At 44.0% G+C, this 278,349-nt stretch overlaps 21 protein-coding genes, 1 long non-coding RNA gene and 1 pseudogene across 40 annotated transcripts in view; 8 read left to right on the forward strand and 15 right to left on the reverse strand.

Annotated features, from left to right (window-relative positions):
* Positions 1-677: 677 nt before the first annotated feature.
* On the reverse strand, positions 678-4,870 carry LOC146555284 (uncharacterized). Of its 2 annotated transcripts, none has more exons than XM_085251385.1 (4): positions 4,734-4,870; positions 4,606-4,659; positions 2,316-2,429; positions 678-1,344 (listed from the first exon to the last, which is right to left on the reverse strand). In XM_085251385.1, exons 1-4 carry the CDS (start codon positions 4,868-4,870, stop codon positions 1,212-1,214), a joined length of 438 nt encoding a protein of 145 aa, XP_085107511.1. In that variant the 3' UTR covers positions 678-1,211. The 2 variants fall into 2 exon arrangements, with proteins under 2 accessions (XP_085107511.1, XP_085107512.1); XM_085251386.1 differs by having other exon boundaries at positions 2,316-2,426; positions 4,734-4,836.
* A 5,533-nt stretch (positions 4,871-10,403) lies between these two features.
* Positions 10,404-12,333, reverse strand: atp6v1f (ATPase H+ transporting V1 subunit F). The gene is made up of 2 exons (XM_085251391.1): positions 12,102-12,333; positions 10,404-10,817 (listed from the first exon to the last, which is right to left on the reverse strand). The coding sequence occupies exons 1-2, from the start codon at positions 12,257-12,259 to the stop codon at positions 10,616-10,618; spliced, it is 360 nt and encodes a 119-aa protein (XP_085107517.1). The 5' UTR covers positions 12,260-12,333; the 3' UTR covers positions 10,404-10,615.
* A 214-nt stretch (positions 12,334-12,547) lies between these two features.
* Positions 12,548-14,397, forward strand: lamtor4 (late endosomal/lysosomal adaptor, MAPK and MTOR activator 4). Its single transcript, XM_085251392.1, has 4 exons — positions 12,548-12,688; positions 13,382-13,465; positions 13,840-13,957; positions 14,214-14,397. Exons 1-4 carry the CDS (start codon positions 12,686-12,688, stop codon positions 14,309-14,311), a joined length of 303 nt encoding a protein of 100 aa, XP_085107518.1. The 5' UTR covers positions 12,548-12,685; the 3' UTR covers positions 14,312-14,397.
* A 2,780-nt stretch (positions 14,398-17,177) lies between these two features.
* On the reverse strand, positions 17,178-20,925 carry LOC146555287 (ADP-ribosylation factor 4). The gene is made up of 6 exons (XM_085251384.1): positions 20,699-20,925; positions 20,100-20,180; positions 19,338-19,447; positions 18,634-18,705; positions 18,417-18,542; positions 17,178-17,746 (listed from the first exon to the last, which is right to left on the reverse strand). The coding sequence occupies exons 1-6, from the start codon at positions 20,763-20,765 to the stop codon at positions 17,660-17,662; spliced, it is 543 nt and encodes a 180-aa protein (XP_085107510.1). The 5' UTR covers positions 20,766-20,925; the 3' UTR covers positions 17,178-17,659.
* A 745-nt stretch (positions 20,926-21,670) lies between these two features.
* Positions 21,671-24,859, forward strand: gcc1 (GRIP and coiled-coil domain containing 1). 2 transcript variants are annotated; one of them, XM_085251350.1, is made up of 4 exons: positions 21,671-21,859; positions 21,989-22,440; positions 22,564-23,217; positions 23,360-24,859. In XM_085251350.1, the coding sequence occupies exons 2-4, from the start codon at positions 22,075-22,077 to the stop codon at positions 24,617-24,619; spliced, it is 2,280 nt and encodes a 759-aa protein (XP_085107476.1). In that variant the 5' UTR covers positions 21,671-21,859; positions 21,989-22,074; the 3' UTR covers positions 24,620-24,859. The 2 variants fall into 2 exon arrangements, with proteins under 2 accessions (XP_085107476.1, XP_085107477.1); XM_085251351.1 differs by having other exon boundaries at positions 22,035-22,440.
* Positions 24,860-25,553: 694 nt separating this feature from the next.
* Positions 25,554-30,563, reverse strand: dennd6b (DENN/MADD domain containing 6B). 2 transcript variants are annotated; one of them, XM_085251365.1, is made up of 20 exons: positions 30,295-30,563; positions 29,454-29,492; positions 29,335-29,377; positions 29,142-29,251; positions 28,985-29,065; positions 28,795-28,900; positions 28,627-28,706; positions 28,487-28,549; positions 28,346-28,401; positions 28,135-28,257; positions 27,953-28,048; positions 27,718-27,812; positions 27,497-27,562; positions 27,360-27,424; positions 27,201-27,290; positions 27,042-27,095; positions 26,859-26,968; positions 26,677-26,779; positions 26,529-26,603; positions 25,554-25,997 (listed from the first exon to the last, which is right to left on the reverse strand). In XM_085251365.1, the coding sequence occupies exons 1-20, from the start codon at positions 30,445-30,447 to the stop codon at positions 25,866-25,868; spliced, it is 1,740 nt and encodes a 579-aa protein (XP_085107491.1). In that variant the 5' UTR covers positions 30,448-30,563; the 3' UTR covers positions 25,554-25,865. The 2 variants fall into 2 exon arrangements, with proteins under 2 accessions (XP_085107491.1, XP_085107492.1); XM_085251366.1 differs by having other exon boundaries at positions 29,993-30,437.
* A 159-nt stretch (positions 30,564-30,722) lies between these two features.
* On the forward strand, positions 30,723-37,247 carry lta4h (leukotriene A4 hydrolase). The gene is made up of 19 exons (XM_085251364.1): positions 30,723-30,968; positions 32,222-32,352; positions 32,430-32,550; positions 32,994-33,062; positions 33,216-33,320; positions 33,412-33,464; positions 33,547-33,619; positions 33,810-33,950; positions 34,044-34,067; positions 34,162-34,232; positions 34,848-34,959; positions 35,058-35,202; positions 35,280-35,383; positions 35,583-35,653; positions 35,733-35,787; positions 35,865-35,960; positions 36,026-36,108; positions 36,198-36,302; positions 36,905-37,247. The coding sequence occupies exons 1-19, from the start codon at positions 30,738-30,740 to the stop codon at positions 37,041-37,043; spliced, it is 1,929 nt and encodes a 642-aa protein (XP_085107490.1). The 5' UTR covers positions 30,723-30,737; the 3' UTR covers positions 37,044-37,247.
* Positions 37,248-38,907: 1,660 nt separating this feature from the next.
* On the reverse strand, positions 38,908-65,698 carry mical3b (microtubule associated monooxygenase, calponin and LIM domain containing 3b). 6 transcript variants are annotated; one of them, XM_085251338.1, is made up of 35 exons: positions 65,557-65,698; positions 62,825-63,167; positions 62,349-62,556; positions 62,156-62,272; positions 58,857-58,958; positions 58,257-58,412; positions 58,068-58,168; positions 56,908-57,165; positions 56,714-56,829; positions 56,507-56,633; positions 56,284-56,377; positions 55,671-55,818; positions 52,421-52,617; positions 52,234-52,334; positions 52,094-52,156; positions 51,377-51,547; positions 51,169-51,258; positions 50,646-50,756; positions 49,267-49,350; positions 48,779-48,941; positions 45,002-45,105; positions 44,308-44,374; positions 43,998-44,157; positions 43,312-43,469; positions 43,156-43,224; positions 42,121-42,696; positions 41,972-42,045; positions 41,757-41,831; positions 41,553-41,603; positions 41,225-41,470; positions 41,057-41,150; positions 40,905-40,955; positions 40,726-40,825; positions 40,582-40,655; positions 38,908-40,446 (listed from the first exon to the last, which is right to left on the reverse strand). In XM_085251338.1, exons 2-35 carry the CDS (start codon positions 63,086-63,088, stop codon positions 40,262-40,264), a joined length of 4,755 nt encoding a protein of 1,584 aa, XP_085107464.1. In that variant the 5' UTR covers positions 63,089-63,167; positions 65,557-65,698; the 3' UTR covers positions 38,908-40,261. The 6 variants fall into 6 exon arrangements, with proteins under 6 accessions (XP_085107464.1, XP_085107463.1, XP_085107467.1 ...); XM_085251337.1 differs by having other exon boundaries at positions 62,825-63,171; XM_085251341.1 differs by lacking the exon at positions 49,267-49,350 and having other exon boundaries at positions 62,825-63,171.
* A 6,709-nt stretch (positions 65,699-72,407) lies between these two features.
* LOC146555292 (uncharacterized) lies at positions 72,408-73,385 on the reverse strand. Its single transcript, XM_085251387.1, has 3 exons — positions 73,053-73,385; positions 72,849-72,966; positions 72,408-72,719 (listed from the first exon to the last, which is right to left on the reverse strand). The coding sequence occupies exons 1-3, from the start codon at positions 73,158-73,160 to the stop codon at positions 72,577-72,579; spliced, it is 369 nt and encodes a 122-aa protein (XP_085107513.1). The 5' UTR covers positions 73,161-73,385; the 3' UTR covers positions 72,408-72,576.
* Positions 73,386-78,930: 5,545 nt separating this feature from the next.
* Positions 78,931-86,744, reverse strand: svopl (SVOP-like). 3 transcript variants are annotated; one of them, XM_085251370.1, is made up of 16 exons: positions 86,618-86,744; positions 84,733-84,886; positions 84,072-84,160; positions 83,886-83,984; positions 83,523-83,594; positions 83,313-83,437; positions 83,146-83,209; positions 82,001-82,126; positions 81,416-81,544; positions 80,987-81,060; positions 80,282-80,478; positions 80,015-80,126; positions 79,824-79,905; positions 79,655-79,744; positions 79,463-79,576; positions 78,931-79,369 (listed from the first exon to the last, which is right to left on the reverse strand). In XM_085251370.1, exons 2-16 carry the CDS (start codon positions 84,839-84,841, stop codon positions 79,358-79,360), a joined length of 1,494 nt encoding a protein of 497 aa, XP_085107496.1. In that variant the 5' UTR covers positions 84,842-84,886; positions 86,618-86,744; the 3' UTR covers positions 78,931-79,357. The 3 variants fall into 3 exon arrangements, with proteins under 3 accessions (XP_085107496.1, XP_085107494.1, XP_085107495.1); XM_085251368.1 differs by having other exon boundaries at positions 84,072-84,163; XM_085251369.1 differs by having other exon boundaries at positions 84,072-84,163; positions 84,733-84,842; positions 86,618-86,743.
* Positions 86,745-87,834: 1,090 nt separating this feature from the next.
* Positions 87,835-107,906, reverse strand: LOC146555294 (UPF0606 protein KIAA1549). 5 transcript variants are annotated; one of them, XM_085251348.1, is made up of 21 exons: positions 107,583-107,906; positions 104,902-105,110; positions 100,813-102,096; positions 100,637-100,719; positions 99,577-99,876; positions 99,318-99,504; positions 99,169-99,228; positions 98,907-99,058; positions 98,632-98,809; positions 98,355-98,539; positions 97,997-98,202; positions 97,568-97,695; positions 97,432-97,446; positions 96,323-96,531; positions 96,001-96,236; positions 94,953-95,088; positions 94,494-94,679; positions 94,254-94,306; positions 94,045-94,172; positions 93,234-93,388; positions 87,835-93,147 (listed from the first exon to the last, which is right to left on the reverse strand). In XM_085251348.1, exons 2-21 carry the CDS (start codon positions 105,047-105,049, stop codon positions 92,923-92,925), a joined length of 4,254 nt encoding a protein of 1,417 aa, XP_085107474.1. In that variant the 5' UTR covers positions 105,050-105,110; positions 107,583-107,906; the 3' UTR covers positions 87,835-92,922. The 5 variants fall into 5 exon arrangements, with proteins under 5 accessions (XP_085107474.1, XP_085107472.1, XP_085107473.1 ...); XM_085251346.1 differs by having other exon boundaries at positions 94,395-94,679; XM_085251347.1 differs by having other exon boundaries at positions 94,917-95,088.
* A 921-nt stretch (positions 107,907-108,827) lies between these two features.
* Positions 108,828-125,018, reverse strand: parp12b (poly (ADP-ribose) polymerase family, member 12b). Of its 2 annotated transcripts, XM_085251374.1 has the most exons (10): positions 124,799-125,018; positions 122,421-122,541; positions 121,876-122,327; positions 113,114-113,249; positions 111,303-111,567; positions 110,787-110,858; positions 110,016-110,142; positions 109,773-109,941; positions 109,546-109,666; positions 108,828-109,223 (listed from the first exon to the last, which is right to left on the reverse strand). In XM_085251374.1, the coding sequence occupies exons 3-10, from the start codon at positions 122,208-122,210 to the stop codon at positions 109,108-109,110; spliced, it is 1,341 nt and encodes a 446-aa protein (XP_085107500.1). In that variant the 5' UTR covers positions 122,211-122,327; positions 122,421-122,541; positions 124,799-125,018; the 3' UTR covers positions 108,828-109,107. The 2 variants fall into 2 exon arrangements, with proteins under 2 accessions (XP_085107500.1, XP_085107501.1); XM_085251375.1 differs by lacking the exon at positions 122,421-122,541.
* On the forward strand, positions 124,805-132,149 carry ovch1 (ovochymase 1). The gene is made up of 13 exons (XM_085251367.1): positions 124,805-125,203; positions 125,424-125,519; positions 126,490-126,673; positions 128,224-128,299; positions 128,719-128,908; positions 128,990-129,129; positions 129,261-129,411; positions 129,488-129,529; positions 129,672-129,891; positions 129,999-130,156; positions 130,243-130,341; positions 130,483-130,616; positions 131,678-132,149. The coding sequence occupies exons 1-13, from the start codon at positions 125,164-125,166 to the stop codon at positions 131,837-131,839; spliced, it is 1,692 nt and encodes a 563-aa protein (XP_085107493.1). The 5' UTR covers positions 124,805-125,163; the 3' UTR covers positions 131,840-132,149.
* A 9,382-nt stretch (positions 132,150-141,531) lies between these two features.
* On the reverse strand, positions 141,532-176,902 carry stab2 (stabilin 2). 2 transcript variants are annotated; one of them, XM_085251335.1, is made up of 69 exons: positions 176,766-176,902; positions 175,330-175,454; positions 174,812-174,927; positions 172,949-173,034; positions 172,059-172,125; positions 171,880-171,975; positions 171,567-171,689; positions 171,219-171,415; positions 170,964-171,091; positions 170,721-170,854; positions 170,070-170,149; positions 169,714-169,863; positions 169,046-169,189; positions 168,874-168,936; positions 168,229-168,345; positions 168,097-168,150; positions 167,935-168,015; positions 167,171-167,323; positions 166,802-166,861; positions 166,604-166,705; positions 166,401-166,487; positions 166,097-166,208; positions 165,842-166,022; positions 165,645-165,738; positions 165,401-165,559; positions 164,414-164,509; positions 163,926-164,018; positions 163,804-163,851; positions 163,244-163,377; positions 163,043-163,145; positions 162,373-162,450; positions 162,186-162,275; positions 161,994-162,101; positions 161,577-161,708; positions 161,354-161,482; positions 161,176-161,238; positions 159,299-159,400; positions 159,031-159,226; positions 158,858-158,953; positions 158,678-158,735; positions 158,516-158,589; positions 158,278-158,403; positions 157,546-157,619; positions 157,387-157,458; positions 156,670-156,789; positions 156,559-156,603; positions 156,407-156,493; positions 156,142-156,282; positions 155,865-155,993; positions 155,424-155,495; positions 149,833-150,009; positions 149,530-149,619; positions 149,299-149,445; positions 148,807-148,866; positions 148,603-148,726; positions 146,035-146,184; positions 145,855-145,959; positions 145,574-145,681; positions 145,016-145,209; positions 144,775-144,916; positions 144,055-144,188; positions 143,799-143,964; positions 143,407-143,513; positions 143,213-143,332; positions 142,989-143,135; positions 142,551-142,661; positions 142,343-142,474; positions 142,086-142,196; positions 141,532-141,900 (listed from the first exon to the last, which is right to left on the reverse strand). In XM_085251335.1, exons 1-69 carry the CDS (start codon positions 176,853-176,855, stop codon positions 141,841-141,843), a joined length of 7,650 nt encoding a protein of 2,549 aa, XP_085107461.1. In that variant the 5' UTR covers positions 176,856-176,902; the 3' UTR covers positions 141,532-141,840. The 2 variants fall into 2 exon arrangements, with proteins under 2 accessions (XP_085107461.1, XP_085107462.1); XM_085251336.1 differs by lacking the exons at positions 168,097-168,150; positions 168,229-168,345.
* LOC146555298 (zinc finger BED domain-containing protein 4-like) lies at positions 147,053-147,921 on the forward strand (annotated as a pseudogene).
* A 1,891-nt stretch (positions 176,903-178,793) lies between the features above and the next one.
* wnt16 (wingless-type MMTV integration site family, member 16) lies at positions 178,794-185,718 on the reverse strand. The gene is made up of 4 exons (XM_085251381.1): positions 185,552-185,718; positions 184,643-184,869; positions 180,663-180,952; positions 178,794-180,584 (listed from the first exon to the last, which is right to left on the reverse strand). Exons 1-4 carry the CDS (start codon positions 185,641-185,643, stop codon positions 180,126-180,128), a joined length of 1,068 nt encoding a protein of 355 aa, XP_085107507.1. The 5' UTR covers positions 185,644-185,718; the 3' UTR covers positions 178,794-180,125.
* Positions 185,719-186,031: 313 nt separating this feature from the next.
* Positions 186,032-214,373, reverse strand: cped1 (cadherin-like and PC-esterase domain containing 1). The gene is made up of 21 exons (XM_085251349.1): positions 213,790-214,373; positions 210,783-210,957; positions 208,954-209,048; positions 208,792-208,876; positions 208,535-208,604; positions 208,318-208,465; positions 208,043-208,176; positions 207,650-207,722; positions 206,953-207,111; positions 206,468-206,572; positions 206,284-206,387; positions 206,149-206,201; positions 205,312-205,498; positions 204,573-204,741; positions 188,997-189,096; positions 188,753-188,889; positions 188,426-188,646; positions 188,236-188,337; positions 187,890-187,977; positions 187,669-187,815; positions 186,032-187,597 (listed from the first exon to the last, which is right to left on the reverse strand). The coding sequence occupies exons 1-21, from the start codon at positions 213,982-213,984 to the stop codon at positions 187,376-187,378; spliced, it is 2,769 nt and encodes a 922-aa protein (XP_085107475.1). The 5' UTR covers positions 213,985-214,373; the 3' UTR covers positions 186,032-187,375.
* Positions 214,374-219,128: 4,755 nt separating this feature from the next.
* Positions 219,129-225,691, reverse strand: ing3 (inhibitor of growth family, member 3). The gene is made up of 12 exons (XM_085251377.1): positions 225,534-225,691; positions 225,321-225,392; positions 223,266-223,366; positions 223,072-223,137; positions 222,313-222,409; positions 222,154-222,225; positions 221,352-221,468; positions 221,108-221,274; positions 220,382-220,575; positions 220,115-220,307; positions 219,980-220,018; positions 219,129-219,897 (listed from the first exon to the last, which is right to left on the reverse strand). The coding sequence occupies exons 1-12, from the start codon at positions 225,559-225,561 to the stop codon at positions 219,781-219,783; spliced, it is 1,263 nt and encodes a 420-aa protein (XP_085107503.1). The 5' UTR covers positions 225,562-225,691; the 3' UTR covers positions 219,129-219,780.
* A 1,024-nt stretch (positions 225,692-226,715) lies between these two features.
* On the forward strand, positions 226,716-233,738 carry tspan12 (tetraspanin 12). Of its 2 annotated transcripts, none has more exons than XM_085251382.1 (7): positions 226,716-227,276; positions 227,667-227,749; positions 227,955-228,090; positions 229,290-229,355; positions 231,985-232,092; positions 232,234-232,377; positions 232,490-233,738. In XM_085251382.1, exons 1-7 carry the CDS (start codon positions 227,127-227,129, stop codon positions 232,820-232,822), a joined length of 1,020 nt encoding a protein of 339 aa, XP_085107508.1. In that variant the 5' UTR covers positions 226,716-227,126; the 3' UTR covers positions 232,823-233,738. The 2 variants fall into 2 exon arrangements, with proteins under 2 accessions (XP_085107508.1, XP_085107509.1); XM_085251383.1 differs by having other exon boundaries at positions 226,720-227,241.
* A 12,808-nt stretch (positions 233,739-246,546) lies between these two features.
* On the reverse strand, positions 246,547-247,912 carry LOC146555303 (uncharacterized). The gene is made up of 2 exons (XR_014889148.1): positions 247,796-247,912; positions 246,547-247,709 (listed from the first exon to the last, which is right to left on the reverse strand). It is a non-coding gene; the product is annotated as an uncharacterized LOC146555303 (long non-coding RNA).
* gpr19 (G protein-coupled receptor 19) lies at positions 247,790-256,229 on the forward strand. The gene is made up of 2 exons (XM_085251376.1): positions 247,790-247,928; positions 253,981-256,229. The coding sequence occupies exon 2, from the start codon at positions 254,007-254,009 to the stop codon at positions 255,279-255,281; it is 1,275 nt and encodes a 424-aa protein (XP_085107502.1). The 5' UTR covers positions 247,790-247,928; positions 253,981-254,006; the 3' UTR covers positions 255,282-256,229.
* Positions 256,230-257,202: 973 nt separating this feature from the next.
* On the reverse strand, positions 257,203-261,782 carry crebl2 (cAMP responsive element binding protein-like 2). 2 transcript variants are annotated; one of them, XM_085251390.1, is made up of 4 exons: positions 261,570-261,782; positions 260,883-260,931; positions 258,781-258,975; positions 257,203-258,043 (listed from the first exon to the last, which is right to left on the reverse strand). In XM_085251390.1, exons 3-4 carry the CDS (start codon positions 258,973-258,975, stop codon positions 257,888-257,890), a joined length of 351 nt encoding a protein of 116 aa, XP_085107516.1. In that variant the 5' UTR covers positions 260,883-260,931; positions 261,570-261,782; the 3' UTR covers positions 257,203-257,887. The 2 variants fall into 2 exon arrangements, with proteins under 2 accessions (XP_085107516.1, XP_085107515.1); XM_085251389.1 differs by lacking the exon at positions 260,883-260,931 and having other exon boundaries at positions 261,570-261,780.
* A 16,199-nt stretch (positions 261,783-277,981) lies between these two features.
* The window catches only part of dusp16 (dual specificity phosphatase 16), a 6,857-nt gene continuing 6,489 nt past the window's right edge, over positions 277,982-278,349 (forward strand). The window contains exon 1 of the mRNA XM_085251792.1: positions 277,982-278,266. Within this exon, the coding sequence (XP_085107918.1) occupies positions 278,003-278,266 (264 nt within the window). The 5' untranslated portion in view covers positions 277,982-278,002. The remainder of the gene's footprint in view (positions 278,267-278,349) is intronic.

The raw sequence follows: 278,349 nt of genomic DNA on the forward strand, positions 1-278,349 counted from the left end.
TGGACTCTCACACTGATGTTTCTACTGTTCCTGTGCTGCCACCTCCAGGACAAACACGTTCTTACACCCAGAGGTGCCGCTATTGCTTAATTTTGAACCAGCTTTATTAACAAACCTCAGTCAAAACGGAAGAAACAAACCCTCTGATGAACTCCAGCAAGGAAACCGAAATAAAAAGAAAACATAATGAAATGTGAATAAATGAAATGAAAGATGTTCTTCTTTGTTTTTGTGCTTAGTCAACATAACACACACTCAGATATAACAGTCTGCACTTCAGACTGTATATCAAAGATGGTTAGTGTCTTGGAACCTGGACAGGAAGCTGAGATGTTCTTAGGGACACTCAGAGAAGTTTAACTGCCAGGATGAAAAATTCTTTTAAATCCCAAATTTGTGACAAGTCAGAAAACCTTAATGTGTTTTTATCATTGACCCGTGATACACGCAGCTTTTATATCACAGCCACGCATCACAGTGATTGTCCAGAAGGGCTTCAAGCTGCACTTTTAATAATCAATCATAGACTGTAAATAAAGATTGATGTAGGTAATATCCAGCACAGGCCAACTCCTATGCTATAGAAGTGTAGTTGACCTTTGACCTCTGACTTTTACCTGTAGTCAGTTTTGTACATGCAGGGAGAGTCAAACTTTATTTAATACTTTATTGGAAACAGATTTTCTTTACATGGACACATTTCAGACTGTCACATTTACAGGTAGGCATTTTGCACATGCTCAGTGTGACTCCGACCAGCTCCACAGAAACACCAACAAACTTTGTTAATTAATAGCTTTGTTTAATTTCTGTCTCTGATGTCAGAGACACAAACTGACACGTAAAAGGCGACAGGAAAACTTCAAGTGATCAGCGACAGGCCCCTTCAAAATAAAAGTATAAGATGTAAATACATACTGGGAGGAGCTGAAAGTCATCGAGTCTCTGTCAATCATGTGCTGGACCATGTGACCACAGTTGGACTCAAACAGGTGAGACTGAAGATGGTTCTCTTTGGTTTCCACCTGTGGTGGCGTGCAGCTCTGTCACTGGATGTTTGTTGGTAAGATGGATCTTGAGAATTGTAGTTAACTTCTTTGCATCCTCAGATGTGTGAAGGTTAGGTTTTCTTGTGTTTTTCTCTCAGACAGGTGAGTGTGAGGTGGAGCTGATGATGATGAAGATGATAAAGTAGTAACAGGTGCCTCCCTTCACTTTTTCCCAGGACCAAAGGGGTCTGCGGTGGCGTCGCCAGCCTTCTCCTCTCCACCCTGCAATCTGTCAACTAGGTTCGCTGTCCCACAGGTGGCCAGGACACACCCAGCACCTGTGGCCCCACGAATCCTAAGAAAGGCACAGGTAATTGATTAACTGATTGATTAATTATCTAGGAACACCTTTAATAATTATTGATACTTATTTAGACTCTTTCTTTTTGATTGATCTTTCTGAGTTGTACTTCAGTGACTTCTTCCAAATAATCAGCGTGTCTTTCAGATCCCACACTGCCTGTCTCTCTGTCTGTTTTTCTTTCTGTTTGTTTGCCTGTTTGTCTTTCCGTATGTTTGTTTATCTGTTCACCTGTCTGTCTTTTTCTTTTGTCTGTTTGGTTTTCTGTTTTAGTGTTTGGCTGTCTGTCTGTGTTTGCATTCTGTCCATCTGCCTGTCTTTCTGCTTGTCTGCTTGTTGCTCTGTCTGTTTTGTCATCTATTTTTTGTCTGTCTGCTTGGTAGCTTGTCTGTCTGTCTGCCTGTCTTCTGTTTGTCTATCTGTATGTTTGTTTATCTGTCTGCCTGCCTGTCTGTCTTTTTCTCTTGTCTGTTTTGTAATCTGCCTGCCTGCCTGTTTGTTTGTCTTTTTCAGTTGGCTGCTTAATTTTCTGTTTAGGTGTTTGGTTGTCTGTTTGTCTTCTTTTTGTCCATTTGTCTGTCTGTCTGTCTGTTTGTCTTTTGGTCTGTCAATGTGTCTGTTTGTTTGTTTGTTTTTCTGTTTGTCTGTCTGCCTCCCTGTTGTGACTTTGTGTCTGACTCTCAGGTAATTTTTGAAAACAAAAAACATCAGCAGGCTCTCTCCCTACTTCTGATGGTGTTTTCTCGGCCAATCAGACCATGTGGTGACAGATACATACACTGATTCTGGCTTCCTGAAACACAGACAGAGAGCACCTGTTCAGACCTGAGTGGGCTGCAGGTGAGTGAGTGTGTCAGAGTCTTACAGGTGATCCAGAGGAAGAATCAGTCTTGAATACAAGCAGAGGCCCTCTGAACTGGATTCACACCTAATACTTGATTTAGGTGCAACCTGAGGTTACTCACAAAAACGTGGGGGTGCTGTTCCCCATGGCATGCTCCGTGCTGTTCCCCATGTGGGTTCCCATGTTTTTTACTGTGTTGTTCCGCACAGCAATCTCAGTGAACCCCTCTGCACTGCTGTGAAAAATAAAACTTTAAACAATCTGATCCTCATTAAAGTTTTCACACAGAGTTGAAACAGCTTCACAGGTGTGACTTTTTTTTAGCCTCGAGTCTGAAACAGGAAATAGACTGGCTACATCAGGGGTGTCAAACTCAAATACACAGTGGGCCAAAATTCAAATCTGGAACAAAGTCGCGGGCTAACGTTAATATTTATTGAAAAAAAAATCTTCCTCCAGATATGAGAATGAATCTTTTCTTATGGACTCAAACAAGTTTTGCTGAAAAACTGAATATGGAACAAGCAAAGCTTAATACTAAACAATATATATATTAGCTGTTTAATACCAGTAGGCCAGCTCTAATAGTAATTTGGTATGGCTTCGCGGGCCAAATGTAATTAGGCTCCGGGCCAAATTTGGCCCGCGGGCCAGAGTTTGACACCTATGGGCTACATCATCTTCAACACAAATCCTCTCTTACTGAGGAGGTGATAAACAAGTGGATGTTCCACTGACCGCTCACAGCGATCATTGTAACACAATTAAATATAAGTAAACATTTAGAAACATCGTGTGACAACTCAGTCGTTCAACAGGACGTCCGCTTTATTCCCACTTAATTCCAGTGTATTTGTGGATTATTCTCTGAGACCCTTGATGCTCCGGTGCGAATTGATATTTTTATCACATGAACACTAATAACACACATAACACATGAAACTAATGACTAGTTAACATATTGATCATCACAAGTTTAAATGGTTACTCAGAAAGTAACTCAGTAGGTTCACTCAAACTATAGTTACTTTTCCCAAAAAGTTGATTCTGTTCATCTCAATGTATGTTCGTGTTGGTTCTCAGTCTTCCAGGTCATGGTAACCTAAGAAGCTTGGAAAGAAAAGAACTGGACTTCTTTAAGCTTCACCTCTCATCCGAAAAGCTTCTTCAGTTCTAAGACCAAATAGTGGAAAGTCCCAGGTATTTAAGCCCTGATAAAGACCCACACCTTTGTGATGAGGCAAGGTCTCAATATAATAGTAATAGTTGGTCAATGACCCTCTTAAGGGACAACCCCCGATGGAGCTTAAATACCTGGACTCACCACCATTTCGTGTTTCCAGGCTCCTTTCAGTGATTCATTGGGATGTAGTGTTTTCAGTGGAAGAAACATTTCGTCACTTAAAGTTTGGCTCTCATCATCCACTGGGTGTCATCAGGACACTACAACATAGAGCAAACACCATCCCACAGACACAGTGGCCAGCATCTAAAGAAAACTCCAGGCGATCCAGGAGAGAAGACGCAAAACTGCTGCCTAAGCAAAAACCCTAGTAATCTCTTTTGTGTCAGGAGTAGCGGAACAGCTGAGACACATTTTCTCCAACCACCATGTCTGTGTGGCTTTCAAACCCAAAACCCGCTGCGCAAAAAAATGGTTCCGCAAGGATCCGGTCCCCCAACACAAACAGTGTAACATAGTGTACACTCTTGAGTGCGCACAAGCCATTTACGTGAAAAGGGAAAGACCATCTCTGTATCGAGGAGGGGGCCTAAACGTACATCTTTCACAATCTTACAATGTTGTAATTGCAGCCATTCCCCACCTCTTTGTGAATGGCACTCATGGCCATTAACCAATAATCAAGAAACTGGCGTCACAGCTCATTGTTCGTCTGTGGTGCTGGTTTCAGTCATTAAGGCAAATGTACTGTTTATAAGGTTAGAAATCTGCAGTCAGCTGAGACTGAAAAGGACACTTGGGTGAGTGATGAAGTGTTTCTCCCACTAAAAAGGCTACGTCCAAATAAACAGAATCAACTTTTCCTTACTAGGATGATTGAGCATGCATCAAGACAGTTACTTTTGTATCTGTCAGAGTTTCACACCTGAAGATCAGTCAAAAAGATTTAATGAACTGATGATCAGTGAGCTGAATGATTGGAAATTATTAGTAAACATGTTGATTCATCATTGATCATTTAACAATCAATCAGCAGGTCGATTGGTACACATTTACTCCACCAAGTAATCTGATTTCTTTACAACAAACATGTGAAATGAGTAAAGAGAAGAAGAAGACTGGGAGTTTATCTGGATGTAGTTTAGCAAGATGACATGTTCATACCTGATGTTACTTCAAAGTTCTAACAAGCTGGTGCAGGAATACCCAGAGTTTCTGTCAGACTCACCTGGTGTTGTTGTGATCGGCCAGATGAGGATTTGACATGTTCACATTTTCACGTCTGTGGAAAGAACAGAAAACATCTCTGTAATCAGCACACACAAACAGGAAGTCCAGCTGACACCTGTACCTTACCTGAGACGTCCACATGGAGAAGGAAGAGGTGTCACCAAAACAAAGACCACCATCATCATTATCATCACCATCATCCTCTGGAGTGGAGCAGAGAGAGTCGTCATCCTCATCAGAGAGAGTGACATTGAAGGCATCATGCTGCCTTTTAAACCTGCTCTTTGTTTACACAGAAACATGTCAGTGTCGCCTGAAGGTCGGCTGAAGGCCAGCTGAAGGCCGACGGGAGTGATGAGTCGTTTCACTATTTACAGTGGGTTTTATCAGCAGCTCGACCTCGGCGCTGTTTGTTCTTCACGGGGAAGAGATCATTGGTTCACACGCAGTGATCTCACTGCGATGTCATCAGTTCTCAGTGTCTGTGGGAAACATCATTAAACATTTGAGTCACCTGCAGGTGCGAACTCAGGTGTTTTTATGTTAACCGCTAGCTTCCTGTGAAGTCACTGTGAGGTAAGAGATATTCCTGTGTGTGTGATAAGGCTCCGCCTCCTCACAAGTCACCTGCAGTAATTCCTGCTGTGAGAACAGGTTCATCAGCTATTTGATGAACACCTCTGTCCCACTAAGTCACATGCTGACTTCCTGTCATACTGTGCAAGTCAACCTGCTAAAATGTTTCAACTAGTAAAGGGTCTTAATGGATGCTCAGTCATCCTGGTAAGTAAATCCCAAAAGGTTTGTTCTGTTCATCTGAACGTTTTCAGTGGGAGAAACATTTCGTCACTCATCCAAGTGATTTCTTCAGTCTCAGCTGACTGCACGTTTCCCCAACATTATAAAAAGTACATTTGCACAATGACTGAAACCAGCCCACTGAAAGAACAATGGGCTGTGAGGCCAGTTTCTTGATCATCAATATGCAAATTGTCATGATCATTGATCAAAGACCACTGATCAATTGCAATGAGTACTATTCACAGAGAGTTGGGGAATGGCTGCAATCACAACATCATAAGATGGTGAAAGATGTACCCTTAGGCCCCCTCCTCGATTCAGAGATGGTCTTTCCCTTTTCATGTAAATGGCCTCCTTGACTCTCCAGTCAAACCAGCGTTCCTCCCTGTCCAGGATGTTACGTCCTCATCATTGAAAGAGTGTCCACTGGCCTGTAGGTGTAAAAAGACTGCGGAGTCTTGGCCTGACAAGTTAGCTCTTTTTTTTGTTGTTGTGCCATCCGCCTCACCAGAGGTTGTTTGGCTTCACCAATGAATAAATCATGGCAATCAAGCTGGCACTTAACAGCGTACACTATATTACTCTGTTTGTGTCGGGGGACCTGATCCTTGAGGTGGACCAATTTTTGGCGTATTGTGTTTTGGGGTTTAAAAGCCACAGAGCCTGAGGTAGTAAAGGGTTAAAATACTCCATGGCACACAGACCTCGCTGTGTTTGTGTTTCCTGTTTTATATTCAGATCACAGTGCTGAACTTTGGGAAAACATCTGCAAGGGAAGGTCATGTTCCAGCCCCCAAGGAGATGTTTGTTTGGTCACCCCGTCACCCTGTGACAGGAAGCAGTTTATGTCGAACGTGAGTGCAATGTTATCAATAAGTAAATGGACTGATGCTTATATAGTGCTTTTCTACTCTCCCAGAGTACTCAAAGCCCTCTATACAACATACCACATTCACCCAAGAACCTTTTTTTCTAAGCTTTTAGTGCTTCCTAGCTATCATACACTGATGGATGCATCAGAGAGCAGCTTGAGGTTAGTATCTTGCCCAAGGATACCTGGCATCCAGACTGGAGGAGCCAGGGATCGAACCACTAATCTTCCAATCAGTAGATGACCCAGTGTTGCCAACTCCTCAGTAAGGAAAATCGCTATTGGTTGTCCTAAAAGTCGCTAGAAGTCGCTAAATGACGTCATCGCCTAATTTGCAGAATTGGTCATGCTAATCTAATTGTAACCTATGTTGTTGGAGAGAGAAATAACATCGTGGAAGAGACAAAGTGAGTAAAAAACGTCCTAAATGCATTTAGAGTTTATTTAGAACTACAAATTAAATTTCTTTCTCAACAAGCAGTGGGTCCTGTAACGCAGTTAGTTCTTCTTTTACTCTTATGCTGTTTTGTGGATCACAAGGTTTAAAACTACTTATAAACACACACACAAAGTAACTCCACCAGAGCGCCTATTTCGGGTCACTTTTGCCGGTCCAAGCCCGGGTAAAGGAGCAGGGTTGGAATTGTGACATTAAAAAAAACAATAATTGCTAAAAGAAATTTAATTTGTAGTTCTAAATAAACTCTAAATGCATTTGGGACGTTTTTTACTCACTTTGTCTCTTCCACGATGTTATTTCTCTCTCCAACAACATAGGTTACAATTAGATTAGCATGACCAATTATGCAAATTAGGCGATGACGTCATTTAGCGACTTCTAGCGACTTTTAGGACAACCAATAGCGATTTTCCTTACTGAGGAGTTGGCAACACTGAGCAGACAGAGGAGAACTGAAGTTCGACCAGGTACCAAAGCAAATCATCCGTACTGTACAAATAATGTAAATATGATGGTGCATCACGAAAGATTGATGTCAAACTGATCACTTGACCCATATTAGTTACTTGCTCTTCGAGTGAATCAACAAATGGCGAAATGAAAAGCCGAACAACAACAATGCTGTTTCTTTAGAGAGTCTTAGCTTACGTGTGTGTTTATTTCATATTTTCAGTTGTTTCCCTCCACGGCTAAATAAATCGGTTTCAGTAATGCACTGATATACAAGAATGGACATAAGGGGCTTCTTTCAAAGAAAAAACTCTGGTGGTATTTTATATATTATGCTTTGTATGTTGTTCAGTATATTTCTATGCAAAACAAGAGGAATTTCAATACACAGCAGTATATTCACAGTTGAAACCAGATATTTACATACACTTTATGGAAAACACAAGAACATTTTTTTACTGTACAACATCAATTTAGAGTAAACTTGTTTTGGTTAAATAAATATTGAAATATATTTTGAATTAGTTAAATGTCAGAATAAAGAGAGAGAGATCTGTCTATTTATTATCACTTTCATCAAATTTAGGAGCACATGTACACTAAGTTTATTGTTAATTAATAAAAAAAACTCCAGAGGATTCCATTGTGAGCTGAAGAAGCTTCTGATAGGTTAGTAGAGTCCATGTGAGTAAATTGGTGGCACAGCTGTGGACGCATATAAGGCAAAACACAGAGCCTGTTTCTTTGACATGGGAAAATCAAGAGATATCAACCAAAACACCTGGAAAAGAATTGTGGAGCTCCATAAGTGTGGCTCAGTTTTGCATACAATTTGGTGCCATTTACAATTAAGAAATACAGATAGTTTCTCTCTTTACTCTTAAAGTTAACAAATGTGTTTTTTATATTTATCAATCTAAAAAATAAACATTTAGTCTGATTTGATGTTACAATTAAAAAAGTGTTTTTATCTGAAGAGTATGTAAATATGTGGTTTCAACTGTATATTTGATGATTGTCAGCACAAAGAGGGAGAGAGAGGAACAGAGAGGGAGAGAGAGGAGAATGGGGACAGAACAGAGATGAACAAGAGCAGGTGAGACACACATGTTAGTCAAATGGTTGTTTACCAAAAGTATCACCGTATCATAGGTACTCATGTATCTCGTACCTAGTGTTTCTTTTTAGGTTTGTTATTTTTCAAATTCTACATTTATTAAGTTATGCAGGCTTGTTTGCACAACAAGGCTAAATAATTATATAAACTTTTCTCAATCTAAATAGTGGACTTTGGTAGAATTACAAAATAAGTGTAGTGCAGGTCTATGATGATTTTTAGTGCTACTATAGTTCTGATTGTGGTTATGTCTTGGTTAAATCCCAAGTAGTCCTGATTTTGAACTGTCGTAGTCCTGTTTTAATTCTGGATCAGTTCTGGGTCTGGTTGAATTGGGGTTTAGTCCACGTGTCTTGATACAGCCCTGACCTTGTTCTGCCTTGCTGCTTAATTAAAAACCTAGCTTAAGGTGTCCTGCATATGTGATATATTTTTTTTTCCTATATGAAGTCATTCTTTTTTGAACAAAACTCAAAACAGAGCCTATTAATCTTTCAGTCATTTCTACCCCCCCAAAAAATAAATAAAAAAATCCCACATGCATACTACCCTTTTGGGCTAAGCCCCGGGTGTTTCAAATGCCTGGCTCCGCCTCTGCCCCATCCCATAAGCGTGCAGACTTTCAGGTTAATGTGGACTCGCTCTGAGGCTGACGATACAAAGACACTGAAGCACACGGAGAGTTCACAGACACGTGTGTGATCGATCAGCAGGACTTCAGGTTTATGATTTATTGATTGTTAAAGTCTGATGTGATGAACACAGAGCAGCTTCACTCTGATAAAAATATAGTTTTCAGGATTTTAGCTCTAGCGCATCAAAAGCAACAAAAACACAGTTTCAAAGTGATGACGATATCCCATTGTCCTTACCCTCACCTGTGGTCATTAGTTCTGGGGAGTAGCCAAAAGAATAAGGTTGCAGGTACAGGCAGCAGCAATGAGCTTCCTCTGAAGGGTGGCCGTGCTGTTCCTAGAGAAAGGGTGAGGATTTCAGTCATTTGAGAGGGGCTTAGAGTACTGCCGCTACTTCTCCACATTGAAAGGAGGTAGCTGAGGTCCTTCGATATCTGACCATGGCACCTCCTGCATTTGGATGAGGTCCCAAGGCAGACCCAGGACAGGCTGGAAAGTGTGTTAAATCTACTGAACAATACTTTTCACCTATTTTCATTTACAACATTTTTTTCTGACAGAAATGAGATAACTAAATAAAAAGTAATGCACAAGGACAAAAACTGTGACAAAATGTATCAACAATACGAGATCCAATCAGACGTTTTAGGTTGTTAAGAATCTCGCAACCAGTTTGGAAGTGATCCAGTCAGATGTAACTTCCTTGTACAGTAAGGTTAGATGAACACATCTGATCTGAAATGGTGCCGCTAGCTCGCCGTTTGTCATGAAAACACCTAGGAGGAACAGAAGAGCAGACATGGTGCTTTGTGAGAACTTATTGAATCAGCTCTGCTGTAACGTTGGGATATTTACTCAACTAGAGAAATTAAGATGAATAATCACAACTGGTTGGGAAATGCCTCACTTGCCTCCGGATTAGCTGGTGGAAGAGGTTGGCAGAAAATGAACTATCATAAACAGCATCAAACATCTGGCTTACTCACACCTGTCTGCTGATTAGCTCATTTCTCCTCCTCCATTGTGAGGCTCAGGTGGATAACAGGGAGCTTTATTATGAAAATCCCATCAAAGACTTCCTGTTAGCTTCATTAAGCTCAGACCAAGCAAACTTTATCCTCAAGTTCTTGAATGACCTCTGGCCTTTGTGTAAGTTATTTGGGAATTTCTCAGGTCGTGACCCCTGCTGCAGCTCACAGATGTTCTGAGTTGTGGGTTCATGGATCCTGGTGTTTAGGCCAGGGTGTCTTGAAAGTTACTGAAGGACCTCCACACAGACACCAGGAGGACAAAAATACACAGAATTCCGGATGGCGCTGTGAGGAGTTTGTCTGCTGCTGACTGACACTGCCCATTTCTGCTGGTGTTTAAACCTTAAAGCTCATCACACCTGAGGCTGGAAACAAGGAGTAGACGTGTGTGCATCCATCAAATTAAACAAAAAATAACTTTAAACAACAAGTTTATTTATTCATTTATTCGCACATCTGTTCACGTTTATAAGTTAACACATCTGGAACAAACACCTAGGAGGAGGGGCAGGTCACATGACTCAATCAGGTTTGGTCTAAAAACGATCACATGGGCATACATCCCTTCCTGGAAATAAAAGTAAACATCACAGCACAAACACATCAGGACAAATCTGTGAACCGCATCAGCGCAACTCGCTGTCTATCGGAAGTCTTCGGCAGAGAACATGCCCTTGGCACGGCGCAGGATGGAGTCCTTGGACGCATCGTACGGGTGCTCTTTGGACGGGATCTCCAGCACGGCCGGGATCGACTGCATGTGGGCATCAATGGCGTGCCGGATCATCTCAGCGATGAACTGATTTATCAGGATGATACCAATGTCGTTACGTGCCAGGAAGCTCCTGCAGAGGAGAAGAAAAAGAATAGCCCCGTCAGGCTGCCACGCCAAAGTCCAGTCACAATTTAACATCCTCAGAACCCGAGAAGAACCAGCGGAGGTGTAACAGGAAGTAAATGAAGGCGTGGTGTTTCTGAGAGTCTCGGAGGACTAACATTTCTCTCTGGTCTGTTTGTTACTGCTGAGCTTAACACAGGAAGTCAGACAATTCAAATTATTGTCAATTTAACATCATCCGTCTCTAACGGTGGGTTACAGAGGTTTAGATGTAAAGGATATTCGCAGATGAGCAGATGAGTTTGTAGAGAACACAGGAATTCCTAATCTGAAACATCTCTGTAAGAGCTGGTCTGTTTTAAGATATCAAAAACATTTCCAAACTCAACAGTGATCATTGAAATCAGCTGATTTTTGAATGGAGTCTGGTGTGTGTCACACAGCACATGAGGCCATCAAGGAAAATTTCAGGAATACAACCCCAAAGCACCAGACCAACTTCTCTGAAACTAACTGATAAATGCAAGTCAACAATTAAACAAAAGGAAAAAATGTGTGAAGCAATCATAAAAGATTATATATTATAAAATATCATAATTAATATAAAGTATTTAAATTTTTGCTGATATTAAATCCTTCATTGAAAATGCTGATTTCATACAGATTTAATAAAAAGCTCTGGTTCTTCAATAGAGTCCGGTGTGAGAGCTAACATGCTACATTTACAAAGATCGCGATTATTTATGTGCAGTTTTAATGAAGTCAGAAAGACTGAATAACTATTAAAATACAATGATTTCTGAAATCAGGTTCAGGAATCCACAGAAACAGACTGAAGTCTTTTCTAATTTTACGGCATTTAACAGGTTAAGTTCATTTCATGGAGATTAGCTGAGAGCTGGATTAATATATTGATCGGCTGATCAATCCATTACACTCTATCCGAGATCATCTAAGGGCTGAAAACTCAGGATGCTGGATGTAGTTACAGACTGGGCCCAAATACACCAGAATCCATTCTTATTTTCATCAAAAAAAAGCAGCCGGCCTCCTGTCCTACAACCAGTGTTTTTGAAGTCACCGAGGGGTTAATACGGTTCCAGGCTGGTGCCGTCCGAATTATAATAAAACCGATCTGACTTTTGACCCACGAGGACCACCGAGACCTTCGGTCAGGTGACACTGACAGAAACACGTGAAAGGAGCGTTAAATCGGCTGATTTTTTAACACATTTTTGTGTGTGTGTGTGTGTGTGTGTGTGTGTGTGTGTGTGTGTGGAGTCCATCTTACTTGAAAGTCTCCTCGATCTCGGTGATGCTTGTGTCCTTCTCCACCACCAGGAAGTTCGGTTTCCGGTTCTTGTTCAGTTCTCCGATCCCGCCGAGCAAGAAGCCCGTGCACGTGTCCTCGTCTCCGATCACGGCGATCAGTTTCCCGCGGCCGGCCATCACGGAGATGCAGGTGAGATTCCCGGAGAGAAACACTCAGCTTCACGGGACACGTCATGTGAGGGATCAGCTGACCTGCACTTCCGCTTCAATATGGCGCCCCCTATAGAAATTAAAAAAAATATGAACATCACTCGTTTATTTATGTGTTTTATTTTATTTTCATCTTTATCGGGCAACAATGAGGTCATATTTAGACAGCAACGTCCTCGACATTAATCCAAACATTCCTAAAATGTCACAAACGTTTATTCTTATTTATTTGATAATCGGGACAAGCACCGACCGTCAGTCCCGCACTGTGCGTGAGTGTCTGTGTCTGTCTCTTTTGTCCGACAGCACATGAAGGCCTCATCAGTCACGTGAGGCTCTGCGATAAAGACGGAAATGCGCAGCTGTGGGCTGTAGAAGCAGAAGAAGACGAACATGGTGAGTTTAAAGTTTTACTTTGATTCTCGTTTTGGGTTTTTTGTTTGTTTGTTTGTTTTTTAATTCAGCGTTCAGGGCCTCGGTGAGGCGTTCACGGATCTCGGACTGTCCGCTGTGTGCCGTTCACTAACGCTGTTAGCGTCCTCTTAGCCTCTCTATGAACAAGGAGGATAAACACGCGGAAATGCTTCCCTTCAAAAAATGAAAACCAGAGCGTTCCAAGGGTGAAGCTTGGAGCTCTCTTCAGAGTTATAATCACTGATAATCGGGCTCAATGCAAATACCTGCGGGACAGCAACAGCGCCCTCTGCAGGAAGGGAGTGGTACAAACAGAGAGGAGGGGGAGTGACGTTCGAAGCGGGTTTACCTGCGCCCTGGGGTCTCAACTGTGTTCCTGTGAAACGGGGAGTGTGTGTCATGTATGCAGGACGAATGTAACCATGGTAAACAAGAAACCATCTTTAAATGGGTAACCCCATTGGCACCTGAGGACCACAGGTCGTACCTGATGAAGATGCAGAATTATTACTGGACGAATGATCTAAGGCTGTTTAGTGAGTCTCTGAAGCTTCGACCTGAGGAAACGCACTTCTTGTTCTGCTGATCTTCGTTTATCAGTGAACCAATGAGTCATCAAACATCACTTCCTTTTAGCTTCATAATGTTATCCTGATGATGTCGTCATTCTTTCAGGCCACAGCGGCGCTCACTGCGGGTCTGGAGCGGATCCCGGACCAGCTTGGGTACCTGGTCATCAGTGAGGATGGTGTCCTGGCCGTGAGTCTCTCTGAGCTTTCAGATGTTCAGTTCACAAAGAACTTCTTTATGAGTGCAGTTTGGTCTTTATTTAACCACGCTCATTGTTAAATAAGGTGATTTCTGCAAGTAGTCTGGTGCTCAGGCTAGTTTGGTCACACAGAGACCAGACTCCATTTAGATTTAAGCTCATTTAACATTTCTACAGGTTAAACTGAATTCACATTTGATACTGCGAGCTGAACTCTGCTCTTTTCTCAGATTATTCTGGATTATTAAAGTGCTGTAAACAGGGGGAAATATGGATCCTCAGATTATTAAAATAGATTAAAGAGTTGAGTTAAGTCTATTGATCAGAAGAGGATCAAAGTGATTGATTATTGATTACTGATCAGTCTGCAGGCGAGCTGGAGAATGACGAGCACACAGCAGGTGTCATGATGCAGATGGTTCGAACAGCAAGTCGCTTCAGGTTATCAGGATCAGCTGATCCACCTTTCAAACGCATGTCAGGTATCACAAATACACCTGCACGGTCACTTTATCAGCTTCAGTAAAAACAAACATGACTCAGGTGTTTTGCTTTGTTTTTCTCAGAACTGTTAATGATGTCATCACTGTCACATGATTCAAACCTGGTGCATCATCATCAGCAACGTTTTCATGTATTTGATGAGCATGTTGTTCATGTTGCATGATGGGATACAAAGCTCAGGTGGAACCCTGTGACTTCAGATGGACTAACCTGTGTGTGTGTGTGTGTCTGCAGTGATCCTGGACGACTTTGTGTACACGGTGACGGTCTCTGGTCAGAAGGTCTTTGTGGTCAAACGTCAGCACAACCAGAAAGAGCCAATCAGTGTGTAGAAGCTCAGCTGGGTTACAGAGTTGCCATGACGATGATGTTTTTGATGTTTAAAGTTTGTGTGAAATAAAAGTTTTTGAACATGAAACTTTTGGTCTGATCGAGTGGAACTGTGAAGGTGGTAATGCTGAGCATCCTACCTGTAGGACCTGCTGTGAGCAGACCCTGAAAACATGGTTTAACCTTTGTGCCCACCAATTTTCCATCCTTTCGACACCTTCGTGTACAAAAATGTAGACACACAAAGTCTGCCATAAAGTCCTCATACAGTAACATTTTGTTCTGCTTTCTGGGAAACGTGGCCGAATGTTCTAATCGTGGTCGTTGGCCCGCTCCCTTGGTGGCTCAGTTTGGCTGGGTGTCGGGTGGTCCTGGGTGCCTGGGGCCATGCTCTCAACTCTTACCAGGGTGGTTGGCCTCTACTCTAGCAGGATCGACTGTCCACTGCCTCTGGTCCTCTGTGGCTGTCACCCCATGTGGGGCCTCCCTCCCTTCTGCTGGGATGGGTGTGCAGAAGTCACCGGGATGTGTGGTCTCAGGTCATTGGTACATTTGGGGGCTGCAGCTGGTGCGGTTGTCCTGGTTCCATCTGTCTGCCTCGGGGCATCGCTGCAGTTTCTCACCCTCATTATACATTTGTGACAAAGACACAGGCATTCTCACACTCATCTACTCGTATATACTCACTCATATATAATACCTGAAATAACACAAACACAAATGGATAAATAAAAAAAACATTCACATGAAGGAGGAGCCTATTAGATTCTATCGAGTTATTTTTGAAAAAGCAAAATGTGTTGGGCACCAGCGAGCCATCACATAATTCTGATTGCAAAAGCATGACATTCTTGCATTTTTGCCAGTTATGACATGAAGCCATGTGACCACCAGGGGGCCCCAAGAGTAATTTATATGGAAATCAACATCTGATTCATCGATGGAAACAGAACAGACAGGCTTTGTGTGTGATGGATGCATGTGTGGGTGAGGATGTGCAGGTCCTGCAGCATGTGACCTGGTGCCCTCTACAAATAGACGGGATCCACTTGCAGGTGGAAGAAGAGCTTCTTTTTAGACCTGTGCAGAACCAGTACACATCTCTCTTTCTGCTCAAGCTGATGGTAGCAGTGACAGCATCTGTGTTTTCTGTGAGGGCAGGAGCAGAGGTCTGTCACTCTGCCACCATTGCTCCAGGTCTTTCTCCTTCTCTCATTACTAATGAAAGGTTTCCTCAGCCAAGCTGCAAGCTTATTGGCTGTGAAAGCAATCAGGTGCATAAACATGCTAACAGGAGTTTTTGTTTGAATACAGTAAAAGCAGGAGGCCATATTTATCCTGAAGACCCTCTGCAAAGATACATCTCTACAAGACAGGGGTGGGCAACTCCAGGGCTTGAGGGCCGGTGTCCTGCAGGTTTTAGATGTGTCCTTGATCCAACACAGCTGATTCAAATGGCTAAATTACCTGCTCAACATGTCTTGAAGTTCTACAGAGGCTGGTAATGAAGTAATCATTTGATTCAGGTGTGTTGACCCAGGGTGATGTCTAAAACCTGCAGGACACCGGCCCTCGAGTCCTGGAGTTGCCCATCCCTGCTCCAAGATGACCTTTATTCACCCCCAAATTATTAGTGCATGTTTACAGATTTACACACACTCTCAGATACACGCACACACTACACAAAAAATACTAATGCAATCAAATTGATTTTGTTGCTGATCTTTAACACGTCCCATCCCCATACTATTTATCATATGGAAAATATTTAGTTTTGTGAGTTTTTTTCAAAAATATTCAGCTGTTTAAACTGGCATTTAAAGGGTTAAAGTCCTGAAAATAATTTAACATTTGATCATTTTGAAAAAGGCTTATGTTGATTTAGTGATTTATGAAAAAAAAAGCAGAAAAATTATTGCTGTATGAGGATTTTATGGCAGATTTTCTCCGTGTACATTTGGACACAAAGATGTCAAAAAGGTTTACAATGCATTAAAAGTATGGATGACATGTGAGAGTTAAAAATGCTTGATTATAAAAAAATTTGACCCAACATTTCCTGCAAAAGTTCATGCCACAAGCTATAACATAGACACATCGATTGGCAAATCAAAAAAAAAAAGTTGAAAAGAATGAAATGCACAAAGATGCCCAAGGAGGGCAGAAGGGTTAAACAAAACTTTTTGGACTTGACAGTAGAAGTCTGAGCTCCGCCTCCATTTTAATCCAGGTGCTCTTCAGACACCAAGACCAGGGGGGCATTCCAAAGGTTCCTCCTGTCTCCTATTCCTGACCCATTTTCCTTCACCTCACTGAGGTGATTAGGACAGCCTAACCTGTGAAGACCGCCTCACAGTCGACTCTACTTAATGACGTGATGCCGGATGTCCGATGGACTACAAAACACCTAGCTTACTTTGCTGTGTTCTGTTGTTTTATGGCGGTCACATAAATGACAACAGGCTGTGACAAACGTTCTTCATGAACGGTCAGATTGCCTCACGTCTCTAGCAGCACACTTAATGCTAAAGTGCTCACACTGGATTATTTTGGTTTGCAGGCCTGCGGTTCTCCTTCCTCTTGGTCTTTGAGCCGTCCCACTCGCAGCTGATTTTTGTTTTTTTTACTTAAGTGAAGCAGCTGCATCTTCATATTTAAATGATAAATAAATATAAACAGAACATCCCGGAGATACACAGTCTCAATCATTTTCCGCACTTAGTAAATCAGTCCAGTAGCCCATAAAGTTAAATCCAATATGTGATTGGTGGATCAAAGGTCAGCAAGAGATCTTCAGGCCTATGTAAACATCTCATCGGGCCGTTAACGCTGAATAAAGTTTCTCAAACAGAAAGCAGAACACACAGGTGAGAAGAAAAAAAACCTTTATTGCATCATGGTCTCAGTTTCTCCTTCACTTTGATAAGGAATGACGAGGCTGCCATACTTGGCTCTATGGAATGAGTCTTCACACGACCAGGTGACCATCACCTGTCATAATTCCCGCCCCCAATGCCCAGGTGACTGTCACTTGCCATAAGCCCCGCCCCTCCCCCTGTCACATGAATCTGAGTTAAAACATGCGGATTAAAAGAAAGAAGATCTAACAAACACCTGAAGAACAGAAGAAGAGGATGATGGGAAATCAAGGTGAGCTCAGAGTCCATGACATCACTTCCTCCTACAGACACACAGGTATAATTTAAAAAAAAAAAAAAAAAAAAAGAAGAAGAAGAAAAAAAAAAAAGAAACATGGAGCGATGACACGCTCCTCCTCCTCCTCTTCCTCATCTGTACACGGTGACATCAGCGGCTGAAATCAGTCTGCTTTCTACTTCCTGTCAGGTGGTCTAACGCTTCGACAGCTCATTGGACAGCCAGTCCAGTCCCTCGTACAGACCTGTGCCCTGCGTCGCACAGGTGGCCTGCACGTGCCACTGAAACACACACAGATCAGCATCGGTGAGCAGGCAGGTACAGGGAGCACACACAAGTGAGTTTACCTGTCTAAACAGATTTAGCTCCATGAGTTTGTGACAGTGACATCAAGACCCCTGAGTGGATTTTCTAACAACCAATTAGGATGCAACTGTAAAATTAAAACCCAAGGGTTCCGCCCACTGGCACTGACATCACAGATTACCAACAGAGGGAGATATTTTATTTCAAGCCAACATGAAAATACTCGCGATTACAAAGACATTATCAACACTTTACATGTACATCCATATCAGCCACCTAACTTAATCGATTCTGATGATTAATGGAATTATTTTTGCTCACTACCCACATGGCTTTAAATATATAATTTCCCCCTGCTGGTAGTGCAGATTACTGCAGCTTCAACATGAAGCTTTGTCGCGATATGGGGTTGGCTGATGTGCTCAGAGCGCTACCACTAGAACAATGCTGCGGGCTCATTTGAGGTCACCCCACTGTCTCCCGTTTTGTATACTGATTGACTGATTATTGATTTCACAATTACAGAACTGAGCAAGAAAAAAAGCTGAGAACTTAGATCGTCAGTCAATAAACCATGGAGGGAAACATGAGAAACAGAACTGAGTCTGTAGTACTGATCAGTGCGGGTGGGTTATTGATCCTTACGGTTCTGCTGCGCAGGCTGTGCAGACCCAGCTTATCGGTGAGCTCGCTGACACCCATGGCGTTCGGGAGATCCTGTTTGTTGGCGAACACTAGAAGTACCGCGTCCTTCAGCTCGTCCTCCTGGACCTGCACAGAGTCATGTGACATACAGTCAGTGGTTTCCATGACAATCATGAGTCTAATGATGCATAACTGTAAAGTGAACAAAGGGACTGACCATCTTAGAGAGCTCCTCCGCCGACTCGGCGACTCGCTCCCTGTCATTACTGTCCACCACGAAGATCAGACCCTGTGATCAATACATCAGTCATCGATACAATTAATACATCAATACAGTGACTAATGGATCCTGCCCAGTGAAAGTCTGTGCTGTGTTTGTCGTGCTGCAGAGTCAGGGATCTAAAATAAGCTCCTCAGGTGTTTCTGAGGGGGAACGCAGCCGTGTTAGGATAACCTGCGCAGGTCTCATGTTTGACTTTGTAGACTGTTCAATAACTCATTTCTTTTATTAACATGCATATACACATAAATGTCACTTCTATTCGTACACATGTTTGACATTCTTCAATGTATTTTATACTTTTAGATTTATTTGTATAGAATTATTTCAATGGACAGCAAATCCACTGCAACTTCATTCAAATATGCACTCACTGTTCTGATAAATTATGCTATTCTATTCTATGTGACTTACTGCTAAAGAATGTATGGATATAAAGATATGATGAGATAGAGGATATAAATGAGGATTTTACTATAGATGAATATCTCACAACAGATCAGATCAGTGAGGGGTCACAGAAGAAAACCTCTCATGTATGTCCACGTAAACATAACTGAAGCAGATCAACCTGAACGTCTCGTTCCTCAGAGAGAGAAAAGCCCCACACCTGCCTGCACCTGAGAGTTCCGCTTCTGTACCTGTGTGTTCTGGAAGTAGTGTCGCCACAGAGGTCTGATCTTGTCCTGACCGCCAACATCCCAAACTGTGAAGCAGATGTTCTTGTATTCGACTGTCTCCACGTTAAAGCCTGAACACACAACCACACACACACAGAGTTGTGAACAGGTGACTCTTTGTCAAATTATAAAGAAAAACTTTTAACGACCTTCAAACATTCCAAGTCACAGGAAATGGAATCACTGACAGGAAACTACACATCCCATCAGCCCGCTGAGAACCAACAGTAAATATCACAGTACAACAGTGACTGTAACAGTATATAATGTTAGAGTGAAGCAGTAGCACTGAAATACCTGCACAGAGGAGGTCTATAAAAGTTTGTTTCAGTTCTCCATGATTGTAGTTTTAATGGTTACATATCTACAGCTGTGTAAACGTTGGTGGTGTGTATAAGTTTAGTTTGTATTTACCTGCTTTAACCGTTTGTTTTCACCATCGTGTGTGTTTGTCTGCACTTTCATCATTTGTGTTTCTTGTTTTGGTACTTTATTTATTCAAACTAACAGGTGACTCTTATTCTAAAAGGTCACTTGACCTGTAGACGCAGACTTTTAATTTGAAATGAGAAGTTTAAAGGAAATTGTGCAAGTGCAAGCACACCTGGCGAATCCACACTGAAACCGATCAGATCTGATCAATATGTTTAAACCACCTGACTACACAGCCGGCTGATTATTGATCACATGACCTCATCTTGTCCCTGAGTCCTGATGACGTACCGATGGTGGGGATGGTGGTGACGATCTCTCCGAGCTTCAGTTTGTAGAGGATCGTAGTTTTTCCAGCAGCGTCCAAACCGACTGAAACACACATCAAAGATTAATCCCACATTAATTAAATGTTTCACAGTGGTTCAAGTTTAACCCGAGATTACTTAAACCTCATACAGTGAATAAAGACTAATCTGAGATTACTTAAACTTAGATCAGAGTCCAGCTGCTGGTTTAAAGCTCAGATCAAACCGGGTTTAATGTTTTTTATGGACTTAATAAAATGACACCGGTACAGTTTTAAGCTTAACCCCAGATTAAAACATTTTAACCCCAGTTTAACCCCCGTCTAGACCCCAATTTAACTAGGTTTAACGGACTGTTTTCAGCCTGCTTCCTTCCGTTAGCTCCGAGCTAACAGCCTCTTGCTTCTCCGAGCCGGACTTTTGCTTCTCCCTGCACGGGAAGATCGGGCCCGCGGTCCGCAGGACTCGGCGAGCGGGTTCCTGGTAAAAATGAGTCGGTGTGTGGTGCTGGTGAGCCCGCGGAGCCGCTTGCAGCCGCCCCGGAGCCCGGCCGGTTAGCTCGTTAGCCTAGCCCCCGCTTACCCATCAGGATCCTCATCTGTTTCTTCCCGAACAGTCTGGAGAACAGCGACGAGATTGTGAGGCCCATGGCTGCGGAGAGGAGGAGGTGGCAGGTCACACACTGACAGCGGGTAGAGCCGGAGATCCGGGAGCAGCAGCGGAATGGAGCCGAGAAGGCGCGGAGCAGAGCGAACTGAGGGCGCAGCTCCTCTCGGTGCCACGTCCAGGCCAACGCGGAACAAATGACGTCACTGCTGCGCTTAAAAAAAAAACTTTATTAACAGCATAGCAAACACCGCGGCGTTCACTGTTCGCTCAAACACCGTACATTCGAGCTCTGCGCATGAAGTGAAGTTCATGAGCTGCGAGGAACACTTTCGGCTCCGGGACAGCCATTTATATTAATACGTTTAATTTATATGTATATATGTCACTATGGTCACGTCATTATACAACAGAACATAACAAAGTGAAATACACACGTACTGATTGTGTGACAGTGCTAAAAACATATGTGTGTAGAATAATAAAGCGTTTTCTATTGAAGAACGGAGGAGCAGAATTTAATACACAGAATCATGAAAATATTTTCAATCAATGATCAACCAACAAAGTTAAAATTAAGTTCTAATAAGATTATTTTTAATCTATTATTTTGTTTTTTTGTTAATCATAGTTCAACAAATTTCCCACGTGTGGGACTAATAAAGGTTATCTTATCTTCTAAAATTTGTACAAAATAAGAAAAAAAATGTTTTCTCCCAATAAACAATCAATTCAAAATACTGTATTGCTTTCAGAAATGTTAAACATATTAATGGTAAATATATATATCTGCTTTATTGGTTGTGTTTGGCTGTTTATTTAATTTAAATCAGTGAGTTTTTAATTTAAATCAGCTAAAAAAAAAATAAAAATCATCCTATTTTGCATTTTCCTGACGTCCGTGAACAAAGTAGTAAACTCCCGCCTCCTCCGTCTCAGTCCCTTCCGGTTCGATCCAACATGGCGGCTGTTGACAGATGAAGCTTTGAGTCGGATTTTACTCATCGATTAGGTCGATTATTGACCAACTGTGACGGACCGGATCGAACCGGTTTGTCGGCGCAGTGTGAGGAGAGACGATCAAAGCGGCGGAAAAATCAATCAGAGGGAGAAACAAACACTGAGAAACAGAAAGAGGTGAGAAACTGTTTTCCTCCTCCTTCTTCTTTTGTGTTCCAGCACAAAGTTTCAGCTTCGCAGAAACCATCCATCGATAATTGATCGATGAGTGCTCTGAACAGCTGTTCTCCGTTTCCCCTCTAACAGGAAGTCAATGCTAAGGTTCTGTTCATGTTCTGGTGTCTGTGATCAGAGGCTCACCTGGACAGACCTGGTCAGACCTGGACGAGGTCATGGAGAAGTTCGGGATGAGCTTTGGTGGCGGTCCGAGCAGGAAGGAGCTGCTGGATACGGTGGAGTCCCAGAAGAAGCAGCTGATCCAGTACCAGACCCGCTTTAGGGATGTGGTCCGGGCCTACAAGAGCCTCCTGAAGGAGAAAGAGGCACTGGAGGCCAGCCTTAAGGTTCTAAGCGTGACCCAGGACCTGGACCTGACCCAGAAGGGTTCGACCATCGCAACACAGGAGCTTACCGAGGATGGCTGCTCGCTGCACAGCGAGGACAGCGTGGACACGGCGGCGTCTCTGGACATGGCCAGTGAGACTACGAGAGGCGACCAGAGCGAGGAGGACCAGGCAGAACTGGGAGGAAGGCTGGTGGTATGTTCCTTTGACAACTGAACTTAAATCACCAGAACACAGTTAGAACTTGATGACATCACCATCGCCATAACGCTCTGATGATGTCATGTCTTATTCTCTGACTCCATGTTTGTTCTGCAGGGATCTGAACCCGATGGCAGCTCTGAGAGTGGCAGCGTGGGGACAGAGCAGCAGCAGGCTACACCCCCTCCCAGCATGGAGGCAGACCGCAGAGTCGCCCAGTTGAAGAGCCAACTGAGCACGCTCACAAGCTCACTGGCCACGGTGACACAGGAGAAGTCGCGAATGGAAGCAAGCTTCCAGGCTGACAAGCGGCAGCTGAAACAGGAAGTTGAAGAGCTGCAGGAACATCTGGTCTCCGTGACAACACAGCACGAGGCGGAACTGCACAACCTGCAGCAGCAGCTTGCTGAAAGTCGCGCTCGCATCATTACGCAGCAGCACGAGCGCGAGCAGGAGCAGGGGGACCACGCTCAGCAGCTCCGCGAGCTACAGAGGCTCCTGCAGGCCGAGCGAGACCTCCGGCAGGATGCTGAGCTCCACCTCCAGGATGCCAGCACCGCCCTGCTTGTAACATCACAGGCCGTGGACCGGGGGACGGAGTCCGAGGCTCTCCTGCACCAAGTCAAGGAAGAGAGAGACGAGCTGAGGCGGAGGCTGCAGGCTGTCGAGGAGGAGCAACGAATACCCGACCCCAGAGTGGACGAGCTGCAGCAAGAATTGAACAAGCTGAAGAACCAGGTCCAGGAGCAGGTCCAGCTCGAGACCCGCAAGGTGAGCCCAGAACCAGGTCCAAACAAAGTCCCAATCAAACAGGTCCCAGTGAACCTGGTTTAACCACATTAAACAGTTTAAGCTCTAACAGACCATGTAAACTAGAACAGGAAGTGAGGTCATGTCTGTGTTCGTGTTGCAGGTGTGCGATGCAGAAGAGCGCGCTCGTGAGCGTGCTCAGTCGGCAGAGGCTCGGGTGGCGGTCCTGGAGCAGCGTGTATCGGAGCTGTCGGAGCTGCTGGGCTCGTGTGAGAAGGCGAGGCAGCGTGACCAGCAGGCAGCGCAGAGACTCCGCGATCGTGTGCTGCAGCTTGACACGGAGAACAAAACACTCGCCATCGCCGCCTCGAGCAGGGTGACCTCTGACCTCGGGCCAGACGAGCAACTGGATGTGGGGGCGCTGCGGGAGAAGCTGCAGAAGGTGAAGAAGTTGCTGCTCCTTGCGGCTCAGAGGAACCCCGACCAGAACATCCAGGACCTGGAGGTGGAGCCGGGTGCAGATGCGGCGGCGGCGGCTCTCGCCTATCAGCAGGAGCTGCGGCAGCTCAGGGATGAGTTTGAGCGCTACAAGGTGCGAGCGCAAGTGGTTCTGAAGAACAAGAACGCCAAAGATGGCTGCCAGGCACGGGAGCTGGAGGAAGTGCGCGACCAGCTTGCTGAGCTGCGTGAGAAGTACATAAACCTCCGCATGCAGAGTGACGAGGCCGAGGTCTGCCACCGCCAGCAGCTTGATGAGCGCCAGCAGCAGGCGGTGTCGCTGCAGCAGGCACACCGGCAGGAGGCGGAGCGTCTGGAGGCACTCCACCGTGATGAATTGTTGCAACTGGAGGCGGAGCTTCACAAGCAGCGTGAGCGCACTATGGCGTTGCTGGATGAGAAGGACCGCGAGCTGGAGAGGCTGCGGGCCGCTGCCGCCACACTCAGCTGGTCCAATCGTGCTCATAACACACCCGCTGACCCTAAAGAGAATGGCCCTGACACAGAGACCGACGCGATCAGCCAGGCACTGCGGCAGGCCACACCCAATGAGTCAACACTGCTGCTGTATGCTGAGCAGCTCGCACGTAAGGAGGTGGAGGTGGGTGCACTGCGGCGGCAGAAGAACCAGCTGGAGGAGGACACGCGCCAGCTGCAGGCACAACTCATTACAAACGCCGAGCGCCATGATGAGGAGGTGGCAGCCCTGCGGGACCGCCTCGAAAAACTGATCCGGGACCAAAGCCGCGAGGGCGCCAACATGGAGTACCTGAAGAACATTGTGTACCGGTTTCTGACGCTGCAGGACGCCAACGGGCGCCAGCAGACGCTCACTGCCATCCTCACCATCCTGCATTTCAGCCCACAGGAGAAGCAGGATGTCACGAGGCTGCAGGGCAGCACCTGGTGGGTGGGACGCAGGTAGAGCACCTGAGGAAGAAAACACTCACCTGCAGGAAGAACACCTGGACATCTGAGCCATTGAAGGCATGGCTTTGTGCTGCGCTTGAGGGCATTGTGTTTTTCATCTTCCTGGTGTTTCTCTGACGGTTTGCTGCTCTCTGAGCGTCTTGTGACTTCAAACACTACAAACACGTTAACATGTGACCTTCGCTGGTCAATCAGCTGATGTATATTTTTGATTCAGATTAAAATATTTTTCCTGCTTCAATCTGTGTCTGAGCGTCAGTGAAGTGCCTTGATGATGACACAACTCTAAATACGATTTGCCTGGTCCAGCCTCTTCAGGTGAGATCACCTGTCTACAGCTGCAGTTCCTGCTTTTACCAGCCTCTGATTGGCTCTGGTCTGAAAAGGTGAAGCTAAATTCACTTAACAGGTAGAGTGCAAACTGTACACGATGGAAAAAGTTGATTTGTGAGGAACAGTGAACACACCTATGTCAGATTACAGGTAAAGGTGTTTTTGAAGCCTGAAGCTTTGTTTTATTTCATGTTTCTGACAGACATACACACGTCACACTGATCAAATACTTCACCACTGAGCTTCTCTAACATCTGTCCACATCTACAAACACTGCCTTCAGGTGCACAGAACAAAGACAGAAATGTTCATAAATGTGTTTGCACTGATCTTCACTCAGACGTTCAGATGTGGAGCCTTAATTATTTTTATATAAAATAAATAAGGAAAGAGAAAGAATCAGGAGGTTTCCTTCTCGAGGTCTGAAACTGAAGCATTAAAGAGCAGCAGCATGAAGATCAAAGGCTTATGATGACGCCGTCAGACCACAAGAAGTTACATTTCACCATGACATGAGAGGAAACTTAAAGCCTTTCTGTTCAGTCTGAATCCTGGAGGACATTAAAATAAAACAAACATGAATAAAAGTCAGAGGACAGGAAGTGCTCAGACTTTAATTTCAAAATAAAGGTTTACAAACAAACAGAAAGTGGAGCTTCATTCTTAGTGTTACATTCCGTTTGTGGAGATGATAGAAAAATACGACTTCTGTGAAACACGAACAGCCTGATTCCACCGTCAGAGAAACCAAAACACCAGAGCAGCAGCTCGATGGAGACAGGTAATAAAGTTTAAATAAAATTTAAATATTCCAAAAACTGAAGATTTGAGCCGATGTTGGTTTTTCTGTGGAGTGTGAAGATGCTGATGAACACAAGCGTGCGTCCTGGCTGTGGGGTTAGCTGTCGTCACGGTGACGCGCCTGTGCCGAGCACAATCTGCAGGTCGGCAGGCAGCGAGCTGATGATGGAGGAGATGAAAGAGTCGAGTTTGTCCATCACACCGTCTCTGAGCTGCAGCTGCTGACGTCGAGCTTTAATCTGAAAAGCCACACACACTTCCTGTCCTCAAAAACTAGACTTTTGACATGAAACCAACAAAGAAGAAGCAAACGATCCTAGTTGCAGGCCACCACCTCACTTTGGATTAAACCCAGATAAGGATCCTGAATTATTATCATAGCTTCATTTTCATAACAAAGTTTCATCTCTAAGCTTTAAAACAAGAAACCAGAAAATATTTTTCCCCCAGTCTCCTCTGTGGCCCAGGGCAGCATCATCTCCATCACAAATATGATGGATTTTACCCCAAACATGAACTTTTATTACAGGCAGACGTCCCAGCGTTAGTGAACGCTTTAGCGTCCATGGTCAGTGAACGCATTGTCAAGTCCAGCTTCAAACTATCAAACCATCTCACTTTTGATTTAACTCTCAGGTAACTAAAATCTTTTTCACCTGCAGTTTTAAGTTTTACTTCTTCAAATTAATTTTTATCCTAAGCTTTTTATCTGTAACACAATTTTACATGACACTTTTTTCCTGTCTAACAAACTTCCTGTTGGAACTCACCAGCTTCTCTCTGAGCTTCAGAATCAGATCCACAACCTCCACCTCAGACTTGTCTTTGGTCCATCCCAGCAGGTCCTGCAGAGGACACACCTGGATTAGGGGCTGCACAGCTGGCTGATGGTCGAGCATTTTCGCTCAGATAACTTACCGCATCGCAGATGACCTCCAGGTGGAGACTCTCTAGCTTCTGTGTCATCTCTCGGTGGCGGTGACGGTACCAGCCGTCAAAGTTTGGAGACCTGAAGAACTTCCTGAGATGGAAACAGGAAGTAGAAACTTAAAGACAGGAAGACAGAAAACACCTGGATCACTCACACCCGTGAGGCTCACCTGTACAGTCCTATCCAATCACCTCTAAGCAGAGAGGTGAGCTGCGGGCCCGCATGGTCCAATGTGGACAGGAACTCGTCCTGACTGAAGGGGCGGATCTGAGGCGGAGTCTGAACGGAAACAGGAAATGTGTAACACAAGACAGCACTGTGACCTCATCACCACCACTCATTTCCTGTTTACCTTCCAGGGTGTAACGGATCTCTGCAGGGGCATCAGACTCGCCATGTAGCGTTCCTATTAGACAAAACACGCTGCTTACTGAGAACTGCTCTGTGATTGGACAAGTTATGCTTACATCATAAAGTACAGGCAATGCGAGCTGATTGCGCAACTACTTACCAGGGGGATAATGAAACTCTGCGTGAGCTCCAACAGGTGTCGCCTCAGGATGGCGCTCTGCACCTCCGACGGCCGCTTCCTTTGGATCCCCTGCAGGTAAACAGTCAGTCAGCGACACTCTGCATTACCTGTGTGTGCGGTGTGCTCAGGTGTGCTCACCTTCAGCAGCCTCTTGATCAGGATCTTGTCCTTGTGCAGAAACGTCTTGTAAGCCGTGTAGATTCCTGCCAAAACAAACCTTCAGCATGACAGACATCTACCTGAGCTCAGGTACAAACACGCCCCCACCGGCTTACCTGGTTTGGTGTCAAGCGTTTTCAGCTTAGAAAGTTTCTTCACCTTCACCTGCTTCGGTAAATCACCTGGAAGACATCAGAGACAGCACGCATACGTGATTAAAAAGGTCACAACAAGAACGGCGAAGACGATCTGAACAGCACACGCCTGACAGCCATGGCACTTCACAGAAACAGGAAGCTCACAGTGAACACGCAGGAAGAGGAGGAATACGGCGTACCTGCCATCTTGACCTCTCCCAGCCGGACGATGTGAGGCCAGCTCTGAAACGTCTTGATGAAGAACGGGTTGGTGACGCCCAGCACGACGCTTGGTCTGAACAAGAGAAGAAGAAACAGGTAATCACACGTGAGGCTGGAACATCTGTCGACCGCTTTCCTAAACTTAGGCTTTAAGTGTCCCAAGGGTGTGTTTACAGCACAGGTGTGTTCAGGCTCCAGGTGAGCATGACTCACGGCGCCTGCGTCCTGGTGGTGTACTCCCTGAACTCGCTGTCATGGATGGTGAAATAGGGTCGGAAGTCGCAGCAGAACTTCAGAGGGCTGATGGAGCTGTGGACACACATCGTTATCATGGTAACAACAGAAACACCATACTCTGATTGGATGCTGGGGGCTCGTTGTGACCCCTCAGTTACCTGATGAGAGCCAGGACTGTTTCCGAAGAAACGGTGGGAGATGGAGCCATAACGACAAGCGGCTCCCCGAGCAAGGTAAGTTCCCAGAGCATCTGCAGGTGGATTAGAATGGACTGGAAACACCTGAGCAGGACACAGGTGAGACTGAGATTAACCAATCAGAGAGCACACCTACACTTGAGAAACATAGAACACCTTAACGAGTACTGACTTAAACAGGTCCAGCTCGTGGATGGTGGGCAGGAGGGTCGGCACCGGCAGCAGGTTCTGAGCATGCATACAAAAAACTTTATTAACAACAACAACAACAAGAATAAACATTATTAACAAGATCAAAGCAACAAGACCTCACCTCTTTAGCCGTCTGTCGCACCGGACTTCCCCCAGGTTTGTCGAATTTAGAAGGAATCCTCACCTGAAACATGAGACACACAAACACCTGTAAACCACATCCCTTCTGTCACCTGTGAGCCAGGCCACTTCTCTCCTCACCTGTAAGATAACGCCCATTACGGGCAGGTTGAGGGTCTGCCCAGGTACAGGTGAAGGCCATTGGTCGATCTCGTTACAAACTACGGGGATGAGCAGAGGAAAAACACGTTAAGGGCCATTCTGAAACCTGATTGCCTCCCAGATATGATCCAAGCATGATGTGATTACCTGCTTCAAGGCAGGGCTCATGCTTCTCAAAGAACTCAGGTGCAATGGTCTGCATCAGCGAGTGGAACAGGTGAGTGTATGGCAACCTTGACACCAGCACCAGGGACTGAAACACAGAGTCAAATGACTATCACCATCATGACCACCTGTGAGCAGGTGAATACAGGTGAACACAGATGTGTTTGGTGACCTTCTGGAAGTAGCCCCTCTTCACAGAGGCGTCCTTCACTTGTCTGAAGTAGACGTAACCGAAGAAATGCGCCGTTTCTCTCTGACAGACAGAACAGAAATGTTACGCACCTGTGAGGCTGAAGCAATCAGCCATTTAGGAACCAGGTGAGTCTCACCTGCAGTGTGACGGGAGCGTCACGGTTGTAAAGGTCGTCTCTGAGCCTTGATGTTCGGCGACCGACAGACTGACGGAAGCGGAAGCTAAACTGAGTGTCCCCAAGGCACCCTGGGAAATAACAGACAGCCCACGTGACCTCTGACCTCCAACCTCTGACACCTGCAGTATTAATTAGCATTACCTCAGCTTACCTGAGTACGAGTCGGGGAAGGACAGGTAGCAGATACTGGTTTTCTGTCAACACGAAACAGAATCAGTGAAAGTGTAATCAACAACACTTACAGGTGATCAGGAAGCTGAAGATATTTACCTCTTTCTCTGTCAGCTTCACATCTTGAGGATAAACCAGCTGAAAGTAAACACAGGGGAAATATTTCAGAATCTGCAGAAAATTCTGACGTTTTTAAGTTTTTCCGATCTGAGATAGCAAGAGAGGATTAATTAAACTTGCATATCGCCCTTCGTTATCCACAATCTTCTGATAAGCAGTTGCACAAAAAGTATAGTCTATAATATTTGAAACACTTCAGGTAATCGATTGGTTCTATGATGAGCTCAAGAGCAGTCTGATATTGTTATTATTTGTATTATATTACAAAATCTATCAGAATAATAATGAGAAAACAATGCGTTTTTTAAAACACGGATTGGTGCTTCTAGGCCAACATAGCTGTCTTTAATCCACAGACACAACTCCTTGAGTCCCACCACCAAACCCAGAATCCTGCTGATTTTACTTCTGCTGCCTTCCACGGATCCTTAACTGTCTCCTCCATTCAGTGTCTCAGTCATTACCACCTGTCCTTTACAGAGTATTCACATTTTAACACAGCATTCATCTTTATTTACCTCCACCATAAACGGAGCAACACCAGGTACAGGCAGGACAAGGCGAACACCGAGCGGTCAGATTTTTACGCTGATTGAATGAAAGCTGCGAGACGAGAATGTTTTCAGCCTGGTGTTTACCTGTTCAGGTGCGTTTCTCCACAGGTCACATGTGAACAAAGAATTCGGGGGGTTTAAATGGAGTTTGGTACAGACAGAGGAGCGGCTGTTTTTCAACTGAAATTACTCATCAAACCTCCGATCATCAGTGATCATTCATCATATCGATCACTAGCTATGCTAGCGATGCCAGGCTAACGTACCTCAATTGCTTGTCCGAGCTCCAAGTCGAACGTAACGACGCACGCGCACTCCAACCAGGAGGAGAAGCGGGCCCACCGGCTGCGGCTTTCCGCGCGCCCCGCCTCCTCCTGCTCCTCGTGTCGGGGAGAACCGGGACCGTCAAATGGGTCCATCACGACCGGACCAAAACGGCAGCAGCTCTGCGCATCACCATCCGAGCCTCCATCACCATCAGCGGGCAGAAGCCGGAGAGAGCTCCCCCTGTTGGACAAGAGAGAATGAACCCACACACACCGCTGCTGGAGAAAATCAAAGGCTGCCGGCTTTTATTTATTTATTTTACTAGTTTCTACTGATTTTTACTGCCTGTTACCCCAACAAATACATCCACACAAGTTTGATCTCTTATTATGAACAAATCACTGCTTTCTGTAACTTATTACTTTTATTGTGAAAAGGCCGGATGCGTGCGCAGCGTGTTCCGGTAGATTACCGGCCGCGCTCAGCTCGGCTCTCCAGTCTCTCAGCTGTAACCGGACTGAACGTCATGTCTGACCCGTGCTCCTTTTCCTCGTTCACCAGGTGCGTCACCAAGCACCTGAACCTGCACCTGCACCTGGACTTCGACAGGCACGTAGTCAGAGGGAGGGTGGCGCTGACTGTGGAGGCGCTGGAGGACCGATTCTCTACGCTGGTAACGTCAACGGGACGCGGGGGGTTAGCCTCGATCTAACTGAACCTTTAGTGCTCACCAGAGTCCAACTAAAATCCGCTGGATTTAAGGGGAGTGCGTGCTTAGAGGCGAGCACGAAGAAGTAACGAGCCGGGTCACACTGACGGTTCCTCGGGTGTTCCTCTGTGATCCGGCACCGTGCAAGCGTTAAGGTGTGCCTGATGATTAACTTTAACCTCGGGGAGTACCGGTACCTTAATTCCAGCTGTTTTTAAATGGAGTCTGGTGTTAAGGCGTTTTTACAGACTTATAAAAACAGTTTGTCACTCAGCTTTAATAAACTAACCTTACTGTTTTAAAGTTTTAAAACGTGATTTCACAAACTGAAGCTTCACATATTTACGATCTTTAAAACTCTAACTGTGATATAAATCATTTTTACTTACATTTTTACTTAATTATTGATCTTTATTCACGTCGCATTTAAATTGTGACGCTGTGTGACATCCTCGAGCTTCGGGACTGATCGGGTTTAATAACTGCTTTATTAAAACAAACTCGTTAACTTTAACCTGTTGTTTTGGAAAAACTGTGACAGGTGAGTATCTTTCAGATAGAACAGGTGTGTCCAGGCTAAGTTCTTTAAATTCCACAGAAGCCTGCACCCCTACTGGAAACTGTGGTTCAGTTCACTGTCTGTGGTTATTCTTGCGCTTTGTTACTTCACCATCGACTCTCACCCGTGAGTGTCAGATTTCAAATTTTGAATCAGTTCTGTAAATATATTCAGAGCATAAAAACTTAAAATGGCTCTTTTCTGGATGGAGTTTGGCGTGACACCAGTCAGCTGAAGCCGTAGACTGAAGTTTAGTAAAACAGGTGTGCAGGAGAGCAGACTTTTCACTTATTTGTTTTTAACAGTTTTCATAGCTCAGGTTTGATTCTGCAGCTGCAAGACGGTCGCCTGTAGAAAGGTAAATGTAACATTAAGCCCCCAGTGGTTTTCTGTCTTTCTACCTCTGTAATCCCCTCCCTTTTGCACCCATCTTTGGGTGCATGGTTGCTTAAGAGGTTAACCCTCACCTGTCCATAAGGCAGACAGATAGACACACAAGTAAAATAAGTTTTTCTTTGAATGGACTCTGGTGTGACGTGGCTCAACTTTAAGACAGAGTGTGTAAGGTGACCTTTGTGCAGGTAGGACAGGTGAATATTTATCAGCAGGTTCAGGTGCTGACACAGCAGCTCGGTAACTGGGGTTTTCTGTACCACAGACTTTGGACAGCAGTGACCTGAGCGTGGTGTCGGTGACGGCCAATGGGCAGCCGGCACGCTTCAGCCTAGGGCCCAAACACAGCTTCAAGGGGACCCCATTGGAGATCACGCTGCCCTTTGACCTCTCCAGGTGACTCCGCCCTCCACTCTCTCTGTCCTTATGGCCTGTCTTTTCTAATTAAATTCTAACGTCTGCTGTCCAATCAGAGGGCAACATGTGATCGTGGAGGTGACCTATGAGACGTCTCCATCAGCAACAGCACTGCAGTGGCTCACGCCTGAGCAAACTGCCGGGAAAAAGCACCCCTACCTGTTCAGCCAGTGCCAGGTGAGCCATTTACCCTCACCTGAGCTATATCCAATATAAATGATTAAAATTTTCATGTTTAAATTTGAATTCAGAGAAATTCTAGATTTTTTTCTCTTTTGAAACCTTTTTTAAGTTATAAAAGGTTAAAATAAAAGTTTTAAACTGAAGTTTACGGTAAACATATTTTTGGTTGATTACACCTGAAACGCTGCATACGAAAACCTTCAACAGAAAGAAAAGTTTCACTTTTTGTGGTTTTTCTGTGAACTGTTGAAACTTTGTGAAACTGCAACCATTAACAAACTACTTCCCTGTTATTCTCGTTTTCTACCTTCTTCAAACTGATTTCACTGCTTTGTAAAGTTTAAAGCCTCAGTCTGCTGCAGAGCGTCCTCTGTACAGACCACCCCTGAACACAACATGCAGCTAATAGCCTTGGTGCCCTCTGTGCTGTCTTACAGGCTCATCACTGCAGGAGCATGATCCCCTGTCAGGACACCCCATCCATCAAGCACACCTACTATGCTCAGGTAAACAAACACCACTGACATATTATTGATTATTAAAATTATTAATAATTGTTAAAAAAAACACCTGAACAACATTCATAGCATCACCTCAGTGCCCAGAGCCTGATATTAGTCTCTCAGGTGTGTACTTGTGTGTGGGTACCTGTCCCTCAGGTGTCTGTCCCTAAGGACCTGGTGGCGGTGATGAGTGCAGTGAGAGATGGACAGGAAGTCGATCCTCAGGATAGTGGTCGGATCATCTACAGGTTCAGGCAGACGGTAGGGGGAGTCTCTTTCTTCTCTTCATCACCTGACATCATCATCACCAGGCCTCAGGCGTGACTGTCCTCTGTTTGACCTCTGATCTCAGGTGCCTATGCCTTCCTACCTGATAGCCATTGTGGCTGGAGCTCTGGAAAGCAGGTACAGATTGTCTTACCTCTTCTGATGTCACAGCATCAGCTTCAGCAGGTAAACTTAACTCTGTGCTCTGATTGGTTGGCAGGGAGATCGGGCCAAGGACCAGAGTCTGGTCGGAGAAAGAGTTTGTGGACAAAGCAGCGTTTGAGTTCTCCGAGGTGAGAACCACAGACACACTGAGGCCACGCAAACAATGGAAAGAAGACACAGAACATGAGAACATACAAACATGAAAATATGAGAACATGTAAAACATACAAACATGTACAACATGAGAACACAAAAAAATGTAGAACATGCAGGACATAGAGAAGCTGGAGTGATGTTCGGGTGTTCCTTGTCTTTCAGACCGAAGCCATGCTGAAGACAGCTGAGGAACTGGCTGGACCGTATGTTTGGGGTCAGTATGACGTCCTGGTTCTCCCTCCATCTTTCCCCTACGGCGGCATGGAGAACCCATGTCTGACCTTTGCCACGCCCACCTTGCTGGTACGTACAAACAGGGGGCCAATCAGGTTGTTCATGATGTGTCAGTGTCATGAGACTGTTAGTTCTGATCAGCTATTTCCTGTCTGTTTTCAGGCTGGAGACAAATCTCTGTCTGGTGTGAGTACAAGACTCTTCCCACCTCACCATGTGATCATGCATTATAATTAAATTACCTTCCATTCCTGTCTGTGACTGTGCATGTGTCCTACAGGTGATTGCCCACGAGATCTCTCACAGTTGGACTGGAAACCTGGTGACCAACAAGACCTGGGAGCATTTCTGGTAAACAAACAAACAGGTGGAGCTCAGCTCAAGGGTCTCAGGTGTTTGCAGAGACGTGTAGAGAACCCATGGACGCCTCAGAAGATAAAATCTTAAAACCAGTTTTGAGACATGCTCTAAGTCACAAAACCCGATGCAACAGAACAGGCCCACATTTGCTCAGGTGTCCAGGCACTGTGTAGGTTTTCAGAGTGAAGTCACAGCTTTGGGACAGACACTTTGTGGAACTTATGGGTTCTCTGAAATGGGATCAACTCATGGTGGGGTTGGTTTACCTGGAAAGATTCACTCTGAGGTTAGCTGAACGAAAATCATCCAGGGTTCGACTTCACAAAAGCAGAAATCATTAAGAAATACCAGCGTTTGAGGGTCAGGTGATGCAACGTATTGGCTGACCCGATAGCTCGCTGAGACCGTCCTTTTGAAAATCTTTGATTTACTTTGGTTTTCACAAGGAAAAATTCAGACAACTGTTACAGCTGATTGACACACAAAGTGGTGGGAAGTACTGTAAAGGATTACCTAGGCAACCAGACATTGCATTTTCCACTGTCGGCTCCAACAAGATGCTTATTATTACGTCATTATTTGACGTCAGCATGTTTGTACCTTCAGGCTGAACGAGGGTCACACGGTCTACCTGGAGAGGATGATCGGCAGGTGTTTGGAGAGCGAACAGTTCAGGCAGTTCAAAGCCATCGGAGGCTGGAAGGACCTGCAGGACTCGGTGAGAACTCAAACATTATACACCTTCACCTGTGTCACATCCACAGTCTGACATGAGGCACGTTTTCCTTCCACTCACCTGTGCTCATCATATCTCAGGTGAACACCTTTGGAGCCAACAACCCTCTGACCAACCTGGTGCCCAGCCTGCAGGACGTCAGTCCTGACGATGCCTTCTCCTCCGTGCCGTACGAGAAGGGCTTTGCTCTGCTGTATTACCTGGAGGAGCAGCTGGGAGGGCCAGGTAACACCTGCACACTCCTGCACACTCACCTCTTTCCTGTTCAGTTGCTGACACACCTGTTGATCTGTTTTGCTCAGAGGTGTTCATGGGCTTTGTGAAGTCGTACATCCAGCGGTTTGCCTACAGCAGCGTCACCACAGAGGAGTGGAAAAACTACCTGTTTGCCTACTTCAAGGACAAGGTGAGGAACAACTGGACAGTCAGGCAGAGTTACAGTGACTGGAGGGAAGGAACATCAGCTTGGCAGGTTTTGGTCAGAGGTCAGATTGTTACAAGAAAAGACAAATATTTACAGGGTGATCAGGCAGAAACTCCAGATGTGATAGATAGGTGGGTTCAAAGGTCAAGATGGAGCCTTGAGATGAGTTTTTGTGTCTCAGGTGGACATCCTGAACAAGGTGGACTGGAACGCCTGGATGTTCACACCTGGGATGCCTCCTGTTAAACCTCAGTAAGTACTCAGACTTCCATCTGGTCTCTGATTTCTAAAAACAATCTGATTCCTTTGTCCTGATTGGCTGTTGTTTCAGATACGATACCACGATGGCTGACGCCTGCAACGCTCTCAGTCAGAAGTGGCTCCAGGTGAGACCTGAATCTGGTGAGGACTCTTGAGTGATTTTATGTTCAGGCTCAAAGCTCCATCCTCTGTCCCCGTTCAGGCTAAAGACCAGGACCTGAACAGCTTCAAGCGGTCCGATGTGAAGACTCTGTCATCCCACCAGGTCATCGAGTTCCTGTCACTGCTACTGCAAGAGGTAACCACACTCCACATTAACTCCCTACAGTCCACTTCCGTTCACTCACCTGTTCCTTCCTTCAGGATCCGCTCCCTCTGACTCACGTGAAGAAGATGCAGGAGATTTACGATCTCAACGCCTATATGAATGCAGAGATCCGCTTCAGGTGAGTCTTTCAGCAGGTATAAATGGGACTTTCATTTTAAAACCTTCCCCTCCTTAAAGCCTCTTGGTGATTGGCTGTGCTCCCTCCAGGTGGCTGAGGCTGTGCGTCAGGTCCAGGTGGGAGGAAGCGGTTCCACTAGCGCTGAAGATGGCGACCGACCAGGGCAGGATGAAGTTTACACGACCACTCTTCAGGTCCTTACACTTCAACAGTAGTTTCACTAGAACAAAACTCCACATCACTGACCTTCATGTTTGTTTTTACCGTTTGTTCTATTGTTTCTTCTGTGTTTTTACTGTGCCTTTACCATTTTTACCCTTCCACTTTAAAGACTTATGAGGTATTATCGTCACCCTCCCGGGGACGTGGCATGAACACCTAAGTTTGTGAGTGTGATAACTCGAGAACAAGATGACATAAGAGTTTCAAATTGGTCCCATAGCTGTATCTACTAAAATTCTCAGACGAGATCAAGCTGACTGACCTTGGCCTTATTGCCAAGGTCAGAGGTCAAGTTTTCTAAAACTCTTGCAATGCAATAACTGAAGAAGGTTATCTAGGGTTTTCAAATTGGACCATAAGTTTCTACTAAAAATCTTGGATAAGTTTGAATCTGACTGACCTCAATCTCAAGGTCAGAGCAAGTTTTCTGAAAATCGTGTTAATCTGATAACTTGAGAACACGGTGATGTAGGGTTTTGAAATTGATACCCGAGGTGTGTCTGCTAGGAGGCAGCACTGATTCTCTTACTGTGTTTCTGCTGTTTTAATCATTGTGGCTGTGCTTCATCTTCAGGGAGGTGTTTAACTTTGAGAAGTTTCGTGATGAAGCTCTTCGAGTGTTTCTGGCTCATCGAGCGGGGATGCACCCGGTCACCTCCGGACTCGTCTCGAAGGACCTGAAGGTGGACGTCAGCAACGCCGCCAGTCAGTAACAGCAGAAACGAGTCCAGAACCAGTCAGAGACCAGTACCGATCAACTTCAGCGCCAAAGCAATATTATATCACAGCTGTTATTTCTTGGCTGGTTCTCTCTGATGAAAGTTTAATTGAATCCTCTTTTTCCTTTTTATTCCTTTCAAATATTTCGTCTTCAGCAGAAAAACAAGACGATTTTATAAAGAAATAAACTGAGTAAACTTTGGATTCTTGTTGTTCATTCAGATCTCAGCTGGGGTCACACAGGTCATGTGTGATCGTGTGCTGTTTGTAGTTTCAGTGTTTACATTTTCACTTTATTCTAATTGCACAAGTAGAAAATCGCTGGGGTTTTTATTATTTTAGGCATAAAAGGTATAGAAATGTCTGAAATACTTAAAGCAACACTTAAGACCTGCTTTTAAGCATTCATAGAGGATGATTTGTGTTTCACACTGAGCTTAGCATCCCTCACACTGATATGTGTCAGTAAGTATTCACACTGATGCAAAAAGAAGACCTGCAGTAACTGGCCAGAGAACATACAGGAACAAAGAGCTAACAAATCAGTCATCTGGAATTATACTTTTAAGGTCACCTAATCTGGTGATCAGTGTATCTCAATATCATGAAAAATTACCTCAAATATTTGAATTAAATCTCTAAAAGGAAGTGTGCTGTTTCTGACCACTCCAAGCGTCAGGACATAGCTTGTTAACTTATTTAAATGTTCATTCAGATCCAAAAAGTCTCTGTTTACTCTCCTCTACCTGACATCCAGACTCACTTTGAGTATAAAAGCCACCTGTTCTGAACTCACAGTGATGGAAACCTTAAGATAAAGGAAACATAACCATCACAGTGCTGTGCTGTCTTCACTGCTTCTAATTCTTTTGGCACTGAAAAGTAATTACCTTCAGATGACGACTTTGATGTTTGTAAAGCTGCAGTGTCAGACCCGAACATGAAGAAGGTTCACGTGTTGCGATAGAAATCTCAGAGCTTACCTAACACCACTGAACAGACAGTTTGAGGAAGAAAACAAAAGAATGACAACATTCAGAGGTCAGAGCCTGTAATTCACTTCCTCTTTCAGTTGGAGCATTAACAGGACAAACGTTTCACCATCATGTGTTGGGAAATGTGAAGCCACAGAAATAGTTACACAAGCATGCTCGAGAGGAGGAAGGAGAGCCGGGGCACCGCTGAGAGACAAAATATTTTAAATCTTCTAAACTGAAACCTCTGACATCAGACTGACATCTGCAGAAACAGGATGCTGTCAGAGGGTTTTCAGGCTGTTCAGAAGAATTAAACATCTGGTCTTCAGTTTCTGTTGGAAACACAGAAACTGCCAGACTGGAAGTTCAAACTACTGGAACATCTGGTGATCCAAACAGCTGTTTGTTACTAGAGTACAGGCTCAGATGCTCTACATGTACAGCTTTGAGCTTGAGATCTGTGGACTCATTTGTCGCTTTTAAAAAACAGCTAAAAACTCATCTTTTTAAACTTTCTTTTGGTAAATTTTTTGTTTTTATGTTTAAGCTTCTGTGAAGCACTTTGTGATTTTTATCTTGAAAGGTGCTATACAAATAAAATTTTACTTACTTACAAACTGAGGCCTGCTGGAGGACAACCAGCATCACCTGCAGGCCAGGTGATTTATTTTTTACTCTTCTGTGACTGAAGCTTCCAGATCTTTCTCTCACTGTGCATTGAATACAAAGCTGTAGAGGAGTCACAACTTATGTTCAACAATCAAATGTTATAAGGGAGGAATGGTTCATCGATCTTCTCAAAAAAGCTTAATGTGTTTGTATTTAATCATAATAATAAAATGTAATTTCTGAGCAGAAATGAGCAGAAAATGAGCCAGAATGTCAGAAATGAGAGGTTTATTTCACAGCACAGAGTTACAGTAATAACCATCATCGCCGCATGAACACATGTTATTGATCAGGTGGCAGGTAAGGCACACAGGTGATCTGATGGCACAATCAATAATCAATTAGATAAAAATGTCATTGAGGCTGGGTCACATGGTTCATCGGATGTTTTAAAACATTTTTTTTATTAAATATTAAAGTTTGTGAAATGCTCAAACATCTTTAGTGAGTCTTAGCTTATTTTAAGAGTTCCTAAACTTTATAAAAGAGTTTTAAAAACAGTGATATGAGACCAGAGGGTTCGGCCTCAAAGGATTTAAATACACTGTTTTAAATGTTTTAATATCAGGTTTAATATCTAAAATATTAGGAATGGGTCCAGTTCCTGTAGACAACCAGTTTCTAGTAGAATTAATTTGATTTATTAGTCTGCCTGCCTATTGAGCCCACTTTTGAGTTCTTGAACTCTTGCTGTCTAGTTTTTATATTTTACTCCTGACTGCTGGGGTGGAGCCTCCACAATTTTGTTGTGCATGTACAATGACAGTAAAGGGCTATGCTATTCTACTGTATTCAAACATTTGACACACAGCATGTAATTAATTAACTAGCATCTGAGACTGTAAACTCCTCAGGAAAGAGTTTACTGAGCTCAGATCAGAGGAGTTTACCCCTGTTGTCAGTAGAAAGAATGGAGTTTTAAGATAGCTCAGCACTGAGAGCTGAAGTCCACCTTTGTGTTCTCTCTCGAGGAGTTAGAGATATTTAAACTCTGCACCAGGACAAGCTGCACAAACACATCTTCATTTAGATTAGCTTACTTTTACTCCAGGTAGCAACAGTGGGTTATGGTAGCTGGTTAGCAGTAGCAGTAGCATGGTATTGGCTAGCAGCCATGTCAGTGTTCCATCACTATAGCTAATACAGGCTGTTAGCATTAGTACTAACTCCTGCAGTCAGAAAAGTGGAGGTTTTTTCCCATCTTCTCTGGCGTGAATGACATCATCACACCTGATTGGATGGTTCAGTTCAGACCATCCTGTATCTGTTTGGGTTCTGCTGGATTTAATCCATCAAGCTGCTCTGATGACTAACTTCTAAGGAAACATTAGAGGTCAGCTGATTTCAGACTAAGACATCCTGTTTCTGCTCGTGGGTAGTTTTTATGAATCAGTTTTAAAAAGTTAATAAATGTAATTGTTTCTCTCCACCTGGACTGTTTACCTGCACTAAACCAGACTCTCCTCAGGTCAACTCGACAGTTTGCAGTTTTAAACATATCATCCCTGCCTGCGTCCAGGTGGGTTTAAAGACCTCTGACAGGTGAGACAGAAAGTCTGACCGCCTCAGGTCCAGGTGAGTCCCAGTCCTCCGGACACCATCAGCTGCTCCAGGTCCCTGTCTTCCTGTCGCTCCTGCAGTCTCTGCTCCTCCAGCAGGGACACCAGAGAGTCTCTCTGCTCAACCACCTCCAGCATCTCCTCCAGGATCAGACGCTCCTCAGCCAGCTGCTCCTCGTCCTTCAGGTGGTCTGCATGCGCGTGGGAACACACACACACACACACACACACACACACACACACACACACACACACACACACGTGATCATCACACAGAAACACACAGGTGAGCAGGTGAGCTTGAGCTCTGATCTTGTCTGTGTTACCGTCCACAGCCATCCTCTCTCGGAGCTCCTGCTGCAGGCGACTCTGCCGGTCCTCCAGCTCCAGCTCTCGGGCGCTGAAACACAGCCAGAACCATCACACCCCAGGAATCTGCCCAGGTGAGAGGTCAAAGGTCACATACTCACAAGATCATGAGCTCAGCTTCATATCGGACCAGAGCGTTCTTCTGCTGGACCAGCTGGAACCACTGCTGCATCAGCGGCGGATTATCCAGTTTCCCGAGCCCTACACAGAAAACCGGGTTCAGCGCCGCATAATACCTGCTGTATATGTACTCCACAGGTAACCGGATATGTGAACTGACCTCCCAGGTGAAGCTCCATGTCTGCGCTTTGGCTGGATTCTCCCCAGTAATCTAACAGAAACACAAGCACAGGTGGATTAAAGTAGAAGCACACCTGAGTTCAGGTAGAACCAAGTAAGTTCAGGTATTCCTTTGGCCTGTATTTTCAGTACCTGCTTCTCCCCTCAGAGCTTTCTCCACCATCACTCCTCTCTCCTCCAGCTGCCTCTGTTTCTCTTCCACCTGCTGCAGCTGCCTCTGGATCATCTAAGACACAGAACGCATCATCAGGTAATCTCACCTGAACTCAGGTAACCTCAGCTGGACACAGGTAACCTCACCTGGGCCTTGTGGAGTCTTTTCAGTTCTTCCTGTTTGGCCTGTCTCCTTGCGGCTCTCTGAACCCGTCGCGTGATTCTGGTGTCCAGGTCATCGTCGTCATCCTCACGCTCCCTCTGGAACATGGTTTCCTTCACGCTCAAACTGGATGCCTCCTTCGGCTGGACCACGACCCCCACCACCTCCGTGGGGCAGGAAGACTGGCCGTCAGAGTCCTGTAGCGGGACTCTGTCTTTTAGGGGGCGTCTCTGAAACAGCAGTGCGTAAGCATCAGGACAGGAAGTGAAACTGCTGGACCACCACAACCCTCAGAGGATCAGGTGTGTGTACCTTGATGGCGTATGATCGTTTGAAAGCCAGAGCGTGAGGAACGTATGGCGGCTGATTGCAGGAAGAAGAAACACGGAGGACAGAAAACAGTCAAACTGATAGACGAGACGTGAATCTACGTCCATTTAAGTCTTGGGTAGTTTCAACAAGTCGGTATGTCGGTCGAGTTTAAAGTCAGTCTGGTCATTGTGTGTCAGGTGATACCTCCTGGTTCTTCTCCTCCTCCTCGATGGCAACCCTCTGAATTTCATTGGTCAGGTCAAGCAACTCCAAACGCAGCTGCAAAAGAAGACTTCAGGTGAGAGACCCAGTCTAGGTGTTAGTCTGACCCCTATCCTTATCCCTTAGTGAGTCTGGGTATGATTTAGGTCTCAGATTGGTTGGAATAATGCTGAACTCTGATTGGTCGGAGTGCTTACGTTGTTTTGGGGCTTCGGGGAACATCTCTGCAACACGGTGGATGAATCAAGATCTGACACCTCTGCTCTCACATCTGGACAAAGAAGGTACAGGTATTACATCATCACAGTGACATCACACTGACTAAAGGTGTTGTTATTATGGTCACCTGTGAATCTCTGACTGGCTGTTTTCTCCTTCGCCCTCTCTGCAGGTAAAGTCCCACCCCCCTTCTTCTTCTGCTCATTCTTGTTTCCAGAAAACACAGTCTTTAATAGATTTCTGGCTCCAACCCCTCCCAGCTCCATCTCCCCAGGGGGAGGAGCCTCTCTGAGCATCTTAAAGAGGAGAGCCCTGCCCCCAGGCTGCAGGGGGGGGAAGAGGAGTCTAGGGGGGAGGCTATGAGCTTCTCGCCGTCTCGTCGTCCTCCTCTTCCTCCTAAATGTCCCTGGGTCCTCCTCTGACCCCTCCCCTTTCTCTTGCAGGAGGAGGGGCCTATTTTGTGGCAGTTCAGGTGTGATGTTGTCAAATGAGCCCCGCCCACTGGCAGCAGGTGTCTCCATGACAATGGCAGGTTTGAGTGGCGCTCTGGCTCCATCCTCAATGTGAGGGGAGTCAGGTGTGGTGATGAAGGAGGCTGTGCTGGCGGTGGTGGCGACAGGGTGTGGAGTCACAGATGAGTTCATGGAAGAGGTGGAGTCAGGCTGAACAGGTGTGTCAGAGCTGTAAGGAGCAAGCTCCGCCTCTGAAGGGAGGAGATAGTGTATGAAATAATGTGTATATGCACTCTGTACACACACACACACACACACACACACACACACACACACACACACACACTTTACTATTAATGTTTATTGATGTGAATGAATGTGAGGCAGCGAGAGTAAAGATTAGAACGACGGCCTTTAGAAGCAGCAGCTGAGCTCACAACGAAAAGGAAGCTGACTTTGAACTTTGTGTCACACACTCATCAGGTCAGTGTTTGAGTTTTAATAACTTCCTGTCCCCGTCCTCTGATCCTCGCATGGAGCACTGCTGTCCTTTCATTCCATTTTTAATGAAATTAGAATTTAAATTTTGCTGTTGTTACACACACACACACACACGCACAGAGTTAAACATTCATGTTAAACACGGTGGTTATTCTAAAATCTGAGGTTTTATAAAAGGAGTTTGGTTAGCAGGTTCAGGTAGGTGCTACCTGTCTCCTCCTCTAACAGGAGCCATAAGCCCGAACGGCGCTCCATCTCCCAGGGGTCGTACTCCCCCTCTACCAGCAGGGGGAGACAGACAACAGCACATCTCAAACTCAAGACCCCTACTTCACACCCAAAAACTCACAAAGACTTTAACTCACCATCGCTGGACTCCATGCCACTGCCTTCCTCCTCCTCCTCCTCCTCCTCCTCCTGGACTTTCAGGTAAAGCTGCAGCGTTTCTCTCGATGAAGATCTCGTCTCGTCTGAGGTTACACAGCCTCCTCCCTCTGCCTCCTCCTCCATATCTGACTCTGAACTGAAAACAGGAAACATAAAACAGTTGGGATGGAGGACCAACACTGCCAACCAAACAAACTAAATTCACTTTAATTTGTTTGGTGAAGCACAGCCACAATGATTAAAAAAATTAGAGCCATAGCTAGATTGATTAAATATTTACAGATTAGACTAGAATTTTTTTTTAAAAAGGCAACATTTTAAATTCAAAAGTCAAAACAATTTAAAAAAAATCCTACAAACATTTAAAATTTTGTGGGGTCTAAATACACAAATATAACATAAATTTTTTAAAAACAACTTCCCTTTTATTGTAATCTTTATTTTGATGTAAACATTTAAGTTTCTTTATTAATTCGTACTTTTCACACCACAAAATATTTCATATTGAAGTTTTTACAGTAAAACATGTGCGACCTCCAGCTCTTTACATCCAAGACATGTTTACTGACCCCCGTATGGAGCGGTGATTCCCAGCATTCAGCAGAAAGGCTGAAGCATTATTAAAGCCAAGGCTGTTTTTTTTCTATTTCCTGAGGATACCGACCTTCTGGACCTGGACCCTGTCTGATTGTCGGTGCTCAGGTTGAATAGGTTCAGGACCTCCTCGGAAACCTCCTCCAGCTCCTCCTGTAGCTCCACCTCTGAGCACCGGTGCCAGATTTCCAGCTCGATCCTCTCCGGCGTCGCCGCCATTAGAGAAGCAGCTGCCAACACACCAACGCAGCCACACACACACACAGACACACACAGACACACAGACACACTAAAGCCCACATCGATTCCTGTTTAAGGAGCGCGCTCAGTGTGAACACGTATGGACACTGAAAGCACACACACAGGTGAAGCTAGCTCACCTGAGGATGGTCGGCGGCCTGCTGAGATCAGAGAGTCAGACAGAGATGGCGCCGAGCTCTGGGACCCCTTCAAAGACAAAGATATGCGTTTATTTATTAGTCCTGTAATTATTCCAACTCTAAAACTCAAAGTTTTCAGTAACTCTGATTCTAAATTAAATTTACAAAAATAGTTTTTTTCACATTCTTTTTCTAAAATGAGTTTAGCAGATGAACTTTATTAAATCATTATTAGAATCATTATCTTTATTTTTCAAAGGCGAAATATTTGCTATTTAGGATTTAAAGGTTGAAAAAAACTTATACAGGTGATTGAAGAAAGGTCTAGTTTTCCTTTTGTCATTATTTCTTCTGTTAATGTGTGTTTTTATTATTTTTGAACTGAACATTTCTGGCATGATCGATCTTCCGTACTGACTCGCTAAACAGTGATGATCCTGAACAGCTTACCTGCCGTGAACAGAAACACCTGAACTGATCGGTTCCACAGGCAGGTAGCTGCTCCTGTCAGAACTCCATTCAAGGTCCAGCCACACAACACCACCACCACCACCCTGACCTCCAACTAAAATTACCACCTAAAGAGCATCTGATGACCTGTTCTACCTTCCAGGGCTTGAACTAATAAATTGCCCACACCTGCAGGTCAGGTGCACACAGATAATATCACAATGAAAGTAAAAGTGGTTCTTACGATTGACGTTCGGTGTGACGTAGCTCTGTCAGATGGCGTCGGCCTCTTCCTCACGGCTTGAGCACTTAGGTGACATTCGGAGCGTTGCATGCAGTAAAACCTCCCTGAGACACAGAGGACGACAGACAGGATGTCAGGACAGGTGTGTGTCTCACACACACAGGTATCTCACACAGAGAGATGTGGAGCGTATCTTGCAGCCCTCGTCTCTGAAGGCTTCCCAAAATTTATGTTTTTATAGCAACCTTCACACCGACTCCCGCCTCGACTTCAAACTCATCGGTCATGTGATCACTGTGCTCTCATTGGCTGCTGAGCTGCAGAATTCAGCTGTCAGACCCACAATAGACATTTTGTGTGGTTAAAAATGTGGTGTGGAAATGTGTGGCGGCGAGGCTCGGGGCTCCGATCACATGACACCACCACCTGACAGTAATCAGAGTACTGCAGTGATGGGCAGAAAAATCAGAGCGAGTCTGCAGGGCAGGTTGTGTGTTGCTGGGGTCAAACATTTTCTCCCCACTCATGAATCGGCAGATCTGAGACTCAGACACTAATCAGATTGTTTTTGATACACGATTATGAGTCTGCTAACGAGTTACAGAAGTACGGAGGTGAGGGCGGACCTATGTCTCTGAAGGTTTCTGTTGCTTTTTCATTTATGAAATCTATCTTGCAAATAAAATGACTTCAAACTACAGGTGGCCTGATGCACAGCAGGGGGTCTGGGCTTCATCAGCTGTTCATTACCCGGTCCACTCAGACACTCAGGGGGTCCTTCTTCCACCCACAGCCACGGGAGAACCACCTGTTACCCTTCCGTACACGTTTATGGACCGAGTCTCAGGTGAGTCTGGGTCCAAGTAGGTAGTCCACATGAAAACACATTCAGACTGTGAGAGCCAGGGGCGGAGCGTGGGGGTGGCTTACTGGGCTTAAGCCCGGGTTGTTTTTTCAGAAGCCCGGGGTCTTTTGGAGGGTAATTTTTTCATAGTTAGATGCCTGGCTGACAACTGTATAAAACAAAAAGTACACACAATATTCGAAGCACATAGTGCACACTGTGGGAATTTACGACTGTGCGTGAATCCCCCCTGATATTGGTATGATCCGAGCTCAGGCACTAAGCAACTGAGCGAGGGGGCGAGGCAGCTGCTGCCTGTGAGTGCGCTGTTGGAGAAACGGAGCCAGCCATACTAAGGAGAGCTTAAGTTTGACCAGGTACCAAAGCAAATCATTCGTACCGTACAAATAATGTAAATATGACGGTGCATCACGAAAGATTGATATCAAACTGATCACTTGACCCATATTAGTTACTTGCTCTTCAAGTCAATCAACAAATGGCGAAATGAAAAGCCGAACAACAACAATGCTGTTTCTTTAGAGAGTCTTAGCTTACGTGTGTGTTTATTTCATATTTTCTGTTCTTACCCTCCCCGACTAAATCGGTTTCAGTTATGTACTGAAATATAAGAATGGACATTAGAGGGTTCTTTCAAAGAAAAAACTCGGGTAAATGTTATTTTATATATCATGCTTACTATGTTGTTCAGTATATTTCTATGCAAAACAAGAGGGATTTCAGTACACAGCAGGATATTCACATTTGTAACCAGATATTTACACTTTAGGGAGAAAACATAAAACATTTTTACTGTACAACATCAATTTAGAGTAAAGCTTTGTTTTAGATAAATATTGAAATATATTTTGAATTAGTTAAATGTCAGAATAAAGAGAGACAGAGCTGTCTATTTTTATCACTTTGATCAAATGTAGGAGCACATGTACACTAAGTTTGTTAATTAATAAAAAAAACTCCAGACGATTCCATTGTGAGCTGAAGAAGCTTCTGATAGGTTAGTAGAGTCCATGTGAGTAAACTGGTGGCACAGCTGTGGATGCATATAAGGCAAAACACAGAGCCTGTTTCTTTGACATGGGAAAATCAAGAGATATCAACCAAAACACCAGGAAGAGAACTGTGGAGCTCCATAAGTGTGGCTCAGTTTTGCATACAATTTGGTGCCATTTACAATTAAGAAATACAGATAGTTTCTCTCTTTACTCTTAAAGTTAACAAATATGTTTTTTTATATTTATCAATCTAAAAAATAAACATTTAGTCTGATTTGATGTTACAATTAAAAAAGTGTTTTTATCTGAAGAGTATGTAAATATGTGGTTTCAACTGTATATTTGATGATTGTCAGCACAAAGAGGGAGAGAGAGGAACAGAGAGGGAGAGAGAGGAGAATGGGGACAGAACAGAGATGAACAAGAGCAGGTGAGACACACATGTTAGTCAAATGGTTGTTTACCAAAAGTATCACCGTATCATAGGTCCTCATGTATCTCGTACCTAGTGTTTCTTTTTAGGTTTGTTATTTTTCAAATTTTACATTTATTAAGTTGTGCAGGCTTGTTTGCACAACAAAGCTAAATAATTATATAAACTTTTCTCAATCTAAATAGTTTACTTTGGTAGAATTAAAAAATAAGTGTAGTGCAGGTCTATGATGATTTTTAGTGCTACTATAGTTCTGATTCTGGTTCTGTCTTGGTTAAATCCCAAGTAGTCCTGATTTTGAACTGTTGTAGTCCTGTTTTAATTCTGGATCAGTTCTGGGTCTGGTTGAATTGGGGTTTAGTCCTCGTGTCTTGATACAGCCCTGACCTTGTTCTGCCTTGCTGCTTAATTAAAAAACTAGCTTAAGGTGTCCTGCATATGTGATATATATTTTTTTCCTATATGAAGTCATTCTTTTTTGAACAAAACTCAAAACAGAGCCTATTAATCTTTCAGTCATTTCTACCCCCCCCAAAAAAAAAAAAAAAAATCCCACATGCATACTACCCTCTTGGGCTAAGCCCCAGGTGTTTCAAATGTCTGGCTCCGCCTCTGGTGAGAGCAGAACTTGAGCTCATGGTACGGTTACAGATCTTCATCGGGAGGCCAGATCTGGCCCACAGGCCAATGTTTGAGTCTGCAGAGAACTGCTGACTGCTGAACAACGCAGCACTGTTCTCTGCATCAAGCTGCCCGTTTATAAGGCCGTTTCCATTTTTATCCCCAAAGATCCAAATATACCGCGGAGACTGACACAGGTTCCCCCCACACACATTAACGGTCTTCAAAAACAAACAAATTTATCTGCAAATGAGGCCGTTTTATCTTTTCTTCTCTGGTTTCTGATTGGATCTTTTTATTTGATGTCACACTGCTCCCTGTTTTTGTTGCTCATTGTCTAATGAAGCTACAGATTCGACTGTGAACTTTATTTATCTGTGTCCTGGACACAGAGAGGCTTTATCCTCCACTTAGTCATGAGTCTGATATCGTCTGATACCACGCCTCAGGAATGAGACCGATGAGTTCAGCTCTGTCACTCAGGTTTAATCTAACGTTCTGTCACTGCCACAACCCTGTTTGTGATGTCATCACCCTGACACCAGGGCCATCAATAGAAGTTTTTCAGTGTGTGGGTTGAGAAAGTCCATATCAACTCTGTCTCTTATGGTCTCATCTCAAAGTCAGACATCTGTTTTCTCTCCTGGAGGTCAGGGTCAAACTGGAGGTTTATTCTGAGGGTCAATGGCGATGATCTGCTCAGGGAGACTCTAAAAATGTGTTTCATGACTGTGAGGTCATTGTTTGTCCCCACAGAAGGAAAGTGAACACCTCTCTTTTTTCCTGCTGAACATGGAAACCTGTTAAAACCTAAACCCCAACAGCAGAGAAGGGTGGAGGAGGGGGGGTGTGAGTTTACTGACTGGTGTGCTGGTCATATGTGTACGAGGCCAGGCGGAGGGGACTGCTGCAGGAACCACACTGGAAGCAGCTGCGATGGAAGAACAAGCCCTCTGCACTGAGACGCTCCATCACATAAACCCTCTGCTTACAGAAGAAACAGACGTGACTGCAGCTGGCAGAGACCTGCGGGGACACACACAGCAACAGATGGAGGAAAGGTTAAAGGAAAGGAAGTGAAAGTGGAGGAAAGGAAACAAAGCTGGGATGGAAGGAAAGGTGACAGATTAAAAAGCTAAAAGAAAGGAGACATTAGGACATGAAGAATGAAAGAAATGAAGAAACCACAAGAAAAAAGAAACGAGGAAAAGAAGTCTCAGCAAACTGAATTCCATCATCAGTTGGGCAGAGTTATCAGCTGATTTATCACAACATCTTCTTCACTTCAGCTGATTGAAACAAAGTCAAAGAGCCGAAGGGAACAAGGCGCAGAATACTGAAGCAGTCTTACCCCACCACCGTCCTCCTGACTCTGCATACGACTGGTTATCTGCTCAGCCAGTGAGCTCACGCCACCCGTGTACATTTGAAGGCACTTTGATCAGACAGACAGACAGACAGACACAGACACATTACAGCCACAGACCATGGGCCTCATTTATGAACCATATCTTTTCATCTGCAGTTAACCTGTGCAGTGAGCTGAAAATGAACTCCATATATTCACTTTTAATATCCAGGAAAGACGGCGAGACCTGAACCCTGACATCATCTGCCTCAAAGGACATATGTTTGTACAGGATGATATTTAGCTCAAACTTGTAACATACACTTGGTAGCTGGTTCGGTTGTTTTGTTTTGCACTCAAGTGCAATTACTGTTTTCACACCTGCACAAACAAACCGTGCAGACAGGCTGAATAAACCAGAGGTTGATTTAAACTGACTAAACACTGCAGGTGTGAAAACAACCTTAGCTGACCATGACCCAAGGGTCAGGGTCGGGGTTAGGGTAAGGGAAGGAAATGTGAGGGTGAGACTGTTAAAGAAGGGAAGGAAGATGCTGGTGTGGAAGTAACTTCTGTTTCCAAAAGTTTGTTTTTTGATCCACACACCTGAGTGTGAAGAAACTAACACCAGTAGAGACCCCTTTAGATTTACACTATGCAGTTGTTATAAATGAGGCCCTTGATCCACCACTGAGAGTGATAGGATATCAAGTGCTTTTTACCAGCATCACGTTCAGCGTTATGGTGTTTAAGCAGGAATTTTCACATGTGACCTGATACCATCTCATCTGATTAGTTCTCCATGTCTCCAGGATTTATTTAGTGTCTTTGTGTTTGTACTCTTTGGAGTGAAATATTGGGGTTAGTTTTATATCAAAGCTGGCAGCAACATCTGAGGCATGACAGTAACTCCAGCTTCTTCACCCTGATCAGGGTTTATGGCCACAATACATCTGAGCTGTGGGACATCCTACCGTTCAGGACCAGGTGAATCTTCAAGGAGATCTAACTTGTTTTCAGCGATGGGGCAGCCAGAGGAGAGGAAAATAAACCCTGCTTGTGATGCTGGTTGAAAACACAGCGGCAGATGGAGGGAAAGTCCAGCCGCACAAAGTGCTCAGTCAGCAAACACATCAGAGCTGCAGGCTGATCTGAGAACAGCTCCTCTGCTCAATAGGAGCCATTCATGAGCCTCACTTTGTTATTGATCACATGAAGCAGGCGATCGGTACAGCCCTGCAGGACTCAACGATCCACTGAGGATGTTCAGGCTGACGAGCACGAGTGCAGCCGGGGGACATCGAGGCCCGAACAAACCAGAGCACTACGGGAGGAGGGGTATACGTTCAGCACACAAACACACCAAAACCCATCAGAGATACCTGTTCAGGTACTTGCTCAGGCACCTGTTCGTCCCCATCGAGAACTGCCTGAGCCTTGAGCTTCTGTTTGAATCGAAAACTCATCTGCTCCTGCTGAAGAGTTCGTTTTTTCTGGCAGAGACAGCAGACGTTATTCCATCTGCAGTCTGGACTCTGCAGAAACTGTGACGATGCAGGAGGCTAGAACCAAAACCTGAACCAATCGTTGATGTCTACCGCACACCATAGAGAAATCGTCTTTAAAGGGTCTCAATTCAAACCGAAAACTCAATTTGGTTCGTAGTTACATCGTAGTCCAGCACATGAATCCATGAGAAAGAAACTTCTCACAAACCAAACTAACATCTGTGTGATTCACATGAGGATCTCAGAAGTATCAACAAACAGCAAAAAGGGAAATTATCTATTTATTTTAACCATCCAGCCACCTGCATCTTCTTAAATGAGTCTTTAAAGTGAAAATGTAGTTTATCAGTACTCCAACATGTCTCATCTGTCTCTACTGGCTTCTACTGGTCTTTACCGGCCTCCATGATGACAAGTGAACTGGAGATGCAGTCGGCTGACTTTCTGCTGGTTGGGAGGCTGGAGGGAGGCTGGATAGCTCCCCCTGCTGGTTAACACAGGGTGTTTGCGTTTATAGAAACATTAATACTACACACATCATGTCCACAACCCCTATTTGACCATCAGAAATCAATATGATTGATCAGAAATCAGCACGCTCTCACTTGTCGACGGAAATCAGCAGCAGCAGAAGAAGATGTCCTGCAGGTAGATGAACTTTCATGCAGCTTTGCCTGTAGCTGATTGGCCATCAAACGAACTCTGGACCGACTGGCCCCACCCACAAACTCCTCCTCAAACGACTGGCTCTCAACATCACCATTCAGGTCACATGACTGCAAAACAAAATATCCATTAAAAAAAAATCAGGTCATAGTCATCAGAGGAAAGTCAGTTGCCAAACAGTAGTGAGTTTCCTGAGGTGGCTTCTCCCACAGACAGTGACATCAGCGGCTCCACCTTTGGCCCTGACACTGTGCTGGTGTCAGCTTTGTGGCATCCTCGCCGTCAGTGGTGTGGTGTGTAAATGAGCAAAGAGGCCGCATCCATCAGTCCAGACTGAAGAGAGAAAGAGTGGCCAGCTCAGGCCCTGGTGATGGAAGCTTCTCCACCTGAGTCACATGGCGTACAGAGACTGAAAAGGGTCATCAGAGTGAAAAAGAAGCTTTTGTCTTCAGTTGTGAGTCTTGATGAATTAAAGAAAAGTCTTCATCTGAACCCGACCCTGAACTACATAAGACGAAGAAAATGGCCGGACAGCCGGACTGCTCACCATCTCCAATCTGAATGTCTAACGCTCTCTGTCCTTCAATGTCTGGTTCTGGTTGAAGATCTGAATAATTTAACATGAGCTGAGTTTGAAGTGAAGTGTGGACACTGACCTCCTGCTGCTCTCGACTCCGCTGACTGGTCTTCCTCTTTTTACCCAATGCCCCCCCATGCTCCTGCAGATACCATAAATTATTACCATCTTTAATTTCACACAGATGACTGCAGGTATGAGGAGGTGGAACTACGCTACCTTTGGGTTTCTCTTCCTGGACAAACTGGTTCCCAGTCGGCTGAGGAGGGAGGCGGGAGCGATGAGAGCTGATCGCAGGTCAGTGATGTGCCTCAGGCAGCCTGAAACAAACATGTTGGATTACCACGTCTTTTTTATCAGCCCTTTTCCAGTAGAATGGCTGATCGGGAGCAGTTTGCAGCCTCACCCATAGGGGGCGGCGAGTCTTTGAGCAGTTGGTAAAACTGGCTCAGGTACATAACCATCGACAGAGAGTCCGGCTCTTCCACAGACGACATTTCCTCCACCGTCATCAATGGAGAAATCCCAAACTCTTGTTCAGCCACATCAAAGCCGAGTCGAGTGTTTTCTTCCACTGACGACTCGTCCAGAGAGTCAAAGTCTCTGAGGAGAGGCAGGAGTCAACTCAGACCTCAGAAGAAGCAAAACTCTCACCTTTAAAGGACCATTCCTCTCTAAACTCCATGAACAAATGTTTATGACCTTGCAGTTCTATCTTTTAAATTATTCATGTGTAAATGTGCATGAGTGAAGCACAGAAGGTTGATATACAGTGGGGCAAAAAAGTATTTAGTCAGCCACCGATTGTGCAAGTTCCCCCACCTAAAATGATGACAGAGGTCAGTAATTTGCACCAGAGGTACACTTCAACTGTGAGAGACAGAATGTGAAAGAAAAATCCATGAATCCACATGGTAGGATTTGTAAAGAATTTATTGGTAAATCAGGGTGGAAAATAAGTATTTGGTCAATAACAAAAATACAACTCAATACTTTGTAACATAACCTTTGTTGGCAATAACAGAGGTCAAACGTTTACTATAGGTCTTTACCAGGTTTGCACACACAGTAGCTGGTATTTTGGCCCATTCCTCCATGCAGATCTTCTCGAGAGCAGTGATGTTTTGGGGCTGTCGCCGAGCAACATGGACTTTCAACTCCCGCCACAGATTTTCTATGGGGTTGAGGTCTGGAGACTGGCTAGGCCACTCCAGGACTTTCAAATGCTTCTTACGGAGCCACTCCTTTGTTGCCCGGGCGGTGTGTTTTGGATCATTGTCATGTTGGAAGACCCAGCCTCGTTTCATCTTCAAAGTTCTCACTGATGGAAGGAGGTTTTGGCTCAAAATCTCACGATACATGGCCCCATTCATTCTGTCCTTAACACGGATCAGTCGTCCTGTCCCCTTGGCAGAAAAACAGCCCCATAGCATGATGTTTCCACCCCCATGCTTCACAGTAGGTATGGTGTTCTTGGGATGCAACTCAGTATTCTTCTTCCTCCAAACACGACGAGTTGAGTTTATACCAAAAAGTTCTACTTTGGTTTCATCTGACCACATGACATTCTCCCAATCCTCTGCTGTATCATCCATGTGCTCTCTGGCAAACTTCAGACGGGCCTGGACATGCACTGGCTTCAGCAGCGGAACACGTCTGGCACTGCGGGATTTGATTCCCTGCCGTTGTAGTGTGTTACTGATGGTGACCTTTGTTACTTTGGTCCCAGCTCTCTGCAGGTCATTCACCAGGTCCCCCCTTGTGGTTCTGGGATCTTTGCTCACCGTTCTCATGATCATTTTGACCCCACGGGATGAGATCTTGCGTGGAGCCCCAGATCGAGGGAGATTATCAGTGGTCTTGTATGTCTTCCATTTTCTGATGATTGCTCCCACAGTTGATTTTTTCACACCAAGCTGCTTGCCTATTGTAGATTCACTCTTCCCAGTCTGGTGCAGGTCTACAATACTTTTCCTGGTGTCCTTCGAAAGCTCTTTGGTCTTGGCCATGGCGGAGTTTGGAGTCTGACTGTTTGAGGCTGTGGACAGGTGTCTTTTATACAGATGATGAGTTCAAACAGGTGCCATTCATACAGGTAACGAGTGGGGGACAGAAAAGCTTCTTACAGAAGACGTTACAGGTCTGTGAGAGCCAGAGATTTTCCTTGTTTGAGGTGACCAAATACTTATTTTCCACCCTAATTTACGAATAAATTCTTTACAAATCCTACCATGTGGATTCATGGATTTTTCTTTCACATTCTGTCTCTCACAGTTGAAGTGTACCTCTGGTGCAAATTACTGACCTCTGTCATAATTTTAAGTGGGGGAAGTTGCACAATCGGTGGCTGACTAAATACTTTTTTGCCCCACTGTAGTAAACTTTCTGTTATTTAGAAGTTGTTGACTTTTGCACCATATTCTTTCACTGCTCTTGAAGCTTGTTTTATTGATGATGAAGTTTTCTCACATAATGACACAGGAAGTTGTTTCTGACAGGACATGAATCTCTTTGTTCAGTCCGACAGGATGTCTCACAACACAGTTTGTCCCTCTGGATTCTGAGTACCGTATTTTTCGGACTATAAGGTGCACTGGATTATAAGGCGCATTATGCGGAAAAAAAAAGTCAGATAAGTCCAATTTTGATTCATTAATGTTGAATTCTCTCACAGCTGCTCTATTCCCGTGTCGTTGCAGTATATTAATGACTAACCTCGTATTGTGGATGGATTATCTCAGTTGTTCTCCTGACTGAAATTTGGTCCGTTTACAGCATCCTGCCATGCGATTGCATTTGTCCCTAACCATCGGGAACCCTCACGTTAACTTTTATTGAGTGGAAAAAAGTTAGCGTTCTTCCTCCAGCTTCACTGTGTTTATGTTATGTTAACATAGCTGTGTCGCTAGCGATCACGTAACACGTCATTATATACCAGCTAGTCCAACTTCAGTAACCCTACAAACGTCACTGCTGTGTAGTTTTCTGTCTTCATTTATGTTGGAAGTGGTAGCAGAGCTGTACCTTTTATTTTTTTCAGAAATCTCTCAGTCAGAACATGCTATATCATGTTTAGGTGGAAACTATCGAGCTAACTTCCTGTTAACTTCTAACTCTGTTAAATTTAATAAATTCTGTCTTCATGGATGCCTGGATGTTAAACTTAATTGTTACACCTGGTAAAGCAGCAATGCTGATCATTTTATTAAAGATGAAAGAATTTAGACAGTTTTTAACTCTCAGTGACGCCACAGTGTTCGTTTGACTTTGGGACCTGAAGAAGACGGAGTTTTGGACCCAGATTACTACGTGAGGCTCCTTACTACGGTAGCCCTAATGCCCCGGTGCGGCTTTGTAGCTTACCAAAGTGGTACTAAAACATTTTTTGACAAATTTTTGAGCGCCATGTACCACATATAATCGGTTCGAGGTTAGTAAGCACAACCAGAATTCATACATAAGGCACACCGGATTGTAAGGCGCACTGTTGATTTTTGTGAAAATTAAAGGATTTTAAGTGCGCCTTATAGTGCGGAAAATACGGTAGGTCTGAGTGAACTTTTCAAAAGTCATGTGACTAAAAGTCATGTGACTAAAAACCCAAACACAGAGTGATGGAAACTGTCCTCAGAGCAGTTTTAACTAAAAGTAATTACATCAGATCAGATCGGTATCGGTGGATAAGAGCACACAGGGCGAGGCCACTCCTCCAGGAAGTAGTCAGGTCAGTAACATTAACGCCATGGTAACCACAAGTCTGTTCCTGACACCAAGTCAGCAGCTGATTGGATCGAGAGAAGGATTCTGTGAGAAGAGACAGAAAGAGAGAGGGGACCAGTCAAATGAAATCCTCAGAGCATTTTTAAACAGGAAGTTGAATATCCTTCCTCAGCTGCTGCTCTTCAGCTGAAGGCTTAGGCTTTCCAAGGAGAATTGTCAGATCTTCTATTTGTCAGATCTGTTCCTGAAAATGATGTAATGAAGTTCATCAAGGCTTTTATACACACACATAAAAGTTTTTATATATTATATAAAAATTTAATATATATATATATATATATATATATATATATATATATATATATATATATATATATATATATATATATATATAAATTTTTTTTTAGAAGCTGAGAATCATGCACAGTGTTGGGACAGAGAGGCATCAGGTCAGACTGTGAACTAAAAAACTTCACTCTAACATTCATCAATCGCACTGTAGTTAAAAAAACAAAACAAAAAAACATCTTCAGAGTAAAGTTATCCCACCCTGTCTGAGGTATCTGGGGGAGGGGAGCCGGATGATATCACTGCAGTCTGTGGTTAGCCCCACCTCTTCTCCTGTGTCAACCAGGTGCCTCACCTGAAGACAAAAAAAATATCCCTTCATGCAGGAGCAGCTCTTACTTGTTTATTGATTCAGCTTTAAATTCTTCAGTCCAACCAAACATCATCAACAGAGACAAAAAAGCCCTTCCCTCTCTGTGTTTACCTGGGCAGGTGTGATGGTCAAAAGGCTGGTGTTCATGTATCTTGTTGTTGGATCTACAGAGAACAGAGTGATGTTCTTTTGCATGTTCTCTGGAGTCGTCTGAGGGAGGAGACGGTACAAACTCTCTCTGTAGGAAAGACACACAAACAGACATAATGTGGCCAGGTGTGAGAGAACAGCATCCTGTGTGTCCAGGTGTGTCTTCACCTCTCAGCCAGGACATCCAGTGGAGCTGCGCCCTGAGCCCAACTTCGTATCATCCAAGCCGAATCCAGAGCTGCCAGAAACCCTCGAGCGACTCCCGTCCCCATCGGCCAGAAGGGCTGCAAAAAGACAGGAAGACTCTGTAATTAATCAAGGTATCTCACTTCCAGCAGCCTGTTTACCTCCACCGGTCTCACCTCCAATAGGCTGTCTCCAACCAGTGTGACCAGCAGCTGGTGTCCGTGGCGTTGGCGAACCATAGCAGCGTTCTCTGATGCATACATGCAGGTGAAGTCGAACATGGCAACATCAGGCTGACCATAGTGATTCATGGCAAAGTCCAGAGTTGGCAGCTGGTGATTGGTGGAGAAGTCTGCAGCCTCACGGGCATATGCCTGCAATGCATTCTGGTCAACGTTCCCTCGAGAGAGGAGCAGCTCTGTGTCTGCAAAATCCTAAAGAAAAACAACAAAGGCATCTACTATTAATTCAGGCTTATGTGAGTTTGTTTGAGGAGTGTGACTTCACGCAGAATTACTCCACAACTGCCAGCCACCTCAATGTGGTGGAAAGGTTTGTATGTTCCCAGTGACCCTGAGAGCTATGAATACCTTGCCCTGAAATAAAAAACCAAAGCCCCCTTGATAGGTTTGTAGCTTGAACCCATCCGCTGGAACGTTGAAGACAATATAATTACACTGCAAAGCAAGACACGAGTAGGCAAGGTTCTTCATATTTCTCGTGCACGGGAGAGAACCGGACAGGCGCCGTTCCTTCGCTTGACCCCAGTTCAGGGTAACTATCTTCAGAACTCTCTGGAAGGCTTCCAGACGTACCTGGTAAACCCAAACAGGTGGTGAAGGTGAATTGGAAATCCCATGTAAATGAGGGTTTTCACTCTCACCTCCAGGAGAATTTGTCATGTATCCTTGGATAAGGAGGGGGCAGTGAGCCATGTTCAAAAACCTTGCAGATGTGAACAGATGTGGGCCACAGCCATTCTTTCTAGTTGACCTCTGGGTCTGCTGAAAAGCAGATAGGTGCCAGGAAGCTAGAAAGAGCTGTGGTTTTGACAGTCAAAATCAAAACAGTGTGGAAGGAGTTTAGAGAGGCCACGGAGAAGGACTACTGACAAGAGTAAAGAAAGTCTGAAGACTCAGAAGAAGCATTTTCATTGGAGAGGCTACTGGGGTGGTTAAGAAGCTCCCAGAGAGCAAGATGCAAGTTTTGGATGAGATTCACCTCGAAATGCTAAAATTATTCAACAGCAATGGCGTGGGTTCATTACTCAGCTCATGGACGGAGGGATGGATAGAGAATGACTCAAGGTGTGTGTGTGTGTGTGTGTGTGTGTTACCTGCAGAATTACTCCTTTTTCCAATAGACTCTGTTTCTTTGCCGTCATCACAAAATAGTGTGTGTCGTCTTTGTAGTACACAATATTCTCCAAGTTAATCCCTAAAACAGGCAGACACAGGTGAACATCACACACACCTAGAGTCTCTGAATGCAGACTCCAGGTGTGTGTCAACTTTTAGGAACAAACCAGTTTCCTGCCGTAGTTCCTGGAAAAACCTTTGGTTAAAGATGAATGCCACACCGCTGATCTCCTCCACTTTGGCCTCAGCTGTGGTGTTTCTGTTCTTGAAGTTTGCTGTGATGGCGATGGCAAGCTTCCCCCTGAACTCTTTACGCCTGAAACCTGTTCACACACACGGATATAGGACAACATGGTCAGGTACACAGTGTCCACATTTTAGAAAAGGGGTGTCGAACAGCACATAGTCCAGAGAAGTGTCATACCAGTCTGAAATGTTATAATGATGCTGTTTCTATATAGCAGTCAGGGTTCAGATTTACAGGTGGATTAACCTCCATCAGACTGTGAGAAAAAGGCTTACACTGCAGTACTGATTCAAAAGTAGGTTACAACTTTCAGATGGACTGGAAGACACAAAAACCCTTAGAAGAACTGAAGTTGTTGTACCTGATGATTTTGATGTGCCTGACAGTGTTGTTGTACCTGACTATGTTGATGTACCTGATGATCTTGTTGTACTTGCCTATGATGCCCGATGATGTTGATTTACCTGATGATGCTGATGTACATGACTACTTTTTTTTATACCTGTTAGTGTTATTGTACCTGGCAGCGTGTTCCTGCGTCCATCTGCTCCGATTATTACATCAAACTCCAGCTGACTCACAGGGTGATTCTTTGGACTCACCTCCATTCTCCAGCCCAGCTCTGGACAGGTACATAGATACACAGAAAGTTGAGGAATCTACATTTTAAGTGCTTTTAGGACTGAAAGATAATTTCATACGTACTGTCTGTTTTTCATTTCTTTCGCTCACATATTCTGCAGCTCAGTTTATGACCCTGATGATGGCTACTATTCACCTGCTTCTGTGTTTTCTAATGAACATCAACAAGGTTACACCAATGATTTCTTTCAACACTTTCACTCTAGGTAAAATGTTGTCTGACTTCAGGCCTTATACCCCCATTGTCGTCAAAGGAGCTTGCAAAGAAAAGCGTCTGGACTTCTTTAAGTTACTTGAAGACGTTTCACCTCTCATCCAAGAAGCTTCTTCAGTTCTATGGTCAAATGGTGGAGAGTCCCAGATATAAACCTAGTGGGAGTAACCCCCCACAGAGGGACAAAAGGACCCCCTGATGATCCTCTAATCGCCTGAGCCAAGGTGTGAAACTGGGTGTGGGTCCCAATCAGCCAGAGTTTCGGGTGAGTTCATTGTGAAACCTGGCCCCACCTTATCATGCGAATTCCTGAGATCAGATGGCCCAGGATGTGAGTGGGCGTTAAGGCATCTGGGAAGGGATCTCAAAACTGGATTATAGATGGCAGAGAGTTGGTGTCGTAAACCCCCGCCTCTGTTCAAAGATGATCGCTCACAGTGGACATAGATGGCTTCTTTCACTCCTCTTTCAAACCATCTGTCCTCTCTGTCCAAAATGTGAACATAGGCATCCTCGAAAGAGTGTCCTTTATCCTTAAGATGCAGATGGACTGCTGAGTCTTGTCCTGTGGAGGTGGCTCTTCTGTGTTGTGCCATGCGCTTGTGAAGTGGCTGTTTGGTCTCTCCAATGTAGAGGTCTGAGCATTCCTCGCTGCACTGTACAGCATACACCACATTGTTAAGTTTGTGTTTTGGCGTTTTGTCTTTCGGGTGAACCAGTTTTTGTCTGAGCATGTTGCTGGGTCTGAAATGCACTGGGATGTCATGCTTGGAGAAAACTCTCCTGAGTTTTTCTGATACACCGGCTACATAGGGGATGACAATGTTGTTGCGTCTGTCCTTCTTATCCTCCCTCGCTGGTGTCTGGTCTTCTTTTCTGTGCCTCTTTGCTGACTTTAAGAACGCCCATTTAGGATAGCCGCACGTTTTGAGTGCTTCCTTTACATGTGTGTGTTCCTTCTTTTTTCCTTCAGGCTTAGAGGGAACATGTTCTGCCCGGTGGTGTAGGGTCCTAATTACTCCAAGTTTGTGTTCCAAAGGGTGATGGGAGTCAAAGAGGAGGTACTGGTCTGTGTGTGTGGGCTTCTGGTAAACTTTGATGTTGAGGTTGCCGTTCTCTTCAATGTGCACAGCGCAGTCCAGGAAAGGCAAACAGTTGTCCTTTGTGTCTTCCCTGGTGAACTTGATGTTTTTATCCACAGAGTTAATGTGCGCAGTGAAGGATTCCACTTCCTGTGTCTTGATTTTGACCCAGGTGTCGTCTACATATCTGTATCAATGGCTGGGTACTCTTCCTTTGAAAGAGCCTTGGAGGACAGGACCAACTTCACACCTGATCAGATTTGCACACTGTTAGACCTCTGCCTCACCACTACATATTTCAAATACAACGAAGGCTTCTACAGACAAAAACATGGCTGTGCCATGGGCTCCCCCGTGTCACCTATTGTAGCCAACCTTTACATGGAGGAAGTGGAAAGGAAGGCTCTTGGCTCTTTCAAAGGAAGAGTACCCAGCCACTGGTACAGATATGTGGACGACACCTGGGTCAAAATCAAGACACAGGAAGTGGAATCCTTCACTGCGCACATTAACGCTGTGGATAAAAACATCAAGTTCACCAGGGAAGACACAAAGGACAACTGTTTGCCTTTCCTGGACTGCGCTGTGCACATTGAAGAGAACGGCAACCTCAACATCAAAGTTTACCAGAAGCCCACACACACGGACCAGTACCTCCTCTTTGACTCCCATCACCCTTTGGAACACAAACTTGGAGTAATCAGGACCCTACACCACCGGGCAGAACATGTTCCCTCTAAGCCTGAAGGAAAAAAGAAGGAACACACACATGTAAAGGAAGCACTCAAAACGTGCGGCTATCCTAAATGGGCGTTCTTAAAGTCAGCAAAGAGGCACAGAAAAGAAGACCAGACACCAGCGAGGGAGGATAAGAAGGACAGACGCAACAACATTGTCATCCCCTATGTAGCCAGTGTATCAGAAAAACTCAGGAGAGTTTTCTCCAAGCATGACATCCCAGTGCATTTCAGACCCAGCAACATGCTCAGACAAAAACTGGTTCACCCGAAAGACAAAACGCCAAAACACAGACTTAACAATGTGGTGTATGCTGTACAGTGCAGCGAGGAATGCTCAGACCTCTACATTGGAGAGACCAAACAGCCACTTCACAAGCGCATGGCACAACACAGAAGAGCCACCTCCACAGGACAAGACTCAGCAGTCCATCTGCATCTTAAGGATAAAGGACACTCTTTCGAGGATGCCTATGTTCACATTTTGGACAGAAAGGACAGATGGTTTGAAAGAGGAGTGAAAGAAGCCATCTATGTCCACTGTGAGCGACCATCTTTGAACAGAGGTGGGGGTTTACGACACCAACTCTCTGCCATCTATAATCCAGTTTTGAGATCCCTTCCCAGACGCCTTAACGCCCACTCACATCCTGGGCCATCTGATCTCAGGAATTCGCATGATAAGGTGGGGCCAGGTTTCACAATGAACTCACCCGAAACTCTGGCTGATTGGGACCCACACCCAGTTTCACACCTTGGCTCAGGCGATTAGAGGATCATCAGGGGGTCCTTTTGTCCCTCTGTGGGGGGTTACTCCCACTAGGTTTATATCTGGGACTCTCCACCATTTGACCTTAGAACTGAAGAAGCTTCTCGGATGAGAGGTGAAACGTATTCAAGTAACTTAAAGAAGTCCAGACGCTTTTCTTTGCAAGCTCCTTTGACTACGATGACCTGGATGACTGAGAACCTTCACAGACATACCCCCATTGTCACTTTGGCTGACAGTTTAACTCAGTTCGCATGTAAAAATTGCAACTGTGAGCTGTGAACACACTTCCGTTTTCTTCTAGCAATACATACAGCATTGTCTGGCTTTAATTATTCATACAGCCGCCCCTTTGTTCAAACTGTTAGGCCGTACTGTGTCTGTGCTGGTCCTCTGCTGGCTCCACCAGCTTTTTAAACTCCACATTGACATGAACTTCGACCCCCAGGAGCAGGGCGACCTTCAGCAGGACAAGCTGCAGTTGGCGAATACCTGCAGAGAGGAAACGGGAAGTGCTGACTAGATGGTTTGGCTGCTCTGATCAGACAGAAGCAGAATGCTGACTCACTGATGTGGTCGATGGAGCCGGCACAAAACCTTCCATAGAACTTTTTGGCTCCAAGGCCCCGCAGGTCGTGGATGGTGAAGGGCCATAAGTGGAGCACATTGTTCCTGGAGAAGGAGTCCCTCTTCTCCAGCAGCACCACTCGAGCTCCCATGAAGCTCAGCTCCACTGCTGTCCGCAGACCGCAAGGCCCTGCACCAATGATAACACACTGGCCAGCGAGAGAGGAGATAACAGACGATCAGACACATTCATCCCTTCTTTTTTTTAAACCTTAAAGTAAAGCCTTATATCAACAGTTCAAGGTCATATTACTTTAAGACCAAAGACCAAAAACCAAAATCTGTAAATGCTGTTTTAATTTCTCTGCCATGAACAGTCAATCTATGAAGTAGTAAGGTGTTCCTAATAAAATGACTGAGTAACATGTCTTAGTATGTTTGAACCAAAGCTCCTGCTGTATTTTTTTAAACACGTACAGTCACATCGCTGCAGGCTCGTGCCCTCTGGTACTCCTCCTGCGCCCCCCTCCGGTCCAGCTTGGCCCACAGACCATTCGCCCTCCAGTAGTTAAGGCGGCGTTTAATCGGTCGGTACAGTGGCCTTTCGGCAGTGCTCGGGTCCAGCTGCAGATGTTCACAAAGCTGGCTGAAGGAGCGCAGCGCCGCCCTGCAGGTTGATGCTGATACAAACTCATCAAACAGCTCCTGAGCTTGGCATTCTGGGAAAGACTGGTCTTCCATGGTGACCTCTGAGGCTGCAGGGCACCATGGGAAGGATGTCACCTGCTGATGATGTCACCTGTGATCTCCAGCTCGCTCTCTGTCTGGTGAAAGGACAGGAAGTGGAATTACAGACTATGATGCCTAATTAAGGATAAAAGCTAAAAATTTGAGGCGCTGTTTGTGAGGTTTGTGTCTTCCTGTGGCTCACCCCCAATTACAAATACGGATACAGCCTGAGAAAAGTACTTACTGATTCATGGTGATACTTAAAGTGCAGGTACCGGAAAACAAAGGAAAAACACTTGGATGCTTTAAAGGAAAGCAGAACTCTCACAATTTTTAAGTCCTGAGTACCTTTTCGTTATTTTAGAGGTACTTTGGAGTACTTCAGAGGTAGGTGGGAAAAGTTTCTCCCTCTCAGATTGTAGTTAATGCTACCATTAGTGTTTATATGGTGTTTTCCACAGATACAATTCACAAGAGTCAATGCTTCATAGAAAACAAATTTAAGATAACAGAACATTTAAAAAGTAGATAAAAAGACATCAGTAGTGGGTGCTTTTGGACTCTGTTTTATCGAGTAAGGAGTGAACGACAGCATTTCGAATTACCTGCAGATTTACTGAGTAAAGAAAACAGGAGCACATGAAAGCACCCTAAGCTCCTCTTTAGAAGCTACAAAGCTCAACTTAATGATGTCTCTCAGGTGGAAAAACAGGATTTAGTGAGGTGTGGGTATCGAAGTAGTGATAAGTATTGGGGTGACATTAGGAAAAACAAATATTGTTTATCATTTTGAAAATAAAGTCTAAATGTTGAGAAAAGTTGTTTCAAGAAAAACTGCTACAGCTGCTTCCCCTCTTAAACATGCCTCGTGTAGATGAGTCACTGAAACCAACTGATCAGCCGTGCTGTGATACAACATCTATCCTGTATACTGCACGAGGCTGTGACCATCGATGATCTCACATCTGTTGGATTTTGTGTAAAGCTGACCAACTCTTCAGCGTCGTCATGCTGATCGTGTCCCAGAGCTGAAATTCAAATCATTTTCTTCCTTTAACTAAAACTGATCCTGAAGTACGACCTCACTACCTCAGAGGCTACAGCAGCCGTGGCGCTTTGTCCTGAAACAGCTGTAATCTATACATTTTTCTGCTTTTTTTTCTTCCTAAGAATAGAATTATGTCTTGAATCTCAAAACTGTCACCAATATTTTTTTTTCTTAATGTGGTCTTAATACTCCTTTATACTTCTTTGTGTGAGACGCGATTTAAACCATTGTACCTGAAACGCTCACAGAGTCGGCTCAATCTGATGGTCAGCTGTGTCGCGTGCAGAGCTGAGGTCCAGTCGTGCATCCAACACGTTCTGAGCAAAGCGGTTTGGTGGAGTGCTTCCTGACAGTTAACAGTTAATTAAAGTTATTGTAAACGGGACATCAGCAACAGCGCTCTGGAATAAAGGAATCTGCTTCCGCTGCCGGGTGCACTCTGTAGTCGTGACAACCTGGACTTAAGGTGACAGAGCAGCTGAAGGGAAGGTGTGACGACCTGGATGGAGTCCAGACCCCCTGCTGATAAACTCCTGCTACACCGAGGCTGCGTTCACAGACACTCAGGCGACTGCTGAAAATAACACAGCAGCTCTACAGACATGGCACTGGAAATTAAAACTAGAAAAAACTTTTCCTTCAGCTCTGTTTGAATTTCAGAATAAAACATCAATAAATAATCCATAAACTATTTCAGCACATTAATCAATAAATATCTTTTAAAAGTGTTCACTGCAAAGACATCAAACCATTCAAACAGCAAAACCTCAGATCACTGGAACTGATCAGATTATTGATCATCATCTCAGAGTGAGTAAAATGATAATGATGTCTCTGTGCTGTAGTCACATGACCAGCCGTCAGCCTGAGTATGTGTTTGAAACAAAGAGGCTCACAGAGCATGGCTGTCAGTACCAAGCACCAACACGCACGTTTGTCTGCCTCTGTAAGGACCCTCAGTGACACGATGCTTTCATAACCTATACCGTCATGACCTCTGACCCCTGAGGTGAGAATAAACAACCTCACAAAGATAGAAAAACAGCAGCAGATCTGAGTGTGTTTCACTTTACTGGATTTAACACAGAGGAAAGTAATTGATTTATTTAGTCTATTGATTATCTGTGCTTCAGACGGACAGCTGAGGGTGAGACCACAGTTTGATGTAGATATTTCAAACTGACCAAAGAGACATCGAGCTGCTCGGTTTTCTTTCTCAAGATTCAGCACCGTCTTGTTCTTTATTCAGCTGAGTGTAAAACACGGTTACAGCAAACTCTGAATCTTTCTGCAGCCTTTTTATTTGCAGCTCAACTCTACAGCACTCAGAAAAACTCAATCCCACCACATACACACCTGTGACTCAAAAAATAAAAGTCTGCTTTTACTTCCTGTCTGCAGACTGAATGGAAACAGACAGAAATGTACTCACATGTCAGAGCTGCCAGCCGCCTGCTGCTCGCCTCCAACTGCTACTGCTCCCCAGCACACACTAATCCACTTTAATCACACAGACACAAGCCTGTCAGTGTGGTCAAATGTCCTCACAGTGTCTGAAACGTATAAAGCTGGTCAAACAGGCGCACTGACACACACAGTGTGTAGCTGAGGTCAGGGGGCGTTGTTAGATTGGGGCAAGCCCCGCCCCCTGACTGTCAGCCAGAGAGCGGATCCTGATGGTAATCTGTGAGTTAACAAGCTTAACGGGAGCTGGGCAGCAGCCTCAGATCATCTTTGTTATTGATGAAGTAGAGTTCATCACTGTGACATTCATCCCATCGCAAGGATCAAGCATGATTGGTCATGTGACCTCAGACTTCACAGGTGTAAATAACACCATCACTAATAATTAGCTCCACAGGTACAGAGACAGGAGCTCATGTGGGAACCTATCAGCAATCACGTGATCACTCAGACAAGGACTGCAGTGCAGAAACTGTCTTGACATCATCAGGTCTGTGTGAAGAATCTTAAATAACCCCGTTTGTCACCAAGCAGCTCTCTGTGTGACATCCTACGTTAAAGGCCACGTGAACGTCACATATCAAACCATCTTTTACTCTTAGACTGCTTACCTGAGATTTGAAGCCAAACCTCCACCATCATCAGCTAAAAGGCTGTGTGGCTGTTGTGGTCCTGAGAGTGTCAGGTAGATGTGACTTCATAAGCCTATGCAAAGAGGACACTGGACTTGCTCTTACTCTGGGTTTTCTATTTATTCAGGTACAAAGACAACATCACACCTCATTATCAACAGTGTGTTACGCAACTGCAACATTCAGGCCTCAGGGTTGGGGTGACTCTACTTGTTTTTCTTAGTTAACAAAAGACTAATCTACATTCCTACAACACAATGCTGTCAAAGTCTTTCTTCAAAAGTTCAAACAGGTATGTGATCATACAGTGGCAGCATTATTTTTTTTCTTATGGTAACTAAGAAATAAGAGCTTTTATTTCTAACTTAAAAAACAACAACAATAACAATTAAAAAACATAATTTTTTCTCATATAATGTTGTTATACAAAAACCACAAGTTTCATGTTATACTATCAATCATGGGGTTGAAAAATGTTCCTAGCCTACTCACATCTATATAAACATCTGTATGCCTCTCCTAGGCTGCTCTTACATCTGTAGATCTGCTGTCAATTCATGAATATAAAGTCATTTCTCATTGCCAGAATTGCTTTGTGGGAAAAAGCTGTGCTTTTCAGTCGACTGCATGTTTTGTTATTGTTGTTTTCGGTTGTTTGTTGTTTTCCTTTTCTGTTGTAAAATATTTAAAACCTTTATTAAAAACTAAGTAATAAAAAAAAAGAAAAATGTTCCTAGGCTGTAAACAGCATGCAGCTAGTAAGAACCAACATGAGCAACATGAGTGAGGATGAGAACAGTTGAAGGACCTGCCTCAATATGCATACTTTTGCGTACTTGCAGTTTTAATTATGCAAGTACTCTTCCAGTTCAAAGTACAGTGGTCCCTTGCTATAACGCGGTTCACCTTTCGCAGCTTTTTAAAAAAATGCAATTTAGCATGCTTTTTTTAAATAGCACAAGTGTTCTGCATCCTGATTGGATGCAGAACACTTGAATGCTGGCCTAATCTCTGCATTTCATTTGGAAATTTTCAGCTATCTCCAAAGGTTCTGATATAAATCAATTTGGTATTTTTAATAGCCATTTGTTCATTCAAATGTTATACTATCCTATATAATGTTTAAAAACCTTAAATTATTTTTACGTTTCTATGTACATTAATTTTTAATAAAGCACCTGATTGTTTTGCTGTCATTTTCCCCTCCTATAAAGGCTTTTCTTTGCTTGAATTATTATTATACTAATGCAATATTTAATGTTTTATATTTTAATCAAGGGACAAGTGAGAAAACCCTGGCTCTCGTTGAGTGGTGGGCGGAAAATGAGAGCCTTTTTACAGGAAGGAGAAATTCCTGCAAGACTTGATGGGAGCAAGTATTCATTTTGACTGGTTTTGCTGCTCCCCGTGTTCTAGGGAAGGATTAGAGGAACACATCTTACGATAACTAGCTATTGAAGTGACTGTGCCACATTCTTTTCTTTCAGGGACTTTGTTAGCTCTTCAGGCCTGGCCATAGCAGCCAAGCAAGCAAAAAAGAAGTGGAACAATCTGAAGACCAAATACAAGGTAATGTACCTGTTCCTATCTGATTCCTTAGAGTGGTTTAAAAAAAATACTTGTTTACCATTCCTTAAATGCAAGGCCCTGTTTTGTTTTGTTTTTTAAATAAAATGTACTTTGCAATTTAGTAATACAGCCCACGTAACTGTGATAATATAGCAATTAATACATATTTTTAGGAGCTTAAAGACCCACCAACAGGCAAGGGTGTAGAGGACCACCTGGCAGTGGTACAAAATGATGGATGCTGTGCTCCAGGGGCAACACTCAATAAGTCCACCCCTGGTAGTTGCAGCAAACCTGACATCCACTACAGGTGGTGCAGTCAGCACTCCGGTCTCATCCCCTTCTACAGAAGTGTCGAGGAAGAGCCAGAGGAAGCGGCCCGGGGACAGCCAGGCTATACTACAATTTTTAAAAGACCAGGCGGAAAGAGAGGAAAAAAGAGAGAGAGCGGCTCTGGCTAGGGAGAAAGAGAGGGAGAGGGCAGCTACTGAAAGGGCAGAGCGATATATGTCACTATTTGAAAAACTGAAAATGAAAAACTGAAAATTTTTAAATAAAGCACTTTACATGTCAAAAATTATTTATTTTTTTTGCTTCCTGTGTAACTGGGAAATCTCTTTAGTCAAAGTAAAACAAATCATTTAAACAAGTGTAACACTTACAATAACATTTAACATTGGATTCAACCTATATAACCGTGAACACACGGTTAACGGTTGAGGTTTATAAAAAATATACAAAAAAAGAACACTAATGCACACTACTTACAATTTGAACAAATAAAGATGGATTTTAACTAATTAACTTAATTTAACTAATAACTAACACTAATTAGTAAAAAAATATGATTTGAATTTAACTTTTTCTGATAAGGCATGACTACATCTTACAAATGAAACCTTTACCTAGTTATGTTCAAACAGACATGCAGGCAGCTGTTCAGGAGCAGACAGTTGTGCAGCAAGCCTGGCTCGAATACAAGTTCCTGAAAGCTCCGTGTCTGCGCCTGTGCCTTCTGTTTTGGCTTCGGGTCCTGCTTGTGCCACCCCCTTCCTCCTCTCCTTCTTCATGGCAGACGTCATCTGTTGCCAAACAGATATTTTGGAGGATGCAGCAGGCCCCCACAACTTTGGGAGCAAACAGAGGCCGAATCTCAAGGGCTCGCAAGAAGATGGAGCGCCAGTATGTTTTGAGGATGTCTGGCCTTAGCATGGTACCGATTGAACTTTTCTACCTCTGAGTTTTAAAAGAAAAACAGTACGTACTTTTATTAAGTGCTTAGTAAACTTTCAATTAGTGTAATAGGTAGAATTATAATATTGCATTTGTTCTGTTAAAGCTCTGCGTGCTTCACAGTAACTGATGTAGCACTACTCTGTGTTTGTAGGTGTAATGAAAAGGGAATTATGTTCTTACTTGACACAGGCTGACGATATAGGCTCAATATTGCCACTGGCTGCTTAAGGCATGGGTATCCTCCATCTCCCAAGAGGAAGAAGCCTGCTGGTGGATAGATGGCCTGTTTGTAAATTGGGGATCTTCGCAGTACTAGTGCATCATGCACAGATCCGCAATTACCAATGTACACATCTAGGAATGTACCTTTGGAGTCACAGATGCCCTGCAGCACAAGCGAGGGGAACAGTTTCCTATTTATGTAGGACCTGATATGGTTCCCAAGGATATGGCATCCATCAATTGTACCAGCTGTGCAACGGAATGCCTCTTTGCCGGGAAGGCAATAAGATGCCGTCACTCTGTATGAGGCTACACAGGCCAGCCAGTAAATGGTTACAAGCACCTCAATTTCGTGGTTCCAACCGTGTTGTTTTTCCCTGGGGAGCATTTGCACAAGCATGTTGATGCTGAGTCTGAAGGCTGGTTTGAGATCAGCTAAAGGATGGGGACACTGTTATTTATTTGTGTTTATATTTTTGCTGGGCTTTTTCCTGTTTTAAACAAGAAAAAAGACACTTAAAGTATGTAAACAGATATGGATTAGGTTTTTCTATATATATATATACATATATTTATTGAACAGTACTGAATTATTTATTGTTATTTTTAGTATATGTCATGTGGAGAGTAAAGCTTGTTTCAGTACTGCTCAGTGATACATTCGTTAAACTGTATAGGCTTTATAGTATTGATCTACCACCATAAGATATTATACACAGCAAATGCAACCTTTTCTCTAGATTTGGGAGTACATGCATAGAAACACCAGGCTATTAGTTTTTGGGGGGTTTTATGACTCAAACTTTATTAGATTTTAATATTAAAAAACAAAAACAACAAAAAAAAAAACAAACAAACCCAAAACAACAGAAGATAACAGAATGGACATTCCCAGTCACAACAACAAAACAAATTGAGAATCAATACATATTCTCATGCAAAAAAAACAAAATCCAAAATAAAGTAAATACACAACGATGCCAATATTTCACATAGACCCAATTACAGCTATCATATTTAGTCCGACCTTAACTACTTTAGCCGGATACGTCACTGACCTGTATATGAAAGGTAGTTGGCCCATTTATCATTATAGTCGTCCAGTCTATTTAGCAGCCTATATGATAATCTTTCGCAAGCTGCCACTTGTCCCAGAGAAATATAGAATTGAGAGAAGGTAGGAGTCGATGAGGCCTTCCACTCTGTCACCAACAGCTTCCTCCCCAGTATAATAGCCATTTGTACCCAATGAGCAAGAGGAGTGGGTAAGTGACTCAAAGCTGAAGGGTCTCCTACTACATAAAGACTGTTCATAAATGGCACCCCTTGGCCTACAACCTTCTCTACTACAGTATGAATATGAATCCAAAAATCTTGGACTTTGGAGCATCCCCAAAGCAAATTGTAAACTCCAGACGTCTGCTTTATATTTTTATTTACAATTGAGTTCATGTTTGTTTTATAATTCATAGATTCATTACATAAGTCATCTTTTCAGGATTAATAAATGAGAAAATATATGTGTTTACATAAAGTAATTTTAAGTCACTGTTTTGGGATTGGAACCTAAAAGGGGGTACCTATCACTTTAAGTATGTCAGTGCAATAGTAGCATGAAACCCTGTGTGAGAGGGAAGGGGAGGAGCATGGACAGAGAGGTTAGGAGTCTCACGGTTTTCTGACTGTGTGCACAGGTAGTTCTGGATAACTGCTATTTTTTGGAACTTTCATGCTAATTTAGGAAGGAGTTCATTGTTACATCTTCAGCTTGTAATAAATAAACAGTCTTCAAATCATAATGCAACTGGAAGCATTTCTTTTGGAAACCAGGAACACGCGTCAGCCATAGACTCCCCTTTTTGAACTTGGTTTAGTGGAAATTACCCTACACAAATGTAAAAGTGTGCCACTATCCTGCTGGCACTTCCAACATGCATCGTCAGTCGCTAGACCCACCCTGTGCAACCGTGAGGGTGTCCAGTAAACTCTATTTAAAATCTTAAATTGAACCAATCTTGAACGCAGTTCACATGACATTTTTTTCAGATTCCTAAGAATGCCATTCCATTCCTCCACTGTAAAGCTGAGATTTAAGTCCATTTCCCTCGTTCTTTTGAGGGACAGTGTGTTAGGATCGGAAGCTAATAAAAGCATTTTGTAATAAGCTGATGCCTCTTGTCCACGCCCGAAGATTGTTTTGATTTCCTCCAAAAAGTTGCAGCTTAAAGGGAACTTTGCGGATGAGCCAAATGTATTAACTATCAAATGTCTTAGTTGCACGTATTTCCAAAATTTCTGCCAAGGTAAATCTGTCATGGTCCTGGGTCGTTGACCCAGCGTTTTGTGTTTATTCTGATTTGTATTAGTTTAGGGTTGAACCTGTAGTTTGGTGTATTGTCAGCCCTACCTGTGTCTGTCCTTGGTGCTCTGTTCATGTCCCCGTGTTGTGTTGTAAATCAGTCTGTGTTTCCTGTTTTACTTTGAAGGCTCGTGTTCTGGATTTCCTGTTCTGTTCTGAAGGTCTGTGTCTGTTGTCATGGTGTTCAGCTTGTCTCCTCCGGTCCTCATGTGTATTAGGTTCAGCTGTTCTTCCCTCCTGTGTGTGATTACCTGATTACCTTGTGTGTGTATATTTAGTGGGTGTCGGTCTGTGTTGGTTGTCGGCTCGTCTGCATTCATCCGTGTATTTCTGCGTATATCTGCGTTCATCTGCGTTCCATGGTGTCCTGTCTCTGCGTCCCGTCTCTGCGTCCCGTCTCTGCGTCCCTCTGCCCCGCACCCCCTTTGTATGGTCTCAGGTTTGTCATTTAGTTTCTCCCAGTTTAGGTTTCCGTTTGTAAATTACTCATACCTCGTTGCCTGTTTTTGCCACCACCACCTTTGTAAATAAAACTAGTGATGGGCAGATGAAGCCCCATGAAGCACTGAAGCTTTTCATCCAATTGGTTCACCCCAACGCGAAGCTTCATGAAGCTTCATTTGCTCTAGCAGGACACCTACTGGACGTAAAAATAATAGCTGGCATGAATTTGAAGAGTGTGGCATTTTGCACACAGCCTGTAAATGTCAACAACAAAAGGAGTGTGTAAAACATGTATATTGTAGTGATGGCAGTACACTGTGTATATTTATACTGGCAGTATGGGAAATGATTATTTGGAAATGCTTGAAATGGAAATGATCATTTACTGTGAGGTGAGGTGTGGTTGGGGTGTGGACAGTGGTTGTGCTTTTGTAACGTTGAGGTATGGACAGCTACACACTGAGGCTTTGAGCCTCAGTCCTGCCTGTTCACATTTTATTCTGTAAAAACTAAATTTTCACTGCTTTTATGACATTTTAGTGGGGAGAACATAGCTAGGATTTAATGATTTAACAAATCTTTTGAATCCTTTGTCCTCCACAATGCTAAATGGCTGGGAGTCCTCAATCACCATGCTGACCAGGTCTTCATCTATTTGAGATTGTTCTCCTGAGGAAAGACAATAAAGATAAAGCACAAATATAAATATCACACGTAACTTATAACAGTTGTATAATATTGTTATATCATTTAGTAACATTACTGCATCCTATATTATCATTGCATTTGATGGCTCACCTGGTCTTGCTCCACGATCGGTGTCCCCCTTATTCTCATGCAAAGCTCTGTAGTGCCTAAGCATGGATGAGGTGTTGCTGTTATATCCCAGCTCCCTGGCACATAGCAAACACTTCACCTTGTACAAAAGTCAAGACAGCTCAACATAAATTGTATTGCACCATCAGTATCATGAAAATACATCTTCTGTAGAAATTTACATACCTTGTTGGGAGGAATAAGATCAAAATGTTCCCACACAGGGGAGGACATCCTCCTCTTCTTAGCTGGCTCCATTCTCTCCTGACTTTCCTCACTCTCATAAACCTCCATACGGTCTCCAAACTCTCACTAACCGCAACTCTCCATCAAACACCCACATTTTTGAATGAAGTCTGAGGGGTTTATATCGCTGTCATATCTCGCGGCAAAGTTCGAACCACTTCATGAACCAGTCACGTGGTACAGCCGGGCAGCGAGGCTTCGGACGTCATCATTTTCAGCTCCTCCCATAAATGAAGCAAGCCTCGATACGCGCTTCGCGGAAACGCCCCCTCCATTACTCGACACACGCTCCGAAGCCTCGATACAGAACGTCCCATCACTAAATAAAACATCACTCGTATCATCAGTTTGCTGCATCTTGGGTCCTCCTTTTCCTCCACACCACACGGCTCCCTCCGCCAGCCGTGACAAAATCAAATTCTTCTGCAAGTTTTTCAAATGATTTAAATATACTGTTTTTGTAAAGATCCCCCAGCACTGTGTCAGGTTTATAATATTGGATTGTCATTTATGCTTAGAAATATTTACTCATATATGCTTAAAGTTTTATAATCAATTGCATGTTGATAGAGGTTTGATCCTTAGCAGTCTGTAAAGACTCTGTGTGCCTTCTGGTATAGCAAACACATTTATATCTGTTTTAGTCTAAGTGCCTTTTGTTTAGATGAACTGCTGAACTTCCAGACGAGCAGGTTTAGGGAAGTCGTTTATGGGGTCACACTCTGAACACGCACAGGCAAGGTACTCTTTGTTTGTATGTATACGTCATATGTTAATGAACCTATGTATATTCATGTAACCTCAATAAAAGAGCAGTGTTACGAGGGAGTGTGGACGAGAGCGACTGGGGTCAAGCGAAGGAACGGCGCTTGTCATGGTTCTCTCCATCATATATGAGTGACACAAAGAACTTTGCCTACTCGTGTCTTGCTATTGCTGCGTAGTAGAATTGTCTTGAACGTTCCAGCGAATAGGTTTGTAGCATAAACCTATCAACTGTTATACCTCTCTGAAACCGGAGCTTCCAAAAGAAGGGTAATTTGGCAATAGAAAGTTTGGGATTATACCAAATACCAGCAGATTGGTTGAGATGTGGGTCAAATTTGAATAATTTGGACAATCTTTTCCATGCTTCTTTTAAATGAGAAAATACCGGATGTGATTGGATGTGGGGGGACAGATTAGTTGATAAGCTATATAATGGTGTAAATGGCGAGCATGCAGTACTTTCAATAGAGAACCAAGGAGGCGCTTTCTCAGGGGGTAAAAACCAATGTGCCAAATGCCAAAGAGAAAAAGCATAATGATATAAAAGTAGATTGGGCATCCCTAACCCACCTCTGTCTACTGGTTTCTGCAATTTTCTCAAATTCAGTCTAGGCTTTTTATTATTCCATATCAATGCTTTGCAAAGCTGGTCAAATTGTTTGATGTATTTCAAAGAAACATGAAATGGTAGAGCCTGCAACAAATAATTGAACTTAGGTGTACATACCATTTTAACTACATTTACCTTTCCCACATCGAGAGATACATCTGAGACCAACGATCAACATTAATTCTCATATCGCTGAGTAAAGGTTCAAAATTTATCTTAGGTCTGACAGATGAGGCGGGAAGGTAATGCCTAAATACTTAATGCCCTTCTGAGGCCAGGAAAACATACCGGTTTGAAAAAGTGACCTAGGTCAATAACTAGTTAAAGGAAGGGCCTTCGATTTGGTCTAATTCACCTTGTAACCAGAAATAGCTGAGAACGTATTTATTATTACCTGCAAGGACTTTAAAGACTTTTCTGGGTCTGATATAAAAAGCAAAATGTCATCAGCATACAACAACAGTTTATGACAGTCTCTCCCTATACTGACACCTGGATAATTGGGCTCCCTATGAATAGCCTCTGCCAGCAGTTCAAGGGCCAGAGCAAAGAGGAGTGGGCAGAGGGGATCCCCCTGCCTGGTTCCTCTACCTAGTTCAAAAGAAAGCCCTATTATTCCATTTGTAAGTACTGATGCCTTGGGGTGTACATATATAAGATGAATCCAGTTAATAAAGCTTTTAGTAAAACCGAAACACTCCAAAGTGGCAAATAGATATCTCCACTCGACTCTGTCGAATGCCTTTTCGGCATCCAGCAAAATCGCAGCTATGGGAGAATGACTGTCCTGAACCGCCCATATAATGTCAATTAACCTCCAAATATTATCAGCTGAAGAGCGTGAGCTTATGAAACCAACTTGATCTACATGTACAAGAGAGGTTATTACCCAGTTTAATCGATTAGCCAGAATTTTAGATAAAATTTTACTATCATAGGAGGTCAGGCTTATCGGTCGGTAGCTTTTACAGTCAGTGGGGTCCTTGTCCTTCTTCAGGATAAGTGTAATAATGGCTTCAGATAGTGAAGGTGCGAGCCTACGCTCTTGAAAAGATTCATTATAAGTGTTTAAAAGCAGTGGCGCTAGATCTTCTGGAGAGGATTTATAAAATCCAGCCGTACAGCCATCCAGGCCTGGTGCTTTATCAGAGGGAAGGTGTTTAATAACTCCCACTATTTCTTTAACGGTAATGGGAGCGTCCAAATATTTCAGTTGATCCACTGTCACCAGTGTTGGGTAAGTTACTTTAAATTAGTAACTTAGTTACATTACTAGTTACTTCTATCAAAAGTAACTCAGTTACTTCAAGTTACTCGTTACTTTCAAAGTAACTAGTTACTAGGGCTGGGCTATATCATACTGTTCACGGTAATACCGGTGTAATGTTGGGCAACGATAGGAAAATTAAATATCGCGATAGAATATGGATAAAACGCGCATGCGCAGTACCTTTGTTTTCATACGCACATGCCGGCGACGCAGAATGAGAAGGGCGAAAGCGGATCGTTGAATGAAATGGATGAACCAGAATTGGTTTGTAAAAATGCTGCAACTTCAGTGGTGTGGAACTGGTTTGGCTTTCATCCATCAGATACACAACAAAGCACTATTTTTGGTAGCGCATGCTAGCGGGCCGTCGTTATTACCGTGTTTTTTGGAAAATATGGCACACTTAAAATCAATCCTTTGATTTTTCTGAAAATCGACAGTGCCCCTTATAATCCCGTGTGCCTTATGTATGAATTCTGGTTGTGTTTACTGACCTCGAAACGATTTTATGTCGTACACGACGCTCGAAAATCTGTCAAATGTTTTAGTCCGACTTTGCTAAGCTACGAAGCCGTACCGCTTGATGGATTGTCGGAGCATTACGGCTACCGTAGGCAGGAGCCTCGCGGAGTGATACGTACTGTGCTTCAACATAATATTACCGTATTGTGTGTGTATAACCTCTTTTTAAGTTTTGTGCATATTATACATGGTTATGCTCAGGATATGTCGGCCAGTTTCCACTGGAAATGCCTTTTGGTTAAACTGTCAGCAAGAAATTTGCATTTGCACTGTTACATTTTTATATAACTTTAATGCACATAAAAAACAGCTGCTTGTTTAAGTGAAAATACATTTATGGGTTTTTTTTCACTAATAAAGTTGAGGAGTTGTAAAGTATTTTGTCTAGTGTCAATTATATCGTCAGTTATATCGTTATCGCAAATTTTCAAATGTATATCGTGATAAATATTTTTGGTCATATCGCCCTGCTTTACTAGTTACTAGGGAAAGTAACTTTGGTTTTACTGAGAATTCTCTTGTTAATGTGTAAATAAAAAAAATAAAAAATCCCGCAATCGAATATACTGGATCTACAGTCTTATCTATAAAACATACATTCCAAACCAAACTTTGTTCTAGTTTAATGCTCATAATACAGTTTAACAAACAGAACATTGAGAATGGACACAGTACAATAGATCCACTAAGGGTATGAACTCACCGCTCCACCTTGTGTCCAATTCAGTTTAGAGAAGAGGTCTGAGTTAACCTCCAGAATTGTCCTTAATACGAAAATGAAGCGAGCACGTAATAATCATCATTTGTATCTCTCTCTAAACATAATAAAAACTCCATTAATAAGGTTTTATTAATGGAGTTTTGGAGCCACGACCTTTTCCAGTACTTTGGGGTCTAGGAAAAACAAAAACAAACAAACAAACAAACAACAAAAACAAAAACAAACAAACAAAGAACAAAAAACAAAACAGGAGAAAATTACTACCCAGAAAAATAAACAAAAGCGACAGATGAAGGGAAAAAAACCCCAACAAAAAAACGACAAAAACAAACAGGCAAACAAACCAGTTTTACACCATGGGGCGAATGAAAGTCATTGCTTTTTTATGGTCCTCGAAGCGACGGGATCCCTGAGGAGCTTTCACAACAAGCACTGCTGGGTAAATTAAGGAGAAACCAATACGTTTGTTGTGCAGAAGCTTCTTGCACTCATTAAACTTATTCCGCTTCTCACTCAGCAACTTTGAGTAGTCCGGGAAGATCATTATACGATGACCTTACCATACGACGTCCCCCAGGCGACAGGCAGCCTCGGCTATTAGTTATTTTTAAAAATGTACTGAGTGAAGAAGGCACGCCATCAAGGCACGTCTCCTCCCCCTCATCTTCATTCTGGCTCTTCTCTCCCGGATCTTCTCAGTTGCGCTGCTTCTTCTTCAGCCTTAAGGTACATAATGCCAGCAGCAACTGTGACAAGCACCCGATCCATTTTCCTTTTCTTATCTTTTTACTCAGCAGATGAACCACCGATACCACAAACTATTCCCGCGATTATTTCCTGCTGGTGGCTCTTTATATAGCCGCACATATTGCTATAGTGCAGGTAATTTATAAAATATTTTCATGTATTATTTTTCAATGAAAACACACACAGTAACGTTTAGATATAATTTTATTGTATCCAGCCCGGTCATGTTAGCCTGACCTGTGATGTACTCCCGTACAAAACATGAGAGCCAGGAGCCAGCCAGTAAGCACCCAACTGGCTAACGAGTATTAGCTTAGCATGCTAACCATAAGTACTAATTGTAAATAAACTTACTATTAAGAGCTCCAAAAGAGCTCCACTATTAGAGCTGTAACTTTCAGGGTACATGCTAGAAGTGCTTATAACAAAAACACATACGAACTATTACTACTGTGAGAACATTTTCACTATTAAACATACAGAAACACCAATGCTGCTCACCTGCACCCGTCTCCATTTTGGGATCATTTTCCTTTGCTCTGGCATGTTGTGCAGCCACGAGGAACCTTAACAATGCAGTTGCGTTATTTGTCGACCAGGTGGCTCCAAGTTTAATATAGTTAGTTTAATATGGTAATGTTCATATGAATAATAATTGTGAATTTTCGAGAGTTATAGTAGTATTTGTCTTCATTCCCATTTACCTTAACCCAGCAAATTTACCATTAATATGGCTTGAAGGGTCATGCTCACTTTGCGATCATCACCTTTTTTAAAATTTTTAATCTGAACAGCATTTATTTGGCCGACAAGCATGAACTGCCTACAGTTTACCACAAAAGATTATTTATTTATTTATTTTTACATCAATTAATTAATTTTCTCCAATCACAAATTTCCATAATGAGACATCGAAATCTGGCACATGCTCCAACTATTAACATGTTATAAAGCTTCTTTTTTTTGACTCCGTTACAGCTGCACTTGAGAGGCTGCTCATATCACACCTGAGGCGTGAGCCTGTATCATTTGTCCTGAAGGTGGCGCCAGAGGAAGATCATTTACACTGCACTCACAGGATGTTCTCATTAAATTCAGTTTTATATGATCAAAGTAAAACATGACATCTGTAGCATGAAGGAAAAAAAACATCCACAGGTAGACTATCTCACACAAACACTTTGTTCAATAGTTGGAGTTTATTAATGAGCATACAGAATTACTGTTAGAGCCTACTGTACCTGTACCTGTACCTTCTGGATATGTTTATAAAATATACGGTAATTATTATTCTTTACATACAAAGAGCCAGAAATAATGTTACATTGTTATACTGTTGAATCTTTTAAGCATAAAGTAACAGCTGATTCATGTGAAGTGCAGGAGGAGGTGAAAGATAATCCTACAAAAACCAGAGAAACAGGGCTCATAACTGGCCTGACAACCTGAACAATGTAAGGTTTCCTTCACTGATGCTAACAAACATTCATTCCCTTTGAGCTGTTAATGAAGGCACAGCAACACCTGAGGTCAGTATCATATTTAAAGTCTTTACACATGTAACCAAAATGAAATAACAAAGAGCAGCAGTTTGTTCAGAGACACCATCAGGAGTTTTGCTGAAAAAATCCAAACAAACAAACAAACATGTCAGACCACGGCATTTAGACATAAGAAAAAAGAACAAAGCTCATACAAAATCACATTCTCACCAGCAGAGCTCGTCCTTTGGTTTCTATTGGCATCAGGAAGTTTCCTAGAGCGCAGAGCACACAGGCCACAGCGAACGGACAGAGAGCCAGAATCACCGACTGAGACATCAGCACCTGAAGTACACACAAAGCAATGATAGACTGGACCAAAAACCTGAAAACTCTGATCATTAAGCAGGACAGCCAACGCACCTGAGCAATGAACGGAGCGATCATTCCTCCGATGCGACTGAACGACGTACAGAAACCCATCCCCAGAGAGCGCGCCACCGTGGGGTACACCTGAGAAACCAAAACTCCTGTCACCTCAGACCCGGTCCTTAAAAAATGCACCGTTGAAGCCAGCAGACTGTGAACGTACCTCTGCTGTGTAGATGTAAACCACATTAAAGTTCATGGAGACCAGAGACCGCAGCAGAAACAGCAGCACCGTGAAGCCAAACCTGCACGACCAAAACAGACCAGATGACATCACAAACCTTGACTTGCTCTAATGAGATGACGTCATACACTTGGACCCGGTCAGGGGGGTCCAATCTGTGGGGCTCTTACATAGTGGAGCAAATGTTGAGTATCATAAAGAAAAAGGCTGCTAACAGCTGCAGCACGGTCAGAGTCATCTTGCGTCCAAACACGTTGAGCAGAGCGATGTTTGCTGGGACCACTGGGAGGATAGAAGAGAGGAGTCAGAGTAGACCTGATCCGGAAACAGCACAGCAGCAAACCTTCGCAGTACGTTTTAGGAATTATTCTGCAAGTGTGGCTGAAAAACTGATGAACTGAAAATTCTCTCAACGCATTTCGCTGACGATGACTCACATGCAACCTCTCCGAGGCAGCTGATAAGCAGAGTCTGGTAGTCACTGTAACCAAAGGGGATGCAGTAACACAGTCCGTCCTCATGGCGATGTTTGACCTGATGCTCTTTGTCAGCATCGATCACACACAACAGGTTCTTCTCCAACAGTTCTGAACTGCTCAGCACTGAGCCGTAGTATATAAACGATGCCACAAACCTGACAGTGAAACAAATGAAAGTTGGTCCTTAACAGGTCCAAGAAGGATTATACATACTGGGTATAACAACCACATTCAATGACTTCTACAAACCTCGGATGTGTCTATGGTTGGGAAAAAAACTGCTGGGAGCATTTTAAGTTGTCTACGAAATGTTTCCAGAAATGCTTGAAACACTTCATAGACAACTTTTGTCTGTATAAACTTAGTACTTTAAATCTCCCTATTTGGCATCCAATCAGAAGACATAATACAGTATTCTCCTCTATGCCTATGATACCTTACTATGTTTTAATATAAAGCACGCATACTTTCTGATTTGGTTTCCTTAAAGAAGGAAAGTTTTTCATGACTATTCCTGTCTATAATTGTAACCTGTGCAAACCTCCAGTTTGCTTTCACTGGATCTTTTGCTTTTATCTGATAATTTGCTCCTTTGATGCCCTTTTACTGTGACGGCTATGTAGCCTGCTTTTATTAAAACACTAAAAAATAAAATACCATTACCATGAGTACCAGAGCAGTACAGATGTCCTCCTGAATAATGGGCTGAGCAGAATTCTCCAGCTGCCTCTTTCGCTCTGAAACACACAGGAACATTCACACCGAATATCCTATGACTGAATCCAGTGATACCCTCAGATTCAACTCAATTCAACAGTTTTATTTATACGGCGCCAAATCACAATGGCAATCACATCAAGTTGCTTTATATTATGAGCCACCATCAGGACATCCCTGTGAATTACACATACTGCCCTGTGTAGTGTTTTTCCAGTAGACTGTTATCACAAACTTTAAGATAAAACAATTTTGAAATATTTTTAATCATTTTGACAGCAAAACATTTTCAGGAGCTGAAAGATTCCTTCAGCAAACGACTTTCAGGAAGATCGGTACACTTATTTCAAGTCTTACTCACTGCACTTAACGCACCGTGACGGGCTCCACGAGTCGTCCTGGCGGAAGAGAAGCTCGGTTCATTTTAGCAATCCAGTGCAGCGTTTTCATGGCAGCCTCAGTCTTTCCTGCTGATACGTTGTAACGAGCCGACTCAGGAATAAACTGATTTGAATCAATACATACAGAAACAGCAGTCAGTCTGGGTTCACGAGCCTGAATACATCCAGCAATCAGAAACTCACATTAGCCTTGATGAGATTATTGTGGCAACTTAGTCTTCCCCAGCTTATGCTTTAAGTGGCACTTCATGTGATTTCTACTAGTTTAGTGCCTCCGCTTCTCTTTTTTTTCCACCCCTCTCCTTTTGGCACTTTTAGTTTAACAACCAACAACCTAAAACCTGACAAACTACTTCAGAACCTCCAAATCATCCCTCACTTCTTTTAGTAACTGTGAATTATTACAGTAAGACTTAAACATCTTTGAAAACCTCTTTAGGAATCTTTCATTCTTCGTTTAATTTGCCACACTGAATGTTCATATGTGCATTCATTTCTAATCTAATGATCACAGCACTGCTGCACTGGTTAGGGTGGACAGGTGAGGGGCATATCTCACCTTAAAGAGGAAGATGAGGATGATACTCGGCGTGACAGAGATCCGTATCATCCACCTCCAGCCCAAAGTTGGAACCACCAGCATACCCAGAATGATGATAAGCATGGAGCCCAGCATCCAGAATATCTGACACACAAACAGGGAGCATGCTGGGAGATCTGAACTGATGACATCACACCATACAGGTAACTAAGCTGAGTTTGAGGATGCCTTTGAAAACCCCATGGGAGAAAAACAAACAAACAACGTGACGTGAGCTGAAGCTGTTACCCATGGAGCTGTGCTCTCTCCATGACGCGTATTAAGCATTAAAATAAGGCTGGCAACAGACCATTATCTGTGATTTATGATACATGTACGTGTTTTAGAGACGGACTCTGAGCTTTGCTGCTGTCGCCTTGTGATGTTTTGTATTTGCTGGACATCTAAAACTTTATCTTTCTCACATCTCTTTAAAAACAGAATATTATCTCCACAAGACTGTGATTAATAACTGCGTGTATACACTGACACGTGTTTCTTTGATTGTATTGCCTTAAAAAGATAATAGACCTACTCATCTTTTATGTTTTTATCTTTTATGCTGAGCATGTTGAGTTTTCCATGTAATAAAATCTGCGTCAAGCTGCTATTGCCCATGATTATTATGAAGGTCAAATAAAACACTGGATTTAACCCTGTGAGATCCTCAGTAATGGGCACTAGAACCCTCTCAACTTCTGTGCTATCACAATATCTGATTTCCAAAACATGACCTTAGAAATGAGGATTAGAGCAGAGTAAGGAAGGAACTGCGAGCGAAATAACAGCTGGTGACAGGAAGTGGGTGATCCCTCAGTAAAACTTTTATCAACTTCCAGGTAAGCAATAAAGGCAACGACCAACGGAGTCACAAATACTGTTGACTGATATACAGCGGTGGGTTACCCAGGCAACCTCAGCCTGTAATGTTTGATAGCGACCAACTGTCAGTGATAAAGTGATGCTGATGATCGCTTCCTGTGTGGACACTCATTAGGACCTCTGTGATGTTTCGCTCTGTGAGGTCTCCCAGATGGAGCAGTACTTTGTGGTCAACATGATTCTGACTTCCTCGTCTTTATTTTTGTGGAAACCAGTGAAATTCAAAGAAAGGATGAACTCACGGTGGCCAGAGGCAGCAGGGTGGCTCGATGCTTTGCCGGGATGAACTCGGTCTTCAGCACAAACCTGAACAGAGACACTATCAATTAGAGCAGCCACTGAAGCTTACCACCATCCAGCCAATCAGACTGCAGGATGTTCAGCGTAATGTTTGTGTGTGTGAGCTGACCCCTGCGACACTCCTGCTACGCCGCAGCCCACCATGGCACGCAGGAAGATGAACCAACCGTACGACGGTGCGAATGACGTGAGCAGCGAGAAGTACGCACTCCACACGAAGCCACCGAACACGACCTGGATCACACACACACACACACCAGCAGTCAACCAATCAGTGCACAGACTCCAGCTGAGACCTTGCGTGTCGGTTGTTTCTGACCTTCCAGCGTCCGTATCGGTCGGCGATGTATCCTCCCAACACTCCACAAACCATGAAGCCCAGAAAAACCATCTGAGGACACAGAGAGAAGTGTTGCAGCACTTTCATATAGCCATCACGTTAATGAGCTCACACGCCTCTGATGTAATGAAACAAGAAGCTGCTCTGCTGACTGTGAACGTGATCGATCAGTGAGACCTGTTCAGAGCTGCTGACCATATAAAGTCAAGCCATGCTAAAGAAAGCCCTACTGAGGTCAGGGTTACCCTCTGAGAGTTCAGAGGTTTCAGCCTAACTGGTTGACGCAAATTAATTGATTAATCAATAAATTATCAGCAGATCAGTCTGTGTGCTGTGACTCACAGTGGAGACGAGTGCCACCTGCCAGTCATCCAGACGCCACTCACATCGAATCTCCGGAGAAACCACAGCTAACAACATGATCTCCATCGCCTCCACGATCTGCGCACAAACACGAGCACAACAGTGAGCACCCTGATTACTTTAAATACTCTGAGTATTTTGCTGCTGAGCATAAACATTACTCACGTTGGAGCTGCCCATGATGACAAACAGCAGAATGTGAAAACGCCCGAAGCCGATTTTCTCCACGGCATCCTCCACTGTAAACGTTTTATCTGCTGCAAGAATCAATCAATCAATACATCAACTAACATCACCACCTTCCTCTTGCTCAGAATGGCTGTGACAGACACCTTTAATTTCATAATGAGGGAAATGAGGTGGTGAGAACTAGTTCTTCTGTGGTGGACTGATATGATCCTAAAACAGTTGAGCTTTAACCTCCTTGCAGAGGACTTGAGTCCCAGCATGCTCCTGATCAGGACCGCCTGATCCTGGTTCTGTTGGAGGTTTCTTCCTGTTCAAAGGAAATTCTTTGAACAGGAATTCGAGTCTTTACCTTTCAGAATAAAGCATCGCACTTCTGCTGTTAAGTGCTTTAGGAATAAAACTGGACTGAAATAAAGTACAAAGAAGGTCTCTGTAGTGAAACTGACCGTTAAAACCTGCCCATGGCAGAAACCTACTGTGCTTCTCCTGATGTTTTTGCAGTTTTTGCAGATAGGTTCATTCACAATAACATCACAACCTTTTTAGGAAACGTTTCAAAGGGCCTCACAGGACCCTCCAATGTTTCCAAGGGCATCACATCATCTCCAGATGTTTGATTATCGATTATCAGACTCACCATTGTTGCTATTGTTGCTGTCCTGCTTGTCGTCGGCAGGTTTCTCCTGCAGTTCCACCTCCTGCAGATGGATGGAGCTCACCAGCTGAGTCTTCATAGAGTCACTCATCCTGAAATGAGAAGTCTTCCTTTCAGCCGTCTGAGGTTCAACCGTCTGCAGATACATGAGCCAGAACATTTGTGAGCAGAGTTTCAGCTTCATGCAGCGCCGCTGATTTTAATCCGGTTATTAGTAAACTGAGTCTTCATTTCATCGTTTATATTAAAATCATATCTGTGGCAATGTTGCAGGCTTCTTCAAACATTCACTCACGCTTAATTCAGTTCAGTTTATTCAATTCAGTTTTATTTATACAGTGCAAAATCAAATACAGTGAAAGACAGGACAAAAAACATGCTGTGGAAGAGAGTCAGAGAGCTCTATTAACACATAGTGAGCGAGAAAGGTGACTGAAGAAGAAAAACTCAATGCATCATGGGAATCCACCAGCAGCCTACACCTATTGCAGTATAACTAAGGGAGGATTCAGGGTCACCTGATCCATCCCTAACTATATGCTTTAGCAGAAAGGAAAGTTTGAAGCCTAATCTTAAAAGTAGAGATAGTGTCTGTCTCCTGAATCCAAACAGGAAGGTGGTTCCACAGAAGAGGGGCCTGAAAACTGAAGGCTCTGCCTCATTCTAGTTTTAAATACTCTAGGAACAACAAGTAAGCTTAATCCACAACTGTTTGGTTTTACCTTTCAGCGGGTCTACAGTCTACAGAGTAGAAAAACCGATGTTCATCCAATGACTTCAGGGTGGCGTTACAAACACCGCTGAGTCCTTCAAAAGTAAAAGTCCCAAAGTACTACTGATCACCTTCTCCATCAAACTGATCTGTTGACTGATTAATCGCCTCCAGAAAAAGATGAGATTGAGCAGACTGATCAGTGAGCTGCTGCCAATCAGAGTTTCAAACGAGCAGTTGATTTATGGATTTGAAACCAGTTATTAGTAAACAAAAAGAACATATTATTGTCAGGCTTACTTTATTACATTCTCTGAAGCTTTTTTTAAAATCATTTTGCTCTCACAAACACAGATTGTGCTTTATTCACAAGGGAGGTGTGTTAGTTTCTCTGTGAAGCTGAGGTGGAGGAAACTGAAGTAGGTGTTGTAACGAAGTGATTTCCAATGTTTCAATGTTTGTTTGTTTTTTTATGTGTAATGTCTTTACTTATATTGGTAAACAGACTGTAGAGAACATGATTTAGAGATGAATTATATATTAAGTTATGTTGTAAGTATGAACCTGTGTTGTTGTACCTGCTTTATAACCAATCCAGTCCTTTTTGGCCACTTAAAATATCTTTCTTGAACTACTTTGTTATATCTGCTGCCATCTTAACCAAGTGTCTCTTGAAAAAACACACTTTTAATGTCAAAGAGACTTATTAGCTGGATAAAACAAGAGTGTTGTTGGTGGCTCAAGACAACCTGAGATCATTTGAGGGACATATTTGACATATGTTTCATATATCATAGGCCAAAAATCATTTACACCAATACAAGCAGTCTTTTTTTGGCAAATAACATTGCTGCAGATTTCAGGCAGACAATGAGTTTTTTGAACTACACGTAAGAAATCCTCAAACCTTAAAGAAACAAGCATACAAACTCTGGATGAGGAGATATTTTAACAGATGTGTTAATCCTTCTTTAATGAACTGGACGGAATCGTTTTGAGCCCAGTCAAAGGTAAATGGTCCGGGAAGAACCGGCGCGATTAAAACTGAGTGCGGGATTTATTATGACTACAGCCACTTCAGCTTCACCTCTCACACAGGAACCAACAGCGGAATCGAACCCTTAACGTTCTCTCTCAAATAAAACCAGTACTCACACAGATGTTGAGTTTCAACTCTGAGGCCGCCGGTGAGGTCTATTTTCATCCTGTAGCAGGTCACAGCCCGACAGGTAGGTCAACACCGTAGCTGTTCACCTGTCCAGGTGATTCAGGAAGTGCTATCGTCACCAGAGAGCCAGCCCGGGGGGAGGGGTAGGGAGCTTTGTGTGCAGGGAGTGGTTCAGTTCCGCCCATCAGCAGCTGAGTGAAGAAAAACAAAACAAGAGCCTCTCCACAACATTTAACGTCACAATGAGAGACAGGAAGTCAGCAAATGAAACAATATGGTCAAAAACAAGATCAATAATTTAATCTCTGAGCAGTTCGACCTAATAGATCTCAACCCATCACACATACCTCTGGAATATTTTCACTTTATGAAAGTTAGAGCACAAATATTTAAACTTTAGTCCTGAAGCTCCCCCTGCTGGCACTGACAGTAATTACAGACAGATCCCTGCAGTTCCTCTGAGGTCCAGCAGTGGCAGCAGTGAGTCAGTGCCCGTAAACTCCCATGTTAAAATTTTGCAGCAGAAATAAACATGCTTAAAACCTGATACACAATCTCATCATGTCTTTATAGATAATTTCCTCCTTTTTAACAACTCCAAGGGGGAGGATGGTTCCTAAACTCACCTGTATAAATCAGGGGGCGTGGCCTCTTTGACTGGCAAGTGGATGATCACACAGGCTGGTGTAGTTGTTAGCTGTCTGCTAACTGGACCGCTGGACTGTGTTTGTGCTGTTGGAGCCTTTTGGAGCATTTTTAATGGCGTCATGTGACTACTGTGAGGTTACTGTATTAACAGACCATCCAGGAAGGATGTGTGTGTGTGAGTGAGAGAAAGAGACGCTCCCGTACAGTCTGTGGATGCAGGCGATAGCTATCCCTGCTGACACCAGATTTAAAATGTAAATAATGTTAATGAGGATTTATGTGCTTATGACTTTATTCTTAACAAATTGTTCCTAAACTTCAGATCTTTCTAGAAATGAGCTGTTTGTTTAGATTACAGTATTGCTATTAAACTTGGTGACTCTGTCCCATGAGTCAGTGTCATTGTGCCAGAAATGGGCCTCCATATGCAGAGCTGTGTGGTCTTGGAATGAGGCGTTGGCCGATTGGAGGGATCAGACAGATTAGATGCTGTGCAGCGCATCAGAGGAAAACTGAATCATCGAAGAATGAAGAAAAAGCCGTCAGCCTCTCTGAATCTGAACATGTCTCTTTAATGTTTTGAACACAGTCTGTCAGACTTGAAACACCACAGGGTGCAGCTCACACAGAGGCAGGGTAGAACAGATCCTATCAATGTGACCCGCACAGGTTAGCAGCACACTCATCTGGCCACTGTGGAACAGGTGAGGCTGCTGGCAGTGTTCCCAGCTCACTGACTCGACATTAAAAGAACTCTCCCAGGCTCTGTTTCCATGAAGCAGCATCACCAAGTTACCTGAACCACACCTGGGGCCTGCTCTCACCTGGTGTAAGTGTGTAAATCGGCGAGGCTGTGCGTGGAAACGGAGCCTGAAGAGGAACAACAGGAATGTGGTTCGACTCGGAGCAGCCGTACAGAAGTTCATTCATGACAAAACTACTGACAGAGGGGAAATCTGAAACCCTGGCGAAAGCAAAGCTCTCTGCAGGTCAATGGTCAACACCTGAAAACAGTTTCAATTGCTGGTGCAGATACAGCTACTGATTTTGGCAGGGGAAAGCTTGTCCAAGCTCTTATTTTAGCGGGCAGTTTGAGATAACAGGAAAAGCTGGAATAGTAGCTAAAACATAGAATCGGTTTAAAATTTTGAAACAAATAATTATCAGATCCTTTAAACTCTGTTCAAAAACAACAGAACAAAGTTGAAACTGATAAGTTTTAAAAATGTGCCAATGCAGCAGCAGGTTTGTTTTAAAAGCTTCTGAAGGAGATCCACCGACAGCTGCAGTCTGCGCAAGATCTGTTTGTCAAATGATCTGTCTCAAAGATCTGTTTTCAAAGTTCTCCCCACTAAAGCTAATGATCAGCTGACCACATGCTTCCTGTGCCGTGACTCCATCGCCTCCACCTGCAGCTGCTGATCTGCTCTGCAGCAGTTTTTGCAGTTTTGTGGTGGCCCACCAGAGGGCTCCACTCACACCAAGGTCGGGAGGAGAGGTTCTGCTGGTTTTTGGCACAATGTGTTCAGTTGTTGTGTGGAGATGAATAAAGTCGGAATGGAAAGTTACAGCTCCTGTCTCGTCTGTACAATACCTCCACAGTTTCATATTTTTGTGTCCACGACAGCAACTGGGCCGGCTCGGCCTGCAGGGAGGGGAGCAACCGTGATCCCCGCAAACTTCAGCAGGTCTCAGAGTGCTGATCAGTAGTTTTGTCATGAAAAATCATCCTCTGAGCGTCTGCTCATCTGCTGGACTCTTACTGAGGATCACAGGTCTAGAAAACAGAGTCTCTGGAAAACAGAAACATTCAGGAGAAGTTTATGAAGAGTTTGCTGAGAAGACTTTTCTTTGCTATTCGGACACCTGCAGGATTATTTTCCATTTTTGGGGTGATCTGATCGTTTCAGACACCTTGAGTCATTGAATTAGCACCATTTGATCCTGTAGGCATTGCTGAGTCCTACAGCATGACTGACAGGTGCTAGGTCCAATCAGATCGTCTGTAGCAGGTAAAGAGTTCTGCGGTTGGTTTCTGGTTCATGACGAATGTGTTGTGTCTTTGAGTCTGTTCAGCAGAACAATCACAGATAAAATCTTTTCCGTATATAATAGGTTTCTATTCAACATCATATCCACTCCATCCATAAGCATCTTCATTCAGACTCAAAAATCTCCTAAAAAACAAAAACATGATGGTTCTCATGGTGTGTTTTTTCCGGCTGTGCTTGGATGAACGGTGCTTTCATGGCACTGTGACATGAATCACTCTTTGCTCACTCTTAACTGGATGTGGAACGATTCTTCACTTTTTTTACATCTTTTGGCAGCATGCTAAACATTAACTGCAACACCACAAATAGCTAAAGCCTCAAACTTAGTTGAACATGCTGAAGAAGAGCAGAGAGCAGATGCAAACAAACCTTCACCATGAGTGACCAACCACCAACACACCACAGAGAGGACAGCCAATCAGCAAAGAGAGGAACCAGCCGCTCAGCTATGCAACCAGGACATGAAACTAAAGGTTGAAACAATAGATGCAGAGACAATATCAGAAGGTCCACATAGAGAGACATTTCTCTGGATCTACAATCATGTCTGCAAAGCGGTCTTCTACAAGCTTCCAGAACGTTCTGCAGACTTCACTCACTGGACAAGGTCAATAATAAAAATAAAAATATTCAATAGTATAAAAGGTCAGTAATGACAAACCTTATTTTTCTCCCCTGATGAAACAGTGCGAACCTTTTAGGGGAGTGTGAGGATTCAGCCACAGGCTGAAACAACGAAAAGTTATTTATGCTCTTAATCGCCCAATAGAGCTGCAGGTTAAACATTAACACCTTTACCTGCAATGTCCTGGCATGAAGTCTGTAGTTCATGTGAGAACAATGAAGCTAACATAATGGGAAATTTCCTGGGCAGATCCCTCACCTGAACCACACAGTGTACTCAGAGTATCACTGAAGAGTACAGCTGAAATGAGCACTTCCTGACGTGTTCTACATGTGAGACAAAAGATCAGCCTGGAGTCCTGGACATATAAACCTTATCACTATTTGCTTTTCCCTTCATCAGGATCATCAGGCAGTTCTGACGAGACATCTCTCAGTGAGTTTATGAAGCAGCTCTCGTCTGAGGAAGAACCACCTTGCGGCGGTGATGAACGACTAGTTCCCCTCTCTCACAAACACTTTTTACCCACTTGTCTACAGCGCTCTGCTCACAGACTGATGGATGCAACAAATCAGCGACAAAAAGCTCGATACCAAAGCAATGCATTAGCTGAATTTTTTTTCATTGCCACCGATACATGAACACGCGAGCGAGTGAGCGAGCGGCTACGCTAAGCAACGTTTCCACAGAGAAACAAATGTTAGCTCAAAATCTACAGCGAGCTTAAACACAAGAGGATTACAACCATAGAACAGTAGTTTGGTCTTTTTTTTGATCAAAATAAAGCATTTAAAGTATACTTTCATATATAAGCAATAAAAAATATGTAACATCTCAATACTCCAGTAATAACTCTTACATTAATATTGTGCTCATTGGGATTCTATCTCTTTACATATATTTATTCATTCTTATAGATAGCTATAAATATTATTTTTCTTGTTTTGCATCCCCGTGCAGCAGGAACTGTGCGGCACCTCCAGCTGTCGACAGTGCAAAGACCTCATTGATATGGTTTATGAACAGACACCTGACCACCGTGGCTGATGGGAGTGTGGAAGGCAATTAGTGGTTAATGACAAGATGGTATGAGGCTGACAGTTAGCACCACAGAAGGTCCAGAGAATCAATCCACTTCAGAACTTTAGGAGGAATTGGTCCAGAGGGAAATATCCACTCAAAAGGTCAAGAATAACCATCTACCCCAATAGGATGAACCACCAGAAGGCCATTAAGGACAGCACTTCGCAGAGGTTCCATCGGATAGATTCCCTGGAGATCCATTCACTCTAGAACTCCAGGAACGATCACGAAGTTCTGAAAGACTAGAAGAAGGAAGTTCTTCTCCAAAGGTTGGTTGCACTAACTTAAGAAGGTATTTATAACCTGATGTTCTAAGTCAGGCCTGAGAAGTATTGGTAGTTGCACCATTCAGCCTTAAGTCTTCTTGCAAATCTTGGCATGTTCTTCAAACCAGAAAATGAAATTGTTGAGAACTATACACTCTTTTAGCGGACTGATTTGAAACAAGATAAGCTACCTGACCTAGTACATTCATCAACACTGAGAAAACTCGAGCTCCCGGAGAAAACTTCACCAGCACAACAAAAACATACAACCACTGCATAGCTGGTCTGACCCAAGCTCAAAACCAGGACCCTCTGAGGCACGGAGCCACTGTGCATTTGTTTCTATGAGCAATAAATTAATTTTACAACAAGCAAGCTATGCAGACTGTTACAGATACAACAACGAGGAGTTGACTCTCTTGATCTGTTTGAACTGACTGGAGAGCCTTAAAGTTTGAGTTGGTTCATGACCGAGCATTTAGTGGTGCTGCACTTTATCACACTTGTGCTTCATGAGCATCAACAATTACATGACCATATCCTTGTTTTACCCAGGAGGTCTTCTGCCTATGCCCGGTCAATAAAATGACTTATTTAGGTCCTAATGCCATGCTTCTCATGTTCTATCACGCTAGACTGCTTGGCGATCAGTGTGTCCTTGAGATAACTAATGATGTTTCAATTTTCTTATTTGTAGTAATTTTTTTTTAAATTTACTTTCATCTAAATTAAAAAAGCTGTTTTTAGCTGCTCTCTTACCACAGGGGGTCACAACAGCTGTACAAGTTTGATGTGGTAGAGGTTTACAATGAAGGCCCTTCCTCAAGCAACTAGAATTAAACCAGTGACCTTTTATTTCCCAAGTAAATGTGTTAACCACTAAAACACCAAAAGTAAACAGTTAGCAAGAATGCTTGCTGTTACGCAACACCCATCTTCATGTGCATGTTCGAGTGAACGAGTTTGCTACCACCGGGCATAGTTAAGGCTGGCTGGTGCAGTCAACATAAAGTTCACTCTAGACTGGTCTCAAATACTGATCTTGCAGTTAGAACTGGGTTTAATAAAAGCAGCTGCTCCAACTGTCCCCCAATATTAGGCTGGACCAAACCCCTCAAAACCCTCATGAACTCGAGGAGGCCAGAATGAACTCTCCAATGACTAAACTCCAGAAGACCAAGAGGCCAATCGGGTTGAAGACCATCAAGGACCATCTACTCCACAAGTTCAGGAATGAATTGCTGCTCCAGCTGTCTAAAAAGTAACGACTGAATCAAGAGGTTCAGGAAGGATGATCATTAATGATGCTCTTTAGGAAGCACTTCAGTGGAAAATACAAGTCAAACTCATGTCTAATGAAACAGAGCTGAGAGTGACGGACAGACAGTTCAGGACCCTGTAAAGTACCGGAGGTCTCCAGGAGAGACGTCCAAGTTTTCAGACATGGATTGTGGTCCAGACTTGTTTTGGGTTTACCGGCACAGACGTACACTAGCTCAACAGAGCCCAGAGTGTAAATTGGTTAGTTTCATGGTTTCCCTTAGACCTTTCAGGTTCTATGTGGTTTAAAACTTTCAAAACCAGCTGAGTCCTGATCCAAAGAGGTCCAAACCAGTTTACGGGTAGCTGGTCACTGCCGCCTGTTTCTGTGCGAGACGTCGCAGCTCCTCCCTGATGGCCTTTATAAGAGAGGCGGAGGTGTGGGCGGATGGTGATGCATCCTCAGGCGGATATTCTGGAGTAGGTGAGGTCAGGAGGAGAGGTGGAGCTGACGGGTCCCGCAATGAGGAGCTGGGCATCTGGAAAACAGAGGAAGAGGAGAACTCAGGAAAGGACATCACCTGTGAAAAGAAAGGAGAAAGGGTGAGACATTTCAGCTCCACCTGTGCACCACCAAGCTATTTTCTTTACTGATTTCACCACTCACGCTCTCTCTGCTGGCTCCCGGCCTGGAAAGGTCCTGGTCTGAATGCTGCTGATTCCAGCTAGAGCCAGTGGGGCCCGACATGCTGCGACCCACCCCAGGGTATGCTCCAATCTGACTGGACAGACCCACCTGGGTCAGGTGATGGAGCTGTGCACCTGGAGGTCAGTGAAACCAGTCAGCAGATACAACATTAGTAAATCATCAGCCTGTGTGGAAACAAACTGAATACAGACAAAGTCATGTGAGGTTTGTTACCTTTGGCTTTATTGTCAGAGTCATGAGAAAAAAATGCCTCGTCCCACATTAACTAACCTAATCTACAGTCTCTGGGTATTCACACACAATATGATTCTTTTCAGAAATCTTGAGAGAATGATAATTCTTTCTTTCCTAAACTGTTAGAAATGCTGTATATTTGTTGTAGTGTATGGCACCACCAGAGGGCAGCCTCTACCGCATGACCAGTCAGCTGAATTATGCGTTACCTCTGCACATTTTGACTGTTTGAGACAAGTTCAGGATCTAAAACACGTCAGAAAGTGAAAATAAGAGGAGAATATTTTAGACTCAGATTTGATTCATTCATTTTACTTTAATCTGTATATTTCATGGCATAAAGTTACAGAACTGAATGTATTTATTGACTCACTGAGGCCATCCTCAGTGCTGTCGCTGCCCAGCAGGGGGCCGGTCATGTATATAGCTGCAGTGACTTCTATGAACCCCCCATCATGAAAAGTAGATACCTGCTGTCAGGTCATATAAACTGAACGCACGGTGAGCTGTTATTTGTTGATGGCTGTGACTGTACCTGTGCTCCCTCCTACAGGTCGAGGTCTAGAGGAGGAGGGTGGGTCCTCATACTGCCCCCTGTTGGAGTAAATGGACTCCTGCAGCTGATCTCCAGTAGACACATACCCTCCTGAGCTCAGCCCCTGCCTGTAGAAACACACAGAGAATGAGCTCTGGTTCTGACCTAGTACTCAGACTGGACCAAGTCTTCTGTATTCTGATACTAACCTCTGCAGGAGGCCCTGGACTGAGGTGGGGGACATCCCCAGCTCTGCATATCTCTGCAGGAAGAAGAGAAAGAAGAGAATTAAACCAGAGCACGAGTTCCTGACAGAAGTATCTGCTTCATCTGCAGGTCCACACACTCACTGCAGAGAAGGGGCTGTGAGGGGGGGCTGCTGGGTAAGAGCCCCACTGCTGGTTTGGGGGCCAGCTCTGAGGGGAGGGGCTGGGCAGGGCAGAGCTTACCCCGGCGCTGCCCTGCGAGGACGGCGACACCAGGGCGAAGGCGTCATCCAGAAGAGAGTGCATCTGCTGCCGGGCCTCTTCAATGGAGGGCTGGGGGGGCATGTAGGGTGGCGGGGCCGGGGCAGGGTCAAAGACCTCGTCAGTGGGGGAGGGGCTGCCGTGGTCCGGGGGCAGGTCGGGGTCTGACTGTAGGAAATGAAGTAGAACATCAAGTCAGCGCTCTGCTGTCTTACAAAAAAAGTCCACAGGGCTCAAAAAGACTTCCTGTGTCACTCAGAGTTCAGTAACAGTGTACAGCTCTGTCCACGTCATGCTGACGACACCATCAGTAACAGATCAGATCAGCCGTGTACCTCCAAACACTCAAACATTATGTGTGTCTGTGAATGCTTAGAACAGGCAACATATCCAGCTCACACCTACCTTGCTTATTTGATGGTTAAATTTTGTTTGCCTCACCATGTAGGCCACGTTGTTGAGTCCGGGGTATTTCCTGTAGGTGGCGCTCTGATCGGTGAGCAGCCGGTCTCTGTCTGTGTCAGGAAGACTTCCAGGTCCTGGCTGAGCCCGCCGACTCCTAGGAGAGCGCCTCCCTCTGGCAAAAAAACACAAGAGTTTACAGTCAGGCTGGAAACAGATGGGACAATAATGAGCTTAGCTTTGGTGCTAACAGGGATGCGGTTGGTATGTCTTAAATATGATTTCTCTAGAGTTTGAGGTCTCCTGCAGGGCCTCCTCCCAACTGGGCATGTCTGGAGGTGCTCAGGAGGCACTGATCAGACTGAGAAGGAGCACGGCTCGATTCTGAGCTCCTCCTGTGTCAGGTTGAAACGGACATCTTCGAGCTAAGCTCTCTTTCTTAACCTCACAGCAGCAGTACGGTACAACTCCTGCATGGAGCACCAATCCACCAGTCCATCTCAAGCTCCACCTTCCCCTTTGTCCGCGAGCCCAAAGAGAAAAATCAGCTATTGTCCACACAGCCTCCAAGACCTACATCATTTGCAAAGAGCAGGGATAAAATGCTAAGATTCCCAAAATGCACACCTTCTTCACCCTGGCTACCCTTTGAGGTCATGTTCATGAATATTACCTACAGGATCAAAGACATGCACCAACCCTGAAGGACTGACAAGAGTATTGACTATGTGTCCTTCTGAGGACATCAGTCCCATTCATCTGGATGTAGTGTTTTCAGTGAGAGAAACATTTCATCATCATCCACTTCTTCTGTCTTTGCTGCCTGCAGGTTCCCCCAACCTTATAAACTGTACAATCAATTAAATCAGTGCTGCAAGTTTTGGTCATTATGCAAATGTAATGCTATGTCCAGATGAACAGAATCAACTTTCTGGGATTTCCTTACCTGTGTGACTGAGCATGCGTCAAGGAAGTCTGAGAACACGTTTGTCTTTGAGGGAACTGAGTCAGCTTTCGCTTTAGTCACACAGAAGCAGCTGTTCATGGAGAATGAAATATTCTTTTTTCACCTCAGGTAGGGTCTGACCTTTTCCTGGAGTCGGTGGGAGTTGGGGGTGAGGCAGCATCGGCCTGCAGGATGCAGTCCATGTGGTCGTGGGCAGAGCTGTAGAGTCGCTGTGCCACCTCACTCTGAACTGGACCATCTCCAAATGCGTCCATGATGTCATCCATGGAGGGAAACTCGCACTGGCCCCGCCTCTTAGCACGCTGTCGCAGTTTGTTCCGGTGATGCTCGATCTCTGACTTGTGCCGCAGCGCCACCTGCAGGAACAGAGACGGTTGACTACAGTTAATGATGATGACCTCATGGCAAGCTGTGACTGGATGTATTTTTGTTGTCAACTCACCTCTGTGTTGACCTTTTCAGTGAGGGAGGGGCTTGGCTGTGATGGGGCATGTGGCTGCGGTGGGCTCGGACGTGGCTGCATGGCGATGAGCTGCACCTTGTTGGCCTGACGACGGGTGCCGTCAGATGACCCGCGGGACAGGCGGTCCACATGGTCAAAGATGGAGGACGAGGACAGCAGTTCGTCCGGGCCGCTGCCTGATGGAGCACCTGTGGAAGGAGAGGTCAGAGGACAGAAAAAAGTGAAAGGAGACTTAAAGACCAACAGAGAAGTGAAAGCTCAGACTCCCAGGATGCATTTCACCAGTGACCATCTACTGAAAGCTTGCAGAGCGAGTAGGTCAGTCCCATAGACATCCATGTTAAAGCTTTACAGCAGAAATAAACGTGTTTATGTGTGCAGAGCTGCAGTTACTGCAGAAGGATAAAAAGTGACAAGCAACCAACAAGGAGATGAAGATGGCGATGATAAGGATAATGATGAAAAAGTGGGAGAAAAAAACTTTTTCCCAGAATAAGCAGCAGAAGAAACAAAGAGAGAATGAGGGAAATCCCTCAGACAGACCAAGACCCCCAGCACAGAGGTCAGAGGTCATATGCAGAGGACATCCAGGAGGCTGACAACTGCGGTCAGATCTTCAGCATTACTCAGGGTTGTGTTTGTTACTGTCAGAGAAATTATTTTACCAGAAATAACCTTCAAACTATAGAGAAGTCTGAATATAAACATTTAGACAACAAGCATGTATATTCCAAGTGTACAAGAATAATAAAAAAGAGAAGTTAATAAAGTAAGAGTGGAAAGTAAAATTCGCTCCATCATTTAGTGATGATCAGTATTCAGATTTAGCTTACTGCTGATGACTCGCCTCATAAACCAGGACCTGTTCTTCCCTTTATGAGTTAAGGTATTGTTGTCGCTGGTACTGTGATTACTGGAGACGGATCGATTTGACACAGTCACAGATTAATTATTATTATTGTTTAATCTGTGAATTTAAAGGTTGAGCTCTTGTCTCTGCAGCATCGCAATGCTTCATGTGTTGATAGGAAATGTGGATTGGAGATCGGTGTGTGAGAAGGTGGTAATGTGTTGGCATGGTAACGTACCCATTTTGCTCCTCCCTTCAAGTAGGCAGTGCATTAAACAGAAAAGACAAAGTTTGAACAGAGCAGAGCCTCCATCCTTTGTTTACAGCCTATTCATTACAAATACTAAAGCTGATTATGTCACTGTGGCTCTCACCATTTTTGGGTGTCTTCCTGTGCTGTTTCCCCTCGCTGGGTGTGGCCACAGGTCGGGTGCTTTCTTCTGCTGACTCCCTGCCGCTCGATTGGTCGCTTCCTAACGAGTCGCCGTCTGATGGGCTGAGCCTGACAATGGACACAACAGGTAAATGGTAAATGGCCTGCATTTGTATAGCGCTTTTCTAGTCCCTAAGGACCCCAAAGCGCTTCACACTACATTCAGTCATTCACCCATTCACACACTGGCGATGGCAAGCTACATTGTAGCCACAGCTGCCGGATTAAGTAAAATTTTGAGATACTTCAGTAAAAATGTTCGATGTCGACGATTTCTCTGAATGAAAAATAATCGTGTCAACGAGCCAGTGAAGTTCATATTCTATATTTTTTAACAAGTTTGTTTAATAAGTCACAACATATTCCTAACCTCCCCCTGCGGCGGCTCAGCCGCGACACCTTGGTGGATGATCCTTTGGATTTGGGGGTGTTGAGGTCTCCGCCATCAGAGGGCGTGGCTTCCTTTACTGGTGCAGGAAGTGGACCGGACTCCTGGATCACCATGATGTCATCCTTACTGTGCTGACCCAGGTGAAGCTTTGCAAAGTCGAAGCCTTTAACGCTGGGAGCCTGAAGCTGACAGAGGATATGGATCAGGGGTCAGTAAGGTAACAAAAACATCATGTTGGTGGCTAAAATCCTAAGATTGCAAACACAGAGGACAGAAAAACACCAGGTGTCATCGCCTGTTAATTTTAAAGTGCCAGTCCTTTTTGTTGACCTCTGACCTTTTGCCTCTGCTGGATGGTGTTAATGGCGTCCGGCTGGAACTCAAGCTTCTCGGAACCGCAGAGCTTCCAGTACAGGATGATGATGATGAAGACGGCCAGTACAACCGGGACAACAACACCGACAATCAGCCAGATGCTGCTGCTCTGAGTCTCAGCTGGAGGGACAGAGATCGTCTCCACAGCTGGAAACAGAATCAAAAAGATCAAACTTTATCAATATGACACTTTCTGAACCAATCAGAAGCAGTTTGGACACACTCAGCATTGGACTCACGTTGGGCCAGCGGTCTCTGCACACGGTGTCCAAGGACAATGGCGGCCCTTTGAAGGTCCACACGGTTCAGAGTGGCGGCGGTCACCTCAGCAGGGACCCTCTCTCCACCGGGACCCTCCACAAAGTAAAAGACCTCCAGAGGGCGCTCTGCCCCTGACAGCCTGGAGACCCGCACCACCTGAGACACAACCGGTTCAGTGCACATTCACATTGTACAGGTACACACACCTCTGTCTGGTGGCATTACATCAGCCATCATTGCCTTGTGCGTGTACCTGTAGACTGTTGTTGCCCACTGCTGTGGCTCTCTTCCAGCGCCTCCTACTGGTTTCCTGCAGTCCCTCCTCCAACAGCAGAGCCAGGCGTCTCTCCAGACGAGCCTTAAAGCTTCTCTCAGCCACCAGCTGCTCCTGAACTCCCAGCAGGACTGATACCACACAAAGGGGAGTTCGTCAGAGCGAAGCTAACACATACCATCATCCACACAGTACAAAAACATCATACCAAAATGTAAAAAAAAGAGAGTGGGTTTCTTACCTGTACGGACCCAGGTGGAGCGCAGGTGGTGTGAAGTGTTGAGCTCAGGGTAGTGAAAGGCTGTTAACAGAAGTTTGATAAAAACGCTTTACATATTGTCGGTTTAATGTTTACTGTGACATGTGATGGGTTTGTGTATCGTCTCGTACGTTCAGCGATCTGCAGCGCAGGAAATCCCACGTAGAAGCTGAACTCCACCAGGCTGAGCTTCCTCAGGTGTTCACTGACCTCTGACCCCGGCAGGTAGCCCCGGCCATCCCGCACCGCAAACGTGATGTCGACGGGAACCTTCTGCTCCACCGCTGGCCGGGCCACGCTTATGGTGATGTTCAGCAACTGTGTGAAGAAGTAAAAGAAATTAGAAAAGCGAACGGCTTTAAATGGTGACCACACACGAGGCAGACTCACCTGTACGGTGGCGTTCCCTCCCTCATGTAATCTCTTCCGTGTCTCTGCGTACGCCATGGTGAGCCCTCTCTCCACCCGTTCACTGAAGTTGCAGACTCGGATGTCAACATGAGTGGGAACAAACTGCAGCACAGAGTGGATCTGATACCTGAGGTCAGGTATGGTGTACAGTGGTGAAACTGTGGGAATGGGGCCGAAGCGTGGCGGCGGTCGGCGGAGGGCATTGATGACGGACATGGCAGTGAAGATCAGCGGTCCCGACACAACACGAAAGGCAAAACTGGATGGAGTTCTTAGGAACTGAAAAGGAAACAACCAGGGAAGAGTGGAAAGTTATTAACAATTTTTAAGTTTAGCTTAATATCTAATAAGGATTCAGTAAAGTAAATGAATAAATGAAAGAGAAGGCATTAAAAAAATAAAGAAAAGTATGCATCAGATGGCATATTTTCATGGATTAAATGGTTTTTATTGATTTTTGTGTAATTTAAAAGCTTGGACCTTCTCCTGCTGCCTCTAACAGTCTATGGACTGATTTCTATGTGAAAGACTAAAATCTAAAGGATGTCAGGTTTATACTCCGAGTGTCTCGATGCCTCTGCTCCCAGTAAACAACAAGCTAACATTAGCTTAGAAACAGAGTTCACTATTACAAAGTTAATAAATGACTGGCTCCCAGCACAACGCAAACTCCACATAAGCATGAACCAGAACGTCAGTGACACAGTAACACACAGAGATCAGTCTCTGGTCATTGGTTGGTTGCTTTGGACAAACTAATGAGGAAGAAAATCCAGTGAGAAAGACAAATATTAGCCGATCATTGTCTGTGTGTTTGACTAAATTCTGACCAGTACTGCAGATAGAGTAGTGATTCTTGTGACTGCAGCCGAATGAGCTAAAAACAAACACTTCAGAGCGAGAACATTAGAGGACGGGCTGGGATTAGCCTGTTTCATGTGAAGTCTGTGAAGCAGGAGCTTGACTGTGAGGGGAAACCACAGTCAGCATCAGCAGGACGGAATCATGCAGATCTGAGAAGCAGCGATTCTGTTTGTACCTGCAGCTCCACTGAGCGGTTGAAGTCTTTTTTCAGAAGATCTCGGACCTGACTGAAACCAGCAGACGAGCCTTTGGAGCTGACTGCAGGGCACACAAACATGGAAGACATCAGTGATTAGACAGAACATGTGCAGCACCTGGAGGTACGGTCACATGACCTTCTAAGACTCTTACCTACTCTGACCAGGTACATTTCTGGCTTGGTGACATTGCACAGGTATTGTCTGGTGGGTGGTGTCTGGGCCACTCTGGGTGTGGTGACTGGAGGGGCTCTGGTCAGGCTGATGGCTGTGATTTGGGTGGTGGTGATGATGGCGGTGGTTGTTGTCGTGGTAGCCTTAGTAGTGGTTGCGGCCTTGGTGGGAGGAGCCTTTGCTGGCATCTCAGTGACCACTGTGGGCCTCTCTGGCCTCTCAGGGCGGGTGGGGGGTCCCAGTGGTGGAGGGGGAGGCACCCAGCTGGTGGTGTTGGATGGGGGTCGGGAAGGGTGCCTGCTTGGGACCGAGACATAGTCTTTGTGTTTTGGAGCAAGAGCAGTAGGGGTGGAAGGGATCTTGGGGGTGGCTGATGGAGCAGGTGTCTTCTCCTCACCTGTGAGGATAGGTGTAAGGATGAGGGGAGGTGTGGGCTGTCTTGGGGGATGCTTAGGCTCCAATCCTAGAGGAGCAATGGGGCTCGAGGATGGGGTAGAAGGAGGATGGTGGGTGTGTGTTGCTGTAGGTGTAAGGACAGGTTTGGAGTCGTTCTCATTTACCTTTTCCCTCTCCTTCTCCTTCTCCCTCTCCCTCTCCCTCTCCTTCTCCCTCTCCCGAGCCAACAGGTTTGTGTAGTACTCCAGACTGTTCATGTCAGGCAGCAGCAACTCCGTCGGCTCCAGTGGGATCATGTCCTCCAAGTCATAGTCCTCATCCCAGGTGGGGAAGACATCTGGATGGGCAGGCTGAGTGTGAAGGGGAATGTTGGGGGTTGAGGAGGAGGGGGAGAGGGGAAGTTTGGATGACAGTGAGAGGGTGGGGCGAGCAGGAAAGGAGGTGTCATAAGAGACCCAGTCCCCCCCATTGTCCCCATCATAGGGGTGGCTGGGCAGTGGCGTGGCGAGGGCCATCTCGTCACCTTCAGGTACCATGAAGGACAGAGTCTCCAGGTAGTCCCCAGACCCCCAGGCCTCCTCCAGTGAGGGCCCCTGTTCCCAGGGGGGAGGAGGAGTGAGGGTGGGCTGGCTATGTGGGGGAAGTGGTGGAGGTAGACTGGGGGACAGGAGGTCTGGAGGTCTCAGGAGGAGGTGGATCCCCTGAGCACCAGAGTCTGGGTCCTCTGCTGAGCCTGCACCACCACCGTTACTGTGGTATCCAGAGTCTGAGGGGTGGCTGGGAGGTGAGGGTCTAGAAGAGGTGGAGGATGATGATGGTGATGACGGATGTGACGAAGAATCAGTCGTTCTGTTGAATTCCAGCACAACTGTGGGCCAGAAGGACAGAAGTCGTGAATTTAAAAGCTCAACATTATACCTCAAGAGTGAGCGTGTGCCATAACCAGATTGTTACCAAACACGAGGGAATAAACCTGAAGGACCCTGAAAGAAACTGATAAACATGAACAAATCTGAAGACCCTGAAGACCCGAATAAACCTGAGGACTGGTAAGAACCTAGGGACCCTGAATAAACCTAAGTAAAAAGTAAGAAAGTAAAAGCAGATCTATGGAGGACGTTTCTATTTTTGTGCAAATCTAACTGAACTTTGTGCTATATTAACATAAAGGTAAAATAGTATCTGTAGATGGGAACACAAACTTTATTCTGTTTTTTATTCTAATTGCAGTCAGCTTTAATCTGAACAAAAAGAAGGAAAATAAAAAATATATCTCCGTTTTCTGGTGCCTGCATTGTAGAGGGTGACTTTGCTCTAAACAGGAAATGACTACAGTCACGGGTTAAAGTGGATTCAGCAGGTGGGGGAACACTAAAAAATCAGTTTTAGTGGCTCAGTGTGAGGAAAAAAATCAAACTCACAATACTTTCTACTGAGAGCTCCAGTAGATTTTCTTAATGTACAGGCTGTGATCAGCTGACCTGCTGCTCTTTGCGGATTTACACACCTGAATTCAACCAGATGTGAGCAGATGTTTCATGAGTTGTTCTGGCTGATTTCCATACACTGACAGTACACTGTTTATGCTGTCTTTATATCGTTTATATCATTGTTTTCTACATTAAATCCATCACAGTTCAGCAAACTAACCTGCTTATCCTGCACTAACTTGCAGAGGATTTTCATGCAGCCTTTAAATAACTCAGTTAAGTCTACCTCAGTTTGTTTAGCAGCATGATTCGCAATATGAAGAAACATAATTTCACATGTACAAACCCAATATCTGATGCAAAAACATGTAAGCTTTCTTTTCTCTCCCTGTGAAATACAGCAGCTCAAAGAAAGGGCTGTAAACCGAAACTAATGAGCCTGTTTTGAAAATGTAAGGAATAGAAATCTCAGATACTTATTTAAAATGTAGGGAGTAAAAGTAAAAAGTCGTCAGAAAAAAAAAAGTGCAGATACCTAAAATCTGTAAGTAAGTACAGTAATGAAGTATTTGCACTTCATTTCTTTTGACCTCTGCCAGTGGCACACTCGTTTTTACAAACATATTAGTATTTTTGAATTATGATTTGAAACTGATCACAGCACAAAATAAAGAATAAACTCTGAAATGACAAAGCGTCACAAACACAGATCACCTTAATGAGACTGAGCTGGTTCAGCTTCTTTACAGCATTCATTCACACAGCAGAAACACACTCCTCTTTTTCCTCCCTTGCAGTCTCTTTAAAACCATTTGTCTTTATGACGTACGCACACACACACACACACACACACAGCGTTGACTGGGTCTCTTTCATCTGGTCTTGGCCTTGTTGCCGTGGTGACGCCGTGCTTTGCGGCAGCATCACATGCAGAACAGAGACGAGTCATTGGTATTCAGGAGACGACGCCCTCTCACACACAGACAGACAGACTGATCGATAGATGCAGAAAATATTTATCATTTTTTAATTATAAAGAATCTCTTCAGATTGATGCACTAGGCTAACTGCTAACCTGCATTTATCTGAGCTCCTGTATTTACTGCTCTCAGCTCTGAGAAACATCTCCTGTTATTCCTGACTCTGAGGTGCCCTCACAGAACAGCTGTGGCTGAGGTGTTTTATGGCAGCACATCTGCTTCTGTACTCCATCACATTTATTTTAAAGCGTTGGGTCCTTCTGATTTGCAGTCTAAAATATAAATCTACTCAAATATGACACGATAGTATTATAGATAATCTCCTCAGCAGTAAACCTTATTCTTCTTTCACCTGCTTCCATTAGGGGGTGCCAAAGTGGATCATCTGCCTCCATCTCCCAGCATCCTCCTCTCACACTGACAACTCAGCAGTCCTCCTTCACTACATCTATGAACCTCCTCTGAGGTGTTCCTTTTCTCCTCCATCTTCATCCTCTGCCCATGCTTAGACCATCTCAGGCTTCCCACTTCACTTTGTTTATTTACAGTTTTTTTATTCACTAAGCGTTCATTATGTGCTTGCTGAGCTCTCACATCTGTTTTATTTCACATCTGCGTAGCTCTGACGTCTCATGGCACAGGTGCTCTATAGAAGAGCAGGTGGAGAATAAAAAAATTAGCCCAGGGAATTGAGCTACATTTCATTGTGGATGTATGACCATGTGATGTTTGTGGTTTTTCTTTCAGTGCACTGAAACAAGTTTCTACGTCTTCATCAGGTTGGACAAACTCTTCTTCAGTCTGAATTAAAACACAGCCATGGGTTGAAATCTGACATCCATAATGCAACATGTGATCCACAGAGGGCGCTATAATAAACACACACTCCCCGAATCTGTCATCTCTAACACAAGTCCTGAAATGTCGAGTGACGTTTCAGGACTAAAAGTGACATCACACCAACACAGTCACAACCAGCTGACCTCTGAGAGCTGTTTGTGATGAAGCAGCTTCCTGCTGCCTACATCTGATCAGCTGATGTCAGTGTAAACCTCCACAGTCTGACATCAGCAGGTCATGTGACTCTGTGTGTGCGTGAGTCAGTAATGTGGGAGGATGACAATATGGAGCTAAAATGAGACTCAGAAGAAGATTCCTGCACTGCAGTCCTTTTGAGGAAGTCCATGTTCATTTCCTGCTGTGTACAGATGGCTCAGAGGTCAGAGGTCAACATTAACAGCTAACAGCACCTAGCAAGGTTACCTGCAGCAGGTGAACTTGAGGTCACCATGGAAACCAATGTGCCAGCCACCAGCAGGACCACACCTAGTGTTTGTCTGCAGGCCGAGGTTCTGCGTTCCATCCTGGTCCTGGTGCTGGAGCTGGGGCCTGGCGAGGTCACAGCGTCCATCGTCCTCAAAGGACCGGCGGTGCGGTCCCGCTACAAAGAGCCGAAGGCCCCTCAGGAGGACCTGAGTAGCATAGAACAGCAGTCAGAAAATGTGTGTCCTGCAGGGTTCTCACCGAGCACAGGAGAACATTCTCCTGCTGGATGATGACATCATCAAACGGATCAGGAAAGATTCAGCTAAAACTCTTTTTTACCTTCATCGTTAGTTACTTTAAAAATAAAGGCTGTAAAGTTGTGTGGAGTAGTGTGTGACCCTCTGATGGGAAGGTTCATAGTTGAAACAATTCATCAAAGTTTGAAATAACAAATCTAACTATCAGCCTGACGCATTAGCTTTTGTCTCCGAACTAAAGTCCCAGCAAGTTCTGATACCCTTCCATCCACCCTGACCTCCTCCCTGCTCCAACTCAGACTACAGCTGGCCTGCTGTGGATGTTTAGGTCTGATGCTGAAACCAGTGTTTATGGACTGACGCTGTCAGATAGGAGAGAGACCAATATTCTCGATGCACACCGTCTGTGAGAGCTTTGCTGCAAAGGTAACAGTGATGAAAGAAAAACACTAAAGTGCCTCATTACAGTCCAGCATGAAGCTGAGAAGACTCTGAAGCAGTGAAAAAGTAGGAACCCAGGGACAGGCGGTGCTGCAGAAGCATTCATTGTGAAGCAGACGTGCTGCTTTGAAAACAGACAAAGACTTGCAGCAAAGACTCAAAAGACTCCAAGTAGATGCACGTATGTCATAAACAAACTCCTACATCACCTCATTCTTGAGTTATTACATTTACAAACTTGGGTGTCCTCGCTGCCCCCCAGTGCCATGACGACATACCCCATCGGACTTTTACGGTTCAGGGGTAAAATCCCCCAAAATCCTCTGCTTAAAGGATCTGAAGGTTTTTACGTGCTGTAGACCCTGCAGCAAACATTTTACTGTGACTGTGCCCTCTAGTGGTGGAAGTGCTTGGTGCTTGGTGTCCTGATGTCTTATTTTGGAGGACAGCATGAAAACGTCTAAAGCCACCCCATAACAAACCCACGACCTAAAGACTGTGGAACATGCTCATTCATTTGGTTTTAGGGTGTTCTACTGAAGGCTGCAGGGAGGAGGTCGGGTGGATGGACGGGACAACAAAGACACAGAATGATGTTAGTCTAATATTTCAAACTGTACTCGTAAAGAATTGGGTACCTTAAACTGGGGCTGTTCAGCCTGGATAAAACCCCTCTGAAACTGAAACACGGAGCGCTAAAAATGCTCTGATGTTGCTTCGAGAGCAGCTCAGGTCTGAATGAAGATCACAGCTGACATTTCTGACAGCATGCAGAGCGGGGTCAGGATCAGGGCTGCCACACCATCAGAAGGTCAGTTAAACATGTACCTGCTGCTGGACCCTCACACCCGAATCACCTGATTTCAGCAGCTTCACATCCTTCATTCTGGAAGGGTGGAGGACATAAACCCAGAACATCTAGGCTTAGGCTACAGTCTAACTCTGAACCTGAAACACTTTCTCTGTGAAGATGATGAAGACCTGCTCCAACCTGCGGGTGGAGCATCTGGACCACTGACTTATTACTTCATTGTCCAGGTTTGTGATGAAGGCTAGCGGGGCTTTAATCTGCACATATTTCTGATCTCGTCTCAACTTTAACATCAGCACTTCCCTGTGAGTCAGCTCATCGTAACCAGGCTGAGCTGAGGACAGCTCTCAGGTAATATTAATAAAGAGATTACACGCAGTGTCACGTGATCCCTGCTGCTCCTCACAGCCCCTCAGTACCGAGCAAAAAGGGAGCTCTGCTTTCTCTGCAGAGCACGATTACAAATGGGTCACTGTCCCAGACCCCGGAGCCTACGAGGGTGTGCGGCTGAAGCAGGAGGCTTCAGGCTCGCCTCCACCTGCGGGGATTTTTCTGTTTGCGCAAAACATGAAAATGTCGGTTTGAAGGATTTGCATAAAGAACCTTCAAAAATGATCAATCAGTCAATAAATCAACCATCGATCAATAAGTGAAACCACAAAGACGTGACGGTGAATATTTAAAAGGTATCCAGCTGTTTGTCTGACCGGCTTTCACAACTGTGCCTAATAAAGTGACAGGTTGGTATATTCTCTGTCAGTCCGGGTTTTTGTGCTCTGCTCGGCTCCGTTTCCAGAACACTCACTCCTCTGCCGGTCTGGCCCGGCTCGGCCTCCTCTCAGATTGACCCCATTATCGGACAGATGCTAACTGCCTCCACCCGCCCGCCGAGTCCGCGAGGTGGAGGCTGCATCCGCCCCGCATGTTCGTGTCCGGGGCTGATATGCCCCCCTCCCCCTTCCCCCGGCACGCTCCGGTCCGGTCCGGCACGGCCCAGTTTACCGTGAGGACGACGCTGCCTCCGGTGCACGGCTGAAGGAGCCTCGCTTCTTATAGCGGCCGCGGACACACAGAGCCGCAGACCCGGGATCACATTCAGACTGCAAGCCGGGCCGGGCCGGGCCGAGCCGGGCTATTCTCACTGAGTCTCTGCCACGGCGGAGACCTACCTGCCATCCTGGAGATGCGGTTCGGGCGCGTCACGCCTCTCCAAGCCGCGCAGCGCGCTCCCTGCGTGGGGAAGAAGAAGGAGGCGGAGAGTCCCCGCAGAATCACACCTCCTCCTCTTCTCCTCCTCGGAAACAGCAGCAATCAGCCTCCACCGCCCGGTGGTGTCGGTGCTGTCCGAACCCGTCACATTCACAGCGCGTCCGGTTCCGGTACCAGTCCAGCCGGCCCCTCCCAGCATCATCTGACCCGACCTGCAAGTCAAAGCGCTTCTTCTCACACACGGACCGTTATTTGAACCGGCACCGGCACAGGGCCAGGACAGCCGGATCTGACCATGAAAATGAAACAGCAGAGAACTGCTCAGCTTTTATTTTATGAAGCCAACAAAAACACACACACACTCTCTCTCTCTCTCTCTCTCTCTCTCTCTCACGCACGCACACACTCTCTCTCTCTCTTTCTCTCTCGCACGCACGCACACACACTCTCTCTCTCTCTCGCACGCACGCACACACACTCTCTCTCTCTCGCTCTCTCTCTCTCTCTCGCACGCACGCACACACACACTCTCTCTCTCTCTCTCGCACACACACACACAAACGCACAGACTCTGCTCATGTTTTATGCTTCATGCAGACCTGGGCCACGGGCACAGCGGTACACTGGTTAGCAGGAAGGTTGTGGGTTTGAATCCCGTGGTCAGTTGGGCTGGGCTCTGCGTGTGTGTTTGGTAACAGCTGACTTAATTCAGGTGTGTGAATGTGAGTAATAAAGTGCTCTGATTGGTCAGTTAGACTGGAAAAGATTAAGATACCAACCAGTTTATTTGAATGCTGCTGTTTCTGTTGAAGGTCACCCTCCGTATTTTCACCTTAAAGATGAACTGAGCACTCCTACAGAGAACAGCTGATACTTGACAACAGTGCAGCCATAATAGAGGAAGCCTGCTCTGAACGGACCGACGTCACGGGCGTTCCAGTCTGTGCTGAAGTTTGAGTCTGCAGTAACTGCAGTAACGTTTCATATTTAGTTCAGTTAACGATCGCGGCCGTTTCTTTGGGTCTGTGAGGGGTCACCAGGATTCTGTGATCACATGACTCAATTTTCAAACTGTTGGTTTAAGGAAATTATGGATGAGGACACCAAATAAAAAGAAAGGTAGACTCAGAGTCTCTGACACCAGATCGTCCTGCAGCTGAGAGAGCCACAGAGCTCAAACTAAAGACATTAATAAAAGGCTCCAATAAGAATCACTCCATTTTATTTACAGCACCAAATTAACAACAGTGACCTCAAGGTGCTTTATATTGCCTAAAGCCCATACAAAAATAGAAATACAGGTAGAATAAATTTCCCCCACACAGGCACATACACACAGAGAAGCAGAAAATAATAGAAGTGGTTAACATGCTCAGTGAATGCATCAGTAATCATTTACAGACGTCCAGGAAGTGATGAAATCTTGAGCAGCAGCACCTGCTACTGTGATAAGGCACCCAGCCTGGTCCAGTCAACATAATCGGGTCACATTTGACTTCCTAACACCGGCACCTGCCTCTCCACCTCCTCCCGGGAGACGAAGCGAGGGCGACGGCGGACTTTCCTCTTGGTGTTGTGCTTGTGGTTCCTCTGGTACATGTCTGCAGAGAGAGAGAACATGCTTAGACACCATCAGGAAGCGGTAACAGAGGAACACACTGGGACCTGAAGCCTAAAGGCTGGGATGTGTCTATGTGCTGAATCAGGGCATGCCATTGTGTCTGGGACATTCCCAAAATTTCATTCTGGGATTCTGGAAGTTTCTGTTGGAATCGTCACCTCTGACTTTCCTGCCCTGACTGTGGCACTCACTGTGGAACTGTGAGTCCCCACATGGAGGGATGCTGGACTTGTTCTGGGCCTAACCTGACCACTTCATTAACTCACAGTTACACCTGGGATGCAGGTGACAGGAAGTAGTACCTTTGAAGCTGATGATGTACTCTCTGTAGCCTTTCACCACTCTGACTTTAGCTCTTCTGTCAGACAGGTACTTCTTCTCCAGAGTGCAGGATGTCTCCGATGTGGAGCGCAGCTTCTCATCCTGAAGGACGTACGAGACAGACATCAGACCTGGAGCTAAATAAACATTTTCTGTATTCCTCTACAGCTCGCTCCCACACAGTGATCCTAAAGGTGCTCCAACTCACCAACTCTCCATATTCCACCCAGTTCCCATGGTCCCCCTTGTAGTACCACAGCCATTTGGTGGTCAGTGTGTAGTATAACGGCTTCTTCACGGAGGAAACTGTGGAGAGACGGCGAACAGGCTGCATCCCTCGAGTCATCGTGATGAAGTCGATGGTCTGAACACCAGCGCTGAAAAACATGGCAGCTGTGAGTGGCTGATGCATGAAAAACATCAACAACTTGCACTCATTGTGACCTCTGACCTCTCAGTCCTGGACGGGTCACAGAAGTCTCGCTCAATGTCCTCCATGTTCTGCAGCTCCGTCCAGGTGCTGCCATCTAGAACCTCCCACTTATACGGCAGGTGGAAGTGCACCTGCAGGCACGAGTCTGCAGAGAGACCGAAAGACTGAGGCGAGGCCAATGAGCACGAACACGCCCACAGAAAACTCAGCGCAACCAGCAGGAAATCATAAAAATCACACAATCATACAATCACAAAATAACAAAAATGATATTAATAATAAAATATTAATAATTAAAAATAAATAACACAATCAAACAGGACTGTACAGATGAAAAATAAAGGAAATCAAAACAATGAGCACAAAATAATACATTTTTCCCCCACTGGCAGATTTGACAGAAAACGTTATCTAGGAAGACAAATTTGAATAAATTATAATTTATAAACTTCAACTCTTTTGAACATGATGTCATGTATATACATTAAATATTTGCACTGAAGAAGATTAAATAAAAGAAAATTTGATATTTTAAACTGTATGTTTCCAGAGAAACCAATCAGATGCCAGCAAGGCACGAAAAATATTTTAGGTTTTAGTGAGAAAACAAATAAATCTTTATTTATAAAGAGTGAGTCAGCTTCATGTTGGAGTCTGTACTTCTACCCTGTGCTGCCACCTACTGGATGCACACGACTAAGTGCACAGCGGGAGGCTGAAAGAGACTTCCTGTGTGCCGTTTCCTCTCAGCCAATCAGATCCTCGCATGAAGAAAGTAGGAGAACTCACCCTGAAACTTGCATCTGTTCCTGAAGAAGTGCAGGCAGATCTCCAGAGAGTGAGACGGCTCAGGAACAATGTCTGAAACATAAAGAGCCGAAGTCACGGTACAGAGCGCCTCCTTGTGTTCACGTCAGTAACATGTAATCAGGTAATAACACACACATAGACACTGAACGCCATGTATGAAATCTGAATCTTGTGTCATGTTTATGGATAACCTCCTCATATTTGTGTAGCATTATCAGATTATCACACTGAAACACCAGCTTCGTAACATTATTTATATTTTTGGCAATTATGACTTCAGTGAGGAGACATTGTTGTGTCTGTGAGGCAGTAGTCGCTTGTATAAAAGGCTTTTTTTCTTCCATATTTATGGAATTATTTTCTCCTCTTTATGGAGCAGATTTCTAATACTGATCTGACTTTTCCTGATCTGCAGGTTTCCTCCTCTATCCTCACAGTGATTAGACGGTCAAGGTTCTCAGGATCAGCAGGTTCTGTTTCAGGCTTCAGTCTCACCCATGGAGGTGGTGGAGGTGGAGGCCGCTCTGAGCTGGTGGATGTTGCTGTAGATGGAAGGCAGGTTGTGGATGATGTCACAGCTCAGTCCTCTCTCCTCCAGCATGTGGCGCCCGTGCTCGTCAACGGCATGCAACCGTTTGCACTTTTTTCCAAAGATGCAGTCACCCTGCACGAAGTGCTGACACAGGTGCACTTTGGTGCAGTCGCCCTGGAAACTACAGCAGCCGTGAGGCCCCGAGCCTTTGTTATAGTGCACACACACCTGAGCGAGCGAGCGAGAGCGAGAGAGAGAGAAAACATACAGAGCCTTCATGATTGGGTTAGAGAGAGTGTGTGTGATTTTTTTAAGGATCCAGCTGTCAATCACATTTTTACTGAAAGTCCCTTAAAAGCAGTGTTTGTCACAAACGTCACAAATGTTGAAGTGATGAAGTAAATGCAGACTCGGCTAAATCGGATACATAAATGATTAGAGTAAGGGTTGTCAAACTTACAGCCCGTGAGATACATTCATATGCCAGTCACAGCTGGACTGGCCATCGGGCATTCCATTTGCCCGATGGGTGGATGGTGATTTCTCGCTTTTAATGGGCCGATGTTTGTTTTGGGTTGTTTGTTTGTTTTGTAAACAATGGAAGGTGGTGGATTGGCCAATTGGTCATGATCTACTCTGGGCTGGACCAATTACAATACATCCGTATTGCGGTGAAAAGGAACGCAATTTGTCCCGTACTTCAGCTAGAATGAAAAAAGAGACAACGCTGGAGTTATACTGTGTCTTTACGCTGTCAGCTGCCTCTTCTTCTCTCATTCTCTCCCCTTCCCTCTCATGTTGCTACTTCAACCATGAAACTGATCAATGATCAGCTGATTGGCTTTTCTGTCTCAAGTCTCATCTCTCTTTGGCCCACCTGTTTGGCCCACTTTGCACCAGAAAGAGGAAACCACCAGATGTTGCGCTAAACAACAGCAGCACGTTTAAGCTTGATCAGCTGTTGTTAGAATTTATTTAATATTAATTTCTAGTACCAGCTGATGTTTGTTGGAGCCACAGCTGTAAAAGCTGCTGGTTGGGATATGTGGTGAAGATGAAACCAGGAGATGTCCTTACTGAATCATCAGAGTTGAACAGGTGGTGGAGAAACAGGTTTACCTTTTAGGTGACAGGAATGATTTGAAGGGAAGTAATGAACTGTTTGTGAGAGGCAAATAACACCAGGATCTTGTTCTACATAGCTGACAGCTGGTAACTGTTCAGGGGTGGGTCTAGCAAAGTTTTGCCAGGGGGCCAGGTAGGGCATTAACAGGGAAAGGCGGGTCAGTACGCGGGAGTCGGGTCTTCAGCCCTGCTGAGAACACTGACAAAAGTTTCAATGGTCCAACCCACTTAAAAGGTCAAAGTTCGCTTTATGTGGCCCGCTGTGTAAAATGACCCCCCTGCATTAGTTTCTGGTTACCTGAGGATCCTCGGTCATGTCCAACTTTTGATTTTCATTTTTCATTTTTGATTTTTGTTTTTTTTGTTTTACTTTCAGTTTCAGTTTCTTCTTCTGTGGATGTTACGTGACTAAAGAAGCTCTGTGTCCTCATGTGAGGCAAACAAATGGTGAGTCTGTTGCCATGGTGATCTCATACATGCTGCGTTTCATCACTTTCTTATTCACTTTTTTTTTTCTTCAGGAGCGTCCCACGAATCTGTGCACAGTTGCGTTTCTTGTGTAAAGGGCAGAGTCGTTTCATCTGCTAACACTGAGCACGTCTCCTGAGGAACAGCCTGTGACGTCAGGTGAGTGAGGTGTGGGCGTTACCTCGGGCAGCAGCGCCGGGTCGTTGAGCAGCAGCAGCAGGAAGAGCTCGTCCTCGTTTAGCTGCTGCAGCGAGCACTCTTTCAGCAGCCTGGAGTTATGATCAGACCGCAGGTCGTGGGATGATCGACATGGTTTCCTGTGAGGAGGTACATTTACCATCAGCTCCTCTCACCCCGCTGTCAATACCAGTCAATCAACCAATCAGTCCATCAGTCAATCAATCAGTCAGACAGATAGATAATGGATCAGTGGTGCATGCTGTAGCAGGTGAGTGTTTTCAGGACTGAAGCTGGTTTGTGATGATCGTCTGCAGAATCAGTTAGCATGGTGATGCAAACACGTAGGAAGTGAAACTTCCTAGTGGCAAGTGCTACCCTAAAAGAATCCCTTGCCACCCCAAGTGCCACCCCAGTTTTGCATATGACAGTGTTGTTTATTAAAATAAGATAGCATTAACAGTTTGAGCGTAGTTACAGTGAATATAAATGCTAAAACTGAATATATTGCATAGTGTTCTCCCCTCCACCATTAACAAATGGTTCAGCCCATAGCGGGACCGGCTTTTTTCTTGTTTTCAGTAGCAAGCGATGGTTATGCTTGTGCCAGAGCACATTTTGAACAACACCATGGGAATTTCGCTTTTTACACAGGTGGTTGGATGTTACACTGTGGAAATGGAAGGCACAGACCTATGCCCTGATTAGGAACCTACTCAGTCCGGTCAAGCCAGGGGATCGTTCTTATGCTGAGTTGGTGGGATTATTGAACAATCATTTTCACCCTAAGCCGAGTGAAACTGTGCAGCGGTGGAAGTTTAACACACGGAATAGAAGGCCGGAGGAAAGTGTGGGCGATTATGTAGCGGAGCTAAGGAAGCTCGCACAGGACTAACTTTGGAGACTCCCTGACGGTGATGCTGCGGGATCGTTTAATATGTGGAATAAGCGACGACAGAATACAGCACAGATTGTTAGCAGAGGATTTGCTAACATTTGAAAAGGCGCTGAAGTTTGCTCAAGCAATGGAGGCTGCTAACAGAGACATTGTGGATTTGAAGAGCATGACGGAACAGTCGCGATTCACTAAAGGATTAGGAGCGGTGAACAAGATGGAGGACGGCGGCTCGACGTCACAACAGGTTGTCAGGAAGTGCTACAGATGTGGAGGGCTAAATCATGTGGCCAAGGACTGCAGGTTTGTTTCAGAAAAATGCCACAACTGTGGAAAGGTGGAACACATAAAAAGGGTCTGCCGAATGAAAATGGAACAAAAAGGAGGGCGTGGCAGACAAGGTAAACAAGCCCATTTCTTGGAAGAGGAGAATGTGGAGAGTGAGGAAGAAGGAGCTGAAATGCACCACATAAAGGCAACTGTGACTATGTATAATGTGCATAAGGAGATTAGCATCCCAAGGGAAGAACCCATCAGACAGAAGCTAAAAGTAAATGGACAGAATGTGACATTTGAAGTAGACACAGGCTGTGGTTACACTATCATGTCGAAGGAGTCATTAAAAAAAACTTTTTGAAGGCAGTAATGCGCCCAAAGTAAGCAAGTGTGGAATCAAACTGAGAACGTATGGAGGCCACAAGGTACCCGTGTGGGGAGCAGCCCAAGTGCAGGTGGAATTCAGAGACAGTAAGAAAACACTGGATGTGGTGGTGGTTGAAGGGGCTGGAACTAGTTTGATGGGTCGGGGATGGATTAAGGCCCTCCAATTAGACTGGCAACCTGTACATAAGATAGAAGGCAGAGATGATGCCTTACAGCGGATACTGGCCAGACATGAAACAGTGTTTAAGGATGAGTTGGGAACGCTGAAGGGGTTTGCAGCAAAGATACATGTAGCCAGTGATGCCAAACCGTGCTTCTATAAGCCCCGATCAGTTCCGTTTGCTATGAAAAAGAAAGTGGAGCAGGAACTGGAGAGACTGTTGGAGGAGAAGATCATCCAACCAGTGAAATTCTCAGAGTGGGCCGCACCCATTGTACCCACACTAAAGCCAGACTCCAGCGCCAGAATTTGTGGTGACTACAAACTGACTGTTAACAAGGTGTCGCCTGTAGAACAATACCCCATTCCACGAATGGAGGACATGATAGCGGGGCTGGCGGGAGGAGAAAAATACACCAAGTTAGATATGAGTCACGCATACAACAGGTTGTACTTGATGAGGAATCTAGAAAGTATGTCACAGTGAACACACACAGGGGTTTGTTTACATACACCAGGTTGCCATTTGGTGTGAGTTCAAGTCCTGCCATTTTTCAGCGCACCATGGAGAGTGTGTTGCAAGGTCTGACCAATGTCGCAGTGTATCTGGATGACATCATCCTGACGGGAAAGAATGACAAAGAACATCTTCAAACACTGGATGGAGTGCTGCAGCGGTTGGAGGAGGCGGGCCTGCGCTTAAAAAGGAGCAAATGTCAATTCATGGAGAAGGAAGTGACATTTTTAGGACATCGGGTAGATAAGACCGGTTTACATCCAGTGCCAGCAAAAGTGAAAGCAGTGCAGGAGGCGCCACCCCCAAAATCAGTGACAGAGCTCAAAGCTTATTTGGGGTTGTTGAACTTCTATAATAAGTTCTTGCCAAACTTGTCCACACTGTTGGCCCCACTGCACAAGCTTCTGAGAAAGGGGGAACCATGGTGTTGGGGACCAACACAGGAGAAGGTTTTCTGCAAATCAAAGGAACTGTTGCAGTCAAGCAGTGTATTGGTACACTATGATGAGCAAAAGGATTTAATTCTTTCTTGCGATGCGTCCCCCTATGGAGTGGGAGCAGTACTAGCTCACCGCATGCCAGATGGTCAGGAAAAACCCATTGGGTTTGCATCGCGTACCCTGAATACAGCAGAAAAAAAACTACTCACAGCTGGATGAAGAAGGATTGGCTGTAATATTTGGTGTACAGTATTTTCATACGTACCTGTACGGCAGGAAGTTCATGATTATCACGGATCATAAGCCATTGATAAGTTTGTTCCATGAGTTGAAGGCCGTCCCTCAGATGGCATCACAGAGGATCATGCGATGGGCGGTGTTATTAAGAGCCTATGAGTATGTCATTAAATACAGAGAAGGCAAAAATAACAGTAATGCTGATGGTCTGAGTCGTCTCCCTCTTCCAGAGAACCTCCCTAAAGAGGTGGCAGCTGAGGACCAAGTGTTGATGGTAGATCAGGACCAGGAGGGCGTGATGACATCTGAGCAGCTGCAAAGATGGACAACCAAAGATCCCATACTCTCCAGAGTGCGTGAGTATGCTTTGAGAGGATGGCCCACTACGCAGCATCCTAATTTTCAGCCCTACAGACAGAGACAACAGGAGCTGAGTGTGCAGGATGGGTGTGTGCTGTGGGGGGAGAGGGTGGTGATACCAGAACGAGGTCGACGCCCCCTTTTGGAACAGCTACATCAGTCACACCCAGGAATGAGCCGCATGAAGGGCCTGGCCAGAAGCTACATGTGGTGGCCGCATATGGAGAATGACATTGAAGACAAGGTGAGGTCCTGCAGTACATGTCAAGAACATAGACACAGGCCGCAAGAGGCACCGCTACACCCCTGGGAGTGGCCAGAAAAGCCCTGGAGAAGGATACATATCGATTATGCAGGCCCGTTTTTGGGTAAAATGTTCTTAGTAATAGTGGACGCCCACTCCAAATGGTTAGATGTGTATCCAGTTCCATCCGCTACAGCAGCTGCAACCATAGACTGCCTGAGAAACTGTTTCAGCACGCACGGCCTTCCTGAGATGGTGGTCTCAGATAATGCCCAGTGTTTTGTAAGGGCACAAACTAAAGAGTTCATGGCAAAGAACGGAATCACTCACGTCACCTCCGCTCCATATCACCCAGCATCCAATGGGTTAGCAGAAAGAGCAGTGCAAACGTTCAAAGAACTCATGAAAAAGAGTACTGGAGACACACTGGCAACCAAGTTAAACAGGGCTCTGTTTAGTTACAGAATCACACCACAGTCCACAACAGGGAAGTCTCCCGCTGAGTTGATGATGGGCCGGAAGTTGAGGTGTACTCTTGATCTCATACACCCTGACTTGAAACAGAAAGTGACAGCAAAACAAGATAGCCAAAGACTGTATCATGATAGACATGCCAAGGAGCGCATGTTTGTTATTGGAGACACAGTATATACCAGAAACTATGGCAGAGGACCCAAATGGATACCAGGACTTATACAGGAGATGACGGGGCCTGTTTCCTACTTGGTGATGCTGGGCAATGGGACAGTGGTGAGGCGTCACGTCGATCAGCTGTTTGCCCGCCTGGAGCCGTGCCTGGCAGCAGGAATGCCTGAAGGCCACCCAGGCGAGCCCCCAAAGGCAGCCCCAAACATCAGCGCTGAGACAGGAGACGAGGATGAGAGACACATGGAGGTGCAAGTTACACCAGTGGTGAAGCCACATATGGAGAGTAGTGATTCACTGGAATCACCTGCCACTGGGTTACGGCGATCGCAAAGAACCAAGAGACCGCCGGAGCACCTGAGAGACTTTGTGCCGTGATTACGGTGAACTGTTATAGGTTAACCTAAGACTGTTGGACTAAAGGTTTTAAAGAAATTTAAATAAAGGCTGGGGACGGGGTTGTTGCATTTTTATAAAGGTGAAGTTTTTGTTTATGGGTATTTTCTGTAGTGATTAAAACTACAGAGTAGTTCCAGTTTAAGGGGGGAGGAATGTTATGTTGTGGCAGGGATTTGTCCACCAGGGGGCAACAGTTGTTGGAGAGCTTTCACTCTGTGGGGCGCATGTCCCGGTTCTCTTAATAAAGAAGTAACTGTGAGCTAAACATGGTCTCCGTGGTTCCTTAGTCTTAGGATATCACAAAAGCAAACCAACAAACACGAAAACACCAGACATTATGATACAGACTTATAATTTGCACCGATGTTTTTTCGAAATTCTATACATGAAAAGTGAGCGCGAGAGCCCTCGGTGCGCCTGCTCGCTGCTGAAGTCAAAGTAAACTTTATTGTCATCTCCGCTACATACAGGCCAGTATATAGAGAGATGAGACGACGAGGTTCCAGTTACAGCAGTGCAAGTAAACAAAAAAAAAAAAAAAAAATTATATATATATAAATAAGAAGAGTAAGAAAATAAATATACACTTTAGGACCAGGGGTAAAGGGATCAATAACAATTTAATATTTACAGTTTGATGATTTAAAGTCTCACACACAACCCGTCGAAAGGGGAGGAGAGCCTTGCTGCTTCCAAATAGTGCACATTTCATTCACAATGATGTAAATCCAAGCCCATTATGTATTCATGATTTGAATCCTGGGTTGTGTAAAATCTCAGAAATGCACCCTAGACAAAGTGAATCTGTGAACTAAGGTGTAGGTGTGTTAGATTATATTGTAGTGATCCTTGGGTTGAGGGATGGGTGCTCATACTGGAGTGCAAAATTAAAACCAACGTAAGATGGACAAGAAAAGTTCAAAGTCATCAGGTGCTCAGTTTAGAAAAAGAGAAAAGAAGAGGAGGAGAAACGAGCAAAAGATGCAGGTAAGCAGACGTGTCATTGGATAATGGCAGGTCATCCTGAAACAATCAGAATCAGAATACTTTATTAATCCCTAAGGAAATTATGTGCGTTACAGTTGCTCCAAGAAGAAATGGTAAAAATAGTAACAGTAACAGACTAAACTCCAAACAATACATTATGTTACAGATTTTAATATTAACTAGTCATTGTTAATTGTTGATTCGTCCTGTTCTCATTGTATGACGAATTATGATGGCTGTTTGGTAGCTGTTTGCATACTATGCATACTCTCTCTCTCTTCATATGTGTGTGTGTGTGTGTGTGTGTGTGTGTGTACAACAGTTTTATGTTAATGTACAATAAATGGTAAATGGCCTGTATTTGTATAGCGCTTTTACTAGTCCCTAAGGACCCCAAAGCGCTTTACACATCCAGTCATCCACCCATTCACACACACATTCACACACTGGTGATGACAAGCTACATTGTAGCCACAGCCACCCTGGGGCGCACTGACAGAGGCGAGGCTGTGAAGTTATTCTCTGAGCTAAGTTGTACACAAGTACAGGATGTCATTTGAGAGTTGTTTTTTTCAATACTTAATATGTTTTGTCTGTGTGTGTGTGTGTGGGGGGGGGGGGGGGGGGGGGGGGGGAAGTGTCCGCCCAGGGCGCCAAACAGGCTTGGACCGCCCCACTGCACATGACTGATGTAAGCTGACATAGCAACAAGCTGCAGCCACGCTCAGTCTCTATTTCAGCCCTCATTGAAAGTTCGGACTTCAAAGTTTTTACATTTTAATTACAGGCCAGTAAATCCAGAATTATGATAATATATATAAGCCACGCTTTTTTCTAAATACTGTCGTCACGTTTTTGTGTGTGTTTTAAGCGTTTTCTAAGGACAGCACGAAAACCGTAAAGAAAGAAATAAAGCCACATGTTTCCTATCGGTGGAAAAACGTACCATGTCGACCAATTTAAAAAAAAAAAAAAAAAAAAGTCAGCACGTGGGATTTGGTTGTGTTAAATTATAATATTATTTTATGCCATGTTATACCCCTAATTAAAGGCTGTGAATTATTATGTAGTCTTAGTTTGCATTATTCTCCTGAATTAGAAGAAGCTGATAACTATTGCATTCGTTAAATTGATTTGCATTACATTAGACTGCTGATTTATTGTGGATGAATGATATTGTTTTATGATGTTATAAGAAATACTGTTCGCAGAAAGTCATCGCCTTATTTGTCTGATTAGAAGAGAACGGAACATGCTGGAGTTTTCTGCCCCATCTCAGCAGGAGCAGATAAACAGGGAGCCAAGGTCGTAGCTTAGGCGCCGTGTGAGAGAAAGCATGTGAATGTTTAGGCTTTTATGATAAGGTGGGGACACCAGAGGCTATAAGAGTTTGATCAATGCTCCACCATTTTGAGATCTGAGGCTGTCTGCATACAGTGTCCATCTCCCACGCGTGTGACTATTAAAATCATCGTTTGACTTAACCCGGCCGGACCAGTGTTGTTATTGTGGTTTTTCCTCTTGTCTCCATCCCCAATTTTGAACTCGTAACAGCTGTTTAGGAAGAGGGGAGAGTTTTGGGAGTGACGTAACGGCAGCGAGACAGAGCGAGAGAGAGCGAGCGAGAGAGTTTTAAGATGTGGGAGATTTGTGACATTTAGTGTGGAGTGTATACTTAGTGTGTTGTGTAGTCGTTGTTTTGTTTTATGTGTCAGTGAGGGCACTAATGAATGTCACAAAGGCACATTTGGAACGTAAACACTGAGTAGAAAACCAGCGGAGTGATACACCTCCTGTTGTCAGGCCTGCAGGTTTATCCCTGTGCTGTTCTCCTCTGTCTTTTGGTGGACAAACTTTTTTTTTTTTTTTTTTTTTTTTTTTACTGGCACACATCTTATTGCAATACCTGATTGTTCTCTCATTTTAGTTTTAGTAATATTTTAAAATGGTTGTACAAAAATGAAAAACAAAACGGCAGGTGTATTGGCTGCATTTTTATAATATAGTTTAATATAATTTTTATAGATAAATTGTTGTTTATGTTTACAAAATGTACATTTTATATTTGCATTTCAAGTTATAAAAATGTACTCAACATGTCTGTGTTTTTTTTACAGTAAAGAAATACTACTAGGATTTTAAGTTCTTTGTGTGATTTCAGATCAGTAATACTAATGCAGTATGTCAGTGGAAAAAAAACAAACAACTAAATTCAGTTGAGCTGAAAAGAATGATACCAAACAAGGCAAGGGGAAAAAAATAAAATGAAACAATCTGAGGGTGAAATACAAATGTAAACTCAAAAGGAGTCAAAAATGGCCGTTTGTATTTCAGACCTCAGTGGGTGAATCCAACAAATCATGAAAAATTAGGTTTAAATTTTCATGACAGTGCAGATTTCTGACATTGTGTAATTTAAGCATCTAACAATGTGATTGTTTTCTAACAAAAAACAGTGTGAAACTTAAGTTAGACTTGTGTTTGTAAATGAACCGCCCCATGTTGTGTAGCTTTCTGGAGTTTATACTTATTGGGCTACATATTTATTTATTATACAGGCTATACAGCACATAACATCAAAACTCACATGTTTTATGTAACTAAAGTGTGTAATTATGTGGGCTACAGACAATAATTAAGTTATAGACTATATTTATATGAAAAACGTGTATACTTACTGCATTTGATTTTAACCATATGTAACCACCTGCATATGTGTTTGAGAAAAAAAAAAAAAAAAAAAAAAAGGCTTTGATTTTGCCACCCCATTTGATTTCTTTGCCACCCTAAGAAAATTTCTCTAGATCCGCCCCTGTTCCTGTGGTCTCATTTCTCAGGAAAACAAAACTCATCTGACAATCAGCTGGTTGCTGACGTCACAGTGACGTCTGGCAGCAGGTGTCAGCTTGTTTCCTGTCAGCTTTAGAGACAACACCCACCACCGACAATAACAACAACAACAACAACAACAACAACAATGATGAAGATGGTAATAAGGATGATGTGTGGATGATAAAGATGATGAAGATAAGGATGTCTCTGTTGCGGCGGAAACTTTTGTTTCAGTTTCATTTCCTTAACTTTCGTTCAGCCTCTGTGTGTGTGTGTGTGTGTGTGTGTGTGTGTGTGAGAGAAAGAGAGAGAGAGACACACACGCACGCATGCACACACACACACACACACACACACACACACACACACACACACACACACACACACCTGCCCTTGCCGAACTTGCAGGTTCCGTAGATGTAGAATCTGCAAAGGTGCAGTTGGTCACAGTCTGCGCACGGCTCCCCGAGCCGGTGGCTCACGCACACGCGCAGTGACGTCTGCGCCAGCACCGTGCAGTCCTCGGGGCGTAGCCAGCCATCCGTCTCCGGCCCACGGACCAGCAGGAAGCGGGGATGCCCATAGACCAGCTCGCAGAGGAGCTCCTCGGAGACACGACAGAGTCGCCGCAGCTCCTCGTATAGCTGCGGGAGCCGCAGAGCTCCTCCGGCGGCGCACAGCAGCCTAGTGGCCTCAAAGATCACTCGGTCGCACCCAGACATGCTCTCTGCTCGGCGTCCAGACTCCGACTGAGGACGGGGGAGGCGGACCGACAAGCATGTGACAGCCGGGCTTCCGCTCTCAGTGACGTTTAATCGCGGAGCCTCATCAGTTTGTCACTGCCACAATAATAAATACAGGCGAGCACCATATAACACAACCGGAAATAAAGTAAAATACATGTCAGTCACATTAATAAACAAACTGCAAACCCAAGTGTCTGCCTCTCTCTCCGGAGCAGGTGAGTCCTGGTTCGAGCACAGCTCTGGTCCTTCATCACTGGATCATCACTTACATTTATGAGCGCCAGTAAACGCGTCACTCAGTGTTTCACTGAAAGAGTTCATAAAGCTTACATGCAGGATTTATTTCACCATGTCATCATCCAGTTGTCTGTGCAACAGTGTACGGCGTGTCTGTGCAGACGTGTTTACACTGCTCGCTCCGTCAAAGGACCACCACGAGAGACGTCGTTACTTCAGTCTGAGCTCGTGGTTGTCGTGAACGTTTAGCTTTGTCTAATTTGTGTGCAAGCGCCATGAACCATAAATTGAAACTCTTCATAAAATGACTGTCACGGTCCATTTTACTGTGTTACCGGTGACAACACCTGGGCCCTATTTCAGGAAGCCGGTTTAGAAAACTCAGAGTTAAAAATGATACACGGGGTTGAGTAACCCCGAACTGTCCAACTCGGAATATTCGGTTTCAGAAAGGCTGATAACAATTAGTTCAATCAACGCGGAGTTGCTTTAACCCCAAATTAAGCGCGCGCACGAGGATACATAAAGCCCTGATTAGTGGAGCGCAGATTAAGCGAGTCACCATGGAGACGGAGGGAAAGAAGGCGCGGTCAATGTATCTTACAGCGCTTGAGGCCGAAATTCTGATGGCAGTATATGCAGATAACATGCAAATTTTGCGGAAAAAAAGTAACACAGCCTCAGCTGCAAAAGAAAGGGAGCATGCATGGCAAAACATAGCCGACAGAGTGTGAGTGTTAATTTAAACATTGATCTAGGGATTTCCCACCCATTTAACACGTTATTTTATTTTATTATATTTTATTTTATTTTTTATTTCATACATTTTATTTTGTGATGTGATGTGAGCGCAGGTGCAACCCAACAGGCCCCAAACATTCCTGGCAGCAAGTAAAAATGAAATATAAAAATATAGTCCAAACAGGTCAGGTGTAATTGTATTATGAGCCATAGTGCTTGGTCTGTTTGTCCGATGTAAATCAATTGCAGTTAGAGGCTACATTAATTTTCTTTCTGTAAGCACTTATTGAAATTATCTGAGCACATTACAAGTACATATTTGCTTAGTCTGTATGCTCATATGCGACCCGTTATAGCCACTAGAAAAAAAGTGGAGGCCCGAAAAACAGGTGGGGGTCCTCCACCACCACCACCACTCACAGAGGCTGAGCAGTTGGCTTCCACATTTGTGATAATGTTGGCAGCATCACATATGATCTTCACAGTGCAGAGAACACAAATTAGCATCCATTACTATAATGAAATTTGTTAGTTTGAAATGCTACAGGGAACTATGTACCTGTACATTAATGCTGTGGAAAGACTTCCTGTTCACATAGTCTCCTTCATTTACTGAAGGAGCAATGATTGGAATGTGAGTGCCATCTATACAGCCAATCACGCCTGGGAACCGTGGGAATAAATGTAACATTTAAGTAGTAGTTCAAATATCACCACATCATGAATTAAGTTTCGTTCATCCTGATACCTGCAATTTTGTGGAATCCCTCTTTGATAAATCTTGTGGGTCTATGACCGGGGAACACCACAAACGAGTACAGGAGACGTTTCAGTGCAACTGTAACATTCCTGACTGCCCGACAGATGGTAGACTTGGAAACGTGCTCAGCGTCACCAATATTATACAGAAAGCTCCCGTTTGCAAAAAACCGAAGTGCAATACAAATAATATGTACAGAACTGGGACAATGTCCGCGATGTATCACATGAGCAATATTAGGCCTGAGGATGTTATCCAATTAACTTATAGATTGTGCTGAGAAACGGTAACGTTCACACAGAAAATCATCAGGAAATGATAAAATGTCCAAACGCGCTCTAATCACTCTCTCCCGGCGGAGAGCTCTGCGGAGAATTTGGGCTTCAACATCTACTGGCTCTTCAAGGAAGGGACACGCCATGTCTGACACTTCCTACAGTCAGGTTTCTGACAAAGAGGCGGAGAAGGTCAGGGTTAGTTGAAGTAAACCTGCTAGGGGGCAGGTTAGCTTCACGGAGTGTGTCGTCATAGTAACTCACTCAGAATTAATCTAAACTCGCTTTGTGAAACCGAAAACCCAGAGTTTTCGTTAACTCAGGGTATACTTACTCAGAGTTTGCACTAAACCGGCTTTCTGAAACAGGGCCCTGATGCTCCACTCAGACCTCGGACTTGATGTCATGCTATCGTTTCTGAATGGTGGGATATTCAGAGGCTTTTGTGTCAGTCAGCAGCGTCACGCACAAAAACCTGCTGTTTCAAACGGCCCCACGCCGTGATGTGGCTGCTGCAGCAACACACAAAAACAGCTGCGCACTCTACTCACCTCCAGCACCATCAGCGGGACTGCGCTCTCTTTGATTTTATGCCTGTTCCATCCAGTGACGCGTGCACACGCAAAGCCAGCTCCAGCTACAATTTCTGGTAGAAGCTCCTCCCACTGACGCTGACATCAGCAGTACCAGTCTTCTAATGCAAGTGGGTCCGAACTGAAATCCTCAGTGGAAAAGGGACAACACAGACACTGGAGGACTCACCTGTCTCCCACCTGTTGTCACACTGAATGCTGCAGATTGACAGCGGAGGGAGGGGTCTCGTACAGGTGTGTGCAATCACACAGGTCAGGCTGATGAAGGTGAAGCTCAGCAGCGTGAAGCCTGTAAGTCTTCTGAGGGTGAACGTGAGACAGACATGCTGCTGCTGGTCGTCTGTGTTCTGTCGGTCTACACAGGTGAGACAAGTCTCCCCCCCACCACACACACACACACTGCTGGTTTGTGTTTGTGCAGCCTGATCAGTCACCTGCTAGTAGGACTATTTTTGGATGCAGAGTTTACAACTATTACACCTGAGGGTGTCCTCGAGTGTCCTGAAGACACAGCGACTCCAAAACCGTTTTAAATGGTTTTTATGTTTGCTGTGCGTTACAGCTGTTAATATTTTGTTTGCAGCTGGAGGTTCGACACAGATCCAGAATCAGCGGAACCCCACTGTAAATGGAACTGCGCAGGAAAGCTCGCTGTTCTCCGCACGCTTCGGCTTCACAGGTGATCCACGCGTTAACGAGTCCGAGATTTTTACGTTACACGTGGGAACCCGGTGATTATGGAGTGCCAGGACTGCCATAATGAATTAATTAAATACACCATTAAATAATTAATTAAATGTGTGAATAATTAATTAAACTGTGAAATACATGAATATTTAATTAAATGTGTCAATAATTAATAAATTAAACGTGTCAATAATTAATGTGTCAATAATTAATTAATTAAATATGTCAATAATTAATTAAATGTGTCAATGATTAATCAATTACATGTGTCATAACTATTTATTTAATTAATTAATTCCAATTTTAATTAATTATTGCCACATTTAATTAATTATTTAATGGTGTATTTAATTAATTCATTATGGCAGTCCTGGCGCTCCATGGGTGATATGAAAGATGCTCAGTAAAATGAGAAATAAAATGACCTCATGAAAAGAAAAGAAAATATATATATATATATATATATATATATATATATATATATATATATATATATATATATATATATATATATATATATATATTAAAAAACAAGTTTCTTTTACAAATATTTTTATTTTGTTATCGTTATAGGCTTGTAATAGTATTAAAATGGAAATATTTTAGTTTTTGAAGAGGAAGAATCATACGCATATGATTTAAATATTTTTTAAAATGCTTTTTTAAAGATAATTTAGAAATGTTACTTTAAAGTATGTAAGTTTGTATTAAAACAGTAAAATCCTGTGAAACCCTGCTAGATCTTCACTGACAAATAAAAATGTTTCATGTTTTTAAATTGGTGCTGAAAATATTTTAACTCTTTATATGTTGTACCATGCTGCCTGTGCTTTTATTTTGAAGTTTCTCCTTAAACCCGTTGGCTTATTTATGTATTTATGGTCATTTTTCTGTAACATTGGCGGTTGAACAGTTTTTATCTGAAATAATTAGCTGAGCTCTCTTCTGACCTCTGCCCTCAGACCTCGCCGGGGTGCGCTCCTTCATGCTGGAGCAGGAGCTGGAAACCCGAATCATCGGGGGTCAGGAGGCCTGGGCTCACTCGTGGCCCTGGCAGGTTTCCCTGCAGCTCGCCTCCATGCCAGCCTGCGGGGGTGCTATCGTCAGCCCGCTGTGGGTCATCTCTGCTGCCCACTGCTTCGTAAGGTCAGAGGTCACGTTTGTTTTGTCGCAGCCTCTGCAGTTGGCTTTTTTTTTTTTTTTTTTCTTTTTTTTTTTTTGTAAATAGTTTAGAATAGTTTGAGATGTTCAGAGAGGGTTCCAGTGTTAGACCTGGTCAGATGGTAGCAGTAGTACATGTAATACATTTAGAGCGTTTTTGGCTCAGAACAACCTTCTCTGACACCAGGACAGATCCAGGATCAGGTTTATCACCTCTGTGTTTGACGTGGTAATCTGCAGCACAGGGGTGCTACAGGGCACGGTTCTCTCACCCTTCCTGTTTAGCCTGTATACTTCGGACTTCTGTTATAATTTGGACCATTGCCACCAACAGAATTTCTCAGATGATACAGCCATCAACGGATGCATATCATACAGGAATGATCAGGAATAGATGAGGGTCATCACTGACTTTGTTGGCTGGTATGAGACCAACGCACTCCAAATCAACGCCAGCAAGACAAAGGAGATGGTCATAGACTTCAGGAGGAAGTAAACCCCTACAAACACTGGTTAACATCCAAGGAGAAGACACTGAGATTGTGGACTTTTACAAGTACCTGGTTGTTCACCTCAGCAATAAACTGGCCTGGACTAAAAATACAAATGTCCTGTATAAGCAGGGCCAGAGTCAACGCCACCTGCTGAGGAGACTGAGGTCCTTCGGAGTCTGCAGGACTCTGTTAAGGACATTCTATGACACTGTGGTAGCATCTGCCTTTTTCTATGCAGTGGCCTGCTGGGGAGCGGATGCATGGACAGGAGCAGGACTGACAAACTGGTGTGGAGGTCTTATTCTGTGCTGGGATGTCCTCTGGAGCCAGTGGGCAAGAGGAGGATCTTAGTAAAGCTGACATTCATCATGAACAACCAACATCTCCCTCTACATGAGTCTGTGAGTGTGCTGAGCAGCTCCTTTAGTCAGAGACTGAAACACCCTCGCTGCAGGAAGGAGCGCTTTCGCAGATCATTCATCCCAACAGCAGTTTGACTCTATAACTCCTCAATCACAATGTCATGAGTCACTGGACATTGTGGACATCTACGGTCACAACTCATGCATAATGTACCTTTATATGTATGGACATGTGCAGGTGTATGTGTATGTATACATATGTATATTTAGTGTGTACTTGTCTATACTCATAGATATCTATTACTTAGTAATAGATATGGTAGAATAGTGAAATTTATGTCTTGCATATTTCCACAACCCTCTATCCATAATCACATACTGTGTGTGCCGTTATAGTGTATTATTTTACTTATTTTGTATTTATTGTGTTTTATTTTTATTTTTTGTGTTTTTCTTCTGATATCTGTACCTGAGCTGAGGAAATGCACAAATTTCCCTGCTGTGGGATCAATACAGTCTTATCTTATATCTTATCTTACTGAGTACACATCAAACTAAGTCAGCAACTTTATTTATATGGTATAATAGTAACAGTCACCCCGAGGTGTTTTATGTTGGAATGTAAAGACTGTACAATAATACATCAGTACTAAGTATTATGTCATGACTTGTGTTACAGGCATAATAAAGTATCCTTGTGGATGGTTCTTGCTGGAAAACATGACCTGGATAAAGCTGAGGAGCCTCAGGAGCAGGTCAGGCACTGAACTGTAAACTCTGTTTGTCATCAAAAACGTCAGCTGAAGGCTGATCAGTCAAGCAGCATTGCAGACAGCAGTGACTCTGTGTCCAGGGTTTAGAACAAAACTTAAAATGTGGGTCATACCATCATGTGCTAACACACTGCACAAGGATTTTTGTCACTTTGCAAAAACAGCAGTAATAACCTAAGACATTGACTGCATAGCTTATGATGTTTTAAGGAGGAATAATAATATGATTGCTTTTCATTGTCATTTATTGTTGGGTTGCTGAGGAGCCTCGGTCTGTGGATATCTGGGTGGGATCGGAGTTAGGCTCCAGGCTGTGTTCTCTTGGTTCTTTGTCTGTGCTACCTCCAAGGAACCAATCGTCCTGATGTGAAATGAGAAAATGTTCCCATCTCTCTGCTTAGCTGGTGGGAGTCTCCATGATCTTCATTCATCACAGCTACAACACTGAGTCTAAAGAGAGCGACATTGCTCTGGTGAAGCTGGAGAAACCACTAGAGTTCAACCACTTCGTCAGACCCATCGACATCTGGATGACGCCGCTGCCTCTGCTCATGAAATGCACCATCACTGGCTGGGGCTCCACCCGAGAGAGTGAGGAAATGTTTGCTGTACACAGGAAGCTGGGGTTCTTCAGGTGTGATCTGAGCCTTTGTGTTCTTTCTCCATCACCAGATGGCCCTCGAGTCAACAGACTGCAGGAAGTGAATGTGACCATCCTGCCCTCGGATACCTGCAACCAGTACTACCTAGGCAGGATCAGGCCCTCCATGTTTTGTGCTGGGAAGGATGAAGGGGGACTGGATGCCTGTCAGGTACAAGCTGAACATCTGTGCAGCCTGAAAACAAGGAATGTTCATCATGTGGACCAGGAAACCTCAGTCAGCATGTATCTGGAGAGTATTGAGAAACTCGTGTGGTGTCTGTGTTCCTGTATGTGTGTCAGGGGGACTCTGGAGGTCCTCTGTCCTGCTTCACAGGCACCAGGTATGAGCTGGCAGGTTTGGTGAGTTGGGGGGTGGGTTGTGGTCGTGCCAAAAGACCTGGAGTGTACACCAGAGTGCAGCAGCATGTTCAGTGGATGTCTGACACCATGGGTGAGTTTCAGAGTCCACGACCTTTCTACACCTGCAGCAGGTGGAGTCTGTTCTGAAGGACTTCTTCCATTTCCAGGTGATCAGGCTCAAGTGTCTGAAGATGACCTCATAGAGGAAGGTAAGCTTTTTCTTTTTTCTTTTTTTTTTTTTTTTTTTTAATCACACCATCTTTAAACTGCAACAGAAGATCCACCAGTCAGTGTATCAACATGTAGTTCAGGTGTTTCTATTTTGTCCCTTCCTGCATGTGGGGGTAACAGAGGAGTGCGGTAAGCAGCAGAGCTCCGGCTGTGATCAGACTCCCGGCCTCGCCGAAATCTCGCTGTCCGTGGACGGCGTGTTGTCCGTGGTGAATGTGACTGAGTCCTGCCCCTTCCTCTGGCCCTGGCAGGTCAGCCTACAGTTTAATGGTCGCCACTACTGCAGCGGCGCTCTGATCCACCCCCACTGGGTTATCACCGCCAAACACTGCGGCGTCAGGTAGTCCTGCTACCATTAATACTGGCTCCAGTACTGCAGTGTAATCTGTCACGTGTCAGCTCTGCTAATGTTCCTACTGACGACGACGACGACTACTACTACTGCAGGGCTAAAGAGGATGTGGCAGTTTTGGGGCTTCATGACATCAAGTTCCTGCCAGTTCAAACCATCCTGGTGGACAAAGTCTTTAACCCGCCGCAGAAAATGGGCTTCCCCCCAAAGTCTAACCTGGCACTGCTTCACCTGAGCAGTGCTGCCAGACTTGGTGAGCCTGAACCTTCAGGAGATTTGACTCTGAGAAGTCTTCACTGTGTCTGAGAAATCTTCACTGTGCCCTGACTCTGTCTACAGGTTCTGAAGTGTCTCCAGTTTGTGTCCCTGATGAGGATGATGACCTGGATGACACCTGGTCTTGTATCACAGCTGGCTGGGGAGCAACTAAAGCGAAAGGTAACATCCTCATTCCTCCTGCATAGTGTACAGAACAGGAACAACCAGTAGTTTGGTGTGTGATCAGACTGAGTCATGTGACAGGACTTCAGACCTGTGTATCCTGATCGTACTTTACACTGACCCTTCTTAATTTGGTAGAGGGTGTTGATCCAGACCGGCTGCATCACGCTGGGCTCACACTCGTCAACGCAACCTCCTGCAGGCAGAAATGGGGAGGCTTCGTCACTGACTCTCACATCTGTTCACATCCTGCAGGCTCCACATCCTGTATGGTAACTAAACCCGACATCGGTTTGGTGTTCCTTTCAAAGCACAGCTGTCCGGCACAACTTCATCTACTGCACACAGCAGTGGATACCATTAATGTTCAGTGTTGGTGGGAGCTGTTTTGACCACCTGTAAAGCTATTAATACAGGATGGATATCCATCCATGTAATTTATCAGTGAAACATCCTCTTCCCTTAAAGATGCATCACTGAACACAAGCTTTGTGAAGAAAGAGAAATGACATCACTGAGGTGCTTTAGGTGATTTCAGGTTGTGGATTTTCCATTTTAAACATTTATCAGGGAGAATAAACAAATTTTTATTTTTTAAATCCTAAAGCTATTTTGATGATCTGGACACTCCTCATTGTTAGGGACTGTGATCGACTCTAAACTCCACGATCTCATGTCCAGTCTGTGGTGCCTCTCTGTAATCATAAGCTGTTCTTTAACTCTTTACAAAAGTTGCTTGGGTTTTACCTTAATCAGTGTTTCTTCCAGAAGGAAATGTTCCAAGTCTGAGGTTCATGAGCCTGTAGCTCCAGCTGGGTCCATAAGTACTTGAACAATAGCATAAATATAAGAACAATTTCTCAAATTTATAAAAATCCCCGTTGACTACTTGCTGTGTTTCCTCCTCGTGATGCTGTGCAGGTCTTTACTTCAGCACTTTCAGATGCTTTCTGGCTCTCTGCCTTCAGTTTGGTATTTAATGCCCAACTGAGGGTCTAGTTTGCTGCTTCATTATCAATAAATGTTCATCATTCATATTTTGTGTCTTGGCTGTGAAGGTTAGGCCTGCTGAGTATAAAAATGTCTGTATTTCATAAACAGTTACTGTAATATTTTGTTAAACCTCTTGATTTAGAGCTAAAAGTCTTCACTTCAATGTTGATTAACAAAAACATTGTCCAAATATTTATGGATCCAACATGGCTGACGTGGAAGACCTTCAGCCCTCATCTGGTGTGTGTGTGTGTGTGTGTGTGTGTGTGTGTGTGTGTGTGTGTGTGTGTGTGTGTGTGAGTGATAACCATCAGGAGAAACTCACTCTTTGTCTCTGCAGGGAGACGCTGGAGCACCACTCTTCTGTCAGAAATATGGCACCTACTTCCTGTTTGGTGTTGCCACATGGGGCAGCTGGCACTGCGACTCAGAGAAGCCAGCCATCTTCACCAGAGTGTCAGATTATCAGTCGTGGATCAGAAAGATGATTTTCAAATTCTGACTGAAAATAAACTCTTTAATCAAGCTGACTTTTACTCTTCATCACACATTCAGTCCAGATGTTCCAGTTTTACATCTGGTTGGTTGGTCAGCCATGGTTCCAAGTTTTAAATTAGATTTTTGTTTTTATTATAAATCTCTTCAATCTGTCAGTTTCGGTCTGTGGAAGCAGATCATTGATCCTTGCTATAAAAAGGATCAGAAACGTTTTCCTTGACACGTCTTTGTTTTTCTTAAATACAGTCGCGTCTTTGAGTCTGAATCTGGATTTGATTTTTTTTAAATGCTGATGCGTTGGACTCTGGAGCAGCTTCATAAACCGGGTTACAGATGCTGCATCATCCTCTTTTCATGCCAACCACAGGCACAGCAGGAAATGCCTTAAATAACACCCAAAACAAAAGCTGCAACTTTGTAGAAAAGACTTGGCTCAAACTCACCAATAAGTCCTTATTAAGTGTTTTAGGGTAATTATAGTAAATGCATGTCTATAAATCCATTATTTTCTGCTGCTTCTCCGGGTCCTTCCATAGTCCAAGCAGACTCCCAGACCTCTTTGTGCCAGCCGCCTCCTCCAACTCTTCTGATGCGAGTAAAATCACCTCATTGACAGGCAAAATAACTACTGAGGTAAAGTGGAGATGAAAAGGGGAAGAAACGGAGGTAGAACAAACTCTGACTTTGAGACGGGCAACTTTGAGTCTTCACTTCATCTGAAGCTATAACTTTATGATATCATATTTGCTTTTTTTTTTGCTTTTTTTTTTTAACTGTGTAATTCAAGCTTTTTTCAGAGCTTCTTTTATATGTGTGTAACCAACAACATGAATCAACAGACCAACTCCTGACAGGTTATAATGGTCAAATTAATCAGTTACATCTAAATGTAAAAATAACACATCCACCTCTGAAGATTTAAAGTGAAGATTACCAGCAGTTCTCCATCACTCCACAGGGTGAAGCTGCAACACACTGATAATCATAGAATTTACACTTGATCATAGAAGCAGAGTATGCTGTTTATGTGACTGTAAAGCCAACTTAGCTTTATTTATAGAGCAACAAATCACAACAAGGGGCTTTATAATGTAAAGACAACAGCTATTCCAGTCCAGAGGGATGCAATAAAATATGCATTTATAAATTAATTTTTAATTGTATTTATTTAATACAGTAATTTATTATTTAACAATTTAGTTTAAAATTAAAACACTTAAAATGAATGATTAATCCATTAATAAATACTTCAAATCCATGTTGGATTTCACAAAATATTATTAAACTCTCAATAAAAGTCTCATTTCAAAAAACAATTTTTAAATCCCAAATTAGCAAACAGATTTTTTTTAAATTCAATTTAAAAAGAGAAAGATTTATTTAACATGCCAGTTCCACTCATTTTCAAATCCATTTCCCTTTCCTGTTAGCTCACAGACTAGCTATTATATTAAATGGATGGAAATGAAGTTTAGTTATTAATAAAATATATGTAATGAAAACCAAAGCTGAAGTTGATTCAGTTGAGTCTAAAACATGTGACGCTAGAGACACCAGCAACCAGAGTCAATCCAGGGGCCCCAGCAGGGAGCTGTGAGAAATTTCAAACTGCTGACTAAGGGTAAACATAAATTCAGTAAAAAATATAGTTCACGTCAGCAGTAATGATTATGTTGTGTCACTGAAATCAATATTTCTAGAAATTTGGCCAAATTTATTAAAACCTCCCAAACGTGACTATCTAGAGTTGCCCCTTAGAGCCTGCGTCTGCTCCCAGACCAACTAAAAGCAAGCTAGAAACCAGCAAAAATATTTAGTATTTAGTATTTATTTATTTATTGTCATTGTCAAGAACAATGAAATTGCATTTGGGGCTTCCATACAACCCAAAAAAGAAGAAGAAAATAATAAATACCCCTTAAAACCCAAGTGTACATATTTAACCCAGTGTGACTCCAATGCAATAAGACAATCCTTAGCAATAATGTTCGTAGAAATTCAGACAAAGACCTGAGAAACATGACAAAATACAACAATGCAACCCATTCAATATTATTGTACTGTGAGATATGATATCAGATATGATAGTTATCTATTTAAGAAAGGGGGGGGGGGCAGGAGGGGGAAGAGAATAAAGATATGATGCACCAATGCAGACCAGTTCATTGCTATTAAGAAGTTGGATATGGTTATTGTCCGTGAGAGGGGGGCAGAGAGTTCAGGAGCCTCACAGCCTGTGGATACAGGCTGTTGGCCAGTCTGGATGTTCTGGCCTGTATAGACCTGTACCTTCTCCCTGAGGGCAGCAGATGGAAAAGGTGGCGCGCAGGGTGATGTTGGTCCCGCAGGATACTGTGCACCCTCCTCAGACAGCGAGTGGGGAAGATATTACTGATCTCTGGCAGACTTGTTCCAATAGTTCTGCCAGCTTCTTTCACCACCCGCTGGAGTGCTTGCTGATCGGCCTTGGTGCAGCTGGGGAACCACACTAGAAATCCATACGTCAGAACGCTGCTGATGGCACAGTTGTAGAAGTTCAACATCAGAGATCTGGGAATGTGTGCGCTCCGCAGTCTCCTCAGGTAGTAGAGGCGCTGTTGGGCCTTCCGTACAACTGAGGTGATATGGTTGCCCCAGGACAGGTCCTCGGTCACAGTTACCCCCAAGAATTTAAAACTGCTCACCCTCTCCACCGCCTCACTGCCAATGAAGAGAGGCAGATGGTTGTTATGGCCCCTCTTCCGGAAATCTACAATGATCTCCTTGGTCTTTTTGGTGTTTAAGACCAAGTTATTGTCGTGGCACCATGACTCTAGTTGTTGCACCTCTGTCCTATAGTTTGTCTCATCATTGTTGGATATAAGTCCGAGCACTGTAGTGTCATCTGCAAACTTAACAATGAGATTGGACGCGCAGGAGGAAATACAGTCATGGGTGAAGAGAGTGTATAGCAGAGGGCTCAGAACACACCCCTGAGGGGCACCGGTGTTGACCACAAGGGTGGAAGAGGTGTTCTTACCCACTCTGACACTCTGTCTACGGTTAGTGAGGAAGTCCACAATCCAGTTGCACAGAGAAGAGTTAAGTCCCAGTTGGTGGAGTTTGGGACGGAGTTTGTATGGCCGGATGGTATTAAAAGCCGAGCTGTAGTCTACAAAGAGGAGCCGTGCATAGGTGTTCCTGTGTTCCAAGTGCTTCAGTAATGTGTGCAGCACTGTGGCGATCGCATCCTCGGTTGACCGGTTCTCCCTGTATGCAAACTGGTGCGAGTCCAGGGATGGTGGAAAAGCAGCTCTGATGTGTTTAATGACCAGTCTCTCCAGGCATTTGGCGGGAATGGGGGTGAGTGCCACAGGTCTGAAATCGTTCAGACATGTGACATTTGACTGTTTTGGGATGGGAATGATGGTTGCTGCTTTGAAACAGGATGGTACCAGTGAACAGGACAACGAGGTGTTATATATAGAGGTGAAGACGTCCGCCAGGTCCGCAGCACAGTCTTTTAGCACCCGGCCCAGCACTCCATCCGGCCCGGCCGCCTTCCTGGTGTTAATGCTCCGGAACACACGCCTCAGCTCATGAGTGCTCAGGACCGGAGCAGGGTCGGTTGAGGGGAGAGGGGACAGGACAGGGTCGGTGTTCTCCCTGTCAAAACGGGCATAAAAGAGATTTAGATCCTCAGCCAGAGTAGAACTGAGGGTGATGGTGTTCTTCTTTTGTAGTCCGTGATAGCCCTGATGCCCTCCCAGACCTGCCTTGGGTTTGTGTTGTTCTCAAACCTGGCCTCGATACGCCTCCTGTGCTGCTGCTTGGCTATCACAACTGTATTTCCTTTTTTTATGTTTATATTCTCATGTTTTTATTGCACATCTAGTTCTTCAAATTCAAATTCAAATTCAAATTTTATTTGTCACGTACACAGTCATACACAGTACGATATGCAGTGAAATGCTTGGACAACTGCTCGTGACCTAAAGAAAACAAAAAAAAAGGAAAAGGCTATGAATAAGATAGGAAATAAATATGAAAAATTAAAAAGGGAAATAAATATGAAAAATTAAAAAGGGAAATAAATATGAAAAATTAAAAAGGGTAAATTTTACTAGGAAGGAATAAAATATAAATTAAGGTTAAAAATGAAATAACTGTACAACACAAATTAGAATGAAGGGTAAATTTAACTGGGAAAGAATAAGATAAAATATATAAATTAAAGTTGAAAATAAAATAACTGTACAACAAAATACACAATATAGAACTATATAAGAACGTATGAAGAAATATAAATAAATATATACACAATAACAGCAGCTGTACAAGTATTAACTGGAAATGAAGAATATAATGTCCAGTGTTGTGCAATCCACATTATGTCTTCTGCAGTGCAAATATGCTTAAAGTGATTTAAGTGATGAAGTGAAAACAATGTCCAGAATGTCCAGTGTGTGTGTAAGAACTGTATGTGTGGGTCAGGACTGTGTGGTGGTGTGATTGAGAGACCGTATCGCCTGCGGGAAGAAGCTCCTCCTCAGTCTCTCTGTGTTGGTCTTCAGGGAGCGGAATCGCTTTCCTGACCTCAACAGAGAGAACAGTCTGTTGTTGGGATGGCTGAGGTCCTTCACGATCTTCCTGGCCTTGGTCCAGCACCGCCTGCTGTAGATTGAGTGCAGGTCAGGGAGCTCGGAGCGGATGGTGCGCTCAGCTGACCGCACAACCCTCTGTAGAGCTCGTCTGTCCTGCATGGTGCTGTTTCCGAACCAGGTTAAGATGTTTCCCGCCAGGATGCTCTCTATGGTGCAGGAGTAAAAGTTCCTGAGCACCTTGGAGGGCAGTTGGAAGTCTCTCAAGCGTCTGAGGTGGTAGAGACGCTGACGGGCCTTTTTCACCACGGTGTTGATGTGACAGGACCATGACAGGTCCTGCGTGATGTGAACTCCGAGGTATTTGAAGCTGTCCACTCTCTCCACTGGGCACTCGTTGATGACGGGGGTCTGGTAGTTCCTCTCCTGCTTAGTGCTGAAGTCCACTATCAGCTCTTTTGTCTTACTGACGTTTAGAAGGAGGTTGTTCCTCTGGCACCAGTTCTCCAGATTCCTAATCTCCTTCAGGTAGGCCGTCTCGTTGTTATCAGAGATCAGGCCCACCACGACGGTGTCGTCAGCAAACTTGATGATGGTGGTGGAGCTGGTAGTGGCCACACAGTCATATGTGTACAAAGAGTACAGCAGGGGGCTCAGAACACACCCCTGGGGGGCTCCAGTGCTGAGAGTGGTGGAGGCTGAGACATGTCCGCCCATCCTTACTGCCTGTGGTCTGCCAGTTAGGAAGTTGGAGATCCACTGACACATAGATGAGCTGAGTCCCAGATGCTCCAGCTTGGTGGTGAGTGTGGAGGGAATTATGGTGTTAAATGCAGAGCTGTAGTCTATGAAGAGCATTTTAACATAATTCCCCCTTCTAGTGTCCAAGTGAGTGAGTGATGTGTGGAGGAGATGAGAGATGGCATCGTCTGTGGAACGATTTGGACGGTAAGCGAACTGTAGTGGGTCCAGTGTGTCTGGTAGTGAAGAAATGATGAAGTCTCTGACCAGGCGTTCAAAGCACTTCATCACTACTGAGGTGAGGGCTACAGGGCGATAGTCATTGAGAGAAGCAGGGTGGGGTTTCTTCGGGACAGGAACAATGATGGACTCTTTGAAGCATGTGGGGATCACCGACTGAGATAAAGAGATGTTGAATATCTCAGTGAACACAGGAGCTAGCTGGTATGCGCAGTCTCTTAGGATACGACCTGGGATGCCATCTGGTCCTGCTGCTTTCCTGGTGTTCACTCTTTTGAAGGCTCTCCTTACTTCATGCTCGGAGATGACGAGCACATTTCCGGTGCTGGCAGTATCTTCCTGTCTGCAGCCGTTAGCGCCGCTAACACTAGCATTGTTGGAGACCTTAGCTGCAGCCTCGAAGCGAGCATAGAAAGTGTTCAGCTCGTCTGCCAGAGTCACGGCCGCGTTCGTCATACCGGTTGTTGGTGCTTTATAGTCCGTTATTGTCCTTAGTCCCCGCCACAGGCTCCTAGAGTCACTCTGTTGGAGTTGTGACTCTAGTTTCCTCCCGTAGCGCTGCTTCGCCTCTTTCACCGCCCTCCGCACGTTATATGACGCGGCTTTGTACGGGTCCATGTCCCCCGTCGTGAGTCCCGTGTTGTAGGCAGCGGTGCGGGATCTCAGAGCGTTGCGGATGGTTTTATCCACCCACGGCTTCTGGTTGGGAAACGTTGTGATAGTCTTTGTCTCCACGGTATCATCCGCTAGTTTCCCGATGAATCCCACAACCGCTTCCGTAAACACGTTGACATCATCATCGGAGCTGTTTCTGAACATGCCCCAGTCTGCGTCATAGAGTGCGTCCTGGAACGCGGCCACCGATTGATCAGTCCAGCGCGCGACCTTCCTCTGAACCGGAACTTCCTGTTTCAGCCTTTGTTTGTATTTTGGCATGAGGAAGATGGCGGCGTGATCAGATTTGCCAAACGGGGGGCGGGGTTGTGCCTTGTAACCGTCCTTGACCGTAGTGTAGCAGTGGTCCAGTGTCCTTTCACCTCTGGTGGGGCAGGTGATGTGTTGATAAAAGTTCGGCGCTGCGCGTTTGAGGTTGGCGCTATTAAAGTCCCCCGTCACAATAAGCGCAGCGTCCCGGTGTTGTGTCTGGTGCTGTGTGAGTGCCTCATGCAGCTCGCATAAGGCGGTGACCGTGTCCGCTTGTGGTGGAATATAAACGGCACTTACAATGACCGATGTAAATTCCCGAGGTAGATAAAAAGGACGACACATGATGGACAGCAGTTCCAGATTTGTTCCAACGTTCGCACTGTTGCACCAGTTGTTGTTCACCATTAAACACACGCCGCCTCCCCTTGACTTCCCCGAGTCCCGTGTCCTGTCCATGCGGTGAACCGAGAAGAACTCGGCCGGCTGGATGGCGTGGTCCGGCACCGCTGGGTTCAGCCATGTCTCGGTGAAGCAGAGGAGATTGCAGTCCCGAATGTCTCTCTGGAACTCTACCCTGGCCCTGAGGTCGTCAAGCTTGTTCTCCAGTGACTGGACGTTGGCGAGCAGGATGCTAGGCAGAGGTGTGCGGTGTGCACGAGCTCTCAGCCTGTTCCTGACGCCGGCTCGCTTCCCTCTAGGCCGCCGCCGCTTCCCTTTGTTCTCCCTCAAGATCTCACTCGGCCAGCTCGGATCCGGAGTTAAAAACTTCGAATTGTGAGTACATTGTAAACCAATAGAAACAAGAGTGTCACTGTCATACCTAATGTACCCAATGGTGATGATTTTGCCGATTTAGAAACGCTGAAAACTAACTTAAAAAACAAAGACAAAGAAAAAGTGGTCGGAGCAGTCGTGACGGCAGCCGACCTCACCGGTGCCATCTTGTTTTTTTCTTTTTGTGGTTATAGTTTTGTTCATATTCAATTCCTTTAGTTTCTGTTTATTGTGCCTCCCTTGTATTTCTGTGTCTTCATCTTCAGTCTCCATTATATTACTTACTGTTTTATTTTGGTAGGCTCCTTGTGTCTTGCATTTAGTTTTATTTCCTTTGTCTCTCTAATGATCCTCAATGATTTATAGCCTCAGACTTCGTTGCATCGTCCTCTTGTTTTTTACCTGTGTTTGCCATCATGTACAGATTTATGCTGTCATGGACTTATTGAACTTCACCCTCAACCAGTTACTGTGACAGATTCTCAGATTTTATCTGATTTAGTGCTCAGCTCAGATAAAATAATTATTGTGGGTGATTTTAACATCCATGTAGATTCTAAAAATGACAGCCTCAGCATTACGCTTAATATAATATTAAACTAAAACAAGGCAAAATGTGAAAGAGCCCACCCACCACTTTAATCACACTCCAGTTGTGACATGTGGCATAAAACGGAACATTTAAGTGTTTCCTGAAAACCACCTATAATATTTAAATTTACAGTTATGGATTACACAGGAGTAGAGATAGATTCTCCTATACTGGCTTCTCTTTATTGGCTCCCTGTTAAATCCACAATTTCAAATCCTTCTCCTCACAAGGTCTTGAATAATCAGGCCCCATCTTATCTTAATGACCTGATAGTACCGTAGCACCCAATTAGAGCACTTTGCTCTCAGTCTGCAGGTTTAATTGTAGTTCTCAGAGTATTTAAAAGTAGAATTGGAGACAGAGCCTTCAACTTTCAGGCCCCTCTTCTGTGGAAATAGCTTCCAGTTTGGATTTGGGAGACAGACACTATCTCTACTTTTAAGATTAGGCTTCAAACTTTCGTTTTTGCTAAAGCATACAGTTAGGGCTGGATCAGGTGACCCTCAATCCTCCCTTAGTTATGGTGCAATAGGTGTAAGCTGCCAGGGGATTCCCATGATGCAGTGTTTCTTCTTCACTCACTTCTCTGCATTTAATCATTAGTTATTGTTCATCTCTGGCTCTCTTCCACAGCATGTCTTTGTCCTGTCTTCTTTCTCTTACCAGTGTCTCAGATGGCCGCCCCTAGCTGAGCCTGGATCTGCTGGACATTTCTTCCTGTTAAATGGGAGTTGTCACCAAAGTGCATGCTCATGGGGGTTATGTGATTGTTGGGGTTCCTCTGTATTATATCAGTAATAAATACAACTGAAGTTCCTGTATTTACTTTTCATGTAAATCTCACAGTATGTCGCATGAAACTGACCATAGATCACTTTTATATAAATGTAATTGTTTTTCACTACATAAGTACACTATGATCAGCTCTCTGTTTATTGAGGTCATTTTTTTATTCACACAGATTAGTTTTGTAGCACTCACGTTTGTATGTTTTGAAAGCACAGCCTTCTGAATGTGTTTAATATTGTATCGTGTGGTTCTCAGATTTGTGACTGAGAAGCAGACTGTGATGGGTATGTGTTATTATCTGACACGTACCCATCTGAGTGGGTGAGTGAAAATATCAGTTTGTGCTGAAGAGGAGGTGGCAGCAGATACACCTGTCAAGCAAATGTAGGAGTGAAGTAAAAAGTACATTTCTTTGTGGTAAAAGAAGTTTGGTGCAGAATAATTAACAGAAACCACCAAGCAGACACTGTGGTCACACCCACATGGGCCCCACAGTGTCCAGCTCACTTAAACTGGTATGTTTCTGGTGTAGGTGCCATAGTCATGTGACTTATGAAATGCCCCTTGTAGATTAGTCAGATGGTGCCAACACCGCCCCTTTCACGTGCACATGCAGGGAAACTGGATTATAACCAGCTGCTCCTAGTCTGCCCGCTGTGCGTACGACCAACCGGGTAAAACATTACATTTCACATTAAGTGTGTAACGAGCTGTGGCCTGCAGGGGGCAATGGTCCGTCAGTGACCTCTGAATCCTGCAGTGTTCTGTTCAGTCCCACTATGAGTTCCTTCCCGGCTGTGTCAGTGAAGCCGGTTCACACCTGGTTGTTTTACCTGAACAGCAAACCCAGCCTAGTGTTTCTGGGACAATCACAGAAAAACTCAAGGAAATTAATCCATTCATCACAGATTCTCATATTTTACATTTCTGCCTATTGCACTTGTGTGTGTTTGTGCGTTTAGTGACATCACTACATCAAAGTATCCACATTCAGTGTATTTAGTCATGAGGACGACTCTCTGACAGGCAGATGGAGGCCATGAAACGACAGCATTCCCATTCAGCTCGGCTTTATTTGCAGTTTTTCATTTATATCTGTTAATTTAAACATATCTGCTGTAAAATATTTTTTATACAGGAATCATTTCAAAAATGAGAGACTGCAGAGAAAATGAAAAGCATTGTTGTGTTGTTTCCAACTCTGCTAGGCGAACTTTAAGTTTTGGGCGAAGCAGTCCTTCAGTTCACAGAGAGAAGCCTGAAACGGGACTCGTCTGCACCGGCAGTGTCGGAGACCCAGCTGGCCACAGAGGTCCCAGTCCACCGAGGGGTAAAGACATCAGCCAAGGTTCCACTTCCCTCTCAGCTGATCTGCAGCAGGTCGTAACTTCCTGCGTTCTCCACCTCGTGTTTGTCGTCCACCTGCAAACACAGTGTAATCACCTGACTGCTCATTAAAGCGAATAAAATCCTCCTCTCAGTCGTCAGAGTGAGAGCCTGAAAGGTTTGAATGAAACAGAGTGTGCTGTAAACCGAGAGCAGACTGCAGTCTGGTCGTTGGTCACAGCTTTCATTCTGAGCTGCACAAACGTCCGCCGATGACTCACCGTGACCGCCGACGCACTGGACTCGCCAGCCGCTGGCGCCGCTTCATACACCGGGTTACAGATGTTGCGGCTGCTGTTTGTGGGCGGAGCTTCTTCCTCCCCGTCATCCTCCTGTCAGAGCAACCACAGGAGTAACTCGAGTTACACGAGTGAAGATCGATAGTGAAGCTGCGTCAAATAAAAATGTCATGATGAGGTGCGTCACACTGACAGCACTCCCCTGGAACCTTAGCCTCAGTGCAAAGTTCCAGTCTGACCTTGAAGTAGTGGAACTGGAAGGGTTTGGTGTTGTTACGGTAGAAGCGGTATCCCACAAAGATGGCTCCGCCCACCAACGCAATCAGCAGCACCACGCCGATGCCCATCCCAGCTTTGTGCGCCACATGCATCTGCAGAGCCAATCAGAGAATTCAGGGGGTCAGATAAGGAGTGTGCATTCTGATTATGGAGGCAGGTCGGACTCACCTGTGGGTGAGGTGCCGGGGCCTTTAGGGGTCCCTGAATGACGTGGATGATCCCGTTGGCAGCCATAATGTCAGAGTCGCTGACGAAGTGGTCGTTGATGTAACGAAACGACTGAGAGAACGAAACCAGATTAGAACTTCATACAAACAACAGAAACACACACAAACACACACTCAGAGACACACACACACTCAGACACATACACACAGAGACAGGACAGTTCTGTTTGCTCTCTCAGACACCTAAATGAGTTGGAAAGGCGGCGCTTTAGCAAAGGTAGCCCATAAACATGAGGGGGACACTCTGAGCACGTTTAGGTCAGATCACTGTGCTGCAGAAGACTTTTGGTCTCCTCTGATTCAGATTGACGCAGTGAGCAGGAGGAGAGAGGCGTGTTAGTGTAGCGGTGCATGACAATTGCATGAGCTTGTTTCTGACCAGAGCCGACGGGTCAAGCTGGTCGGCGACTCCGAGGACGGTCAGACTGCCGACTCGAGTTCTGATCCGGCTGCCGTTCTTCAGCTGGCTCAGAGGGAAAGCCTGACCCTCCGACAGGTGGAACTCGATGTCACGCAGAGACAGAGTCTGGAGGAACGCACAGGTGAGCACACCGATGTAACTGTATGTGTGACAAAATTAAAGGGCCCTGGTGAATGGCTCACCTGGTTGCTAGGCAGGCCGCGGTTGTCAGGTACGAACAGAGTGGACTGGACAGTCAGGTTACTGAGACGCTGCACGAGCTGCTTCCCCGACTCGGAAGCCTGGGAGCAGTTCAGGATTTGCTGCAGAAGGAGGGATAGGATTGTACACGTGCAGGCAATGATCAGTGGCATCTGAGCGATCTGACGTCACTTACGGTGAGGAAGTTCGAGAAGCTCGGCGTGGATCTCAGGACCTGCAGCAGATTTCCAGTACAGCTGAAACCGTCCCCAGTGTAACCTCGTTTGCACTCGCACTTCACCTCTGAAACAAAGATATACGGGCCGATCATCTGCACGTAACCATGGCACTGAGCACGCTTCAACTAACAAACCTAGTCTGTGCAGACTTCCAGCTACTGTGAAGGAACAAATGTGCCTTTTCCCTCACAGCCAAATTTTACTAAGTATTTACAAAGTTTAAATAAAGTGCACCTCACCTGCTCATATCTTAATAAACACACTGTCTGCATTATAGAAATCTGACAAACAGATTTACTTTCACTCGTGTTCACATGAAGCCAGACGTGTCATCATCTTCCTCCCTCACCTTGCATCCTGTAACAGAAGGTGTCCCAGGTCTCGCTCAGGTTTTTGCGGGTGCCGTAGTCCACGATGCCCACGTGTCCGAAGCCACACTTTGGGTTGGAGTAGGTGGTGGGGTACGCCACCCGGGCCTGGTCCAACCAGCCAGCAGCACACATGTTCAGCCCGCCCTGCAGAGCCACACACAGCCGACATGTTTCAGCAGGAGTGCCAGGGGCTGACGTCAATTGTCTGGGAGCTACTGTGATGTGTTCACTGACCTGCTGAGCGTAGGCCAGTTGAGTGTACGTGGCCAGGCGGCCTCCCTCTGCAGCGCAGGCCTGCTCAGCTGCCGTGTAGTTCAGTTTGTACTGACCTTTCTTGGAACGATAGTGGAACACACCGAGCATCGAATCTGCACAACACATAAATATCAGAATGTACGACAAATAGTGAGGGAGAAGTTCAGCATGTCAAGGTTATCAGTGAAGGGAACACTCAGCTCCACCTACAGGGAAGAAAAAGGAACACAGATTAATGAATTCATCCATGTCTTCTTTTTCCATGAAGGTACAAAAAGTTATGATTCAAGTATAATTAGAGATATTCTGAGAGTTATTCATTCATTGATGATTCATTTGAAACAACAGTCAATTTCTTAAACACTCCATGTATGTTTTAGTAAATACCCGCTACTCTGTGCAGCAACACCCCTGGTGTGTAGCTGCTGCTGACACAAATGAGGCTCAGAGAAATTTGAATTGAAAGATTTGACGATCAGCAGGAAAATATTAATCTTTGTAAACACATAACAACAGACACAAACTTTCTGCTCCACTTCAAAAAAAGTCAGGGTTCGAGCTCCGAGGGTTAAATCGGCTGCTGTAAGCAAACGTCATGACCTCGCTCACAATAACAATATGCATTCACCCTGCAAGAAACACTCCTGCTCAATACTTCATCATCCAATGAGCTTCCACTTGAATGACGTTCACGTGTACCTTCAAAGTGGAGGTCGGTGCATTTGGCGTCGCGATGACACTGGCCGTTGTTTTGCAGACAGCGGCTGATAGGCAGCTGTCTGACCTCACAGGTCACTCCGTCTCCGATGTAGTTGTTCTTACACATGCACTTCCTCCTCCCCTGTGCACACGCACACACACACACACACACACACACAGTTTACAGGTAAGTAGGACCTGATGGTGTAACCTTAGAAAACAAGTCCCATGTCGTCCTTACCGGAGCCGTCATGGTGCATACAGCGTGTTCATGGCAGCCTCCATTGTCTCCTAATGCACAGGGGTCGATGGGCTGACAGGTGAACCCGTCTCCAGTGTGATCTTTGGGACAGGTGCAGCTCACCTTACCTCCATTCTGTGAGCACTTGGCCCCCTTAGCACAGCCTCCATTCCAGATCTGACAGATGTCCACCACTGCAGGGAAAGATGTACACACTCAGCTACCGTCATTTAACCTCCAAGGACCTGGCATCCACATATGGGGACATCACATTTTGGGTTGTCTAGATCACAAAACTAAATTTTGCTCTTTCAAATGGCTTTTAAATGACCCATATTGCTCAAAGGAGCACAATTGTTGTTTCTCATTTTCTTTTTGTACTCGGAAAAATTCTGCTATATTCAGACATCAAATAAAGAGTTTTGCACATCATTACTCAACTGTGTATAGCAAATATAGCACAGAGAAATTAAAAATGCATGCCATGAAAGAGTTCGGGTTAAATGAGATTGAAAGAGGTTAAAAGAGAGATGGCACCTCATGCTGGTCCACTGTTACCTGTGCAAGTGAATCCGTCACCCTTATGAAAAGGCCGGCACTCACAGGTGTTGTTTGCCTTACAGACGGCTTTTGGAGAGCAGGCTGGAGAACATTGAAAGATCTCAGCTGGAGGAGACACAGAAACATGAGTGTGATTAAAGTGCACAAACATCTACTTTTCATACCTGAGTATTTTTATTCTTGGGTTTGGTCTGAACTGCGCTGAGAGCTGGCGAGTGTCTTTAGGACTGATCGGTTTTATCTAATTCAGTCTAAGCCAACGAAGGAAATGAACTCACTCTGCTGAACGTCACAGCGGTCTCCGGTCCATCCGGCCTCACAGAAACACAAACCCGTACCTTTCCACCCGTCGTCACATGACCCATGCTCTGAGCAGTTACAGGCTGAAAAACAAGCAAGTCAGGATAGTAAGAGTGTTACAATCTGACGCCGCAGAGAAAACCCCGTCTATTACTCACCTTTACAGGTGGGTCCATAGAATCCATCACTGCACAGCTCACAGGACGTGCCTCTGAAACCTGTGTCGCAGGTACAGGTACCGTTACCAAGCTGACCGTCATCACATTTCCCACGGTTATTGCAGGGAGATCTGAACCCCCCAGGACACCCTGCACAGAGAGCAGAGAAGGCAGTCCATCAGTAGCTGAATCAATCAAATCAATCAGTGACGTAACCTGCTCATTTATATGATGTCACTGAGATCATTTGCATTTTGAAATGCTCACTGAAGTACTGGTGAGAAGGGATGCACCGATACCGATATCTGGTATCGGCCTCGATACCACATTTTCTAAAGTACCAGTACTCGTTAAAAGTCCCCCGATACCGGGGACCGATACCACGGTCTGAGACCTGTCTATGTTTGAGCGGCATGTAAGGGGTTAATCACAGGCGCCGAGTGCCCGCCCCCAGGCCCCGGCTGCAGCTCAGAGCTGGGAGAAGGCGAGGCGAGACAAGTCAGCCGTGTGGAACTATTTCAAAGTGAACAAAGACGCGAAAACAAAGGCAAATTGTGCTCAGCGAAAGAGTTTACCCACGCTTATTTACCCACGCTTATTAGCACAGAGGAGCAAAGCTGATGCTATAGCAGTGGGACGGAAAATAGTTGGGCATTTTAAACATTCCGCCTTAACCTACTCCCGCCTCGATGACATTCAGGGACAGCTCAACCAGCCAATAAAGAGACTGCAGCAGGACGTACAGACGCGCTGGAACAGCACGTATTACATGCTCCAGTCCCTCATTGAGCAAAAGCGAGTGCTGGGGGTGTATGTGTCCGAGCACGAACTCCCTGACTATCTCACCGCTCACCAATGGGCTCTTATGGAGAAGACTGTTGCCATCCTCGCCCCCTTTGAGGAACTAACTAAAAAAGTGAGCAGCTACGACGCACTAGCCTCTGATGTCATCCCAGCTGTGACTGTGCTAGTGAGACTTCTAAACAGAGAAACAGACTAGGACCACAGAGTCAAGGCAATGAAAGCAACCTTACTGGCAGCTGTCAAGAAGCGCTTCAGTGACGTCGAGACCAACCCACTGTACTTCATCTCCACCATACTTGACCCAAGGTAAAGTCTGTGTGCTATAGGTATTCAATGAGTATAGCTACAGTACTAAATGTAAGATTATTTTACATCTGAAATATTATATATTTGTAACTAAAATACACAAATACAAATGTATGCAATATATATAATATGAAATACATTTCCCTTATTATTACCAGAAAGTCAAATGGCTGGCATTTGTCACAGTGGTTTAGGGGAAACTAAAATCACTCCTATTTTTCCACATATTAATACATTTATGAATTTTGTGCAGGTATAAAGATCGCTTCTTCGCCAACAACACTGCTCCAGAGGCCAAGCTGCACCTGAAGCAGGAGCTGCAGATGATGTCCAGAGCTGAGGCAGAGGGGAGTCGGGCAGAAGCTGCAGAACCTCCTGCTAAACTGTTCCTCAAGGCCCAGGCCAGCACTAGCAGCAGTCTGGACACTGTATTTGACGAAATCGCTAAGGAGCAGCCCCAGGCAGCACAGCCGCTGGCAGCAGGTGCTGCCATTGAGCTCGACACATACCTCGGAGAGGCCCCAAGCCCTCGTGAAGACAGTCCTCTGAAGTACTGGGGTGTCAACAAAATCAGGTTCCCCACTTTGGCTAAAATAGCCCGTAAATACCTCTCAGCCCCATGTAGCAGTGTGGAAAGTGAAAGGCTTTTTAGCTCAGTGTCACACATTATAGATGAAAACAGAAACAGTCTGACTGCTGATAATGCAGAAAAGCTACTTTTCTTTAAAAAAAAACCCTGCCACTCACTTTTTCTCTCCACTAAGTGAGTCATCTTAGACTTGATGTTAATACCTACCTCAGTTGCACTGACTGCCACAGTTCTATGTTGGTGGATGTTGTTAGTTTATTCAAATATTGTGCACTAAATAGCAAAGATGTTTATTAATGCCCCTTGTGTTGTCCAAAGTGGCAGAGTTTACAATAAACTGAAAAAAATACTTGAGTTGCACTGTCACTGTTTAAATTTTTTTTTTCATAATTATTTATTCTGTAATATGTTGCATACAACATGCTTTTCATTTTAAATAAATGTTCTTAATTCCAAACCATGCCTTGTTTGTTTTTTGTTAAATTATAGGACTAAAGCTGTTACCTGTAAATTTAAATCATGTTTTTATTAAGTACTCGGTATCGGTATCGGCGAGTACTGAAATGCAAGTACTCGTACTCGTTTCCAAAAAAGTGGTTTCGGTGCATCCCTACTGGTGACCTATCCAGGTGTACCCTACCTCTCACTGGGACAGACCCTCAAATCATTATCAGTGATAACCTCAGCACCAACCCTAACTCTAACCGCAGCCAATCAGGATATTTATTCTTTGGTTTTAATTAACGATATAAAAAGCTGAATATTCTGTCACACAACAAAAACTGTTCAATTTCACCTAAAAAAGTTTCAAAAAATTTAAGAAAGACTGAAGAAATGGTTTTAATATGAGGATGACGTTGTTATCTCACCCAGACAGTCTCGTCCGTAGTAACCACGACAACACTTTGGCTCCCACATGTTAAAGGTGCAGATGGGGCGACAGCCGGTGTTCTTAGCAAAGGAAAAGGTGGGCAGATCACACTTCTGAACCTCCTGAACACAAAAAACAGAGACGTTTCCTTCGAGGCTCAGCCTGACAGAGGCAGTGAGTTTGTTAAAGATGGGACTCAGACCTTACGAATGCCTCCCGCAGGACAGCGAGTGGAAGAAAAGCTGCATACTCCACAGCTTGTCTACCACAGAAGAAGAAAAGAAAAGATCAAATGAACCATCAGCTCACCTGCAAAAATCTTTTTATTTCTGCTGCTGTGGGAAATGTTTGACTGATTTTAGGACCATCTAGCTTTTTTAAACCCACACTAGTGTGGAGTTGTGTCACACTCCACTGCCAGGCTCTCGGTGCTCTAAATCATTTTTCAGACTGTTCACCGCTACAGGAAAAATAACCAGAAACTAAAACATGAACACAGCAGGCCTCTAAGACTGTAGATTAGGCCAGGCTCTCACCGTTACTTTCACTGTGTGAGTACACTTCAAGCCTACGAGTTACACACAACCCGTGCTCCAACACCATCAGCATTAACAGTTTACACAGTCAGAATCAGTATGTCTGGTTGTTCCAGGTAGCATTCAGATGCATCTCAGACAGTAAAGTGAGGATTCACCGGAAGGTCAAAGGTTCTTTGTTCATCACAGCGTCCTCCGAGGCTGGGAGGAGTTAGCAAGCAGTCGATCCCGTAGGCAATGCCCGCTTTAAAGATGAGGTGTCTCTGAACAATCCGACACTTCCTGTTGTTGATGAAGATTTCTCCCTGTTCAAAAAGACAGTTGGTTATTTGGAGTCCATGTTTGTCTTGTTTGTCTTCTCTGTAGATTTCTCTTACTGTAGTACTCACAATGTTGTCTGTCCCACCACAGGAGAAGGAGAGCGGCGAACCCTGCAAACTCCGAGCCGAGTCCAGGAAGATCAGTCCTTCAGCGTAAACCTGAGATTAAAGGCATTTTAAACTAAACCTGAGAAACCACCTGACCTGCTTCAGCGTTTTTACCTCCACAGCACCATGTTTGTTCTGCGATAACCTCCCTGAGGCACCCTCACATTTTATCCCAGTTATCAAATCTTTCAGAGCTGTTCTTCCAGCTGCCATGCTGTAAAGTGTCTAACGCTTCTCTAAAAGTACCCTCTAAAGAAGTTTTACCTTCTGGCTGTGCAGGATGTGGTATTTCAGGTACTCCATCAGCTGGGGTCGATTGTGTTGGTGGAACAGGAAGTCCTTCTGTTCCTGCGGCAGAGATGCCATGACACCGTCTGACGGCAGGAAGATTGTCACCGGCTGGTACATGATATCATTCACCAGGTCCATTACACCTGTGTCCTGAAAAACATGAGATTTCATGCGAATAAAACTGGCTAACAGGACACCAGCCCTTCTGCTAGTTCACTCCACAGTCCACTCCATCCATCTATGTGTGAGTATATTGGTGGCTTAAGATGCGGATCCACAGGGTGTTGGTGTGGCTCGTGCTCACCTGGGATTTTTTTTTATCCATCATTCATCACCCGGCGACAGCTCTTCTCCAGTACTCTGCTACAGATCTTTTGCGGCTTCGTTTTTGCCTGGCTGTCTCTCCACCTGTGGCTCTATACTTCTACCCGGACATCGCCTTCCAGCCCGCCGCAGGTATATCCACCGAGGGCTTCCGTGGAAGTTCAACATCAGTGACACTAACTCAATATTTTCCATCTGGTCAAAAACTCGTCGTCCTCCCTGCAAGACTGACCGGGCTGTTGACCACAGTGTGCTGGCCCACCTGGCTAAATCAACTAAGCCTACTGTCAGGCATGGCAACTCCAGCATCAAGTTTGGTCTATTAAACATCCGCTCTGTCACTGGTAAGGGACATCTCGTACATGATCTCCTCTGTGATCGTAAGTTGGACTTTCTTTGTTTGACTGAAACATGGCAACAGCCCAATGACTTTGTTTCTCTCAATGACTCCACTCCATCTGAGTTTGTTTACACCTGTCAACCTCGCATCTCGGGGAGGGGCGGAGATCTCGCAATAATTCACCGGAAGCACTGGAAAAGTACTCCCTGTCTCTGCCCTTAACTCCCATTCATTTGAATACATTGCACTACAGCTCCCTGGATCTACCCCCACCATCATATGTACTGTTTATCGGCCACCTAAGCCAAACAAGGAGTTTTTAAATGAATTTTCTGCTCTTCTCACTCATTTCTCTGTACTTTTTCCAAATCTGATCATTGCTGGTGACTTCAATATTCATATGGACAATGATAAAATCCCTCTTTCCAGAGATTTTACCTCCTGCCTGGAAAGTTTTGGGCTTCTACAGTACATAAAATTTCCTACCCACTCTAAAGGTCATATCCTGGATTTGGTCTGTTGTTCTGGCATTACCCCCACCCATTGTAAAGCCACATTGTTTCCCCAGTCTGATCATATGTTTATTTCTTTTGATGCAAACATAACCGCTTCCAAAAACTGTATCTCTCGTAATATCACTTTTAGGAAAATTAGTAATATTAACCCAGCTGTTTTTTCATCTGCCGCTCATGACCTTCCATCTATCCACTGCTCCTCAACCCCTCATGAACTCGTTTGTCATTATAATGTCAACCTTTATAACCTTCTTAACATATTTGCTCCCCTTAAACATCGAACAGTCTCATTTTCCCGTTCAGCTCCATGGTTTACCTCCCACCTGTGTCACCTTAAAGCTAAAGGATGCCAACTCGAACGTCTATTCAAGAAAACCAGACTTGCTGTACATAAAGAAATGCACAATGATCATATTTTGTTCTATAAGGACTGCATTGCCTCAGCCAAATCTGCTTACTACTCTGGTTTAATTAGTTCTAATGAAGGTAACTCCAGGTCCCTCTATTCATTGTTCAGTAAAATTACAAAACCTCCAGACACATTCCCCTCTCAGATGTATTCTGTTGATTTTAGCAACTCTCTTATCTCTTTTTTCACTTGTAAAATCTCAGACATTCACCATCAAGTTAAGTCTTTAGGAGCTCCTGACTCTGAAGTAGACTTCCTGGTTCCCCCACTGTCTTCCTGTCTGTTATTTTCAAGCTTTACTCTTCCCTCCATAACTGACGTATCTAATCTCATTAAAAAATCTAAGTCATCCGCCTGTCAACTTGACCCTCTCCCTACTGTGTTACAGGGAGTGCAGAATTATTAGGCAAGTTGTATTTTTGAGGAATAATTTTATTATTGAACAACAACCATGTTCTCAATGAACCCAAAAAACTCATTAATATCAAAGCTGAATGTTTTTGGAAGTAGTTTTTAGTTTGTTTTTAGTTTTAGCTATTTTAGGGGGATATCTGTGTGTGCAGGTGACTATTACTGTGCATAATTATTAGGCAACTTAACAAAAAATAAATATATTCCCATTTCAATCATTTATTTTTACCAGTGAAACCAATATAACATCTCCACATTCACAAACATACATTTCTGACATTCAAAAACAAAACAAAAACCAATCAGCGACCAATATAGCCACCTTTCTTTGCAAGGACACTCAAAAGCCTGCCATCCATGGATTCTGTCAGTGTTTTGATCTGTTCACCATCAACACTGCGTGCAGCAGCAACCACAGCCTCCCAGACACTGTTCAGAGAGGTGTACTGTTTTCCCTCCTTGTAAATCTCACATTTGATGATGGACCACAGGTTCTCAATGGGGTTCAGATCAGGTGAACAAGGTGGCCATGTCATTAGTTTTTCTTCTTTTATACCCTTTCTTTCCAGCCACGCTGTGGAGTACTTGGACGCGTGTGATGGAGCATTGTCCTGCATGAAAATCATGTTTTTCTTGAAGGATGCAGACTTCTTCCTGTACCACTGCTTGAAGAAGGTGTCTTCCAGAAACTGGCAGTAGGACTGGGAGTTGAGCTTGACTCCATCCTCAACCCGAAAAGGCCCCACAAGCTCATCTTTGATGATACCAGCCCAAACCAGTACTCCACCTCCACCTTGCTGGCGTCTGAGTCGGACTGGAGCTCTCTGCCCTTTACCAATCCAGCCACGGGCCCATCCATCTGGCCCATCAAGACTCACTCTCATTTCATCAGTCCATAAAACCTTAGAAAAACCAGTCTTGAGATATTTCTTGGCCCAGTCTTGACGTTTCAGCTTGTGTGTCTTGTTCAGTGGTGGTCGTCTTTCAGCCTTTCTTACCTTGGCCATGTCTCTGAGTATTGCACACCTTGTGCTTTTGGGCACTCCAGTGATGTTGCAGCTCTGAAATATGGCCAAACTGGTGGCAAGTGGCATCTTGGCAGCTGCACGCTTGACTTTTCTCAGTTCATGGGCAGTTATTTTGCGCCTTGGTTTTTCCACACGCTTCTTGTGACCCTGTTGGCTATTTTGAATGAAACGCTTGATTGTTCGATGATCATGCTTCAGAAGCTTTGCAATTTTGAGACTGCTGCATCCCTCTGCAAGATATCTCACTATTTTTGACTTTTCTGAGCCTGTCAAGTCCTTCTTTTGACACATTTTGCCAAAGGAAAGGACGTTGCCTAATAATTATGCACACCTGATATAGGGTGTTGATGTCATTAGACCACACCCCTTCTCATTACAGAGATGCACATCACCTAATATGCTTGATTGGTAGTAGGCTTTCGAGCCTATACAGCTTGGAGTAAGACAACATGCATGAAGAGGATGATGTGGACAAAATACTCATTTGCCTAATAATTCTGCACTCCCTGTAGTTAAAGCCTGTCTTCCCTCGTTCGCACCTCTCATAACCAATATTATTCATTCCTCCCTGAACACTGGAATTGTTCCTGAAGCACTGAAAAAGGCTTCTGTTATCCCAATTCTCAAAAAGCCTGATGCAGACCCCAATAACTTTGATAATCTTCGCCCTATATCAAATCTCCTCTTTATTTCAAAAATTCTTGAAAAAGTTGTCGCCGCCCAGCTTCATTTACATCTCAGTGACCATAATCTCCATGAACAATTTCAATCGGATTTCTGCCTCAATCATAGCACAGAAACTGCTCTGTTAAGAATTACCAATGACCTTCTGATGGCAGCTGATTCTGGTCTCCTATCCATCCTCATCCTTCTTGATCTTAGTGCGGCGTTTGATACCATTTCTCACAATATTCTCCTGAACCGGTTAGCTTCCATTGGTATTAGTCACACCCCCCTTGCCTGGTTCACCTCCTATCTCTCAGACCGCACTCAGTTTATCCAATTTAAATCCCATTCTTCAACTCTCTATCCTGTTTCTGCTGGTGTGCCCCAGGGTTCAGTATTGGGGCCTCTTTTATTCATTATTTATATGCTTCCTCTTGGTTATATATTCCGAAAATATAATATAAATTTTCACTGTTATGCTGATGACACCCAGCTCTACCTTTCTTCTAAACCCAATTCATCTCTCCCACCTACCTATCTCTCAGACTGTCTTATTGAGATTAGATCCTGGTTCTCCTCCAATTTCCTCAAACTAAACAGTAATAAAACTGAAGTTTTACTTGTTGGTACACCATCTATCTTAACCAAATTCCACAGTTTTTCCATTAACATTGAAGATTCTCCTACCCTTCCCTCCCCTCAGGTTAAGAGTTTGGGTGTCATACTTGATAATACTCTTTCATTCCAGTCTCACATTAATTACATAACCCGGTCTGCTTACTTCCATTTACGTAATATTAACCGACTCTGTCCCTTCCTTACTCCTCATGCTGCTGCCATCCTTGTCCATAGTCTTATTACATCCCGTATTGATTACTGTAATTCCCTCCTATTTGGTCTCCCTAAAAGGTCCCTTCATAAACTCCAGCTCCTTCAAAATTCTGCAGCTCGGGTCATAACTTGCACTCCGTTAAGAGCTCGTATTACCCCAGTTCTTCAGCAGCTTCACTGGTTGCCCATAGAAATCTTACTCCTTACATACAAGTGTATCCATAAATCTGCGCCTTCATATTTGTGTGACCTGCTCCATATCACCACTCTCAGATCATCATCTGCTATTCATCTTACTGTTCCGTCCTCACACCTTATCACTATGGGGAACAGAGCTTTCAGAAATATTGACTCCCTCTCCGTATTTAAGACACAGCTCAAAACACATCTGTTTAAACTGGCTTATTTGCTTTAATGCTGATTTTATCTGTTGTCAAGCTCTGTTTTGTAATTTTAACTTATTTTATGTATTTTATGACTGTTGTTCCTTTTATTAATTGTATTCTTTGTAAGGTGACATTGGGTTTCTGAAAGGCGCCCTCAAATAAAATAAATTATTATTATTATTATTATTATTATTATTATTATTATTATATGTGTGTGAGTGTGTGAGGGAGTTTGCATGTGTGTCCTGATGTTGTAGTCTAGGTGTTCGTTTGTTACAAAACCCAGAGGAAGTGATGTCATTGTGCAGCTTGTCTAAATGTTGTGTTAATGCTGCTTGTTGTTGTGTAGTATCTCATTTTAACATGAGCTTTGCTGATATTAGTTATAGTATTGTTGTGCTCCACATGTTTGAGCAATGATCGGACAAAGTGAACAACAGTGACACACTTATTTTTCTCTGTTAACATTGATATATTGGTTTAAGCACTTTGGCTGTAATATATGTTATTGGTGCACCACTTCAGAACAACAGTCACCTTAAAGTGCAATATTAAAATACGATATTAGAGTAAAAACACACACAACCAGCTAATTCTCTATAAGCAGCTCTTGTTGTCAGTGAGAAGGAAGAAGGGGAAGTTGTAGCGTGTTACCTGTAGCAGTTTGTAGAAGGTTCGATAACCGTGACGTGCAGCCACATCGGTCAGGTTCAGCTGAGAGTCATCCTGCAGGAAACCATCAGAATGAAGGTGTGCATGAAACATTACAGAAAACATAACATCCAGAAAGTCTACAGTCAGACAGCTGCTCACAGTTTCAATGAGCTAGAAAAAAATGCTATTATACCAATAAATAGATTTTAGAATATATTTAGCATTTTACATGTTATTTAATAAACAGTAATTAAACAGGTCATGAAATAATAGACAGCTTATTAACTAACATGTCACTGTAACAGTAAAGCATTCAGTGATCATTTTATAATTCAGTAACAATGGTCATTGTTTTATATGATAATAAAGCTCTAACCAGTCGATCCATTCAGCATCAGCTTCCCTGATTCCTTATTCCAAAATGACCTGATGGATACTTACAGGGGCGAGCATAAAACTGTCTTTGTCCACATCTGGAGGATACAGAATCCTGTCAATTTCATGGATGATTCCATTCACACTGAGGTCATCGCTCTTTGTCACATTTGCCTGGTTGATGAAGACACTGCCCTGAAAAAAAAAGCCAAACACAAAGTGTCCCAATAACAGAAATAAAACTGAAGAATGCTTGTTTATAATAAAGCATCGATTCGGCATTTGTTTATTGGCAGGATTCATAAATATAGATATAAATCTATTAAACCAGCTGAGGGCTGACCTGGGTGATGCTGGTGGTCAGCACGAGTCCAGACAGCGATGTCAGGTTTCGTGGTTGGCTCAGGTCAGCAGCCAGGAGAGTGTGACACATGACGATGTGGCTGCGCAGGACATTAGCGTACCGCTCTCTCTTCCGTCTCATCTAAAAGATAAAATTACAAACTTGTTAATTTCTGATTCATCCTGAGCTGACCAGACTCTGATGTAATTACAGTGTGTCTTCAAAGACACGCTGATGTTTGTCCAGCAGTAACCAAAGGTCTGACCTCGCGTGAAGTGTTTGTCCTGAAGGCCTCGGGGTCTGGAATGAAGACAGTGAATGGCCCTCGCCCTTGCAGGGAAATCTCCATTATCTGAAAACAGAGTTCTGTTAATGCAATTCCACCAGCAGGGGGCGACAGAGGGGAGCACTACTCACCATCAGACCAAAGTAAAAGTCCGTGTGACGACGTGTCTCTATTTCCTGTAACGAGACAACAGTTAGTGCAAAGCCCTGCGGCGCCGCTTTCATTGTATTTCAGCTGCTCACCCTCGCCACAGTGCCTTTGCAGGTCACACCGTCGCCAATGAAATTTTGCCTGCAGGTGCAGCTTTGAGTGCCTGGACCTGTCATGTTGCACCGGGCATTCCGATGACAGCCGCCATTGTTCTGGAACATCAGCATCAACACGTGAGAGGGTAACAGCTTGAATTGATGTGGTCTTTACAGCATAAAAGTAAGAAACCTTTGACAGAGACAGGAGCAGCATGAAAACCTAGAACTGTATGTGCAACGCTCAACCTCAGCTTCAGTGACCAGAAAAGGAAGCACATCAGCCTCAGACAGCTTTCAGGGTTGTTTTTGCTGTCTTGACAGGACAGCAGACAGGTGGCTGTATGCTGCTCTTCTGCAGCATACCTGGGTCACCAGCTCAGCCAGGTGAGCCTTACCAGAGCCAGAGCACTGACTGAAAACACGACTACCACAGTTCCTGTGCTAAAGGAGGCGAGGACATTATTATTGTCCTGGGAACACTGAATAGAGCAGCCTAACAAGCTTCCTCCTTCACAATAGGACTTATGGGTGTAACTCTTGCCTCGCAGTTGGTGTTTTCTTACAGGGAAAGTGCACCAAGATGAGTGCTGCTGTGATTTGGTGCTACTATGGGCTGTATGTGTGATTATTAGCTGAATGATGTAATCATCTGATTCTGAATCACTCATCTTTCCCACAGCTTGAAACCAGCCAGAGTGAAGACAAACTCACCTTTTGGCACAAGTCGATGATGTTGCAGTTCTTCCCGTCACCGGTGTAAAATTCCCTGCAGACACAGGAAGTCTGCCGAGGAAAACAAAGTCACATTTAGCGCCACTGTCAGCAGAGAGCTGTGCTTAAAGTCAGACTGTAGAGGTTAGCTAGTTTTACTTTGTTCGGTCCAACGTGAATGCAGTCTGCATTGGCATGGCAACCCCCGTTTCCTTTCAGGCAGGGATTTATCTCTGTGGAGAAACACAAAACTCCACCTGGTTATCTCGGATTCACGATGCGTTCAAGCTTTTTATCGTGTGTCTGATAACTTGAGCTGCTGCCAAGGATCGATGCTGAGCCAGAGCTTTTAAATTCCTCACAGCACAACAATACCACAAACCACGCAAATCAGCAGAGCTACTTAATTTCAGTCATTTTGCTGGCTCTGAAGGCTTTTCTGATTGTCTGGAATCCTTTTTTGCTGTGATGCTGGAAGAACTAATATCTGGAATATTTTGCATTGGTATTTTTGCTTTAACTTCGCAGAACTTTCACAAAATGCTTTTTAAGTTTTGCATTACTGCAGACTTTGTCCACCATAGTCAGACCATTACACTACAAAGCACACCCTTCTAGTATTACTGGATTTATTGTCAATGCTTTTGCTTTAACTTTCACGATTGTATTTTGCACTCTTTCATGTCCCCTGTAATCCTCAGTGTGATTGCCTCTTAGCTAATTTTTGCTTTTAAAAAAAAAAAAATTTATATAAACTGATCTGAACAAGTTAATGTTGACTCGGAATAATTAAATTTTCCTTTTTAAAAATCGTTTTGACTCCTTGTACCAACTATAACTAAGCCAGAGCAGCTGTGAGCAGGTGTGAGCAGTTGTGGCAAGTGAGTTTACCGACACACACAAGTCCGTCGCCCGCGTAGCCGGCATTACAGACACAGTCTCTTCGGCCGGGTCGAGTCCTCTTACAGAGAGCGTACAGACTGCAGCCGCCGTTATCCACCACGCACGGATCTATGGCTGCATGAGTCACAAAGTGTTCAGTAAACTTTGCGGTTCACAGGAATCCTCTTTAAAAAGCTCAGACCAAAGCCGCAGGTAAGTGACCTGCAGAGCTCATAACATGTGTTACCTTGACAGAAAGTCCCGTTTCCTTTGAAGCCGGCAGCACAGATACACTGAGGGCCGGACGAGCCGGTCACACAGCTATAAAACCAGATTAAAGTTTTAACAGGAAGCATAAATCCTCCAGCGTCCTGCACGCAGAGTAACGGTTAAACTTGTGCAGACTTACTTTGCACTGCCGTGGCATCTCACCGAGCCGCACTGCTCGTCAGCTTTGGCTTCGATCTCTGCAACGACACGGATGCAGCTCAGCACAAATGACAAAAACAGTATTTCTAAAAATGATCTCACAAATGAGATTTTGTTGTTCTAAATCACAGCGTTCACTTTTCTCCACATTCAGCCTTACTTTGGTCACAGTGGACTCCCCTCCAGTCCACGTCACATTCGCAGGTCCCATCGCCCTTCAGTCCCTCGTTACACTGTCCGTTCTTGCATTCGCACTCTGAGCAGACAACACGTGACGATGAAGGTGAGGATGAAGATGACAGATCATGTGCTGACTAATGAAACGTACTGAACCTTGGTCACAGTGGACTCCGTATTTGCCGCTCTGGCAGGTTTCACAGGCGGTCCCGTTGAAGCCTTCGTTACACCGACACACTCCGGTCCCGTTTGTCCCGTCCACACACACTCCATTATCGAAGCAGGGCCGACCCTTTGGACCGGGGCATGCCTCGCAGTGCTCCCCGAAAAACCCTGCACAGCACCTCCGCTCCTGAAAGCACAGAAGAGTTCTAGTGTGCCACACTGCCGAGGATGCTTACCCTGAAATGAGCAGGAAACGTACGATCTTCTTCTGGAGGCAGGTGGCTCTGCAGCCGACTCTCGGGAGCCACTCGCCCTCAAACGTGCGGGTGAACATGCACTTTCTCGTCCTCCTCACCGATTTCTGCACAGAGCAAAACACCAACTTCTTACTTTGACTTTAGCTTCTCATGGACCAGGCTGTGCATCTGAGCTGAGTATTAATTTCAGCATTTTCTACAACGCATGTTTCAAGAAAATATTTACACAGTATAACCAGTTATCCGCGTGAAGCGATAGAGCAGTGAAAATAAAACTCTTCATTTCAGTTCACCTAACTTACAAAATGTAGTGAAGTAGATTCTGGGGTAGGATTTTACACGATGTCCACAAACGCACCACTAACATCCACACCTTCCCAGTTGACAATTAGCAGGCTTATAAGAAACAGCTGCGCTTCACTACCAGAAGGAGGCATTTGGCAGTCTTGTCCATCCAAGGTGGCTGAGAGCATTAGGCAGTTGAGCACTGCAGATCTCTCAAGGAAAGCCACTCAGTTTAGTATTGCCCTGTGGTAAGTGGGACTCTTGTGTTCATCATAACGTGGCATATAGTAGGGTGGACTTTGACAACTGTTTCCCTCTTTTGTTGCAGGTTTGCACTATACTGCTGCTGTCTTGTCATGCTGTTTTGTTTGTTATGTGATGCTTTTATAATGAACAGTACTTTGGGGTGTATTTGTTTAATGTAGATCTTTTATTAATGTGTGTAACGTTTTATGCTTTGTTTTATTGCTTTAGTGGAGGTGCGGCCGCTTGCTGAGGGGCTAGGCACGTGAGGTGGAATCCCCTTCCCGACGCATGCGAGTGTACACACCGGGCATAGGTAGATTGCACCGTTTAGTGTGAGTGACAGTGAGGTCTGGAGTGAAGTTACACGGGTGAGTAATTGGTGGCACCCTTGGGCACTCCTCCCCGTAGGTTGCCTCAAGTGGCCGGTCGCCACTATTTTGTTTAGTTATTCTTTTATCATGCTGTGATTGTTTTAGGGTAGCATCGTGGTAGGGAGTCTGGTCATTTTAATCATCGTTTGTTAAAGTGTTTCAATGAACTATTTTGCCGTCTCAACCCTGCTACCCTAGGTGCCTTCCTGATTTTATAGTTATGTTTTTAGTAGTTCCTCTTAATAAATTTTGATTTGTAAACTTCCTTTGTCTCACCTCTGCCGTTAATAACGAGTCTGTGGGCTTTGGTAGCCAGTGCAACACGTACATTGGCTAGAGAAATCTTTCCTGGGGTGTAACGCCCTCCCCCAGGTGGCGTTGTCAATATCTTAGTTACCGTCCCCGGTTATTCCTCTATCGCGAGACCACAAAAAGAAAAACATTTTTACGCTCCATTGAATAAAACGCTGGTTTATTTTTGAAGATGTCAAATTCGATATGAAATGCAACTAAATGATACCAGTTTTCCCACAGCTGTTAAAGAGCAATTTACTTTTCAGCACAATTATACTTAAAATACGTTTTTTGTTTTTTTTTAATGTTACTTTAGTACTGTCACAGTAAACTGAAAGAAATTCAATCTGTAACTGGCACAAGAGCACAAACAGTAAAGTGGTCAGTGATCACTGGGAGGTCATGAAATTACTTTAGTGGAATACCATGAAGTCCTCTCTAGATCTTCTCCTACTTCTTGTTAGTCTTGTAAAGTCGGACAAACTGAACGTAATTCTTTTGACTTTGGGGAGAATTTTCCATCTTTCATAACTTAAAATCGAATCATCTGCAAACAGATTTTCTGTAGTAGCTGCATTTATCCGATTCTAGTTTGGTATAAAAGTTTGTTTAGAGAGCCTGGTGGTTAAAAAGGTCTAAGCTTTGAAAGATTAACGATGATCAGAAAAAGTCCGAAAACTTACATCTGGGATGGTGTCATTGGGGCAGATCTTGTTTTGGTGGAATAAGCAGTCGACACAGTTCCCCTTTGGAGCAGAAAGAAAACGTTGATATTTATCATGCGATTGTTTCTCCATTCATTGAACTGGATTGGAGGCGCTGAAGTATCTGCAGGACTTAACTGGTGGCTGAGGACCTTACCATGACTTTTGTGTACGTGAGATCATCGCAGCGATTTCTGTTGATCTGAAGAACAGCTGACAGACCGTGGATCACTCCTTTACCGCTCAGGATGTCAGAGGAGTTCATCTGAGCATCATTCACAAACAGCTGCATGAGGAAAACACAGGTCAGGTGGTTTGTATCGTGTTGTTTAGACTGTCATGCGATCAGATGCAACAGAATCAATATTTCATGATGAGACCTTTCCGTCTCGTGGGAAAATGCCGAGCTGGAAGGAAAACCCAAGCATCGTCTCTTTGTAACCTCCGAGCTGAAGGTCTGTTTTTAACAGACGCTGCGATGCCACCACGTGGTAACGAGTGGTCTTCACATCCTGTTCAGTGACAAAATAAAAGCACAACTAATTTGAAGGAAGTAAATAAATAAACCCGAGGACGAGGTCAAAGTCTTTAATTACAGAGTTTAGTTCTATATTTACCATCTGCTTTAAATGTCGAATGAAATAACAGAACTGAGTGTTGCCCACTTAATCCATTTTAAAATATGTAAAAATTTCAACAATGTCAGCAGTGAGTAAAAAGACTAATCGGGTCAAATACAAACTTTTTGATTCAGCTTCAAATGAAAATGCAGACAAACTGAAGCCTAAATTGTATACCAGGGCAGTGGCTGCCATTTTCTTCAGGTACTCAGTGACGGCGGCGTCTGTCGGAGCAAAGATGGTGAATTCGTCAGCCTGTTCGATATCATTGGTCAGGTTATAATCCTAAACAAAAAGCCAGAGAAAGCACAACATGTAAGGAAACATTGAACACTTAAGCATGGTGTGAGCGTGTTTGAGAGGTCGTACGATGAGATACGATCTGAAGAGTGAGAACTCCGGCCTGAGAGCGAGCGTGGCCAGCAGACCTTCACTCAGTGTTCTGTCGGGAACCAAAACCTTTATTTAAAAAAAAAAAAAAAAAAAAAAGAGGCTGAAATCGGTAATGGGTACAAAAAAACTTGCTGGGTGTTGTTTTTGTAGTATTTCTTTTTACCTTATCGATTAAATGGATCAGTCCGTTTGTAGCAGCAACGTTTGACGTGCCGATGAGAGCTCCACCAACAGAAGTGATCTGCACAAACACAACCATTTTATTTTTTTAAGTAAAATTAGAGAAAAGCACCAAGTTTACAGCCATATACTGAAAGTGGACGAAAGTCCACATTTTTATTCTGGGACTCCACTCAAGTATGCTCACATGATTCAGTCCAAACATTATTATTTTTTTTTTTTTATTTTTTTTTTTTTGTTGTACTGGCCGTCTGCTCAGCTCCTCAGTTCATCCTTTGCTTGAAACAAGCTATAGCTTATGTTCCTTTAAGATAGCCTATTTCATTCTGATTGGCCAGCTTCAGGAGGTATACTGAAGGGCAGCAGTGCTTTTTTTTTTTTTTTTTTTTGGCTTTTTTTAAGAGCAATATTTTGGCTCACAGATTATACATTTATGTGCCTGATACCAGATAAGGTTATTTTAACAACCTGTAACTTTATAAGCATTTGACAGAACATCAGAAAGATGAGAGCCAGCCAAAAGGCAGTTAGATCAGCCCGAGGACGAGCAGCGATGGCCGTGTGGAGTTTATGTGAAACACCTGAGCTGCACGGGCTCAATGAAAGATCAAAATTCTCTCTGTATGCAGAAATCCTCACACAGAAAGCGTTACCTCATCGTTTGTAGAAACACGAAGTGTTGTTCCCAGAAGGGACGTCACAGACGACATGTTCCAGAGGCTAGATAAGGGGTAGTCACCAGCGATCATGTGATTTCTGTCAGAAGGGGACAGATCGCAGCACAGCTGTTACATATATTCATATAAAAGCCCCAAAATAAAATGATGTCACTTTAAATCCTGCGGAGCTGTAACCTGATGAGACTCGGCAGGTTTCCCCTCAACGTCCAGAAGTTTTTGTCTTCTGAGGACATTTTGCTGATGGCTGCTGAGGATGGAACCAGGAGGGTGAGGTTCTGATCCAACAGAGACGGAGACAGATCCGAATCCTAACAGAGCGTATGAACACAAACACAATCTTTGCTCAGGTTGGTATTAAAAATAGCTGCTGGTACATGGAAGACCACAGGGGAAGTCAGTCTTGTAAACTGCATGGTTATTAAAAAATGAAGCATGGTGGCACGAACCGATAACCCCCACAGTGTGAGCTTAACATTGCTAAGAGTATTCATAAATGTATAATTTTTCTGTACCCATATTTATGTGCTCTAATTGGGTTTTCATGTGGTATGAATGAATATCAGTGAATATGATACACTGTTTACAGTGGCATAATTACGGTGCCTAGTCTGCATGTGAAGCATGTGCTAAACGTGTGAGTTAGTTTGTGATATACTGCACGTTTCATTTATTGTATAATAATCAAAGTGATGACAATCTGCACATAATGCATCTGTAAAACGTGACATACTCACAGTCATCCATGTGAAGAAGTCTGAGGCCTCAGGCAGGATGCTGAGCTCCTGAAATCACCAGGAAACAAAATCAGCTGGAAGCAAAGACACGATCCTGCCGACTGAACCTGGCCATCACTCACCTGTTCAACTGTACCGTAACACACGTGTCCATTTCCAACATATCCTTCATCGCAGACACACGTCCACTGAGAGGACAGCAGGAGACAGCTGGCCTGCACACACAAACAGTTAAACAGGGACACGGTCACCGAGGGCCTAGCTTCGGTCATTTTTATCAGTACAAGACAGACATCATGCACAAGACGTCTTTTACTTTGAAAAAATTAAAGGAATTCAGTGAAGCTCTGCAGAGCCTCTGATTGGCTCTGAGGAACGATGATTGGCTGGTTTAGTTACTAGGAGTGAATCTACAGACCAGTTTGACCAGGTATGGTCAAATTGAAGATATAGTTAAAGGAGTCAAATCTGGCTTTGACACCCTGATCACAGCGCTGCAGGCAAATGACATCAAAGCAAAAGACCTGTTTTATGTTGCTGTTGGTATGACCCATAATGATTTTAGCAGAAAAGATGCTTTCAGTGGATTTGCTTGGTTTTTGCTACTCACAAAGTAGTGACAGCCTCCGTCTGCAGTCACACACTGGTTCACAGGTTCACAGTCCTGCCCGCTGCCCTGGTAACCGGCCTTACAGGTGCAGTCACTCTGAACAGGAGCAGATAACAACAGGACATTACTGCTGCGGAGACAGCTTCACTCTTTGGTGCTGGTGGACCAGATCACAAATCACTTCTGATGATACTGCCTAAAGGCGGCATGTATAATGTAAACAGAATTGATCTTAGCACAGAGCCCTGTGGAACTTCATAATTAATCTTAGTGTGTGAAGAGGACTCTCCATTTACATGAACAAACTGGAGTCTATCAGAGAGGTATGATACGAACCACTGCAGCACCGTACCTGTAACACCTACAGCATGCTCTAGTCGCTCTAATAGAATATTATGATCAACAGTATTGAACACTCCACTGAGGTCTAGCAGGACAAAATTCCAGTCTGAAGTGGGCACCCCACTTTTTTCTGAGGAACCATGAACCATGGGCTCAGAATTAGAGGTGCCAGATCTTTACAGAAGGCAAATAAAGCTGACAGAACCACATCATCTACAAAAGGAAGCAGCAAGATCCTGAGACTAACAAACTGCCACGTGGCAAACATTAACTGAATAAATAGTTCCATTTATTGAAACTGCAAAATTGGGTGCTTTTGACTGGGGGGTTCCCAAAAACAATGATGTGACATCATTAAGAACAAACTGACCGACAACGTGTTAAAAAACTGAGATAAAAGAAATATTCCCCCCGAGGTCCGCACGGCCCCAGTTTAAATAGGCCAGTGTAAGTTTGAATAATCAACCACATTTCAGGATTCACATTTTCTGGCCCTCTCATGTTTTAATAATACTGCACTCCTTACTGCCACCCTAAGGACGGACTGAAGTGGTGCATTCCCAGGGTAAGAGCACATTAATGAGATAAACCATCCGTCAGTGACATCTCCACCATTCACGTCTCAGCTGATATCAGTGTCCTTACCTGTCCGGGTCCCACATAGACACAGGTGGCGTTGGGGTGGCAGCCGCCTCTGTCAGGACTGTTGCAGTTGTTGATTGGTTGACACTCATCCCCATCCTCCCTCCATCCAGTCAGACACTGACAGACGTGAGTCCCAGGGCCTGTCTTTATACATTTAGCCTGCAAGGGGCAGAATGCAGCACGGGCAGCAGTGAGGAAACAGACTGCGTTTTTTACAGTTACACTATAAAAACTGGAGACTTACGTTCAGGCTGCAGCCACCTCGGTGGGGTGGAGCACACGGGTCAGATGCCACACAGGTGATCCCATCACCTTGGAAACCAGTTTTACAAATACACCTAAAATAAGACACAGTACAGAATAATGTGTGGTACGAGATAACTGTTCACTACAGACGTCTGACTCAGGGTTAAAGCTCAGACTCCATCCAGGTAAACTCACTTGACTGTTCCCTGGCTGAAGTCACAGTCAGCATGTGCGTGGCAAAACTGAGCCTGAGCGCCGCAGGCGGCCGTCTGTCGATCACACAAAGGACCGGTGTAACCCTGCTGACACGAGTCCACTTTACACCGACCGTCTGAATCCGGACGGTTATCACACTGCCCGTGGATACAGGGGCAGGCTGAGGATAGACAAGTACATCATCTTTACATCATGTCTGCCTGTGTGACGTCACAAAGTATGAGTCAGACTTACTTCTGTCACAGTTTGGTCCATATTTGTTGGAGGAGGAGCAGTACTGACAGCGTGAGCCGCTGAAGTTCGGTTCACAGCTGCATGTTCCATTTCTTGAAACCCCCTCCGAACACTGAAAAGCACAAAACACACTTTAGGTTCCTCCTCCATAAACCAAACACCTCACTTTCCCTGCAAACACTGAAACATTTCAGTTTCCTTCCGTCACCGCTGGACTGCAAACAGGAAAAAGTCTGTTCAAAGAACAGAAAGCACTAAAGCTTTTTCCAAATAAAGTAATTAAGGAATTATGGGAATGTCTGACCTGCCCGTGTCCAGAGCAGGGCGTCTGGTATCCACCTGGACATGGTCTGCAGTCTGGACCGTAGAAACCTTTACAGCACGCTGGAATCTGAACGGATATACACGAGGTTATTCTGACGGCCTCTACAAAGTTACATCTTCTAGGCTTCAGTGTCTTTCTGTTCCAACATGAAGTAAACTGCCCGGTTTTACTAAAGTGTGTACCGTGACCGTTGAGTTGCAGTGTGCAGAGCAGCCTTTCACTGGGACTTTAACAGATGGGTTGCCCTTGGTGAAAATATAAGAACATCCAAATGTGGAAGAGCCCTGGATAAAGACAGCATAATCATATTTTAAATCAGCTCAAAGTAAGAAAGGGAAGTGAATAAATATCCAGATGCTTCACAGTGAGTTCAGTCTTACTGTAAAAACTCCAGAAGAGCATTGGGTCATTATTAGCTTTGAACACGCGACACATTCACCCTGAAAAACACATGAGTTGATCAAATATCTCAAACACACTCAAAGGGCTTCAGTGTTTTAGGGCGGGCTCAAAAGTGAAGGGGCAGAATCTCGCAGTGTCCTCGTGTTTCTGTTCCTGGGATAAAGTCACCTCACTGATCAAATACATTTACTCATCCAATGGAGGCAGAGTCCAACAGTGTAGCATGGTGTGATGATCCAACTATGTGAGCTCCATGAGCTCAGTGCCTTTTGTTTTCACACTGAGCCTCATACGCTGCACATATACATTTAGGGTCAATCGATCATGTCATTAGACGTTAAACTCACCATGATGATTTTAGTCTCTGTGATGTCACATCTACTGGGCAACACAGGTTCGATGGAGGGCGGAGTCAAAACTCCATCCATCACATAAAGACGTCCATTTTTTGCCTCCACAGCTGCCTCCAACACGGCTGCACCATTAACCAAGATCTGGCCCTGAAACAGTGAAACGACGACCGGACAGAAATCCTGAGCTCATGTTGAAAGTGTGGAAAACAGTCTTACTAAAATGCGGATAATAGGAGTGAATTCAACTTTTCTTTAGATGATGAAGGTTTGACACAGAAACCAGGAGCTGATGTTCAGTCAGCTTTAAGTCACACGGCTGTATTCCTTACAGGATCCATGGTGAATATTTACTGATTACACTCATTTCTCCAGAAAATGATTACAGAAATAAAAACGCTGCACTTTTAGGGATTTTTGTTATCTGGATTGTATTTTAAACTCTATTAATAATATTAATAAACTCTATTAATGTCAAGATTTCAAATGTTCAAGTTGAAAGTGAAATAAATTTCAGCAATATTTAAAAAGATCTGCAAGCTTATTAAAGAGACTAAATCTGCATGAACAGCACTAACACACACACACAGAAAGGATATTGGAACAATAATGTCAGTATTATAGCATACTTAGAACCAAACACTTTCCACCCTCCTTTGTTATTTTATAAGATTCATGATATTATTTAAGTATTCAACAGTGACTGTGACAGAGATTTGGGGTGATGTTGGGGGTTACAGATGGTGGAAATCCACACTTACATTTTCCATCACGGTGATTGTCAGAACCTGATTGGCCATTGTCACGTATCTTGGGGTTGACACAGCATTGTAGATCTCCAGCTGCATAACAGGGAGATTAAAAAAAACTGTCAGAGGGAACAAACGTGAATTATTAACGAGTCAGCGGACTGTCGCTCTCACCGCAGTGGCCGGAATAATGTGGTTCCTGAGAAACTCCAGCAGTTTGCTGTGACCCTGAGGATTCAGAACCAATCGTCTGGTGAATTATTCATGACAGACTACAAATTTGTCAGTTTTTGTGTCCATCCTTACGTCAGGGCTCATGAGATACTTCAGGTGTTCTTCTATCATTGCATCAAATGCTGCAGTGGTGGGTGCAAGCACAGTGATTGGTCCCGGCTGGTCCAGCAAAGATGCCAGAGGAGTTTTCTGCAGTGAGCACAAATTGTCCAGTTTGATCAATTTAGAAACTTAAGAACCAGGTCCTCATGCACCCGAATGTGTTACTAAGATAAATGCTCATGCACCGTGTTTGAGGTGGGATTCAGGCGACTCTCGGTCCTGACTCTGCTAATATTTACACATTTCTTCCTGCAGCATGAACATCAGAGACGTCTAATCCTGCAGGACCACAAATCAGTGCAATATTTCCTATTTAATCTGTGTTCAGAACCTAAAACTGATCATAGAAATATCACACTCCAAACATCTTCTGTGTCAGTGTTGACACAAAGCCCTGATCCAGTGTAATAATGTAATGATCCCATCCTCTGGTGGGCAGGAATGTGACTGGGACATTGGGACATGCAATAAAATGTCTTCCAGTGTTCAACTTGTTATTGACTCAATACAGGAAGTTACAGGATGTGATTAACTTCTAAACTGAGAATAAAAAAGTTGGCGTCTGCATGTATTCATGGCCTGATGTTCCTGCTATTGAAGAAAAGAAGTCTATACCTGTAATAAACTGGTGAAAGTCTGAAACTTGCCGTAGTCAGAAACGATCTTCATCAGGTTCTCCTGTGGAACAACAAAGTGTTCATGTAATGAGATGAATGGAGACATAATGAACAGGTTTATCTTTGCTGAGCACATTTACACCCAAACTAAAATCTTTCAGTCTTGCCACCTCAGTGTTGCTTTCTACGATGGGAGGCACGCTTTCCATCAGCCTATTGATGATATGGATGATCCCATTAGATGCAACAACATTAGACTGGATGATTACACCTTTCTTCCTGCCGCCATGGATACGGATTTTGGTTTGAGCGTCCTGGAATGAAACCAGAGGAAGATCTGACAATACAAAATTCTATCAAAGCCATTGGAGGCTTACCACTTTAACATTTGGAAGTGTGAAGACCGTAACAGTTTCACATGTTATCAAAAGTCTCTGAAGTACTTAAGACTGGACTTGGTGTCCACTGTGTGCATCACTTATTTGATTATAAATCTTAATTCATTCTTACAATAAACAGATGTAAGCCAAGTCTGTGAATGCTCTATTTATTGTCATCTTTATTGTGTTTCCAAGGGTTTAAAAACAGGATTCAGTCAAGTTATTTGTTTAATTGCTTAGGGAAAGGGTCTGAGTTTGGGTCTCGGTCAGGTTCTAGTTCGGGTTCTGGGTTAGCATTTTGCTTTGGGTTGGTTTGTTTCTTATGTGAAAAAACAAGTCATCACTCACTTTCCTCAAATTGTTTCAAATCTTTTTTATATTTCCTAATTTTTTTGCTTCGTGCCCTGACATGTTTACACTTCATGTTGTATCAATCTGCTGGTGATGAAGCCTCTCACCCCCTCTGATGTGTCCGTCTCTGCTGATTTTCCCGTCAGTGTGTAGAAGACATCAGTTTTCTTCAGTGTGTCAAACTGCATCATCCCAGCGACCAGATGCATCTTACACAGGTATGTAGCTTTGGACCTGTCCGCTATCAGAGTCCTCACCTAGTAAGAGGAGTAAAGGCAGATGTTTGAATCCTGACTGAACCCGTTTTGATTGAATTGTGTTTTTTCCTCTGGAGCTCAAAGAACGATGAGCTCCCAAAACAAAGCCAGGGTGTGAAAGAAACATAAAAGTGGCTCTAAAGTTAAAAGGAAGCTAAAACTAGCTGCTGATAAAAGTGGATCAGTTTATTTGAAGGGATTCGTACCGGCGTTCCCTTGAAGCCTTTATTTATCGGGATGAAAACGGTGAACGGACCCAAATTCTGCAGCGGCCACGACAAAGATCCTGCAAAACACACACAAACACAATCATCAACATTAGTTCTTTTCATGTGAGACGACTTCATTGACCATCTGTAAAATGTCTCACTACACAGATCGCATCTGAATACCTCCAAAAAACAAGTTGTGCATCAGCTGACGACTTGTCATTGCCAATAAAGCGGAGCAGTAATTGAGCATCGCTCCTATGTTTTACCATGGGATACGTCGGTTATGTCATGTGTTCTGGAGAATAAACAGAGCAGGATTGAACAGGAAGGCTACTTTAGGGGCGACCGTGCAGAACCCAGATTAAACATTTTAAAACTCACTTATAAAAAAAAGTCCTGGATGTGGTAAATAAAAGTGCTTAAAGGAGAAACTTGAAATAATTTTTCTGTATCAGTTTAATTTTTATGAATGCTAGTTTATTTACTGAGTTTTATTTAATATATCTGTCACTGGGCAGGTCACACCAGAACACCGTAGGCCAGAGGGAAAAGCTTACATGTGTCCCTGCACAGAGAGCTAAAGCTGAGGAAGTGAAAGTTTTCTGCTTTTTATGGACCAAATCACCTCAAACTGAATCCACATACCAAACAGAGTGATGGCATTGCTCAGCTGACCCGTCCACTGGCCTCCTGGTTCTGTGTTCAGGTCATTCAGACGCTCCATGATGTTCCCAATGCAGACTTTACCATTACCAATGTAGCCCTGGAGACAGGCGCACCTGAGGGACAGAGCAGCAAGTGACGGCTCAGTTCTGCAGCTCTGCTACTTGCTGCCTGCAGATTCAGGTATTGGTCCATGCAGACATTCAGTAAAGTAAAGTGACTGACTCAACTTGTCCAGGTCCCACGGTGCTGCAGTTGGCGTTCCGGTGGCAGGAATCAGGTGTGCAGGAGTTCTTTAGGCTGCAGCCACCGCCCGACAGAGTGTCAAACCCAGAGAGGCACTCACAGTGGGACTGAACAGAGCACAGAGCACAGCAGATTCAGAGGTCACTGACAAGGTCATCTGACAGCAAGCCGCTGCCCCCTGTGGGCCACAGCTCGTTACACACATGATGTGAAAGGTCAGCCAAAATGTTTTACCCTGCCCGGTCCATCGTACACACAGCGGGCAGACTCAGCGGCGCAGCCGCCACGATCGGTCTGACACGGGTCAATGGCCATGCAGACCCGCCCGTCCCCGCTGTAGCCCTCATTGCAGGTACACAGGTGCTGGTTTGGTCCAGTGTGGACACAGGAGGCCTGAGCGTGACACACCCGCTGCAGACACGGATTTATGGCTGAGAAAGACAAAGTGACAAAGTGAGAAAGACAAAGCTGGAGCACACAGAGACTCAAAGACTGTGACATTTACACTGACCACAGACGGGAGAGAGAACTAGAGGTGTGAGAGAGAGAGAGAGAGCACCAAGGGGGTACATATAAGCTCACATAAACACTTGGCTCCTGCTCTCTGGTAGCCGGGTAGACACTGGCACACTAACTGCCCCGTCAGAGCTTCTTCAATACAGCGAGAGTTCTGCTGACAGCTGAGAGCTGCACACTCTGGTAACTCTGAAACACAATACAGGTGTTAGCACAGGTGACAGGGTGCAGGCAAATGCAGAAACTGTATAGGTAACAGGAAACAGGAAAAGATAAGCTGACATGTTACTAAATCAGGAGAAGGACCAGACAACACAGCGGGACACCTGCTGCAGGTGGAGTTACCTGTGAATGTAAAGGTACCAGCAGGAGGACTGACCTTGGTCACAGTTGGGACCCGTGTATCCAGAGAAACAGGTGCATCGGCCGTCGCCCACTATTCCAGAAGCACAGAGGCCGTGGACACAGGAGCAGACTGCAAACAGTGTAAACAGAATTACGGTGGGTCAGAGGTTCCTGAGAACTCAGTGCATCTGTCACAGCTGGAGATGACGTTACCTGAGCTACAGGTGGGGCTGTACCGTCCAGGTGCACAGTCCTCACAGGCAGTTCCTGCAAAGCCCTCCTGGACACACACACACACACACACACACACACACACACACACACACACACACACACACACACACACACACACACACAATTAAAAACAATGATAAACAGGATGTGACATCATGGGTAAACTTTAAGAGAGCCGTGGTTCTGGCCTGTAGAGAGACAGATTTCTAATGCAAACAGTTTGCTGCTGGGTCCTGTTACAGGAACCTGTATACCGATGTATTTTTCAAAGGTGGAGGGGTTCTGCTTTTACGGTCATTAATTATTTAAACCTTTCAGCCAACCACCGATGCAACACACACATTTATGGGGTTTGATTATTCACAGGGTTCTTGGGTTCCTGTAACAGTCTGAGATCTAAGGTTCTAAAGGGCTCTAGAATCTAGAAGCTCTGAGGTCATTTACTGTTGGTTCTGTGGACAGTGAGTGTTGTTCAAGGTTCTAATATTATGCCTTCTTTATGACAATAAACCCAGATATATGATTACGTCCTAAATATACATTTATATGGACACAAACTCACGTGAAGACTGCAGATTACAGTGATTGTGTCAGTCTGCTTTCACGTTATTGTAGTTTGTTTTATTTTTTGGTTTGTCTGTGTTCCAATCAGCTTTGCTTTCTCACTCCAATTTACCTGCAAATCAGCTGATTTTTGTCACCAGGTGTGTGACGTGATGTGAGAGCAGGTGTGTGAGGTGACACTGTCTTTCATTGTTCTTGTAACAGCGAAAATAAACATCTATTCTATGAGAGCAGGTGTGTGAGAGCAGGAGTGTGATGTACAGTTAGAGCAGGTGTGTAAGGTGAGAACAGGTGTGTGAGGTCACCTGGCAGCTGCAGGTCCCATTCCCTCCCAGTCCAGCGGAGCAGATGCCTCTGCCGCTGCAGGGTCTGGCGGCCTGGTCAGGACACTCTGAAAGAGAACGGGCACATGGTGTGAACAGGAAGCTGACGCTTCATGATTGTGGAGCGCTGCTGTTGTGTTTTCTATGAGGAAACAGACCCCCCCCACACACACACACACACACACACACTTCCTGCCATCCTCCTTCATGTCATCACATCACCATCATCTGTTTCCCTTCCCCTCTTCCGCTCACAGAACAAATAACCACCACAGCATCACAGGATAGCATCGCAGGAAGCACGGATACCAGGATCGTTCATTCCTGGGTGTTTTTTTTCCTCTTTGAAAGTTATGAAGAAATCCTTCTTATATTTTTAAGTATTTGAACATGTGCCTGTATTATTTTATCATTACTTTGATGCTAAGTCAGTTTATGGCAGCGTCACTTAGGACCGGAAGGTCGGAGCCGGACCAGAGAAATGATCAACAGTTCATAATGAAAATAACTTCTGTTTGATACCAAACATTTGAAAGTGAACATAGTTTAAAAAAAAAATCTGTTTTCACATGACTGCACAGCGATGACCATCAAATATATACTGGTTCTCATACTCAGGAGACATTTTACTTGTTATAATTAAGTATTTTTTATGATATTACTCATACTTTCACATGAGTATCAGGACTTTTACTTTTAAAGGTACTTTTACGTAACAACGACTTCCTCCACTTGTTGGAGGATTGCTTTGGGGTTTTCTGTGAAAACTTTGTAAGAGTTTCAGTGATTTTTTTTTCTTTTTTGCGTTTCTAGTGGCAGAGTCTTCAGTGAAGGTGGAGCTGGGGGTGGATGGAGGACAAGCAAAGTCCTAGAAGACCCCAGGTTCAGGTGTGTCAGCTCTCAGGAGCAGAAAAAACTGAGCATTACTTTTCTGCTTTGAACAGATAAAGCAGGCATGAGACGCATGGGGGGGGGGTCCACTGAGTAAGCAGATTCCAGTCCTGCTGACAGCGTCTGACCAGAGGAAATGGGGAGGAAGTTTCTGGTTCCTGCAGGACGATCTGGTTCCTACAGAACTGAAAATGTGACACAAGTCACCTGGAAGCCAGAGCTCAGTTTCTTTAGAAGTCTTGTAGTGAATTTCTGGACAGACCGAGTGTGCTGCTGCTAGCATGCTATGACCAATGAGTGAATACAAAAATTATCACAGTCACAAATTTACATTTTAAACTTCTTTAAATTTAAACGTATTGAATTAAATGTAGCACATGGACCAAAGCGCCCGTCCACCCTCACATCACCCTTACAGAAGCTGCTCGGCTGTGAAGTCTCTGTGCTGATGTTAACGCTGGAGGAGGTTTGAAGCTCAGCAGCTCCTGAGTCAGCAGGACTTTTACACTCACAACTTTTACGCACTCGATGGCACCGCTCTGTAACTTCGCATGCTCCTTTACATCTTGTTTGAGCCGCTGAGGCGCCTGAAAGCTGAAGAAAGTTCACAGCCTGCCTCACAGCAACATCCACACCTGCTCTCTCTCACACATTTGTAAAGGCAGACTGCGTTGCGGTGCTGGACTTTACACACCTGTGGTAACAGGATCATTTTTCCATTCTTTAATACAATAGACTCCCCACTACAAATGTTAGGCCTGTTATTTTGCAGCCTTTTAACATTATATGTGGTAAACGGACTGATTCTTGTACAGCACCTTTCTACTATGAGCACTCAAATCACTTTATACAACATGCTTCTCACACATTCATACAGCCTCTTTTGAATATAACATAATGATTAAATAAAAGCTTTTTGGCTCTTTGAGGACGAGCTGGTGTGTCGGTACTGACCGATGCAGTCGGGGCCCCAGTAACCTGGACAGCAGCTCTTTATTTCCACCTCCTTGTAGCACTCGAAGGAGCAGCCACTGAGGGGCAGCTTCATGCTGGGAGTGTTGATGTAGTACCTGCAGAACAGACAGACAGACTGGAGGTAAAGTGGCTGCTGATGTTGGGATCCAGGACAGCAAGGCTCTCTCCTCTTAGAGGTGGAGGTGGGTGAGGGAGGGGAGGGGTCCTTATATAGCCTGATTCAGACGGAGAGGCTGCTCTGTGGCTCAGTGTGATACGCAGAAGGACTGTTTTGAACCCTGACTCGACAGCAGAACTGTTAACTGTAAATTCAATAGAAAATTATTAAAGAGGTGATGTGGAGATCTTTTAAAGTTTCTTGTGTGAGTTGTGATGTTTGATGTGAAATTGTGGAGGTATTTGAATTTGTGCAAAGAAGCTAATCACAGTTTATTGTTTCAACCATCAGTTGAACCACAATAAGGACTTTGAGTGGACCTGTGCTATGTGGTGCTCACTTGCAGTCCTGGGCGTTGGATCTGGGCGTGGGTTTGAATCCTGATGGGCATGGGATCAGCTGGCTGATGGTGCAGGAGTGGCACATCGTGCGAGTGCGGAGCACTGTCGAGTTGGAGCAAAAGTTCTGAAAAAAAAGAAAAGAAAAGTGTCTTTCATCAATGTCTACGCTGTGTGAGTGAAACTGTGCTGGCAGTGTGTGGCTGCAGCTCTTAGCAGGACGATTTCCAACCAATCAGGAGCTCAGTGCTCCACACACTGTCAGCGTGCAGGTAAACTAGAAGGTAGCAGTGTGGAAAAGTTCAACTCATCACTTTGTAAAACTATTAAACCTCCTCCTCTGGACCTGAAAACCAAAGACTGCTGCTGGTGGCTCGACTGGAACAGGAAGTAAGTGTAATAACTGTAATAGCAGCTGTGGTTATCTGCTCCATCAGCTCCACCCAGGAAACGGTCAAAGGAGGCAAACAGGACACGGAGTTCCTGGGCCGATGATGACTTCCTGTTACAGCCTGCAGGTTCAGATGGGAATCAGCTGCTGACAGATAAACTGGTTCCTTTTTGCCTTTGCTCGGTGACAGTTGCTTGTCAGCGGGCTCTGGCTGTTGAGATAACCTCTGATGTGATTCCCGCTCAGTTTCCAGTATCAGCTTATCTAAACACGCGGCTTCCACTAATCGATCCGCTCTGTGTCATCTCTATAAGTCGCCAACTTCACTGAAGTTCAACAGTCATCGCATTGCTGCACAGCTATTCCTGTGTGGGGGGAGCTTTAGTCTTTGGCATGTGCGGCTTCTTCCTGCAGTCTCTGCTGTGTTTCTTTGTTTGCAGCTCTGCAGACCTGAGCAGGCTGCTGCAGGTACCTCATACTCCAGCTGTTGGCTGCACCAGCACATATCAGACTGAAGATCTGTTTATACAGAGCACATAATACTACACAGTACTGCCTGTAACCATGGCAACATTCTGCTTGAGTACCCCACACTAGTTATTTCTCACATTGTTTATGTGAATGTAAAGCTTCTTGAATGAGGGTTGGGGCTATTCCCACTGCGTCCACACTCTCAGGTGACTCCCCCTCCCCAGAAAGTGAACGTCAGAGCAAATGATGTGAGCAGTGCTTCAGTCTGCAGCTCATAATATTTCAGTCAGAGAACACATCGCTATGTAAGATATCAGAAAACCAGAAGTTATCACAGATGAAGCTTCAAACAGGACAGCACAACTAAAATAAATGGAGCTCTTTCTGAGCTGATGTGAGGAAGGGCTCTCAGATTCATCTACTCAAAGTTTCACAGAGACGCTGACGCACGACAACCAGTGTCCAAACTTTTACATCCTGAAGCTCATGTAGATTTTTACATCTGAACCGCCGAGTTCAGTTTTTGAGTTTGAAGCTGAACGAACTCCATGAATAAAAACAGGCGGACGAGCTTACCTGTGCAGCAGCTGACATCTTCAGCTCACTCATCATCATCATCATCATCAGAGAGACACACAGCAGCCGGACGCTCTGCAGGACCTCCATCTCTTCTGCCCTCCAACTTATCCCCGCCAACTCTTTTCAGCTCCTGCGCCTCTGAGCCGCCTCCTCCTCCTTTATCATCCCTCATGTGTTTCCTGAAAAACCAAACTCAAAGGAAACTGCCGAGTCCGAGGTACACACTGACCCATACATGCACACACACACACACACACACACACACACACACACACACACACACACACACACACACAAAATCAACACTCTGTGTGTCTGTGTTTCAGACCTTAAAAACAGAGACACACACACACACACACACACACACATACACAGAGACACACAGATACACTCCCACATACACAAACACATATACAGAAACACACTCACACACAAACACACCGGCGCACGCACACACACACACACATACACAGTTCAGTTGGTCTCAGGTTGCCATAATCGTCACTCCTGCGTTGACCTCACACCGACGGCAGTGCCGCGGTCGACATGCTCGCTATAAAGTTTCTGTGTGTATGAATGTGTGAATGTGAACACGCAGGAATGCAGATGTTTGATTTCTGAGGAGAAGCTGAGGGCAGCAGATGATCACACACAGGAGCCTGGGTGTGACCCCTGACCCTGTGGGCCCCTGGATCTGTGCCTGGCATACCCTGTTCAGTAATGTGCAGTAAGAATGGCAGGAAATCCTGGAGTGTAAATAAGAACATGTTTTCACTTTTTCCCCAAATCTTTCTGCCTCATCATCACACACTGCTGATAACACACACTCCTGTTTTTGTGAGGACCCTCTCTGACTCAGCAACATGCAACGAGACCGCGGCCTCAACCCAAACCTGAACCCTGCAACTATGCCTGAAGGTTTGAAGGCCTGAATATAAGAATAATGAATAAGTACAAAGTTTAAATAGTTTATCTGAGGTACACACGATCAGTCCTTGCTGTGCTACTCGAACAAAATGAACTCCATGTTGGATTCAGTCAGAACTGAAATTGGTCAGGAGAAAGTTCACTGAGCTCAGAGATCAGCTGAGCAGGACGATCATTTTTTTGATGTTACAGACGTTACACCCCTAATTTACACTCTGGGAATGCACAGATCCTAAAACTCAGGGCACTGTGGTGTCTGTCTGTTGCAGAGTCCAGCCTTACTGCATCCATGTGCTGATGATCAATGCACTGATTAACTGATCGTCATCGTCGGTCTGAGCTCCTCTACCAAAGGACACATTTTAGCAGTTTGAAGGTGTGGTCCATTCAGGCGTTTATGTTACAGTAAATTATTTACAGGGTTAGACTGATCAAAAAAATAAAAAACTACATTCCAAGAGCTACATCTCAGACTCTACAGGCTTCAGTTAGCAGGTTAAAGGTTAGAGTTCATGACAGCATGGTTAGAAAAAGGCAGAACAGGAATGGCTGTTCAGAGGGGCTGGAGGAGAAAGCCTCTTCTCAGTAAGAGGACATAACAGCAGGGATCGGGTTTGTAAAGCTGCATCTGAACAAAGACTTCAGGAACAACATCCTTTGACAGATGAGACCAAATGTAGATGTTTGTCCATCACGCACAGCAAACAGCTTGGATCAAGTGTCAGCACGGTGGAGAAGGGATGATGATCTAAGTGCACCTTGAACTTCTTTTGTGGTTCTTCAGTGTGAGGCCATCTGTCCCACAGATAAAGTTGGGACCAACCTGGGTCATCAGCAGGACAAAGATCCAAGCACAGCAGCAAATTTGCAACTGAACGGCTGAAACAGAAAAGAATCGAGCTGCTGCAGAGCTCAGAGAGCTGTGCACAGTTCAGATCAGTTTGAATGTTTCTCAAATTGTTTCTACGGTCTGATGTTTCATCAGCTGTTCTTTTGTTCCTGCTGTTTAAACTGTCAAATGAAAGAAGTGATGGATGCGTTCATCACCAACTGACAGACAGGATACTTTCTCCTAACTTTATTTAAACACATCCATGTGAACAAAGCTGTGCAGGCTTAATATGTTTTATATGCTTGTTATATTTACATCTTTCTGATGTCTTTAATCATTCTTTTATTCAAAAATCAAAAAGAAGACTCTTCTTGGGTGAGGTGGAGGCAGAATAGGCAGGGCCTTCTGTGATCAGATGTAATGAAGTACTTTTACTCTACATCATCAGCTGCCTGTACAGCTATACTGCTGTACTTCCAGCTGGAATGTAGTATTTCCTGTTTCTGGATTATTCACAAGGTTTCCTTCTTTCAGGATGCCTTTTTGGGAATGTTTCTGGAATATCTTGTGAGGAGTTTTATGGTTTGTTAAAGACAAACTGAACCAAATCTCCTCTAACATTTTCTCTACCAGGCATTTTATTTTTTATTAGTCAAAGTATAATAAACCGTATTTGTGTGGAACCTTTAAACAGACTCACAGCTTTTTGTTCTGTTGTTTTCATGTTTTTGTTAATAAAGTTTGCCAACAGAAATTGAACAAGGAACTCTTCACGTCCACATTTACGGGATCATTTCACCTTCTGATGTCAGTTTGATTCTTTTTGGACAGAAATTATAAAAATATGATTCCATACCAAATAATCAACTTTTAAAAATTATTTACACATAAATATCTTTATTTTAAAATATGAAATCAGTCTGTGGGCTGCAGAACTGGTGAGACTGATCAGGAGTCCATCTGGTGTGCTTCAGTCATTTAGATCTTCAGATTGAGTGTGCAGCAGCACTGATCCTCCTCCTGGTGGCACTCTGAATGCTTCAGAAACATCACGTTGGAGAAGTCTGTCCAGTCTGAAACATTTAAACGTTCAGGCAGTAAAGTCCTGTCCTGGGTCTGCTGCTCACAGGTGAACATGAAACAGCTCACACAGGAGGCATGCAGGAGGCTGTCACGTGGCTCACCTGGATCTTTCCACATGGAGCAGCAGCTCCGCTCTGAGCTCCTCGCCACATCGACAGGTAAACTTAAGGCTTCACCTTCACTGCTCGGCCCTCAGGCAGCTGCTCACCCATTTCTTCTGTGACTCTTCTGCAGGTTTACTCTAATGGTGATGTTATCAAGAGAGAAGGTGAAGCTGTGCCATGTGCTGCTGTAAATGTACCAAGTACTGCTGACCTCAGATTGGTCCAAGGAGGATCTGTCTTCACCTGAGAGGTTCAGTCCTTCTTATGTTTACACTCTTTCAGATCCAGATGTCCAATTTGTCTCTTCCCACAAATCCTTCTTTTATTCCAGGTGTTCTTCTATTACCAGGTATCATGCTGAGGTGAATGAAGGTAAGCTACGTGTTCCACGTGTTTCTGTTTCCAGGTGTGTTACTTACAGGTGTGCATGTCGTTCATGCTCTCGCAGCGCCTGCAATGGACGTAGCAGCACCACACAAACTTGCACTCGCAGCGCTGGACGTGTCTGACCACGTGTGTGTTGTATCCTCTGCCGCAGCACAGCAGGTTACAGCTGTCCGGCCCCGTGGATGTCCGGTTGCACCGGCGCCCTCTGGTGCCCGCGATGCCCCGCCGCCTGTCCTCCAGACAGTAGTTTGGAGACTTGTTGAGGAAGATGAGCTGGTGTTTGTCCACATGGAGACGCCGCTGGTCCTTCCACTTCATCTTCCTCTTGGATCGCTCCGTCACCTGCACGCTGTGCTCGTATCTGTCCTTCAGATACGTCCCGACCCGCTGAAACGGCGCCATCGTCCTCCAGCATGTCTTCACCGCGCAGGAGCCAGAAACACCGTGACAACGACAGTCTGTGGACATCGTCCTGTTGATCGCCTGCAGGATGCAAACAGGAAGTTAATCACACCTTGGACCTTTAGACTTTCAGCTTTAGTTTGAGTCGTCGACGTTCACCTGTCGCCCGGCCTCGCTGTTGTGCTGGTTCATGGTGCTCAGCGTGTAGCTGCTGCGGCTCGTCGACATGTTCTTCAAGGTGTGGTCCATGAACTTGCGGCTGAACCACGTCCCGTACTGGATGTGATCTGAGCAGCCGCCCCAGTGCCAGCCCTCTGCTGCTGAGCCGCCGCCCCGCAGCCGAGCATCGCAGCCGCACTCCGTCATGTTGCCCTGGCTGCAGGAGCGCGTGACGGCATGGACGAGCCCTGCTGCCATCACCGCATAGATGAACGCTGTCTCTTTGGTTCCTGCAGTGACAGAATGGGCAGACATGACACTTATTTCAGGAGGTTTCATGAGGTATACTTTCATCGTCTCAGATGCTTCTTTGCTCATTGGTTAACAATCTTCACCTGATTCAGAGTACCCCTCAGAAATGAAGGCAGAACCACTCTGTACTGGTCACACTCCAGCTGCTTTTATCTTTCAGTCCAAAACTAAAAGCAGTCAGTGTTAGCACACAGGCAAAGTCCTGTCAGTTAAAATTCACTGGCTATCTAATAATTTAATATATAATTAATAGATTTTATATTTAAAAGTGTATTAAAATAAAATATTTAAAGTCTGTGTAAATGTTTTAATATTTATGCTTATTTTAATTTCATATCATCACTTCACATACATTTTCATCATCAGAAGAAAATGGATGGATATATGGATGGAGGGTTTTTCAGACTGAGGTGCAGTCTCTGTGAGTTTCACAGTCTGTAGTCTCTGTAAAGTCTCATATTCAGACGCGCTGTCTGAAGTATTCTGGTCACATTGAGGAAGTGAAGAAATCATTTATCGCTAAGACTGGTATTGGTGCTAAAGGGAGCGCTGCCCTCTACAGGCAGAGACAGGAACTGCAGAAAAAGATTTAAACGATTTCTGAAACCTGAATTTTCTGCTTTGAAGTCTGAAAATTTAACTGAAGGAGAAAATTTCTCTCTTTGATGAATTTAATTTACAAGTCATTGAATGAAATGAGGTCATGTGACTACATTATGGGTTTATGTGCACTCTGACCATCACAGATATACATAAGTTTGTTAACCAGTGTTTTTCCTCAGACTGTAAAAGCTGATTTTACTCTCAGCGACCTCTGACCTCTCACACTGTGACCCTTGATGGTGTTACTGAATGCCTTGTTGTTGTAAAAATTCCTACTCTATTTACCCTTTTCCTCACTCTGCCTCACCTAACCAGACTTATTTTGTTTCCTCTTTTACTGTCTCTCGACTGGTTGGCTCTGGAGTTTGTCCCCTAATTAAACTCACCTGGCGCACATTATACAAAAATCGAATCTATTCTCAGAGAAGCTGAGCTAACACACGCCTGAGTGGAAAAAAATACATGGTTTCAGTCAGATTCATTTCAGCCAATCAGAAGCAAGCTAAAACGGCCACTGTTCAGTAGGATTCTGTGGCTGCTTTTGGAGAGCTTTGGAACAAATAAAGTTTCAGTGAGCAGTGGTGGTCAAGTTACTTAAAAACAGTAATTAGTTACTTCTCCAAATCACTTTATTTCTCCGAATCCCTTTACTTTAGTGATTACTTATTTTCAAAAGTAATTAGTTACTTTATTACTTAGTTACTTTTTAAAAACATGATAAACAACCTGAATATGTAATAAAGCAATAGACCTTTCAGCCTAATTCTATTTTTTTCTGCATAATCCATCATATAATATTGAAAATTCTCTTTTTAAAACTTGTTTTATTAGTTTTAATCTTTTAACTTTATGCACATTTCATCAAGCAAAAACTAAATTATATTCAACTGTCTCTGGCTAGAAGAATTTCTTTTTACATTTAAACCAGATTTGAAAACCAGATTTAAACCAATCTGCATATTCCAGCATATAAAATAAATTATTTTTTGTGTTTACAATCACTCTTTCAAATAAATGCAAGTTAAACACAGCAAAAAATGAATAAAATCGAAGATTCAGCATCACTTAGCCCTGTCGCTCTTAAATCTTATTTTCACCAGTTTCGCAGGAGTGGGGCCGTCGCAGGTTTTCCCAGTGCTGCAGCAGTCATGTCAATGGGGAGGATCTGGGGATTTCTCTGTGAATTTCACATTCCTGTGGCAGCGTGCTGGGTGCTTGCTATGATTTGTAGTTTAATTTTTTGCTGTAGAAAGAAGTTTTTTTCACACGCAGAGTGTACAACAGACACTTCTTACAGAATCAAACTCAAAGTAAGGTAAGTACTTCCAAGCTTTAAACACCGCACGGTCGCACTCTCTCCCGCACTGTTGATCTGCACACGTCTGTTGCTGCCACGGACGTCGCATGCTATTACGTCACTGTCATAAGACACTGACAAACAAAATCAGGGTTTAGTAACCCAGTAATACAGCCAGTGGCGGTCCTAGCCTGTTTGGCGCCCCGGGCGAACACCCCCCCCACACACACACACACACAAAACATATTAAGGATTGTACATTAACATAAAACTGTTGTCGGAACCACACTGAATTTCGCCATAGAAACACACACATGAAGAGAGAGAGAGTATGCATAGTATGCAAACAGCTACCAAGCAGCCATCATAATTCGTCATACAATGAGAACGGGATGAATCAACAACTGACAATGACTAATTAATATTAAAATCTGTAACATAATGTATTGTTTGGAGTTTAGTCTGTTACTGTTACTATTTTTACCATTTCTTCTTGGAGCAACTGTAACGCACATAATTTCCTTAGGGAGTAATAAAGTATTCTGATTCTGATTGTTTCAGGATGACCTGCCATATCCAATGACACGTCTGCTTACCTGCATCTTTTGCTCGTTTCTCCTCCTCTTCTTTTCTCTTTTTCTAAACTGAGCACCTGATGACTTTGAACTTTTCTTGTCCATCTTACGTTGGCTTTAATTTTGCACTCCAGTATGAACACAAATCCCCCAACTCGAGGATCACCACAACATGATCTAACACACCTACACCTTAGTTCACAGATTCACTTTGTCTAGGGTTTATTTCTGGGATTTCACACAACCCAGGATTCAAATCATGAATACATAATGGGCTTGGATTTACATCATTATGAATGAAATGTGCACTATTTGGAAGCAGCCGGCCCCTTCCTTTTCGACGGGTTGTGTGTGAGACTTTAAATCATCAAACTATAAATTATAAATTTTAAATTGTTATTGATCCCTTTACCCCTGGTCCTAAAGTGTATATTTATTTTCTTACTCTTCTTATATTTATTGTTTGTTTACTTGCACTGCTGTAACTGGAGCCTCGTCGTCTCGTCTCTCTATATACTGGACTGTATGTAGCGGAGATGACAATAAAGTTTACTTTGACTTCAGCAGCGAGCAGGCGCACCGAGGAAAAACATCGGTGCAAATTATAAGTCTGTATCATAATGTCTGGTGTTTTCGTGTTTGTTGGTTTGTTTTTGTTTTGTTTTATTCTGCGAGTTGGTTATTAGATGCTGCTCCAGCCAGTCAGTGAATCCCCCGCCGCCCCGCCCTCTCCTCCCTGTGCCGCAAGCAGCAGGCGCACCTCGCAAACGGAGGGCGCCCTTACTCCCAGCAAATGGGCGATAGAAAACCGATCGGTGCCTATGCCATTCCCAATATGCGCTGGCTGATGTGGGGGCAGCATGAGTACGAGCAATTTTTTATTTTTATTTTTTTGCCGATGCCCCTGATGCCGCCCCCCACCACGATGTCGCCCGTGTCGCCCGTATTAAAAACCGCTACTGAATACAGCGTTCTTACGGGAAAGTAACACTAATCTAATTGCATTTTTACAATAGTAATCCTTTACTATAATCATTACTTGAAAAAAGTAATCGGAACGCGCGTAACTGCCCATCTCTGTCGATGAGTGAAGCCTGTATTTGCTCCATGACGGTCCTGCTTCACCTGAGCAGTCACGCGTCCAGGTGAATCAGAGGGAGGAGTCCCCACCCCAGTTAAGTGATCTTACTCACCGCTCGTGAGCTCGTGCCCGAACACGGGCACCTTCTGATTGGTGGAACAGTTCCAGCGCTCCTGCCTGAACTGTCTCTGACACTCGGCCACCCCGAGGCGTGCGCCCTCCCGGACTCCCGGCAGCAGGATGGACTTCCTGCTGCACAGCTCGCGCTGCCGGGGGCTCAGAGACAGGTTGGAACACCCCAGCTTCTCCACCAACCCCGGTGACGTCACACCGAGCCACCTGTCGACAGAAATCAGCAAAACTTTATTTAAAATAAGGAAAAGTTCAGACAGCACACCTCTGATTTATTCATTTATTACCTGTCCATCCTGCACAGGTGTGAAGTGAAGCACTAACTCTGACGTCACGTTGTGCAGCGTTCCTGGCTGCGGGGTTGCTTATCATACAGCGTAACATCTAAATGAACGCTTGTATGTACCTGAGATGTTCCGTTATTCGGGCCGAAATCGATAAGAAACTTCGAGAGTGTGCTTATATGAAACGTGTAAATACTTGCTGTATTTATACTAAAATAAAACACATATTAGAGAAAGTGGTCGCTGTGTATGTGTGCCCCCCATCTGATTTCCGAGCCCAACCCCCCCGGCTCGGCGCTCATCTGCGCCTTTTATCAGGCTCTTGGCGTAGAGCAGGTCTCTTGCGCGCGTGCGCTGCTGCTGCGGATTAGAAACGGTCTGTGCACGCGCAAAATTCGGATTCTTGGACATTACCGTGGAAAATCCGCGCTTCATCTCCATAAACGTCTTCACGCATGACTCTGACGGCTCCGTGCCAGCGCGCGCTTTGGCACGAGACAGCTGAAGAAAACTTTTGGGCTTTTATTTAGCGTGTGTGTGTGTGTGTGTGTGTGTGTGTGTGTGTGTGTGTGTGTGTGTGTGTGTGTATTTTGTAACATACTTACATCCAGCTGCCCCTGCAGCACAGCGGGCACACGCACACCAGCAGCAGACTCAGAGCGTTCATGTGTCGTACTCCGCAGTTCCGCGCCTCCATCCCTGCTCAGCTCCGCATGCTGACAGCGACCCGGCCCGGAGCAGGCTCCTGAATCCCGCTGAAGGAGTCCTTTCGCTACTGTGCTTTCCTCGATCTGCAGGAGAGGAGAAGCACCTTGGACCAGTCCCAGTCCCGGACGGTTCTCATTGGACCAACTCAGGACTCAGCAGCTGACGTCAGAGCTGGGCTATAACTGGCTGGATGGGTGAGAGGCTTCATGATAAAAAAAAACTTCGTGCTGACATCTGATCCCCGAAAAGCAAATAAACGACGGAACACAGTAGAAAAAAAAATCTAAAAGTGGCTGATTTTTGAATGAGGTTTGGTGAAAACATTTTAGTTATATAAAAATAAAACTTTAAAAGATTAAAACTGAAACGATTTTGTGAACTTAGAAAGCAAACCAAAATGCAAAAACGATACGGAGGAAATATGCTTTTAATATCTGAGATCAGATTTCATTACAACTGATGAGAAAACGTGTTTGCTGAGAGTCACTGCTTTCAGAAAGTTCAGAGTTTATATTGTAGTGCCTGTACTTAATAAAGATTAAAACTAACTAATAACACCGAAACTATTAAAAACGAAACATTTTTGAAATAATGAAAACTAAAGGAGTAAATTCTCCCTGGAAACTAAACTGAACTAAAACGAAAAAGTCTAAATGAAATAAAAAATAAACAATATTTAGGAAACAATAACTCTGTTGTTGGATTTTTTTTTTGAAGAATGCTTGTCAAAAAAACGTAAAGAAAAATTTCTTAAAGCAACTTTTGTCAATATGACCAAAAAATGCAATAAATAAAAAACAATTTATTTCCTAATTCTGGAGCTTTCAGCCTCCTCTGTGGACCTCCAAAAGTTATTCAACAACCTAAAATCTGTCCTGATGAAGCTAGAGATGATAATAACAATAATAATAATAATAATAAAGAGAAAAAGATGAGTTTTGTCCACTGGTGTTTTATTAAATGTTATAAAGCCATAAGTGAGACGGTGTTTAAAAGACTGAGTGGTTGTGGTTGTGAATGTGTTCACAGTTCAGGATTAAAAACTTTTGTTTGACTTTTTGTTTTTTGTATGAAGAGCAGAATGAGCACAGTCATAAAAAATATTAATTTCTTCTGTTTTCAGCTTATAAAAAGACACATTATACATCTGTAGAAAAATATAGAAATATAAGCAGAGTCATAAAAGATGCTTCTGTCACGTGATGAAGAGCTTTCATCAAGTCTTTGGAGTTAAAACTGGTCTGACATACAGAATCGATCAATCAGTGAGGCCTGAGGCTAAGTCTGAATCAGGAAGCAGCTGCTTGAATCCACGCTAACTCATATCACTGTCAAACACACGGGCCAGCGAGAAGCAGCTGGTGCAGTCAGCAGAATTATGGTAGAGGATTTTTCTGGTTCTGAAATGGAAAATCCCAGCAGAAGGTCAGAGATTAACAGTCCTGCTGCTGGGACTGAAATGCTGAAAACTTTAAACATCTGCGAGCAGCAGGAACCAGCTGAGCGATATCTCGAGTAACCTCTGCTTATTAGAAGCCAGCAGCTGAGTCTGAGACCCTCAGCGTCTCGTCGGATTGGTGCTCCTGAGCTGCACAGTGAGGCTTCTGTTCATTCTGAATAATCCACCTCCACCATTGAGTCCCCCACCCCTCTCTGAAGTCCACGTCCTGGAGGGGGACAGGTGACTCTCCCGAAGGATTCACCTGGCCCCTCCTAGGTGTTCAGTTTCGGGTAATGGGACACAGGCGGCTCAGAAGGATCTCAGAGTATACTTGGTTCACTGGTCCTCTAACACGATAGGTTGTGGGTTGAGACCCCGCCTCCTGCTCCGTGTCTGGCAGGGTTGATTGGCTGCCGAGTGTATGTACAGTTCTCTCTGTTCTGGTCGTGTTCGCGGTGGACGTTCTGTCACTGGAAAGTTTTGTGGACCAAAACTTCTCCACCTGAGAAAACAGAGCAGAACATCAGCTGTGAGGACTGCAGCCCTGACCACTGGAAGCACAAGTTGTGTTACCTCGTGAAAGTGACAGGCACAGCGTCCCTGCAGGAACTCTTTGTATCGACCCATCGTGATGCTGAACGTGTCAATCACTTCGTACCCATGATGCTTGGCGGTGGTGATGATGTCGTCGTTCTCCCTGTACAGGTCCTGTATCGCTGTCTGAAATATTGATCAAAGAAAGCAGCTTTAATTCCCATAGAGGGGTATGAATGACAGCAGGAACAGGAACCTACCAGACTGAGAGACCTGATCCCGTCCACAGGCAGATGGAAGCCCATCCCTAAAGACTTCACCACCACCAGGATGTTACTGAGAGATTTACTGAGGAGGGACAGAAGTAACCTCACGTTACCATAGAAACCAGAGTCCTCAATAACATTGCTAATCCCGAACGCTAAACCCCGGGTTACTGTCTTTACTGAAAGGGTTTCTCATGTTACAGGAAATGCAGGACTGGAGTACAGGTGAACCTCAGGGATCAGCGTTAGGTCCTCTGTTCTTTAGATCAGTGTAAGCCCATATGGAGATAACACTGTGGTTTATACTGTATGTAGGTGGTGTTACACTGTGTCTCCTCACTTGTCCAGCACTTCACTGACTGTCCTCAGGTGATTGGTGTTGAGCCACTGGACTCCTCCCACAACCAGAACTGTTTGGTTAGAGTTCACCAGAGGCTGAGACCTTAACAGACAAGAACAAGAAAAGTCACCTGTTAAACATCTCACGGCTTCATGTAACATGCCTCAAAAGTGGATTGTTAGGACCTCACCTGTTGAGCAGCTGCTGCAGAGCCTCCCTGAACGTGGGTCGCTGCTTCTTCTCCAGCCAGAACTGAGGATAGTACGAGTAGCTGACCAGAGTCCGTCCTCTGTTCAGGTTCCTGTAGACCAGCGTGTCGTGAGCTTTGTCCCAGTCCTCCAGGGTGGAGTTCACCCTCTCCATCAGGAAGTACATCATCCCACGATTTGTTGAGTCCCCGATAAACAACAGCTGAGGAGCAATGAGAGAGCTGGTGATGTACCTCCATCAGGACGACTGCCACAAACTGAGACATCTGAGATGGACTGGTTCAAATCAGCTGATCAGGTGACCTTACCTTTCTGTCCTTCATACAGTCCTGCAGCAGTGGGTGGTCCACTATTGGGTGATAACAACCATCTGCCTGCCAGGAAACTTCCCTCCAGTCGCACGTCCTGTTGTCAGAACAACTGAGGCATGGAACAACCCAGCGTCCTGTCAGGCAGGTGAGACACACAGGTGAGGTGGCGAGAACAAAAAGTCACTTGACTTAAATTTGATGTATTATCTTAAGGAAGCAGTCCACCGGCAGGACCTCAGACCTGACACGTGTCCCGAGCTGCAGGCATTACGTTGACTCTGGGATTCGCTGTGGGGCTGAAGACCGCAGGAGCGATCTGGCTGGACCAGCAGACCGCAGTCCTGAACAACAGACATCAAACTGTGACAAATTTGCAATCAGCACTTCCAGGAAGTTCTGAACCTCCTGTGTGCGATTTCTGACTGCAGTACTCTGCAAATACTACAAACTGTAAATATAAAATGGCAAATGGACTGGGTCTTTTTTATACTTTATTTTATTGTTTTATATTGTTATTTGTTGTATTTTTATTCTTTTTAATTTTGTGAAAATTAAGCACTTTATGATTTTTATTTCACAGAATTTTATCTGTGAAAAGCGCTATATAGATACATTTTATTAACTTCTTATATAGCATTTTTCTTCTGTATCTGAGCACTCAAAGCATTTTACACAAATTGCCTTAATCACAAGCACTTTTTTCGATGCCCTTTCGTGTAAGTACTTTCTATCTAACATTCATACGCATTCAAACTCCGATGGATGCATCGAAGAGCACACAGACTAAAGCAGATGGGGATCAAACCACCTACTGATAAGTAGGTGATCTGCTCTACCACCTGAGCTACAGCCACCCCAAATAACACACTTTACCACCCAGAACAGTAATAGTGGAGGAATTGAGATGTTCTGGACACAGATGAAGAGGAAACAAAGGAACCCTCAGAGGAAGCGTCAGTCTGAAGTTTCCTTTAAAACCTGAAACTGAAACGAGTTTTTACTATTTTGTTTAATAAACACTTTACAGCTGGTTACATTGGTAAATCGAATAGATTCTGTTTTCTACTCATAGAAAATTACACATGAAAAACTTAAACACATGACTGCACCATCTTTAGTTTTAATCACTGAGTTTGATTCCCTGCAGGGTCAGAGGTCGCGTCCATCCCAGTGAGCTTTGGCCTCTGAAAGTAAATCTGCTGTTTGAGATCTGAAGCTTCTCGCTGTCAAACACCACGTCTTCTTCTTCATGTGCTCGCTGCTTCCTCCCTCAGAGCTTCTCTTTCATCCTCCTCTGTGGATCCGTCCCCGTCCTCCTCTGCTCAGAGGTCAGGAGTCAAGCAAAGCGATCCACGCTCACCTCAGAGTCCCCGTGGGAGCCTCCAGGTCTGGCGCAGACTTCACAGCCACCGCCATCACAAACGCTGGCTCTTCTTCTTCTGCTGCTGTTGCAGGTTTCGTCGTGGCGGCGTCACATTCCTCACGTCAGCGGCACAGCTCGCAACAAAGTGCGACAAGAAAACTTAACAGGGATTTTCTTGTTCGTACCTGTGCTCAGTGTACACGCTGCTCCGAGATCATCTCCAAACACACCGCCTCCAGCAGCAGCGGACCGTTTGAGGCCTCGCCGCCGCCACGTCGCCCCCAACTCTGACTTCATCGAGGCCGCGGCCACGCGCTCCTCTTCCTCACTCGGACTCAGAACAGCAACAAGAACTACAGCTTTTAAAACTGAGAGAGATGTGAGCCTTTCCTTCTGATCAGAATTTAATTTCTGCTTCAAACTCTATCACAACGCGACGAGAGAGCACAAATGTCAGTTTAACCATGGCGTCAGCTTTTGTGTAAAAGCAGCTACTGAAGCCTGATGATGTCAGATATGATGTGCAGTAAAAAATGATTTTCTTTGTCAGAATCATTTTTATAACTTCAGAGGCAGGGCTTTTTGCTTTTTGCCTGGATGATAAAAGAAAACTGTATTTTATTTTTTTATTTATTATCAACTGGGAGTTTAAATATGCAAATATAATAAATCATTTTCAAATCTCGTGTCCACAGGATAGGACAGAGCTGATAGAGTGCCACAGAGCAAACGCCAGATCACAGGTCTGAAACACTCGTCAAACATTAAAAACGAAATGAATTTGTAAATGAATGTGTTTAATGTGTCAGAGTGCCGTAATTTCCTGCTGATAATGAATGTGACGTGCTGTTTCATGCTTAAACCTTATTATTATTCCTGAACAGGTTAATTTTTTGGATATTTCATCAGTTTGTAAACAATATTTTCCTTCATTTTGGAAATCAGTGCAGTTTTTATTTTTAGTAAATAAATATTTGATTTTTTAATGATCACACTATAGTTCATTTCACATACACTAGATGTTTATGATGTACATTATTTACTTTTAAATAATTTCTAATAAAACAAGAATAGAAACAGGGGAGACCAGGTGTGGTTATAACATGGGAAGAGTTGCAGCAGCAGGAGTTGCACCGATTAGGGATGAGACATCAGGGTTCACCCACTTCTATCCCTGATTTTAAATGGGGGTTGTCACAGGCATATGCGGATATTACTGAGAAAACAAGAACAGGAAAATAATTTTTTCACACAGCTGAAGATTAAATATGATATGACTTAGAGTACATTAGTACTTAGTGAAGCACTTGCTAGTTTCAAACCACTATGCTAATACAATTAACTAAACAATGACTGACAGGGGTGGGGTGGATTGTAACATGGAAACATGGACCGAGAGGTGTACCTGCTGATATTTGACTGACTCACTCTTCAGTCAGATCAGTGATGAAGGAACACAATGAGCTGATACTGCAAATCATTGCAAACGCTGACACAACAGCGGCCCAACAATCTTCCCCGTACTGGTTACAGGAGCAGCAATAAAGTTTTCTGTGAAGCACAGGAGAACCAGCCAAGCAGCAGACCCGTGTCATGGACTGACTCCACGTCAGGCAAGATGACAAGGCAGAGAATACTAGCATAGCTGCCTCAGCAACAGAAAAGCTTTTTGTGTCAAGGTACATTAAGTGCTATTCTTTCTTTGTTTCAGGTTCAAAAGACAGACGAGGAAGGAGAAGCAAAAATGCAAGAAAGAATATGTCAGTGAGGAATGAAGGCAAAGAGAAGCAAAAGAAAAAAAAACCTGCCACAGAAGTGTCGAACTCTAACGCTGCTGAGACAACTTGTTATAACATGGCACCGATTTGCACTTCAGGACAACCAACATCCATTTATCATAACTGTGAAAGGGATTAAGAATGTACACACACACACTGGCACTGATTTTTATACACATAATAAAAAAGCTTTCAGACCTAAATGCTTTTCACACGGTAACTGTTCCTTAAGCATTCATACTGTCACGAAAGTTTGTTCTAGTACCGTACACTAATTTACACACAGCGGTGTGTTTGAGTCGTAGTTCAACACCATGTTCTCTGTTTTTGCTTCTTTTATTTAACAGCTAACGCTGGTAGTGTTGTAACAAAGGAATGCCGCGTATTAACCATGTGAGAATGTGTGTGTGTGAGTGTGAATAAATAAAAGAGAAAAAGACAAACTGCTGAACATGAAAAGAGGATTCTGAGTTTTTTCTCCGCCTGCAGGAATGAGGTGCGGGTGGGGTGGGCTGTTTGTGTGGTGTCAGCTGGAATCCATCATAGAGGAGCAGAAACACTCCGATAATCCTCCCATGTGATTGCAGAACTGATCTCAGGTCTGAGAATCTTGGTAAATCCGGATCAGCGCTCATTAGATCATCTGAGCCGCCGCCGCCTCCTGTGGGAAACTCAGACCTCCAAACGGAGCAGTGGGTGGAGATGGGAGAGGAGGAGGTCTGACCAAACCAATTGAGAAGAATCAAACACACACGCAGCAGTCCAAATACATTCAAAGAAACATCTGCAGCAACATCTGCCTGCTGATGGGGTTCATAACTGGAGAAGTGGAGGTGTGGAGGCATTCACACAAGATGCTTGGACTGAACCATTAGTGCACATGCAGTGGGGAGGCTCATGCAGGCCTGTAACCCAGAGCTGGAGCAGAGGTGGACATGAGTGGGTGGAGACAGCTGGACTCAGACCAGCGCTTCAAAAGCCTCATCAGCTCTGAGGCGGGTGGAGGGCGGAGGGCAATAGCAGAACACGGCATTGAGGAAGATCACGACAACGAGCAGTGGAAGATGCAGACTTTAAATACACAAGGCAAATGAGGGAACAGAGCACAGCTAAACATAGTCTAACTAATAAGACAGGGAAGCCAAACACAACATCCTGCACACAGGCCAGGAGACTATCAAAGTAAAAACCAAGGTAAGAGCGAGGGACAGAGAGAGAGAGCGAGGGATGGAGAGACAGTGTGAGGGGAGGAGAGAAAGACAAACATAAATTACCAGACATGTTGGGCTACACAGTGAAATAACAGGGAAACAGACAACTTAACATGGAGAAAAGACTGAGTTCAAAGAAGGACACTGGGACAGGAAACTAGACACAAGAGGACGGGGAATGAAAAAAGAAAACCTCCGATAACAAGCTGAGATCTGGGGATACAAACAGATATCAAAAGTATAACCAAAACAAGGACCTTCACCTCAGAATATTATATAAACCAAAATCAAAAATCCAAAAGAGAAAAAATCCAGGTACAAAACCCAGGATCATGACAGGTGAGGGCGGAGGGCAAGCGCGGAGCTGGGTGCAGCTCAGGGCTTGGGAGTGGCTTTGTGGTCGTTCTCTGAGCTCAGCATCATCTGAAAGTTGATAAATAAGCTGCTGCTCTGCATTTCCACAGAAACAAACAGGCCTAATGGGATCATGCTGCAGACACGAGGTCAAAGGTCAGAGAGTTGCAGCCAAAACATTTTGTTCTGTTTAGGTTACGAATGAAAAGCTGCTTCACGCTACCACTCCACATCCCACACAGTCCAGAGAGGGAGGAGGCAGAGCCTCCAGAGCATGATGTTTCTGATACTGATCCATCAGCTCTGGCTCACCCGCCTGCAGAGACAGGCCGGAGGTCTGAGACGTGCTGGTGTGCACAGGTGTTCTCAGAGAGATTCACAGGTGAGATGTCCTCACAGAGCTCCAGCATCACAAACACTGTATGTCTCTGAGCCGGCCAGTGTTCGTCTGTCTTTAGCTGACCAATCAGGACATGAACATCTGCAACAATGAAACATCTGGATGACACATCTGGACTGAGCTACTGCTCTCACAGAGGAGCTGAAGGAGTGGGTGGGTGGGGGGACCAGCTAGAAGTGATTTATTCAGACTCACAATGAGCTTCAAACAACAACTACAATCCTCACAATCAGCACACGTCTCTGGACTCTGATTGGCAGCAGCTTAGGATCCAGGGTCACATGTCTTCAGGTGAGCACAGACACAAAGATTAAGCTCAGCAGCTCCATCAGATAACCAATGAAGACATGATTGTAACATGATACACTCACACACACACATACGCAGGAGTGTTTATAGTGAGTCTTTGTCTTCACTCAGTTTAACCTGCAGAAACTCCCGAGGCCTCAAAACTCTTATTGTAATAAAAATAAAAATTATTATTAATTTTGTTATTTTTATTGTTGTTGTTTTTATGTTTTTGCTTTGATGCAGTGTTATCTTTAGTTCTCGTCAGCAGACTCGACGTTTTACTTTTAAATGTGAGTACAGGTTTGATTCCAGTGTGACTCTGCTCCCACCTGCTGGAGCTGCAGATTGTCTGCAGAGAGAAGCAGCCAACGCCCACTCCTGAGCACTCCACAGAGTCATCACACTTCAGTATTTCTCCCGTTATGTCTTCCTGTCTGAGTTTAGTTATTAGTCTTTGAGTGTGTGATGCATAGAAAACACATGCTAAACACAAGCTCACATTCATGCACATATCAGCAAACATCTACACTGACTCTGACTCTGACTACTGATCCTGGATAAGTTACTGGTGACCTGATGAGCCTGCTGGTTGAGCATCAATGAGCGCTGTGTTCTCAGGGGCCAACCAAGCCCGCTGAACTCCGCCCTCTTTAGCTCTAATTGAGGCTCACAGGTGGATCAAAGGTGGATGAGAGGGGGGCAGCTGGAGGGAGATGAAAACATGAATCTGAGAGGGATTGGGGCTACGTGGGGCCCCACACAGCTTTAACCTGCATCAGGTAAGATCACCTGTTCAGGACCTGAAACTGATCCAGATTAAAGCAGATTACCGTCTTCTTCCTGAACAGACTGAAAGCTGGGAGCTGTTTGCTCACTGGAGATTTAACTGTGACAGAAAAGACTTACAGGTTACCTGAAGAACATCATCTGAACGTTAGAGACAGAAAACCTGAATCCTCTACACCCTGAGCCGAACACCAGCAGCTCCTCACACACTTTGCTTCATTCTGCAGATGTTCTTGTGCAGTCCTGAGAAACATCCATCTGAGGTCACAGAGGAGAAGTTGATGGAAATGAGTGCAGATGTTGGAGAAGCATCAGCTTTGCGAATGCATGCTCACGCTTCGCCGCAGGCGTCGAGCTGTTAGCGCCGCAAAGGGATGTGAGAGGAATTTAAAGGCAGAAACAAACGGAGCCAACATTTCATTCTTCTCAGAGTGTCGAGGTCACGTCGAGATGGTTTACTGAGACCTGGAGCAAAGCCCAGAGCTTTTTTATCAGGCTGATCAGATTCAATCAGATTTACTGAAGCAGTAAAGTGTGAAGGAAACAGATGTCAAGACAGACAGAGTTTTCTGTGCCAGGCCTGCTCTGCTGTGTTGCTCTCTGACAATCATAGTTACAATAAATGACCAGCAGATCCTGCCAAACTCATCTCTTCACCTTATCTGTACCCTGACTTACTCTAAAAACCAGATAAAAGATAACAAAAAGAGCCAAAAAACAACCCAACAGAGCTCAGGCAGACACTCACCTGTCCTACCTTTGCAAACACTGGAAACTCAAAAAGGGCTCAAACATCCAGGCAACAACTCACTTTGTCTAACTGGAGTAAGCAGAAGGTTTGAAATCAGACGTAACACACAAAATACACCTGTTCCAACCTTGTTTTACAAAATCCCGGACAAACCCCCAAGTCATATAATTCTTATAATGGAGGGGTGAAGCATCAAGGAAGGCAGAATGAAATAAAATAATTATTATAAAAATAACAGTGAATTCTGTATGCCTGTGAAACTGATGTAATAATCAACACAAAATAATAAACAACAAATACATGTGCCCCTATCCTGGGTCATTTGACTCAGCATTTTGAGTTTTAATATATTTTGATGTTTATGGTTTATGTTTAAGTTCATTAGGTTATATAAGTTCATTTTTATTATGCCTAGGTGGCTGTTATTGTTCATTGTTTATTAGATTACCCTAGTGTCTTCACCTGGTGTGTTTACATTTCCCTCGCCCTTTGTGTTTCATGTCTGTGTGTCCAAGCTTGTGTTGTGTCTGTGTCTCATTATGTTTCCTGTTTTATTTCGAAGAGGTCTGGTGTCCCATGTTCATTGTGTTTAGTTTCACTTCCCCTGTGTTGTCATTAGGGATGGGTTTTATCTGATACCGGTGCCAAACCGGTACTTTTGAAACGGTGCCGGTGCTTAAACGGGCTGCTGCTGCCATCATCATCCGTCATCATTTCTGCTACACTGGCAGGGCTAGGGGCCAGGACTCTACTCTTCGGGTTCTTGGGGGATGTTGCTAACACCAGGTCCGATAACAAGCACCACACCCGCAGTAGACGTGCTCGGTGTGAGGTCTTGCAGCAAGCTATCAAATATGGTGCATTTCTCGGTTTTTAAAAAAAACGCTATGTCTTCTCAACACCATCTATTCTGACCATGGTAATTCAAGAGGAGCAGCAATTTTAGCTCTTGATGCATACAAAGCCTTTGATCAGGTTGAGTGGTTTTATATGTTCGAGTCATTACGGAAGTTTGGGTTTGGTGAAATATTTATATCTTGGGTAAAATTAGTATACGCAAATTCAATCTGTTCAGTTCTCACAAATGGAGAGAGGTCGGCGCCATTTCCTTTGCAGCGCTCTGTTCAGCAGGGCTACCCCCTGTCCCCTGCTCTATTTGCTCTGGCATTAGAGCCCCTTGCGATTAAGATAAGAGCACATCCAAAAATACAAGGGCTCTTGGTCGGAGGGGTTGAAACTGTTATTAGTTTGTACGCAGACGATGTACTATTATACCTGCGTAATGCAGAAGAATCTGTACCATCCCTTCTTAATCTGGTCACCTCATTTAGCAAAATTTCAGGATATACAATTAACTGGGTTAAAAGTGAACTTGTGCCTTTATCTAAAACCGGTTTGCCAAGTTTTCTTTGTAATGTTCCATTCAAAATAGTTAACGACCATCTCACATACCTTGGATTAACTGTTCCTAAAGATCCCAAATTAATTTTTAGCTTGAACTTTGCTGAATTCTTATCAACATTAAAGCATAACATCGAGTCATGGAAAATTCTTCCCCTATCTATGGTCGGTCGTATAAATTCCATAAAAATGGTCTCTCTTCCTAGATTTCTGTATCTTTGCCAAAATCTTCCTATTTATCTTACTTCCTCTTTCTTTAAGGAGTTGGACTCAATTATTACTTCTTACATATGAAACAACAAGAATCCTAGGATTTAAAAACTACATCTACAAAAATCCAAATTGGAGGGAGGTCTGAGTTTACCAATATTTAAACATTATTACTGGGCTGCAAATCTAAGAGCCTTGACCTTCTGGCAACAGACATCCCCAGTTCTTGGTGATTTCAACATCCCCTTTTGGGTTAAAATGGAGGCTGACATTGTAAGGGACTCCTCTCTAAAGGCCCTGCTTTTCTCAAAAGTAGGGAGGGCTGAGAGTCTTAAGAAACTGGGGTTTGTTCTGAAACAATCTGTGCAGATTTTAAACCAAATTAGAGGTTTTTTTGAACTGCCAAACTCCTCTGTGCAGGCACCAATATGTGATAACCATGCCTTTTTGCCTCCTTGGGATGATAAATCCTACTATGTTTGGAAGGAGAAGGGTTTAATCAAATTCAAAGATCTTTATATAGATGGAAAATTTGCATCATTTAATCAGTTTAAGCAAAAGTTCGATTTACCGCATTCACATTTTTACTGTTACCTACAAGTCATTTTATGCAATCCAATATGAAGAATTACCAAGATATTCCACACGAACATAACCTTTTTAAGGTGTACCTGAGCCCTCCTTACTCCAAACATTTGATTTCTACAATTGTACATTTGTTTGAAGTGCACTTCAATGCTCCAGCATTGAAGTGCAGACTACGAGGATAAGAGATGCTTGGAGGGAGGAATTGGGCATGGAAATATCAGAGTCAATATAGGACAAATGCCTATCAAAAATTCATTCCTGCTCTGTTAACAGCAGACATCAATTAATACAATTTAAAATTGTCCATCGGCTACATTATTCCAAGGTTCGGATACACAAAATTTATCCTTCAACTTCCCCCATATGTGACAGATGTAAAACATCAGAGAGCACATTGGCTCACGCTTTCTGGCATTGCCCCTCATTGATCAATTTTTGGTCCAAAATATTTAATTGGTACTCTAAAGCTTATGGGATTTCCATCTCACCCAATCCAGAAATTGCAGTTTTTGGCTGTGTACGTTCCAGAACTATCCCTGCGACTGTGCGGGTGCCAATCGACCTTGGAATGATGATTGCGAAAAGACTTTTTCTAAAGGAATGGAAGTCTGCTGCTCCTCCCTCCTTCAGTGTCTGGCTCAATGACATGTTATCAGTCATTCAGCTGGAAAAAGTTTGATACCTACAAACACCTGCAGCAAATGTTTTCTCAAAATCCTGGACTCCGTTTTGTACTCACCTTGAGAAAGCTCACGTTGTATAAACATGTACCATGGCACTGCAATTTCCCTGTTTATTACATATTCATGACATTTAATTCATTATGGATACTGGTAGTTTCTAATTTTAATGTTTTCTTTCTTTTTCTTTTGTCTTTCTCTATAGATTATTATTATTGTGCTATTTCTTGCCCTATCATCTCAGCGCCTGAGCTGTATTTGTTTGTTGATGGGGTTTTCTATGCTGAAAAAATTAAAATAAAATATTGGGAAAAAAAACGCTATGCTACGCCAGGTGTTTCATCAGATTCGAGGTGTTACCTCCTTTGCACAGTATCACCTTAAAGCACTTGTTGCAGGCTGCTGAGTTTGCATCTTTTGCTGTGAAGTACAGCCAGACTTTTGACTGCTTCGCCTTGAGCATGTTTAATCCGTAGCTCTGCTCTAAAAGAACGTACGTACCTGGGCCTGCCTACTATCCTGGGAAAGGTAAAATGATTGGCTAGAATCCAAAGTGTATGACATCTCAGGAAAAAAGCACCGAAATGTGCGCTGCTTTTCGGTCTGGTTACTACCGCTTATGTCAGAACATACTGGTACCCATCCCTAGTTGTCATTATGTTCATTCCAGTCAGCTGTTTCCCCATCTGTTTCCACTTCCCCTGATAACCTCCTGTGTGCATTTAGTGTGTGTGTTTTCATTCATTCCTCATCTGATCGTCTGCTGTCATGCCATGTTCCCAGGTCTACATGCCAAGTTGTTGCGTTTAAGGTTTTTCATATCAGGGTTTCCTGTTTATGTTCAGAGTTGTTTAATGTTTAGCCTTAGTTCACCCAGTTTAGGTTAGTGTTTAGTTTTGCCTTTGCCCCTTGTTTGGTATTTTTAAAACCAGCCTTTAACAAACGGCTCGTGTTCAGTAAATATCAAGTTTGTCTCCACGCTTTGTGTTCTCTGCACTTGGGTCCACCTCCTCACTCCACACAGTCTGCTTCAGCCAGACTGTGGCAAAACGTTGCTGTAATTGGACCAGAATTTGTGCATTTTGCTGTAAATGATGAACATCCTGATAACAAAGCTCTCTGAAATTTCCTGATTGGTTGTTTCCATTTCCATCAACGGCATCGAAGAGCTTGCTGCTGTGTTTCTCACCATTTAGCTTTCAGGGATTATTCAATCAAACTATCACAGAGTGGGAAGCCAGGTGGGAATTAGGCCTTATTGTTATCGTCTGGATTTTTCAGGGTAACGTAACATTTCGGGGCTCTTCCGGGATTCTGAAACAGGAAGTCCTCTGTGTCCTCTGTTAGCTTCATCTTTGGTGACTAACGTGACGAGAGCAGCTTCAGCAGACCTGATCAGACTGATGATATAACCAATGTTCCCTCTAATTTTTCATGTGTCTGAGCGAACACACAAACTCCCTGAGCGGTCCCTTGAAGCACTGTGAGCAACAGCAGGCGTGTGCACTGTGGTCACACCAGCATCGAATCCATCCAAGTTACATGGTTTATTAAAATAATCAAATTACAGCATTTACATTTATGTTAGACTACTTTTAATTAACTGCTTTAGCCCACTTACAATGAAAATATTAAAAAAAATCTTGTTCATGACCTTTGTAGTATGTTAACACTATTGGAAGTAAGACAGAAAGAGTTGAGCGTGCATGGGCAGAAATGTTGAGAGCGCAAGCAACACATTGCTGACACATTGCGAGCGAGCGCAAATGCAAAACCTGAGCGAGAGGGGCTGCTATTGTGTGTGTGTATGGATAATAGCAAACACTGAAATACATTTTTTGCACGCAGCAATGAAGTTTGTTCACTCAAATTTAGCTTTTCTTTACGGTGGCCGTGAGAGGCCAAATGGACTGCAACTTCAGAAAACACTTGCAAAAAGAAAAATGCTGCAAAAAGAAAAAAACACCTCCAAAAAGAAAAATGGTGCAAAAAGAAAAATGGTGCAAAAAGAAAAACGCTGCAAAAGCACACACAACACAACGGAAATGTTTCTGGGGACACAATAAGCGGACGGACCAGTTGCACGAACCAAAACATGCTAACAAGTGCACTGGGACAGGGAGACACTTCAAAGAAGTGGAAGCGGAGCGGCCAAAGAGTAAACTTTCAAAAGTAAGTTCTGAATATTATGTCACTTATTTATGTGCAAATGTTTAATAATGAAGAACATTAAAACATTGCTGTTGGCCACATGCCGGCAAAGTTATGTGACATTAGCGATGTTTGTACTTTGGGTTAACTTTGTTTTAAAGCCTTTACTTTATATGCCGTTCAATAGTTGACCTTAATCCTACAGAGAATGTGATGATTCTATGGATAATTAAAGTCAGTCATATATCCACAAACACAACAGGCTGAAAGTCAGTGATGCTGCTCGGTTTGCAGTCCTGAATATCATGGCACAAGCAGGATTCACTGCACTGTTAATGTTAGCTATGTTATATTGCTGCCTCTGTTCGGTGGTGTCGAGCCAAACGGACTTTAACGTGTGTTTGAACGAGCTGATGGTTCACTCGTTAAGCTGGAAGAAAGATGCTTTAATCACAGGAGTCACACATGTGTCCACTGTACCATCTGGGAACTCTTCTTGTTTAGCACTTGTAATAACACAAACACTAAATCCTCCTGTTTGTAGCAGTGTATACACCTGAGACTGTCACCTGTCTGTCTGTCCCGCACTCTCTCTCTGTTTCTTTCTCTCTGATTGTGTAATAAAAGTATGAACATGTGTTTATAAGTTACACTTGTGTTTGAATCCTGCAGCTTATCACACATTTAATTTCCATGTGTGACAACTGCAAATGTCCAGAGTGAGGACAGACTGAGGGACCCACTGCTGCACATCATCTGTGAGGCTTTGCACCCCTGATGATCCACCAGGACAAACTCAGCAGTGTGTGAGGAAGAGGAGAAGGAAGAGCCAGCAGCAGCTGACAGATGGAGAGAATAGACAGACTGTTCCCTGTTTGTGAAGGACTGCTAGGAAAGTTTAAAATAACTAATTGTCTGTCCTGAATCAGTCTTATTAGGTAATGTTCAAATAATATTATCATTCCAGTGTTTTCAGTGTGGGAGAAAGTACTCAGGGCCTTAAAGTTACACACTATGAAAGGCAGCAACAACTTTAATGTTCAGAAACCTAAAGTATGTATCAGCAGCAGAATGGAGCTAAAAATAAATGTTTGTTCCAGTTCTATGAAGCTTTGAGTATTTTGGATCAGTAGCACTGCAGTGTTTGTTGCATCATATTGCTGTAATTGTTTATATGCTTTATATATTCTGAGGTAAGTTGATCTATAGTGTTACATCATATTCTATAATGATGTTATGTGTTTGTAGACTTTCTGCCCAGTTTGACCCATTTAGCAGAAGTCAGCCTGTTTAAGGCTCTGATATCTATTCTGTATGACTTAAAGCAGTTATGACATGGTCTGATTTTCTCACCCAATAAAGGAATATTTCATATATCAGTCTACTCTTCATTTTATCAGAAACAGTTATCACAGCTTGTACATTTTCTTTTTACACATATATGTAAGCATTGAGCCAAATTTAGTAATGCCAACATATTAAAAGAACAATATTTGTCTCTTATATATAGTACATCTATCCGGTTGTTCAGTGATGACGTGACGAATCCTACTTCCGGGTCTAAAGTAGTTTGCGTTTAATATGGCTTTTGTGTTGTTAACATGTTTAATGCTTTGTATTTTCTTCTATTTAATCTCAAAAAGCTCCTAAAACAGTCAGTGATCATTGTTGACCTCCCTCAGCTTTTATTACCGCTAATCATTTATTTAAGCTCAGTTTTTAAAACCTTACTATGTAACTACAGCCCAGCCCATGCAGCAGTATATGAATGACTAACCTCGTATTGTGGATGGATTATCTCAGTTGTTCTCCTGGCTGAAGTTTGGTCCTTTTACAGCATCCTGCCATGTGATTACATTTGTTCCTGACCACCGAGAACACTCACATTAACTTTTATCAAGTGGAAAAAAAGTTAGCTTGTTTATATTATGCTAACATAGCTGTGTCGCTAGCGGTCACGTAGCACATCATTATATACCACCTAGCCAAACTTCAGTCACTGCTTTTTAGTTTTCTGTCTTCATTTATGCTGGAAGTGATAACAGAGCTGTACGTTTTAATTTGTTTCCAAAACCCCGCAGTCAGGACATGCTATATTGTATTTAGATAGAAGCTAGCAAGCTAACTTCCTGCTAACTTCTAACTCCGTTAAATGTCCTAAATTCCGTTTTCATGGATGCCTGGATGTTAAACTCAATTGTTACACCTGGTAGAGCAGAACGCTGATCATTTTATTAAAGATGAAAGACTTTAGACAGTTTTTCAACTCTCAGTAATGCCATAGTGATCATTTGATATATGGACCTGCAGCGGAGTTTAGGTCCAGACACGGCTAGTGACGTCAGACTGAACAACCGGATAGATACACTGTCACAGATACTTGTCTTTAAGTGAAGATTTAAGGTGATAGGAAATATAAATAAATGCAACTTGAATCTTTACTGAAGCTCAGTGTTTGGCACAGAGTTCATGTTCACTGCTGTAATAACTAATAATGATTAATATAATATTGGCCATATTATATTTACATTACCAAAGTGAGATGACTTTAGTCTCATGAACAACATTAGCTAATTGTTATTTACTAGCTAATCTTAAATGAGTGTTCAGTAGAGAAATGAAGCCCAAAAATCATGTTTTACAGTCCTGTGGTCTCAGCCTCAGATACTTATCAAATCACACAAAGCTCATGTAGAAACAGATGTACAAAATATGTTCTCCTTCATTTCTGTCAAACAAAGCTGTATGAAACATTTCCATGGAGAATTTTTCTTTTTGCAGCATTTTTCTTTTTGCAAGTGTTTTTCTTTTTGCAGCATTTTTCTTTTTGCAAGTGTTTTCTGAAGTTGCAGTCCGTTTGGCCTCTCAGGGCCACCGTATTTCTTCGCTGAAAAATAGATTTCTCCTTAAACACTTGCAACTGCAGTTTTGTTTTTTTTACATGCAATTTTTTTTATGTCCGCTCAATTTTTTTTTTAACGTGCGCTCAGAATAGTGGCACAAAAATAACGCCATACAAAACCACCGTCACTCCTAAAACTTCCTCCCGTTTCTTAACAACTAATTGCCATGTTTTGATTGGTTGACATGGTACATTTTTCGACCAATGGGAAAGGCTGGGGGGTGTTGGTTTCATTTTTGCTCACAGGCGGAGAGTGCTTTCGAGCGTTTTCCTTATAAAATGCCGTTTTTACCGTTCATTCCCACAGTAAATATAAACAACGATAGTATTCAGGAAGAAAAACAAACACTGCATATTTTTTTAATCACAACTCTGGTTTTACCTGGCCTATCAACACAATTTAAAAACTGGTATAAAGTCCACACTTTTTCCATCAATTGTTCCGTCTGTCCTGCTCACATCTCCAATGGTTGTCCACGTTGTTAACGTGGCTTCACTCCACATCAGCCACGGCGCTTTGCCAGCTAAAACACCGGTGTCGGCACATAAGGACGCTGTCATAGCCTGTCAACGACGTTGATTAGCTGCGTATATACGTGAATGTGAATCGCGTGATTGGCTGGACTATGGGATAAGAGAATGGTTCTAATCCTATACGGGAGCAGCCAGTCACTTACTGACTAACACTGCAAAACAGAATTGTTAACGTATTTACATTAATTTCAATTCAGGTTAGAATTTCTTTTTTGTGCGCAACGCAGATTTTTCCTGCGCAGAGACCGTGCCAGCAGTGCGCAATTGCGCACGCGCGCAGCTTAGAGGGAACATTGGATATAACTGATGCCTTCAACCTCATTGAAACAGCAAAATACAAACTTAAAGGAGACTTTGTGTTTGAAGAAATGAATGTCACACATCCTGCAGTCCACCAGCTAACAGAAAAGCTCCTACCTGCACAAAGCTGCACATCACGTGATATCCAAACATGGGCAGGCTGGGCCGACTCTCCCTGTAAACGTGGACAGTGTAGATGGACATGATAACAGGCTCCGGGTGGCTGCCGTCCATCACCAGGATGCTGATCTTGCTGTTGCCGAGGCCAACCGGGTAGTTCGCCATCCTGAAGGAAGAAACTTCTTGTTAATCCTGCTGTTGTAAAAGTGGCTGCAAGGAGGTGCTCTAAGGTTATCCTCTGTGAAAAGGAGCAAATGGAGCTACAAAGCCAGATTCACATTTTATTTGAGTTTCATATATCCAGCATGGATCACAAATCTAAACTGAAATAAAACAACTCTTGTGTCCCTTCCTTTTTCCTTATAAAAGCCCAGCATAATGCTAATGCATGACAGGGAGTCCTCCCTTGATGGCACCTGTTTCCAAACCATGACTCCAGCAGACGTTAGCAGCATAGTTAAAGCCCAGAAGAGAAGTAGTAGTAGCTGGTTGCTGTCAGTAGGCTGCTGCTTGCTTCATGCCCCAAATCAAAATGGCGAATGCTATAAAGCAGTTCATGCTCTGATTTTACTTCAATAGAAATGTGTTAAAAGAATCTAATAAAGGAAGTACATCTGTTGTCTGCTTAAACATGCTGTCCAATCAAATGTCACATTTCGAGGTTCCTTTCATTCAGGACTATCTCGACTGCACCTTCTCTGCTGTAACCTGTTGGTTTTTACAGTCCTGGTCTCACCTGGGTCCTCGGTGTTCATCCAGGTGGATCCTGCAGGCCGAGCTGACAGGCTCCGGCCGGATCCGAACTGTCATGGTGTCAAAGGTCACCTCTGCGTGGTACTCCTTCACCAGGGGATGGAACGGGGGGTTCAGAATGAGGGGGGGGTCTGTGTAGATCTGTCGAAGGTGGGGGTCCACACAGAGACCTGAAACAGAAGAATCAGCATGACGTTCGATCTCGAGGTTCTACTTCACTTCACCCATGACACCCACCACTAATGAACAGAGCTTTCACAGTAGAGTACTGAGCAAGTCCCGCTAGGAAGCCCCTGAACCTGTTTGGGGGTAAAACCATCTCCTGTTTCCTCAGGTAGAAACCAAGCATCATCCTCTAAGGCTGAAGCTGGAACTCCGTTAAAGAAAAAAACTTTGCGGATGCTGTGATCACACTTTGGCTGCATGGATCAGAAAACCTCTGCAAACTGCATCCACTAACCACAGCTTCACTTCCACTTGTACGTTAAAGCAGATAACCGTCAGTGAGCTGATGCTTTTCCATCTGCAAACAAATGCCATTTGTCCTACCGCCACCAGGAGGCACAAGTGAGTCTGTCCATATCTACATTAGTGTGACAGATATGAGCAGTACCAGGACCAGCGATGAGCACATTCTTCCTGTGCTTCTCTCACATGCTGTGAATGGCTGTCTGTGTTAGCCCTGTGACAGACCGCGTACCTCTACAGGTGTAATTGCCTGTCGCCTTGTGACACCTAGAACAGGTTGTATAGATTGAGCAGCATCATGTGACCACATGTGTTTCCAGATGTCAGGACAGGTCTAAAATCCACATCTCACCTTCGTCCTGTGAGGAAGACAGAGCTGGTTGCTGACTGGGCGGTTCGTCTGTCCTGTGGGAACATCAGACATAACCCTTCAGTGAACATCTAAGTTCACACACAATGGATCATCTCACACCTGTGAGCCTCTTACCTGCAGCTCCTGTTCGTTTTCAGCTTGTAGAAACCTTCGATCTGGGTCAGGAGGTCAGAGAGGCCACGAGGCAAGGATGAGGAGGAGGAAACACTGGGATAGAGCTGTGGGGACAAACAAGGCAGACACACACAGTTAACACTGCTGAAGAAGAAGATGATGAAGGAGGTGGGGCTTAACTAACCGGCTGAAACGCTGATGAGGTCTTCATCAGCAACTGAAAGTGCAGCAGAAGAAGAAACTCGTCTTCAGACAAACAGACGCCAAGTGTCCCTGTACAGCCACCGTACTGACACACACACACACACACAGAGTCAGGTGGGTGACATTTAATTTTTTCATTTATTAATAAAAACAAACAGAATCTTTTTTTTTTTTTATGAATCAAATAAATGTCTGTAGGATGTCCATCAGTTTTAATTCATTTTAAACTCAGTGTTTCTAATGCTTTTATTTATTTCATTTTATTTGTTTTGGTTAATTATTCAAAAAAATACGCTTTTTATTAGTTTATTAAAATATTTATTCTTTTTCTACACATTTTATTGAGAATCTATTGATTATTTATTGTTATCTTTTGCATTAAGTATTCATTAATTATTACTTATTCATTCATTTTTTTCCTGACATGGAAAACTCCTACTCCTTTAATGACAACACGCTACTCACCTGGCTCCCCTCCCTCTCCGAGGACAGGTGTGTGTGTGAGGACAGGTGTGAGAGTGGCGGCAGCAGGAAGTCCAGCGTGTCCTCCAGGATCAGGTCTTTGGTGATCTGTTGGTCGAAGGCATCGTTGCTCAGAGCTGACACGTTTAACTGTGTGTCCACCTGAAAAGGAGAGGCAGACCAATCATAGAGCAGCTGAGGTCAAGGCGCCCTCTGCTGGTTATTCACCTGAACACCTCAGGCTGGTTGTATGTTTGAGGTCCAGTAAAGTGTGGTTATTCTCAGGTCCAGTCAGAGACGGAAGCTCTGCTGGGTCATCATGTAACTCAAGGGTGGGCAACTCCAGGCCTTGAGGGCTGGTGTCCTGCAGCTTTTAGATATCACCCTTGATCAACACACCTGAATCAAATGATTAGTTCATTACCAGCCTCTGGAGAACTTCAAGACATGTTGAGGAGGTAATTTAGCCATTTAAATCAGCTGTGTTGGATCAAGGACACATCTAAAACCTGCAGGACACTGGCCCTCATGGCCTGGAGTTGCCCACCCTGATGTAACTCAACCTCCAGGTGTCTCAGCAGCTTGAAGCTTCTTCTCTTCTTCATGAGTTTGAGACCTTTCACCCAGAGGAGGCAGAACGTCTCTGAAGACCAGCTGGAAGGCTGAGCTGAACTTGAAAAGATAATGGTCAGACTCTTACCTGGACTACCACAGGTGTGACAGAGCCGCTGAAGAACAAAGTAAAGGTGAGCAGCTGGAAGCACAACAGACACCTGAAACACACAGTAGTGACAATATGAGCCACCACTGGGCGCAGACTGCACACACTCAGTAGACATGACAGATCCAGTCTGAGGCATTTTCAAGTTTTCAGCTGAAACCAAAACAGACACCCAGACACTGCACCATCCTTTCTACCCACCTTTCTTTCTTACTCGCTCCCTACTTTTCTACCTTCATTTCTTTCTACCTTCATTTCTTTCTACCTTCCTACTTTTAGCTGCAGTTTGAAGCAACTGCAGACAGACAGGTGTGTACTGAATCTGGATTGTGAAACAGGAAGTAAAGTTAAGAGTTTCAGCTCAGAATTCACCTGCTTATGGTTCGCTGCTTCTTATTGGTCGACGCTGCAGCCGCCTGCAGCACTTTACTTATCACCTGCTTCACCTGCCTCAAAGCCTGATGGGAGGCTGCTGGATCAAGGTGCTGCAGCAGGAAGTCCCTGAGCTGACAGGAAGAGGATGAGCTAAAGGCTAACAGCAGTGGTCAATGATAATTTATCGTCCCCAATGGGAAACTGATTTGCAAGTGAAAGAGGATGTGCTAGCAGTGAAGTGTTAGCAAGTCCTACACAGGAACATGTTTTACCTTCACAGGTCGGCCCCTCGGATGCTGAATGGTCATTACCACGCTGATGTCATGCAGGAAAGAAGTCAGCGGGGTCACTGAGGTTACCAGGACATAAACATTCACCATGGCAACCAGAGCAGGAGGCTGGGCTTGGCTGTCAGGGAAACTTTAGAGAAACAAGAAACGTTACCTTACAGAACTCAGACAACTTCCTGTCAGCTGGTCACATACAAACCTGTCCAGAGGAATCTCCACCTTCTGATTGGTCGATCCACAGGCATGAGGGTTCATGGGTAAACTAGACTCTGAGAGAAACAGCAAGAGGTTAGCTGAGACCTTCAGATTAAAGCTCAGTTCCAGGCAGTGCTCTTATTTGGCAGTAATGTCTCATGTTGGATGAGCACAGATCATGCGACTTAGGCCACAATCAGCTGATCTATCACATTTAATCTAGATCAATAAGCTGATTTGATTTACCTGCTGCAGACTTACCTGTCAGCTGGAAGTGTGTATAGAAGTGACACAGACCTCCACCTATGTTTGAAAATGCCTCTATCAGCCCAGGCAGCAGGTTCACCTGAGCACACACACAGTTTAGCTGTTATGTCATCAAACATGCCGTCAGTTGACACAGACAGGACAGAAGGGGCTCACCGTCTGATGACGCTGCAGGTGAGAGAAGGAGATCCTCCTCAGACAGCTCTGCTCTGACGTGCTGAGGCACAGCAGGAGGCTCCACCCACCAATGCCTGTAACCATGGAGACACACAGAAGCCTCACCTGTAGTTTAGTGAAGCTTTATTCACAAAGCGACAAATCACGTCAGTCAGGTAGACTCAAATCAACGGCAGCCTGTGAGGGACATCGTCTTCGTCACACTTTCAGAGAGAATAAAAGAGCCACCTGCACGAGTCCCAGCTCGCCCCAAACTCCTTTAACTGTGAAAGACCACAGAATCCAAAACCACCGGAGGCCTTTTCTGCTTGTTTTACACAAAGAAAACGGGAACATGTGGAAGCGATTGTTGACAGGAAACGCTCTGCGGTGGGCTTTTTGCTGGAGCTGTTAGGTTTCAGCAGAAAGAGAACGAAGCAGGATGTTCAACACAGACAACTTTACTTCAACAGTGAGACCATGCTCATGCTGTGAACCAATAATACACAGATTTAAACCTGATGTCCATCCCTCCCTCTATCTGTCCTTCTGTCTATCCATCCATTTGTCCATCCATCTGTCTGTCCATCCATCCATCCCCCTACAGTGAAGACGAGTTGAGCTTCTGCTTAGTCTCTTTCTGTGTTGTTTTATGACCAAACATGAGCTAAAGGAACTTCCCGTTCCAGCTTCCTGTCGTCCTCGGTCTGCAGAAAGCTTCACTTCATGCTCTCAGGTTTCTCTCAGCTTCTCCTTAAACCTCAAGCTTTACTGTCTCACTGCTCCTCAAACATAGGGGGACACAGACAACACAATAATGTGCCTGCCTCTGATCACATAAGCCAGTCAGTGAAGTCTTTATTACTCTGATCTACAGGTTCAGGTAGAGGCTAGGTTATTGTGTAATTAATAAATAATAATACATGACTAAAGCCAACATGTTCTTACAGAGATGGTGTAAACAAGGCCTCTGGTGATACTGATATAATGTTTCTTAACACTGACCTAATGAAAGGAAACATGGTGATGAATCTTTGATGAAGGGTGTTAAGAAAATATCTGATAGAATCATCCAATCAGAGGTTCAGATCTCTTTGCCTCCACAGGATTCAGTTGATGTGGTAATGAACATGTGAATAAATCTGCATCATCATTGTTACCCTCACATCTCCCTGAATTGTTCATGATGTTCAGTGCTGTTGATAAATCATCTCTGAATTTGACATCAGCAGCTGGATGACCCTCTGGTCTGTTTTTTTTGAGGCAAAGTGGGTGGGGTTAAACCCAGAGTGACAGGAAGCATGGAAGCCCCTCTGTGGTAACAGGCCATTTTTCGGTCTTGTGCATGCTCATGTTTCTCTGCCGTGACATCCACTACTGAAGTGATTTTCCACAAACACTTGCTGAGGTCCATCTGCTTTCACAGGAAGTCTCCACCCTCCTCCACCCACAGGAAACCCTGACCTCTGCTCGCTCATGTCGCTGTTTAAAGCTCCAGCAGGGCGGGGCCGTCTGAGCGCGCTCACACTGTTTACATGCTTGATATACAGAGACTGTGTGTGTGTGTGTGTGTGTGTGTGTCTCTCTGTGTGTGTGTGTGTGTGTGTGTGTGTGTGTGTGTGTGTGTGTGTGTGTGTGTGTGTGTCTCTCTCTCTCTCTGTGTGTGTGTGTGTGTGTGTGTGTGTGTGTGCGCGCGCAAGCGCGCGCGCGTTTGTCTTTCTGACAGGTTGAAATGTTTAAAGAACGGTTCATTCAGGATCAGATTCAGAGTGTTTATATTCCCAGCAGCACCTGAAGCCAGCACAGCACCCCCTCAGATGTATATTTACCCTGCGTGCTCCTCAGGAAGCTGCTCGTCTCGGCGTATCTGGACAGGTGGACCTCGTAGTCCATCTGCTGCAGGACTCTCTGGTACAGCTGGACCTCGGTGTCTGAGGTCGGGTGTCGCCCCGTCAGAACCACGGCCCGGCGCCGGTGGGGGGTCCTCTGAGACGAGAGCTGCAACTGAGGGGGCGGCAGGAGTTCGTGTGAATCAGAATACGAATCAGAATACTTTATTAATCCCTAAGGAAATTATGTGGGTTACAGTTGCTCCAAGACAGTAATAGACTAAACTCTTTAAATAATACAATATGTTACAGAGTTTACAAAAGTACAAATTGGTGTGGAGAACATTTTTGTGATAGCTTTAAGAGAGTTTGACACAGCTGAATGACACCCGGCATGGTAGAGCTCCAGTTCATGAAGCACTCAGAGATGAACATTTAAACCATGAAGCTGTGTTAGCCCTCAGACTAAGGTCAGCTTGCCGCTCTGATGATGGCTGTCTGCACACAGCCTGTCAGGTGTTTCTTCTCACCAAAGAAGAAGAAATGCAGTCAGCTCAGGCCTGCAGCTCTGAGGCTGGGATGCTGTTTTCCTGTCGGGTCAGTGGCTGTGATGTCAGCCTCACACTGCTTCCTGTTATGCTTAATCTAACACCTTCAGCTTCCTGTCAGCTGACACAACGAGGCAGCAACGCTCCGCTGTCTGGACTCCAGACAGATCGATCACAGACAGTTCTTTATCAACTGGGATTTTTACAGAGAAAATTCCAGATTAACTCAGCAGGAGGAGCAATATCAGACCATCAAGCCCACATTCCAGACTGATGGACTGAGTCACATGACCCAAAACACCCTCATCTCACCCCCTCCCCGGTTTTAATGTCTCACTCAGTTTAACGTGATCTGTGATCCCAGCGTGTTCACTGCTACAGGATTAGAAATGAGAGAAATGATTTTACACATAAATACATTAGAATTATGTCATTATAGCAAATATTAAACCAAATGACAAACACACATTTTTAATTAACCTGTCCAAACAGCCAATCAGAGTCCAGCTGATGGATCAAACTGTTTCAATTACGTTAACCCGTTCAGGACCCACTGACCATCACCCATGGACTGGACAGTATTTTCTGGTTAGTCAGAGTCTTTTCAAACCTCTGAGAGCTCATGAGGTAACATGGTGTGCTTGTCATGGTCCTCTGCTCCTGTCAGACTGGATTAAAATAGATGTTGAGAATCTGCTCCCAGCAGTAAATCCTCACGTCTGACTGGAAGCTGTGGGGAGGAACCCAAAAAATGAACAGCTGATGGCCAACAGCTGAGAGTCAGCTGACACAAGAACAACATCGACCTTTGACCCTGAAGAATGGTCAAAGAAAAGCCCAGAAACTTCCCGAAAGACTTTAAAAGGTTTCATAACACATGAAGACACTAGGGACGGCCTCTCAAACATCAGACACACCAAAGAACCCTGAAGACACAAAGACAGAGCCTAGAATTTCCTAGAGGTGGAATAATCAGGCCCTGCATCACCCGGACACCAGTACATACCACAAAATACCTGTAGCATTCAGAAAAACCTGAAAGACTCAGGAAAGAACCCTCCTGAGAGACTGAGAAAGACCCCAAAATACTCTGAAAGAGAAGGAATCCTGCAAGAATACTCAGAAGTACCCTGAAGTCTGTGGAGACCATTGTGTTCAGGGTGACCTGCACGGTGAGCCCTCCTCTGCTGTCGCTTTAATTCTGCGGAGGTCGAACAACACACACAGCAGAAATACAACATTCAAACCTTTATTTAAAGGATTTTTTTTACGTCTTACACGCTAATGAAGACCGTTCAGATGTATTGATGAAGTTTGTTTGTCTTCATGCATAAAGACTCAATAATAAATTCCTTCTCAGATGTTCCCGTCCTGTGGGTCGGCAAAATGTTTTATCGATAAAGTTTTACTGAGCCACAGCATTACGAAGATGTTACAGCTCTTCTTGAGTGGTGTAAATCTAAACTCATTATCAAGTTTTCAGATGAAGATGGAGTGAAAGCTCATTAAAGCCTCAGCGTTACTCCAACTCTGACCTCTGAACACGACACTCAGTAAAAGGTGAAGGATGAGCAGACAGGAGTTTACAGCCCTCATAAAACAAAACAAACACTGTGAGTGTGTGCGTGTGTGTGTGTATGCATGCGAGTGTGTGTGTATGTTTACACTCTTGTTATCTGTCAGAAACTGGATCCTCGTGGCAGAAATATTTCTATCGGGACACCAAGCACCAGGACACACTTAAAATACCCAGAACACATGCCAACTGGATTGGCTGGCTCTGATTGGTCCATGCAGCTGTCAGTCACCCCGTGGTAAAATAAAACCCTCGTGCTCACAGTCGTTCATCCGTCTCTGTCTAAAAATATAGCAACAATGAGACAGAAGGAGCCTCGGCCCAGCAGGAATCCTCCTCCAGTGGATGCATTCAGAAGTCCATTCAGATATCAAAACGTTTTAAGAAGAGTTCACTCCACTCTGCTGTCTCAGGGTCGTTCACATGTATTTGAAGTGTTTTAGTTAAAACAGAGCTTTGGGGTCATTTTGGGTTCAATAATAAAGTTTATGTGGAACCAATGAGACAGTACAGTAATAAAGCGCCTTAGGAGAAATCTAAACACATTTGAGGAAGTTTTAAAACAATATGATTTTCACTAAACTCTGACACATGATAAAGTGGAGTACAGTTTGACAGAGTTTAACTGGAGTGAAAAATATAGTGTTTGAAAGGTGACGGTCATCTAAGACTCTGGAAATAATAAAAACAGCCTGACATTTGGTGATGGGATAGTGGGGCGGAGCCCTCAGGTGCCTGAATCTCACTGGCTCAGTGCAGATGCTCCTTAAATGTTTGCTTTTGTTTTAATTGAGTTTGGTGAGCAGCTTTACTAAACTGATGCTGGTGGGGGTCATTATGGGCCACTCAGAATGACGTCATGGTGTGACGCAGATATGCTCACCTGTGCGTGTCTCTGCAGAGCCTCCAGAGTGCACACAAACCTGCGGGTCAACATCTGGAGCGAGGGTACCTTGTAGCACACATCTGACCGCACCGGCTCGTCCCCCACCATCAGGTACACACAGAGTACGAGCAGGAGCGCGAGCAGCAGCAGGGGCGGGCCGGAGCGCCGGCGGAGCAGCGGGACGCACCGCATCACCGGAGGGCGAGCTTCACCGTACCTCCGTCACCTCCATCACCTCCGTCAGCTCAATCTGAGCCCACTTAGGTCAGCACAGAGCATGCGCAGTTTGAATCCTTCATTAGAAAATAAAGTCCTGCTCACCCGAAGACACGGGTGAGCGCGCAAGAGAGGCCGTGACTGCCGTGCTGCTGAGCCGTGCGGGACCTGAGATCAGACGGAGGAGCCACGAACTCCGCAAACTCCGAGCTCACTCCTTTAAATGGACACTGTATGACTCCTCGAAGTCAAATCTGCGCCGTCCTCCCCTCATTATCCTCTCCTACTCCGTCTAAACTGCTTTACCTCCTGTGCTGGAGCCACGCATCAGGCTGGAGCTGCTGTGGAGTAGCGGGACACCATCTGGTTTGAGTTAAAGCCAGCAGCAGGAGGAGGAGGCTCCGTCGTCAGGTTTCAGGTCCTGGGTCCGTCCTCTCCTCCAACTTTTCTGCACACAAACAGGAGGAAGCTGCTTTTCCCCCTCTCTGCAAGGAGTCTGCAGGAGGTCAGCTCCTCCTAGTCCAGATATTTCAGGCGCGCGCACTCCACGTGCGTGAGATATATATATATATATATATATATATATATATATATATATATATATATATATATATATATACATATATATATATATATATATGTGTGTGTGTGTGTGTGTGTGTGTGTGTGTGTGTGTGTGTGTGTGCGTGCGCGGATGTGTGACTATGTGAGTTAAAAAGCTCTCACTGTTTCTGCTGACCAACAACTTTCAAACTGCATCTTTCTACTCTAAAATCTGGAAGACTGGCTGGCCCAGAACTACAGCTGGCTAAACGTTCCTATTCCAACGGGACCCCCACACCCACCCACAGAGCTATTAAAGGGAAATTATCCACAGAAATGTAAACATATTTATCTGCTATTTTGACCCGAGAGTCTCCTGGCTGACCTCTGCCGGACGGTAGAGGAACTGCAGCTACATCAACTAATAAAAACAAACTATAAAGCAATGATGTGAACTGGCTCTGTGGTCTTCAGCAGAGGTGGGTAGTAATGAGTTACATTTACTCCGTTACATTTACCTGAGTAAGTTTTTGAGAAAAATGTACTTTTAAAGTACCTTTTTTGCACAATACTTTTTACTTTTACTTGAGTACATTTGTGAAGAAGAAACTGTACTTTTACTCCGCTACATTTGCAAAATTCGACTTGTTACTTTTTAAAAAATAATGCCACCCAGGCAAAAGAAAAATAGAAAAGTATATTGTTCTAACAATATACCTTTCATGTTTGTACAATATACTATTATGTTAGTACAATATACCTTTCATGTTTGAACAATATAATATCACGTTATTACAATACACATAATTATCACGTTCGTACAATTTAAATATTATATAGGCTACATCGCAGCTCCAGTCACGGCTTCCATCACTGTCTTTTAGTGATGTGTAGGTCGCGAATGAAATGGCTCTTAGAGCCGGATCTTTGACGTGAACGACGCGAGCCGGCTCCTTATCGCGAGCCGTGGGTTGTTTTTTTTCTTTCTCTCACCCTCTCTCTCACACTTTTTTTTTTAAATTATTTGCATATATATGAGTTCTTGTGTATAAATACCAGAGTTGGGACTAACGCGTTATTAAGTAATGCGTTACAGTAACTACGTTATTATTGTGGTAACGAGCACGATAACTAGTTATTATGCCAAAATCAGGAACGAGTTAGTCGTTACTGGGATTTAGATAGGCTTGTTATTCGTTACTTCGTGTGGTGGCTATCGCGGAGCTTCCACAGATTCAATAACATTAGCAAGTGGTGGAAGCCAGCAGGTGGATGAAGGAAAAGGGACGCAGAAGGAAAAGAGACCCGAGGCGGCCGTCGGTCCAAGTGTGAACTGAACTTCAGGTAAGAAGTTATGACCTGCAGTCTCTCTGGGTCAGATATGAACCAAGTTTAGGTGGAGTTTATTTTCGTTATTCTGACTTTTTCCGTACTGCGTGCTAGCTAGCATGACGGAGTTTCTATACAGCTGGGTGGGTGCTATGAAGTTAATGATGTTGAACTTTATTTTGTTCATAAGTTATTAGAGTTGCCAACCTTCCCGTCTGCTATTCAGAGAAAATATTACACGTTTCTTATTGAGGTGAAAAGGAACAGTTTGTCCCGTAATTCAGCTACAATGAAAAAGGCACAAAGCTGGAGTTATTCTGTGTCTTTGCTGCACAGCTGCCTCTTCTTCTCTCATTCTCCCCCTCCCTCTCCCGTTTCTACTTCAATCATGAAACTGATCAGTGATCAGCTGATCGGCTCTCTTGTTTATTTATCTCCCACTTTGCGCCGAAAGAGGAAACCAGCGGATGTCGCGCTAAACAACAGCAGCGCGTTTAAGCTTGATCAGCTGTTGTTAGAATTTATTTAATATTAATTTCTAGTATCAGCTGATGTTTGCTGGAGCCACAGCTGTAAAAGCTGCTGGTCATGATGTCGGTTTGGATATGTGGTGAGAGGGAAACATGAAGATGAAACCAGGAGATGTCCTTACTGAATCATCAGAGCTGAACAGGTGATGGAGAAACAGGTTTACCTTTTAGGTGACATGAATGAGTTGAAGGGAAGTTATGAACAGTTTCTGAGAGACAAATAACACCAGGATCCTTTTCTATGTAGCTGACAGCTGGTAACTGTGCAGGGGCGGGTCTAGCAAAGTGTTGCCAGGGGGGCATGTAGGGCATTAACAGGGAGAGGGGGGCACAAAGAAATACTTTTCTTTCTTATTCTCATTTAAAATGTCTAGCTTTTAAAAAATAATTATCTGAATCTTACAACAAACGATTGATAGATTGATGCATATATACCATCAAAACAGTGCACATCACTGTCACAACAGTGTTTGTTTTCATTCAAAGGCTTTATGATTTTTCCTATAATGGTGGGCCGGTCTCTAGTCAAAATGCCCGGGCCAATTTTCTGTCCCAGTCCAGCCCTGTATGCAGCTCATCTGCAGTCTGGTGTTACCTACATCTTCCTATTCAGAAGGCAGATTTTCCGAGTTCTGAGTACAATCGAAAGCACCACGACTGCAGTTTTTGTGTTGGATGTAAAAGGCGCACATGACTCTGTGACGTAGGCTAGAATCATGGCAGCAGTCAATGACGGTCCAGGCGTGGGATTTCTCTCGTGGAAATATGCACATTATCTTTTCCTTTCTATTGGTAGGTGGCACAGTGCACTTGTGGCAAGTAAGCAAGCTAGAAGACTGGCAAAGTAATGGAAGCAACACATTAACAAGAGAATTCTGAGTAAAACCAAAGTACTTTCCCTAGTAACTAGTTACTTTGAAAGTAACAAGTAACTTGAAGTAACGGAGTTACTTTTGAGAGAAGTAACTAGTAATGTAACTAAGTTACTATTTTAAAGTAACTTACCCAACACTGATAAATACACAAACAAAACACATATGCTTTCAATTGTGTAATTTAAGTGATCTAGGTAGCTCTGTTTTGGAAGTTCAGTTAATGCTAGAAATGTGTTTTGGAGTTTGTACGTGTTTTGTCTCTAGGGGCCACCGCATATATTTATATATAAACATATATAAATAAAACCACTTTTTTTTAACATTAGTAATTCCTTTTGTGCATAATTTTATATTATTGTTAATAATAAATTAATTAAAGCAACAAAACAACCTGAAGAGCCGGTTCAGAGCCAAAAGAGCCGGTTCTCTAAAAAGAGCCGGAAATCCCATCACTACTGTCTTTCTCGTCTTTTCCCAGAGTAACAGCCAAACATTGGCTAGCACTGCTTAGCCTTGCACGCATTCTTATTTTAAACTTAATCTGGAATTCATTGCAAACTGTTTGTGCGGGATATGAATGACAAGATTTTGTTTTTCTACAAGAGTTAGTAAAAACATCTCCAGTGTGATCAAATCTTCTTGCCAAACATCTGCAGCTTGGCAGTGTATACAGCACTATAATGACCAGACCTAATTCTTTTGAAAACCATACATCTTCCACAGGTCTCAACTTCATCAGACATCACCTAGACTCAGAGGCCAGCTGAATGAGGCCAGCACAAACAGCGGCCTAACTGGCTAAGATGATGGATCCATGGGGTCAGGAAAGCCAGAAGCAATGGAGCTGGAGAGGTACCTTTCATGTCCATTCACTGGAGGTGTGGATCTATTACATGGCGTTCCTCACATCAAGAAGCTGTCGATCAAAATCAGTACAGCTCTTCCTGCATCTGGAGCTTGTGAAGGACTTCTCAGTCATGCAGGACTCCTGTTCACTGCTGAACAGTTACAGCTTCACAGAAAGAACGTTGAGAGCAAACTGCTGCTGAAGCTTAACCATCACTTCACTGAGTGAAGAAATGGCACATTTTTGCTAAATATGCAGAAATAGATGCACACCCATACAATTTATGGTAAACTGAGCTCCCTTGTATGTACATATGTTGAAGATGCCTCGTTCTAATGTTTTCTCTGAGGCTGCTGTGGCATTTCGAGCAAAAATGAAAATAAAGTTGACAGCATATCGTGTCACTGGAAATTGTTTGCACTGTTTATATATTTATATTATTTACTGTAGGCATTGGTGAAAAAAGCTTTATGTTGTGAAAAACTGAAATCTGGAAATTAGAATTGTTGTGCCTTATTTTGTTGATCTTTGTACATATATTCCTGTTGAAAATACTAAAATCTGTATATTTATTTTTGTCTGATAGCATTTATTTAAAAAATAAATCAGACATTTCAAACAGTTACTCGCTACTTGAGTAGTCTTTTCACCAAGTACTTTTTTACTCTTGAGTAACTTTTTTGAAGACTACTTTTCACTTTTACTTGAGTAATAATATTTTATGGTCCAGTAATGCTACTCTTACTTGAGTACAATTTTTGGATACTCGACCCACCTCTGGTCTTCAGGCTTAGAAACTTGCGGATAATCTTTGTACACGGACTTCAGAGACACACAGATTTAATGAATAAACGGCACTACGTGGCAGCCTGAAGTTCTCACCCACCAGATGTTTACAGTTGTGACAGCCGCTCACAGCAAAAATGAAGGAAAACTGTTTCCATCAACGCTTCCTGTTGATCCCATTAGGTCAAATAACAACAACGCACCAGCTGATTTACCAAAACATCGCTTTATTGGACTCTTCATTTTAACATTTGTCACACACACGCAAACCAACACGGCACAAACCAACACACACACACACACACACACACACACACACACACACACACACACACACACACACACAATACATTCTGGCTTACTATGGAGGTCAAATGAGACTCATCTAATTTGGCTCCAACAGGCATTCATAGTTGTAGTCCAACAACCCATCCTGTTTGTAGTTTTAAATGAGAGAGGGGAGCATGGCCTCATGGGAAATAATTTCAGCTCTGGGAAAAATCTGCATATAATGGAAGGAGACAAAAAGACCTGGTTTACAAACTTGGCTATTCCAAGTATAATCCCAGATTAACCAAATATAAAACCTGGGTTGTATCTGTGCTCTGACAGAAAGACTCATTAATTATTCTGACCAGTTTAAAATGTCAAGATTAACTTCACTGAATCTGAATAACAAAGACTAGTTTTGGCAGAGACTGTGGTTGTTTTTAGGCTTAGACTGAACCCAGATTTTATTTCTCTCAGAGCTGACATCACTTCCTCCACACGGCTTTAAATCCTCAGTGTCTGATGATGAGCAGTTTGCTGTTGGTGACCTCTGACCTCAGCCGCCTCTAATGAAGGTTACAAGGAGATGTGTCTATTTATGGCGGCTGCCCCTCCTCTTCATGGCCGCTGTGCACTGAGGGCAGTACCACTTCCCCTTCGGGGCCTCCGTCAGGCCAACACAGCCGTAGTGGAACCACTCGATCGGACACTGAGGACATACACAGACACGGTCAGCACATACACACAGACACCCGTTTCCACGGGTCAGAACCTGAAGGTAAAAGACTCACGTCTGTGTTGTCACAGCCGACCATCTCTCCATAAGAAACCTGAAACACAGAAGAGGAGTCACCATCATTCTATGAGGCCTCGTCAGTGATTGGTCCATCAGCAAACCTGATGTATGCGTGTATGTGTGTGTGTACCTGGTTACAGATGCAGTATCGGGGCTCGTTGGGGTCGTAGGTCCAGTCCACCTGACTGTTGGCCTCGGCTTCAGGCAGCACCGATGCCTGCTGGGAGAGCTCCTGAGCGAGCGCCGATGACGAAGAACAGGACGACAGTGAGGAGGAGGAGGACGACGAAGATGACTGATGGTTGGAAGACTTAATGCTGCTCCTGTAAAACAGAAGAAGAGTGAGTGTTTATCCATGCTGAGCGCTGGAGGCAAGAAGCCAAGATGGTGGTCTTACTTGGACTTGCGTCCTCGAGAGTCAGAGGTGGTGCTGGGGGTGAGGGTCTGAGTGAGGGTGGAGGCAAGAGCAGAGGAGGAGTATCCGGCAGTGCTTTCCCGGGACAGAGCGAAGTCCCTGCCCAGCTGGAAGTCGTTGTTTTTGATGGCCTCATAGCTCGCTTTGAGGCTGGACGTCCGCCGGCCCTCCTTCATCTGCTCACATGGATACATCAGCAGTAAAACGTTTAGGTCATGCATGCATGCATGTTATACTCTGTATGATACTGTATGTGACAAATAATAAAGCTTGTTTGTTTTGTTTGTTTGTCAGTAACACAGACAAGCACATCCCGTAGCCGGATGTCAGATTTTCTACCATCTTTCAGTCCTTGAACTAACAAAATGTGATTCAAGATGTCTGATTTAAAAATTCTTTGACCTGCTCATCTCAGACTGACAGTTACTTGAAATTTCAGGTTTGAGTTATACCGGAAACCCAACTAACACAGCAAAGCAGCAGAGCTGAGGCACTGATGATGATGAACAGGATGTCTGCAGATGACTTCAGAGGTGATGGAGACAGATCAGCTGCTCATGCGTTCTCTGTGGAACAAACGTTTCTGGAAGCTGTCGCTTTTTTCAAAGAACCTTTAAAAGATTTTAACTGATCCAAAACGACAAGTTTGGCCTGCAGGTGAAAACACCTGAGAAACTCCACCCCTTCTCTAACTGGATGTTCTCTCACCTGAGCTGTGGCCTGCACCGCCTGGGCAGCAGCCATGGTGATGGCACCGGCTCCAGCTCCAGCTCCGGGCCCTGAGGATAGCGAGCTCAGGTTGTAGGCCATAGGCTGGGAGGAGTTGACGCTGTACGCATTGTTGGTGGACGAGGATGTGCTGTTGGTACGGCAGCCTGCCGAGGACACACAGGTGAGGCAGGCAACACATGGCAGGCGGTCAGAGTGCTCTGGTGAGGGTCGTGGCTCTTACCTGGCGTGTTCTCTTTGGAGGCGTCTGACGTGAGCGTGGACAGCAGAGCTTCAGACTTGAACTTCTTCTCTGGGACGTGTTCTGTGGTGTGGTGGCTCGGAGCGCTATATTTTCTCTCTGAGAGCACACAAACATGCAGTTAGCTGACACTTCCTGTTTCAAACTGAAAACAACACAATACCATCATCATGTCCCGCCCCAAATTCATCTGAGGTTCACACTGCTTCAATCTGACACCATGTTTATGTTTGCTGCTGTTACCATGGTGAACCATGGTGTGGCCAAGAGTGGGTGATTTCAGTCGGTTAAATCAGTGTGGACAACTCAGAGAGGCTCACTGTGCTTATGTCACAGCTTCCGCATCAACTCAAATGATCCCGAATGACCTCAGCAGGTAAGGTCTAACGAGAACAAGTATCGTGACGCTAAACTTTTAAAAGTTGCTAACAACAGCACGAGGACGAAGCCAGAGAATGAGGTTAGTGTGGTCTAAAACCCAGGTTATCACTGCAGTTCAGGTTGATGCGTGATGTGTGACATCAGCAACTGGGAACACCTCCCACCTCGTTTACATCAGCATGACCGCTGCATGTTTCTGTATTCTAACATTTTAACAACTATTAATCATCCTCAAAAAAATATTTTTATTTCTCATTCTCAGATGAACGACTACACGCCTCTGAAGACGCTTTCAGGGATTCATATGCATGGATTAGGTGGTCAATCAGTATGGATCAGGAAAGATGCAGGCGATGATCCAGAGAGCAGACAAAAAACAGATCTGGTGTTGCTGTGTACTCACTCTCTGTGGCGGCGTGTGAGTGAACGTGGTGGTTGTTGACAGGCTGAGACGGGCTGTCCATCTCCAACGATCCTGAGCACAGATGTGTGACAGGAAGTCAGGCACACGTTACAGGAAGTCTAACATTCCCCTGCCGAATACAACCAAAGAGCTACTCACGTCTCTCAAGGATCTCAGTGATGCCAGCGTTGTCAGCCTCCAGCTCCATCTTGAACTTGGCCAGTTCCTGGTCCAGTTTACGCAGGTGTCGGTCCACCTGAGACACAGAGGATCAATGAGGTCAACAACGAAAACCAATTTTAAACCAATCAAGCAGCTTTTCTGTGACACATGAATAATCTTTAAGTGTTGGGCTGATGGATGTCTGGATGTGTTAATAATCACACAGATGCCCCCAAAAGTTGATTCTTTTCATCTGGACGTAGCATTTTCAATGGGAGAAATGTTTCGTCACTCATTCAAGTGACTTCTTCAGTCTCAGCTGACTGCAGGTTTCCCCAATCTCATAAACAGTACATTTGCATTATGACTGAAACTAACACCACTGAAGGAACAATGGGCTGGAAGGTCAGTTCCTTGGCCATTAATATGCAAATTCTCATAACCCTTGATCAACATTGACTGATCAAATCTCACAGATGAGTGATCAATCTAACCAATCAGTGATTTATAACTGAAGGGTCTGAGTTTAGCTGGTATCTTTCAGTGATAGTGACCATGCTCTCAGACTGCAGGAAAAGTAACTCCTTGTGCTTTTTTAGTGGCTCTTCAAGGTTCTTTCTGCCCTCTAGTGGCGGCTGTGTGGAATAACTGAGGGTTCCTCTGAGATTTCTACACGTTAAAGCTGTTAAAGCCTAAATGTGCACCTTTGCCATTCTGTGATCACCTGAGTGACACCTGAAGGAAACCTTTACTCACCAGGTCATAGATCTGATTGGCCAGCTGGACTTTCTCATCTGCATCTTCCAGAGCTTTGTAGTAATCCTAAGAACACACACAGGTTTAACCCAAAAACCCAAGACACACACCACCCACCCACCCCCACACCCACACCCACACACACACACACACACACACACACACAGAAACAAGAAGAATCCGCCACCTCTGACCTTTTTAATGACCTCCATCTGCTCCTCTCTCCACTCTGGTTTGTTCTTCTTGGCGTTGACGAAGAACTCGATGACCTTCTGCTCCAGCTGATCCGTGGCATCTGAAGGAACAAACAGGAAAGGACGTGAGAAAACGCAGCACTCAGCATTTTACCATCACGTGTGCAAAGTCTGACTGCGGCCCTCCCTCAGGTGTTTCCTCTCTGTTGGTGAACTGCAGATTTATTCTGAGCCTGGGGATCACCTTTGGACTGTAGTTCTAATGAAATCAGAGCTGAGGACTCACCTGGTCCACACTAACCTGAGTGTGACTCCCTCAGGTGATTTGTTTTTGAGTGTTTCCTGCCAGCTGAAACCTGCAGCAGTGAGTGTGCCATGTGTGGATAATATTTGTTAGATTTTGTTGATTCGTGATTGGATACGCTCTGCAGTATAAATGTGCAGTATAAATAAAGTTTGATTAAAACTTTATTTCCCCAGCTCTCACTCAGTGAGTGCTCCTGTTATGTCACAGATCTGTGCCTCTGAACCAATGTGACTAAAGCTGAAGCAGTTTCATCATCTATTTGCAGCAACAAAAACATAGTATTCCAGAAACATGCTTTGCTAATTCCAATCAACGCATCCAACATTACCTGCCCGAAACCGGAAGTGGCGTCATCTTCGCAGAAAATACGGTTTTTTCCTATAGAATACGCTGGTGGTTTTTAAACTTCATTTTTAAGTTTATGGCTTTCTGTACAGTTTCTGGGATGCTAAGAACTCAAATGACACTGCTGGAAATAGCTCATGCTGTTTTTTGCAAATTTGCATTACAATAATTATTTTCATTTTTCCTACAGTATATAAAAATCTGTGTATGTCAAAAATAAAACTATGAATACACTCAAAATAGATTTCCTGTGGTTGGAACCTATTTTGCGCAACTTTTTTGCATTTACAGTTTTGAGGGATATACCCCTGAAATTTCTCTAACTAGAAATATGTGTAAAAAACAAACAAGCAAAAAACAATGTTACATTTTTTTTGGTAGTTTTATTGCACTTTTTTGCAATTCATGTAGTTACTATAGCAAATTGAAATACTCCCAAAAAATATCACTACACCATCTAAAAATATATAGATAAGCTCTGGTGGACTTGGTTCTATGGTAGGTCTTAAAGGGTTAATATCCTGAGGTTTAAACAGATAGAAAAATGACAGCAAAGTGTCCAGCAATACTGGCCCTGTATTTATTTGGTATCAGATCAATACTTAAATCTGCAGTATCACACAGCACTAGCGCCCAGCACAGGCTCATTCAGAGTATCCCTAACACTCATTTATTATTACACCTTTCAGAGTCGCGTTTATACCATTGTTACAACATTGTTTTTCTGGCTGCACACACAAGCGTTTAGAAAGTGGTTTAATTGATCTAACTCTAAGTCCAATTAAATTTGTGTCAGTGATTGAAACAAAATATTTTAGAGGAAATGATTACTATTTTAATAATCCTTCATTTTAAATTTCAGTTCAAAATTATTTAGTTTGTTCAGCAACTTCATAATTTATCAAAACATATTTTACTAAAACCTTTTTTTAATTTAAACTTAAAAAAATAGATATTTACAGAAATCCTATTAAATAATCTCAGTTTAGACCAAAGAAAACTGATTATTTTTTATTTATAAAGTGCTAAAATAGTGATTAGGACCTCCTGTGAGCGTCTAACAGCGATAATCATTTTAAAGTTGCTTTATTAGCAACTTGACTTTTAATGTGCATGAATGTGAACTTTCGGATCGGCAGTAATAAAGGGGAGGGGGCCCTGTGGGTGGATGTGACCCTGCAGGTGGTTGCTGCGCTGCAGTATCGTGCTGGTATCTACTGGGTTTCAGCCCGTTAGCCGCCTCTGCTAACGTGTGCTAATTAAGTAAGCGCCATTGGGCGGTCATCAGCGCCGGGACGCGGCTCTGTTGCTTGGACAGTCCCAGCAGGGCTGCCGCTATGTGTGCATGCCGCAGCGCGCGTGTCCCCGGTGTGTGGCGCCGTTGGCGGCAGGGTTGTACGTACTCTGAACCTGCAGGTCCATCTCCCTCATTTCCGTAAACCTGTCGCGGAGATCCATGGGTAGCTGCTCGATCACTGCCAGGAGAAGAAAAGGCGGTTACCTGCTAGCACGGCTAGGCTAACTGCCGGAGCCGACCTGGCCGGAAAATAACACCCATTTAACGCGCAGCAGAGCCCTGTGACACCGCTGCCGCTTCGGTGCAGTCCCATACTCACTCTCCAGGTAGTCCTCCAGGTACAACATCGTGTTTAATTTAAGGTGTCAGTCGTTTTCGCCGACAATTCTCTGCTTTCAATATGGCGCCGCCTGCCAACGTCTGCTCAGAAAAAAATACCCAGAAAAAAGGAGGTCACAGATGCTGACGCAAGCGTCTGCCCGCGCTCTGATTGGTTCACATACAGGCAGGCGTTGACAGGACAGATGCATCATGGGAATTGTATTTATATTTACACTTCTTTACGTCTTTTATGCACTACTATAGTAATCCTTTATTTATTTATTTGAAAATAAAAAGCAAGAGGGGTGTTTTTCTCAAGCCTTGTAAACTATTTCATTTCGACTGCACATTTACACAAAGCTTTTGGACATTTTTTTTACCTGAAAAATTGCATTAATGACCAGCTGAAAATTATATTTACTTTTCTACAAGAATATGTGGACAGAAACAACTAAAGAGATTAAGAATAAATCCATCTCACCATTTCTGTTCAGATATGTTTGCTAATGTATTAAATATTAGATTTGTGCGTTGTGGTACTAATTTAACACATTTAAAGTATGTGGACAAACAATATAAGCTGTGTGGTAACTTCTGTCCACATACGCTTGTGTTTTCACACATGTTCAGCTGTTAATTAAACATATCCCACTTCATGCGACTATAATTATTCATGAACCGAGCAGTGATTCTATTTTAATGATCATATATTAATTATAAGTTCTTATCAGTGATTTTAATAACTGTAAAATGAGTGCACGTGTTAGCCTATATACTTTGGGGTATATATATTGTTTTAGATTAGTGTTATAAGAACCATCCATTTACCATTTAGACAGCCAGTCACATGCGTTCACATTATTTTGATTACAAGTGTGAGCAGAAAAACAAACAAGCAGCCTAAATGGCCAAAATTATGTAGACACAAACGACATGTCTTACTGTATTTCCGTGGAAGTTTATGTCCACATTCTTTTGTCATACATTTTTCTTTCTACGAGTTTATGTTCAGTTTCCGGCAGTGTGTAACATAATAATATATGTGCAAATAGTCAGAAAGTATGTGGAAAATAATTACAAGGTAGCCTAAAGTAAGTTTCCACATAATTTAGGGACAAAAAGTGCTACTGCAAAGAGTTTATGACCAGAACTATGTGGACAAACACTCCAAGCGCTGTGTGTGTTTCCTGCAGCTTCATCCTCTCAATCTCGGCCTGCTGACCCCACGGTTGTGCGGCTGGAGGCGGACACATTCCTCTGTCCTCCCCCCGGACGCTGTGAGAGAGGAGGCGGAGCTGCTGCTGCTTTAATTAGTGAAGAAGGAGCAGCAGGAGGAGCAGAGGAGCGGACGGTTCGGATTGTTACGCAGCAGACTGACGGAGCTGTGTGTGCGTGTGTGTATTCGTGTATCCGGTGACAGTTTGGAGGTGTGCGGACAGCGGTGACCGGTTCGGAGCGTGCGCAGTGAGGACCACCTGCTGCTGGTCACCGAGCGGGCCAGGGCGCGCGGGGACGGAATGCGGGTTTCACGCACGGAGCACGCGCAGTTCCTGAGCGCTCCGTGCTGTGTGCGTGCAGCGAGCATGTTGCCATGGTGCCCCGGGCTCAGATGAGCGGCACGCGGAGGAGCTCCGGTCGGGATGGCTCGCGAGGACGCGGTGAGGTGTCTGCGCTGCCTGCTGTACGCGCTCAACCTGCTGTTCTGGGTGAGAGGAGCGGGCACGCGCACGACTACAAGAGTGTAATTGCCCTTTAATGATCAGCGTGTTTGAGTCATTATACTAAAGCAGTCAAACAATGCAGTATTTTACTGCAGTAACTGTAGGTACTATGTCTAGTGGTAGTTGTTTGTATGAAGTACTGTGTTTAGTGGTAGTTCTGTGTACAGAGTACTGCGTTTAGTGGTAGTTCTGTGTACAGAGTACTGCTTTTAGTGGTAGTTCTGTGTACAGAGTACTGTGTTTAGTGGTAGTTCTGTGTACAGAATATTGTGTTTAGTGGTAGTTCTGTGTACAGGGACAGGCGGCGCTGGGGTGAAGCAGGCCGGGTGTTCCTCGCTGCCTGCTTCACATTCTCAGATGTTATTATAGGCAGCAGAAACATATCCATGTGTTTATTTCTGTGTGTCCAGCTGATGTCAGCATGTGTGCTGGGAGTGGCGGTGTGGATCCGTGACTCTCTCAACACCGTCCTCACCCTGACGGCCCACACCAGGTGAGTCTGACCTGGCTTGCAGCTCAGGTATCAGAGCCAACCAGGTGACAGCACCTGAAAGTTTTAATCATCTTTATCTGACACACCTTGTCTCTGATAGATGATCCAGATGTGAACTAAACAGCTGCTTTGTGAAGCTCGGAGCATGGAGGCTAATTCGTGTGTGTGTGTGTGTGTGTGTGTGTGTGTGTGTGTATGTATGCAGGTTGGAGGAAGCTGCCGTCCTCACGTACTCTCCAGCTGTTCACCCCGTCATTGTTGCCGTGTGCTGCTTTCTCATCATCGTGGCAATGGTGGGGTACTGCGGCACGCTCAGGTGTGACCTGCTGCTGCTCTCCTGGGTACGAATGCTCACATCACACACTTCAGAAAGGATTTTTACTTTAACCAAAGGCGACATTTATCTCAGATTTTACAATCAGAAGCAGGAAGTCCATGTCCTGGATTCAGCTGACATTTAACAAGAAACAGTTTCTGAGTGCTCTGACACATTTGGAAAAGCACAGATGAAGTCTCTGTTTTGAATCAGCCAGCAGAGGAAACATTTTTAGCTGCTCTGACTGTTGGTCAGTGTGTTACCTGTATGTTAGCATGACTGTTGGTCAGTGTGTGTTGGCGTGACTGTTGATCAGTGTGTTAGCTATGACAGGTCTACACTGAGACTGATATCATGACACAAGCACCCGCGGCTCCCACCTTCCTGTGGCGGGGTTAAGGTTCAGTGGCATTTTGCGTACACAGTGAAGTGGGAACATCAGAAACCTGGAGCTGATGTCTCTGAACCTGAAGCCCTATGAGCACTGAGGCAGACTCACCTGAGCTTCATCATAATGACACACTCCTCAGGTAGACTGATCTCTTATCAACTGGTTCTGCTGCAGCCTATCAGTGCATCATCTGCTCACCAGCTGCTAAACAAGGTGAAGAGGTCAGCCTCCACCTCCACACGCTCCACCCGCCTCACACACCTCCATATGGGAGGATTGAGCTCAGTCCAGAGTCCACCACTGTCAGCAGGTGTGCAGGTGTATGATGTCTCACACACACAGCCTACTCTGGACTCTCAGGTAGAGCCCACAGAGGTCACACTGTCCACCTAACTGTGTGTTTGAGCTACACCACCTGTTTTCTGTGCTCTGATTAGGCGGGACCAGGTGTTGGGTGCCCCATTGTTCCCAACAGGTGATAAGATTGTCTCCGAAAGATGAGCTGCTGAGAGGAGCTTCAGTCTGCTACAGGGACTGCCCCAGGGCATGATGGGAACCCGCTCAGCCAGTTCCAACACACACACACACCTCAGTTAGCTGGGGGATTACATAACAGTAGAAGTCTCTCATGTTTGTGAGTGAGTAGGTTATTCAGGTGGACAAGAAGATAAAACCAGCTTCAGACATCACACATTACTGTGCTGCTCAGGGTTAAGAGCTGCAGACACCTCGGGGCTGTCACTGAGGGAGAGGACGAGGTCAGCTTCATGCCTTTTTGACAGAAAGGTTTTAGGTTGATTATCAGACTAAACTCGTCTCCGCCTGTGTTTCAGTACTTCGGCAGTCTGTTGGTGATCTTCTGTGTGGAGCTGGCCAGTGCTGTGTGGACCTACGAGGAGGTGAGAACATTGAAGCTTTGAATCCCTGAACATGTCATGTAGTCAGACGTGAATGTGTTTAACCAACAAACCATCAGAGCAGGTAAAATTATAATCGTGATTCATAACTGAGCCTCTGTTCATGTGAAATTCTGCAGCTTTTTCTCACTGACTGATCGTGATAGTAACGAGTTTGTCAGTACGGAGTTACGGCGGTGTCGCACACATGCAAGTGTTTCCGTCCTAAACGGATCATTTCTCGCCTCATGCACCGGCTGGACTCCAGTCTCTAATAATAATCAGGAATCTCAGACTTGTCCGGCTCCTCTTTCAGCGCTGCCGCGACACGCCCGTCACCTCACACCCACCTGCAAAGTACTCAAATACATCTACTCCAGTACTGCAGGGTACATTACCTGCAGTAGTTTGTAGTTTCAGTGAGTGTCAGACTCACGCTAACAATAACAAAATAAATATTGGAGGCTTGCTCCTCTGGGAGAGCTCAGAGAGCCTTGAGTAGCGCTTTCTGACTCATTTCTTACAGCCTGAGCTTTTCCTGCTGATTTCTCAAAGTTCTCAAAGTTTCAGGTGATCTCCAAACATTTTCAAATGAGCCAATCAGATTTTAGGGGTGACAGAATATGTTCTTTCGTTTGTTGTTTATAAAGTTTCATTTTGAATGCTGTCTTTGAAGCACAGCAGTTTGAGCCTGGCTTTGAACTCTGACCTCAGGCTCAGTTTATCTCTGCATTAGCTGCCTGCAGGGGGTTGTGGGTATTGTAGTAGTGAAGGTTTTACTTTTTTCTTTATCAGTCGAGCAGACACTCACACATGGACCTCAGGTTGGTCCCTGTTTGGGGGGTTGCAGTAAAAACCTGAAGTCCTGAGTGTGTGAGGCCTGTGGGTTTGTCATGTGGAAAGTGGCTGGAATTTTTGCAGTACAGAGGAGGAGGAAGGTAAAATCAGAACGAAACAAAAGCCAAAACAGTGCAGAAGAACTGGACAAAGGACACGAGTAGACTGAGATGATAAATACCGGAGGTAATGAGGCTAGCAGAAGGAACAGCTGGCAGTAATCACAGGACGAGGCAGGGGAAGTAAATACAAAGCACAGCTGACAACAGACTACCAAAGATAAAATGAGTAAACAGGCGACAGACTCACACATTTCACAAAAGTGAAATAGCTCAGACAGCGGGGTACACATAGGAATAAACTACACAACAACCAGTGTTGGGAAGGTTACATGTAAAATCTATTCCAGTACAAATTACAGAATATAGGCCCAAAATGTAGCTTGTAACGTATTTTGTTAAGTTACTCAATGTAACGTATTCTGAATACCTTAGATTACTTGATATATTGTCATGCTTTTTAAAACTACATGAATGAAGGATACTTGCCACTGAGCTAACATTCTTAGCTGGCGTTAGCTGAGGTTCGTTCAGACTGTTAGACTTGATGGATAGCATTAGCAACCTGGTAGCTGCAAATAATCATGTGCAGCTCTGAAAGCAATAGCAACTAGATTTTTAAATCTTAGTATAAAATGAGTAACAGTAGGGTGGAGATTAGATAAGGCTGCACTTTTTGCAGGGATCTTGTGTAGAAAACTATTTCTGTATGACTATGTTTTCTTTCTGTCTGCTTTCAGAACTGCACATGATTATTAGCATCTAGCAAGTTATAATGCAGCCTTCAGTAAATTAATAAATCACACAGCAATAGTGCATCGAAGATACTGAAGTGGCACATAACCCAGGTAGCTACCGCATCTAAAACAAGGTAGTTGCAGTAGGCTAAGGTTAGTTTTTAAAAAAGAACTTACTTCCGGATGTTTCTTTAGGTTGGAGGCGGAGTCTTTTCACACTGAGAGTAGCTTGGTTGGTGGCAAATAGAGTTTGCATTGCTCGGTCAGATTTCGCCCATCCCTTTCGTCTTTAAATGTGACGTGGTGTCGGAATTTCAAAGTAAGAAATGCATTTTGCCCATGCACTGCTGGCTGTGTTTGTGTAAGTGACACCACCAACATTAACAGGACGCTTACATTAGAGCCTCTTAGAGCCTCCTTTCCTGCAATGCGTTTAATTACCAAAATTAGAGAGTGGATAAAGAGGGGATAGCCTAACATATGAAACAACGTAACTGTATTCTAATCATTACCTATATAAACGGTAACTGTAATGGAATACAGTTACTCATATTTTGTATTTTGATATGTAACACCAGTACAGGCATTCCGATACACCCCAACACTGACAACAACCAAACTCTAGCTTGCTCAGCACAGCGGTGAACCACACTGATCCAACTGACAACCAACAGAACATTAAATACTGTTTCAAAGACCACCACAAAGCCTGGGTCCAAACCCAGAATGACCAGCTGACGTATGTTCATATGTTATGAAAGGAGCGTGATGGAGAATACACCGCAGCTCTGTTTCCTTCATCCTGAACCTGAACTTCAGTTTCCTGTTTTTGACCAATCAGGAGCCACGGGTGTGTGACTCATGTTTCTCCATGGGGAACAAGCTGTAATGTTTCCAGCAGTGAGCTACACCCATTTAAGATCTTATTTTTACTTTTGTTTCACTGTAATTGACATGGTGTGTGTGTATGCGTGTGTGTGTGCATGTGTGTGTGCGTAGCCCTCAGTGCAGCGCTCTGACATGATCAGCCTGAAGTCTCGAATGCCAAACTACGGTCTGCAGCGTTACCAGTGGCTCACACACACCTGGAACAGCTTTCAGACTGAGGTAACACACACTCACACACACACACACACACGCGTGCGCGCGCACACACACACACACACACACACACACACACACACACACACACACACGGTGTGGTCAGGTGACCTGTGTACTCACAGATGTTTCTTCACCTGGCCTCAGTTTAAATGCTGCGGTGTCATCTACTTCACTGATTGGCTGGAGATGACTGAGATGGAGTGGCCACCTGACTCCTGCTGTTCCAATCAGTATCCAGGCTGCGCTCGCCATGCCCACTACCACGACCTTAGCGACCTCCACCAAGAGGTGAGCCACAGCGGCTTCTCACTGGACAGAAACATCAGAGGACACGCCCTCTGATGACCCAGCTGCTCTTAAATCCTCCTCCTCTTACATGTGTGTTGTGTGTTTGTTTTAGGGCTGCGGTCCAAAGATCTACACCTTCATCCGTGGGACGAAGCAGTTGCAGGTGTTGCGTTTCCTGGGCGTGTCCATCGGTGTGGCTCAGATCATCGCCATGGCGCTCACTCTCACACTCCTCTGGGCGCTTTATTATGGACGGAAGTCTCCAGAGCCGGACATGCCCACACTGCCGCCACCGGATGACCCCGACCCTGACACAGCAGCACATGCAGCCTCGGCGGACGCTTTAAAGTCGGGCTGCAGCCGCTCAAATAAAGGCTGCACCAACATGGCTGCCACCACACCGAAACAGCAGTTTGAGATGGAGCGACTTCACGCTGCCGCCTAAAAAGCTTCGTCCGGCTTGTCCAACACCAGACAACCTTTACTCAGTGAGAACACGAGCACCGGCAGCTTCAGAGCAAAGCCACACCCCCCGATGACCTCCTGACATCGCTGCAGCTCCAATCATCACAGAACAAAATGCGTGTCAGCGCGTGCCTGTAGCTGATAGAGAGGACTCATCATCAGTTTTATGTTAAAATTTAAGTCCTGAAGTTAAACTCTGGACTTCCTGTTTAAATAAGGCAGGTCATGTGCTTTTTCTACAGGAAAACAGGAAAATAATCTTTTATTTTTACAGTCTTGCTCTATCACATCCTCTAAACCGCACCACTGGATTATTGTTGATATCAGATGTACATGTGTGCAGCCTCTCAGCTTCCAGTTGGTCAGAGTGAAGGCGTTCCCACTCTTACAGTCTGACAGCTGATCTGATGGTGATGGGTGTAGCTGCTGCTCTGTTCGTGCTTCTCTCTGTGAACTGTGAGTCATCTGAAGAACAGACTGTAAACTGAGGATGGACAGAATGGTGACTTACTGCAGGTCTGGAGGAGACAAGTGAGACAGGTGAGGAAGAGAGGAGGCTGTTCCTGTCAGACATCGTGAACTCTAAAGGAGCTGATTTTGTTCTTCGGGATGATGAAGTCAGAGAACATGTTAGAGAACAGACTTCCTCCTGTTTGGACTCCCCGCCTCTAATGAGACCAAACATATGGACACAGCCGGCTGGAGACGGACTCCAGATATTTTCCTGACAGCTGTGTCAGGAGCCACTGGAACATTAGATGACTTTTGAATTGGATTATTTATGGAGCTCTCTGAGAGACTGTACACCCACAGGAAGTGTGAGAGTCTGTGCATGCTGTTGGATATTTATTGTTTGTTATTACAGCGTTTTCACTGGAATAAAACGAAATATTAAAGCTGTTTGAGACGGACGGCTTCTCCTCTGCACTTTAATGGCTCCTTACTGTAACAGCTGGGACTAAAGTGACCTCCCTGCTTTGTTCTGATACTCATGTGAGAGCATCTGTGGACGACCCAACTCTCACAAACTGTTTGCTGTGATGATATTTCAGATTATTGAGATGGGGCGATGTGGGAGGAGCTTCTGGATTTGGAGTGAAACCTGTGACATTCCTGCAGCTGCTGGGAGAAAGCGGAGACGGTAACACGGATACAGGGCGTCAGCTGCTTGCAGTGAAAAGCTCTCAGACCGGCTCACTTTACTCGCCACGTCTATTTTTATATCACACGGCTTATCGTACACTCATCTGATCATTGTGTAGTTTCACAGCATTTCACGTATTACACAGTCCTCTGAGACTCTCTCTGATCGAACACCGCTCTCAGATCAAAACCACGTCAAACTCGTGTTTCCTTGTGTTTGATGAGTCGTGTGATTCAGCGTGCGACAAACTGAACTTCATCTTTGTCTGAGCTTTTTACTCACAAACCTACGCACCTGAACCCAAGCCTGTCCCTTCAAACAGAGACAAGACCGGCTCATAAATCATTCTGTCTGTCCTGTGGCCCTGTGGGTTATATTCAGTGTGTTTCACAACCTGCTGTGAGGCTGTGGATAGGCTAGCATTTGTGTCAGTGTGGTCACATGACCAAGTGTGAAAGGCACATCTGGAGAGCTGTTCCTTTCACACTTAGTCATGTGACAACACTGACATGATGGCCATGACCATGGAGCTCTTCATATCTGGAGCTTGAGTCAGCACATTTATGGATATATGACAGCAGAAGCATCCCGACCCCACACAGGGGTTGCTCTGAGGGGCAGGCAGTACTATCAGCAGTGCAGTGTGAAGACTCAGAAATGCGTCAGTTCCTGTTTTAAACCGTACACGTGCACACACGCATCACTCAGTGTTTGTATAAAAGAACACGCTCACAGAGACGTCTGTCATCTTTTATCATTTTCTGTGTTTAGTCCTCAGTGAAGAGCTCCTCAAGGTGTTCAGGCCAAAAGAGTCTCCCAGCATCCCGAGTACGTTTTTAAAGGTTCCAGGGGCACCACGGGATGCATAGCAATATCTGCTCTTATTTTAGATTCTATGTTTAGTTTAATATGGGGCCATGTGCCACCTGTGCGTAAGAGAGTTTTGTGATTTTCAATATTACTGAATAAACAACTGGTTGGTCTGAACCTCAGGAAGCCTCCAGCTGCTGCTGGCCATCACAGTAACGACTGACTGTGAGTTCCAGGGGAACAGGATCTGCTGCGGTGGAGCAGCTGATGCTCATAGAGGAGCAGTTGTTCCAGTGGTGGCTGGTTTGCAGCTGCAGACAGTCTGAAGCTGGTATAAAAGTGATGTGGTGCTGAATCCAACCATCACCTGCTCTGTACCTGTCCATCGCACACCCACCTGTTTAACCTGCACTCATCTGCCTTGTATAGTCATGGTTACTTTGAATAACACTAAATTATATTTCATTTTTTTTAAGATGTTCCATATTAAGAATGGAACTCTGGCAGCACATAATTCACACCTGAATTATGTTTATTATTCAAACATAATTCAGGTGTGACGCAGTAACTCAGCTCAGCTTCAGATGTAGAACAGCAGCAGTGGAAACACTGGGACTCAGAGGCCAGGCCCTGAAGTCTAACACAGTGTGCGTGGTAGGATCGGATAGTTGCACTTCCAGCACTGATGTTACTGATATGGCAGAAACAGGATGTCACAGAAATGACCTTTCCCAGCTGTCCATGTTTGGGAGTCGTTCCCAGACCTCCCACAGCTGGACATATTCTGGATTCCTGCTCTCTGACTCTGCATGGGAGTATAGTGTCACATGATCTCTGGAGCCATGTGTTTACATACAGTCTGTATGCAGCGCTCACACTGTTAGTGTTCGTGCTTCATTTATGTATTTATTCAACCCCAGTTCCAAACAGCTGGGATGCTGTCTGTTTGTATTTCTGTCTAAATCATAAATACAAACAGAATGTGATGGTTTTCAAACCTCATGAGCTCATTTTATTCACAACACAGAAACATCACACGTTTAAACTGAGAAAAGGAACCATTTTAATTAAAATATTAGCTTGTGTAGAATCTCATGGCAGCGACATGGCAGTGAAGTAGGACGGGACTATGTTTCCTCTCTAACATCAGTCTGTGATGGTTTGTCAGCTGAGGAGAGCACCTCTTCTGGTCTGATGGAGCCTTTCCAGATGTGCCAGCTGCCAGCCTCATAGGCACTGATGATGGAGCCATGATGGTGCACACATGAACCTGCATGTGTGGAAGGCACGGTGAACTGAGTTGCACAAAGAGATTTCTCCAGATGTTCTGAATCTTGTGATGTTGTCATGTAGTGTTGTTGAGGATGTTCACAGTGAGAAACATTATTCTGAAAATGTTCCATAGATTTTTTTCGTACATGTGTGAACCTCTGCCTCTCCAAAACGCCCTTTAGACCGAGTCGTGTTACAGACCTGCTGCCAACTAACCTGATTAGTTACGCAATGTTCCTCCAGCATTTTTCAGTATCCACCTTTTTCACTTTAAACATTTATTTAATGTTTAAATATGTTTTCTATGTTCTGGAGTGAATACAAATTGAGTTTGAGATTTGCAAATAATTTTACGGTTTCTTTAGGTTCAGTTTGAAGCATCAACTCTAATTTGCACAGATAATAAGTTCATGTATGTGATGCTGATGGTTTCTGCAGACAGAAGCTGAGTGACTGATGATGTGCATGAGAGAACATAAAAGCTTTGCTCAGTAGAAGATGTGTTGTATGAATCTGATAATATTTATTCTTCAGAGATCTTCTGCAGGCTTCAGGCTGCAGACAGAAACATGATTCAGCTGCTTCTCTGTAACTTTCCAACATGGTGTTTCTCTCTGACTCCCAGTGGGGTAAACAAAGGTCTCCAGCACAACCAGAAAACTCATTTGTTGATGCTGGGAGGAAGTAAAGCCTGGACAGCTTCCTGCTCTCTGTGTCTTCCTCTCTTTTCTCCTGTGGGTTGTGCACAAACTCAGATTTCAAAATTAGAACAAACTACTGTCACCACACTGATGTGTGAGTGACCTTCTGCAGCAGCCGGCCCTCTTACTTCAGAAGTGCCCTGCTTCCTCTCAGAGATACTCTGGATTTCTCTCTGAACACTCACAGCTGTAAACACACCCACATCCACAGTTGCTCTCTGTAAACACCTCTGCAAATATGCAACGAATACATTCACCACACGGTGGCAGCGTCTTACCAGAAAGGTTCAGTGTGATGACCAGCATTACATTCTGGTCTGTAGATCTGAAATGACTGCAGACTTCTAAAGTTTCTGTGTTAGTTTTTAAAGCTGCAGTCTGAGCGCTTTCAACTGCTAAAATTAATCAGGTATGTATTCCAGGAACATCATGTCTGTACAGATGTTCATCTAACACTAATATAACAATAATGTTAGCGTGCCTCAGGGCAGGCTGGAGGCTTCCAGAGTCACAGCACAGTCATGTGGTTAAGTGTGGGATTACATGAGTGCTGCCCACGCCTATTAACATACATAAAGTCAACCATTTCTTTACATTCTGTTAATTTTACAAAGTTTTAAACTCTTTAGAAAGTAAAAGTTCTTCATGAAAACACTGAAGTCCTCCATTTAAAACCCAGGTCACTGCTGTCCTCCAGCTACACTCTGAAGACGGTTTGTCTGTGGATGGATGGATAAAGTGCTCACCCTTTGTGGTCGTTTCTTCTCGGCTCGCTGGTTCTGGTGGTAGATTCGGCTAAATTTGACAGGGACCGGCGTGCCACTTAGAGAGCAGATGGAGCTGAAGATCTTCCCCATAATGGTCTTTGGTACCATGTCGCCATATCTGAGAGAGCAGAGAGCCAGAGGTCAGCCTGGCTGTGATATATGTGCTGATATAACATGGAGAAAAAAGAGCAGACAGAACAGTCTGCGATTCGTGTTCTTTAGTGAATCGTCCACACAGAGCTACAAAGTTTAGTTCGAGTGTGTTTCACTATCAAACATGTTACTTTATACCACACACACTAATGTTGGAGCATTTCTCATGTGGACCCACTTTATAAACAAGTTCGAATCCTTTGGTTCTGACTCTGGGTGGCGTGGTGGTGCAGCGGTAAGCACTGTCCCTTCACAGTAAGAAGGTCCTGGTTTGAATCCAACGGTTGGTTGGTTTTTGTCTCAAGTCTCTGTTGGTTCTCTCCAGCAAGCATTTATCATTTCTAGGCTGGACTACTGAAATTTGTTATTATCAGGATGTCCAAGTTAATCCAAAATACTGCAGCAAGAGTACTGACAGGTACTAGAAAAAGAGCATTCCTGTACAGAGGAACTATGATTAGTTAAACAACCAAGCAAAGACTAAAAACAAACAACAGGTGAGCTCATCACCTCCAGGTGTGTGAAACTGAAGGGAGGGAGCCAAGGATACGTCCTGCATGTGAAAGACAAGGCCAGGTTAATTCACACACACAAAACTCATTTACATGAGTGATAAGAATATACAGGATGATTGTATTGGAGGCTGAAAGATATTTCCTATCTTACCACTAGTGCCTAGCTGTAACCACCTCTTGTATAGGGCCTTTTTCTTTCCCTTTTCCTGTATTCACCACCCCGAGTAACATGCTGGTCTGCCAAGTGACACCACTGAGTCATATGAATCATCTGTGTAAATCTCATGTGCTTGCTAGAGATTGATACTAAAATCAAACAATGAAAGGAGTCACTCATGTTGAGGAAACTAAATGTAATTCTAATAATTATAGGAAAATTATAGAAAATGGTTTTATTGGCTAAAGAAATGTAATCAAATGGCCAGTGAAAGTGAACATGTGTGTAATGTGTGATAAACTGTTATCTACAGCAGTCTTGTTATTGGTAATAGCCACGGGGAGGCCACAAGCAAGTATACTCCTAGACACTGCTAAGCCCAGATAAACTGTGTTAAAAAAAATACATTAAGAAACAGATTATATCAGATTTATATTTCAAATATGACAAAAATGCTGATTTTACAGCAGCAAAATTATTGTATTTCTGCGGTTTAAACATTTAATAAGCTGTGGATAGTCAAATAAATTGAATCATCATAAATACATAAATACATTATTTTATATTTATTACTTAATTTTTTTTTATTCTTATTACTTTATATTTATAACACTCGGAATAAATAATAAGGGAAGGACACTGGATCAGCACCATGATGCAAACGTGCGACCGTAGTTTATACAGTATCTGGAGAAGGTATTAACATGTCACTGTACGTGCGCGGGCGTGTTTTAGGGCTAAGGGCCAAAGATCTACAGCTTCATCCGTGGGACGAAGCAGCTGCAAGTGTTGCGCTTCCTGGGTGTGTGCATCGGCGTGGCTCAGATCATTGCCATGGTGCTCTCTCTCACACTCCTCTGTGTTTGTTTGTTTTATGTGTATAGATTTTTTTACATTTTGTTACATTCTTACCCTACAATGACAAGCCCTTTCTTTTGCCCTACTAATATTCTGGTTTCAGTTTATTTCCCACAGTTTATTTTAAATCTGTTGCCTTATGGTTCCAAGAGCTGTCACTGCATTTTATTATTATCTCATAACAATTGTTTAATCAGCTGACATTTCTCCTATGGACTTTCTAATGTCTGCAGGAGCAGAAGCAGCAGGAACCCCTCAACAGCAATTTTGTGGATTTTTTATGACATATATACCTACACTGGACGTATACTCATATATACTATGTAATCATATATACTCATATATGCACATTTGTACTGGAGTGTTTTATACATTGGAATAACATGTTAAGCATTTAACATAGATGTTCAAATCACAAGACCCATATATTTAGGTCAAATATTATCTACAATTATATTAATAAAGTTTGTGCCACTTGTTGTATGAGCACATGCGGACCAATCCTGTTTGAAAATCTAGTAATCAGGATTAATAAGTAACCTTTGATCGTGTTATGGCCAACGGTGAACTTTGGGTTAATTCAACTTGGCACTGCTAAGTATGCACCTGGGACTCTCTCTCTGCACGTCTCCTATAGCCGATATGGTGAACAAATCTGGCCCTGCTGAGGATTCACCTGGGATTCTGTTTTCTCGCTTCAGTTACCCAAAGTCTAGAAAAACCTTTTCTTATTAAATATAGTAGCCTACTTCTGGCAACAAAAGCCAACAAAACTGTCATGAAGGTTAACCTTTAACTGCAGTTTTGTAGACTTTTGGACCCACTTTGGCAATACAACTGTCAAAGGGACCCAACTGAAAATGATGGATGACAAGGTGTTCGAATAGAGCTTGGAAAGTTATGGCATAGTGCCAGAGAGTTTTGTAACACAAATGTTGGAGATTAAAAAAGGAACAAAGTGCAAGTAGGATTGGCAACAGATTGGAGAAAAGTATTGACAAACATATTATATTGATAACTGAGATAATATTGACATTTGTAGAGTTGAGAAAATACTTATTAGTAGAAAATTAAAAGTAAAAAGCAAGGAATGTAAAGTTACCCAGCAGCTGGAGGAGGGGTTGATATGCCCCAACTAGCTTTTTTTCCTCTCTGTCCATTTTGTGTGTTTCCGCTGGCTCTACACCCCAGAGTTCACTTCACTTTGCTTGCTATGTGTGTCTTGCTGTATTTGTACTGTTTTTGCTGTTCATATGACACTGTTAAATGAACTTTTCAAGATTAGGTTTTTGAGTGATTTGATTTTAATTGCATCTGAAAAGCGGAACCTCCACAGCATTGGTGGGATAAGGTTATCATACTGGCTTAAGAATTTGCGACTCGACACAATATTGTACCCCATCAGGTAAAGGTAAAATTCAAGAAGCCTTTGGCCAGGCAGCAGACAAATACAGCATGGTTCTCTTTACTGGTGGGGATCAACTTGAGGACACGTCTATAGAGGATTTCTTGGGGGAAAACTTAGACCTGCAGGAACTCGTGGCCAGATGTAATGGCCAGTACCACGTCTTCAATAACAAGAAGAAGGACCAAGCTGAGGTCACCGAGCTGCTCATGAAGATCGGAAGTATAATTCAGAAGAACGGAGGAAGCCATTATTCCAATGAGATGTTCCAAGAGGCTGAGAGAGAAATCGAGGAGGAAAAACAACGAGTCCTGAAAGAGAAAGAGGAGCAAATACGCAGAGAAAGAGACGAACTGGAGAAGAAAATCCAGGAAAAGTATGAGAAGGAGATGAAGAAAATCGCTGAACAATTCCAGAATGAGATAGAGAGATCAAACATGATGAGAAGATTAGAGGAACAGCGTCAAAGAGAAGCTGCAGAGAGCCAACGAAGACTATTGGAAGACCAACTACAAAAGGCCAGACGGAGACCTGAACAGTCTCCTAAAGGACGGAGACGATGTTTAACAATGTGATTTATGCAGTGAAAGCCACTCTGTGGTCTTAGTGGAGGAAATAGTGTCAGTCAGTGTCATGACAACTAAATTCACACATTAGAAAACTCTAATCACTGTATTTGAGCCTCATGATATAAAATTAACACTTAACAGGTTCAGCTACTGAAAACTACATGGTTGTCTTTAAGCAGCATAACCACACTGCAAATATTCATACCTGTAGCAAAGTTTCCATTGACTTTTTATTTTTATTGAGGTGTTGGTTTGAAAAACACAAATAAACATAAAAAAAGAAAAGTTCAGTTTCACTTTGTTTAAGTATTTGATTTAACTGTTTCTGGTTTGACTTAGGCACTAAAACACCTGTCAGGTCATCACAGACCCATTTTACACCTATGTTCATTAAGGAATTTGAATAAGCTCATAACAGAGAGCTGCACAACCAACATGCATGTATGAAGCCAAATTAGACAGGCAACATCCTCTACATTTTCAACTGATAATTAGCAACACGTAATCCAGTGGTGTCCAACTCCAGTCCTCAGGGGCCGTTGTCCGGCAGGTTTTAGATATCACCCAGGGTCAACACACCTGAATCAAATGATTAGTTAATTGCCAGGTCTCTGGAGAACTTCAAGAGAAGTTGAGGTAATTTAGCCACTTAAATGAGTTGTGTTAGTTCAAGGACACCTCTAAAACCTGCAGGACACCTGGAGGACAGAATAAGTGATTTGAGCTTAATAAAAATAAAATAAAATAAAAGCTAGAAGTGCCACTGTTGGAGTCAAATTGTTAAATGTTGTCATTGTGTTACTTAAATTTATAAGTCTTAGTTCAAGCAGCATGATCAAAGACATTCCTTTGTCTCCAGCCAGTTTGTTGGTGGGGGAGGCTGAAGCGTTTTATTAGGGACATCCTATCTGAAAGTTCTGTTTTCTTGTGTAGTGAGCTTCTGTTACGGTTTGGAGCAGGACTCAAGCGCAGGACTCCGGTTCTGATGTTCACAAGAAGGGTTTATTTACAAGTCACCAGGTGTATATACAAGAACGTGCGGGGGGGGAGTTATATACAGCTGAGTGTGGGGAGAAGGGGTCTCCAGGGAAGTCCAAGGGAAAGCACGCGTTCTTCAGAATATCCACTCACACGATCACAGGCTCACACTCCGACACTGCCACACGGGAATCACACGGGGAAAAATCCAGGAAGCTCTGTAGACAGGGTTAAGAAAGACGCACAGAGGAAAACACTCTTAACTAAACTTGCTGTAGCTTGACTTCACTAACGCGTGGTAGACAACGATCCAGCGACGAACAGCAGTCACCTCCTCGCTTAAATGCTGCTCCCCTTAATGAGACCCAGGTGTCTCATCTCCCGAGGGCGTGGGCCGAGGGCGTGAACCCACAGTGAGTTCCGCCCCGGCGAGAGAGAAGAGGAAGAGAGGGAGAGAAACAGAGAGGGCTGATCAGCGTGCAGCTGATCCGCCTGGCCGTGACAGCTTCCTGCTTTTATGATCCGTTTGTGGGCAGGAGGTCACACAAACGCACCCCCAAACACACACACACATGCTTACACGTGCTTACACGTGCACACACATACACACATAGTGCCTTGTCTTTTGTAACCATAGGGGGGGTTTAAAATGGGAGGTGCTTGTGTGTACTGTAACTGTTTTCAATAAAAAGGCGGGAAGCGGAGGTCTGAGTCGGGGTCATTTTGCGGTAGGATTCAGAGTGCTTTCTGAGACAGTGACCGGGGCCTCCCTTGTAAATAGATCGAGTAAAATAGATCGATAAAATAGATCGATCGCTCTGTGTGTTTGTTTGTTACAGATTTAGATTTTTTTGTTACATTCTTACCCTACAATGACAACCCCTTTCTGTTGCCCTACTAATATTCTGGTTTCAGAATACTTTAACAATTCTGTTTTGCAGTGTTGGTCAGTAAGTGACTGGCTGCTCCCGTATGGGATTAGAACGATGCCACCTTATCCCATAGTCCAGCCAATAATGCCATTCACATTCGTATATAAGCAGCTAATCAACGTTGCTGACAGGCTATGACAGCATCCTTATGTGCCGACACCGGTGTTTTAGCTAGCAAAGGGGCGTGGCTGATGTGGAGAGAAGCCACATTAATGACAATGTGGACAACCTTTGGAGATGTGAGCAGGACAGATGGAACAATTGGCGGGAAAAGTGTGGACTTTATACCAGTTTTTAAATTGTGTTGATAGGCCACGAAAACCAGAGTTATGATAAAAATATTTGCAATGTTTGGTTTTCTTCCTGAGCACTATCCTTGTTTATATTTACTGCGAAGAAATGGTAAAAACGGCGTTTTATAAGGAAAACGCTCGAAAGCCCTCTCCGCCTGTGAGGAAAGATGAAACCAAAAGAACCCACCCTTTCCTATTGGTGGAAAAATGTACCATGTCGACCAATCAAAAATTGATATGGCAACATGGCATTTAGTTGTTTAGGGAGGGGGGAAGTTTTAGGAGTGACGGCAGTGTTTTGAGATATGAGAGATTTGCAACGTTTAGCGCAAATCTTGTGTTAGTGTGTAGTGTAGTCAATAGTTTTGTTGTGTGTGTCAGAACAATGAGGCGACTACTGAATGTTACAGGTGTTACAGGAGTGATACACCTCCTGTTGTCAGGCCTGCAGGTATCAGGCTGTTGTTCTCCTTTATCTCATAGTGGACAGAAATTATTTTTTGGAGTGGCACAAATAATTTCAAATTTGATGCAGAACAGCTGATTGTTCTGTAAATAGTTTGAAACGTTTATTTTAAAAAATGCCTTGGCTGCATTTTTAGGTAAACAGCTGCAAAAAACTTTGTTTGCATAACTCAGTTACTTTTTTGAAGAAGTAACTATATAATTATTGCCCAACATTGGTCATTATTTACTGTATTTTGCAGACAGAGAGTTACAGGACTCTCTCCCAGACCACAGACTCATAATACAAGTCAGAGCTTTATAAAAAAAAAAAAAAAAAAGAAAGTTGTGTTTTCAAAATTGGAGTTCAAGTTATTTTTACTTCCAATAGTGTTAACATACTACACAGGTCATGAACAAGATTTCTTTTACATTTTCATTGTAAGTGGGCTAAAGCAGTTAATTAAAAGTAGTGTAACATAAATGTAAACGCTGTAATTTGATTATTTTAATAAACCATGTAACTTGGATGGATTCGATGCTGGCGTGACCACAGTGCACACGTCTGCTGTTGCTCACAGTGGTCCAAGTGTCCGCTCAGGGAGTTTGTGTGTTCGCTCAGACACGTGAAAAATTAGAGGGAACATTGCTTGTGTATAATATAAAAGAAGATTGATTTTATTCATCAGTAAGATACATAACAAATATTTTCTTTCAATGTTAGCAGCCAAGATAGAGACAGTGTTTGTTATTGCCATTATTGTGTCAACACTACTCTGATTCGTATAATCCAATTGCTACTAGGCCAACATCAGTTATCCTAATCAAAAATACATTCACTGTATTAAAACTGTCATATTAATGTTACTAATGTTTTGTTTGTTTGTTTTTATCTATGTGCAACATGATTTTTAGTCTTATTTCTATCACAATATGTAGGAAGTTGGGTAAAATTCTCAAAGGTCATAAAAGGTAAGAAAAAAGGGAAACACCAAAAACAAAAAATATAGAAATAAAACGTTAATCTGTAGAAGGATAAATCATGGAACATTTTTCATTTTAGGACATCAAATAAAAATGCTTTAAAAATAATTCAACTATTAAATAATAATTAAAAGTGTGATTTTTGGCTAAGTTACACATAACGTTAGATTCTGAGAAATTTCCCCTGATAGATTTTCTTGGTATTATTTACCTTCCGTACTTTCAGAAACCTTTTACATATTTCAGTACAAATAAGACCCAAACTCAAACTAAATATTTTAAAAACTTCATCAGCTGATTAATATTAATAATGATTAATATTGCCAAATACAAGAGCACATCAACATGTTTGATTATTAAATGTAAATGTTACTTACCAGGTCAAATCTGTTACTTTAATTCCAAATATTTTAAATTAAAGTAATAGTTAAAGCTTTTTCATTGGCCAATAATAACAAATAATGACTTTTATTAATTTTTTATTTGTATCTCACATAAATAAATAAATAATAAATATTTAAATTCTATTGTTGGCAGTAATTGGATACCATTTTAATTCATGAAACACCAGTTTGAAGCGTCTTCACCTGGTTACATGAACGAGTGTCTGAAATATTTTCTTACTACCATTTTTACTGTCTGTTATGATTATTCCTTCTCCTCTCTCATATTAGCACCATCGTTGGTTTCCCATAGCAACTGGCCTGTTGGTCTTCTCAGCACAGTGGTTGTCATGGTGATATGCTGCGCAAGCAACCCCCATCAGCATTGGACCAATAACCACAGATGGACGACATCATTTCCTTTTATAGAGCCAACATGTTGAAGGCCTGGGAGACAGAGATAGCGGGCTGACAGTGAGGATGGTCGATGGGAAACACCGAGGCTGCAGGACGCTGTAAACAACAACAAACAGCAAACACTGAACCAGCCCTGCCCTGTGTGAGCTCAGGCCCCCATCCCACCAGAAGGGGCGATTCATTGGCCAATTTGAGTCACTGACTGATTAAAAGGGACCAGAAGAAGGGGGTTAGGGTGTCAATGAATGAATGGGAAAGGGAAAGTTCGTCTTCATGATGCCTGATCATCTCTCAACATAAGGATCAGTGAATAGGCCTATCTATCTCTACCAGCAACTGTAACAGCCAATATATGAAAATGACAAAAGTAAAGAAGAGGTCAGAGCAACACCTTCCAGTCATGTTATGACAGTTAATGTTGCATTGTTTGTCCACCAGAGGGAACTCTGCAACTTACCTGTTGGCAACATTTTTGGAACAAACAGGCAGAACGTGAACAAATTAAAAAAATGAGTGCTTACTTTTTAAATATCTGTCTTAAAAAATAGGTCAAGCTCTAGTTGCTCATTTAAAATGTTTTAGTGATCTTTAAAAACGTCTCACTTTCAGGCACTAAAGATGAATCTGTGAGACATGGATAACGATGGGGGTTTGGATTCAAATAAAAGTGTTGCAACTTCTTGGGACAGACATGAAAAATACTGAAATACATCAGCTTGTATCCATGAACATGAACTAATAAATGATACTTATATGATGTTTTTGTAGTGCAACCCAGTTGCAAACTCTGGAGCTGTGATGGACAGGTTGTTAGCCAGCGCCCTCGCTCATCCACACTGCTTTAAACCCCTACAAAACAAAACTTTTGGCTTTATTAGGACAAGAGTGAAAGACTCACACCCAAGGTAGCCGAGGGACGTCATACTTTGGATTATTTTATTTATATCATTTTAATCATAAAATTGTTTTTGTTAATGTCTATATTTTTGTCTCTCTTCCTTGAAGCCTGGGTCCTCTAACAGCCGTTCCTAGGACTGCACTCTTCTGGACAGAGATCTCCAGTGTTGTTTATGGGATCTGAGATTATACAGTCCATATCAAAAGTTGTGGACCATTTGAAAAATGGCGCAAAAAAAATCATATTTTGCATGTTTGGATCTTAACAAGGTTCCAAGTAGAGCTTCAACATGCAACAAATGAGAGGAAGACAAGACATATTTATTTGAGCATGCAATTTATTGAAAACAACACTTAAACTGAAATAGGCTGTTTTACAGCTGATCAAAAGTTTAGGACCACGTGCCTTTAAAAGGCCAAATCTGTGCAAAAATATGGATTCATTGTCATTTTCTGTCAGGTGCTCACACTGTCATCACCTTCTGATGGCAAAGGCAAAAAACTTCCCTTTTTGAACGTTGTTGGGTTGTTGAACTGCATAAGCAGGGTTTCTTGCTGCACACCATCACTGCTGAGGTTGGACGCAGTAAGACAATCATTTGGAATTTCCTAAATGATCCTGTGGATTATGGAACAAAAACATCAAGTGGAAAACCCCCCAAAATTTTTCAAGCACTGAGCCGGAGGAGCCAATTGGTGACAAGACACTGGACAATCCTCGATCCAAATTAAGGCCGTTACTGGTATAGACTGCAGCCCCATTAGGGTTAGGGTTTTTGCTTTTATTTTTTTGTTTTAGTCTTAAACGTTTGATCAGCTGTAAAAAAAAAAAAAAAAAAAAAAAAAAGCCTGTTTCAGTTCAAATGTTGTTTTTAATAAATTGCATGTTCAAAAAAATGTTTTGTCTCACTCCCGTTTCTTCTTGTTGCATGTTGAAGCTCTACTTGGAACCAGTCTGCACTTCTGTTAAATTCATGTATTTTTTAAATTTATTATCAATTCAGTTTTTTATATAATTGGCATAAACAGTCTTCTGTACGGCAGTCTTCAGCTGAGGCTCATCATTCCCTCATGTAGCCTCGGTCCGCCCCTGCTGACAGAGAAGAAAACATCCACCCTCCTCTTCCTCAGCTGCAGCTTCATCCTCCAGCTGCCGTGATGTCTGCTGGCTGCTCGGACCTCCTCCTCCTGTGAATCAGACACCATCATGAAGCGTCTCTCCATCCTCTGAGCGCGTATCTGCCTCACCTGCGGACTCCGGGACACTTGATCACCTGCAGGTTTTGTCGGCCTCGTCCATCCTTCATCATCCTCCTCTTCATCAGCAGACATGTTGTTTAGGCAGGATCCGTGACGCCGCGCTGACTGCTGATGGATGGAAGGTGCCGGAGGAGCGGCTAGAATGACGTAAGATGGAGGCTTTTGTTTCCTTATCTTGGTTTTTAATCCGTATTTATTCAGAACATGGCCTGAGCCTGAGCTCGTTATTCAGAGGACATGACGTGCTGCACGCGGCGGACAGCTGCAGCAGGTGTGCCTGCTCGGTGTTTTTCCATGAGCGGTCAGGCTGGACTCTCAGCTGCTCAGCTCATCAAACTGTGCTGGTGTGAGCGGTGAGCAGGTAGACATGATGGGCTTCAGGCCGGAATCAGTCACAGCGGGGTTTACAGCACCATCATCAGCCTCCTCTGAGACACATTCGTATTTTAATGGAGGAGGTAATCATTTCAGTTAGAGAGCCTTCATCGAACTGTCCACAAACATTTGGCCATGTACAGCAGATCGGCATCTGCACAGATCTGTTTTAATCAGGACTTTGATGTAAAAAAAAAAACAAAAAAAACCCCAAACAAAACAAAAACAAACAAAACATAGCTGCTCATTTATTTCCATGCATCGATTAATCGATCACTTCTTTTTTGACTCTAATGTTCAGGGCAAACAGACACCTAACCGGCTGATTATCAGTTATTGGATAAAAACGTTACTGATTTTTTTTTTTAATTACATTATGTATGAAAAGCAAATAAAGTAAATTAAATCTGGAGTTTTGTAATTCTCTAATAAACTCATGTAAATCAACATATCAGATTTTAGTTGCTGAACATTTTGAACAAAAACTGAGAAAGTTTCTGGCAGTGTGAGAGCATGATGATGAACATTTGTAATTTTATGACATTATAACAATAATTAATTAGTCATTCAGTAAAAAGTGCTTTGTGTTCATTATTAATTATTAGTATCCTGGTTATGGATGAAGTAAACTGTTCGCTTTGAGTCCTTTGTGTTTATATCAGAGTGGAATTAATCCAGATCAATAATTTAAATGTACATTTACATTTACACTTTTTGTTTTCAAATGTCTGCATGTGTTGTTTATAATATGAAAGATTTACAGCAGGGTTAAATTACAGCTGGAGACTTATTTAAGTAATTATTAAAGGTAACCTTATTCTGTTCATTTCCAGCTTCATACTCTTATTCCTGGACTCTTCTAGAGTAGCTTTGCATGATTGATAAGAGATAAGATAAGATAAGATAGAACTTTATTAATCCCTCGGGTGGGTTCCTCTGGGAAATTCGATTTCCAAAAAAAGCACAGCAACGACCGAAGTTACAGTTACAGAATTGTTATATATATATAAATATATACACACACACACACACACACACACACACACACACACACACACACACACACACACACACACACACACATATATAAATACAGAAACAAATATAAATAAAATATACAAAGGGGATAAATAGAATAAATAGGAATAAAAAATAAAAATACAAGTGAATTGCACATTTCAAGTATTGAGTCTATTGCACTGTTGACTATTTACAAAAGTATTGCACAAGGTATTGTACAGTGAGGTGAAGAGGCACTACAGCTTAGTTGTTCCCCCCTCCTTTGTCCTCCTGTTTCCCCTCCCTCTCCCCTCCAGAGAGGAGTTAAACAGTTTGATGGCGTGTGGGACAAAGGAGTTTTTAAGTCTGTTAGTTCTTGTCTTGGGGAGAAGCAACCTGTCACTGAACAGACTCTTCTGATTGTTTATGGCCGTGTGCAGAGGATGCCCAGCATTGTTCATAATGTCCATCAGTTTCTTTAATGTCCTTTTCTCTGCCACTGTCACCAGAGTGTCCAGCTTCATGCCGACCACAGAGCTAGCCCTCCTGATCAGTTTCTCCAGCCTGGATGAGTCCCTCTTTGCTGTGCTGCTCCCCCAGCACACCACAGCATAGAAAAGTACTCCAGCAACCACCGACTGGTAAAACATCCTCAGGAGCTTCCTGCAGATGTTAAAAGACCTCAGCCTCCTGAGGAAGTACAGTCGGCTTTGGGCTTTTTTGTACAGGTGCTCTGTGTTGCATGACCAGTCCAGTTTATTGTCCACCCACAGCCCGAGGTACTTGTACTTGTTGACCACCTCCACCTCCTCCCCCTCTATCTGAACCGGCAGTGGACCTTCTCTGGACCTCCCGAAGTCCACAACCAGTTCCTTAGTCTTTGAGGTGTTGAGTTGCAGGTGGTTTGTGTGACGCCATGCGACAAAGTTCCTCACCAGACTTCTGTACTCCTCTTCCTGATCATCCCAGATACACCCCATGATGGCCGTGTCATCTGCAAACTTCTGAATATGGCATAATTCAGAGTTGTAGCAGAAGTCAGAGGTGTACAGGGTGAAGAGAAGAGGGGACAGCACAGTTCCCTGTGGTGCTCCTGTGCTGCTGACCACAGTGTCAGACGTGATGTCCTTCAGCCTGACGTACTGTGGTCTGTCGGTGAGGTAGTCGGAGATCCAAGCCACCAGGCAGGGGTCCACCTCCATCCTGTTCAGTTTTTCCTGAAGCATACAGGGCCGGATGGTATTAAAGGCACTGGAAAAGTCAAGAAACAGGATCCTGACCGTGCCTTTTCCCCCATCCAGGTGTGAGTGGGCTCTGTGTAGGAGGTACAGGATGGCATCCTCCACTCCGACACCTGCCTTGTATGCAAACTGTAGTGGGTCCTGGGCATGTTGTACCTGTGGTCGGAGGAGGTTGAGGAAGAGCCGCTCTAGAGTCTTCATAAGATGTGACGTCAGTGCCACCGGTCGGAAGTCATTCAGCTCATTGGGCCGGTTCTTTTTGGGGACCGGGACGATGCAGGATGTCTTCCATAGGGCGGGCACTCTCCCCAGTCGCAGACTGAGGTTGAAGACTCGTTGTAGCGGCTCCCCAAGTTCAGCAGCACACGCCTTTAGCATCCTAGGACACACCTTGTCTGGGCCTGCTGCCTTTCTGGGGCGAAGCTTCCTCAGTTGTCTCCTGACCTGATCCACTGTGACACTGGGAGATGTTTGGGAGGAGGGGAGGGGGGGAGATGTCTTGCTGGGATTGGAGGAGGGGGTGTCATGGTGTCAGGAAGGGGGGGAAGCGAGGGAGGCAGGAGAGTGGGGAGAGGACTCTGTAGTGAAGGTGAGGGTGGGGGGTTGTGGGCTGGTCAAACCTGTTGAAGAAGTTGTTGAGTTCGTTTGCCTTCTCCACAGTCCCCCCCACTGTGCTTTTCTTGGTGTTGTGGCCTGTGATGGTTTTCACACCATTCCAGACCTCCCTCATATTGTTCCTCTCCAACTTCTGCTCCACCTTCCTCCTGTAGGTGTCCTTTGCTTCCCTCAGGCAGCGTTTCACCTCCCGCTGTGCTGCTTTCATCTCCTCCTTCACTTTGCTCCTGAAAGCCTTCTTCTTCATGTTGAGGACAGTTTTGACTTCCTGTGTTACCCACGGTTTGTTATTAGGATAACACCGTACCGTCTTAGCAGGGGCGACTGTGTCCACACAAAAGTTGAGGTAGTCTGTAAGACAGTGTGTCGCCCCCTCTATGTCCTCACCATGTGGGCTCAGGAGCACATCCCAGTCTGTGGTGTCATAGCAGTCTCTCAGAGCATCCTCCTTTTCTGGGCTCCATCTCCGGATGGAGCGTGTTGTGACAGGCTGCCTTTGGACGACGGGTGTGTATTGTGGCTGTAGGTAAACCAGGTTGTGGTCTGACTTCCCTAGTGGGGGGAGGGGGGTGGCTCTGTATGCATCTCTCACATTAGCATACAGTAGGTCAATTGTCCTGTTGCTCCTTGTGGAACAATTCACAAACTGATGAAAAGCAGCCAGAGTAGAGTCCAGTGTGGCATAGTTAAAGTCTCCAGATATAATAATGAAAGCCTCGGGGTTTTGTGTCTGAAGTCTTGCTGTGACTGTGTGTATTTTCTCACAGATTGAGAGTTAAAAATAATATCTTTAGGAATATTTAGTGTGTGATGGTTAATAAGGAAAAGCACAGGTCTGCATTAATTATCAGTTACACCTTATACTAAATCATTTGGGGTGTGAAATGTCAGAAAGCTAAACACACCAAAAACCTAAATAATTCAGAGTGATTTATGTTTACTCTCTTTTGGTGACGCTTTAGTTTAAACTGCGTTGTCCTGCTTCCCTCGTTTACCTACCCACCATCAGTCAAGATGGATGTGGTTGCTAAGGTTAAATCCAGAAGAGTAAACACAACGGCAGCCATAAACAGAATCTCCTCTGAGAGCTTCTTCACATCCTTAAAGAGCGACCTCATAGGAGAGCCGGCTCTCTATGGAGGATTAATCAAATCAGCTGCAGCACTGACTGGGAATTAAGTTCTGAGGTGGAGATGAGGACGGTGATGATGAATAGTTCCATGTGGTGGAGTTTGTCTTGTACCTGAGAGGAAAACATGCAGCTGTGTTTCCATAAAACAGTCCTGAGCACTGCTGCCTCTGACATTTCCTGGATTTTAAGAAAACATAAACAGCTTCCTCACTTTTTTTAATATCTGGAGATTCTACATTTCCCCAGACGTGACTTCTGAAGTAGAACTACGGCTTCATTAACGCTCCTGTCCATGATTTCAAGTCCCAAGTAGAATTCCTACTGAGCAAAGATCACCCTCTGTAAATGTTTTAATTAGAACTCAGAGATGAGCATGGCTGTGACATGAACAAACCATAATCACTTACTGTGTATGCTACCGTTGTATATAGTGTATTATCTTACGTATCTTTTTATTTGTTTGTATTTTATTTGTATTTTTTGTATTTTCCTTCTGACCTAAGTTGAGGTAACGCAAAAATTTCCTCGTTGTGGGATCAATAGTCTTATCTTATCTTATCTTATCTTATCTTATCTTATCTTATCTTATCTTATCTTATCTTATTTAAACTCACCAGTATGACTCTCAGCTAACTTACTTACTGCTAACTATCTGATATCCAAACAACAAACCAAACTTTCAAACTTCCTACCAACTTACCAACCGACCATATCCTTCACTCTTTATCTCAATGCCAATCTACAAACAAGCTTCTGGAGCTGTGTATCAATGACGCTAATTCTGACTAACCCTGCAATCTATTTAAGCTCCCTGTGCAACATCAACAAACTCTTATTAATGACTTCTTTGGCCTTTAACTGAACTACATTCAGAGTTTGAATGCAATGAAACTGCTAGTGTAGCTAAATTAAAGCTAGCTGGCTATCCACCCCTGCATCCTGGTAGTGCTCCAGAAAACAGTAATAAACATTTCATTGGTGAAGTAATTTGGTACTGAGATTGTATTTTACTAGCAATAATATTACAAGGTTATTTTGTCACATTAGTTGATGATGCTAAGTTAGCAACCCAACTGTGGCATTTGGGTAGTACGGCTGACCTTATCTATTCAGGACACATCGATAGCTAGTAATCTATCAACATTAGCATGCAAGTTAGCATTAACTAATATTAGGCACAGTCGATTTTGATTTTCAAATCTAAACGAAGAATGACTAGCCTGTCACTAATTTTCACCTGATGTTGGCTACAACATTGAGACAGGTGGGCCTCATGAGATAAAGCAGTTTCTATCTTTTGTTAGCACACCTGCCAACATACCACTCAGCCAACTATTAATCAATCAATTTTCCTAACCACTTGACTTGCCAATCTAATAACCTATGGTGCTTTCACAAACCAGCTATTCTACCCAATGACCTCATCTACCTACCAGAATACCAATCTACGTACCTGTCAACTAACTTGACTATCTGTTCACACACCAACGACCCATTCTCCTAACTACCTACCTTTGTATCTATCAAAAAATTTGCCATTAACCTACGTATCTCGCCAATAAAACAAATCTCATTACTTCTTGAGCCTCACACCTTTCTGAAAGATGACCAGCAGTAGTCTATCTAACCACCAAACAACCAACAAACCTTTTTATTTTGCATGTCTGAACTATTTATTGTTGAGTAATAACTTGGTGTAGGGATTGTGAGGAGCTGTCGATTGTATCTGGTAATCAGGAGTATTGTTGGGATAAATAAACAGTTTATGTTGAAAAATATTTCCCAAACATTAATTTGGTTGTGGTTTTTCTAATGCCAAATGTCTGTGTCTCCACAGCTGCTCTCTGACCCAGCAGTACAGCAATGGTGTATGTCCAGACATCAAACACAGTCGGTGTCAATCCCTCCATCTACTTGCCATCGTTCATGTATCAGATGTCATTTAACTACTCCAAGAGAGAAAACTCAACTGTCCTGGCAACCTTACCCACAACTCCCCTCTGCAGCCTCGAGGGCACGTCCACCGGCCAGTTGAATACTACCTCTGTCCCTGATGAGCTGACTTCAGGTGAGGTTGCCGTCCTAGGCTTGGTATTTGGGGTTCTATGGCTGGTCTCCATCTTGGGAAATGCCCTCGTATGCCTGGTCATCCACCGAAGCCGACGGACTCAGTCCACAACCAACTATTTTGTGGTGTCTATGGCCTGCGCGGACCTGCTCATGAGCCTCGGTTGTGCCCCATTCGTCCTCTTGCAGGTTGCCTCTGGACGTTGGCCAATGAGCACAGCAGCTTGCAAGGCTGTGCGCTATCTACAGCACCTTTGTCCAGGTGTGCAGGTCTACGTCCTGCTTTCGATCTCAATAGACCGCTTCTACACAATCGTCTATCCCCTCAGCTTCAAAGTGTCCAGAGAAAAGGCAAAGAAGATGATTCTGGCTTCGTGGTTATTTGATGCAGCCTTCGTCTCCCCCTGCCTCTTCTTCTATGGATCTACATCTACAGACAGTCATTGTGACTTTTTCCTTCCTGAGAGCTGGGGCAGCATAGTCTACGCAGCAGTTCACCTTCTCATTGGTTTTCTGGTCCCTGCTGGATTGATCATATCATTCTACCAGAGGGTGGTCAGGTACATCTGGAGGATCAGTGCTGATGGCCACACTGTGCGGCGGACAATGAACATTGTCCCGCGGACTAAAGTCAAGACCATCAAAATGTTCCTTATGCTTAATTCTGTTTTCTTCCTCACCTGGACACCCTTCTATCTTGCCCAACTGTGGCATCCGAGGGAGTCTGATGGGCCCAGCAGGCAGGGACTGCTTTTCTTCACAGCCATCTCCTGGATCTCCTTCAGCTCCACAGCATCCAAACCCACCCTGTATTCTGTCTACAATGCAAACTTCAGACGTGGCATGCGGGAGACATTCTGCATGTCATCCATGAAATGCTACCGCAGTAATGCCTACACCATCACCGCAAGCTCCCGCATGGCCAAAAAGAATTATGTTGGGGTGGTGGACATCCCAGTGCAAGCAAAGATGGTGACTAAAGACTCGGTCTACGATACATTTGACCGAGAAGCTAAAGAAAAGAAGGTAGCTTGGCCCACTAATGCGAACCCTCCAAATACCTTTGTGTGAATGAGCTTGGACAGCTTTAAAACTGAACTCACAAACATAAACTTGTCTAACATAGCAGTGCCAGTGGTGGCAGGTGAATTAGCTGGAGGCTAACATGCTAGCACTGTATTTAAGTAAAACGTTTACCGAATGTGTTCAGATTGTATAAAGGGCTTTTTGTGATGTGAGAAACCCTATAGCAGCCATATTGGTGATTTTTATACTTCAGATTTCAATCAGAATTTGTTTTCGTGCTGTGTTTTGATGGATCATTCTCCATGGATAAATTCCATTTTGTGTTTTGATGTCAACTTGTTAGCTAGCTAACTTTCTGTGTGGTCATCGATCATAAAAGTCTTGTAACTGCATCTGGTTTGCTACAGTAATGTACGTGGTAGATGCTAATGTTAGTAAAGGCTAAAATGTTAACACTGACATTATCTGCTTTGTCACAATGACTGAGTAACGGTGAGCTGGTTATATACCAAAGCCCGGGATCCAAGCTTGTTCAAATAAACTGGGCTGAATCATTGGAATACAATCAGGATCAATTATGACTTTAACAACCATGTCAGCAAGACCCATTCAGGTTCAAACTTAGCTGAGTGGTCATAGCTAAACATGACAACATGCAGACACTGTTTGATTCGGTTCACTTTCAGAATGGTGCTTAGTTCTTAAAAAGCATCAAGGCAGAACTCGTTTGGTGTGGATCGGTAGCTTAAATCTTAAAGTGCGATTGCAGAGGGACTTAAGTCCTGTAATTTCTGATTGAGATGGGTTCCTCAACATCATCCTCAGCACTGCTGTGTGGAAACGCTCGACAGGGATAGAACCTGAATGAATATTTGTCCTCCTTCCAGTGTGCTGAAATATCCAGACTTGAGATCAAATGGATGTTTGTAGCTGTGATCAGTTCTCATGAAGTTTGATCAGTGTGATTAAAGATGATTTGTTATATGAAGGAAATTTATGAGTTTTTGTGGGAATATCCAGGAAAATGTTCCAGAAGACAAAAGACAGAGAAACAGAAGCAAGCTTTTAGAGAGTGAAATTTAATGAAGTCAGTAAAGTCATTGCTGCACATTCACCTCTTTCTGTTTTTAAGGCATTAGTACATCTGAGACTTGTGCACGCTAAAGTGTGGATATCTGAAGTCTGCATATACATTACAGATCAGGGGTGAGCTGCAACATTGCTGCAAGGTTACGAGCATTAGTTGGTCCTAACATTAGGTCAGTGCACCACATAATCCACTGCGTCATCGTGTATTTGACTAAAGCTCAAAAACACTGAGAAACTCTAGGATTTGGTTGGATCTCTTTCAGCAGCAGTGACCTGCATTGATCTACAGGTGTCGCTCACCTGTGTTACAGCAGCAGCTTGATAGAGGTGCTCTTGTTTGCTTATGGTCAGATAATCAAGTCCATTGATTAACTGATATGGATGCAGTAACAACGCACTGAGGTTTTCACACAGTGCCTCTGCAGACTGCTCAGTGTGTAATAAATGATGACACAATGGGAAACATCACATGCTTCTCTTAGTCTCAGGTTATGTTTACCTGATTCTGTGACTTGCTGAGCCTCACCTGAGTTTTTATTGTAGACCTTGTTTTTCATAGAAGGTAAATGTGTGTACCAACTTGCACTTTAAATGTTCCACAGTCCCTGCAGAATGAACACGGTGGCTCCGTCCGTGCAGTTGCTGCACTAACATCAGTGCAATCAGATCCCATAGTCTTGAGACTGTGTTTCATCCAAAGTCCCTCTCTTCCTTCCTGCAGACAGTCACAGCACTTCCTGTGAGTCTGCATTAATCTGTACATTGTTTACGGGACACTCATTACCTGCTGTAAGTACAAATGTTTGGGATCCATGCATGAATCTTAACTATCCCGTCCTCAGATTCATGCATGAACAGAAGATACTCTGAGCTTCACTGAGGATCAAACAGTTTATTTATTTATTTGCTCTTAGACATTTTAAACACACATTTTCTACAATCTTAAAACAAAGTGCTTCAGCTATGTTTACAAAGGTGCACAAAAAAAAAGAGCTTACAAGCTGTTCAGAAACAAGATTTCAGATTTTAGTGCGTGAAAAGAAGCCGCGGGCGCCGACCTGCTCGCTGCTGGTTTAGTCAGTCCTTCAGCTCACAAATGTTATCAGGATCAAACCAGAGGAAAGCCCGGCTTGACCCGATGACCAGACAACAATAACACAGCAGCTGTCCAACAGCTGCACACACACGTCACTATAAGAGTTTAGAAACAGGAGTAAGTCATGTGACCTGCAAACCACCACAGAAAGACATTGATCCTCAGTTCAGAGCATGTATTTGTGTTCTCAAGTTTAACATCTTTATTCACTGGAATGGTGATTAAGCTTCAGCTCCACAAACAACTTTCTGCTGCTTCTGTGTGAAGATGTCGGATCTGACCTGCAGCCAGGAGCTTTTGTACCCCCCCTGCTGGCTGTGAGGGTTACTACATGCACTGTACGAGGAGGTGAACCTCCGTGCTGAGAACAGAGGGAGGTTTATTCTCTGGAGGTTTAAAGGTCTCATGAGTCCTGTGTGAGTGATGAAATGCAGGAGAGGAGCAGGAGAAGGAGGTGGAAAAGCGTCTAACTCTGCCCATTGCTGCTACTGATGTTGTTCTTGCTGTTCTTGGACGTCTTGTTGCCACCGCTTGGAGGCATTTTCTGCTCGTCTCCGGTGAGCAGAGCTTTAATCTCTGACGGAATCTTGCCCTGATCCATGGCCGAACACCACTGCTTGTACTGCAGGAGGACGACAGGAGACAAGTGAACAGCAAGTTAACAGTCTATATACGATGAATATATATGACGAGCATTTGACCTGACCTTCATCGTGTTCTCATAACCACTGGAAACTAAAAGCACAGCTGAAGTTAAACTCCTGACTCATCGCCCAGAGAGCTGCAGTTGTACCTGTCCAGGTGACTGCGGTCGTGTTTTTACTCTCAACAGAAACTGGGTGAAGTAATGTTAATTGTGACATGGGGTGGCTGTAGCTCAGGTGGCAGAGCAGGTCAGTCACTAATCAGAAGGTCGGTGGTTCGATCCCAGGCTGCATTCTGGCTGCATGCCAAATATCCTTGGGCAAGATACTAACCCCATGTTTGCCTACTGGTGGTGGTCAGAGGGCCCGGTGGCGCCTGTATCCGGCAGCCTCGCCTCTGTCAGTGCGCCCCAGGGCAGCTGTGGCTACAATGTAGCTTGCTATCGCCAGTGTGTGAATGTGTGTGTGAATGTAGTGTAAAGCGCTTTGGGGTCCTATGGACTAGAAAAGCACTATACAAATGCAGGCCATTTACATTTGTGTGCGCCCCATTTTCAAACTTTATTTAAATACCAGGAAACGGAGCGTAGAGAGACTTGTGTGTTTAAACTGGGAGTGTCTGACCTCTGTGGTCGGTGTTATGAAGCTTCTCTTTGGCACAGAGCTCAATCATGTGTTTGAAATCTGAGTTCATGTCTAACTGGTGTTGTCTCACCATCTCAAGCTCCTCCCGCAGGGCGCAGATGGCTCTCTCCTTACTGGAAACCAACTCCTCCAGGTACTGGTACCTTAGCTTCTTCCGGGCTCGGCACTCGCGGGCGCTCTGCCGGCTTCGCTCCAGTTTGGCCTTCAGGTCGATTTTGGCAGGTTTACGGCCGCGTTTTCCCGGCTTCTTCACTTTGCCCGCCATCTGATGACAAGCAGACACGAGCGATAAATTAGACACAGGACAGAGACACCACCAGCAGACACCACCAGGTCTGTTAATGTGCTTTGAGCAGAGAGGTGATACCTGTTATTTCTGACTGGATTGGTTGAGCCAGCTCACACACAGAACGCCTGGATGTGCTAAAGTTCATTTACAGTGAAAGCTCTCAAATTAGCTTCCAGACTAGACCTGAATGAGCAGAGTTGGCAAAAGTACACACATTCTCTACAATACTACTGTTAAAAAAATACGCCAGTAAAAGTTGAATTTTTATTCAAGTAAAAGTAAAAAAAAAGTACCAGCTCTGAAATGTACTCAGAGAAAGAAAAAGTAGCTCCTCAAAGAACATTTCCTCCACCTATTTTTATGCAGCATTGACATAACAATATTAGTCGATATGAATACAAACTTTATTTCAGTCTAAATTTTATTTCCAATAATTGTACTCAGCTTGAATCGGTTAAGTAGAACATGAACAGGAAGGAAAATAAAAACTCTTTTCTGGTGCCTGCATTGTAGAGGGTGACTTTACTTTTAAACAACAAAATGAATGCAGTCAGGGGCTAGAGTGGATTCAGCAGGTGGGTGAACACTAAAATCAGTTTTAATTGCTCAGTGTTGGGGAAAAAATATCATAACTCACTAATTTCTACTGAGAGCTCCAGTAAATTTTCTTAGTGTACAGGTTGTGATCAGCTGACCTGCTGCTCTTTGTGGATTTACACACCTGAATTCAACCAGATGTGAGCAGATGTTTCATGAGTTGTCCTGGCTGATTTCCATACACTCACAGTACACTGTTTATGCTGTCTTTATATTAGACACTATAAAGTTGGTATGAAGGTGGAATTCAGTGAATGAGTCTCAGCATCATAAGCTAAAATTCAAATGACTCTCTGCTACACTTCATGTAAAGTAAATCTGACCATGGAACCACAGCCACTGTGCACCAGTCACATACTGTTCTTTACTTTAAATCCATCACAGTACAGCAAACTAAGCTGTTTATCCTGCACTAACCTGCAGATGATTTTCATGCAGGCCTTAAATAACACAGTTAAGTCTACCTCAGTTTGTTTAGCATGTTTCACAATATGAAAAAACACAGTTGCACATGTACAGACCCAATATCTGATTGGATAACATACTTGATGAGGACTTACGAGTAAGCTTTAAATGAGCCGTCCTTTTAAATCTAAGCTCTCTTCTTCGTTTCCTGTCCTTTCTTATCTTTCTCCATCTCTGAGTGTAGTTACCCCTCTTTCTTTTCTCTCCCTGTGAAATACAGAAGCTGGACCTTTAGCTAGCAACTGTGTGACAAACTGCACACAAACAGTTCGTGTGTTTGCTGATGTTTGTTAAAGTGCTGCATTTCAAATTACCTAACACAAAATGTTACTCCCTTTATCCTCGCTCCTCTTTCAGTAGCTAGCTAGATGCTGAAGTACTGTGAACACAACCTATGGACACCTGCAGTCGTTCTAGTGTTGTGTTAAAAAAATAAAAATTTAAAAACGTAATAAATGAATAAATAAATCAAAACTCCGGCCCACTCTAACCCCTGACTACATCTCTTTTTATGCCACATCGCCTGGTGATTAATAAACGAATGGGATTTCCTTTTATGTGTTTCTGTTTAGGCTCAGATTGGTTTTAAGTTTGGAGGCTCGCAGTGACTGAAATAATGACTCCCCTCAAATCAGTTAAAGGAAAAGTAACGAGCCTGTCTGAAACAGTGACGAGTAGAAAGTTAAGATATTTGTTTAAACATGCAGGGAGTAAAAGTTAAAAACTAGTCAGAAAAAAAACCTACTTAAGTAAACTACAGATACAGTAACAAAGTATTTCGTTACTGTATCATCCAACAAGTACGACTGACTTCTACTCACCAATCAGAACACTGGAAAACAGCGTCAGCAGTCCTGAAGTCCCTCAGACCTCGGTGTGAGGACAGCAGGAAGGTTTTTTTTAATAATATCTGACAGCTGATGAATATCAGCATTAAATAAATAAACTTCTTGTGAGCTGCAGACAGTTTACAGCAGGTTTGTTGTTCTATAAATAATAATTTCTTATCCTTCCTGAAATAAACATGTTTACGGCACGGGGAGCTAACGTAACCTCGGTTAGCACATAGGATACACAGCTGTAATCTAGCCCATTAAAGTGATTCCTTCTTTAACCTCCTAAGACCCGAACTCTTCCACTGCATGCATTTTTAATTTCTCTTTGATATTTGGGTATATTGGGGCCCGATGAATGTAAAAACAATTTTTGTTTTTAAGAAAAATGAGAGCCATATAGCCATATAGAGAGCATAGTCGTTTAAAATTTTGATAGACCAGTAGCAGTATAATGTCCTTGTAAGTGGATATCAGGCCCTTGTAGAGCAAAATTCAGTATTTTGGTCTAAATAACCCAAAATGTGATGTTCACATATGTGGACGGCAGGTCATAGGAGGTTAACGACACTATCGACACTGACAAAGGTGAAGTGACCAGACGTTGACTAGTTAAAGCTACTAATTAGTACCCCGCAGTTTCCTTTAGCCGTTAGCAGTCCTTAGCTAGCTCACCTTGTTGTCTTCCATGTTGCTAACGCGCAGGCTGCCGTTAGGTCCGCTCAGAGATCACACTGTGTTCCCGGAAGTCTGGACGGAACGAACCGGCTCGGTATCATCAGCGAGGGCTCCAGAAGCAGCTCATCAATCAGTCTGATCACCGATCAGTCTGACAGCTCCCTGCTTTGTTTACATCTGCTGACGTCTACGCGTTTACGTCACTTTTTTTTTTTACAACCAAAACTTTATTAAATAAAATAATGGAACAAAGACAGCTACCACTAAACCGGAAATAGTGAGATGGTAAAATAAATAAATAACGTCAAACCCGAGTAAATAGTCAGATAAAAACTAATTCTATTCTTAACAAGTATATTAAAATATATCTGACACACTCAAACGTTTAATGTTCAGAAGCCAAATATTAACAATTCGAAAATCTGTAAGTTAGCAGTAACAAATTATATTTATATGTAATAAATAAGCTCCAGCTTTAGTTTAATATATTGAATGTATTTATACCATTTTATATGTTTAATGTGCATAAACAGTATATCTACTTAAACCCTAGTGTAATCAAATAAGTTACCACGCCTTGTGATATCGCCTTTAAAAAGCTTGTTCATTTTACTCTGTGTTGTGATATCGTCTTCATGATTTGCAGTAGAGCACAGAGCAGGTCTTGAAAAGTGCGTTCTCTAACTACACGATAAAACTCTGGGTTTCCCAAAATGAGGGAACAATAAAACTTACAATAAAACCTGTTCCCTTTTCCTTTCCCAACCCTCCTCTGACCAGAAATTCTCACTTTTCACAATGACGGTCTGAATTTGGACGCTCAGTTAAAGTTTCAGTCTGAGATCACGCCATGTGAATGGGTGAAGTTGTTTTTTAGAATCTCATAATTTGGATCTTAAAAGTAAAACGCTTTAATGTCTCTCTGATGAGTTTTGCCTCTAAAATTTAAAAAGTCTCCTCAGTAAATTAAATATCAAACTTTAGAATCTGAGGCTGAAAGTTCACAGTTAAGAGGTGAAAGTTCACACTATTTACCCAAATGCTTTAAGAAGTTGATACTACAGATATATTTTTCAACCTTTGATGTTTTAAATAAAGTTTTTCACCTGCATTCTGCCGTCATCTGGTGTAAAGAAAACAGAATAATATGAAGAAGGTTTGTAAGGGTCGCTGTTGTCACAGAGAACAGACGGTCAGTGTGTGCAGGACAGAAACTGATGAAGAGTCTGAGCTCATCTTTACTGCTCAGTCTTCAGTATACACCAATTCACTGTTGGATATAAATGCACATATATTTTATTATTTTACTTAAAGTCTTTAAAGAGCCATAACTTATAACCATAACCACCTCTCCTCTTCCACAATCATCTCATCATCACATTCAGAGGGTTAGAATTCATTCATTCATTCATTCATTCATTCATTCATTCATTCATTCATTCAATTATTTATATTAAGAAAACACATCCTGCTGTCCCTGAGAGTGGATTCTATGATGACATCTCCTCACAGGCCAAAGGGTCAAATGTATGTTAATCTACCCATGACCTGCTGACTAATCCTGTTACATCAGCTGCTGGAAATTTAGAGGAAATGAAGATTATGTTGTGGAAGAAGGTTATACAAATATCAGAGCTTCTGTTCTGAGTTTACTTCCTCAGGAAGCTTTAGTGGGATTAGCACAAAGAGACATGGAGAGCAATCATGGTGGATCCTGCTGAGACTGTTCAGGTGAAGTATGAAGTCATCAGGCTACTGTTACACACACTTTGTTCATTCCTCTGATGTCACTGACAGTAGATGTTATTTTAAAGATCATGCCCAGTTCTGTCATGATACGTGTGAACACGTGTGAAGAGAGCCAGAGATTAATAACTTAACAATAACTAATGATTAAATGCAGAGAGGTGTATAAGCACATAGTGTGTGAAGAAGAAACACTCAGTGAATCATAGTGTAGCACCCAACCCATGTAGCTAGTATTCAAATTAGATCAAAGGGGTGTTGTAGCACTGAGTAGGGCCGTGGGTTCTTTAATTTAGTGGCTTGCCCTACTAACCTGTAATGCTGATGTACCAGATAACACTTCAGAAAGTGCAAACTGTCAGTAATGCCTGGGGTTGCTGTCGGTGAGGCAGCTCTCTATGCTCCTCCTGTAGGCCTCCTTGCCATGTTTGATGCCCCTGCTACGTTGGCTCATGCAGTGCTGTACAGGGAACTATCCCTGTTCTGATTAGAGCCTGTACTCCACTTGTCAACCAAGGTTTTCCGTTAGGAACAACCCAGATGGTTTTAGTCACTGTCACAGTCTCTACGAAGCACTTAATGTAGAAAAGGACTGACTGATGATAAGCCAATATTGGAGAATTCTGCTCTCCCTTTCTAGTCCCTGTCAGTACTCTTGCTGCATTTTGTATTAACTGAAGGCTTTTCATCAAACTTTTAGGACATCCTGATAATAACGAATTACAGTAGTTCATCCTAGAAGTAATAAATGCATGAACTAGTTTTTTCAGCATCACTCTGACACAGGATACAGTGGGGCAAAAAAGTATTTAGTCAGCCACCGATTGTGCAAGTTCCCCTACTTAAAATGATGACAGAGGTCAGTAATTTGCACCAGAGGTACACTTCAACTGTGAGAGACAGAATGTGAAAAAAAAATCCATGAATTCACATGGTAGGATTTGTAAAGAATTTATTCGTAAATTAGGGTGGAAAATAAGTATTTGGTCACCTCAAACAAGGAAAATCTCTGGCTCTCACAGACCTGTAATGTCTTCTGTAAGAAGCTTTTCTGTCCCCCACTCGTTACCTGTATGAATGGCACCTGTTTGAACTCATCATCTGTATAAAAGACACCTGTCCACAGCCTCAAACAGTCAGACTCCAAACTCCGCCATGGCCAAGACCAAAGAGCTTTCGAAGGACACCAGGAAAAGTATTGTAGACCTGCACCAGACTGGGAAGAGTGAATCTACAATAGGCAAGCAGCTTGGTGTGAAAAAATCAACTGTGGGAGCAATCATCAGAAAATGGAAGACATACAAGACCACTGATAATCTCCCTCGATCTGGGGCTCCACACAAGATCTCATCCCGTGGGGTCAAAATGATCATGAGAACGGTGAGCAAAGATCCCAGAACCACACGGGGGGACCTGGTGAATGACCTGCAGAGAGCTGGGACCAAAGTAACAAAGGTCACCATCAGTAACACACTACAACGGCAGGGAATCAAATCCCGCAGTGCCAGACGTGTTCCGCTGCTGAAGCCAGTGCATGTCCAGGCCCGTCTGAAGTTTGCCAGAGAGCACATGGATGATACAGCAGAGGATTGGGAGAATGTCATGTGGTCAGATGAAACCAAAGTAGAACTTTTTGGTATAAACTCAACTCGTCGTGTTTGGAGGACGAAGAATACTGAGTTGCATCCCAAGAACACCATACCTACTGTGAAGCATGGGGGTGGAAACATCATGCTATGGGGCTGTTTTTCTGCCAAGGGGACAGGACGACTGATCCGTGTTAAGGACAGAATGAATGGGGCCATGTATCGTGAGATTTTGAGCCAAAACCTCCTTCCATCAGTGAGAACTTTGAAGATGAAACGAGGCTGGGTCTTCCAACATGACAATGATCCAAAACACACCGCCCGGGCAACAAAGGAGTGGCTCCGTAAGAAGCATTTGAAAGTCCTGGAGTGGCCTAGCCAGTCTCCAGACCTCAACCCCATAGAAAATCTGTGGCGGGAGTTGAAAGTCCGTGTTGCTCGGCGACAGCCCCAGAACATCACTGCTCTCGAGAAGATCTGCATGGAGGAATGGGCCAAAATACCAGCTACTGTGTGTGCAAACCTGGTAAAGACCTATAGTAAACGTTTGACCTCTGTTATTGCCAACAAAGGTTATGTTACAAAGTATTGAGTTGTATTTTTATTATTGACCAAATACTTATTTTCCACCCTGATTTACGAATAAATTCTTTACAAATCCTACCATGTGGATTCATGGATTTTTTTTTCACATTCTGTCTCTCACAATTGAAGTGTACCTCTGGTGCAAATTACTGACCTCTGTCATCATTTTAGGTGGGGCAACTTGCACAATCGGTGGCTGACTAAATACTTTTTTGCCCCACTGTATTTCTAATTTTAGAGATATTTCAGAAATGGAAGACACAAAACAAGACACAAGAAGACACAGGCTTACATATTTGTTTAATTAGTGCATTAAAGGACATATCCTGGTCAAAAATGATTCCAAGATTCAAATGTCCAGCTGGGATAACCACATTTACTCAGAGCCTTCTTGATATGTTCTTCTGCTTCCCTGGGCCCTGTGTCTGTAGGGATGCTGTTCACTCTGTGTTGTAGTGTCCTAATGACACCCAGTTTGTGCTCCAGTGGATAATGAGAGTCAAACCTTAAATACTGATCTGATTTACGGTATACATCGACTTTTAAATGTCCCCCATTATTGATGGAAATCTCACAGTCTAAGAAGGCTAACCTGCTACTTTTCATATTCTCCCCAGTGAATTTGATGTCTTGGTCCATTGAGTTAATGTGACCACTGAATCGTGGTATGTCCTGAGATTTAATTTTCACCCAGGTTTCAGCCACATACCTGAACTAATGACTTGGGGGTGTTCCAGGGTAGCATAACAGAGCCATCTTTTCCACTTCTTCCATGCACAAGTTGGCCACAATGGGTGAAACTGAGGAACCTCAGTTAGCACTGGAACCCTAGGTAGTACTGACCCTTGTATGTGAAATAGGTGGAATGAAGACAGTTCCAAAAGCAAACACACTTGGTCTATGCTGAAGAGTGGTCCTGTTGCTGAGGTTGGGGTCATCCTGTAATCTCTTACGAACTACCTTCAATGCTTCCGTGACTGGGATGCAAGTGAAGAGAGATGTAACATCGTACGAGACCATGGTTTCATCTGCCTCCATAATGACGTCTCTCACCTTCTCAACAAAATCTAAGGTGTTCTGGATGTGGTGTTCAGAGCTGCCTACCAACAGGTTGAGCATCAAAGCCAGAAACTTTGAGATGTTATAGGTGACCGAGTTGATCATACAGACAAGTGATCTTAAAGGTACACCCCTAGAAATAGCCTGTGGTATGCGGTCCGGTCAGTAGCGTTATCTTGTTCTACCTGCTCCAGAAAATCTATCACCCTGTTCCTGTAGTCACTTCCTGGGTCTTGTTTCTGGGCTCATGAGTATTTTTGTCACTGAACAAATTTTCTCATGATAGTCTATATGGTTTAGCAAAACTGTGCACCTACCCTTGTCTGGCAGAAGGATGATAATGTTGTCATTACTAACTGATGTAAGTGCCTTCCTCCTTCATGCTGATGTTGGATGCTGGGGGCTTTGCATTGCTGAGACATGCAGAAACTTTTGTCTGCAGCTGCTCTGCTTCTATGTCTGCAATGTTGTTGTTTCAAATTTCTCTTTCTGTGGCTGTGATCAGTTCAACTAGTGGGATTTGCTTCGAGAAGCTGGTCAGGGACTTCGTTTGCTCTTCACTACCCGACTCACTGGACCCTCTACAATTTGCATACTGCCACAACAGGTCCACTGATGACGCCATAGCCCTGACACTACACACTGCCCTGTCACACCTGGAGAAGAGAGACACGTATGTGAGAATGCTGTTTGTAGATTACAGCTCAGCATTCAACACCATCGTTCCCTCGAAGCTGGACAGGAAACTGCAGGATCTAGGACTGAGTAGCTCCCTCTGCAGCTGAATCCTTAGCTTCCTGTCTGACAGACGCCAAGTGGTCAGACTGGGCAGCATCACCTCATCCTAATGAACACTGGTGCTCCACAGGGGTGTGTACTGAGCCCTCTCCTGTACTCACTCTACATCGACTGCACGGCCACTAACAACTCCAAAGTCATTGTGAAGTTTGTGGACGACACTACAGTGGTGGGTTTTATCACCAACGGTGATGAGACGGCCTACAGGGAGGAGGTCAGCGCCCTGACCTACTGGTGTTAAGACAACCATCTCACCCTCAACGTCGCAAAGACAAAGGAGCTGATAGTGGACTTCCAGAGGTGCAGAGAAGTACACACCCCCAGCACCATCAACGGCGCTGCTGTGGAGAGAGTGAGCAGCTTCCGGTTCCTTGGTGTACATCTAGCTGAGGATCTTACGTGGTCAGGACACATAAACAAAACAGTGAAGAAGGTGCAGCAGCGCCTCTTCTTTCTCAGGAGACTGGAAAGATTTGGCATGCATCCTCAGGACCTTCTACCGCTGTGCCATTGAGAGTATCCTCACTGGATGCATCACCACCTGGTATAGCAACAGCACCGCTTACAACCGCAAAGCTCTCCAGAGAGTAGTGCAATGTTCTGAACGGATAATTGGAGGTGAGCTTCCCTCCCTCCAGGACATCTACAGGAAGCGGTGCCTGAGGAAAGCGGGGAGGATCATCAAGGACTCCAGTCACCCCAGCCATAAACTGTTCAGACTGCTTCCATCAGGAAGGAGGTTCTGCAGTATCCGGTCCCGTACCAGCAGACTGAGAGACAGCTTCTTCCATCAGGCCATCAGACTGCTGAACACTTCATAGACACCTCAGCTTCACTACTGGAACTTCAACATTATGCACTCCACACTGTATATAAATGCCACTGTTTTGCACATGTCCAACTACCAACCTCTGTATATTTTATTTTATTGTTTACTCTATTTAATTTGTAAAATATGTATACACACACACACACACGTAGAAAAACATATTTAGTATACACATCCAGTAATGCATACATTCTTATATTGTACATATATTTATTACTCTCAGATTTAGCCATTCTTATATTTTGCTTGTTTTATGTTATTGTATTGTTGCACAACTCTGTTGCTTGTGAAACTCGCACACAAGAATTTCATTCGCATGTACTGTACCAGTGTACCTGCACTTGTGACGTGACAATAAAAGTGATTTGATTCGATTTGTCTCTGCATCACAGATACCACCATGACTGTCACATTCACTTGCCGTTCCTCCTCAGGTGTGGCTGTTATCTTGACTGTACCTGTACTACATTAGAGCTACGATCAAACCTCTTCATGCAGTGTGATTCTAACTGGTTGCTATGGTTATACCTCTGACCTCTGTACCTCCTGCGGTACCATTAGAGAAAGTGATGTAGTGAAACACTGTGTCAGAATAAAAGACATAACACTGATATTATTTTTCAGGCTTACCGTTTAGAGCAGCTGCGAGGCAGAACATGTGAGCCCATCACTACTCTCTGTGCTCGTTGATCAGATCCTAATCTCTGGTCTGCTTCAGCAATCAGCTTCTCTCTGAATCGAACTGAGCTGCCAATCTTCTCACAGCTTGTTCACGCGTGTTTTAGCGTTCGTTACTTTAGATTTATGGTCTGCATCATAACTACAATGTAGCCACAAACTCCCCTAATTCCACACTCTAACCTAACCTGCACCTCTAAAAAAGTACCTGTACGTCAGGTTGATGCAGCTGCTGTGATTGGTCTGTTGAACACCGTTGATTCTTCCTGTGCATTTCCAGCTACTTTTTCAGCAGCCAGAAATTCTTTTAATTATTTATATTTTAAACCTGTTGGCGTGAGATGAACCAAAGATGAAAGTCTTTACTGTGAGAAGAAACAAGCGTGCTCAGAGCATCTGAAAGCAGGCATGAGATGACAACCGTCTGTCTGATGCCTTCATCAGTGAGAGTTAGCCATGCGTCCTAATTGCTCCAGTATGAGAGAGCTTTCAGTTTTCTTCTGCTTGTGTCGCTTACATTGTCATCTCTGTGCTCGGCATCCCAAGACAACTAGCTGATTCAGAAACATTACACAATCAGCAAGGTTACACAAACACACAAAAATATCCCATCCACCACAATCTGACATTTTACCAGCATGCTGGTAGTATTTTCAGTGCTCCAAGTACACAGGTTCCAGATTAATGCTTTCACTGTTTTTCCAACACTTTGAGTGCAGCAGAGCACATGAAAGTCTCAAGCCTGAAAAACACTATCAGGCTCCGTTAGATCAGGTTTACACTGCATTCGTCACGAGAGCAGGACTTTTATTCTGTGAGTAGCACCTGTGTGATTGATCAAAGTCTGAATAAACTGTTTCTGTGACGGAGAGGAGCAAAACTGCGTCCGTGTTTGATCTGTGTTCCTCACAAAGTGCATTCTGGGTAAACTTTCAGGCTCATATGAGTGAGTAGGGACTCATATGAGTGAGTCTACTCACTCATATGAGTGAGTAGACACCTATAGCCTACTCAGTAGGCTATAGGTGTCTGCGGGGAACAGGTGAGAACAGATGGAAGGTCTTCTTTCATCTGAAACCAGGATCATCTTCTGCTGTGACTTACACTTTGCAGTATATTGTACAGTGAACTTGTCTGTCTATTTCACAGTATAATTTGCAGTATATACAGTATATTTCGCAGTATATACAGTATATTTCGCAATATATTGTACAGTATATCTTGCAATATATTTGGCAGTATAATTTACAGTATAACTTGCAGTATATTTCGCAATATAATTTGCAGTATATACACTATATTTTGCAGGACACAGCACTCTCGGGCTTTTCCAGAGGCAGTACTTTGCGCGTGCGCACTGCATCGCTGCCTGCGCCTTTAAGAGCCCGTTGCGCCGAGCCGAGCAGCTCTGACGATGACGCCATGCTGTTATTTTTATCGCGGTGACCTCATCGTTCTATGGCAGCACCAGGACTTCACCGAGTCCCTCCGCCGCTTCTGCTCTCCTCTGCGACCCGTCCTCTCCGGTACACCAGGCGGACTCCCCCGGTTTGTCCAGCCGGGTCGGAGGAGCTGCTGTCCGGACTCTGACGTCGAGTTTTCAGACGGTGAGTTCACCAAAATTTCTGGTTCAAGAGTGACCGAGCGGCGGCTGAAGTTCCGTTACCGGGCCTAAAGTTAAAGTTCGCTCCGTGTGTCAGCCCGGGCTAACCCCGCGTCTGAGGGGAACTTAGCGGGAAAACGTCGCTGTTCGTCGGTTTCTTTTTAGGTGAGCCGGAGTGGCGGTCAGAACGCGGAGACACACCGATAAAATGTGAGAGAGCAGCGGGCTGAGAGAGTTATAAAACGGCCAACGTAACATCCGAAATGTCGCCCACACCGCCCGAAGCTCCCAGAACCAGCGAGGAGCCTCCAACAGCAGCCAGGCCTCCCTTAAATCAAACTCACACTACAACAGCACAGGTTAGCTCGTATTAGACCGTCTGTGACTGCGCTAAAATATACCGAAACTGCCTTAAAATAAAGACAGAACAATATTTGTGGGTAGTAATGTCCTTTTAAATAATAGTAAATTTACTTATTTGTTTAAATTACCCTGACACCACTCATATTAGCTCATATTACAGTTCCAGTGCCTGTAAGTTCCCTTAAATATGCCAGGACTTCCTTAAAATGAAAACTAGCGTTATGTATGTGTATTAACATCCTTATAAATAATAACTAACTCAGTCTATGCAGGCAGATATCCATTTATTACCGCAGAAACTCTTTATCTGCTCATCTCAATTTCATTTTGACCAGTCTTCCTTAAACATGGTGAAACTTCCTCAAAGGTAAAGTATGAGCATTAATCTCCTCGTGATTCACTCAGATAACCCTGAACACCACCGATGACAGAGCTGTAAACATTAAGCTCTCCTTAAATCTGCCCAAACCTCCTAAAATAAAAGATAAAGCCTATTTGTTTATATTAATGTCTGATAAATGAAGCACCCTTCAGACTCTCAGATAACCTTTAAACTGCTGAGCATGCTTTTAACAGCACACACTAGACTTCCCTTACTAAATGTCCTTAAAGTTAAAGGTACATTTATTTTAAATATAAATAATATATTTAATGGAAATGTTCCATTATTTTTTTTAAGTGAAATAAACATCCAAATGTAAATAAGTTATTACAAAGTTAACAGGTGACCATTAGGTGTGTGAATCAGGTAAGCTGAGTAAATGAAGCTCACACTTCTCTGAGTGATCTGACCTCAGAGTCACGTTTCAGACTTCAGAAGAAGGTTTGACATTTAAATTTGAGAACCGTCTCTGTTGCATCATCTCTGCACACTGTCAGTACAAACGCAGGCAGCAAATAAGCATGATCAACATACTGAAGGATAATATGAGCATCAGAGGGTCCACACAGCCTGTACAATAATAAAACTTTGGATTGAAATACTGCAAGGTTAGATCAACCTAGCCGGCTGCTGTAGGTGTGTACTGTACAGCTATACCGGTCCAGACAGTCCCCTGAGAGTCTGTGTTCTTACAGATATCCAGACTGTGATGGAACAGAGTTAATGAAATAAAACAATTGTGGTTCATCTCAGTGGTAATAACAGTCTAAAGGAACTGAAAACTGATGGTTTAAGCTGCCAATAATCAATCTGTCAGTAATCAATACTCACCTGTGAGGGTGGACCTTTATCAGCCTAACCTGTGTTAGATTATTTCATAAGCACTGTCAGGTAAATGAAACCCAGCTAACTCACTTATTATCTGTGTGTTTCCTTCAGGAGAGGAAAACCTCGCCGTTTTCAGTGGTTTGTTTTTAAACGTTTGCACTGATGCTGAGAGGTGTCAGTTTAGAGCCGGTGAGTCACATGACCAGAGCAGTGAATAATTTTTATTTATGCGTTTACGTTTAGTGAGTGTGCTCAGTGAGGAAATTTAAGTGTCATGCAGGTCAGTAGGATGGTGGTGAAGCCTGATCAGTGTCCTTGAGGGAACCGGAAGTGATGTCAGGGTGACGGCCAGCTGCTGACAGCGTTTCCACCAATTACAATTAAACGCTCAATCATGGCGTTGTTTATAGCCATCACAGCACTGGTTTACTTCCTCTTCAGCACAATGAGCTGATCATGTGTTGGGGCTGAACCACAAGTTCCTCTCTGTAGTGGCTTTGGAAGCCTCATTTAAAATTTTTTATTATAATTAATAGTTAAAACAATCTGCTGCAGCATGCCCCACCCACCTTTTTACCAGCTTCTTATTTTGAATGCTTGCCTCCGGGTGATTGGTCGACACTCCAGCGTCATTTTCAGAGTGTTGGCTCAGGTGAGCACAGCGGGAGTCTAACCTGTCTGTGTGTGATGTCAGCACAGGGCTAAAGTCCTGTGATTGGCTGCTTTTAACCTCAGGTCATTCACCTTTGACCGGTCTCCACTGTCAGCTCAAGCTCTGAGCGCACCTGTCACATGTAGAGGCGCAGAGGAGCAGGAAGTGGCAGCGCTCTTTATCTGATGGTGTTTGAAGATGAGGGCTCTCTGTGTCTCAGAGGCCCGACTTCACCGCTCTGTTACACCTGATAACAGCCTCTACCTGGACTCTTACCTGTGGTGTAGAGCTGAGGACGAGGCCGGCGCTCGCCCTCAGACTAAAATCATCATGACTCAGAGCTCGAGCCTCCAGAGAAAACCAAACTCTGACAGGAGGTCAGTACTCAGTGAGCGCCCACCACTCAGATTATTTTTGTTTTTCTGCTTTAGTGACAGTGACATCGGCTTAATAACACTCCAGGGCTATTTTTAGGTTTTTGAGTCAGAAGGACGACCAAGCAGCCTGTTTGTCTCTCTGAATCTAAATGCAGTAGTGATGTTATACAAGGCGCCTGGTCACCTCACTTCCTGTCACAGATCTCCTGCCGCAGGGGTTCATGTTTAACATGAAAGTTTTATAGGTGGGTTCCAATTAAGATTAATGGTCATGGCGACGGTGGGTCACGTGACTCCGGCATGCCGCCTGAGCTCAGTGTGTGATGTTGCAGGAGGCTGGCAGGTGATTTGAGTCGAGGCATTTCTGCAGACCGGTGCCCGTGATGCCATCTGTTCCTGTGGCTCGTAGCCGGTAATTTGACAGATCGGGTGTCAGAGCAGGAATGTCCTGGCTTGGAAAAACATCAGCGGGATCCGAATTATTGGATTGAAGTGGAACCTGATGTTGGAGACACAGCCAGAAGCTCCAGCTGCTGTTTAAAGGCTCCAGAAAACACAATCGTCCTCTTTCTTCCTGGTTCATGGCTCCAGGCTGGTCTCCTCTTGATTTTACATTCCTCCTTGCAGGCGCTAATTCAGTTCCTCCACATAAACCATCCGTTCTGTCGGGGGGGAATGTAGGTCAGTGCTCTTTGGAGGGATGGCTGTAGTTTACACAATCGTTTTAATGTGGACGTGATGCTAACACACCTGAAGGTTGATGTTGGAGCTGCAGTCTTGTGTGTGCAGCTCACTGTGGACATGTTAACTCTTTAAACACCATCACAGCTCTGCAACCACTGTCCACACTCCTTCAATCATTGGTTTCATTTAACCATCACAGGTACCACTTTCATCAGTCTCATCTCCACCTCATCCTCTTTCTCCTCAAGCTTCTCCTGAGTGAAGTCTAACACATGAAAACAAAGATAAACGTGCTCATATATTCTCGTCGTTGTCAGCTGCTCAGACATGTGACCCTCACGTCTCCCCACAGCTGACAGCGACCCAGCTAAACAGCAGCAGCTGGTTATAAGCTAAAATTGTGCAGCTGATGTCAGGCTCGAGTGTCTAAAGCAAGGGTCTCAAACTTAAATGACCTGAAGCTCACTTTAGTGTTTTCAAGTAGTACTAAAAAACAAACAAACAGGAAAACACCCACAAATATTTCCAAAAATGTAGTGTCTTTTGTTTGTTTGTTTGTTTTTTAGATTTCAAATATTGTATAAAAAGACAAAACTGAAAACGTGAACACAATTGTTTTCCCCCTCACTCTTAACTAACTGAAGCCTTACAATGAACTACCAAATAAATAAATTGTTACTCTCTTTCTGGCCAAACACATGGCAGCACATCTCCTATAATTTTGTTCGTATTTAACAAAATAAGACAGACATTAGTTTTTACACTTTACACATTAGTTTTTGACTGCTGGTGTTTTCTTTACAAATAACGTTCTTACTAACACAGTCAATCCTTAAACATGTTTGTACTCTCTGCTCATATTGCCTTCATATTAAATTTTTTTTTGCTTTTTAAAGAACTTATTTTAACATTAAATTCAACAACACGTGGGCTGCAAGGGGACCCAGGGCTGCGAGTTTGACACCCCTGGTCTAAAGTCACACTTTCCCTCTGATAAAGTGTCTTAATTACATCTCACATAAATTTATTCATCAACAGTCCAGCAAAGTTCGAGCCATTCCAGAGATGCTGGTGAGTCTGTGGAGCTACAGCGTTGCCTCCGTCTCGTTAACATGTTTTAAATGTGGTGCCGCCGACAGAAGGAAATAAAATGTGGGGACTTTTTCTGGGTCTCCTGGCTGTATACGGGTCAGTCCTGCTTACAGTTACCTGTGAAGGTGATTTGGGATTCCTGCTCTCCGCTGTGTTATCTGCAGCTGTAGAGACCTGGGACCACTCCATCTATCCCAGGTGGATGGTTTCACTTTCCTTTGGCTGGGACCGCGAGTTTAACGGTTGACCACTTGTGCGCTGAACCTCGGTGACATCACTAAAATGAAGCAGCAGGACCCTTTACAGATGTGCCAAGCAACTAAGTCCCACTCTGAGGAGAAGGTGCAACAAGTTTGGGGATTTTTCGGCTCTAACTTTTACAGCATGAGGGAGTGTCCTGGTGCAGAGCTGTGAGTCATCCTGAGACCAGCTTCTGTCATACCTGCACAGCTGGATCAAGTTGTCAAGTGGCTTTATTGTCACTTCAACCATGTGCAATGGTACAGTACACAGTAAAGCGAGACAGTGTTCCTCCAAGACCATGGTGCTACATATAACAGACAATCAACACAGGACTACATAAAGTGCAAGTGTGCAAAAATTGCAAAAAACAAAACAAACACAGTGCAACACCAGACAGAATAGAACTATACAGACACAAGACAGTGCAATTGAAAGGTGCAACAATGACAGTGGGTTGTGCAAAAAACTGAACACTGTGCAAAAAGTAATTTGATGTATGAAGGTGTGTGTGTGTGTGTGTGTGTGTGTGTGTGTGTGTGTGAGATTGTGCAGATAAGTGCTTCAACACCTGAGCTCAAAGAAGCAGCTCAATCATTCGTCACACTTTTACGAGCTCGAGCACAGAAACCACTGCATCGCTGATTTCTTACACAGCTCAGTATGAGGGTGTTATTTGATAATTATTTTCAGCTGGAAGGTGAGATCACCTGCATGTAGTGTACCTCCTCCCAACAAACAACTGATTTAAATCTTTATTACTGACTGTAAGGCCCACTCCAAAATAGGGCTGCTCAATTAATCGAATTTTAATCACGATTACGATCTGGGCTTTCAACGATCATTAAAAATGACTGAGCCGATTATTAGCCCCTCCCTTGTGCTTTACTCTCGCGCTGCTCCGTGTGGCAAATCAAGCGCACTGCTCTGCATTCCGAACACACGTCACAACAATTAAGAGGACCCAAGGGAAGCTCGGAAAGCTAAGCAGAAGTTATTTGGAGAGGAGAGTGACTGCTATTGGTTGAAAAGAGAGGTAAAAAAAAAAACTTCAGTGGTGTGGAAACATTATGGGTTTGCGGAGTCAGACGTGGATCAAGTAGACATAGTGTGTAAACTTTGCTACGGTGTCGTAGCTGCACCACAGAGCAACACTGCAAAGTTCACTAAATATAGATGTTTACATTTTTCATTTATTTTTTATATTGCAAACATTTGCACTGTTATCAGTATTTGCACACTATTTTATATTATTTTTTTAAAGTCATTATTCAATACATTGTTATTGTTAACCCTTTAAATCCCTGTAGAACAGGAACCGCGTAAGCTAGCGCAATAATTTGTTTTGCATATGAAACCAGAGGAGTTGTACTTACATCTTATGCCATCAGCTTGTCCTCGGTCACGGTTTCCTTCCACATATAGCTTTGCAAAAATTGCATAAAAAGCGCTTGCAGGAACAAAAACATAATATTCCAGAAACACGCTTTGCCGATCCGATCAGCTGTTCGTAACACTTCCAACAATGAAAATGAAGTCAACGTGAACTATCTCATGCCCGCCATTTCCTGTCCGAAACCGGAAGTGACGTCATTTTCGCGGAAAATGTAGTTTTTTTACTTGTAGGCCTTAAAAGCCTATACTGGTGTTTTTATAAGTCATGTTTGACTATATACTTTTCTGAATAGTTTCTGGGATGCTTAGAACTCAAATTGCACTGCTGGAAATAGTTTATTTTGATGCACCTGCTGTTTTCTTTGCAAATTTGCATCATAGGATTGTTTTTTGTTTTTCCTGCATTATATAAAAATTGCTGTATCTCCAAAATAAAACTATGAAGACACTCAAAATAAATTTCCTGTGGTGGGAAACTATTTTTTGCAACTTTTTTGTATTTAAAGTTTTGAGGGATAAGCCTCTTAAATTTCCCCAAGTAGAAATATATGTAAAAAAACAAAAACGATTTTCAATTTTTTTGTAGTTTATTGCACTTTTTTGTAATTAATGTAATTACCATGGACTTAATGCATACATATTATTAAAATATGGGCTATAACAGTTGTATTGCTGTATAGCAACTTGAAATGCTCCCAAAAATGGCACTACAGCATGTAAAAAAACAAAAACAAATAAATAAATAAATAATATAAGCTCTGGCGGACTTGGTTCTATGGTAGGTCTTAAAGGGTTAAATAAATATTGTCAAATAACCGAGATCTCAATTTCAGTGAAAATAATCGTGATTATCATTTTTGCCATAATCGAGCAGCCCTACTCCAAAACGCACGTCTCTTTTTCACGGTTTTCAGGAAAGCAATGAGAACAGCGCCGTAACTCTCCAGCTCCTTCCTCTGCTCATGTTTCAGGCTCTCTATAAAGTTTAGTGAAATTGGGCGCGATGTGTTTTGTGTCATCCTGATGTGCCGGACAACCTGACCCACCTGTCTCACGGTCATGGTTTTCTGTGTGAATAAGGTTTGTCCTGATTTGGCGTGGCGTCGTTGAATGTTTCTGAAGCGACTGTGATGCAGACTCACTCTGACTCTGTTTGTGTTTCAGATTTTAAAACTCAGAGTGATGTCATCAGGAGAAAAGACGGCTGTTGGAGTGAATGAAAGCCCCTCCCCCTCGCTGCAAACACACACACTGATGGACTGAACACACACACACACTCTGAACCACCATCTCACACACAGTTGGGATTGGCTCTCTCTCTCTCCCTCTCTCTCTCTCTCTCTGGGGCTGCCATCGGGATGACATCATACCCGGCCGACACAATGGAGCTCTTCATCCTCTGAGGTTCTTGGCCAGACTGCATCACTGTGCTGGACTGCCGGCCGGGACGCCCACAAGGAGGGGGGGAGGAGGAGGATTACTACCAGGGAGGGGGGTGGGGGGGTGGTAGGGAAGTGAGAGGAGGCAGCTCACATGTGTGAGCGTGTGGGGTCGCGGACTGGACTGGGTATGGCAAGGCCCGGGATTGTGCGCCCTATCGGGCCAGAAGCTCTGGTAGCGCTGCTGGAGGGGGCGCTGGACCGGGTGGTGCTGATTGACAGCCGGCCCTTCGTTGACTACAATACCTCCCACATCCTGGAGGCCGTAAACGTGAACTGCTCCAAGCTGATGAAGAGGAGGCTGCAGCAGGACAAGGTGCAGATTGCCGAGCTGCTGCAGCATTCAGCCAAAAAGAAGGTGAGTAGTGGTGGTGGTGGTGGGAGGGTGGGGGCTGCTCCGGTGTGGTTAGAATACGGCTCAGATTCAGAACGATGCGTTAG

The sequence above is a fragment of the Mchenga conophoros genome, linkage group LG17 (genome assembly GCF_057382185.1).
Source record: "Mchenga conophoros isolate Kocher_MC1m ecotype Shallow Benthic linkage group LG17, M_conophoros_male_GT1.1, whole genome shotgun sequence".
Classification (NCBI taxonomy): Eukaryota; Metazoa; Chordata; class Actinopteri; order Cichliformes; family Cichlidae; genus Mchenga; species Mchenga conophoros.

What these genes read in the sequence shown, in the direction of transcription:
- LOC146555284 (XM_085251385.1), bottom strand. Translation starts at nt 4,870, where the DNA reads ATGATGCCTTCAATGTCACTCTCTCTGATGAGGATGACGACTCTCTCT. An exon ending in TCTCCATGTGGACGTCTCAG is followed by an intron (nt 4,660 to 4,733) that starts GTAAGGTACAGG and finishes TTCTTTCCACAG; the next exon opens with ACGTGAAAATGTGAACATGT. An exon ending in AACAGCACCCCCACGTTTTT is followed by an intron (nt 1,345 to 2,315) that starts GTGAGTAACCTC and finishes TGCCTTTCTTAG; the next exon opens with GATTCGTGGGGCCACAGGTG.
- atp6v1f (XM_085251391.1), bottom strand. Translation starts at nt 12,259, where the DNA reads ATGGCCGGCCGCGGGAAACTGATCGCCGTGATCGGAGACGAGGACACG. An exon ending in GAGATCGAGGAGACTTTCAA is followed by an intron (nt 10,818 to 12,101) that starts GTAAGATGGACT and finishes TCTCCTCTGCAG; the next exon opens with GAGCTTCCTGGCACGTAACG.
- lamtor4 (XM_085251392.1), top strand. An exon ending in GTGAGGATGGTGTCCTGGCC is followed by an intron (nt 13,466 to 13,839) that starts GTGAGTCTCTCT and finishes ATTACTGATCAG; the next exon opens with TCTGCAGGCGAGCTGGAGAA. An exon ending in ACCTTTCAAACGCATGTCAG is followed by an intron (nt 13,958 to 14,213) that starts GTATCACAAATA and finishes GTGTGTCTGCAG; the next exon opens with TGATCCTGGACGACTTTGTG.
- LOC146555287 (XM_085251384.1), bottom strand. Translation starts at nt 20,765, where the DNA reads ATGGGCCTCACAATCTCGTCGCTGTTCTCCAGACTGTTCGGGAAGAAA. An exon ending in ACAGATGAGGATCCTGATGG is followed by an intron (nt 20,181 to 20,698) that starts GTAAGCGGGGGC and finishes TGTGTGTTTCAG; the next exon opens with TCGGTTTGGACGCTGCTGGA. An exon ending in ACTACTTCCAGAACACACAG is followed by an intron (nt 18,706 to 19,337) that starts GTACAGAAGCGG and finishes TATTGATCACAG; the next exon opens with GGTCTGATCTTCGTGGTGGA.
- gcc1 (XM_085251350.1), top strand. Translation starts at nt 22,075, where the DNA reads ATGGAGAAGTTCGGGATGAGCTTTGGTGGCGGTCCGAGCAGGAAGGAG. An exon ending in AACTGGGAGGAAGGCTGGTG is followed by an intron (nt 22,441 to 22,563) that starts GTATGTTCCTTT and finishes TTTGTTCTGCAG; the next exon opens with GGATCTGAACCCGATGGCAG. An exon ending in TCCAGCTCGAGACCCGCAAG is followed by an intron (nt 23,218 to 23,359) that starts GTGAGCCCAGAA and finishes TTCGTGTTGCAG; the next exon opens with GTGTGCGATGCAGAAGAGCG.
- dennd6b (XM_085251365.1), bottom strand. Translation starts at nt 30,447, where the DNA reads ATGGACCCATTTGACGGTCCCGGTTCTCCCCGACACGAGGAGCAGGAG. An exon ending in TGAAGCTGACAGAGAAAGAG is followed by an intron (nt 29,378 to 29,453) that starts GTAAATATCTTC and finishes TCGTGTTGACAG; the next exon opens with AAAACCAGTATCTGCTACCT. An exon ending in TGAAGCTCAGAGAGAAGCTG is followed by an intron (nt 25,998 to 26,528) that starts GTGAGTTCCAAC and finishes GTGGCTTTTCAG; the next exon opens with ATTAAAGCTCGACGTCAGCA.
- lta4h (XM_085251364.1), top strand. Translation starts at nt 30,738, where the DNA reads ATGCGTGCGCAGCGTGTTCCGGTAGATTACCGGCCGCGCTCAGCTCGG. An exon ending in TTGCCACGCCCACCTTGCTG is followed by an intron (nt 33,951 to 34,043) that starts GTACGTACAAAC and finishes GTCTGTTTTCAG; the next exon opens with GCTGGAGACAAATCTCTGTC. An exon ending in TTGCCTACTTCAAGGACAAG is followed by an intron (nt 35,384 to 35,582) that starts GTGAGGAACAAC and finishes TTTGTGTCTCAG; the next exon opens with GTGGACATCCTGAACAAGGT.
- mical3b (XM_085251338.1), bottom strand. Translation starts at nt 63,088, where the DNA reads ATGGAAGACCAGTCTTTCCCAGAATGCCAAGCTCAGGAGCTGTTTGAT. An exon ending in CCCCAGATACCTCAGACAGG is followed by an intron (nt 55,819 to 56,283) that starts GTGGGATAACTT and finishes CTCTTCTCACAG; the next exon opens with AATCCTTCTCTCGATCCAAT. An exon ending in AGGCCGCCGACCATCCTCAG is followed by an intron (nt 44,158 to 44,307) that starts GTGAGCTAGCTT and finishes GTGTGTTGGCAG; the next exon opens with CTGCTTCTCTAATGGCGGCG.
- LOC146555292 (XM_085251387.1), bottom strand. Translation starts at nt 73,160, where the DNA reads ATGGAGGTTTATGAGAGTGAGGAAAGTCAGGAGAGAATGGAGCCAGCT. An exon ending in ATCTTATTCCTCCCAACAAG is followed by an intron (nt 72,967 to 73,052) that starts GTATGTAAATTT and finishes CTTTTGTACAAG; the next exon opens with GTGAAGTGTTTGCTATGTGC. An exon ending in CGATCGTGGAGCAAGACCAG is followed by an intron (nt 72,720 to 72,848) that starts GTGAGCCATCAA and finishes GTCTTTCCTCAG; the next exon opens with GAGAACAATCTCAAATAGAT.
- svopl (XM_085251368.1), bottom strand. Translation starts at nt 84,841, where the DNA reads ATGAGTGACTCTATGAAGACTCAGCTGGTGAGCTCCATCCATCTGCAG. An exon ending in GACTCGTGGAGCCCGTCACG is followed by an intron (nt 81,061 to 81,415) that starts GTGCGTTAAGTG and finishes TGTGTGTTTCAG; the next exon opens with AGCGAAAGAGGCAGCTGGAG. An exon ending in GTACTGCTCTGGTACTCATG is followed by an intron (nt 80,479 to 80,986) that starts GTAATGGTATTT and finishes TTTCACTGTCAG; the next exon opens with GTTTGTGGCATCGTTTATAT.
- LOC146555294 (XM_085251344.1), bottom strand. Translation starts at nt 105,049, where the DNA reads ATGGACGCTGTGACCTCGCCAGGCCCCAGCTCCAGCACCAGGACCAGG. An exon ending in ACCGCTCAGTGGAGCTGCAG is followed by an intron (nt 99,877 to 100,636) that starts GTACAAACAGAA and finishes TTTCCTTTTCAG; the next exon opens with TTCCTAAGAACTCCATCCAG. An exon ending in GAGGGAACGCCACCGTACAG is followed by an intron (nt 99,505 to 99,576) that starts GTGAGTCTGCCT and finishes TTCTTCACACAG; the next exon opens with TTGCTGAACATCACCATAAG.
- parp12b (XM_085251375.1), bottom strand. Translation starts at nt 122,210, where the DNA reads ATGTCTGGGTGCGACCGAGTGATCTTTGAGGCCACTAGGCTGCTGTGC. An exon ending in CACCTCCACCACCTCCATGG is followed by an intron (nt 110,859 to 111,302) that starts GTGAGACTGAAG and finishes TTTATGTTTCAG; the next exon opens with ACATTGTTCCTGAGCCGTCT. An exon ending in GAACAGATGCAAGTTTCAGG is followed by an intron (nt 110,143 to 110,786) that starts GTGAGTTCTCCT and finishes GTCTCTCTGCAG; the next exon opens with ACTCGTGCCTGCAGGTGCAC.
- ovch1 (XM_085251367.1), top strand. Translation starts at nt 125,164, where the DNA reads ATGCTGCTGCTGGTCGTCTGTGTTCTGTCGGTCTACACAG. An exon ending in GCTGCCCACTGCTTCGTAAG is followed by an intron (nt 126,674 to 128,223) that starts GTCAGAGGTCAC and finishes CTTGTGTTACAG; the next exon opens with GCATAATAAAGTATCCTTGT. An exon ending in CTGAGGAGCCTCAGGAGCAG is followed by an intron (nt 128,300 to 128,718) that starts GTCAGGCACTGA and finishes CTCTCTGCTTAG; the next exon opens with CTGGTGGGAGTCTCCATGAT.
- stab2 (XM_085251335.1), bottom strand. Translation starts at nt 176,855, where the DNA reads ATGGAGGTCCTGCAGAGCGTCCGGCTGCTGTGTGTCTCTCTGATGATG. An exon ending in ACGGAGGCTGTCACTACTTT is followed by an intron (nt 164,019 to 164,413) that starts GTGAGTAGCAAA and finishes TTGTGTGTGCAG; the next exon opens with GCCAGCTGTCTCCTGCTGTC. An exon ending in AGATGCCACGGCAGTGCAAA is followed by an intron (nt 158,590 to 158,677) that starts GTAAGTCTGCAC and finishes CTGGTTTTATAG; the next exon opens with CTGTGTGACCGGCTCGTCCG.
- wnt16 (XM_085251381.1), bottom strand. Translation starts at nt 185,643, where the DNA reads ATGGAGGCGCGGAACTGCGGAGTACGACACATGAACGCTCTGAGTCTG. An exon ending in TGCTGCAGGGGCAGCTGGAT is followed by an intron (nt 184,870 to 185,551) that starts GTAAGTATGTTA and finishes TTCTGTCGACAG; the next exon opens with GTGGCTCGGTGTGACGTCAC. An exon ending in CGGGCACGAGCTCACGAGCG is followed by an intron (nt 180,953 to 184,642) that starts GTGAGTAAGATC and finishes CTGTCACTGCAG; the next exon opens with GAACCAAAGAGACAGCGTTC.
- cped1 (XM_085251349.1), bottom strand. Translation starts at nt 213,984, where the DNA reads ATGCGGTGCGTCCCGCTGCTCCGCCGGCGCTCCGGCCCGCCCCTGCTG. An exon ending in TGATGTGCAGCTTTGTGCAG is followed by an intron (nt 189,097 to 204,572) that starts GTAGGAGCTTTT and finishes TCTGTTGTTCAG; the next exon opens with GACTGCGGTCTGCTGGTCCA. An exon ending in CAGCTCGGGACACGTGTCAG is followed by an intron (nt 188,890 to 188,996) that starts GTCTGAGGTCCT and finishes CCTGCCTGACAG; the next exon opens with GACGCTGGGTTGTTCCATGC.
- ing3 (XM_085251377.1), bottom strand. Translation starts at nt 225,561, where the DNA reads ATGTTGTACCTGGAGGACTACCTGGAGA. An exon ending in CTCCAAAGAGAACACGCCAG is followed by an intron (nt 221,275 to 221,351) that starts GTAAGAGCCACG and finishes TGTCCTCGGCAG; the next exon opens with GCTGCCGTACCAACAGCACA. An exon ending in TCTCGAGGACGCAAGTCCAA is followed by an intron (nt 220,308 to 220,381) that starts GTAAGACCACCA and finishes TCTGTTTTACAG; the next exon opens with GAGCAGCATTAAGTCTTCCA.
- tspan12 (XM_085251382.1), top strand. Translation starts at nt 227,127, where the DNA reads ATGGTGCCCCGGGCTCAGATGAGCGGCACGCGGAGGAGCTCCGGTCGG. An exon ending in ACCTGCTGCTGCTCTCCTGG is followed by an intron (nt 228,091 to 229,289) that starts GTACGAATGCTC and finishes CCTGTGTTTCAG; the next exon opens with TACTTCGGCAGTCTGTTGGT. An exon ending in GGAACAGCTTTCAGACTGAG is followed by an intron (nt 232,093 to 232,233) that starts GTAACACACACT and finishes ACCTGGCCTCAG; the next exon opens with TTTAAATGCTGCGGTGTCAT.
- gpr19 (XM_085251376.1), top strand. Translation starts at nt 254,007, where the DNA reads ATGGTGTATGTCCAGACATCAAACACAGTCGGTGTCAATCCCTCCATC.
- crebl2 (XM_085251389.1), bottom strand. An exon ending in TGCGGGAGGAGCTTGAGATG is followed by an intron (nt 258,044 to 258,780) that starts GTGAGACAACAC and finishes GTCCTCCTGCAG; the next exon opens with TACAAGCAGTGGTGTTCGGC.